This window comes from Scleropages formosus, chromosome 7 (assembly GCF_900964775.1).
Source record: "Scleropages formosus chromosome 7, fSclFor1.1, whole genome shotgun sequence".
Classification (NCBI taxonomy): Eukaryota; Metazoa; Chordata; class Actinopteri; order Osteoglossiformes; family Osteoglossidae; genus Scleropages; species Scleropages formosus.
The window spans coordinates 25,129,117-25,385,676 of record NC_041812.1 but is presented as its reverse complement, the minus strand read 5'-3'; the positions used below and the strand labels follow the sequence as shown (position 1 = coordinate 25,385,676).

The 256,560-nt window shown below is 42.6% G+C and overlaps 3 protein-coding genes across 7 annotated transcripts; 1 reads left to right on the top strand and 2 right to left on the bottom strand.

The window, feature by feature from the left end:
* Window positions 1–14,657: 14,657 nt before the first annotated feature.
* rpgrip1l (RPGRIP1 like) lies at window positions 14,658–59,891 on the bottom strand. Of its 4 annotated transcripts, none has more exons than XM_018738963.2 (26): window positions 59,840–59,891; window positions 55,892–55,984; window positions 54,666–54,810; window positions 52,792–53,087; window positions 52,274–52,373; window positions 51,820–51,963; window positions 48,261–48,366; window positions 45,493–45,639; window positions 45,094–45,167; window positions 44,103–44,242; window positions 41,976–42,082; window positions 41,598–41,648; window positions 40,475–40,654; window positions 37,088–37,205; window positions 35,580–36,029; window positions 33,427–33,578; window positions 32,727–33,096; window positions 31,531–31,736; window positions 30,997–31,092; window positions 30,342–30,419; window positions 28,609–28,774; window positions 28,358–28,455; window positions 21,482–21,668; window positions 20,832–20,916; window positions 15,929–16,062; window positions 14,658–15,772 (listed from the first exon to the last, which is right to left on the bottom strand). In XM_018738963.2, exons 2-26 carry the CDS (start codon window positions 55,974–55,976, stop codon window positions 15,663–15,665), a joined length of 3,825 nt encoding a protein of 1,274 aa, XP_018594479.2. In that variant the 5' UTR covers window positions 55,977–55,984; window positions 59,840–59,891; the 3' UTR covers window positions 14,658–15,662. The 4 variants fall into 4 exon arrangements, with proteins under 4 accessions (XP_018594479.2, XP_018594477.2, XP_018594478.2 ...); XM_018738961.2 differs by lacking the exon at window positions 59,840–59,891 and adding an exon at window positions 59,212–59,261; XM_018738962.2 differs by lacking the exon at window positions 59,840–59,891 and adding an exon at window positions 58,989–59,173.
* Window positions 59,518–159,008, top strand: fto (FTO alpha-ketoglutarate dependent dioxygenase). Its single transcript, XM_018738965.1, has 10 exons — window positions 59,518–59,583; window positions 78,548–78,625; window positions 78,738–79,449; window positions 81,409–81,528; window positions 83,954–84,033; window positions 84,436–84,579; window positions 87,888–88,007; window positions 99,765–99,889; window positions 154,177–154,317; window positions 157,363–159,008. The coding sequence occupies exons 1-10, from the start codon at window positions 59,542–59,544 to the stop codon at window positions 157,367–157,369; spliced, it is 1,569 nt and encodes a 522-aa protein (XP_018594481.1). The 5' UTR covers window positions 59,518–59,541; the 3' UTR covers window positions 157,370–159,008.
* A 31,199-nt stretch (window positions 159,009–190,207) lies between these two features.
* On the bottom strand, window positions 190,208–194,286 carry LOC108926215 (iroquois-class homeodomain protein irx-3-like). 2 transcript variants are annotated; one of them, XM_018738806.1, is made up of 4 exons: window positions 193,600–194,286; window positions 191,765–192,770; window positions 191,236–191,299; window positions 190,208–190,969 (listed from the first exon to the last, which is right to left on the bottom strand). In XM_018738806.1, exons 1-4 carry the CDS (start codon window positions 193,792–193,794, stop codon window positions 190,915–190,917), a joined length of 1,320 nt encoding a protein of 439 aa, XP_018594322.1. In that variant the 5' UTR covers window positions 193,795–194,286; the 3' UTR covers window positions 190,208–190,914. The 2 variants fall into 2 exon arrangements, with proteins under 2 accessions (XP_018594322.1, XP_018594323.1); XM_018738807.1 differs by having other exon boundaries at window positions 191,765–192,530.
* Between the last annotated feature and the right edge of the window lie 62,274 nt (window positions 194,287–256,560).

The window sequence follows — 256,560 nt, the reverse complement described above, 5'->3', positions numbered from 1 at the left end:
CGGCGGACTGGCATCCCGTCCTGGGTGTGTCCCCTCCGCCTCTGGCCTTACGCCCTGTGTTGCCGGGTAGGCTCCGGTTCCCCGTGACCCCGTCTGGGACAAGTGGTTCTGAAAATGTGTGTGTGTGTGTGTGTGTGTGTGTGTGTGTGTTTGATGGAAGGGAATATAGAATTAGGTGCTAAAGTTATTTTCCAATCAGCAGTGAAAAAAAAAATGAGTAAATAATGAGACTGAGAGAGGTAGTGCAAAATGGAAAAAAACAAGGGACCTAGCAGAGAGCCCTGTGGGACCCCACTGAAGAAACTTTATGCTGCAGACAGATGTTTATGCCATGAAATACACACACGCACTCACACTGTCTGAAACCGCTTATCCCAAGTGGGGTCGCGGTGAACCGGAGCCTAACCCGGCAACACAGGGCACAAAGCTTGAGGGGGAGGGGATGCACCCAGGGCGGGATGCCAGTCCGTCGCAAGGTCCCCTAAGCAGGACTCGAACCCCAGGCCAGCCAGAGAGCAGGACCCGGCCAAATCTGCTGCACCCCTGCAACCCCCTGCCATGAAATAGTTTAGAGGTAAAAGACAACACACCAGCTCAGCACAGCTCTGGCAAAACCTAGTTCAGTTTACATGCATAGGAGAATATTCTGGTTCACAGAGTCGTAAAGTATGGAAAGGTTAAAGAGTATGAAGACACAGTACTGTAACACCAGTAACGGTTAGGAGCGCATACTCAGTAGATTTCTTGGGTTCGAATCCGGACTGGTACACACTGAGGGTGTTAATCTGAGAGAGGGAAGTGGAAAGTTGCTTTGCAACAGAACGCTTAACAGTTTTGACAGAAACCTGTAGGAAGGAGACAGGTCTGTAACTATGGAAGTCTGTAGTTATGGGAGTACAGTCAGTACAGCTGTGCATAAGAGTGCTTGTGTTGCGATGCAACTGAGACTTCATTGTCTCCATTAGTCTTTTTTCTGCGGGACCTCCAGCTCAGCAAGCAGGTACTTCAGATGAAAGTGTCCACAGGAGCTCACATCCCACTGAAGAACCGCAACAAAGCAGCGCTGGGTAGATTGTCTTACTGGAGAAGAGTTGCTCAAAATGAAGGAGAAGGCGTTTCAAACAGACAGCAAGAGAAGAAGCATCTGTTTGCGAGTTTTTCCTGGGAGGTGATGATTGGAGTGTCTTTGTCGTGGCCTCTGCGTATTCTTGCTGTCACAACCCTGTTAGTCAAATAGAGAGCTAAGACGGCGAGTTCCATTAATGTTCCCTTCTATTTGTTCTCAGCATGTGGAGCACACTTCCAACTACTCGTTTTACGCTTTTCACAATGTGAATGGTGTGATAGCACCGGCTATACACAGGCATGGCCTGGAAAAGCATTGTGTTCTCATCAAAGTACTTGCTCTAAACGCTAATTAAACAAAAATTTAAATGCAATAAAATGTCAATCAGAAGTCCAATGGATCAGTGAAAACTGACCTTGACGAACATTGTTGCTTTATGGCATGTACCAACCTGACAGAGCCCGTCGATTTTATACGACCATTTTTAATATGGCCATTTAATAACAAAAACAAAAAAAAACCGAGTGCATTTATCATTACCTAGTTTAGTCCTCCTCAGATTTCATTACCCATGGATGACAAAAGATAGGTCTCGGTATCATGTGAGCTGGAGAAAGCGGTCTCGCCGGACAGACATGTGGCCACTGGGTGTCTCATGAATCACTGTCTCCGTTACCCTTTTCTCCCAGCATTGCCTTGCAGCTATAAGCAGAGGTATCAGATTTACTCAAGGAATATAACTGAACAAAATCAGGACTGCATTTAGTTATATATATATATATATATATATATATGTCTATATATAGGACAAATGAAAGGAACAATAGTACTGTTTTCTTTAGAGAAATAATTACTGTCAGTTGTAAAAATATGTGTATCTACTTGTCTAGTTCCTACAAGAAAGTATGTTTATATCACTTTTTTCAACTGACACATGCAATTGCATGTTACAGGGGAGGTAATAAATTGTAAGAAAACAGCAGCTGTGTTTTTAATATTGCTGATGGAATTCCAGGCAATGACTTAAGATATCTTCAGAGTTTTTCTGAACCTGTAAATACCATCTGAACCGAATTATTGCTTCATTATTTGACGCGGGAAAATGTACTGAAACTATGTACAGTATTTCGTTGTATAACAAATGCCCAAAAATATGTGACGTGTTCATGTTCTCTGTAATTCAGTACGAAATGTGGAAACTGGCAAAAGTGTAAGCAAAATGTTTCCAGTTGCACCTGCTTAAACTTCAAATAATTTTTAAGAACTTTGAGAAACAATTAACTTTCAGACAATTAAAATCAGTAATGATTCAGAATAAATGTAATTTAATGGTTCACTGCTGAAATTAATTGAGGGGAAATGACAGAGTCCAGCTTTAGATGTAAAAATTAATTATTGGCATTATTTCATTATCTTGTTCTGGGTGGTTCCCACTATACTTTGTTGAAGAAATATTAATCCAGCCTTTCCGACAAGTAAGAATAAACTGTCGCCGCCCTCTTAAAATATGGGACTTTTAAAGTCTGTCCAAAAGACCTTCAAGGATATGTGCATTGATGACAAATATTTTGTCAGCATCACTTATATTTCAATTTTGAATCAGAGTTAAAAGGTGTTTACAGGTTCCATCATTTCCTGTGCTGCACTTGCTTGATCTTTAAGTACCGGGTGTTTCTCCGTAGATCTACCACGCAGTAACATCGCCTGGGAGAAGGTGCGACGGCTTTTACGCAACACAGGAGGATTAAAAACGTAGCTCGAGAAAAAAAAAGAAATCAAAACCAACCAACAAAAAAAAAAACTACAAAGCAGAAAAGAAAATCAGCGTACAATCTGGAATATCATCTCCTGGTCGGAAATACGAAGAGGACGACCTTGGCACGTTTGTACGTTTGCGAAAGCCAGCTAGCTCCGGGGCTGAAAGATCCTTCCCGCGTCTCCTACGAAACACAAGAGTTTGTCTCCTATCAAGCGCAATTTAGATCCAGGCACGCCGAACGACAGCGGTTAGAGTAGCTGTGAGAGAGATGCCCTCCAGGTACGCTTCATGTCAGTCCATTTTTTTGGAGGCCCTCTGCCCCGTAACTCAGATCCGGAATTTGGTTTAAATGACAGTTAAAGATTGCACATGGCAGCTCCCAATCAAATTTGGCTTGACAGTGAAAGACATAACAACATAAGGACGAATGACTCCTCGTCCCGATATTAGGTAATAACAACGTTAAGCTGCATAAGAGCGCTCGGGCTGAATTCAAATGCAATATTCATTTTAGGAATATGAGTGACTGGGGAGAGGAAACGGCAAAAAATAGGCAGCCTTCATATCACAATAGTCTTCTTTTATCCCTCAGGCCACAGTTTTCCTTACACCTCAATACAGCAATTACGGGCCGTAATGACTGCAGTGCAAATAAGCCGCAGATTTTATTAAACCAAATGAGAGAATCATCTTTGTATTAGCGCCGGGTGATTGACAGTGACAAGTGTTGGGCAGGCTCGGATGTGAGCGTGATGAAGAAGCCGCCGGCGAAGCTCTTGATGATGTTACAGCAGAGGAAGCTGCACTGTTAACCCCAGGCAGGTAAACAGAAGCGGAAGGCGTTCGGTGCATATTCACAAATTCATTTCCATCTCCACGAGGATTCACCTCAGAGAGCAGACACCGAGGAGAGGAAGGAAAGGTGCCACTGCGGGGGCGGGAACGAGGCTGGGATTTCATACCCCACGTTTGCGGTGTGGATTTTTACAGGACCCATAATAAAAACAATATTAAAGCACCTTGCTGATGAAGTTAATATTCTGTATGACATATAATGATATATTAAAAAACTCATAAAGGTCAAGGTTTCTTTCTAGAAATCCGCTACGCTTCAATAGGCACATCCTTTCCAGCAAGTTCTCGGGCACCAAGCGGATGACGGAGAGGGAGCTCCGAAGGAGAAACGATCGACGTTTCCGCAGACAGTCGGCAAGCGACGGGGCCCAAAGCCTGAACTTTGAGGCACGTGAAGGTGAAACCTCACGTGGTTTCATGCCTCCGTGACGGGGTTGAGCTCCCACTCCGTCTGAAGGACGGGCGTCGGTGATGCAGCGCGGTCCGGGGTCTTGCGCTCTGTGGTCAGCAGACAAAGTTTTAAGCCGTTAGCTCTTTCACGTTTGGGTTCAGGGCCCCGCTCCCTGTCCGGTGCCAGTAAAGGTTCCGCTTCCACTCTGACCGGTTCTCCCGTGTCCGTTCGCATTCCCGGTCACGGGCACAAAGCGCCGAGGGTGACAGAGTGCAACGGTGGCTCAGGGGTCCCCCTTAAAGGACACGAGGAATACCGCAGCCTCCCGTGATGGATGGGTGAGGGATGTCAGCAAATATATCACATGCTGACATTTATTAGTACCGTGCACAAAATACAGGCTATGTTATTGGATTTGAATAACAGCTCGCAGCCAAATTTCCGAGCCCAGGAAATATATTAAGATGAAGCAATCTCATTTAATAACATCCAAACTAATAAAAGAAGAACGGATTGGAAATTAAATTTATGAAAATTACTGCGTGGGAGGAACGATCCAAAAAAAAAAAAACCCCAGCTCGGTCTACAACACGACGGCACCCGCATGTGCTCAGTTTCGCGGCACGCGCGCGGCTTCCGGTCTGAAAACGGACGGCGTTGCCCCGCGCAGTCTGCGTTCTCGTGGCAAGTTTTCGCGGGAAGCCAGCGTCTAGTTAGGGCTGCACGGCTACAAAGCGCAACAACGCGCACGTCATTTGCCGTACGTGTGCGGAGCTGCGGAGGACTCTCTGAGTCACAGATCCGTGTTGTCGCCTGGCACGTCATCCTACATTTCATATTGCAAATGAACCGGTAGATTTAATTAGCGTTTCGAAGACAACGCGTGCCTACAAAGCGCTGCATTCATTTGTCGAGTCGAAGCCAAATTAATCCATTGAATCCTATTAACGTGGCAAATTGCATTTCCATTTTTCAGCATTACAACAATGAAGGAGAGACAAGAAAAACCCTTTTTTTTTCTCATTTGCAAAAATAATCCATTTACAAGTATTTGGTACAGCATAGCTGCGCAAGTTGCGAATGCTGACATCAATGGTCTCTCGGCAGATTTTGTGCGGCTGGAGAATTCATGGCACTTTGGCTAAATGCTGAATATCATTGGCTGCTGTTCTTCTAAGAGGTAAACTGCAGAGCTTCAGTCAATATTTTTCTAGTAAGATTGAACTGAATCCCTCTTTCCGACAGCTTGATGCAAGCAAAGCGCCTGTCGCCCCTGGTATGCGTCACTCCGGTGTGTTCGTGTCTGTTGCAAAGCCCACGTTTCGAGAATAACAACATTCGTTTTTTGTATGATTCGACAGCGCGGTCACGGGCATCCTGTTTCGGTTGAAATCCGGAGACCCGACAAAGCCTCGTGTCCAGGTGCTCGAAGTGACGGTCGATCCATCTCCATGAGAGGTGATCGAGAAGGCGGGAAGCGCTCCCTGTGCGTGCAAACGTTCACCGACACGCGCGCGTGTCGTTGCGTTCAAAGCCCGTCGATCTCATCGGGTTCTGAAGGCTATTTTAACCACAGCTTTTCAAGGACGGCCCATTCAGCGAAGCTGCACGCTCACTCAAAAAAAGAGGGGTCATGGATCGAAGATATCTGCACAGCATAGATTTGGTTCAACATTGGTGGCACATCTCCTTCTCCCGTTGGGCCTGCGCTCTACTGCGCTTGGTATTTATAGCACTGGGCAGCAGGGGTCGCTGTAGCACAACAATTTGGGACTCGTGCGTGTGCCTAGCCCTGGCCGCTATTATTATTATTATTATTATTATTATTATTATTATTATTATTGCTCTCGTTGTTGTTGTTGCTGCTGTTGCCAGTTGATCATAAAACAGTGTGAGGCATCAGACGTCTGAAACTGAATAGGAGCCGCAATTGATGGTGTGATATTTACTGTTCAGGACAGTAAAGACTCTACTGTGGACGGTTAACTAGGGTTGAAGGGATGCAAATAAACTATTAAATAGATAGACATATAAATACATACACATGAAGTAAAAAAAAAAAAAAAAACAATGTGGGAGATGCGATTTACCACATACTCTATTTTCACTGTTCAATGTTCGGGATGTACCGGGGTTGTGTATTTGGACCCGCTGACCAAAAAAGGTTTCGAAATTTTTAACGCTATTTCCCACACGTATAAGTTAATAAGAGTGTGAAAAAAAATAAGAACATTTTTTTCCAACCCATCTGCGGTTTATTCATAGGAAGTAAGGGATTTTGGACAGATGTGTGTTTCATCCCACCGTTTAAAACTGCATTAGCGATACGAAAAGTAACGGTAAATAAGAAATAGTAGTGTGAACAAAATAATAATAATAAAAAAAAAACGCCAAGAGCAATAATAATAATAATGTTGCGATTATTTTAAACAGAGAATTTAAAAAACTATTTGAATTGGTCGATCTTTTTATTTAAAAAAAAATCTTCCAATCTCCAGCAAATGCGTTTTAATAATCAATAATTAATTCACCGTGTTTTCCTGATTATTTTTCACGCCGGTGCGTTCATTCATTAAAGAGAAAAATACAAATGTAGAGATTTCCTCCGTAGAAGTGTGTGTTCTTTTGTAAAAGCTCAGCCATCCATAATGTGCTCATTTTCCCACCGAGAACCTCATTTCAAGTTATCACTGACCAAGTAAATGGGGGCCTCACGGGGGATTTATTTAATTTAGCCCGAATATTGAATTAAATTAAACAGGACACGGACAGAAACTCAACACTGCCGCTCTGCCACTTTTAAGTCACTTTTTGGAAATAAAGCAGGACAAAAAATAGTGTAACAGTCAAATAAAAGGAAATGTGTTTCAGCGGTTCTTAATAACGGCCTATAATAATAATGGCTCGAACAGGGTTCGGGGCGCTCTCGGTAAGCGCACAAAAAATTAATAGTCCATCCTTTTTAGGCTCGATCAATCTAAATATCCACAGGAAAAAAAAAAAAAAGTCCAATTATTAGTAATTATACTTTTACAATAAAATGCGTGTAATCTATGCAGTAATTAAGAGGACAAACCTGTTTAGAAAACTATTTAAAAAAAAAAAAATAGCAAACGTTTTCAAAAGAGAGATAATGTAAAACTATTGATCTCTCCGCCGAGGTGCAGTTATTGGCTGTTCTGATTTATTTTGGCAAATCGATTGATCGATCCGTTGTAGATCTTAGGAAAATAGCCTAGAGAGCAATAGAGAAATATGTAATGTATAGGTGACCCACGCTTGGATATATTTCATAGAGTAATTCCGAGCAAGACGCGCAACTGAATACTTGCTCCAACAGCGGGACTCAAGCGCTGCCGAATCCGGCCGCTTTCACGACGAAGGCGCGTTTCCCCGCCGCCCACCAGCAGGGGGCAGCATTTCTCCACGGATTCTGCAGCCTCGCACCGCACATCCTTGACCGACCGAGCGCTGATTCCTCTACCTGTACACCGCAACCTCCCACCCCCCCCCCCCAGAACATATTCTAATTATATTTCCAGAGGCAGGCAGCGAGGCCCGCCGCGCGCGAGCGACGGAGCCACACCGGGAGACATGCGGTGGCTGTCAGAGACTAAGGCCCGGCGCTCTCTGTTCTGATCCCGAGTGCTGGGGCCCCAATTACACCCACAAGCCACTGTGAGGTCCTAATGATCCCAGTTACTGCTCACATGATCAAAGCATCCGCTCGAGGATACGCAACCGCCTCGCTCGCGGACACATCAGGAGGAACAGCCCCCCCCCCCCGACTTAATCGGGTGCCTTACCCTGGTAAAGGGTATTTTGAGAGGCGCTGAAAACAATGGTAACGCTCAGGAAAAGGCGCTCGCTCGGTCCGATGGATTCACGCTGGTGAAGAATCACGGACCCGGGCCGTGTGCGTGTGTTTGCCCGCTTGGCTCCCTGGGCGGTGTCTCCGCTTGTGCCGCGTCGACGTGGAACGGGCGGCCTGCGGTTCGTCCCGGCAGGCGCGGGAGCCTCGACGCTTCAGGAGCGCAGAGGCGCCCGGCGGCCCAAGGCCAAGAGCAGGTTTTGGCACAAGGGGACGCGCTTCGCGTCTACGGTTTCAAAAGGGCATTTGTGGAACAAAACAAAATGACAAAAGACAGACAATAGATATTTTTTAGTGTTCTTCAAGTTTTATTTACATTTATTCACTCAACAGACACTTTTCTCCAAAGCAGCTTCCAATGAACTCTATGCAGTGTTATGAGCTCACACACCTTATTCACCGAGGTGACTTACATTGCTAGATACACTCCTTACGCTGGGTCACTCATCCATACATCAGCGAAACACAATCTCTCTGTGACACTCACACACTATGGATGAACCTGAACAGCATGTCTTTGGACTGTGGGAGGAAACCAGAGCATCCGGAGGAAACCCACACAGACACAGGGAGAACATGCAAACTCCACACAGACTGAGCAGGCATCGAACCCATGTCCTCTCACACCACCCAGGGGCTGCAAGTGAACAGCACTACTCGCTGTGCCAAATATTTAAAATAATACTGTACTGTTTTAAATGTACAACTAAAGTAAGTGGACCCAACAAGAACAGCCCAGTCCCATGGTGGAGGGCTCATGCAGTCAGTTAGTCCTGTATTTAGTCCTGCTTGCAGGTCCGAGCGTGAACCCGCGCGTTTCGCTCCAGAGCCCAGCAGTGTGTGTTCACACAGGGATGACTGTGATGACCAGCGACAGTCATCACTGAGCTTCTGCTCCTTCCCTCAGAAGTCAGTGAAATACTCTCAAATACAGATTAGTAAAATGATCACGTAGGAATTTAACACTGCAAACAGTATAAAGCACAAGTGTTTGTAGTTACACAGAAAGTGATGATTATTTTCGGTGAAGCACATCTTTGTTACTGGTATTTATTGTAAAGGAAGGTGGCAGCACTTTATACATGTATTAAAAAAAATAAAGAAAAAAAGATGTATAAGAGGGGGGTGCGGTGGCGCAGTGGGTTGGCCCTTGTCCTGCTCTCAGGTGGGTCGGGGGTTCGAGTCCCGCTTGGGGTGCCTTGTGTCGACCGGCGTCCCGTCCCGGGTGTGTCCCCTTCCCCCTCTGGCCTTACGCCCTGTGTTGCCGGGTTAGGCTCCGGCTCCCCGCGACCCCGTATGGGGCAAGCGGTTCAGATGATGACTATGACTATGACATGTGTAAGAGTAATGTTCAGAGAGCAGTCGTCTGGTGTTCTCTACCTAATTTCATGTGCCCGTTGGTGGCTTTGTGAATTGCTGTCATCTTCGTTGTAGGTCTCAGTTCATTTTCAGAGCAGCTTCCGCCGCAAAACTACAAGCCCGTTGGGTTTTTTTGACCTCACCGACACATCCGATCCGTATTTTAGCAGTTTTATTTCCGAGTCATCCTTTCGCGCAAATCAGCGAAGTCGGTAAAAGAGTATTTAAAGAGGGCTCTTTACTAAGAGACAGGGCGGAGGACATGGGACGTGGGATGGTGGAGTGAGCGCTGGCTTCATGTGTAGGTGGCCCACGTCCTTCCTGTGCGGAGGCGCTGGTATAAATATGCATGGCGCCTCCTCCGCGGCAGGAGAGATCGCGCGGCTCCTGTTGTTCGGAAGGTGCCGATACTTTGCCCTTCGCTCGCAGAGAAACATTGTTCTGTCAGCCTCCTAAATAATTTGTGCTTCTTTCGAGAGGTCAATGGATGGAAAAGCAATGCGTTCAATTATTAATCTGCAGACAACTTGCGCAGAAATCTTTTTAGCCCGCTTGGTTTCGACGGTGCTGTCTTTTCGGGGCACCTTATACCTCATTTATACATTTTCTGTTCGGAGTATTTAGACAGAAACGCTAGATAGGAATGCAGAGTTCGTAGAACGAATACTCGGAGTTTATCCAGAGTTCTGTTAATAAATAAAAAAAAAAAAAAAAAATGTAAAAGCGACACACGCGGCAGAAATCTTAGTTTAAACCAGAAAATAAAGTGCATTTTTTTTTCCATTGTTACTCCAGTTTTTTTTTAACAAGGAAGTATGTTCTATAATTGAATAAATGTATAAAATGCACTTTTGTTTGGCGGAACACAATGGTTAAATACAAATATTTCTCGATATGGCTCAGATCTGGATTTTTTAAAGCATGAAAGAGAGAAACCCTAATGATACACCTTTCAGGGAATACTTATCGCATCCTCTTCATTTCCAAGAAGGCCTAAGTGCACAAAGCAGCGGGCTGCGAGCGAGAGGGGAAAATAAGCAGCTGGGCATTAAGCGGGATTTGCTCGCTTTGGCAGCCTGCAGATAAGGTTCAGATTCCCATTCCTGTGTTCTCTTACTCCAAGCCCATTATCAAAGACAGCGCTACAGTTCTGCTGCATAACACGCACAGAAATCTTTGTGCGTTTAGCAGGGGTGCCAGTTTGACTAGGAGCCTCATTTTCCAAATCCGCTGAAATTTTAAAGGTGGCGGTGTCTTCGCAGAGCTCCTCTTTGTTCTGTCCCGGCTGCGACAGAATCGGTGTTCTCCCGTTGCCATCGGGTCACGCGACCGAGGCGCGCAACTTTTATAAATGGAATTGATTTTTTTGGGGTTACTTATATTTAGCCGATGCCTTTGTTCGGGGCAACTTACAACGCAGATGTATAAATACAGTACTACAATTTACTGTGAACTGCCTACAATCTCTCACACCATCTGAAACCACTTGTCCCATACGGGGAGCAGGAGCCTAACCCGGCAACACAGGGCACAAGGCTGGAGGGACACACCCAGGACGGGACGCCAGTCCATCACAAGGCACCCCGAGCAAGACTCGAACCCCAGACCTACCGGAGAGCAGGACCCGGTCCAACCCACTGCGCCACCACACCCCTTACCTCGAATCACTCAATCCTTTAAAGAGTTGAGCACAGTGGCACATACTTACACACAAAGGGCAATTTAGAGTCAACGACTGACGTGAAATACATCTTCGGACGGTGCTACGAAGCCCACGCGAATATGAGGAGACCAGGATCCGAACCCTCGCGTGAACCCACAGCCCAGGAACCGTGAGGCACCAGCGCTACCTGCTGTACTACCACCCTGCGTAATGAATTCAATAGTATCCAATGTCCATTTTCAGACTGTGTGTCATAGAGGCAAAAAAAAAAAAGCTGTTAAAATCACGAGCTAGCCTTTTTATTTCTACTTCTCTTCATCTGACTGCAGGCGTCAGGTGGAACTCCGCAGGAAGTTCCGTCTTTTACAGCGTACGAGCGGCGGTGCGTGTTCCGCACAACCCGTTCTCCGCCGTCGCCTGTGATGTGAGCTACTTCCAGCCGCGCGGAGTCACCGCCGCCAGCTCTTCACCTTGGATCAAAGAGGCGGCGTCTGGTTTTTTTTGTTAGCCGTTTTCCCAACGAGACGGAGTGTCGCAACACGGAACGGCCGAACGCGTTTGAGGCTGTTGAAAAGTGCGGAAGACAACGAGCAGGAACGTCCTGGTGCAGAGCCACCGGATGACCACATGGGCCTGGCGCTGCCTCGCCCCGCGAGCTGCGGGCTGCTCTGTGGGAACAGTGCGACAATGACGTCTGGCGTGCGCACCGTGCAGGGAACTGAAGATGACAAGAGCTACAAATCACAGCGCCTGACAAATCACGCAGCACCGCTCTGCGCCTCATCTTAAAACACGGACGTAACGCAATTAGTTGCATCTTTAAACGAGTGCAGCAAAACGACTCGCGAGCGCTTTTTCTCCGACATTTTGACACTTAGCTCGCGGCACAGAGCTTAAAGCGCGCTATTTTCCTGCACTTTGTTCCCCTATAACACAGTACAGTGGAAAGAGCTTTTCCGAGCAGCTATGCTGACTTTTAACTCCACTTTAGCCACGAAAACGAAAGGGGCGGCAGCAGCGCTAAAGACTTGTTAGAAAAATCCCACTTCGCTGAGCTCATAAGGAGGCCCAGCCTGTTACCATCCGCAGCGCACTAATTATATGAGCATTATTGATCGCTGATATCAGCCTTGCAGGCTGGATGCACGTGCGTATGACGTACGGAGACGCGGCGAAGCGCGTGCCCTGCAGCGCCCGAAGCGGCGTCGCCCAAACAGCCGCAGCGGTCCGCATCGTCTGTGGCTCTCCGCGGCGAGTCGGACCAAAATTATTCCAACAGACTGTACGACTGTGTGCATCAACAAATTAATACTGCATGATGGGCGTTTTAGTGCCTCCTGAAGATGGCATGCCATTAGGGGACAGATGGTTTAGACTACACGCAGATAGGCGGCCTTCTTCCGCTGCTGAACTGTAATGAATTGCCTCATAATCTATTCCATCTCCTTACCATTAGCAGGCTTTGAACATTTGCTAATATGAGCTGAGGCCTCATTTTCCAGGGCTTTAATCACATAAAATAGTGGGCGCCTAATTCGCTAAATTAAATGGGCTTTGATTGCCGAAGCAAAGATTTAATATATCACGGAAAATTAGGTAAATTTTAATAAATTACGCATTCCGCCGAATGCTTTTCAAACCCATGTGAAAGGGGGGGAAATGTTTGCAAACAGTGAAAATTGACCAGATTACAGCGAGGAGGAGCCAGGGACTGCGGCGAGCGGCGGTGGGCACCGGCACGTGGACCTCCCGCAATTACAGCGTGGCTGGCAGTCAAGGGTCTTAAAGCTCCAATCTTGTTTCGGCTAAACCAACCTTAGCTGGCTCGCTGTAGCCACATCTTCCACCAGGCAGGTCTATTTCTGCCGTTCCCGCAAATCTTTTTCCCATAATGAATCAATTTACATAACAAAGGCCAATTACTTTCCCGCTTCCCTCTAAGCATCAACAGTATGGCATCGGGGGAAAAAACAAAAATAGCAGACACTGAGAGGTCAGTACAGGGGGCTCACTGTGCATGGGTGGGAGTGTGTTCTTTTAGTCACCCCATCAAACAAAAATACTGTGTGTGTGTGTGTGTGTGTGTGTGTGTGTGTGTGTGTGAGGATGAGCAGGAATGGGAGAAAAGTCAATTAAAAGTCTAAAAGTCCAACTGTACAATTAACGTGTTTCTGCGCTCCGCAGCATATATGGCAGCCCTTATACGATAAACAGGGAATAATGTGAAAGGCTGCAGCGCTCCTCTAAAGACAATGTTTCTCTGTGCAGTCAATCTGGAAGCAGTTTATGGTAAACCACACTGGATTCTCTGACCGGGTAACAGACGACGTATCCCAGCCTCTTATACTCTGCATGACTTTCAAGCGGTCAAAGAGACACGGTGCCACGAATCGTGGGATGAGATGTTTCACAAGAACCATCATGCCTATTTAGGTTTAAACAAACGGCACTGTTTTGTAAGAGCGCAAGTACTCCAGTATATGATTTAATTCCCAAATGCGAGAATATTGTAAAAATTTCATCGTGGCATGTGAGGTGGGAGGAAGACAAATACGCCGATTACCATGCCTCACTGACACGATTACCTTGTTACCGTAGCTGCTATAATTAGACACTTACAGCTGGTTACTCCATAGTTCTGACCACAGACCATAGCTCTGAATTTTGAGACTAAACCCGAAATGGTAGGTGCATTTTGTGTTTCTCCTGGACCATGTTCAGGTTCTATATTCTTACAAATAATTCCTGCTTTTGAGTGCCAGCATCACCCTGGGAGAAGAATCAGGGAAGTGTCACGATCATGAATGTCTATGACACGCAATCAGAAGCAACACATGGGTGTTTCGTTCTGGAAAATAACACATTTTACAAAATATGCTCAATGAAAATGTGCATTGCTGTGACCCTGATGAACAGTTTTGTAAGCAACAAAATTATCAAAATAACGTGTAGTTTTTAAACAGGAGTATTCTCATCACGATGAATACATAATTTCAGGTGATGTTTTAAATATGCATATTCCACCCACTCACCCATCGCAACTGGTTGTTTTGATCACAGAAGCCCGGAGCCAATCCCGGAATCGCTGGATGTAAGGCTGGGAGGGGCTACACCTCAGATGGGACGCCGGTCCGTCGCAGTGCAGAAATGCCAACATTATGAATTAGGCCACATAATAACAGTGGAATGTTTAGGTCCAAATAACATTAATGTAATTAAATGTTATTCTAGTCCCGAGGTTCTTAAATTTTTCTAGGCCACAGACCATTTAAGAATCTGAGGACGCTGAAGACCTCCTAAAATCGTCCACAAATAAACATGGAGAAAGTACAGCACTTAAAATTCTAAGTAAATATCAAAAAGATGTTCTCAACCCAGTGACAAAATTAAAGACCAATATCAGTGTATGGGGTCCGTAAGAATGTGCGTTCACATTCTTTTTTGTCATTTTCAAAATAATTTTTAATTTCTCACCTATTATTTCAAGTATTAGTATTATTGTTTTTATCCACATACCGTCCCTGTTGCCTCTGATTTGTTTGTACGTTCAATGATTGGATTCACCCAACTGTTTGCCTAACGATTACATCATCATAACTTGTCATATGTCCTATACGCTGTATACGCGTCTCTCCGTATTTGTACACTGATGAAGGCACTTTTAACTGAAACACTTCCATGTTTTGTGCAAATTAAATTGTTTATTGCTTCACGGTTTGAGAGTGCTGTCCCATGCCTTGGGAAAAGAAAATTGATTACCTTCACATAGAATTATGTGATAGATAGTAATAGCAGAGTAATCTAAAGCTTTAATACCAAATCATCGCCGATATTGTAACAAACAGTTTAACTTATTGAACTTCAGCCCCTTTTATCCTTTCAAGGCAAATTCAATCCCCCCAAAGAACCCCTCTACTGAAGATGTGAATTAGTCTTTGCTTTGACTGTTTCAATCCTCTCTTATTTAACCGGCAAGAAACGGCACCCACCAACGCAAAGGCACACTGAGATTTAATGTGCATAAAATGGACATTAGCATTTTAAAGAGGTGGATTAAAACATTAATCCAGGCAATTTCATCTACAACTTACAATAAAAATCACTACGGCATAGAACTCATAATGAGGCTTAACTGGCTTTCCGCTGAATGCAGCGATTAGGCTTAACGCCAAACTTTAGTTTCCAAAGTCTATGCAAAGGCTTGGGTCCTGAGCTGGCACTTTGGAATGGAGAAGGTGTACTGAAAAATGTACATGTGTTCACAGAGCACATTACACAAATAATGCATCTCAAATTGAGGCTGTGCCAGCAGGGCACAATGATACACAAAATCCTGCAATTAAAATGTCTGTTGGCTAATGCACAGAATATAAAGAGCGAAAAAGTGGACTAACTGCACTTCAAATAATGGCAGTAACTGAAAATATTCATGGGAAAAACTTCCATGTTTTCCAAGACCAGTGTGACAACAAAATAATGCACATCTTGTATACAAAACATACCAATGTTAATGTCTTTTCCTCCTCCTTACTGTTCACCTCCTTCATTTGTTTTATAAACAGTACTGTTTACCTTGACACTTTATCAGGACAGTTTATCACATCTGATGGCTGGTTGCACATTATATTTGAATGGACTGAAGCAGCAGTTAGTCACTGGCTGTTTTCTGACTTGGGGGTCCCAAGCACAGGGGATGGGTCATGATTTGGCAAGTAGTGGCTCCTCTTGTATGGACCTCAGGGTCTGGAGGGCCTCCACTGTCACTGTTAGACTGCCCACCACCATGCGGTTATCCTGCACGTCCATGACTGCAGCACGGGTACAAAGAGAAGAAGGCATGTCACAAAGAGCAAGCTGGGAACAGTCAAGGTTCTCACTTGGTGCAAACCTGTATGCACAGACACTGTATAACCAGTTTTAAAACAACTATGAGAGCAATGTGATCATGTTGTATAAACACTCACTGTCCACGCTAGTGTCAATCAGGTCGTGCTGCTGCTCCAGTATATCAATGATCCTCACAAAAGCAACGCCAACATCCTCGCAGTCCTGGTCCTGGTCCTCCTCCGCAGGGTCGCTCACCACGGTGAACTTAATACTGAGAAATCAAATATGAAACATCAGCACTCAGTGTCCCATTGCAGATGTCATTAATGCATAAACTGTACTTTGCTGAGATGTATGTCGCTTTGGGCAAAAGCATCTGCTAAATGAATAAATGTAAATGTCATCAGAACAAACATCTTCACAATGTACGCAGTATTATACACTATGTTAGAAGATTCAGCTCCAGAATGACTTACATAATTTATAGTTTATGTGCATTTTACAATTATACATCAAGGTATTTAGTAAAGGCATTTATATAGCCTTCCCCCACCTTACAAACGGTAATGTGTCAGAGAAAAACCCTTCATAAGGTGAATTCCCATAAAAAGATAATGGTAATTATTTTCAATGGTAAAAATTGTGGACTGTGGGAGGAAACCCACACAGGGAGAACATGCAAACTCCACACAGACTGAGCAGGGATCGAACCCACGTCCTCTCGCACCACCCAGGCACTGTGAGACAGCAACATTATACGCTGTGCCACCGTGCCACTCGTTAATTACTGAAAACTAATTCATAATCACTGTATGTTGCTTTGGAGAAAAGCGTCTGCTAAATAAATAAATGTAAATGTTTTGTGCTGCTCGGCTGTCAGGAGGCACACCGCAACTACATTCAATCCTCATTAAAACAAAGAATTATGTGATAAGGCAAAGTAGCCGCGGTGAAATAAAAATCACCGTAAACTCAAATTCTTGCAATTCAGATGGGTATATCTCAAGAACGACTATTATTCACCATTAGGCTCTTCAAAAGCAAGAGACAGTGCAGTGGATTGAACTACCTTGGATGTGAAGGTCCCAAGTTCAAATCTCTCCTCTTGCAGTACACTACTCTTGAGCAAGGTACTTACTCTAAATAACGCCAGCAAAACTACCAAGCTGTATAAATGAGTAAATAATTATGATAGCTTAAAATTGTATGTTGCCTTGGAGAAAAAAAGAATACCCAAATACACATACTTAAGAGCAGGGTTCCTTTCGGTAGACACATTGTTCTGTTAAAAGTAGGGTTTGGTGTTTCGAAAACTTTCTTCAAATTAGATGTGATACATTCCTGCCTGAAACATTCTACATCATGCCTTCACCCCAGTGAGAGATCTTCAGCCATGCCACCCGCTGTCTCCTCATAGAGAGAGGCCATGAACCGTAGGGGAGACCACAGTTGTTCACTAGTCACGTTAAAAATGGAAGACTCCAGGCGGGATGAGTTTTTCAAATTTGTCATGGTGTCTAGAATTTTGTTTCTCAAAAATGGTTTTCCTCCATTCCAAAATGTCAATTACAATGTCTTTTATAACCACAAATTTAAAAAAAAAAAAAAAAAATCCTGCTGTTGTTAACCTACCACGTAATTATAATGCTAGCATTCGTTGTAAAACCAACTTGCATAAGAAAATTTTAATGCATGAAACAAAAAAAATAAGTATTTAAAACTAAGTCCTTATTTAGTCACTTTTCCTGGAGTGTTGTCCCCAGACAAACAGAATCATTTCAGTGTGGTCCCACTACAGGAGGCTGTGTTTTCAGTGTAGTTTCACTTAATGTTGTTAATGTAAGGAAGCACTTTGAAATTTCATGCTGTCAGTTTATGTTGAATGTAAAAGCCACGTTGTCACACTTCCCGTCTCTGCAGAACACCTAAATACACCTATGTTTGTGACTATCTACAGAAGCATTGCCTTCTTACTCTGTTCCCAGCTGCATCACAGTGTCGAACTGTGTCATGCAATAAATTCATTGTTCACCAGCTACGTGTATTTGGACGGAGTTTATCTGGCTATCTTAAGAAGGGGAACTCTTGGCGAGGACCGAACAGTAAAAAGGCAATAATCAACGGTGATTGCAAGCCAAGGCAGATAGCATATCAAGTCAGCTTTATTGTTTCTCACACTGGCAGTTGAAAATGTCAGCAGAGGAAAACCAGAGCTTACACTCATCTAGAACATTAAGATGTTCCAGTAGATCTGCAGCCAGTGTGACTGCAGTAGAAGCTCATACAAGAGCTAAAGCAGCATGCTGCAGAGCATTGTATAAACAAAGACAAATGGATGTAAAACAGGCTCATCCTAAAGTTGAAGAGTTATGTTTAACAGCTGAGTCACAAATAGAAGAGATGCGTTTAATGGCTTCACTGGAAGTCTGTAAATAAGAGAAAGAGGCAGAATCAATCTGAGCTGAGACTGCTGTCTATGCGGCAAAAGTAGCTGAGGCCAACACGGATGAGCTGTCTGGCCCGAAAGATCATTCTTCTTATCAGCCATTTGAACAAACTGAGAAGTACGTTGAAGATGAACAGGAACACATTAACGTCAACAAGTGAAACGAATACAAGGAAGATGAGCCTCCAGACACTGAACTCATTCGGTCTCCCCAGATAAATACTGACAGTTAAACAACATCTCTTCACATGCCCAACCTTCACAAGGCTCACAAAGGAGACAGTTCCTCTCCTCACATATCTTCTAATGTAGTGAGATCCAATCCATTGCAAAGTACACATTAAGCCAGTCAGCGTGTGCAAGGAAAATTTGCAACACAGGCTTCAAGTATGGCACAGAGGAAGGCTGGCACCCAGAAAGAGAACACCATCTTGGATAGCGCCAACACAGCAGAAATAGTTAAATTCACGGCCAGCTGAGATCTGCTTATGGCTGGACTCACAGTATTCAAGGGTAAGGCAGATAATTACTGGGCCTTATTTCATCAAACTTATTTTTGGGTAAAGTACTACTTCAGTTAGGAGAACTGGATGTAGAAAGGGACAGCACACAGAGAAGAATAATGAGAGTGGAATGGTGGCAAAGTGAGTAGCACTGTTTCTCACAGGGCCTGGGTGGTGCGAGAGGATGTGGGTTAGTTGCCTGCTCAGGATGTATGGAGTTTGCATCAGCAAGAGGATTCATTGTGGAAGGAGTCAATGAAAGGACTAAGCTTGCACTTTTCACATTCATTGAGAAGTGACCACCAGACATGCTACCAGGCAGCAGGGCACAGATCCGTACTCAAGTTACTAGTTCCGGATGCTGATACCATCTGAAGTCTATAGCCACCAAGACTCCTGCATTTGACCTCAAAGCTGAAATCTTCTTAGAAGGATGTAAAATAGGTCCGTAAGGTACTGGAACAGCACGACGGGTCTCCGAACACTTCCTTTGCACACACTGGCTCAAAGAGGGCCCAGACTTTGGGAAGAACAACGTGATAAACAATGTGCAACACGAAGCTTTAGCGAAGAATCTCAAATGCCTTAAAAACATGGCATGTATGCCTAAGTAGAGTGCACTCTTTAAACTGTGCTGTCACTATAATGATCTTGGCCTGCCCAGAACTGCAAGACGCCCACTGTATTACAGGGAAAATCTCAGGTTCTCAACTACTGAGCCATTTTACAGCCACCATGAGGACAGCTCTGATAATCAGCGGCACTGTCTAGCTACATTACCTCTTCGCATCTCAGGACATGTGTAAGCCTCGAATAACACAATTACAGCATGGTACATGTGCTAATTTTCATTTGTCTTGTTAAATTACCAAGGCTGTTGGATGGACCAAAGAATTTACAACAGCATGATTATTCTTTCATATGACTTGAAAATGTTGCTAAAAATAGATTTTAATTTCTGGAGAGCCATACATGGTGGATCATGTGATGACAATCTGAATTCAAGCATCAATAACACACTATCAAACATTAGAGCTGAAGTGTAAATTTAAACATGTTGGTCCAGCCAAGAAAACATGAGATCTGAATCAAGACTATAAAATCAAAGAATTAAGACTGAATGCTGGTTTCATTTTCAAACATTATCAGCCAAGAAACATCTTAAGGAAGAAATGGATTGGAACAGCCCTTCAATTCTGATTGCAACGAAAAAATAAGATCATCACATTTTCATATAACACAAGTAACTCAATATTTCTGCTAACTTTATTCACTGGGCAGCTGGATTGCTTCTGGGTGGCATTTTCATAGCTTTCAATGGTAAATTTAATGGCCAGTTATCCCCTGATAAATTTCTTTGTAAAGGGCATGGGGTATATTAATAGACATGTGGGAAAATAATATTTTATCATGGTTGCTAGAGAAAAATGAAAACATATTTGATCAAAACTGCTGGAGGTGTAAACATGCCCGTATGGACAGTTTTGATGTCATGGGCTTTTGTCATACATTTACATTTATTCATTTAGCAGATGCTTTTCTCCAAAGCGACGTACATCTCAGAGAAAAACACGTTAGAATTTTTACACAAAAAGTGCATTACAACAACAGAAGATTTGGTGCAATGCAGATATGCGATTCTTGAGTACAAGTACCGAGACTACGACAGTTCCACATAAGCCATTAAAAGGAAACAGCCAAGAAAGAGACTACCAAAAATTAAAGACAGAGATATCTCAAGTGAAACACAATTAAAACCTTGAGGAGGACAGGAAATGGTCACTGCTGCAAGTTGGTGCCTCATGGGTTCCCATTCATCAGTGCCATCATATCCAGAATGATATCCATCATATCATGTCCCTTCAAGTAATTGTTAATGAACTATTTTAATGGTAAGGTGTGGCACCCCCACCATCTCAGCCCTTTGTCTTTGTCTCCAGCACCCAGTCCCCTGTACTGCTGGCTGAGCGTTGGTCTTGTATTGACAGGAGCAGTGAGCACCAAGGTTGGGTGCCTCTAAGCCCTATTACAGGCCAGATAGTCTGTAGACAACTCTACAATTGGACTTTTCTTTTAGATGTCAATATTTACCTTTCCAACTGCTTGGCATCTCCCGTGAGCACAGATCGGAGAAGTTCTCGTCTGGCTGCGTTGTTCTCCATGTCCATGTGGATCACTTTCAGGGCCGACAGGCAAGTCGTTATTTCACGCAGTCTCACACTGAACGTCTAAATTCAGTGAGCGTAATTTACCATAATAAAGATGTATGGAGGACCCTGGCCCATAGGATCAACCTCACTACACTATATTCCCCACCTAGCAACTGAATGTTTGTTGTCCCCTTGGTCCCAGGTATCCTGATCATGATGCTACTGTAAGTTTTTAAGAGTAAAAGATTTCCAGCAAAGATATAGATTTAACCAAATTATCACGTTATACATTTGTACAGCCTTTTTACAAATACACGTGAACGCAAAAATATGAATTTCACTAGACGGCCTGCCCAGGAAATCTTATTTTTAACAAGGATACTGTATCCTGTTCAGGGTAAATTAATAATTAAAGACACAACTAACAGGCCACAGGTTACAAAATGTACACAGAGAACAGAGGAATGAAAATGAGTAAGATGATATACGGTCAAAGTGTACATGCTTAAAGCGATAAGCGCAAGGCACCTTTCCCTTGCAAGAACTATATGTCAGGAATACAACTGTGATGTTCTTCTTCACTATTCTCACCAGAGCTGTAGTTATAGTGAATGGTCTGGCCTGCTTGGGGCTTGGGCAGGGAAAGAGGTGTCTCCACTGCCGGCATGTCCAGGAAGCGGAACTCCACAAAGAGGCGCGAGATGGTGTCGTCCACGGCCACACGGGAGGTTGGAACCAGCCTCAGGGAAGTCACCTCAATACGGATGCGCTCCGATGGCTGTGGAGAGAAAGCAGTGCACAGTTCTAACATCACATATACAGCAGGGTCCGTTCTGTGCAGCTGTTCTGAATGGGGGAGCTTACAGACATTTTGACATGTTAAATATTGATCATTATCACAACTGGCATTATAATATGTCACAGCTGTTTGAATGGCTATTATGGGCTATAAGTGACAGGGTGTGTGCTGCCCTTCAGCACCTAAGGCCACGATAGAGCGACAGACTGCCACCGGCTCAGGTGCTGCTCCACAGACACATGCCCATTTCTTCGACCCCAATGCGGTGACGGGCGGCGCATGGGTGTCAGTTCTGCTCGTCTTCATGATTTGGACAGTCACCGGCCGGGTCTGCCGAAGAACCCAGCAAGGCAGAGCGATGCCGCCTGCCGCAGGGTAATTTCTCAGTGCCTAGTTGTCAAGCGTGAATATCAGTGTGTGCAAACGATTTGTCAGGGCCTTCAAGGGTTTGTCTCTGCGACGCATGCCCTGCTGAAGTGATGGCTGTTATGTCTAATTAAATTCTCAGCAGTTCTGATTATCTCCCTTAACTAGAATTACACGTGTGCAATTTGTGAATGATCCTGCATTCGGAGCCACTCTGTCAGCTCCAGTTCACCTACACCCGCACGGTACAATTGGAGGGCAAATCACCCACCCCCACTCCCCTCTCATCAGCATCTGCCTCATTAACTGCACACTCCACTTTGGGCTGATGGCGCCTTTCTGCCTGGGCTGATTACAAAGCATGTCCTCCACGCTGGCATGTTTATGAGCACCATATTTAATTCCTCCACAGAAGCTCCTATCTCCCGGTGCGGGAGGCATTGTTCAGCGGTCCAATGATGCTCGGTGCAGGAGAATTCAGGGCAGCTATCGCCTCCTTGCCAGGCATCTTTGAGGTGAAGGGCAAAGCAATTCCCTTCCCTTCCCCCACCTGGGAAGTTAAGAGCTATGCCTTAAGCTCTGCATAAATGAGTCTTTTTGCAGTAAAATATGCATCTATGTATCAGTTTACTCATACATAAGTTCTTCTCGGTAGCAAAGAAGCGACGAAACAATTTTTTCCTCCTCCCAGAGAAAAATTTAGTTGCATTGCTATTGTTAATGGTATAGCTGTAATCAGTATAAATAGCATTTAAAGACAAACGTTGTATTTATTGTTTAGCAGTACATGGAATGAAACGATCGAGAGGACATTCCACTATGCCATCCCAATATTAAATTACTTTTGATACAGGACAGAACCTCCCGCTCCCACATTCATTCGCAAGCACTATGCGGAAACTGGTCGGTCGCACGGCCTGCGAAAGGGGGGGGAAGTGCAGTTGTATTTAAGATGATGGATTAAAGAGAGGCCTGTCTGTAACCTCAGGTGACAAACAGGAGCGCTGGGGCGTGTTGGTCAAGTGCTCAAAGAGGTGATGACACTAATGCTGACTGCAGCGACCGCTCTTTGCGCGCTTTACACATAAGTGCTGTGGTCAATCCAACAGCAGGCATCTGGAATATGTGCAGCAGCACGAAAGACAAACTAAAATCATGTTGCTTTTAATGGCGTATCTTAAATTATTTATTTTTGAGCTGTAACAGAGCCATGAGCCATGCTTCAACACTGAAGACACAACACTCCACTTTGGTTTAACCTACAACACCCAATATAAATTTGTTTTTTTTTATTTTTAAGAAAGATCCAGTTAGCTCTACTGCCTCAGCATGTGGTATTGAGAACTTTGGCCTTTTCCTCAAATTCCAATGAAGCTGAAGAACAGAAGCAAACCACTGCTGTCCCACTTCTCTGAATGGCATTAAAGTCTTTTTTATGAGTCCTGTCTTGTTTCTGTCTACTCTTCTCTTTGGACAATGCATTAACTTACCTCATGTTTTAAATATACTTTTAATGAGAATCAAGGTCTAAATATTTCAATATGTGTGTTTTATTATTCAGTAGATCCACTAACATTTACCCGTCTGACTAGGAGATAAATCCACACAGCTCACCTTACAGTTATGCAGGTACATGTCTTCAGCAGGCAATATTACAAGGATTAGCATGGCATATGAAATATTTAGTGGATTTTTTTTTCCCCTTCCAAAGCCTAATAAATCAAATGACTGCCAAATGTCATTAAAGTGATGGTCTTTGACTGGTGAAGAAAAAGGTTTTTTCATATTCAAATTTGGGTAAGAGAGAAATGAAAGAATGGAAAGGTTACTTGGTTTAGCTAAGAACCCCTGCTGCTCTACACTTGCGCGAGTGTCTGTATGAGTGCGATGGGGGAGGTGTGCGGCGACACCGACAGTATTGTCTTCAGCTCGTTAAACAATTCGGCGGCAGGTCTCTCTCTCAGGACCGTCCATGCTCTCTTTCCCACTTTGGTGCCATGTCTCGACTGCTCGCCTGCTGGAAACAGCAGGCCTTTGCGTGGCTGTCAAATGGCAGCCCATCAGAAGCGACCGACGCGGACGGCCAGCTGTCTCCTTGACACCCGCTGCGAAATCTATTGTCTCTCGTCCTGTGTCTGGATCAGCCGAAAGTGCCGTTTTATTGCATATTCCTGCACATCTTCTGATCACAGAAGCTTTGTCAATATCCTGTCAATGACACTAACCCCCTCCCCTTGTTTCTGCCCTATAGCGTCTGTCAAAAATGATTAGTCCGTATGTTAGCAATTCTACACTCATTTATAGGAAAGGGGGATGGGGGCAATTTTTCTTATTCTAATTGCCTGAAAATGATTGTTAGACTTGAAACTACCCTAGAACCTGACACAGGAGGTAGTATAGTGGATAAAGCTACCACCTGCCATCAAAGGACCTGGGTAAACCCATCTCCTGCTGTAGTACTCTTGATCAAGGTACTTACCCTGAATTGTTACAGTAAAAATTACATAGTTGTAAAAAATAAGTACCTTAGCATGGACATGATGTAACTCTCTTAGAGAAGTGTGAGCTAAATATTCTTATTAATAACGATGATAATATAAAGCACAAACTGAACAAAAGAGGAAAAAATCTAATTCAACTCAATATCTTTTAGCAAGCTTGTTACAAATTGTCGCACAGCGTACAGATTACAGCAAAACAAGCATTTCTGGCTCTGCACTGTTCCTTTGCGAGGGACGAGGAGCGATGAACTCTGAGAGCCACTGTGTGCAAATGAGTGAGAGAATGGCCTTATCTGGAGAGAGGCAAACCAGGGTAGACTTGGCTGCACGTCCCTCTGCTATTAATGGTTGAAGCGTGCGGTAGAGGAAGGTCATGGAGGAAATTTGTGGAGATGAATTAAAGTCACAGCTGATATTAAAAGCCAAAATGTGAGACAGCAAGAGAACATAAAAATAGTAGGACTAATGTAATGCAAATGCTCAAAGGACTGAACACAGCTCTTAATGACTGCATACAAACAGCGCTGATCATGATAATTACTTAAATGCATAAAAAATTAATAAGAAGCCATGGAAAGTTTTTATTCTCTCCACTTCGCTCTCCATTAAAATTATGACTCAAAAATGTTTTGTTCAAGGGGTAGCTGTCAGCTTGACTGAACTTGACAGTGCAGCACAGTCCAACTCTAGCAGTGCTCCACCGGGCTTTGAAGTGGTGGAAAATAACGATATGGGAAAATCCATATGCGCAAACTGATTTAATTCACCCCAGCCACTAAACTTCATGTAGCCCATTAGAGGATGCTAACAACAATTACAGAGCATCAGAGGAGGAAGAAAACGGAGCAAGCATTTTTCTACGTGAAAGGGTTCACTCGTAAAAGTTGCTGGGGGAAATTAAGCGACGTGAACTTCGCTCTTCTTAAATGTGCATTCCAGGCGGGCGTGAAAGTCAAGAGAGAAGGAAGGTGGTCAAATGCACACCTGTTCTGTTTATTTTTAAATCAGCACATCTGAGGGGTGGGTGGTCAGAGGCCCCAAGTGAACTCATTGCTTATATGAGGCAGTAATTGACACGTCACTTCGATTTAGGCATTTCAGACTGTCGTGATCGGGGGCTGTGGCGAGCCACCCCACCTGCCTGGCTAATTAGGGAAATGAGGATGGTCAATGAGCTGGTAGGGTTCTGTTTGCCCAACATACCCTTCTCCTTCTCATCCTGCAACAGCTCCAATTTAGAGCCATGTTTGAATGATAGTAGCAACATGCAACACACTACTTGGGAGAGCACAGAACATTTGCAATTCCACACGTGATGATGCCACGACACAGGAATCCTCGATCTATGATTTTATTATAGTATTTAGTAACAAAAAGGATGTTCTTTTTGTCACTTTTTGATACCCAGCAGAGTGAAAAGTACTGTGGATCTGAGAAAAGAAAAAAAATCAAGTGCCTACCAACACTTTCCAAAGAATGACCTTCTGGAACAACATCTCTACAGACCTCCCCCCACTGTGTGCTTTGCACTTCCATACATAGGAACATGAAAAAGTGAATAGAGAAAGATGTATTTTTAGACATATTCCTTGGACGAAAGGCTGTCAAGCAGCACCAGCACAGACAATGCAGCCATGGACTGTGTGAAGGAGTACGGTTGAAAAACTTAAAGAAATACAATAGGAAATATGTGTGAAAAAACCTCCCTGTCACTATTTGAGCAATGCCTCCAGATCTGAAACAATGGGAATTGTATGTAAAGAGGTGCTTTGTGGAGCCTGCCATTCTCCCTTGGATTTGTCTTGGCTCTAAAGACAACATCAGAGATTACTACGGCAGCAACACATCATCAGTAGGGTAAAACTAACCTGTGACATGGCAGTCTAATCAATATGACACTTGGCACAAACGCCCTTAATGACCCCTGCTCTCGCAGCCCCACCTTCAACTGCCTGCTTTTAATTACGACAAAGACACTGGCATGCAGGTAAGGAGACACTTTTAAACTTTCACGATATTAAAAATTTGTTTCATTAAAATTTCAGTTGTCCAAAGTGCACACCTCCATGTCACAAGTAAGAGGCCTTCAACATATGAGGACCTTGCCTTGAAATTATTCTTACTTTACTGACATTAACTTTTTTTTAAGGAGGAAGTCATTTTGCCTGCATTGTTGTATTTTCTTCCTGGCTATGACCGTACCCTTGTGACAGAAGCTGCTGATCCACATTCATTTGCATACAGAAGCTGTGACTGGGCCCACTGTAGGAGAAATGTCATGCTGCACAGCTGAATGCCACCCTTTTGAAAACATCTCAGATGTACTTGTGAGCTGTGGCATGTGCTCAATTATCGTATCCTTCCACCAAAGTCTCGCCTCTGCTCTCTCCCATCACCTCTGGGCTCAGAGACTCACCTGGGGCCTAACTGAAAGCACAGATTAAACGTTTCGTAGCTTCAGTACATGGGGCTCTCTTTTTACTTTGAAGTCATTTGCTTTTTGTGAAAGGATGAGCATAAGCCTATATTTTCCACTCAAATCACTTCATCTTCTGCACTATAAACACATTGCAACAGTTAATAGACTTATAATAGCATGCAAGAAGGGAAAGAAATGATTTTTCATTTTGTGTGTGGTAGAGAGCGCTCCCCTAGTGACTCAGGTAAGGTTCCTGGGCAATTTTCTTCCACTCAGTAGACTGCTGATGTTCTATGGAACAGCTCTAGTAAACACCCAGAAGATTCTCACTGCTTTTACAACTACTGCTTCACCTCAAGGAACAGCCGTGTTGAGGCCAAAAGTGTAAAAATCAATGTCTAAAATGTCACCAAATGCCATTTTAGAGCAACTTTAAGAAAGCTGTCTCATTCTTCTACATTTACGTTTAAATTTACTCATTTAGCAGATGCTTTTCTCTAAAGAGACATACATTATATGGTAAAATACAATTGAGTGCATTCCATAAACAGGAGGAGAGATTTGGATGCAGAAACGTGATCCTAGAGTAGTCAGTTTGTCATATTTCATCGTATGAACCAGTGTACATTCCAGCAGTAGCTTCATAAAGGTTTACCCATTATTAAACAATTTCTTATAAAAATTATTAAACATAAACATGTACACATTTATCGTGCACATGTCATCGTAATGACAGTTTCCTTTTTAAAAATATTTCAATTCTTTCAAATTACTTAAAAACGATGTGGTAGAAGGGATGAATTATAAACTCCTTACCCCACCCTACACCACCCCTAAGCGTAAAGACTATATATTGCATAGCAGCCATGTGTTGTTTGAAAGAAGTGCACTTCTCATTTGATGAAAAAGATTTTTTTTTTTCTCTGAGAGTGAGAATTCTGCCCCGTGGACGACATTTTTGGGAGTTGAGGAGAAAAATAATTGAGCCAAGAAATCCTTTATTCCAAATGTCATTTCCTGAATTTTCATCTGATTTGATCAAAGACAGAAGGGGAAGCCACCATTAAAATAAAATGAAAATCAAAAAACAGTGCTTTCTATTTCCCGGCTTTCAGAAGCTTCTGTGACGTTTACCTCAAATGCCTTTTGTGGAAAAGGATGCAAGTAACCATTGTGGAGTAAATGGGTTTAATTTTTAAAAATCTGGATTATAGTGATGTGGAAATATGTATTCACAGAGCAATTGAACCAAACTTTAGTTGTGTTATCTAAATGAACCATGAAGCAATAAAATAAGCTAGTCATCTTGATGGCCCTCACCCCAGTTCAGAACTTTAACACCGGTGTGTTAAGAAAGTATACGTAGGTGCTGATCAACCAACCTGAATTCTGCCTTGATCCGTCTGAGCTGCTACAATGCAGTCGTCGCTGTCGGACAGTAGAGATTCATTGAGGTCAGTGACCTGTGCTTCTTCGCCATCTGCAAAAGCAAGAGATCAACATTTTATAATATCATTTCAATTACAAACTTCAAGTGGTATGGATAGGAATCCAGGTGCCTCTTAGCCCTCAGTACTGGCAACCTGTACTATTCAATTTGTTGCTGCCTTGAGCTGAGTGGTAGGGCCTCCACCTTGTTCCAGATCCAGCAGATCCTCTGAAATGTCCTCGGAGGTGGAAGATGAGCCGACCGTGGCCATCTGCCCCTCTGACACATGGGAGATCTCCTCATCCTTCCCATCATCTTCCTCGTTCACCCTCTTTGGTGCCTGTGCAACCTTATGCTCTTCGATGACCAGCTGGAACCACACAGAATTTCAACTTCAGTTACTGGGGCTGTCACAACTTACAAACAAACAAATTCAATTAGCTGCATTAGACCCTGAACAATCGCCAGTATAAACAGAAACGTGTGGGGGGGGGGGGGGAATGAATATATATGTATATATATATTTACATTTACTTTTATTCATTTAGCAGATGCGTTTCTCCAAAGCGATGTACATCTCAGCAAAAAAACCATTTATGCACTACATTAAGAGACAGAGACATGGCTGCAGACATGTGATTGTTAAGTAAACCTAGTTTACTATATATATATATATATATATATACACACACACACACACACATACACACACATTTTCAGAACCGCTTGTCCCATACGGGGTCACGGGGAACCGGAGCCTACCCGGCAACACAGGGCGTAAGGCCGGAGGGGGAGGGAACACACCCAGGACGGGACGCCAGTCCGTCGCAAAGCACCCCAAGCGGGACTTGAACCCCAGACCCACCCGAGAGCAGGACCGTGGTCCAACCCACTGCGCCACCGCACCCCCTATATATATATATATATAGAGTTATATAATACACACACATATACATTTATTCTCTCTTATTGTGTGTATATATATAAAAATAAAAATATATATAGGGTCTCAAAAATACATACACATTTTAACACCTAGGTTAATGTTTGCAAGTAGCATTTTCGTACATTAAAGCGTTTTGAAACACTATTTCCTGCAGAATTTCTACAAAGACACTTTTATACCCTATAAAGACAAGTACTTATACTCCTGATTTGAATCATTAGGGGAGGAAGTGCTGGCAACATAGAAAGCTTTACATGGTCATTCAAAATGTGGTCAAACACACACATAAATATCCACTGTTTGTGAAGTAGGGAATGTCTGAGGTTATTCTGTTTATTTCGTTGGGTTAAAGCTGAACGAAAGGTCAATAGAAAAGTGTTGAGGAGGGTTGCAGTAAAAACTGTCAACTAGTCTGAAGACTGGGTCCCTCGAACTGCCAAAATGAACTGTACACATCCGCGTGTGGCAGGGAATCATAGGCCACAAGCACGGCTGTAAGCTAAATTATCACAAGACGCTAAATGGATTACAAATGTATTTCCTCTACAGCGGAAGTCCAACTAAGGAAACATACATATTGGAATTACAAAACCATTTATTTTGAAACTGAAATTGAACCATGCTGACTATGAGCTTCCAAAAATATTGCAACTTATTTACTCTGTACCACAACCAGAAAAAAATTTAACCATTACACAAATATGTGGTAAAGTGTTTCCTGCAGAGTTAAATGGAAACCATGCCATTAGCATCATCCCAAAGAGGAATCTTTCCTTTTTCGTACATTCCTAGGTTTACATGAATACTAATTTGACATCCAAGAGATGTGTTCCACAAACTGAACCCAGTAACTTGGTGAAAGAGACAGAGACCAAGAACAAGATCTGGATATAATTACATACCAAGCATGCCTAACATGCCTGTTGTCCATCTCGGCCAATTTACTGCAGAGATGTGGAATGTATCAAAACCTGGGAAATGACATAAGTACCTCATGCGAAGGTTTGAGATTCGAGGTCCCTTGTACCGTTTCACGCCCACCAGAAGTGGATGAACTTCGCTCTATGATCTGTTCCAGGAAAATAAAACAAAGCATTTCAATGTCTCTGCTACAGGATGACCAACTCCTGCCAACTGCAACATCAGAAATAAGGCTCATTGTATTATGGGCCACAATGTTCAGATTTTTTTTTTTCCTTTTTTTTTTTTTACTTGGCAAGTACTTTACGTATCATTAAATGCAAAGAATGAGCTTACTTCCTCGTTGGTGTCAGTCTGCAGAATTAGCAGTGACAGCTCAATTGTTAGGAAGTATGCCCAGGGCAAATCCACTTATAACAACATCAAGAAGCAAACATTTTGGCAATATGTAAGCTATAGAGGTTTTGGGTTCAGAGAAACAATAACAAATAAAATCTCACAATTACTTCGCAATACGACTATTGATGCAAATACACTGAAGCAGACCAAAGTATTACCACAGTATTACATTACATTACACGAGCTATAAAAGATGGAGGAAGAAATAACAAAGAAAGCTGTATTACATATGCCACCAGTTTCCTTTAGCTAAGTCGTTGTTAACTTATTTCTGTCAGGGAAAAAATATGAAGAAGTGTAGCATTTAAAAAGCAAATGTATCTTACTGTACTCTCAGGTGTTGTGACATTCACAAAGGAGACTTTTTTCCTATGGGCTTTTTCCTTCATCAAGGTCCTCTTTTCAGGCTTTAGGTTGCCTGCCTGCATAAGAGAACATGCAAAACAATGACATCCTCATATTGTCACTCAGGCACAGGATCAGCTCTTCAATCCAGTACATGAAAAATGACCCTTGAAATGCACAATGCATAGTTACATATGAAACAAGAGAAAAGCATGTGTGATATTTCACAATATTCACGTTATGTAATATGGCTGTGCCAGCTATTTGGAGGTATGAGGAGTTCCCCATGAACACGTCAATCAATGAGCTTTAACTTACGGCTGCTATAAAGACCGCCGATGCCATTTGCTCCTTCTAGTGGAGCTGTATATGTTCCATCAGGTTAAACCAGCCACAGAAGTAATGGTTCAACATTAAGTCTTGTTGTATAAAAGGCAGGGGCAAACAGGAAATGATGTGCATCTTCTGAGATTCTGCTATACTAAACATAATGTATTACTGGTAGGGTTCCATACCTCTGGGCCAGGAGACAGTGGAGGATGGAGCACTTTGCTCCTCTCCCCGACAGAATCTGCTTTCTGTGGTATCTCCTTGGAAAAGGACCGTGTCTGTTCCACAGCCAGGGGGGTGCTGGGGGGAGGCAGGTAGGACTCCTTCCACTTCAGGGTCACATCGATGGTTCCGCTGGGCTGGCCGCTGGGATCTGTCAGCTCAAAGGTGCCTGAAATGAGTTTAGGAGGCAGGGAGGTTGGCAGCAGCGCATGGCAGCACAGCAGGTTGGTAGTGACCCTGAAAAGGGGTGACCTCCACAAAGCCCACTAACAACCTCCAGAGCCTATGGCAATTCAGAAATGGATAGGAAAATGTACCAGAAAGACTTTCATACAAAAGGAATTTTTTTAACAGTAGTTTGTACCTTCATTAAACAACTGTAATCGTAAGCCTTTACAGTCATAAGCCGTACAGCCGTAAGCCTTCACACAGCCACTACTCCTGCATTGTACGATAAAGTTTGTGTATCTCAAAAAAAAAAAAAAAATTGTCGGAAGGTGATCAGGAATCATCCATTGAGTTTTATGCAGCTACTTGTGTGATGAACATTGGCGCATATATAGTGGAAAGAAATAAACTAACTTAAGAATCACGTGTCTGCAACTATGTCTCTTTCTCCTAATGTAATGCACAAACTGTATTTCGCCGAGATGTACATCGCTTTGGAGAAAAGCGTCTGCTAAATGAATAAACGTAAATGTAATAAATGCAGCTGTTATCCAACTTCTGTCCTGTGACCCAACCATTCATTTTTATAAATTCTGGAAGACACATCTCTTGAAGTGTTTCTCACAAACTGCACAAGCTACAATGCTGAATCCTGATGCACCTTATAGAGCGCATTCTATGTTTTTAAATTATACCACATTTTGTGGAGGGATCTTGGGCAACTTCCAAGAAATATAGTCAAAAACCGTTTTTTTTTTGGTCTCAGGAGGATATTAAAAAAAGTTACTAGGGAAAATCAACATCAATAACCAACATTAATTAATTGATGTCCATAACATTAAAATGTACGTGTAAACATTGCAGCAAATGAAGAGGAGACACACTCAAATTCAGATAAATGTGGTTCTTATGTTTATCCAGTCAGTCAATACAATTTATCTAGTTATAATCATTAGCAATGTTGGCAGAGATATAATTAAAAGTCTGTAACCTTTGATAGATTTATTGTGGGCCAAAGATATGAGCGGGACCTTGGCTTTTCCAAGATAAAGGTGACTCTCTGTTTCCAGGTCGTCAAACACATAAAGCATGAGCATCTCAGCTCGGAGGTAGCAGTCCAGGTTGGCGTCCATCAGTAGGGTGAAGACCATCTCATCGTTAAACTGTGGGTTGCTTCTGCCAGGCACGATGCGGGTGTCACGATCAGGGAAGTCAAAGAGTTTGTACACCACGTAGGGGTTTGGCTGGGTACCAGCCTGGCGGCTCCTAAGGTCGCTGCAGCCTCTCACAGTGACATGAAGCTCATTGAGTTCTCCTCGCAACCCAGCAGCTATGGACAGGGTACCATACTTCTCTAAGGCCTGGCCGGTGAGAGCAGGAGAAACAGCACACGTTCATTACACAAAGCTATCAGAACTGCTTGACAGGGGAGCCTGTCTTACAGTTTTGTACTTCCAGACCATTTTATATCAACAAAATACACTAAAGGTATAGAGATCAAGACCCTCTTTCAAGGGTGCAACATCTGAGCTGCTCCTGGAATCTCAACCCAAACTTGATTATTACATAGTAGCTTAACAGGTGTCACGGGAAAACATGCACAATAAAGCAAAACCATCATCATGGTATGAATACCGCAGTGGAAGCCGCTAACAACGTAAAAAATATGGTGAAGGTGAAACAGCACTCACCTGGTGAGTGTGCCGTTTCTCCCTGTGACTGGAGGAGAGGAAGCCAAGCGCCTTCACACGTTCCTGGTACAAGCGGAGTGCCTGGTCCACAGGCAGCCTGAGCCTCAGCCAGTACTCCACTGTGCCGAAGGACTGCACTTCTCCTGTCACACCTGCCAAACACAAAGCCCACAATAACTTTAGTGAACTGTTCTGCTCAGTGGATGCCAAGCTTTATTCAGTCACACCCTAATGTATACACTCCTGGAGAAGTGACATCACCATCATCATCATCATCATCATCATCTTCCACCATTTGCAGGGAGAATGAGTTTGAGATTTGTTCACGAGTAAATGTGTCAGGGGAGGGAAGGGGGGGGGGGGGTCCCATGGCAAGTTATTATTACCACTTGTTTTTGTCGTGCAGACCCCCAGGCATTGGGTTTAGACATTTGTTTGCTTGTTTGTTTTCCTGTCTGATCATGGAAAGCCACGAGTGAGTCAGAGCGCCAGGGCAGCTCTGCCATCTCACTGTGCCAAACCAAACCGCTGAGGCTCAAGCCGGGAGGGAGGTTTATACTTGTAAAACACAGATTGGCTGGCAACACAATGTTGTTTTTTTTTTTTTTTCCCCCCTCTCAAAACGAAAAAACCATACAAGCTCAATATTCCCTTATACATAGTGAAGGCTGCACTTAAACCAGCACTGGTGTTAGCAGAAAAACATTCTCTTTGCATTGCTTAGCGACCAACTTAAACAAGGCTCCAATTTCTTGGGGAAAAAAATAATAAATTGAAAAAGTAGTGCTGCAAAAATAAAGCACTACCAGCTATGTATAATAATCCCAAGGGAGATGTATTAAGTACATGTTCCACGGTTTTAAAATGGATGGATTAAAGAAAGGGATATGTAAGGTTTAGGGAGGTCAGCTAAAATGCTCAGTCAAGCTTCTCCCCTCTGTATGTGCCAAAGTTAAATAGAGCCAAGAAGCCCTCTGCCTGTAGACGCAGATCTTTTTTAGTCTACGTTTTTAAAAAAAAAAAAAAAAAAAAAAAAAAAATCTCACCAGAGGACAGACTAAAACTAATTCCTCCCAGGGCGACATCAGTGTTCCTCCTTTTGCTAAAAGTCCAACAGGATTAAATCAGACGTTTTCAGCACTTAGCTTTTCCTCTGCAATGATGCCACTGACAAAACAGAAGATGGCAAAGTTGCTTGGAAAGGGTTCTTTAAAAATGCCAAATTATACTTTTTAACAGATCTTAATCATGTCTCTACACATATCTCAGCTCCTAATACACATCAGGTAGTGTGGTGATTAGACCTGCTGCCTTTAGACCCAAAGGTTGCAGGTTCGAGTCTCACCTCCAGCTCTAGTACCCTTGAGCAAGGTCCTTACCCTAAATTGCTCGGGTAAAATTACCCAGCTTTACAAATGGTTAAATAGTACCTTAACACAGGAAGTTGCATGGAGAAAAGTTTCAGCTAAATGAATAAATGTAAAAGTAACATTACCATTCAGGCTGATCACATTACAAGTGAGCTCCAAAAAGTGGCTCCACCAACAAAATCCATGAAATCTGGGGAAAAAAGTTTGTACTACTCTACAGGAGACATTTTTATCATGAGCAAAAGCAATAATTTTAACTTTGTTTAAATGTTTCCCTTATAATTTACCGACTGGGTGGAGGGGTTGCGGTGATGTAAGTGTGATTTAATCACAAATTATGAACTCCCAGATGGTACAATTAAGGAAAGTCGCAATCTGAGCACAATGCCAATAATAACTCTTATAAGTCCAGGGACTGATGGTACGAATTAAAGGGGCTATAGAGAAGGCTAGGCCTAAATTGACAGGTTCCCTTGCGCTCGTCTTTTTGGTCAATGCTGTTAGAGTATTTAATTTCTAAAATGATTTAATTTATGGTATTGACCAAAACACATCATTTTAATTACAAAGTACATAGAGTGTGGGAGCATATTGCTGTTCAGTAAGCAAGAACTGCTACAATAAATCTTCTAGACCTCTAGACTAAGTCAGGTCTCGTTGCAGCAATGAAAGTTTGGTGGAATAGGCTCACTTTGTGGATTGTTCACAGAACACCCTAGGAAAACATACGGATTCATATTTTCATTTTGGAAAGGATAGGAAACGAGACAACAGAGTATTCACCGATCAGGGGTGCTGAGCCAGACACCTTGCCGTTGAAGTCCAAGACGTGATGCAGGCGCAGCTGGCAGGCAGCCACAGTACGGAAGTCCGTTCCGCTGGCCAGCTGCAGTTCCAGGGTGATGGCGCCCGTCTGGAGGTAGTGCAAGAATGAGTCGTCCATGTGCACCGTGTATTGAGAGGTGAATCCATAGGAGGGATTGGGGCCCTGTGCCACTGGGGTGGCCTGCAGTTCAAAGTCGTAGAATGCGTACGTGCAAAAGGTGCAGGGGTCAGGGTCACCCAGCTCTTCCAGGGCCTCAGGGGAAAGATGCACCCTGGCCACATGGATCTCGAACAAGTTCTCTCCTCGCTCCAGATGGACAATCTCGTCAAACTCATCCGCAGTGTCCTCATCCATCTCGGCCTTGAGTACATGTGCTTTGGTGCCATATGCAATGTCTCTCAGCTGAGCTGTTGGACAGAATTATTGACACATACTGACTCATTTTGGCTTAGAACTCAACATCATGCAGAGCAACAGATTTCCTCATAATAAGTTCTGTATTAACAGCATTATTTTCGCCTGCTAGATAACTGGATGACAACTTGTTGCAAGGCTGCCTTGTGAAGATTAATAAACATGAAATGTTATCTTAATTCTCAGCAAGTGTACCCAAGTGACAGTATTTATTATAAGTCTTGGCAAATGCTGTACAAGTAATTATACAAGTTACTGAACATGATTCAAGAGAATACACCACCTTGCAGAAAATGTTGTTTGGTATAACAGTGACAATAGCAGAATATACATGGCCTTATGTGTAAACAGCAGTGGGAGAAAAAGAACTGACTGGAACAGTATCAAGCCACCTTCAGGATCAATGAAACACTTTGGTATTGATTTGAATAGCGTCCAATTTGGCAAGTATTTTTCCGCAGTCATGGTGGACTTGTAAGCAGCCCAACCACATGGCTGTGGCCCATCTTGAGGAAATCAACAGAAGTAAATTCTGCTTCGGGAGGATTTTAAATCCAAGCTGAGACATACATAATGAGATGGAGGGTACAGGTTCTATATTACCTGCTTCATTCATAATTACGCAGCACATGGCAAACTGATGAGAAAGAGCCATGGCTCTTCAGGGACTCTACCCTACTCAGCTGCTGGACTGCTTATTTCACTCATAATCAACGTGGCCTTTTCAAAATATGAGAAAGATACTAGTCTCAAGTGAAAACTCTGCGAAATAGTAGTTACTACATCAGACATTTTGCACAGTTGTTTTGAAATTTTAAGTTTGCATGCAAAAGAGTTAAGACATGACATTGTAACTTGTGAAAAAAGACGTTTCTAAGAGGTTAACAATGACAGCAGTGGCACAAAAAAGGAATGGCATGGTAATGATTAAGAATGTGTTTTGCACTGACTGAAATACGCATTTTATAATGTCCTGGATAGGTTAATTTAAACTTAACAGTTTGGGGGAGAAAAATGGAACAGCTTGAGAAACGTGTTATGCTTTTGATACCTTCCAGCTTCCTGACTCTTGCAGCCCTCTTGTCAAGCAGCTGGGAGAGTCGATCAAGTTTCAGCTCATATTCCATTTTAATGCCTTCCATCTTTCGTGTTAAGGCTTCCACCTCTGTCTAAATGTAAAGGGGAAAAAAGTATTTTTAAAAAAAGAAAAAAAAAAAGGCATCAGCATCCTCCAATGCCCCAAAACACTAGACGATGAAATATGACCTGGACAGGTAGTGTTGTGGTTGCAGCCATTGCCTTCCCCTACCTGCTGAAGTACCCTTGATTAAGGTACTGACCTTGAACTGATACAGTGAAAAAGACAGTTGTATAAATGGGTAACTCATTATAAGTAGCTTGTTGTACTAACGTAACACTAAGTGGCTTTAGAGATACCAGATAACGGTTAAATAATAACAATGAACTGAACCCCACAATAAACTAGATGACAGCAGACGACAGCTGATACACAAGCTGAGACAATGCTGAATCAGATAAAACATAAAAGGCATTCTGAGTTGTATCGAAAACATGTAGAATACATGTGGTTAGCAAACCTCCATGTTTCTCAACATCTTCCCATGCCTTGAGCTGCCATGCAGGTGAGCATACAAGGGATGTACCCAAGTGTACCCCATAACCTGAATGGAATCTATACAGCATGAGCCTCCTTTGAGTTGGGCCTTGTCGTACCTCTCTGCCGGACTCTCCTCCCCACTGAGCTCTAACTAAAACCATACAGAGATCTTTTTAGGTTACCCACAGATGGGCCTCAAATTGAGCCAAACGTCACTGTAACAGACTACAGGTTTTTGTGCCTTTGCATCTTTCATTCTTTGCTGCGAACCACATCGAAGTGTGTCCAACTGTTCTGCAGGTTGCACTTTCCATGGACATAACTCTTCTACTTTAAGATGCGATGTTACAGCCAATTTACGGAACAATTCCCCGAGAAATGAAGATAAATGTTTCTCAGGCCTCCCACCTACTACTTAAACAAAGAGCCAAAGTTTCATCTTTGAATTCACAGAAAGCTGGCAGTAAAAGTTGAGGATCCCTGCCAAGGAGAAGTGCTTCCATTCTTGTTGCTTTCATCGCTCAAGACATCCATTGGAACGGCCAGCACTATGGACACTGCTGGTGTGTACACGTATGCTTTTTTTAATCTGGATTATGACAAAAACAAGAAGACAACTAGAATCTGCTCAGTTCCATGCGACTGCTATCATTTAATAGGTGTTTCAGAAACAACTCAACTGGTTTAGAGAGATGTAAACAGAACCCAAATAATCTTTACATCCAATATGCTCCTAGCATGGCCTGATCACAAAACAAGAGCTCACATTTATTTTCATTTCAGCCTTGGCTAAACTGCAAAACATGACTTAAGTCCCAGCAAGCTCATAAATTGACATGGAACACATTTAGGAGGGAATGAATTAAAATGTTCTTAGGATGACTATGACTCAATGTTGCATACGATGTTTATAAAAAAAAAGATTAGTACAAAGGAGCAATGCTGAAACCAAATGTACAGTTTGAAAAAAACATGTTCTTAAGAATACAACAGCGGGATCTCTTGTGGGAAATGCACCTTTCATCCTTCGCACATCAGTATCCAAATCCAAGATGCCACGTGCTCCAATGAAACTGCTTACAATTTAACTTTTAAGAATTTTTTTTTTTTCTCCCCACTGTTTATCTTAAAAGGTGCAACAGCAGGCACCTAATGAGACTTGGAGGTTCAAAATTCTGATTATAAGTCAAATAGTTTTTCTCTGACAACCTTCTTAAAGGTACCAGGACATTAAGAATTCTGTGTAGACACTCTTGCAGCTTGAGGGACCAATAAAGCATGACCTTGTGAGCAAAAGGGTCAAAAAACCCAGTTGTCCTCAAAGGGACAACGGTTCTGGTGTTGAGAAAAGATCTTAAAACAAGTGTGCCTCAATAATTAAACTTAATTAAATATTAAGCTATGTAAAGGCACCACACACTGATGCAGTGGGTAGCGCTGCTGTCAAACAGCACTTGGGCTGTTTGGGTGTATGTTCAAACCCAGCTCAGTCTGTGTGGAGTTTGCATGTTCTCCCTATGTCAGGATGGGTTTTCTCCCACAGTCCAAAGACATGGAGTTCAAGTAAACTGGACATTCTAAATTGCCTGTAGAGTGCGACTACCTTACGATGGACTAGTGTCCCATTCAGGATGTACCACTCTTGCTTCATGCCCAATGATTTCGGGGTAGGGTCTGGACCGCTTTTACCCTGATCTAGACAAGTGGTTATCAAAAGTTAGTGGGAGTGAGTAAAGCCACCAGATCGACTTGATCACAGCGACAGTAGCCACACTCCTCTCAAGCCAGAGGATATAAGTCAAGAAAAGAACAGTCTGGAGACACTCCATATATGTGGTAATCGAGAATCAATATGAACTATTAAATGTAAGGAGTGAACATCAAAAACTACATGTAAAGCCTTTATGTACCTTAACTCTGGAGTTACAAAGAAAACAAGTTATCTTGGAAAAGTATCGTACAGCCAACTTAATCATATATGACACACTAAGTCTGTACACAACCTCTCACTGGCAGCTCTGAAAAAACAGATACAGAATAAGTCGTATTGTTACCTTCCAACAGCTCCTTTTCACAGCGATGATGATACATTTTGAAACTTGGGGAACCAGATTAGTGGTTAGAACTGGTGCCTTTGGATTTGAGTGTCTCTGGTTCAAATCTCACCCTTAAGCAAGGTACTTACCCTAAATTGCTCCAGTAAAATTACCCAGCTGTATAAATGAGTCAACAGTTGAAGGTGTCTTAACATTTTAAGTTGCTGAAAATGGAAACTCAATGGAAATTTTTTTGTTAATATTCTCTATACTACCTTATGCTATGAACCCAGTCTGTTGTCAGACAAATGGAAGCAAATTAAAACTAAAGGCTGAAAAGACTTTTCTCAAATGAAACAAGGAGTTAACTCAACAAATTTAACAACAAGTTTATTCCCTAACCCAAACTACTGCTCAGGAATCCAACAAATTTAATTACATGCCATAAAATATTAACTAGAGCCAGATGAAGTGGGAAGAATATTTTTAAGCATTTCCTTTTTATGAGTAATTTGAGGTTATTTATATATGATAAATGACACTTAAATTAGTTCCAGAGACTCAATGGACAAAAAGGGCAAAATAAGAACTCCTATAGTCTCCATGTATGACTCTTGAGAAATTCATTAATGCCTTCTGTCTCTTTGGTTTGGTGGATTTAGCTCTTATGGATAAATTGAGAGATTAGCCAAAGCCCTGCTCATTTAGAGATGCTTACTGCCCCAGAGCACAAGCAGCTTTGAGGTGCCCTGGAAGCAGCGCCTTGTCATAGCTGGCCTGGTACCTGGTAGTCCTTATTGATCCTGTGCTGCAGGGTGAGCATGCTGCGTGTCTTCTCCAGCTCCTGGACTGTTTCGGCATGTGCAACCTGGAGCTCTTTAAGGCAGCGCTCGAGGTCCTGCTGCAGGTTCTCGTCCACCTTGTGCAGGAAATCCAGCCCCCCGTTCTTTTGGGTCTTGCGTACCTCCAGGGGAAGAGAAACAGACGGTCTCACTGGTCAACCGCACCCCTTTCACATCCTAGCAAACACTGAATGCCTTTAAAGTAACTTGAGGCATTTTACATAAAACATTTACAACTTTAAAGGTATCTAAGCTAAATTAATAACATAGACTCTGCTTCAGAGTTTAAATTTACATCAGGGTTTCATTTATATTAAGGGACAGCACACAAGTCTGTTTCAGTGGTGACACCCAAAGATATATTGTCCAAAAATTAACCAATACATGATCTACAATGATCTACTTGATAGCTGAGTTGCATTCCAGAAATGTGGTTCAGGGTGCAGTTATACACAAGAAAACAACATGCGTATTCAATTAAAGGAAAAGATGAGACCAATATTTGACATCTGAGAGGTCAGCAAGAGGTCTTTTGCTACCAAAGTAAAAAAAAATGCTTACAGAAACCCTGATTAACCTAGGACAGGCAATCGCCACACACACACACTTCGCAATGTAACCAGTAATTTTTTTCCAGTTACGTATATATAACAACAGTGGAAGCAAGGATCATAATTTCTGATTGGGTATTAAATAAGTTGCCCAGCATTTCATTTCTGACTCCATGGCATTTAGCCTATTTAAATTTTTCTCAGTCTGATCAAAATAAGGGCGATGGAGAAAAATAACATTACATTTAAGTTGTAAAAGCAGATTTAAATATAGTCTAGTTATCTTCAGCTTAAACAACAAAAATATGCAACTAAAACATATTGAAGCCATCCACCCTTTTTTGATATGCTTTGCTGATACGACCAGTCCAACATTTACATTTACACATGTGCAAGGAAGCAGCAGAATCTCTTTGGGGACCCACAACAGTGCTCAAAAATGCCATCTTACCCAGACATCAACGTTTTTGGCAGCTGATCTGTTTAGGAAGAGGTATTGACTTCTTGGACTTACCTTTATAAGCATCAGTGCTTCACTGAGTTCTGCCATGTCAGTGTCAGTCTCCTGAAATTAAACACATTCAGTAAAGGTGGTTTCATCATGTGAAAAATGAAATTCTGAAGCATTAGACCTTCTCCTGGAATGTCATAAATAAGTAAATGCCAGCCTGTAGCTTTGCATTTTCAGTCCTTTGCCCCAAATTTCTAGGAACTTCTATAGGTAGCAAAGAAAACTGAAATCACATTAAACTCAAAACATAAAAAAAAAGATTAAGACATAAACATACCATAAATGCTTCTAGATTTTACTATGATATTATGATAGTGTGAGTCACAGTAATCCACTTCATTATATGTACATGCATCAGTGTACTTGGTTTTTTTTTTGTACCTTTGTGAAGAACTTCATGCGATCTTTTAATTCATCTAGTTGTTGCTTTTGCTCGAGAAACCGGAGCTGCAGTTCTTGATTCTGCTTCGACAAGCTTTCATTTTGCTCTGAAAGAACAAAATCCATCATGCTGTAGCTTTACTTTCTGCTTAAGTGCAGACGACCATTCTGTACCAAGCATACTGCTTTCTCGCTGCCCTCTTAAAGCTAAAGCCTGGTGAGGTCTTGGATTTCCCAAGACTAGTTTGTTTCCTCATGGAGACCATTGCATGTGGGTTATTTCTAGAGACACCTGGGGGGATGAACACAAAACGTGGGCCTTTTCAGTGAGCATATGGACACTGTGACATTTTGAAGATCGCTCTCACACTGTGGATGTCGTGTACTGTCGGAGGGTCCAACGGCATTACAAACTCACATCAGTGCAAACCTCTTTGGCTTATGTGGCCATTTGACTATGTCCCCATTCCCTCCTCTCAAAACAGCTGCAGTTCATTTTGTTGTTAGGTGATTCAAACTTTTTTTTAACAAGCAAACAAAAAAAAAAAAAAAAACAAAAAACATTTCATCTCTCCTGTCAAGTTCAAGGTGTAACCGATTAAAGTGCAGAATATGCAGAATTTGTCACAGGTTAATACTCTTATACTTGGGACTGCAAATTCATCCATCGCCAGAGAAAAAAAATCTAAACTCCTGTATTGCAACCAAGTTCTTTCCTAATGTACAAAAAAGCAAACCAAACTCTTTATACAGCACTTTCCAATACGCAAAGCTCCAAACGCTTTCCCAAAAACGCGCCATTGTCGTCTTTAAATGTAAAAATAACATTCGCCGAATATTTCTGTCACCGACGTTTGAGATTTAATGACTGAGTATTTAAAGTTATGGCAATACGTATACGTTAAAGGAACATAAATGTATGTTTTAAAAGATTGTAAAGATACTGCGCTGGAGAGAAGGCTGTAATCTGGAATTTCACACAGAGATTTGCCTTAGATAAGTGCGTGACATCTGAGGAAAAACCCAGAGAGTCATATCAACACTGTAAACATATACACTGAAAATAGAATTTAAGATATAATTTTAATTGCTGTGCTCAACCAAACAAACCTTTGCTCCAACTCCAATGCCCAAATTAAACTACAGTGCTGCACTAGTGTGGTTTCTGGATGCCTGTGACCATGTGTTTTCACAAAGACCGAACATGAAACCTTGTCTGAGAAAATTAGCGAGCATAACTGAGAAAATGAGAGGTCTGAGAGAGTGGAGGCTTGGTTGAAGCCATGGATGAAACCAGCCTGGCCATAAAAAGTGGTACTCAAGCTGCCCGTGTAACAGATACACAGGGATAAACACGCGAGGTGTGAGACTGGACAGCTTGGATCCTTTCGTCTTACAAGGAAATCTTTCAGAGGCTGAAAGTGGTTACATGGCTGCCAGGACAACTGGATTGCATGGGTGCCCTTTTTTTTTTTTAAATAAATACTGTAAATGTAGCTGGCACCACCCAGTTACACCTCAGTCATTTTATATGACATTTATGGTAACCAAGATTTGATTCGGTTACCCTGATATGGCATTTGTTTGACCACTGGACCCTGGCTGTTCATTTAAGTTAAATGAACAAGTTCTTCTGGTTGACAGGCACAAACAAAAAATCACACGCTGGCTGTTCTCCCGAGGCTACATCAGAGCAAAAAGAATTCTGAGCATCTCAAGCAAAAAGTAAATGTATGTGGTATCATGTAATGTTCTATCATGCTGGTTACATTTTCTAATCTCACTGATCTGTGTATTCTACTCCACAACATGCACGAAGGCTGCAGAGCCCGTTTAGGTTCTGGCAGCTGTCACTTGACTTCAGTTAAGTGATCTGATGGTCACTGAGGTTGCTGGCTGCAATTATTTCAAAGCATGGGGCTCAGGATGCAGAATATGCAACTGCAGCCAAGCTAGGAGTGATCTAATTTCAGGACATTTATAACAAAAAGAGGGGATGTCCAGCCCAGCCAGGACCATGTGGGCTTTCTTTCTGCAGCTTGGTGGTGCATATTGCCTGGGCGGAGTGAACACATGATGGAGGCTCAGAAAATGACTGGAAGAGGCAAGGGAGACAGAAACAGTCACCTCTCTCCAGCTTGATCTTGTCCAGAATTTCGTTCTTGTCGGCAAGGTCGGACTTGAGCGCCACCTCCAGTTGTGCTATCTGTAGCTTCAGCTGCTGCTCTCTGGTTTTCCATTTCTGCTCCTGGGTCACGTCGAAGGCACTGTGGGGGCGTGCACACAGGGTTAATACAAACACCAGTAACGAGCAAACATGTGGTGTGTGTGACTATTGGAAACCATTGACAACAGAAAATAACAATTTAAGTGTAAGGCAGTGGGGGTGGGAAAGCAGAAAAGGCTTTTTGCGGCTCAGGGACCACTGTCATCATGTCTCAGGAATTAGGCAAACATATGCTGGTCTGCTGCTGTTGCGACCGAGGCGCCTCGCTCAGCCTGCGGTTTGGGAACTTGAAAGTCTCTAAGGGATGAGCGGGGGGGTGACTGGCCTTCAGTTCGAGAGCTGCAGCCAAGGATTCTGTGGGGCGGGGGAATGGAATGTGGTTCCATCTCCTTTCCACAGACACACCCCCTGCCACAGAACACAAGGGCAGCTCCCACCTGACCCCTGCAAAGTGGGCAAGACAGCAGGGGGCCGGGGACAGAAACACGGCCCTACTGAAGCCCGTCTACCCAGTCGGTCAACCGCTGGCACAATAGCAGCCTTGGACTGCCATGAAAACAAGGCAGGCTCTGTCTCTTTGATTGCAGCCAATTAAACTGTTGAGATTTAAGAACCATTGTTATGATGTTACACATAAGTCTGTTCAACAATGCTTGGACAAAAGATGAGAAGGGACCATTTAATGCTTTGCTGGGGCTGTAAAACAGTTCAGCGAAGCTTGCATTTAAAGAAAATTTGAGCAATTTACAAAAGCGTGCAATGCTTTTGCTTTTATTCATGTTGTTAATAACAAGCCTTACGTGCGTGATGAAACATTCAAGACCAGCCATCTTGAGTGAGATCGCAGCCAATCAACTGGTTTCGTGGACAAAGATCCGCACACTGACCCACCTGTTGAGCAGCTTATCATAGTTCTCCTTGAGGAGGTCCTTTTCCTTCTCCAGGTCCTGAATGCGGTCTTGCATCTTTATAGGAAGGAAGCAAACAAAAAAATTGTGTTAGAAGTAAAGGTAATCATTTAACTTCTGAAAGGCACTTCACCGAGACTTACTGAAGCCAAAATGTCCTCTTCTCATGTACTGAGCCACTGTAATGAATCTTGGATAAATGCAATAAATCTGATGGTGTTCTTACTACAAGGAGACAAAGTCTACAGCAACAAATGTACTCATACTAAAACTTTTTCTTTAATGACAAGATTTGTACAGGTAAGCGCTCAGGAGGTGTCCGATGAAAGCTGGAGCAGATGTATCCCGGGGGTCCCAGCAAATGCAAAAAAACATTGCTAACCTCCTCGGCACGGCTTTGAGCCAGGGAGCTGGCGTGCAGCTGGTTCTCCAGGGCCCGGTTCTGTTGCTGCTCTTCCTTCAGCTGGCCGCTGAGCTCATCCACCTTGGCCATTACCGCATCGTGGCTTCCTTTCAGGATCCTCTGGCTCTGTACAGCAAGCAGGCGGCCAGGCCGTGGAGAACGTTAGCGTCGACCACCGCTTCCGTACGCATGCAAGGATGGCGGTAAAAACAGCCGCACGCCGCAGATATGCACTACGTATAACGTGTGTTATTTGTGAGCAGTACTTTGGCCTTAGCTTACGTTTAATTTTTAGTTTTAACAGGATTATATACCACTCGTTTTTGAAAAGGTAACAACAGTAACCCGTAAAAGTCTGCATTTTCTTTGAGAAGCGTAATGCTTGGGGTTTGTTTCAAAAATTCTTACTGATATTCTCTTAAGTAAAAAGTGTTTCTCTGCAGTGCACAATAAGAGCAAGAAGGAAACAAGTATAACACTGGACTCTTACATCTTCTGTTCTCATCACTCTTGCTTCCCCACCCCCTAATTTTATTGATAAAAAACAGAGCAGGTAGCACCATGGCCTGGGCCAGTCACGACTTGTCATACACTGGCCCAACAGCAGGAGGCGGCGTTGAATAAGGGATCATGGGAGAAGAACAACCGTGAAAGACCCTCACAGAGCAAACCCACACACCCATGAACAGTTCTGGGTGGGACTGGCAACCACAGCACCACTGCTGAGAAGTGACGTGCATCTGGGGACCAGACCAGACATGCTGGTTACAGAAAGATGCAGATCAACGACCAAAGCGAGCCATGTGGGGCGGCCCATGCAGATCAGAGCGTGCCAGTCCACGACCCAGGGACCACAAAGCCCCTGATCCTTCACCGCTGAGCATGTTTCATTTGTCAGAGTACAGGAAGATGGCTCAGGCCAACCAGTGTCGATGCTACTGTAGACCTTCGCGTGACCTCTGGGCAACACAATTGCTGACATTAAATGGACCTTGGCCTTCAAGAAGAACACACCACATAGACACAGACGCCAAACCGTGAACATGGTAGAAATATTGAGACTGTTGTTTTTGGGTGACTAGAACGAGTTCCTTAACTGGTCCCGCTAAGCCAAGTTCATGTTGTAGAGAACACTGGATAAAACTTTTAATAAAGTAAAACATATAAACAAATGGCTGCTCTTTCAGTATGGATGTGCAGAAAATATTAGCCAAATAGTAGATCACAAGGTTGGTGGTTCAGTGGTTTTTCATTTTTTTCATAGCCTCAACTCAATTATTTTCACTCTAAGTGACTGACATGGCAGGATATTAAAAATCTTGCTAACTGCACATATAAAGCATATATCAGAGTATGGCCATAGACTAATACCCCATCGACGTAGCATAAGATGTTAAAAAAACTAGAGCATTAAACTTTCATAATTCAACATTTCAATCTGATATTGTTCAGCAGTAACGGCACAATAGGTTTTCCATCAACAACTGAATTATATGAGGTAGAAAAAAACGAGTTTAAAAAAACAGTTAAAATTTTTGAAAATAATCAAACATGACAAAATAATTCGTAGAGAGAAAATGTTTAGATCTGAGCCAATCATTTGTTTTGCATGGTGCTATGTTCAGTCCAAGGTAAGAGTGCCGGATGAGCAAATAACCCAAAATATATTTGCAAGTCTGTCTCTGTTTAAATACATATGCACATCAATTATACTCTGTAATTTCATATCAGCAATTAGAACATCCTGTTCAACCCTGAGAGTCTATAATTTACTGTAACAACACATTAAATCAAGGCTTTCCTTCAGAGACAGCCTTCATAATTCAAAACCACATTATGCTCTCCTCACGTTGTTTTCACACAATCACATGTTCTATCTACCAATGCTGACTAAACACCATCAGCGAGAGCTCTGTAAAATAAACAAGTACATAAATAAACCTTACAAACTCAAATCTTATGCCTCTGCGGTTGCACATTTTAAATAAGGCCTTCTCGTGCATTTTTAAGTTCTCTTGAGTTATACAGCCCAGATTGTCATCAGATGTGGAAAAGGTCAGGCAGGGTCCAACCATCTACCACTCTGCAAACCTTGTGTAATCAGGCTCATTAACAGTTTACTATTGGCATAGTTTAACATTTAAAAAAAAAAAAAAAACACTCTTCTGTTGATGGTTTGTGGAGCAAAAAATGGTAGAGCAATATGCTCCTGCCAATTCAATCCTGTAATTATCCCGCTAAAAAGTTGTATTCTGGTTAAAACGTATGTGATTTGGGTTCGAATATAAATAACTTAGGCAATGGCCATTTTCTCTTTGTTTTATTAGTTTTACAAGGACTTTCAGAAAATAGAATATACTGAACATGAACTAAAGTAATTAGACTTGTAACAAGATTAACTGTTGCGAGTGCGGAAGCGCGTCTCAAATAATGCGCGGTAACATTCATGGTTAAATTTGTAGGCAGATTCTTATGCTACAGTACCTTCAACGAATACCTCCTAGAAGCGTGATCTTTTCGTTAAGAAGCACTGTAGTAGAATCTAAGACCTTCTCATGCAAAGCGGCTTTCGATAACTGGCACCGCAGCTTCCGATTTGCCACACAGCGTTCCAGCCGAAACACCGCGGTGCAGAAAACGCTGTGAAATAAACGTTGCTGGGAAAACTGAAGGAAAATTCGAAAAAGACGAGAGAATGAAGAACATGGTGAACATGATGGGTGTTTGTGGAATGACAGCTTCCTCACCTCCTGAAGCTGGAGGAACCTGCCTTCCAGCACTGTGAAGGCATTGCTTTTCTCAGCCAGCAGTTTCTGAAGCTTGATCATCTCCACATTGTCCTTCACGATTGACCTGTGGAGATCACAACAGCGCTGAGTAACACAAAAGGCTTGCCTGCAACGCCCAGCCAAGTCACATTATGTCAAATTGCTTCTGAGCGCTTTTGAAACACTTGCTGAAATAAAATCTGCACTTATTTACAGGCCTCCTTCATCCCTGGTACGGCAACACTTAAACCTAACTGGAATGTGAAATATGGGAAACTTTGTAGGTGGGGGGGGGATTAATTTTACAAAACATATTATTTTGCAACATATAAATGTATCACTGACGGTTCTGAAAATAAATTCTTATTAAACTTTAAAATAAAATGAAATTTCCACCACTGTCCACTAATGACTAAAACTGAAATTACAATCAACCACAATACATGGGCTCGAATAACAAATTAAACTATTATTGAGCTGTAAAAAGTATTAATAAAAAAATTTAAAAAAAAAGGCACACACTGTACATGGAATGAAGCCTTTAGACAAAATAACATTAAAACCAAACATTTTTCTTGAAGAGAAAGTACGGAAAAGCAGAGCGCACAGCTTGTGAGAAAACTCCTGGAGAACAGGGAAACAAAAAGTCACTGATCTGAATTCAGGTCAGACAACGGCCTTCCAAGCTTCACACATCTGTAAACCAGCTGAACATCGAGCCGTTCTGTCTTCCTGCGTTCGGATATCAAAGACCGAAGGACGCTTTGGCACTGTCTCGACGGTTATTTGGGAAAGACAAATAAGCACAAAAGCGTGGAAGCCGTCCAAGAGCAGCCTTTGGCACAGGGTTACAAAAGGGAACTTGGCTCGCCAACATGTTATCAACATTCACCGAAAAAGCTTGCGGTGTTAGCCACTGTCAAGATGCGTGTTTCTGGAGCACTAAATGCAGCCTCACACTTTTATTAATCTGGCTCAGCACTTTAAGTTTTTTTTTTTAAAAAAAAAAAGAAAAAAAAAAACCCCAGTGTGAAAAGGCCTTGTGGCTTCAGAACAATTTTCCATATTAAAAAAGTGGCACATAAGGAACACATGACTGCATGAGGTGTGCGGAATTTTTAACACGGGGACCTTAAGGGGTCACTGAGCTGCCTTGATTGCTAACAGGACATCATCACACATAAATTATGTCCAGCATGACAACAACTGTGATTAATTCAAGCAAAGAATCAGGCTATTTATTGGTCCTTATTCTCTTTACCTGCCAACATTTACAAATCCTGGATGGATGACATGGAGCTCATTCCTGGCTTATAAATACACATGAGCGCGCGCGCGCGCACACACACACACACACACACACACACACACACACACACACCATCTGAAACCGCTTGTACCATACAGGGTCGCGGGGAGCCGGAGCCTAACACAGGGCGTAGAGCTGGAGGGGGAGGGGGAGGGGGAGGGGGCACACCCAGGACAGGACGCCAGTCCATTGCAAGGCATCCCAAGCGAGACTCAAAACGCCAGACCCACCGGAGAGCGGGATCCAGTCAAACCCACTGCGCCACCGTGCCCCCTGTGGCTTATAAATATTAATGAAAAAATAAGAAATACTGCATCGCTAAATTTCACAACAGAGCAGTTAAAATGCTTAAAAAAATTTTCAGTCAATTAAGAACCAATTATACAACTAATTAAACAATTACTATTTCATTGCAGATTACAGTTGTGTGATATAACATTTGCTAACATAAGCGCAGGACTTTGTAATGGTCAAGTGAATGCCGCTTTTACCTGGTAAACAGGTGTTCGCTCCAAACAAATCACACTTTGATAAACCACTCAGAAAACTAATGTTGAAAAAAAATCATTACAGCATGTTCAGGAACTCCACAGTTAACTATGCAGACAGATTCACCTTCAGACTTGACCATCAAACTCAGTAGTGAAACCTGCAATCTGTGCTGACAGCAGGACTCTAGGCTGCCATGCCATACTTCACTTGAAGGCCAAGAATAAAAATCTGTTTTACCACATGAGCTAACTATCTAAATAAGACAATGTGCACTTTATTATAAGATGAAGTTCAGAATGAGAATAAGCAAACTATCATCAGTAAACCTAAAATGTATTTAACATGCATACTCATGGTGGCAAAGCAAATAAAACATGGGAAGACAAGTTACTTCACAAGGCATTCCAGTTCAGACACCAAGTGCATTTAATTGACTTTAAGGCTTCCAGCTAATAAGACATTATGTACAACACATGGAAAATCATTCAAAGTTCCTCGAATGAGAAGGAAAAACAGGAAAAAAACATGACTTGAATAATTGCTGGCAGCATTTCTGTTCACATATCAAAGCAGTTCAGGGTGCTCTGCATAACTAAGACTAAATATCAGCTGATTTCAAAACCAAACCAGGCAATCAAACACACACTGAGAGGAGTTTAAACACACTTCTGCCAGTGGGAAAGTCATCACAACAAACCAAACACTTTTCAAGGGAAACGAACACAAAACATTGGCACGTCACATTTATTTCTTTGTTTTCCACAGTAGCGACTCACCATCTAATGCGAATGCAAAGCAAGGTGAGTCTCAGACTAATGAAGAGGACCACCTAAGCAACAGTAGCTGAACTCTGGGCAGTTCCCTTATATCTACTGCAACACTCAGGTGCCCCAAGCAAATTTATGACTAAGTCATGTGGCTTCAAATGGCATCAGTTCAAGACCACTAGTAAATGGTACACTCACAGCCCTTTCAAAAGTGGCCCAGCAGACATGCACTAGTGCATCCCTGTGCAACATGTGACACACTCCACACCCCCCCCCTTAGTCCAATATTCTTAAAGCTGTGAGCTGTGTTTGTAAGTTACAGAACACACATCTATTTTTCTTTAATTTCGCAGCTAAACTGAACAGACTAACGCCTTTGTCGTACAAAACACTGAAATCTCGACACATACCTGTAAATAAGCTTTTGGTTTTTCAAATGAAGTCATACATATGCTACAGAAAAGTTTTCTGATCTAACTAAAAATTAATTTAAAAAAAAAAACTCAGCCGTGAGTGGAAGCTGATACCAGTTGCGGAAAATAACACCCGTGGAGTGAAAAAAGCACCCCCGTTCAGGTAGTAGTCAGGAAGAGGTCAATAAATCTCCGACATTAAACATTCAACTTCAAAAGGCCTGCACCTGATGCTTGTTTAATACGTACAAATCACACCATGTTTTTACGGCTATTCTTCAATGGGCTCTTTTAAACTTTATTAATGGTGTACCTTAGGGAAAATTGGGGATTAAAGAGGAAAATAGGCTATTAACACTTCTGGCACTCAGGATGTGTTAAAGGTCAGATTTTGTTGTTGCTCTCCTTTCAAACACCATATGCGTTGAAACCATGTCACGCACTCACGTTAAAGCCAAAGTGCTGGTGTTCACGCTAAGCGATAACTTGCTTGCGAACACGAGGAGATCCCTGCAGCGAGAGGGTTGGTTCAGTGAAGATGTGGCCGAGGAAATCACCTTTGCTCGCTGGCGTGCTCCTCTCTGAGACGCAGGAGCGCCTCCTCAAACTCCCGCTCCTTTCTCCTCTGCTGCTCCTTCAGAATCTCGGCCGATTGCTCCATTTCCTCTATGCGCTCCCTTTGAGACTTGATCACGTTCTCCCTGGCCACCCATGCGCGCGCACGCACACACAAAAAAGCAGATAAGCAGGTGTTAACTCTGGGTCCTCCCTTTCAGTGTTAACTAAAGGTGTGAAGAAAAAACATTACACATTAAAGTTGCTTTTTGTATGTAGTCAGAGAATTTGATTATTTTTTATTGCAGACTGTAATAAATATGATTTGTGTGCTTTTCATCTTGGAAGAACTCCAGTCAAACTTTACAATGTGATCAAATTAAGCCAGTGAAATTTTGTTCTCTTCCCTGTAATCACAAAGTGATGCGTTAAAGAAAATGCCATCGAAGCACACACAGGTTGCGGATCTCTGCCCTGGCATCATCCAGCAGACTGTGTCCATATCGAGGGAGTAGAGTCTGGGTTGCCCTGGCACTCTCATCCACAGAAATATGACCTAGGGGGCAGAAAGACCAAATAACACAAGGGCACCTGTGTTTATAAACTCGACTTTTCAAAAGCATTGCCATTTCACTGACACACCGTGACCACCGGCAACCGTGACATTTTAAAAAGCCACTGCACTACCTTCTGACCCAATAGGATGAACATCTACCCATAGAAATCATCAACTCATCAAATCATCCACCATACAATAAAACAAAACCTCACAAATAGGCTAATAGAAAAAAAGGTAGTGTCATGCTGGAGATCACAGATGCTACAATACTAAGAACAAGAAAAACTGACCTCTCACTAGAGTAGCAAATATTGAATTCTTTGAAAAGGGCTAGAAACAGTTATGTACAGTGGCTCCAAGCTCACATGCTCCGCATAGGGCAGATCGTTACAGCGCTGGGGAAGCTGGGCCGCACCTCTGCCAGGGAGTTGCATCTTGGGGGTGGGTTTTCGCAGGCCAGTATTGACTCGAGGCTTGACGTGTCCATAAGGCCCATACCGGCGTCCCTGGGCCTGCAGCTGCAACTGTAGCTTGGCCGTTACGAGACGCTGTTTCAGGCCTTCATTCTGCCTCTCAAGCATGCGAACCTTCTCCTGCAGTTCCTCCATCATCTCCTCCATCTCGACATCTCGGCCCACCAGCCGTGGCACTAAGCCTGCCTGCTGCTCCCGCTTCCTGTCCTTCACCAACCGGAGCAGCTTGGTCGCCATCCTGGAAAAAGGAGGGAGCCCTCACATTAAAAAAAAACAAGACAGAAAAAGAGGACAAAGGAAGTAGGGAATGTGAAAAGCTGGCAAGAAAAAATTTTAAAGGGACATAATCACATTGAGAACTCCAGAATGAAACAGAAATAATAAATTTCAGGTTCTGATATAACTATTATGGCTTGCAAAGGGTCCTTTGATGTTAATTGAAACCAGCGGGCAGCAATCTGCTTTACAGCACTGACAAATAACAGTTTGCCAAGGCTTATTGTTGAAGGCTTGTGCACAAGGGAAACACATTTGTTCCATATGCTCATTCAATATTTAAAAAAAAAAAAAAAAAAAAACACCTAAAGTATTGCTCTATAGAATGCTGAAATAGCTGTGGTCAGTAAAATGTGACTAAACTGTACAGTTTGCAATTCTTAAACTACCTTGAGCATAGGGGGGAAAAAAGCAGTTCATTGTTCATAATACTTTTCATGAACATATTGACTTTTTTTTTTTTACACTCTGTGAATGTAGCAATGCTATATCATTATACGGTAGGTGGTCCAATAAAACTTCACCTCGGGAGAAAAAGGGAAAGAAAAATCTCTTACTTATAATGCGTGTTTCCTATGCCAAATAAGGTGGAATCAGGAGGCCTTAACAATTTAAAAAGGAAAATGACAGCAGGAGGATCTGTTGCTAATACAGACAGATAATTTTTTTTTTTTTTTTTAATCGCATTCAGTTCTATCTTCTCACAGGAGTTTTCGAACTGTGTCAGGCTCTACGTACGTTGGTTATAATACGGAGAAAAAAAATGGATCTTGTCAGAAGTGTCATGTGGAGCTCAATGAGTATCATCTGTCAAGTGGGTCAGTCAGGAAAAAAGAGAATCTGATGAGCAGCAGCTCTTCAGCGTTTTGTCCGGAGCCAGTACCACATCTGAACCTGCTGTAAGGGCTCTGCAATTCTTGCCAAGCGCCTAAAAAATGTCTGACAGCTGGAATGGATGAGGACCTGAGCCAGTTAAACGGTGAGTGATTTGCAGTACAACAAATGACAGGAACTACTGGCAAACCTCAGATTTCAGTTCTGTTCACTGACGTTGGTTACAAGTTAGAAGAAAGTTCTGACACTTGAAATTACAGTTGGACAAGTACGACATTTCTGATTGCCTACAGAACTTCTCAACAACAAATAAAACCAATCTGCATATCAGTCTGAATCATTACTTAACCACTCTAAATCATAAAAGCCAAAGACAGCAATACAAGAAAATGCGCGAGCAAATTCCTGGGCCCCAGGATAATAATTCCTGTTAATGAAAATAAAAAAAAGCCACATTCTATGTCAGACAATTTACAGGATGCATACAAATATGTATCTATACTAGTCATGTGAGAAATACTGTAGATACATATTCATACATTTTCAGTATCTGTATTTGTCATGTTAGAACACTGGTACTGCACACAGGAAACTGAAGTCTGTGTTTGAGAATTGAAATAATAATAAAAAATTTTTAAAAATGCAACGCAATGAACTTTGTCAAAAAGGTGATGGGCCGAGTGTGTGCGAAGAGGGCAGATCAAACCTCTTGATCTTTTCCTCCTGCTGGTGCGCATGCTGTTTGAGCAGAAGGTTCTCCTCGTGCATGCGGAGGTAGCGGTCCTCCAGCTCCTTACGGCTCACGCGGGACACCAACTGCTGCGTTCGGACATTCTGCGGCACCGGCGAGTCTGCCAACACGAAGGCACGTCGTCCTTAAACACGGGACTTTTCACAATGCAGAAGAAGCTTCTACTAATCCAGCCAAGAGCAGTCAGTAGACATCTCTGGTCTTTGTTTCTGCTGGTTTTAGCACACACACACACACACACACACACACACACACACACACACACACACCATCTGAAACCAGTTGTCCCATTCGGGGTCGCAGGGAGCCAGAGCCTAACCTGGCAACACAGGGTGTAAGGCTGGAGGGGGAGGGGACACACCCAGAACGGGACGCCAGTCCGTCGCAAGGCACCCGAAGCAGGACTCGAACCCCAGACCCACTGGAGAGCAGGACCCGGTCCAACCCACTGCGCACCCCCCCCTAGATCTAGCAGTTCAACCTTAATTTAAGAAAATGCAGCTTTAAACATTCTTAGGAATGCGATTGGGAATTGTCAATATTCCGATAAATCTTTATGCAGCTACTCGTGTGACGAATTTTGGTTCATACGGTGGAAAGAAAGTGTACTTAAGAATCACACGTCCGCATCTAATTCTCTCTTTCTCCTAACGTAATTCACACATTGTGTTTTCTATGAGATGTACGTCGCTTTGGAGGAAAGCGTCTGCTAAATGAATGAACGGAAATGTAAAAATAAAAAGGCTAGCAAACCGAAATATAACAAAAAAACCATAAGACTGGGTTTTACAGCGTTATGGCAGATACGAGCAAAAATGCACAAGAAAGGATATTTGACATTTTTCCCCCTCATAAAAATGTTTGCTTTCCTGTACATTTTTGTATGTAAGAGAAGAACCTGCATTCATTTCAGCATTTTACCCCTAACAGAAAAGGAAATTGAGGAAACGTATGCTATAATATGAACCCATTTATGGAACTGAGATACTGAAGACAAAGAAATCTTTGAGAACAGGCTTTTCCCCTAAACTTTTACGAGACAGGTAAAAGGCACATGTGTCTTCGATCACTGTGTGTGGGTTCATTTGGGTCAATTCTGCCATAAAAACGAGATGGCAAAGGGAACAAATGAAGAGGCTGATCAAAGCCTATAATGGTAATAAATAGCAGGTGTTTCAAACCTTGGAATATCCTGCCTCCAGAGAGACTGAAGCTTGTATCTCTCACAGGCAGGTCTCCTGCTGTTTCATCAGCTACAACCGACATGGCTCAATCTGAAAAAGATGATCAGCGTAACAAGTTTCAGCAGTGAAGAATAAAATCTAAACATCATGTAGCCTGACATTCCTAAAAAATAAAAAGAAATTTAAAAAAAAACTGCCAGTGCAGTGCCTTTCATTGAGATCTTTTCCTGTTAAAATTGCGATAGTCTTACAAAAGGATTAGAACTGAAATAAACTTGGTAGTGTTACCTATTGAAGAAGGTACATATCACAATTATTATTAAGCATTTGTTAAGCAGGGCAGCACATACACTCTCAGGCTCTCACTGCTACGCTATACACAAGTTTTCCTGGTTTCTGGGGGGGGGGGGGGGGGGGGGGGGGGGTTCAAGAGATGCTTCCTTTGGACAGTTCCCAACATATCAACCAGTAAACAAATAAGGAAAAAGTAAGGAAACCAGCAGTGACACTCCACATCAGTCACAAAAAAGATGTGACCTTAAATTTTGTATGGATCCTCCCCCTTTTAAAAAACACACACACACACACACACACACACACACACACACACACACACACACACACACACACACACACCTGAAACCGCTCGTCCCAAGCAGGGTCGTGGTGAACCGGAGCCTAAGCCGGCAACACAGGGCACAAGGCTGGAAGGGGAGGGGACACACCCAGGACGAGACGTCAGTCTGTCACAAGGCATCCCAAGCGGGATTCGAACCCCAGACCCACCGGAGAGCAGGACCTGGTCCAACCCAACGCACCCCCCTCCGCTCTTAACATATAGTGGAAATAGAACTGTAAAAACTGACGCTTGTTTTAAAAATGCTGTTGGCTATTTCCTGCTATACGATGACTGATTCCGTGTTATATTAAGCAATGTATTCATTCTTCCTGCAACAGACTTTCAGTTGACAGTAGCTCACTGCTTATATTGTTGCCTATACATGTTGATCATAATATGTTATTGTTATTTGGCTCACTCTATCAGTATAGTATGATTGAATTCACAGCCTTAAAAACTGACAGATTAAGTTTAAAAAAAAAAAAAAAAAAAAAAAAACAGACCTGTCAGACCAAAGTTTAAAAACTAGACTTGTCCCATAAAGGCAGAGGCCAAGTTACAGAATTCTAAAGCAAGGATGCCTAGTAAATCTGAACTCTTCAGCAGTTCGTGCTGGTGTCTCACAGCTCCTGGGCTGTGAGTTTTGAAATTGGTTGGAATCTGTCTTTGTCTGCGCTGAGTCTGGGCGTTCTCCCTGTCTTTAACCAATTTCCCCCGGGTGCTCTGGTTTCCTCCCACAATCCAATGACATGTGTTTTAGATGAAGTGGTGACTAATTTGCTTGTGGGTGAGGCCCTGCACTGGACCGGTGTCCCATCCAGTGTGTGCTCTGCCTCTTCTCCTATGATTCTTGTATGTGCTCTTGACCACTCTTACCCTGCATTGAACAGTTACTGGCTAAATGAATATTCTGTTTAAAAATCTAGCTGTATAAATGGGGAAAAGTCATTTATGAGGGGGAAAAAAAGCAGCTAAGCAAAATAAAAACAGTATACAAAATGTCAGTTAAATGAATAAGTAATAAATTATGTTTCAAAGACTCTCTACAGAAGAAAACTGAACACTAGATAATTTGTTTACTCTCCAGTTCATGTCTGAATAAGCACTGATGAACTAAACTATGGCCTGACCTGCAACGTAGCCGAACAAGAAAAAGCCTGTTTGAAAAAGCTCATGGGTGTTTGCTGCAACAGCAGAAAAAGCATTCTAGTGGTTGCTAGCAGGGTAACGAGCAGAGTAAGGCAAACATAGTACAGCATTCACACTTGATTTATTTATTGCGGTATGATGATATTACACAGACAAGTTTCAGTCCAACACTCTTCAGCACGAGTGGCAAACGGCTAAATTTATATGCAACCGAAGTGTAAAACGACCCCTATAATGTCATACTTCAATGAATACCACTGGACAGGAATTAGCATTTGGTTTTGTTCTATTTTTGTTTGTACAATATAACTCTGCTCTTTATTTTAATAGATATTAATTTAAGTGAAACAACATACACCAGGAAACATAACTGGACAATAAATGTCATTATCTATCTAACATTACTATAGTTATTGTGCCTTTTGCTTTGTGCACAGCAACTTAAAATGTTAGGTGCACTATTATTGTCATAAATAACTGGGCAGGGGAATAATATGAATAATATTTAAAAAAAAAAAAATTGGTGGGAGGGTATCGGGATTTTTCTATCCTGTGTCTTGTGCACCTATTCGAACGATGAACCTCGGTGCAGCAAGTGGTAGGTAACAAACTAGGTTTACCTGAGTCACATGTCCGCAGCCAGGTCTCTTTCCCTTAATGTAATGCATAAATTGTACTTTCGCTGAGATGTACGTCGCTTTGGACAAAGGCATCTACTAAATGAATAAATGTAAATGTAAATATGAACAGTGTAGTTCAAGTAGTGTCGACTAGTATCAACTGCAACACAAATCACGAAAAGATTTGTCATTCGGCACCAGTGCCGTATAAAAAAAATAATTGTTCCTAGTTTGTAAATCTCAGTTCTGCCCAACAGAAAGCAGTTCCTAGTTAAAATCAGTTGAGGTTTAATCGGAAGCCTGTTGGTAGTACCCATACATAGAGCACTGGGCCCAAGACTCTTCGAAAGTACAGCTATGAGTACTTTTCCTACATGATCTAGTACCTCTAGCAAAGGCACTATATAGCAGGAGTGGGGGTGGGACTTGAACCAACACCTTCAGCCTGTTCAGGTTGTCAGACTCCCTGTTCGTAACTGCAGTTTTATGACAAGTCTTATGGTATCGGCCTGGCTGGAACAGGTCGAACACAGATTATGAAGAAAAGTAGCCGAAATCCTTCATCCAGGTGTTAGAATTAGTATTTTATTACATGATCCTTGCTGAAATGAATTAACTCAAGTACCCACAGCAAACTGGTCACAAGTCCCTAGTAACAGCACATTTTGTTACCAGTAACTTAGTAACTCACTCACGGCTCACTTACCACTGGCACCACAGAAGAAATATAGAAAGACAACTGAAATACTGAAGCAGAGACTTGATCCTGCAAGCTATCCAACAGTTAGTGACCTTGCTACGAAGTCGAAGCATCAGATAATCTTCGGTATTAGAAAATAATACTCTCAAGGGTACTCTCAAGGGTGTATAGGTGAACAATTTTCATTTACTTCTGAATCTGACTACTTAAATCAACACCTCGTTCTTACCTTCCTACAATCAGCGCTTCATTCCACAGCGACGGTTGCTAACAAACAACTAGCGCGTTTCCGTTATTTAGAAGGGACTTCCTTCACAGGGCCTTGTGGGAAATGTAGTTTTCCAAAAGCATTTCGCCTGACCGTTAATCTCTTGACGAACTTCATAGTGCCTCTCACGTAACACAGTGCTTCTGCTATGCTCTGAAAACATACGTAATATATATGTCCGGTTCATGTATTGGGGTCTGCAAAATGAGACCCAACTGTGGTTCCGAGTTTAAAAAACTACTTATCCCATGATAACCTGTCGTGCAGTCGAGGAGATGTAAGTCCAGGAACATGAAAAGGTCGGATAGCAGTGAGAGGGAGAAGAAAAGAAAGGTACCTATTGTTATTGCTTTTCGCACAGTAGAGGTGTCTGGCGTGTATTGTGAAAACGATGGGTTGAAACTGGTCGGTAGTTGGCACATAAACCCAGCTAGCGAGGGGAGCGGAGGCAGAGCACCCAGATGTTGGTAGCTAGCTAGCTAGTTTAGCCCCTTGCGCCCCCTTCCCCCCCCCCCCCCAAATAAATAACGACTCGTTCGTAACATCGTTTCACTAAATAACGCTCTCATACTTTTACAAAAACTATTACCTGTCGTGTAAGTAGCGGTCTTTCACTTTCAGTCATTTGAGAAACACAGTGCGTCTTTCCTCCCACTTACGTTTTTTTCTTCTTTTTTAGAAAAATTTAATTATTATTAGTAGCGCTGCTCGTGTCAGACAGACGTCTTTTGACGTCAGTTTCCTTCATGCGCCAACGTGTGTTTAATGTCGTCGCGCGCTGTGTAGAGACTCAGAGAAGGACCGTTAGGATGAGTGATGCTGGAGCGCTCGACGGCAGCAGACACTTCCACTGTGATCCAGGTGCAGCGAACACACACACATCGATCGAGTCCTTACTCTTGTAAGTGACAAAACCGCGTGTCCTGAGCCAAACACAGCTACACTGAGCCGTGATTCACAGTACAGCAGGACATCATTGTGATTGTTTCTGTAGCCCTTCAGGATAAGTCACTTGATCAGGGGGTCCTGCAGCAGGATTGGGATTTGAACCAGCAACCTTCATCTTACATCTAGCCCTCTGTGTATAACCTCGACCCTGTGTGTGTGAGAGAAAGGGTGATATTCAACGTTTTTCCGCCTGCTGTTCAAAGTAGGATGGGTTTTAACTTAGAATATCAGCTGTGAATTTCTCCTGTTTAGGACAAAAAGCAGAAACATTTTTAGGAAACAATTGTGTTGCAGAAACAAAGTGTTTCTATCCTCTTCATTTGCATTCTCGTAAAAAGATAAGAAAGTGCAAGAAATCTTCAATGTCTTCTTTGTTTTTGTGTTATGCTGTCATGCAGTATTCTTATAATAATCAGTATGGTAGGGGGGGTGCGGTGGCGCAGTGGGTTGGACCACAGTCCTGCTCTCCGGTGGGTCTGGGGTTCGAGTCCCACTGGGGGTGCCTTGCGACGGACTGGCGTCCCGTCCTGGGTGTGTCCCCTCCCCCTCCGGCCTTACGCCCTGTGTTGCCGGGTAGGTTCCGGTTCCCCGCGACCCCATATGGGACAAGCGGTTCTGAAAGTGTGTGTGTGTGTGTGTGTAATCAGTATGGTTTTACTTTTGACTAAAACCTGTAAGTTAGTGAGAAAACTAGTACAAAAGACCCTTGAAATATCTTTCGTATATGTCAGTATATTTAGTATTTTTCTCAGTCCCACTCCTGTGTAATGTGGCTTGTTCTCAAGGCCATTCACTTTGACGTTGTTTTAATCATGCGCTTTATTCCCTGAACAGCTCAATGATGACAACTTAATAAGCCGCTCAGTAGATCCAGAGGCCAGCGTGCACAGTGGTCAGCACACATGAAGTTCGGGTGGTGTTACTGCGTTCGGAACGGCGTCATTCTCCACAGTCGACAGTCTGCTCATTTTCCTTAGCAGGAGTTGATTCCACTCAGCGTGCTCGTTGTTCCCCGATCCTGAGATTGTGCGAGTTGTTATCGTAGATGATTTGGACCTGTGACATACCTGTCGCATTTGACCAAACTCTAAATATTGCCGCTACTCGTAGTGCTTCTGGAAAAGATAGCTTTAAACTGATCTGAAACACAGGTTGCTAAACCCTGCTGTGGCACATTATTTAGATGGGGAAGAAACTGTGGCTTATTCGGTTTATTTCAACAGGTTTTCTGACCATAGGAACATCAAAAAAGCAGTTTGGTAGTTTTTTTTCCTTTGTAACCATCACTAAGGCCAACAAATACTGCAAGGCCCTGTCCTGAATAGCAGTCAGATGGTGTTTGTTTGTCTCTCTGGTTATGAAAGCTGTTTAGAATTGAATTTCCAAATACTCACTGCGATGGTTTCTCTTTCCGTTGGTAGTTATTTCAGATTGACAACCAGAGAAGCAGTGTCGGATTGTATATCCTTACATGTAAACAAAGTCGATCAGTTTTGCCCCCAAATTTCACCCTGTGAATGAGCATAAAAGTGAGCTAGTACAATCATCCTACCATGTTGGAGGCTAGGCTTCTTTAAAAGTGGAGTTGCTTTGCTGGAATGAACAGATTTATCAGATTCATTTATTTTTGGATTTGCAGTATTTTCTTTATATTAGTTATAGTATTGTCAATATGTGTCAGTTTTTATTTCAAATGCAGATGGCTGGAACAGGCTTCGGCCAGATATAGATTGCCAAGAAAATTCATACTGACAACGTATTGGCTAGGTTTGCTATTACACTAATAAACCTGGCAAACAAAAGTGGGTGTGTACACAGTGTTTAACTGTCAGAAGAGACAGTTTCCTTGCAGTATTTGTAACAGCCAGAGTGGCAAATATTGATTAGCTCATCATGTTGCTTATCCTCTATAAAATGACTTATCACTGAGGAAGTGTCCATCCCAATTAGAGCTCGCACCCTTCACCTTTTATTGTCTGTTATGGGAGGCTCTTCAGCAGTGTTTCCTGGTGATTTAAGGCCATGTCAGAGTTGTATCCAGAAGGTGATTTTAGGAGACAGAATGGCAGATCTTTACTCCTTTTTGCATGTATTTTAATACAGCTTTTTTTCGGCGCACAGTGGGTAAGAGGACGATGTTGGTGCCTCAAAGGTCCTGCACTGTGGATTAGAATGACTTTGACTTTGACTAAAAATATTGGCATTAACTTATAAACATTCTAAGTTGTCTAGCATCTGTTCATCGTTGAAACATTAAAGGTTGAGTTTAGTATGTGATATTTTCATTGCCAAAATAAAATAGTATCTGATAATTTTATTAGTTGCTATTACTATTCAAATAGTTGATTTTGTCCAGGGGTGCGGTGGTGCAGTGGGTTGGACCACAGTCCTGCTCTCTGGTGGGTCTGGGGTTCGAGTCCCGCTTGGGGTGCCTTGCGACAGACTGGTGTCCCGTCTTGGGTGTGTCCCCTCCCCCTCCGGCCTTACGCCCTGTGTTGCCGGGTTGGCTCCGGTTCCCCGCGACCCCATATGGGACAAGCGGTTCTGAAAGTGTGTGTGTGTGTGTGTGTGTGTGTGTGTGTGTGTGTGTGGTTGATTTTGTCTCAAATTAGTAAAGTGGAAGTAGTCAGGTTAAACCCATACCCCATATATATTTTTAAGGAAATTAATATATCACTGAACTCATATGTAATGTAAATGACACGAGTTAGTAGAATGCAGAAATAATATATGATATCAGTATTCCATTGTTCTCAGTGGTTATTTAGTGTGTTAACTATGAAAAATTTTAATACTGACCTACTGTATGTGTGATATAGCCTTGGTAATTTTGCCTGTAGAGGTCCTTTATTAGTTCACTATATAATTTTCTTTGGGCCACAAAGTGAAAAAATTAATATGACGAAATTTCACAAGGCACAGTAAATCTCTTTGTGTATTTTATTGTTCATATAGTTCACTTGGGGGCAGCATGTGCTGCAGTGGTTAGACCTGCTGCCTTAGTGTAGTGTAGTACTTACCCTAATCGGCTCCAGTTAAAAAGAAAATGACTAAGCTCTATAAATGGATAAATAATTGCATGTAGGATAACACTAAGTTGCTTTGGAGGAAGGTGTCAACTAAATGATTAAATATAAGTAACAGTCGTGAGATTATAAGAATGAGTGGGATGTGCGGCCTGTCCTCAATCCCGTCACGTTCGGTGCAGCGGGTTGTTCAGCCTCCTCGGCTCCGTAACATTGAGAAGAAAGTATGTTCTCTGTCCCCTTCTCAAGTGTGCGTGTTCCTTATCTGTAGCTTGGCAGCATTGTGACGAGACTCCACGAATTGTTCAACAGATGTGCTTCGCTAGCTAGTTAGGAAAATGCTTTAGTCCCTAGACGTAAAAACAATTTCTTTCAGTTTTGAAAACTGCATTGAGAACTTTGGTACTGTATTTATATGAGATTCTGTGGTGGTAATTTCTGTTATTTCTCTTTTGAGCAATCGCTGTGTTTTATTTCAAGGGAGGAGCTTGGGAGCTCCGGTTCACAAGCGTAAACTTTGCATGCATTTGTGATTGTGAAACGGAGAGGGAATCGGATTCGCGTCCGACATCCTGAGTGGCGTGCTGTCAGCTCCTGCTCTTCATGAATTGGCAATGGTCTCATTTAGGGCCCTGAGATCTGTGCCTGGCTGGACAGAATGAGTGCACTTTGCATGTTCTCCAAGATACGACCAGTCCTCGTGCACTGATGCATGACAGTTGCCTTTCATTGCTGTCTTCTTAGTGTTTAACCTTTGACCGGCCTCCCCCCCAACCTCGTCACCGTGCAAAAGTTTCAGTGGGCTACAGCAGTTCTGAATGACGGACTCCAGCCGGCGGTGTGCTTGTCATCATTTGACTGTCAAGAGTTGCCTGCTGCTCGGTTTCATCACCATTTCCAACCTTTTATTCAGCGGCCAGTGCTTCCAGTGCTGTCAGCCACATGATCAAAAGTGCATAAAACTGTCCCTGCCTGAATAAGCCCCCCCCCCTTCCTCCTATCATAATATAAGCAGATTTCTCCCCCATCGCTCTTGTCTCCTGTTGAATTTATTCAGATGAGTTTCACTGGGGCCAGCAGGTCGGATCTTGTTGCCAGGGTGAGAATATGAACTGCTCTCTCCAATGTGTGTGTGAAAGACAGCGCAAGTAGGTGGGGGTCGGGGGGGGCGTGTCACGTCTGCCCTATTCTCAGTGCTGAGGTGTAAGGTGCTGCAGGCCTGGGGTCAGCCATGAGCTGCTGTGTCGATTGCGGACGATGCCAGCGATGTTGGGCCACCAAGGGGGTCTGCCTTTGTCATTTGTCGCAGAACTGGTGACACTGCGGCAGCACACAGTGAGGTTAAGCTCTGAATCGTTACCAAGCATTTCCTCACTAACCTTAATCGTACTATAGTACTGTATAGTCTCCAAAAGAAATAGTTGCCACTAAGGTGTTGGGGAAGAAGTGTTGTTATTTGGGAGTCATTGAAATCTTTTTAAACCATTTTTTTCAAATCGCTTCACCCAGTGCATAGTTGCACTGATGCAGAGTCTATCCTGGAAGCACAGAGTGCTGGGCTAGACAGGGTACACCCTGGATGGGACACCAGTCCATCACAAGGATGTCTCACACACACATTCCCTCACACGTACACACACTTCAGACCAGTTACGCACCTCGACATTCACAAGTACATTTTTCTAAAGTTCCTGTTATTCAGGAAACTTATTGAAATGTATTGAAACATTACCTTATGTTGTATACATCATACAGGAGGGGCCATATTCTGTCCCCTGAGATGCTGTACAGAACATCTCTGGTCGTGTAATTATTATTTTTGCTTTAAGGACTTAGGCCATCTCCTTCTTTCTCTGTATGTGGTGATATACTGCACTTTATGGCTGGGACCTTGTCAGCCTTTTGTTAATCATCAAATTGATGCACAGTCCTCAGCGCTAACACACAGGCATCTAGGGCCCTCACTACGCTCAAACAGCCAGCTGTCTCTTAGGCATCGCAGTACGTTCCTACTGTCCCAGGCCCGTCGCAGTCTGCCAGCCCAGACCCAGGGTGCACTGAGACAGTTGGAGTGCACTGGCTGTGCACATTGGGGGATCATTGGAAGGGTTGCCACTCTGGCAGGAACAATGTGGTTCTTTTCCCGTTACGGATAGACTGAGGCCAGGTGGTGGATGCACCCCCCCTCCTGTGAACAGAAATGTGTGGCTTGTCTAGGGGAATGTTTGTCAGCCGAGTGACGGAGATAAATGGATGGAGTTGCCCGCGGGCCTGGCTGATTTAGTGCTGACACGTCAAGGCGAGCGGTGACATACGCAGCGAGCAGAATAGGAGGCTGGACCAAGAGACATCAGTACACAGTTAGCAGGGTGGTTCAAAACCTCACCACACTCATGGGGGGGCAAGTGTTCACACACACACACACACACACACACACACACACAGGTCAATATACATCTGCTTGCACAATTTATTCCTGTAGCATAGTTGAAGCATGTAGCAGTACGCTAAGTGGATTGCAATAAAATGATACATATACTCAGACTTGGGGAGTGCGGTGGCACAGTGGGCTTGGCTGGGTCCCGCTCTCTGGTGGGTCTCGGGTTCGAGTCCTGCTTGGGATGCCTTGTGACGGACTGGCATCCCGTCCTGGGTGTGTCCCCTCCCCCTCCAACTTTGCGCCTTTTGTTGCCGGGTTAGGCTCCGGTTCGCCGTGACCCCACTTGGGACAAGTGGCTTAAGACAGTGTGTGTGTAATATACTCAGACTTGCATCAAAACGCTGTCACCTTAAACTATGTGACCGCTTAGTAGGAAACTCAACTAAGTGTCTACAGTCACATTTTATAAAATTAACACTGTAATAAAGAAAAAGACAAAATAAAACAGTGACAAGTACAGTGCAATGTATGCCATAAAGCTGATTAAGATTATCTGTAGAGTGTTGCCGTGAAGCAGCACGGTGGCACAGCCAGTAGCACTGCTGTCTCACAGCACCTGGGTGGTGCTAGAGGATGTGGGTTCGATCCCTGCTCAGTTTGTGGGGAGTTTGCCTCTTTTCCCTGTGTCTGTGTTGGTTTTCTTTGGGTGCTCTGGTTTCCTCCCACAGTCCAAAGACATACTTTTCAGGTCTCCTCATTGTGTGTGAATGAGAGAGAGACTGTGTTCCACTGATGTATGGATGAGTGACCCAGTGTAAGTAGTGTATCTAGCAGTGTAAGTCACCTTGATGAATAAGGTGTGTGTGCTCATAACACTACGTAGAGTTCATTGGAAGTTGCTTCGGAAAAAAGCATCTACTAAATGAGTAAATGTAAGCCACAATGTGTACAACTGTACTTCTCAGGACTATGGTAGCGGGCTCAAGTGGCAGCTCTAGACATGGGCTTTTAAGTCTTTTCTGCATCAGTGCAACAGATTCAGCCACTCTGACTGGTAGATGCACAAGTCCTCCCAAATACACACACACACACACACACACACACACACACACACACACACACACTATCAGAACCGCTCGTCCCAGACGGGGTCACGGGGAACCGGAGCCTAACCCGGCAACACAGGGCGTAAAGCCGGAGGGGGAGAGGACACACCCAGGACGGGACGCCAGTCCGTCACAAGGCACCCCAAGCGGGACTCGAACCCCAGACTCACCAGAGAGCAAGACTGTGGTCCAACCCACTGCGCCAACGCACCCCCTCCTCCCAAATATTAATAGATATTGACTGAGATCGCACAATGACACCATTAGAGATTTTATATTCGAAACAATTTGCAATTTATATTAAATCTGAATCTGAAGGATTAGAGTAAATGATTAAGAGAGACAGGAAATCAGTGGCAGATTTTAAGGTTAAATCTGTTCTTGTTTTTTATTCTTTTAGTTAATCTGTGTGTTTTTGTTTTTATAGTGTAATCTGCAGTGTCTTGGCAGTTTCCTAGAGCATGTTGCGATGTCAGGCAGCTGTTCTTTTGAAGTTGCACTGACGTGGTGCGAATGTCTTGACAGTGATACATAACTAATACTTAAATGAGTGCATTTCCATACAGAACTCTCGTCTTTGTGGATGACAGGATATGGGTTCTTGTGCTGTGTACGTGCCCCCGCGTGTCTGTATGTGGGAGTTTGGCGTTAATTAAAAGCATTTGAAAAGTACGGTCTGTGTTTGTCAAATGTGCTTTTATGTACAGTATGTAGATGACTTCTGATTGCACTACTCATCAAATTTTACTGATGGATTTTTTTGCTTCCTGGTGCAAAATGACACTGTGGAATAAGAACACATCTGACTGGTCTGTCAGGCCAACAATGCTTCACATTTACATTTTACATTTCACTTAGCTCATGCTTTTCTCCAAAGTGACTTTGAATTTTAGAGCTGGGTAATTTTTACTGAGCGATTTGGTATAAGTACCATGCTCAAGGATACTACAGAAGAAGTGTGATTGCAACCTGAGTCCTCCATGTGGAAGTGAGCAGCTGTAACCACCACACACCTGCCCCACATGCACCATGTAAGGGCAGTAACGGAAAGACACGTCGTTTCCAGTCCTCTCTGAGATCTTTTCGTTGTGCTCACACACCTTCTTCACTTCGTGATGGGATTCCAGAGACAATCGTATTCAAGCTCTCCCTGAGTACGTTCTTTTTGTTGACTTCTGTTTCAGATGCAGCGTTTTACTGTACGTATGCAAAAAAATCACATCCCTTGTCGACCAGTTGTTTATGGCTGTACATACTTGTTCCATGTTAATTCATTCTGTTGTGGTCGTGCAAATGGGATGTATGGTGGCGTAGTGAGTAGAGCTACTACCTTTGAACCCAAAAGGTCATAGGTTTATTTCCCACCTCCGGCTGTAGTACCCTTGCGCAAGGGACTTACCCTAAAAAATTGCTCCAGCAAAATAACCCAGCTGTATAAAAGGGAAAGTACCTGTAGGTAGCTTGATATTGTAAGTTGTTTTGGAGAAAAGTGTCAGCTAAATGAATAAATGTGTGTGACCATGGAGGGGGTGCGGTGGCGCAGTGGGTTGGACCACAGTCCTGCTCTCCGGTGGGTCTGGGGTTCGAGTCCCGCTTGGGGTGCCTTGCGATGGACTGGCGTCCCGTCCTGGGTGTGTCTCCTCCCTCTCCGGCCTTACGCCCTGTGTTGCCGGGTAGTCTCCGGTTCCCCGCGACCACGTTTGGGACAGGCGGTTCAGAAAATGTGTGTGTGTGATCATGACCAAGGACCTGCTCTGACTAGGTGTATCCCTGACTGTGGTGTTTTAAAGTAACAGAATCCATCATTGTCTGCCACAGTGGAGTCTCTTTTAGCACATGTGATAATAATGGAAAGTGAGCTTATATGTAAAGGAGGAAGTGTGTCCTTATTGCCTTCTGTACATTCCCTGTTGAGTGCGCACCCGTGCACTAGCCCGTGTCGCAAAGGTCGCTGTCAACGTCGGAAACGCAGCGCTCGGCGAAGTTCTGAGCAGCCGGTATTTCCGCGCAATGTCAGGAAATGAGGAAAAGCAGAACACGTTTGAAACGTTTTGCGCAGAATCTGGACATGTCAGAACACATTCATAAGAGTCATGTACGTGTGTGCATGCGACGCGTGGGGCGGATGGACGCCCTGAGGATGTCTCACAGTCGGCAGGTAGGAGGAAGTGGCCTGTGATTTGTGGCATTCCCACCCGAGCTCACAATGGACGTTTCCCGACTGCCGGTCATGCTGTATTACATAGGTTAGATGAAGTAATTATTTCTAGGCCGCTGACTACAAGCTAAGATAAATAGTTTTAGAAACGGCTGTAATGGAAGGCTGACCTGTCTTGGCTCCGGCATTATTTCTTGTGTCACCGCGACTCTCATCTAGCACACCTCTGGGCAGCAGTGGCCAGTGATTTATGTGCGGTCCACCCGTGTCGGCCGGGGTGGGGGATGAGGGCTTGCGGGCCGTGCTAAATGAGGGCCGTCGGGCCAGAGGAAAGGGTCCCGTCCAGCCTCGGTATACAAGAGTGATGCTAAAAATAGAATGAAGCCAGGCTGCGCATGTCTGCGTTTGTTGCACATGCGTCTGGAGTGACGAAAACTTCTCAAAAATGTTGCGGTATAAACTGCTATGAGATGTTGCCTCACAAACTAAATGATTCTTACCTCTGCAAGTCAGATTTTTTGGCGCGATCACGTCGGCAGTCATCGTTCGATCCTTCCTGTTGACTTCCCGCTTAAAATACGGGTTGTCTATTTTCAGTGGAAATGGTCCTTTTTTCACTGACAGCGAACACCGTACGGTCGGATTCAGCGTGAAATAATTTCACATCGCATTAAGCTTTAAGAAGCGACTTTAAGGTGCGCATGACACATGAGTGTGGGCACACCGAGGTGTAATTGTGTCGGTGTGAAAGCGGTTGAGGCTGTGTTATAAAAGAAAGCGTGACCAGTGAAACGCTGAAAAGCCATTAGGCGCAGCTTAACTACTATCCCCAGATTAGTGCATTTTATGTTGCTAAGAGAGGAAACCAATCAAGGATTGTGCTGCTTAGTCATCCCTTCTCCCCAGTTTAATTACACACTTTAATTACGGCAACATGGCTCTTGCGCACATGCAGGCCGCAGCAGAGCTGGCAGACGGGAGCTCGCCGCCCCAGTTCCTCGCCCTGCTTCCCCCAGCTTCGGTTCGGACTGCCTCTGCTCTGCTTGTCGGTCGGTTAGGGGTTCGATAATGTTTTCTGGGTGGCCTGTTTTGATGCTGCTTGTGCCGAACACACTCACTCTTAACCCTGCAGGGTGCTCCAGGGCCGCAGTCGCTCTTGTCAGCAGCAGTGCGAGCGACTGTAGTGCCAGCCTCGGTCAACTACTCTTATTACCCTCAGATCACAGTGGTCCCTCTTAACTCTTTAAATGCAGCTCTCCCATGTCCGTAACATGTCTGTGATGCGCTGGCATCCCATCAAGGGTGCCCCCTGCCTCGCGCTGTATGCTTCTGGGATGTGCTTGAGACCAGCACAGTCCTCCGCTGGACAAGTGGTTATTGATAACGGATTGATGAACAAATGACTGTTTCTGTAATGGCATCTTGTGTGCAGACTAAAAGTGGGATGTGACTCCGGCAATTAACTTTTGTTCCAACTGGTTATCATCAAATACAGTTAGAGAGCTGAAGATGGTGGCTGTGCACTTAATCGGCGCATCTGTTTTGTCGGCCTCTCCGAAAACCGGTGTTATTTGTGCATCTCATCCTCGTTCCATCCCTGCTGTGGTTTTCGGTGTTTTTTTACTACCGATCGCACAGTGCGCTATTGACATCCTGAGTCATCATGTCGGCTGCCCGATTTCCTGGTGTACCAGAGGCATCTGTTCCTTTCACCTCCACTTAAAGTGGAGACATGTGCTGGAAACATGGACTCGAAGGGGCTCTGATCTGACCATTCTTCCAATAAGCGTCATGGAGAAAGGGGAGTCTCGGAGGGGTCACTAGGGGGCGCTTGGATATCGCTGTTTCAGTGCGAAGGCTGGTCCCTCCCTCATTTCTCAGGCATGTGAACTTGAGGAGTGAGACTCTTTGTTTCGCAGGGAAAGGAGCGGAGTGACATGTTCTCGTCCATCTCTGGCAGCCACCAAGTGCCACGAACCCACCCTCCCACCACAGGTCCATCCCACCAACTGGCCTGATTTGGTCTAATAATTAGCAGTGTTGAACGCTAACGGGGCTATTTAGTGGCACCTGCCGCTCATCTGGAAGCATCTCCGTATGTGACAAAACCTGCGTTCTGCCAAGAGGAAATGAGCCCGGCCAGAACCAAGCCTGGTGCCTCACAACCGCTGTTTTTGTTGGCTTCACATTAACTGTCCCTTCAGTGTGTGTGTGTGTGTGTGTGTGTGCGCTCGCGCTCTGGCGCAAACAATTACACTTTCGAATCAGCCTCTCGGGAATTCATAAACCTCCCCACTGTTAATCTTTCACAGTTCAGGCTACTGAGAGGTGTAAAAAGATAATTGTTATTCATTCTCTGAGTGATTTATCTATTTCCCTCAAACTGACTGAAAGCAAAAAGTAATTCCTACATGTTTGGACTTAATACAGTTTACAGTCCTGATATAATACGGACCATTTCAGAGATACAGCAGCAGCGATCACACTAAATACCCAAATAAACAGTATATAGCTCACAACAAATTTCCCTTTAGGTTAGGGGGAGACCAGCAGTTCCTGGTGTTTAAAAGTTTGACAGTTATGATTATTATCTTTATTTTTGTTCTTTGGTCTCTTAACTTATTATGTCTGCTTTAATTTTAAGTGTCTATAAACACTGACTGAAATGGATAAAATGTTGTAAATGTTTCCTAACCTGGAAACACAGGGCGCAAGGCGGAAGGGGGAGGAGAAACACCCTGGATGGGACACCAGTCTATCGCAAGGCACCCCAAGCAGGACTCGAACGCTAGAACCTCCACGCACCACACACCAGCCAAACCTGCTGCGCCACCACATCCAGCATTATAACCCTTGAGACATAAAGACAAGAAATGCAGTTGATCCACAAAGCTACGCTATTAATGAATGTTTAATTAAAAATGGTGAAAAGGGTGGTTTTGATTAGAATCAAATATTTTGTAAAATTGTATGAGACAAGACAGAGTGAAAATGTTGAATTACATACATACCAGACGTAGCTAATAAATTCTGCCAGCAGCTCAAGGGAAAGGGTACGTTTCACAGACAGACGTGCGCGGACCCGGAGGAGTCAGATCCAGAGTGACGGCAGTGCCGAACCAACAGGCTCCGAGCTTTCAGCGGTAGGCCTGGCCCTCTGAAGAAGGGATTGCTCGAAGGGTTGTCCTGAGTCTCTCTACCAGCTATAATACCGGCTGACTCGATTTGATGGTTTGATCTGAGTTCGAACAAAGTCCCTACATCGAAGCAAATTTTCCATGGTTTTTATTTACCTATTACCAGATAAACATGTTGTACCACAGCGGGACTTTTAGGAAGCTGAGCGTAACCATTCAGCAAAATTTCGTATATATGCGGCGTGAGAGAAGTAAATGTCACAATCAGGTTATGAGATTTGATGAGTTCTGAATGTCCTGAAACATTTTTGTGAGTTCAAATGATATGAAACCCTTGAAATACAAGACAGTGCGTTGTTGCGACGTCCACGTTATTTATTTAAAAAGTTTCAGTGTTCTTGTTGAGTTAGCTATTCACTCAACTCAGTGTCGAAGGACCAATAGCAAGCTTTCATGCCCAAATCCTAAAAGTATACAGTAAATGAAGGGAATGGGAGATGGGAGACTAAGCACGCAACAGTTTGGTAAAATGAATAATTTGTTTGGCGTGGGTGTTTTGGTGAACTTTCGCTTTTGTCACCTATTGGTAATGTAGGAGGGGGATGCAGGGGTGCGGTGGTGTGGCGGCTTTAGCCAGGGCCTGCTCTCCCGTGGGTCTGGGGTTTGAGTCCTGCTTGGGGTACTTTGTGGTGGACTGGCGTCCCATCCTGGGTGTGTCCCCTCCCCCTCCAGCCTTGCGCCCTGTGTTGCTGGGTTAGGCTCTGGCTCGCTGCAGTCCTTCTCGGGACAAGCGGTTTTAGATGATGTGTTTGTGGTAATGTAGGAAGCCATGCTTTATGTGAAGCTGAAGAGTCTGGTTCCAGTGTCTCGTAGAGAGGTGGAGTCCTTCACTTGACTGTGGACCTGCGCACCTTGGTACACTCCTAGGAGCTCCATGTGGAACAGAGCGCTCTGGTTGCGTATTGATCAGCACTCTACCCGGCAGGGAAAGCGGAGGCAGGGCCAGGGAGCCCGGGCCGAGGCCTGTCCTTGACGCGGCTCATGGGCGGCTCTGAGGACACCATCCCCTCCCACCGCCGGAGGAAACCCAGCCGTGCACTTTGCAGGAGGGTATTGATTTTAGAAAGGCTAGATGTGGAGACCTTCTCCCCCCACCCCCCTCCTCCTCTCTTTATATAGAGCTGACATCTCCTTGACTACACCTCAGGGCAGTGCTTTGCTGTAGAACAACGCACTGCCTGTTCTGCAGAAGCTGCTTATCGCTTCCGTCTTAATCAATGCTCTTCTCACCACAAATCACTCTGACTGCACACGCTCAGACACTCCACTGTAAATGGGTTTCGACTCAGATTTCAGGTGGGATTCAGACTTGCCACCTGGTTAACGAGAGCAGCAAAGTGTCGGAAAATATAACGAACATCACTTCCATTTGTAGTTTTTTACACTAAAGCCAGAAGGTAGTGTTGTGTAGCAGTTTAGAGGCGCTGCCTCCAGACTCAGAGGTTGAAGGTTCAAATCCCACCTCCCGCTGTATTACCCATGAGCAAGGTACTTACCCTTAATTGCCTCAGTAAAAACCACTCTGCCATATAAATGGGTCTGATATTGTAAGTTACTAAGGAGAGAAGTGTCGCCTAAAGAAGTAATAGACCGGTATTCTGTCTCACTCCTTACACTTCAGGGATAAGCTCTGAACCACTGTGACCCTACACTGGACAACTGGTTGTAGAAGGATGACTATTCCTGGATTATTTTGATGGATTCTTACTTAATCTACGTGGCTGGCTGTACGCATACATTTGTTGTGTATGAGAACACAGGGTAGAAGTATAGTGAGCGGTAGCAGCGGGAACTAGAAGTATCCCAACAAGTGTTGACCCAATCGTATGTGGGTTCATGTAAGTGACCACTGTTGAAGTCAATGATGATCATTGTTGCGCTACAGTCCGGTTGAGGTGGTGTGGAGGAAATGGCCTAAAGGGGACAGGTCTATGGTTGGATGGCTTACGAAACACAGGCTATGTGTCAAGACAGATAGATGGAGAGACCCACAGTAATGATCTCACCTTCTCCTGACCTGCTGCTAAGTGATATGACCAATGTTCCCTTCCACACTGAAACAACAATTAGTGGACCTTTTAGTTGCTGTGCTTTGCCTCCAAGAGAGACCACTGGCAGGCAACCATTTTTCTTGTTTTTAACACAGACAAATTTCTTAGTGGGTGATGAGTGTCAGAGCGATTCTGTACGTGCGCATGTGTGTGTGTGGCGTGTGTGTGTTTGTGTTTGCTGGTGTGGTGGCTGGAGGGAAGTGTTTGATTTACAGCCTGGCCTGGCCGCAGCTTTTAGCTCGCCCTGCAGAAGGTAAACGGTGGCTGGGACACTGAGTGATGGAAAGCAGGTTGAATATTGATGTTAGCTTCATCAAAGATGCCTCAACTGACTTTTGAATAGGAGCACAGAGTCCCTCGGGAGCCTTAGTTTACTTACACGTTTCGTAGCAGTTTCCTTCTCTGGAAGATGTTTTTAATTATTGACAGTGCATAACTGTAGTGATTTATGGCAACGTCATCGAAGGTGTCCTGAGGTCCAAGCAAGAGAAAATGTGAATGAATGTGCAGTTACACATCCCCAGAAGCTCCATACCTGCATCCTAGAAAATGTGACTGCCGCGCATCAGCCCGAGGATTAACTATTACACGGTGTACATCTCTCAGGTTAGTCCAGTGTCTCTGTTAACTGGTGACTCATTTCTAAAACTCTGCGTGTCTTGATGCAGCAGATCCCAGTGGGCACACATGCTGCATTTACCCTTCTGAAATTGAGATGATGGGAAGGGCGATTAGTGAAAAGCAGACTTGAAGCAAACCTGTGTCTAATACAGTTCTGCCTCTGATTTGGGGGATCATACAATGTGAGGAAAAGACTTCCTTATTCTTGATTAGAGAGGCATGGTGGCTTCGCTGTAGGTCTGATCGCCGTTCAGCCCTGTGTGGAGTTTGCACGTTCTTCCCGTGCCCATGTGCGTTTCATCCTGGTGCTCCGGTGTTCTCCTACAGTGCAAGGGACTCTAAATTGCCCTTAGCGTGTGAATGAGTGTGTGTGGCCACTCTGCGACGAACCGGTATCCCAGCTGGTGCGTACCCTGCCTCGTGCTCTGCGCTTCTGGGGTCGGCTGCGTTGGATACGCAGTGATGGGTAATGTGTGGGCGAGTGAGCGCATGTTCCTTTAGAGGGCGCTGGTTAGCAGTCCTGTGAGCAGTACTGTTCTGGGTAGGTTCGTGAGCGAGGGGACGTACAGTTTACGTACCAGGTGACCCCTCAGCAGCCGTTAGCCAGGGACAGGGAGCCCTGTGGGTAGGAGCCTGTTTGCTCAGGTGCGAGGCCCCACCTTGCCCCGCAAAGGCTCCCTCAACAGGGCAGGCATTGCCAGGCCTCAGTGACACCCAGCAGCCGAATGTGGCAACTAGGAGCCAAACGGGGCGGCGCGGAAGCAATTTCTGACACCCTTGCTCACGGCAGTGCAGGTGTCTGATGTTTTACAGGCCCCTCGCCAAAACGTAGGCCTCCGTGTCGGTTTCACGCGAGCGTGCTGTTTCTGTACTTGGTGTGACACGAAAGCGAACAGGTTACTGTATAAACAGAGGGCTCTACTATGTGTGTGCCAAGGGGCTTTAAGTGCCCTCCCACTCCATGTGTGTAGGGTGGTTGCCGAGGATTCTCCTGGTTGCGCTCCCTTGCTGCCACGCCCGCCACAGGTTCTTTAGGGCTTGGAACCTAGTTAGAGCACATCCCCCATCCCCCCGACTTCTTCCCACCCATGAGCCTTTGCTCATCTCCCCGATAGCCCTTCCAAGCCGGAGGAGTGCACAGTCTAGAGGATGCGGTGCCGACTGAGGTTGTCCCCTTAACACTCCGGTGGAAAATGCACACACCACCCCGTCACGATGTGATGCGAGTCTGTCACACTCCTTCTGATCTCGAACAAGCGTGTTATTTGAACGAGTGTTTCGAATGTTATGAAGTCCAATAATCCTAATCGCATACCTTCCGACCACATTTCTAAAAACTGAGTTTTTACTGCAGCAGTGTGGCTAAAAGCAGCGTTCAGATGAATGACCCACAGAGCTGGCCTCTGAGTTATGGGTGTGGGGCCAGGCCTTTTTTGCATTATTGTTCTCCTTTTCAAAGGCGCACTGTTCCGCTGTTCCTACAGAGCCCATCTGTTGCAGAGCGCTGGAGTTGTCTCGCTTTTTTTCTCTGGAATTTGCGAGCGGCCTGATGCATTTGACATGTGCGTGACAGCTCCGTTGTGTGTGAGCGGAGAGGCAGTGCGCGCCGGCCGGACCAGCTGCGTGTTTGTCTACGCATCAAACTGAGTGGCTGCCGCTAGCCCGGGCTGACAAGTGCCCCCCACCCGGAGCCCCCCCCCCCCCCCCCGAGTTCCGCTTGCTCCAGGGATCAGCCTAATGTACTGACTTTTCGCAGCGAACTGCCGTTTGACACCAGCAATGAATATGTGTCAGGTTGTCGGCTTTGTTTTCCTGCTTGCCGTCCTTTGACCAGCAACTGGCCATGAATATTGTATATTGCAGAGCTGCCACTTGCATGTCCAGACATACATTTATTTATTCATTAATTTCCTTCAATAATTTTATTTGATCCTCTAACTTGGGTCTGAAGAGGAACTATTTAGCTGAGTCTTCATCCTGAAAATGTACATACACACATACATACATACATACATACATACACATATACTGTATATACATACACACACACTGTAAAGCCTTAAAAGTAGAATGGACTTTATTTGAGGAAGATTGCAGGAATGGGCTTTGATCTCAGACAGTTCTGCTGCCCTTGATGTGAAACCGAGGGAGGGCTCATTGCGTTCTTCCCATTCTCTATAAACCCTTTATGTTTTCACGTAGCGATAGACCCTTAATGTGTTTGCACTTTAATGTTATTAACAGCACATTTGATTTCCTTTCAAAAGTCATCTGTAGTCTTGGCAGGGGTTCGTCCGCGTTCATAAAACATCATGAGTTTAGCAGAAATGTGACATGTGTGCTCTGAGCATCTGGTTATGTATGATGTATGATGCATGCTTCCTGTAAACAGCTTCACATTTCCTTTGGTATGAAAATCGCAGTGGTTCATCCTGGGTGTGTAAAGGAGTAAAAAGGACTGAAAGGTCATGTGGAGAGTCTTTAACATTGACCAAGCATCTAACAGCGAGTGCTTGGCATGGCATCTACTTATAGAACACCTGTGTACTTTGAAATTGGCCCATCGGCAGAGTTATATGTACCTGATATATCTGGGTCGCAGTTTCTCGTTGCATTTTCACATATGTAACATAAATCCAGTTAACACAAAATGCTGTATACATAATTTTATTAAATACAGTGATCTCATTGCGGGATACTCTGTTGTATCCAAGTTATGGACTCTATAACTGTATTAACTTGCTACTGTCATTAAAATGGTGTGTATATTATTATTATTATTATTATTATTATTATTATTATTATTTCTCCAAAGGGGGGTGCGGTGGCGCAGTGGGTTGGACTGCAGTCCTGCTCTCCGGTGGGTCTGGGGTTCAAGTCCCACTTGGGGTGCCTTGCGGCGGACTGGCGTCCCGTCCTGGGTGTGTCCCCTTCCCCCTCCGGCCTTACGCCCTGTGTTGCTGGGTAGGCTCCGGTTCCCCGCGACCCCATATGGGACAAGCGGTTCTGAAAATGTGTGTGTGTGTGTGTATTTCTCCAAAATAAACTAAATAACCACAAATAACCTAGTGGATTTATGGATCCATTAGATTTTTTGTGAGTATTTGGCGGCACGGTGGCACAAATGGCGTTGCTGCCTTAGTGCTTCAGTGGTGCTAGAGGATGTGGGTTCAATCCCCGCTCAGTATATGTGGAGTGCACATTTTCTCCATGTGTCTGTGTGTTTTGTTTTCTCTGGGTGCTCTGGTTTCCTCCCACAGTCTAAAGACATGCTGTTGAGGTGGATTGGTAACTCTAAGTCACCCATAGTGTGTGAGTGACAAAGAGAGTGTGTTCCACTGATGTATGGATGAGTGACCCAGTGTAAGTAGTGTATCTAGCAGTGTAAGTCACCTTGGTGAATAAGGTGTGTGGGCTCATAACACTACATAGTATAAATCTGTCTCTTTGGAGGAAAGAGTCTGTTAAATGAATAGACGTAAATGAGTGTGGAGAGTGTCTAAAATGTACATAATCAGGATTGTTCTGGGGCTTCTGTGATGTACAGCTACATAGAAAGTGTGATTGTCCCTTTACGTGTCACAGTGTGCTTAAGTACATACCAAAGGGAAAGAACATTAATGTTTTGAATACAAACACCTTGAGCAAAGTTAGACTGAAGATTAAATGGCAGCTCTGTGGTTTCTGCCGCACATCCCGCAGCTCAGGAGATATCATAGGTATAATAGATTAATTTAGTTTTGTATAATAGGAGGGTTGTATGCAGCTGTGCGTTCCATGAATATTGACAGCTTGATCATCCCTGACCAGAGACAGAGGCTTCTGCAGGAGCTGGGTGGGCAGCGAATCCCCTTCCTGTCCCCCTCAGACCCAGGGTTCCAGGAGCTGGTGAGTGGAGCAGCCAGTGTTCTTTTTAAATCTTTCTGTGACCGGTTCAACGTCTCGTCGCAGTAAGTAGCAAGTAGACACAATGTCATTCTTGGTCTTTGCTGTCACACAGTGGAAGTCCAGCTATCCTGGCCTGGTCCTCAGACGGGCCGACGCACTACCCCCTGACCTGCACGCCCGAGTTCAGGCTGCCCTCTGCTCCCTGCACGGCCGTGGCTGCCTGCTGCGGGACCTGGTGCGGGTTCGTGGCCGCGACGTCTTCACCGCGGTATCCCGTGCCCTCCTGGGCCTGCCTGGTCATACCTACCGCTACCTGAACACACGCCTCTTCACCATTCCTTGGCACTGTGGGGAAGAGGAGCAGGAGGAGGAAGAGAAAGGTGGGGTGCCCAAAGAGGAAGAGCAGAAGGCGCAAAAGCACGAGGGGGAAGTCCAAGGGCAAGGCCAGGGGGCAGGGGAGAGAAAGGCAGAGGCCTGCTGTGACCAGGAGCTGAGGGCAGCCTGCAAGGCACTCTGGGAGCTCAACCGCTTCTTCTGTGAAGATGTCAATTGCAGAGAGGCTGGCGACCATGGGAGGGATGTCGAAGACCCACAGGTCAGCGAAGGGTCCCCTCAGCCTCAGTGCTCCAAGGGCTCGCCCTGCACAGCACAGTTTAATGTCACCCTTCTGAACTACATGGACCCTGCCACCATGGATCAGCTGAAGGAGGAGCCCTACTACGGCATGGGCAAGATGGCTGTGGGCTGGCACCATGACGAGAACCTGGTGCCATCCTCCTCGGTTGCTGTGTATAACTACAGCTGCCAGGATGACAAAGTCGAGGGTAAGAGGACACACTGCATGCAGCAGTTTAGCAGAGGTGTTTATATATTTGTTTTTCTGGTCAAAAGTAATTTTTTCTTTTTTTTCCTCAATCTGTTGTTATCAAATTACTGGATTGTTTTACTCTAGATGGTATATTTCTCCACATTGGGTTATTTCCAGTTTTTTTTACTCAAAGTTTGAAGACTTTGTTGACCAAAGCTACGCTTCCTGCAAGTTTTCACCTCATTCGTGTTCTTTAGCTGTCACCTTTTTCCAAGGTGACTTGCTATGTTAATCCACTTTGCATTGATTTACCCATTTAAACAGCAGGGTATTCTTACTGTATCAATTCAGGGTAAGTACCTTCATCAGGCATGTGGGAATTGAACCAGCAACCTGCAGATTACAAGGCAAAGGCTCTAACCACTGTGTCACCCACTGCAGCTCCTGTGCTAGTTACCTTTAAAAGTGCAGCCCTGCAGAGCTCCTACGGAACACAACAGTTTGAAAAGTCAAAACCAACAACCAGCTTGAATTTGACCATTTGAAGTGTGATCGGCGCTGGGCTCTCCTCAAGTGACTCATGGCTGTGTTGTGCACTGCATGCATCTTCTGCAGTTTCTACAGCCAAAATGTACCCTCGCGACAGCACACTATTGATTATGTCCTGCTCCTTTCTCAGGGGTTTGTTTTTGTGAAGAAATATGGAGTCTGTTTTGTTTTGCTTTAGTCATTTTGTCTTTTGTTCGCCTCTTCTGTTTTACTGCCTCTTTCTGTACCCTTTGTTTTGCTTGAATTGTCTAGCTGAAAATATTGGAATTGGCGATAGGCAGACATTGTTTCCTGGGGATGGGACAAGGGTTAAATGCAGCGGATATCTAAAAGAAGCGTCCATACTGGCTCGTGAGCACCCTGGAGTTGCTAGTTACCAACTGTGCAAGTTGTGTCACTCAGCTCTTTGCAACCATAGATTTACATTTTTTCATTTAGCTGATGCTTTTCTCCCAAGCGACTTAAAATGTTAATCTACCTATAATTGCTTACCCATTTGTGTAGCTCGGTAATTTTTAGGGTAAGTACCTTGTTCAAGGGCACTAGGGCTAGATTTGAGATTCGAACCTGCGACCTTTGGGTCCACAGGCAGCAGCTCAAAGCACTACACTACCAGCTGTCTCTGGAGTAGCGTTGTAGTGTGAGAAAAGAGTGGAGCAGCTACAGAGATGGAAATGAAAGGAGCACATGTCAGCTGTGATGTGCTTCCTGGGTAGAAGGAGAATTGGATAAGGCCAATCCTGGGATGGGAACTGGGAACAAAAATAGAGAAACTAAATAAAAAAATAGGTAAAGTTTAGAAATGGAGTACGACAGCTGATCAAATTCAGAGGTAACCCTGTCAGAGCAAAGGTCTGTGTGGGAATCTCATACCTCATCACACTGCAGTGCTTGAGAGCAATGTCATTTACAGCTTTCAGAAAGCATTTGCCGGAAATTAAGTTACAATTTATCTGGGAAGAGAAAAGAAGAGGAGAATGGGAGGGCAGGGAGCGATAGAAGGACTTTAGTATTGATTTTCCTGAAGGGTGTGGAGCCGATCTTGTTTTCTCATCTGTTTAGTGTTGAGCGGAGGAGCCCAGAGGAGAAGCATGGAGTCCAGTCACACTGCAAAATAGCACCGCCGAGCAGCACACTTAATTATTCTTTGGGCATTTGCTGTGTCGCGTGCTGCTGTCACTGTTCCTTTCCCATTAACAAGTGGCTGCAGGGCTCAGGTTCTCGCTGCAGTGCAAAACGTCCAGCACTTACACATGAGCACATTTTTTAAAATTTAATAATAATAATTTAATAATAACATACACTTTCTTGTGTCCTGTGTATATGTGTGATATTGTAGCCAAGTCAGGAATCTTAAGTGTTATCAAATATTGTTACTGAGTGACATAAGTGGTCGGTGGCTGAACGGTGATGCTCATGTGGACAGGTGGTGGCTCTGAAGACGTGGCTCCAGCCAGCTGGCGTGTGGGACTGAAGGTGGCTTGGGACATCAACACGCCGGGCCTGGTACTTCCACTGCAGTCTGGAGATTGCTACTACATGAGGGGTATGGTCCTCTGGGACTCTTCACACACACAAACACACACAAACACACACATACACACACATTTCTTTACAGAGTTGCTGTTGCAGACTGGGCGAAGCCTTAGTAGGATCATTAGATGGGCAAAGTGCATTTTGTGACACATGTATGAGGACAGGTGTCTTTGGAAAGCATGTGAGAGTCCCGAGGGGAGGCACTCTTGTAGAAAATAGTTCGCAGCGAAGGTTATGGCTGCATAACTGTGAACAGGCATGAGTAAGACATGTGGAAAAAACCTCTTCCATTATTTCCAGAAGTCATTATGTGTCCAAACACCCTCATATAGACGTACACACATACTCATACTTGACTGGTGGTTTTCCAGAAATCCTTATACTCTGTTACCCTGGTACAATGACAGAAGCCCTTGTCTTCATGTCAGATGTTTCCTCCTAAGATGTTTGACCCCGTTGTCCCATGTCAGAAATGAGGAATTTCTGCAGGAAGCACACATGTATCTGGCTGCTTTAATTTCTGATTCGATGCTTTTATCTTTGTGGGCAACACTGAGCTGGAAATGGAGAGCAGTTCCCACAAGTGAAGTTTGCCTTCATGTGTAGTCAGGGGTCCCATGAAACTGCCCACTTTAGAAAGGTTAAAAACCCCGATTGCTGTTTTATGAAGTGCTGTGACTTCATCTTGATGGCGTCTAGAAGGAAACGTGAGACCAGCTGCCCCAGCAGTGGTTCTCTCACGCGGTGTATAAATCAGGACTTCACGCTGATGGGCCCAGCAGATGCCCTGGCCCCGGGGGAGATAAACCTCGCGTGATCAGTGTGTTGGGCCTCCTCATCAGGAGGGCGATTGATGTAACTGGGACCGGGCTCCTCCAGCATGCCCCTGCCCATATAACAGGCCATTATATCCTCTACAGGTTGCCCTTCGATGCACATGCTGATGCTTCCGTTTGATCACACATGCAATCTGTGTCTTACCCAAAGCACCACGTAATGTGTGTGCTTCGTATTTGTTGAGCCTCTTCCTTCAAATTCCTGCAACTGGGCTGAATTCAGGGGTCTGAGCTCCCTGTTTCCATTCATTTCTTCTGTTTTACCTGCTGGGGCAATTGTGTCACCTCTTTGAATTGCATTTGGGAACTGGACTTGGGGGTCAGTTTAAGAGTTGATGGAACTGATTTACACAACTGAATTGTGCGTCTCATTTCCGACATTGAAAGTGAATCATGGGATTTTTTATATATTTTTTTTTTTTTAAGGAATGGGAATTGATCAAAGTAAATTGATGTGAATTAAATTTCTGAAACGACTGAACTCAGGAGAAATTGAAAAATGATATTGACCCTGACCCTGTTAAAAACCACACAGTCCTGCTAAAATGTCTGTTCATACTCCGAGAGCCTTATAGACAACCTGTATTAAAAGACGAAACACATTAACAGTTACCTGAGCCTTTTCTAAAAATCTGTCATATTTTTCTGTGGTGTATAGATTATATTTTCTATGCAGTATGGATTATTTTTCTTTGGTATATAATTTCTTTCTTGAAGTTGTACTGTGATAGTAAGCATACCTTTCACTGAGTGAAGGACGCATGCTGCTCAGCAATAGGAAACACTTGTTTGTAACCTTTGTGTTCTTGAGTACAGGTTCTTCAGATTAAATACACACCCTCGGTTTGCCTCTACACCCTGCTTTGTTTTACATGTTTTGTCAATGTCACACCCGTGAACTGCTCATGCTGAAGCACTTATTTACAAATTCAATCACTGTATTGATGCCAAATGGATTTTTAGTAGATAAAAAAACAATGCGGGTCCGACACCGAGCTTAGTAAATAATAAGATTTACAGGACAGACACAGCCAGGGGTTTTGGAACGTGTTTTACCCAATAGATTTAAAAGCCTGCCTCTCTGTGACTCGGTGAAAGGAGAAGGCAAAGACGACAGAAAATAAATATTTATGCCTGGAATTTAATTTATATATTCATAATGTCAGACTCAAGCAGATGATATATTATTGGATCTAAACTTCTAAATGTCAAATGAGCGATTCATCTGTAATTTAAGACATAATCCCAGTGTCATCAGAAAGCAGAATAATTTGGCATTAATACTCTGTTGTGATCCTTTTGTTTTTCCCCTTCAACATTTAAATCACTTGTCTGATCTAAATATGAACAGTGTAAACTGCAAACATACATCTCTGTATATTCATATTTTTTGACCTATCATGATCGCTCAGTCCTACTGAAGTGTTGAAGAACACTGGGACAAAAACAAAGAGTGATAATCCTTTTTCTTTCAAAATCTTATGATATTTGTTCAAGTGCTTAAAAATAAGTCAGCTCTGTCCTGCGAGATTAAATGTCATCCACGTATTTCAGAAATACTAGATTAGATTTTTGTGGTTTCTCTTATTCTCCCTCTAGATGATCTGAACCGGACCCACCAGCACTGTGTCTTGGCAGGGGAGATGTCTCGCTTTAGCTCCACCCACAGAGTGGCCGAGGTGAGCTGCAGGTCGGAGGGCTGGGACGCTGCTTGTCTATGCATATGTTGTAAAGTGTCCTGTATAGGGTGCAGTGTAATGGGCAGCTTAATGGCCAGAGCGGTGCGCAGTACAGTGTGCCATTTGTTGGATTTTGGGATGTGGGAAAGTATTGCAACAGGCATTTCTGCGTGCAGTGCACTGACTATCATAGTGGAGAAGTGGCCAGTTTCGTAAGCTATTTAGTGAGCAGTAGCGGGGAACCGTGGACAGTCGATGTATGAGAGTCAAGAGTTTGCATTCTGTTTCAAGCATGAAACTTGTAAGGAATGAGATGTCTGAGAGCAGAAATAATTTTTTTCTTTAAAAGTGCTTTGGATGCGAAAATCTTCTGATGCGCATTCCCCACTTGTGTTTTCCCAGTGCTCCACAGGTACATTAGAATACATCCGAAGGCGCTGTAAGGAGGCCTTAGATAACGTGTCCACAGACCCAGACACCGGCTGCAAATCCCTGCGCTCCCTGTCACCCTCAACTCTGCAGCTGTCTGAGGAGGTTCACAATGAGGTAGTGATAAGTGCTGCTGCACATAAAGCATGGTTTCCTGTGTCACCCCCACTTAAGCTGTTATTTGTGAGAAGTGAAAATGTCTAACTCTGAATTCCCCACATGGTGAAGCACACAGCATTGTTCGCTGGCTGCTGTTCCTGCTGAAGGCTGTGGATATGAAGAAGTGACACATCGTATATCTTATGCCAGGAACTTGTTTGGTAGAAGTCACCCCGGGTTAGCAGTACAAATAACTTGATGCTCGCAGAGATGACCTTGCTATTTACTGGTTTTTGGAAGGCCACGCCTGACATTTATGCTTCCAAGCAAAAAGAGTTAGGTACCGACAAACAAGATCCATTACTAAGACAGTACAGTGACTGCTTGTTGTGAGTGTGCTGTCTGTTTTATGTGAGGTTGGGTTAGAACTGAATGCCATGGTTGTTGGTGAATTGGGGGCCTAATTTGGGGAAGGGAACTCAATTTCTAAATGAACCAAAATCATGTTTGTGAGGTTAGTAGCCTTACCTGACCTTGGAGTGATTGATCAGTCTATTTGTTTCAAATTGCCCATGAGAGGCAAGCCTAAATTATACTCTGATTTATTACTGTTTCTTTTATTTATTATCTTCTCATTTTTTCAGCCTAGATTGACACATTTATAATAAAAGTGAGTTGTATCTGGATTGACCAAACCAGCAGTCACCTTACATTTCTTTCAGAATAGCCTTTTTGTACATGTGGTATTTAAGGTGTTTTGAGAATTACTGCAGTTGAATTTAAAAATTGTCTTGTGGACTGAATGTACTGTGGATGATTAAACATTTCTTCAGCTCCTTTTTTAGTTTTTTTTTTTTTTTTTCTTTGGAAGACATAAGTAGAAGTTGATGTATAGGTCAAATACCAAGAAAGTAGCATCTTGATGAGCCTTCCTTATTATGTCACTGGTTTTTTTATAACTGGCATTGGGGATAGCATTGGTAACAGTGAGTCCTGTGTTCGACTTTGAAATGCAAATCCCGAATTAGAGAATCTCCGCTTTTTTAAAGCCTTACTGTCACATCTCGGGTGAGTGCATAACAGTCCCCGCAGCAGGTCTCTGAAGCCTGTCGTTGTGGAGTAAACACATGGAGATGGCGAAAAATAAAAGCTTTGCAGTGTGTTGTCACATTCCTTTAAAACTGAGTGCGAAACTATATATACAGCGTAAGAGGGTCTCAAGCTCTCTTGCCTTATTGCACAGATACATTATGTAGGATCTCCGCCAGGTTCTTTGCAGAATGAGCCAACCATTTCAGATGCCCCGCTGCTGTTGGAGATGCTGTTAGCATTGTTAACGCACCTCCCAGGCCTGTCACAACCATGCGATCTGCCATGTGAGTTCCAGGCCAGGCCCCAGAATTGAGATATCTGGCCCTCACCAGTAGAGGATTGTTTGGTCAGCTGCAGTGTGCAAGGAGAAATATATGATCGGCCAGCTGTGATTGATGGCCGGGGTGCTGAGCCAGCTGGGGGAGTGGTGGTTTTGCCAACCCGGCAAAGCTTTTGGGCGGAGGATGTTGAGGGCTGGATTCTGAGCGAAAGAGACTGGAAAAAGCAGTGGTGTATTGATTGGGATTTCATCATCTCCCACCTCGGGGGCCTTGGCGGAAATTGATTGAGCAGGGTCAGGGAACACTGCGAGGTGTGGGTGGGGGACTCCAGGCTCATTAAATTGAAAGGGGTTAGTTCAGTTTAACTCTGGGGTCACCATGGTGAGTGCACAGTGAGCGCAGGGGCTAATGTGCAGTTAGTGTGTCACCTAGCCAGATGACAGACACAAGTTCACTCACCAGATACAGAATAACAACATAGATTTTGTCCACCTGGGCAGGTGGCATTTAGTCTTTTCACATGATTCACAGGAAAATGTTTTGACACCAGATGACAGGCACATGGCCACAGGCTCAGCAGTAGCTTTTAGACCAATCCGTGCGACATAGCAGCTCAGTTGGTTTAACACTAATCCAGAGACTGTAATCATTCTTTAAAAGGGGGGCTGGGGGTGGGGGGAGTCCTTGTGAGTGGGGGTTGCTAGACATACACTCAGACTTTGTACCTTCACATTGTCATGTGGCACATTGTGTGAATGCCTGGGCTACAACAAAGCTTGACATTTCTTTCAAAGGTTGGGTGAGGGGGTGCCTTATGTGACTCGCCTAATCTGTACTCATACCCATGTTTCCGCCTTCATGTGCTCCGACCCCTTGATGTCAGCTTCTGTGGTCAGGCTCTGTCCATCAGATAAGTGGAGGAGCAAACCTTGCAACCTTCAGGTGACTAATGTTGAGGGCCATTAGACCAAGCTGTTTTGTAATTAAAGTGGTTGCATCCTAGAATGATCTTTCCATTTCATTGGCCATCACTGGGCTTTATATGATGCTGTTTCTCTGCTTCTTTTTATCTCGTCACAATTGGGTGTTTGTCTGACAGTTCCCTGGCTCTGTGTTGTTTGGGGGTAGGGTATCTAGAGCGTATCAGCTCATTTGGAAGCACCTTTCATTTCCAGCTCTTGTATTTGGGGCAATCTCACATGCATGTGCTCACACAAAGCCGCCAGTGCTAGGTATCCTTTGGAGGATTTAATCACCACATCAAAGGGGTGAAATGAAAATGATTCCATGATAGAAATAATGAACTGATCCGTAGTGTAAACTCGGTTGTCTGTAAAAAAAAATAGACTAAGTGGGGAGAACGAAGGGCTAAGCCATAAGTCAGAGCTGTGGAGCAAAAGAGGAGGAAACGGGTAGAATGTGGAACAGGGTTGCTGGGAAGGGACTAGCTCAGCTGAGTTTTATGACATCAGGCCCACTCCGTGAGGGGACACTCGGGCCCAACCCTCATCCATTAGTTACATGTCATTCTGTAGGTGCACCTCTGATCCCCAAGATTTCTCTCCTGTTCACTTTTTTTTTAAAAAATCACGTAAAGTTCAAGTGGAAGGAGACATCTTAAGAACTTCTGAAAAATGGGAAGATGGATGGTCAATTTTTAAAGAGAGTTTGGAGCTTTGTTATTAAGATAGCTGCATGGATAAGGTTCCTCTTTGAGCTGAAGAATAGAGCAGCAATAATGTTGGCTGATCTGCTGTTGCTTTACCAGTTGCCAAAATACAATATCATAACCGCTAATCTGTTCCAGTATCTTAGGACAGACTGATGAATGACTGTAGTTTATTTGTTGGGTCACTGTGTGCTAAACCTGCACCCATGGGTCATGTTGTTGGGGTCTGGTTCAGTGTACTGTTCTGTGCCGATCTTTCAATGGAGACGACCTGTTCTTTGCAGGTTGAGTTTGAGTGGCTGCGCCAGTACTGGTTCCAGGGACGACGCTACTCCAGGTTCTGCAACTGGTGGAATAAGCCCATGGAGCAGTTGGAGGAGGTCTGGAAGGAGATGGAGAGCCTGGTAAGAGAGCTTTGAGAAATGGTGACGACGACATGTCTATGACTTCAGTAATGCCATTAGATACGAATTCTCAATGTGGTCTTCTTTTCATTTATTTAAATGCAAACCTTTTGTGTTTCTATAATATCTGAGTGTGTATCGTTCACTAGTACCGTGCAGAGTGTTAGATAAGAACTGTGGCAACGATCCTGTGTGAGACGATGGTCTGCTGAGAGGGACATCAACATTTCTTGTGACTGGTGATGTCACGATTTTCACATGTCCTGTTTTATGAATGTTTCATGATGTATTAAGGGGTGGCAACAAGAGCATTGCTGTTTACGGTGTAGCTTTCATGGAGGTCCAGGACTCCTTTTGTACGGACATTGGAGCACTGTGCAGAAGTAAAACCTCGTACCTGTGAGGGAAGTCAGCAGGGGGCACTCTTGCATCACCGTCACTGTCAGAGCGCTGCGCCGTGTCCTCGCAGCTGAGCCCCAGCGAGTAGTAATCTAATCTGCTGTTGGGGATCCGGAAGGCACTCTGCACTCGGCTGCGGTAGAGGTGACGACGCGCCATCCTGCAAGTTCACTCCACTTCACAGTGGCGCGTAGGGAAGGGGACGGACGCGCAAATCGGGAACACTCATTTATAGTTCATACGTCTGTGTGCTGGTAACATCTTTCAAATGCAAGTGAATTATTTAAAGGCCGTATTGTTAAGGAATTGGCCGATGTGAGGTTCTGGACTGTCCGTCCTCTGTCCGGTCCTGATTCCAAGGCCCGGTGCTGTGACTGTGGACATGTGACAGCGCTGTCATGTGTATGGGATCCTGTGTGGATGAACAGGGTAGCGCTGTGGTTCTCCTACACTTTTTGGTCGATTTCTTTTCTGCTGCTTTCACTGTTTTCATCGTATTGATTTTATTTATTACACTGTATGTTTTTCAATTCACTGTTAAATTGTGTCTGAGTTGTCCAGTGAGAATAAGGTGCAATTTATGCTGAAACCTCAGATGTAAAACTTATATGTTAAGGTGATGTTTTCTGGTAAACTTTACTTATTAAACACAGTAATACACATTTGCAGTGAGAAATACACGGCAGTAAAACACGTGTGCTGTGTGAAAAAGTGAAAGAAAATGTAATTCAACTTTTTCAGATTATGCAGTGAATGCTTAATATTTTTATTTTAGGCAATAATGTGCATTTTACTTTGTTCAGTTATCATATTATTTTAGGGCTTGCAAATTCATATTTCTCCTCTGATGTTTTTAAACATCATTCAGTACAGTACTGTGTACTTTCTTTCTGTTGGTTTTATGGGCAAGCTGTGATTTTCAAAAAATTTAATTTAACAGTGGATTTTAATTAACTTAAACCTTTACAACTGAAACACTGCAAGGTTTGAAAGGTTAAGTAATTTTTAGTTTATTGTTACTATTATTATTATTACATGAGAACAACATTTCCTTCCTTACTACAGTATTTAACTGTCGTGTGTGACATAAATGGCAGATTGTATATTTCTTCTATCTATATTAAATATGCATTTTTAGAAACATTTAAATATTTAAAGTAAATTACGTTTTGTAGTTTTCAAATACTGTAAATTACAATGCACTAAATGTGAGATTTTTTTTTATTTTAACAAGATATAATAAGAAATATGATCTTCATTTTTACCAAATGTCTTTGATGTGATCCTGATACTGCTATCACTGTCCTTTAAGTCCCACTTACATATAAGTCTCCTCTGTGGAATATATTCTAATGCTGCCGTTTATTGGTGACATGGTCCTCCCTGGGGAACACTTTCTGCCTGCACTCTGTTGTGATGGAAATGCTGCACCTTTCATTTGAATGACATTCTGATAAAAAACATTCCTTTTTTTGCAAAACTATTACCTTTTTGAATTTATGAGCTGCTAAATAGAAACGTAAAGTCTGGAGATAGTGAGTGAGCGGCGGGCAAAATAAAGGTTATTCAAATGTTTGTGTTTTTGTTTAATGGAGGTAAGAAAATTTGAGGCATTATCGGCGAGTGCAACATCAAGATAAGCGCAGCATGAATCTCTGCCTCTTGGTTTCCATTTAAAAAGGAGGTGTACATGCTTTGCTTTCTGGGTAAAAGAGACGGGGGCATGAAAGCGGCTCTCTCCTGTGAAGTGCATGGGGGGCTTGAGGAGACTGTTCGTAGATGCCGTGGATAGAGTGTGTCTCCATGGGTCTGCTATCACGCAGCTCTTACAAAACTGACATTCATTTAAAACGTCCAACAATGAATAGCTTTTGCCGCGCTGACAAAGAGAAGAGAATGGGGCCTCCGCACAAGGTTTCAAATGTAGACCGGTTGTGACTTTATTGTGAATGTTTATACACTATATTGTATTATATTATATTACGTTATATTATATTATATTTTTTGTGTAGGTCGTTAAGTAAAGATCTACATTAGACATAATTTTTGTATTTTTAATCTTTTTTTTTTTTTTCTCTGCACTTCGGGTGACTTAGGCTTATTTACCAGCTCTGTTTACACAGTGCAGGTTTTCGTTAATTTGCCACTTTTCCTTACATCTTTTGCTGCACACATCATGACTTCAAAAACAATGGAATGAAAAGAGATTTCAACAGTTTTCTCCCATTTGACAGGGAGCGATGCCTCATAAAAGATGAAAATCCGCTCGGCATATATCAACAAGATTAATATACGTTGAGTGTAAATATAGTGCTCTTCTAAATATACGTCCTCGCTTCGGAATCTACAGAATTTCGGTGGCTTTGCGGTTCATTATTTACAGTGGTGCGTGATGCCGTTCTGTCATTTCCCCCTCTTCTTTATACGCTCACAGCTCCGGCTCACACTGGAGCAGAATATGATTGTTGAGGTTTACCGAGTGACCGGCTCATCTTTGATGTTAATAGAAATCTTCTAGAACAATTTTGAAAGCTCTCAGATAGTGTGCCACAATTACACACTCTCTGGCAAGGTCAGCATCGATAACTGATTAGGTTATTGACCAAGACGAGGGAGGTGAGTTAGTTGGGTGGGTGGGTGGGTGAGTGGGCCTGGGGGGGGGGGGGGGGGGGGTCAATTTAAATGTTATTGCAATGCAGGCTTGTTTGATCGAAACCCAAAAGGTTAAGCAAATCCAATCTGGTTTTGTATGGCAGAGTGCAGACACAGGCGGGACTTGAAAATCCCCAGGACAGAGAATGAATTATCATATTGGCGATGAAATACTTGGCCTCCGACAGACAGTTTACTCTAGCTGTAATGTATTTAGACAGCAATTGGCCTTAATAACCTTTATTGACTTCGGTGGGCCACAGCCAAGAATGTAATTATTAAAGTGTATCAATTTCATTGCAGTTTCAAATTGCACTGTATATATAATTATTTGAAGGTCATTTGGGGCAATTTATCTCTATTCCTCTGTTTAATGTGTTTGTAGAACATTATAAATGTTATAATGCAGCTTTCCATTTCACCGTGAGCATTTTAGGGATCCCATATATGGTGCTTTTTGCTGTTCTTGGGCTTGTTAAGCGAAAGAGGTTCGCCCAAGGAGTCCTGTGCTATGAGGATATCGAAGCATTTTCCGCTGTTCTTTAATTTCTCAGTCCTCCTGCTGTGTATATTTCATTTCGCTCAAGTTGCGCACGTGTACAACACGCAAACCGAGTGTAATCTTGAATTAGGCAGTAAGTTATCAAAAGACCGTTCATGTCTGTAATTGTTGCTGCTGTTTGAAAAAGCTCTTTGTGCACGGGGGAGAACGTAGAACCGTGTACAATAATTTCCCTTCGTTGTCACCCTCTCCGGCTGCAGGAGGCTGGTGACAAAGGCTTATCGGGCAACGCGGTGGAGAGGTTTAATCCCGAAGCTAATAATTGCAGCAAAACGTGTACGTTCGAGCTACACTTTAGTTCAGGTAATACAAAGCTTTTGGCTTTGGTATCTAAAGTAGAAATTACTCCGGGATTATTGATGTTATTAATTTTAAGGATGATGATTCCTTCTACATTAAGAAGCCGATCGTGATTTTAAATGAAGGCACGAGAAAAGGTGGGTTGAAGGGGGCGGGGGCTGGGGGGGCACCACAGAAGTTCCAGGCGAAGGTATCGCCGATTCTCTTTGAAGTGCTTATTCAACAGGATAAGCAGAATTTTAGGAAGCGGCTGATAGTGCTCTGGGTAAATACTTAAACCCCTTTAGAGAATTTCACATACAGATACAGCGCTCCTGGAAAAAAGAAGAACACTTATGTTTCCCAAAGCCACTACAGCCTAAAGCTTTGTACCTTAAGACAGAGATATTGAATGGAATTCTACCGAGGATACATAGTGTGACAATATCTACAAGAGCATCAACGCCAGGCAGCAGGTCGAGATGGTCCCTCTTCCTTAACCCTTCTCGCGCCTCGCTCTGCACCCAGTGCTCTGATGGGACATTCTTTCAAACGTAATGTTGTTCCTGACAACATCCTTGTCCTCTTTTCTACACTTAATTGTGCTTAGGATGGCTATCTGTCTGCCCATCAAATTTAAAGCACGACGTTGAAGGCGGCACGGTGGCACGGCGAGTAGCGCTTCTGTCTCAGAGCCCCTGGGTGGTGCAGGAGAACGTGGGTTTGATCCCTGCTCAGTTTGTATGGAGTTTGTATGTTCTCCCTGTCTCTGTGGGGGTTTCCTTGGGGTGCTCTGGTTTCCTCCCACATTCCAAAGAGATGCTGTTCAGGTTCACCCGTAGTGTGAGTGACAGAGAGAGTGTGTTCCACTGATGTATGGATGAGTGACCCAGTGTAAGTTGTGTATCTAGCAGTGTTAGTCACCTTGGTGAATAAGGTGTGTGTGGGCTCATAATACCACATAGAGTTTGTTGGAAGTTGCTTTTGAGAAAAGCATTTGCTAAATAAATACATATAAATTTCAGGTAGGTGGATAATTGCAGTATTCCGCAGAACTGAAGTATTACTTTTTAATCACCATTTTTTCCGTTTTAAAGTCACAAACCTAAGAAAAAAACGTGACAACTGCAACTAAAACTGTGATTGCAAGTAGTACATCAAAATGCGTAAGTATATATTTTTTTTCACTTTGAATTATGATGTCTGCAGTGACATTTTGACTGGTAAAGTTGGTGGCACAGCAGAATCTGCTATTATAGACTGGTGTTTGCATTTTGTGGTGACTGTTCCTTCTCTGGCGGGGGGGTTGCAGTGGCGCAGCTGATTTGGCCGGGTCCTGCTCTCTGGTGGGTCTGGGGTTCGAGTCCCCCTTGGGGTGCCTTGCGGAGGACTGGTGTCTCGTCTGGGGGGTGTGTGTGTGTGTGTGTGTGTGTGTGTGTGTGTGTGTGTCCCAACCTTGCACCCTGTGTTGCCAGGTTGGGCTCCAGCTCTCCTCGACTCCGCTCGGGGCAAGCAGGTGTAGACATTGTGTGTGTTCCTTCTCTATTCTGAAATAGACCCAGTACTCCATGAGGCTCAGTTTTAATGAAATGTTTTTAGAAATGCTAAATACATGTATATCACCACTGCACAAAAGTTTTTGTTTATATTTTGTTGAACTGTTTTTCCACTTGATGCATTAATATGCGGTGTATAATTACGCAGAGTGATGTGGTGATTCAGTATTGTTTGTCCCAGAACTGGGATGTTGACAGCGCTGCTGATTCTAATGCTTCACGCTTTGATGTCAGTTGTCTCGTTTACTTTGGAACAAATGAGCCCGTTCAGCGAATAATCTCTCATCCGCTTAGCGGCTGTTTCAGTCACCTTATTCATTTATTTACCTGCATTTCCTCTTCGCCGAGATCGTCAAGATAAGTCTTCACAAGGGGAAGATAACATCCATTAAAGTGGTAAAAGGAATTACAAGCCAGGACAGATTAATCACTGCGCAGGCTAATCGCATTTGACAGGGAGGGTAGCTTCAGTGCCGTGCCAGTGCCATGTGAGCCAGGAGAAACCAAAGTGAAAACATTTGTTACCGAGGACTAATTTCCTGTCTGGGAGCACCCTTTTTACTACACACATTAGCCATTGTGGCACGGCTAAGCATGCGCATGTGAAATCGCCATTGTCCGTGGCCTGGTCGTTGACACTCGGGCCAACCCTGGACCACATGCAAAGAGCAGTGAAAAGCTGCACCGGTGTACCTCTGTGACAAGATTATGATGATGTATGTCACGTTTTCAAAACGCATCAAAGAGTGGGATTCATGGTTGCGTTCCCCTAAAGCGACAGTGCCGTGCTCTTTTTAATATCCCCAAATCGCTTCTGCTTCCTTCACATTCAGCCTTTAAGTGCATTAAGGCAAAATGCTGAACAATTAGAGAAAGAATGGAAGATCCCGACTGGAAAAGACTGGAAAATTGTTTGATTCGCTTGGGAAATCAAGAAAGGGAGAAGAGATGTTATCAAAAAGATGCTGTAGATCATTTCTGGAGGGCTTGGAGGGGAAAGATACCTCTTTCATATACTGTCCTTAATAGAGCTTTAACTGAGAGGGGTGACGTGCTTTTGATTTGAGCTTGTTGATTTTAAGTAAGATGAAAGAGGAAAGAAAGGATCCACAGCGGCTGGGTGCAGAAGGCAGCATTGTGAGGAATGCTGGGAAAAGTGTGAGATGTTTCCACTTGCACTTGAATATTGCATTTACATTGACATTTATTTCTCCGGTGCTTGCCTCCAAAGCGGCTTGCAATGTTAATATGCTTACAGTTATTTACCCCATTTATACAACTGGCTAATTTTACTGGAGAAACTCATCTTTTCTCTCTGCTTGCCTTAGATAACATGATTGTTACCAAAAGACTTTTTAAAAATATTTTGTATAAAATATTAATTATCATATACTATTAAATAATATGGGGGGTGCGGTGGCGCAGTGGGTTGGACCGGGTCCTGCTCTCCGGTGGGTCTGGGGTTCGAGTCCCGCTTGGGGTGCCTTGCGACGGACTGGCGTCCCGTCCTGGGTGTGTCCCCTCCCCCTCCGGCCTTACGCCCTGTGTTGCCGGGTGAGGCTCCGGTTCCCCGCGACCCCGTATGGGACAAGCGGTTCCGAAAATGTGTGTGTGTGTGCGTGTGTGTGTATTAAATAATATATATTCTTGAAAAACATGTATTCTAAGTGTTCAAAGAGGGATAAACTTTCTCCTTTTGGGAAGTGGGATGAAATAGACAAATTTCCAATTGTGAAAGTCTAAGGTTGTGTTGACCAACAAAAGCTGTTTCCTGAGCCCTATTTTACCCTGACAGTTTATTTAACAAATGCCTTTAAAATGCAAATTGGACTACAGTGTGTACTGTTTTGCACTTTTCCATTTGTACACATTTTTACATTTCTTTCAGAGCATCCAGTTACAGTTTGGCTTAACCACTGTTTCCATCATGGATATGAAAGCTGCATGTATCAGTCCCAAGTCTAGTTTTTTAACCACTATACCACCTGCCTGCAAACCATGTGTTTTAGCTGACAATGATCATAATAACAGTGGAAGGAGAGTCTGACCGGCTTCTGAGACCATCCCAGTATTTCGCCACTGACCCTTCACCATCACCCGAGAGACAGAGTACTTTTTATCCTGGAACCTACAGCACCGATCGTGGCTCTGAGCCATTTTGAAAAAGTGAAAAGAATGAGTCTTGTTTTGTGAAGACACTTCTTAGTGTTAACAATTAGGGCTTTATTTTCAGTAGATTGATTCATTATATGTTTCTTATTTGAAAAGCAATTGAAAGTGAACCTTTGATTTGTGTATATGGCGGGTGGTGCTGGAAATAAATGGTTGCTTTCTTATAGTGTAAACAACCATTTTTTTCTAAGCCTGAGATAATTTATAAACACAAGGTCTTGTAATAAAACCCACAATTATCATGTTCATAAAGGAGATTGTAGCGAATATTGACTGCCCTCCGCTACCCGTGGTTCTTCAGTATGTTTGGCTGTATTGTAAACCAGCTTACCTGAAAATATGTTTAATGCTTTATAATTTTAGATGCAAGTAGCAAAGGCAGAAGCTGGACTTTTGTGGAACCCGCACGGCTGACGGCACAGAGGGACATCTGTTGAGTTCGTTCACACCGAGTATGTGCTTTACCATTAAAAGGACATACATTCACCGCCCTTTGTGTGAGATGTCAGCACAGGGGTTGTATTGGTGTCAAGCCTTTTTGGGGCTTTTTCATTGTGACCCCAACAGATTTTTCCTTCTTTTTTCCTACCAAATGAACAACAACAAAGCCTCCTCGCTTTTCTGGGTCTCATCTGAAGGAAGCATATGTTCGGCAAGGCAGGCAACAGTTGGCTCTGCAATGGACTATAGCCCTCAGAACAAAAGCCTGTGCTTGCCTGGCATGGAAAACATTTTTGGGCGTGATCACTTGTTGAGGATGGTTTTGTCTGCTGTTCCTTTCGAGGGAGTGCCATTTTTTATCCCATTCTCTGCTTCTCAGACATGTTTTTCTGATGTTTTACACTTCATATAATCCAGGCTGTATGAGCAGGTTCACTTCATGGCAGACATAATTGATGGGGGTCTGAATATGTTGTTGACCCTATGAGGGGGACGTCTGCCCTAAATGGTAGGCTCTCAATCACCCAGAGGAGTGTCCTCATCTTTACATCGCCATCTATGGGATCCTACCGGGTTCAAATGTCTTATTCTTTCATTTAGGCATCCACATTGACACACACTTATACACACCTCTGCTCTCCCTCTCCCAGGCAGTGTCCTCTAGTGCTTGGACAGCTTCATATCAGCAGCCAAGGAGCTGAAAAGCTGAGAAGTCAAGACCCCCCCAAGTGAGGGCAGTGATTAGGGCCTGTTGACAGTTACGGGGAAAGCGCCACTCTGTAAAACAGCTTTAAAATGAAAATCTGCTACACTTTTAAAGCCTAGAATTAATGCAAGAGACATAAAACAATATGGTTTCATCGCCGTGCTTTTAGTGTAGGTTTTTATGGAAGAAATGTCACTCGGGACACACCATTGCATACGCTATATAGTGTCATATCAGAGTGAAACCCATTTCAAGTCACCGTGATTTCAGGAACAGTCTTAACACTTCCTGTTCTGATAAAAATGTCCAGTCTTGGAGGATTACTCCCATGTGCAGTGAACCAATGAGGTAAAGCACACGATTTCAGGCTGAAGCTCGTTCCAGCTCCGTTATAGTTCCCCTGCTTTTCGACTAAGTGAACTAAAGTTACTAATCCATGCTGCTTTTTGTACTAATTGCTAATTTTGAAAGAAATTAATTAATGCAGTGTTAGTTTAGCTTATTGGTTTTGCAGGTCACCAAACCTGCAAACTTTAGCCTGTTTGCATGCCATGTATTGACTAATTTGTTGTGCGCCAATAGCTTGGATAAAAGTGCAGAACAAAAGCAAAACTCCCTGTACCGCTGGCTTCCACATCTATGAAGGGAGCAAAGTGGCACAGTCTGGGGAATGGACCCAAAGAGCATGGGCTGTTGGCTGTGTGGTTTTCTCCGTTGCCTTTGCTCATCCTTATCCATTTGAGTTCCATCCACTGGCCTTATAGTATATTATACATTGTTTCCCTACTGTTATATTTGCAATAAAAATTCATTAATTATCCATAACCACTTGTCCAAGTGAGAGCTGCAGTGGTCCAGAGGTTTTCCTGAAGCACAGGGCATCAAGCAGGGTGCACCCTGGACTGGATACCTGTACGTTGCAGTGCAATTACGCACGCACACACACACACACACACACACACACACACACACACACACACACACACACACACACACACACACACAAAAAAGGCAGTTTAGAATCACCAGTTTACTCAAAACGTATATTTGCACTGTTGGAGGAAACATACGCTAACAAAGGGAGAACATGCAACCTTAACACAGACAGGCAGATTCACACCCACAGCCCAAGTCTTCGCTGCTGCGCCATAATGTGGCCTCATCAAAATTCCATTTAAAATTTATTTTACTTTTAACAATAAGCGTATCTAAATAAATATGCAGTTGTGTCAATTTTTGTAGGCCATTGAAATGGCTCTTGTTCAAAGAGACTTGAAGGAGACTGGAAAGACACAGTTGGTGGAGGTTGAATAGGGGAATTGCTGTAGCAGTGGGACAGTGAATTGCCCCAGGCAACCCTAGAGTCTGGAATGAAGGCCTAATTTGTTTGAGCTTGAAAGGTCTTTCAACTGGTGCCTGGGACTCTTCTATCATGCCAGTCTATGTTTGTGTTTGTTTACTTTCAATGCCTTTTAGAAGAGGAGCTATTGGTGCTTTGCCCAGGAAAAATATACAGCAGGAAACCGGTTAGAGCACGCCGTTCCATGCCTGCCCTCTCCATCACCCTTTGCTTTGCCGGGGCAGTCAGGACGCTTCTTGTTGGTTTCAGGAAACCAAGGATAGCAATTGTCATCTGTTCGTAAACAGGGCATCTCCATGAAGGCCCGTGATAACAGAGGACTGAGATAAGGGCAATGGACTCCATGGAAAACCAAGCAAGGCAGACCACCGTGTTGCCCTCGGCAGACCCACAGGGCTCTAGGTGAAGGGCTCATTCAACACCCATGCTAAAATGCGGCACAACAAACAGAATAGAGCTAGTGACCAGGAGACATAGACACCAATTCTCTTGAGGCCACCTTAACCATCTTTATGAAGCCTTACAAGTAAGGTGAGTGGAGTTGAAGAGGTTAGTAGGACAAGGGTTCAGGATTTTTGAAGTTTCAAGCACTTTTTTTCTACAGCTTCTGTTTTCCAAGTCTCAGCAAAAGTTCTTTCATCGGTGTTGAACCTTTGACCTATTTGAGACACTCCTGCAATGAGTGAGGGGAAGGGCTCTTGGTATTCATGTAACCACTGACCTGATCTGTCCGTCATACCATAGCTCAGGGTGAAAGCTGTGGAGACATATATTTCGAAATTTCAAGAACTGCAAGCGTGCTGTCTCATGGATGAATGAAACCAAAAAATGCAGTCTGTTGGGGAGACTTTGTTGCATAAAAATAAACATCCACCAATATGCTTCTACTGTTTTCACGGCTAATTCCCAGAACACTGTGACAAGATCAAGGTTTACAGAAGAGGTATCTTAAACCATGTCTGTTTTCCATCAGAGATATATTATTGAATGTGTCATCAGTGTGGTTAAGAGGTGTATTGGAAACTAAGAGTGATCGTGACTGAGTGTATTAGTATGAAACTGCTTTGTGTGGCTTGTTGAAGCACACACTCCAAACATGTATCCACAAGAATTAAAACAGTCAAATGAGTTGTCAGAAAAGTTACAGTGCGCAGTAAAATGGAATTGAAAATGATTCACTTGTGGATTTTTAAATTATGCATTGAATCTAGAGAAACAGATCCAGTGTAGAGCCATCAGGGGGATTTGAAGAGGGAATGACAACTGTGCATTTAAGCATTCAGGATTAAATGTAATTACTAGTTTTATCCACTTTGATGCACAAGCATTTTGCTAAATACCGAATCACTTGGAGTTTAACTGTCTAACAAAGTCTGTGTGAATAAGGATGGACGGGGTTACTTTGTGTGTTTTTTTTTTTTTCTTCCACCCCATTAAAGCTTAGTTTAAGAGTTCGTCCAAGAGAAGCCAGACACATTTCTCAAAAAAATGACCTTTGATGACACACTTAGCTTTTGTGCTTCTACAGACTGACCGCTTAGAGTCCTACCTGTACCTTACCATACACTCTTGCCCTTTGTTCTTGCTGTTACTTTCATTAAGTGTTCCCTGAATTTGGCCTTCATTGCAGACTCAGCTGACGCTGGCGGTAGCGGAGGATGACGGCTGTGAAGAGCAGAGGAGGAAGGAGGTGGCCGAAACCTTGCTGCCCACTCTCACGGAGCGACAGCAGCACAGGCTCACTTGGAAGGAGAGGTAGGCGCAGCCCATCATCATAAGACAGGAGGATTTTTTTTTCTCCATCTAAATAGCCTATCATATGAAATGTGCTTTAGGGAAAAATGCTCAATTTTTGTTGTTTGAATCATACTGCAGAATCCTGACAACAGAAATTTCAGTTTCTTTTTAAATTATAAGGTGAATATTGTAGCAGTGGCTCCTATTTTGTTGATCTTTAGTAGATTAACATGTTCTGGTATGTTTTATCCTATGTTTCTTACTTTATTTAGGCAATACCTACTTTAATTTTACCAGGTGTATATCTTCAAGATTATCACATAGATGCTGACTGAGTGACAGCATATTCATGGTGAACAGTGTAATTGTCAAAGGGACATGTGAACTACAGGTTTTACATGAAGGACATGCATTGTGTTTGCTGATGATACACTAGCGTTCAAAAGTTTAGAATCACCCGGAAACGTTCATGTTTTTTGAGAGGAATTGATATTTTTTATTGTCCAAGGTAGCATTAAATTGATTAGAAATGAAAGTCAATACACTGATATTCAATGCATTTCTCATAACATAACTTCTATTTCATATAATTGTTCTACGCATCAGACTTTACATTCATCAAAGAATCCTCCATTGTACTGGCCAGTCGATCGAAGACAGTACTCTCGCGCCCTCTTTATTCACCCAATAGGTTAGAAGTATGCTTCGGATCGTTGTCCTGCTACAAGATGAAATTTGCACCAATCATGCACTGACGACCCCCATATCATCACATTTCCTCCACCCTGCTTAACAGAAGGCATCAAGCAGTCCTCCAGCATTCATTTGCTCTCTGTGTCACATATGGTCTCCTCCTTGATCCAAACACCTCAAACATAGGCTCATCCCTTCATACTGGAAGGAGCAGTGCTATCCCTTCATAACACTCATGATAGACTTCCAGTCATCCACTGCCCAATATCTGTCTTCTTTTGCCCATTTTAACCTCTTCTTTTTATTTGCCATTTCAGATATGGCCTTTTCTTTGAAACTTTACCTCTAAGGGCAACATCCCGGAGTTATTGTTTCACTGCAGATGACACCGGTATTTGGTCTGTACTACTGAAGAAAGCAATCAGCTGAGGACCTGTAAGGCATCTGTTTCTCAAAGTGCACCTCTGATGTTCTTATCCTCTTGCGCAGTTGTGCACGTGGGCCTTCCGCTTCTCTTTTTGTCCTGCTTATATCCAGTTTGCCCTCTTCTCTCAACATAGCCGTGGACACCTTTGTGTGAAATCTTGAGTTTCTTGGCAATCTGACTCATTCAACAGTAATAACCATTTGCAGCATTAGTAACGATGCCTTGGCTATATTTCTAAATTAATTTAATGGTACCTTGATTAAGAAAAGTATCAGTTCTTTCAAAAACATGAACATTTGTGTATGATTCCAAACTTTTGAACACCAGGGTGTGGCAGGTATCACTGCAGCAAGTTTGCTCCAGATAACTTCCAATCATTTCCCTCCTGACAGATAAGGAGCTGAGTGACAAGAGGTTTTCGTAGTGTCTACTGAGTCAGATAAACCTAGCTCGCTAGTAGAGCAGTGCTATTTTAGCAGCATCAAACCGCCACCCCCACTTCTCATTGACCGTTCCTGGTGCTCCTCACTATGCCTGCTTTCCCTGAGTAATTAGACAGACTTGAACCTTCAATGAGGCCCACTTACAAATGGGTTTGACCCCTGTACGCTGTGAGCAGTATAATCGCGCTCTGGAGCCAGATCTTAAGTGTTCTCTGTCTGGCTACGGATGCAGCTCAAGCCCCTCCGCTGGCTCCACACCAGACAAGACCCAGACCTCGCAAAGGGTCTGAGCTGCCAGGGCAACAATCTCCCAGAATCCCCTTGGCACCACCTTCTCTTCAATCTGTATGATGTTTTGCAGAGACCTTTCCAGCCTCCCATCAAGGCATTCTTCATAAACAGACTGTAGCTCTTTGAGTCCCACCCCCTGCCCCAGCGACGCCCTGGCCTGACAACTTTGGTGTAGTGCCCTGGGGGCGGTGGGTGGTGGGGGCGATGGGGGTCAGATGACAGGTGCTGAAAGCTACAGACCATCCTGCCCCCGGAGCCCCTTGAAGCAGTGAAGAGTGTCATAGTGCGGAGGAGCCTTCTCAGTGTAGGAAGTGATTAGTCCTTGTGTGACACAGTGGCAGTCGTTTATTCCCTCTTGCCATCACCAGAAGAAGAGTAATGATTAGAATGCAGGGTTGATAAACACATGCATGTAGGTAATGTGTTTGAACTCTGGTTGCTCTCTAGGACTCTCTGTGCAGATATGCTTTTTTAAGCTGGCCGTTACCTGCAAAGTGCCTGTCAACAGAAAATGTCACATAAAACAAACAGCAAAAATAAACATATACTCACATCATGTGACAAAAATGATGAGATTTCTAAAGGCCAGCTCGTGAAGTCGATAACATTTCCTTATGTTTTAGACTGGCTTTGTAAAAGGACAGTGCATTTTGACTCATCTCTATCAACAGTTTCTACCGACAAATATTTTGTTGCTGTAAAAAATTTTTGTTTGCGTTTTCATAAGTTTGTTGCTGCTGGTGTAGAAGTGGATTTGGTTTTGAATCTATTTTCTGTGACCCCTTTATTATTAATTTTATATTTTGAATAACTTCATATGTGGGTTACAGAAAAAATAGATGAAGCTAATAGGGTTTTGAGTTTTGCTTTCTATACATTAAGTCCCTTGCATCACGTGTCTGTCAAAAGTCATCTGCAAACTTCACGGTGAATAGAAACTGTTGCTTGCCTTTGCAGACCTTCACTGTGACAGAACGGCCTGCGTCCTTGTCCAGCGGCTCTACTGGAGCCCATTTGTCTTTTCACTCTCGCTCTTTTCTAATTGTGGCCTAACACTGCTCTCAAGCCAGCCATGATCGCTGCTCTGGGATTTACATACCTCTAACCATTCATGGTGGCCCCAGATAAATCTCCTGCATCCTGGCTTCTCACACAATCATTTGCATCCCTGTCCCAGTGATTTAGTGTGGTGACACCTCTGTGCAGCGTGCGGCAGTATTTAAAACGAGTCCCACTCTTTCCTACTAGTGCTTTGCAATCTCCTTTTTCATACCCTCGCTGACTGGCAAAGCCCCTTTCAGTCTGAAAGTAACGGTAATTCCACGTGCTGCTTTTCATGGAAGCGGAAGTGGCCAACCTTGGACAGCAAGGTTTTCAAAGGCAAATGGCGCATTTGCCGCTTCTTTGCTGTTAGTCAATAGAACCCGACACCCAAGTTGTAAGGGCAGCGTTTGGCCACTCCTTCCCACGCTGCACTCTGTGTCACACAGAGGTCACACCTCGGCCAGTGAGATATGTGCATTATCGCAGCGGGTGCACAAGAACTAAGGGGAACAGCTGTGAATATTGTACCGACCATGCAAACCACTGTAGGCTTTGTAGAGTCATTATATGATAATGGAAATTATTACCAAATTACATGGAGGTTTAGAACAGAGGATCAGTTGGGAGAGACGCAGGGGAAGAGCCGGTGTATTGGGTTTGACAAATGGACTGTGAAGGTGCCCATCTGGTCCTCTTCTTTCCACATTTCTGTCTTTGATTCTGTCCCTCCCTCTTTAGTCTTGTTTATTCTGGCAGGGGCAGTTGTAGAAGGAACGGGTGAACCATTATTGGAGACATATGACAGAGAAAAGGACACTGTCTGACCTTTGACACTGGAAATACATAGACAGTGTACACATTAGTAACTCATTTCCGAAATATTACTTTTTTTTGTGCGACTAACGCTGCAAGTTGACTTGTTCACCTGAAAAGGTATTTAGTTCTTTACATCATATGTAAAAAAGCAATTTCAATAATTCACTTCCATTCGCAAGGCAAATAAAGGTACAGTACTGTGTCTGCAGCGTATTTTAATTTCCAGCTCTGCAAAGACTGATGATGATCTTTGCTATAATGAGTTGTGTTTCTGATGCCTTTGAGCACCCAGCTTGTTTGTCCCCTGCTGGCCTGCCTTCATAATAAAGATGTCAGAGGTGCAGATGCTCTCATCACTTTGCTGATCGCTGACCTTTGCCATACTAGGGAGTGTGCACTTTTCTGTTGTGTTGTGTGATTGTTTCTTGCCGCCTCCCACTGCCCTTAGCTTTTCAGGTTCTCTTGGAGTAAAGGACGGGGAGAGTCATTAAACCCCGGCATCAACAGGAGCGGAGCTCATGGTGACAGTTTAGGACAGGTTCTCTTATATGTTGTGCTGAATCAGCCTCCAGTTTCTCCTCACTTTTTAAGCAGTTGTCTAAGTAGTGTGTACAGGTGTCTTTTGCTTGCTTTTTTCCTTACCACCTTCGCAGTGGCGTACGCTTTGTGCTCACTTCTGTCCTTTGTGAGAGGCATAATCATAGCGCCCCCTGTCTGTGGTATGAGTTTTTGAGGCATTGTTTGAACAAAATCTGGCAACCCCAACTCTCGGGGGCACGCGTGCCCATGGACAACACAGGCAAAGAGGGTTTGTGTGGTGCTGCTCCTCAGCCCTGGTGCTCTCCAGTGCTCTTTCTTCTTTCCATCGTTCTCATTACAGTTTGTGTACGCTACGAAAAGACTGCTTCGCTGGATTCGCTAATATCGTCAGTGTTTGCGCTCCGCCTAGACCGAAATATACGTTTGTTTCTCTGTTTGTTTGTTTAATTAGCAAAGGTGTTTTTTTCAGCGTGAGCGCATCGTGAATGAAAGGATCGAAGAGTTCCCTCTGATGTTGCTGTCCCTCGAGGGGGTAGTTTAATCACTCTGAGCTGGCAGGTGTTGCAACACACTTGAGACGACAGTTGTATTTCTCATGTAATATCTCAGGTGACAGTTGTATTTCTCAGGTTATTTCTTTGGTAAATGTTTTCCTTGGCATTGACCCTTTGTGATATTTATCTTCTGTACTTTTTTATATGCAGCACCTGGTTTAGGTTCATTAAGTTCGCACCTGCATTTGGCAGAATGGATGGTTGTTTTTGTTTCCCTTTAATTCACGTTTTTGTAGGTAGACAAGAAATGAGCAGAACGCAAGCCAGCGTGTGCAATTTACAAATCAATCAGCCTGTCAGATCTCGGTGGTCTGATATTTTTGGTAATAAAGCCAACACAGGCCATTAATAACAATGATAAGGCAGGAAAAAAGAATTTGACAGAGTGCAAACTCATCGGAAAAGTTTATAAGGTGCGTAAGTATGGAAATATAATCAGCAGGTAAAAAAGAAGGCAATGTGTCTTTAATTAAAATTATGCAGACTTAATTAGTGGAGTATGTCAATAGCCCATCACAGTGGTTTAAGGTTATTTTCTTGGCTTAAGATAAAATATTACTCTTTGTATGTAGCCAGGCTGTAAATGTCCCTTAGGTGAGGGTATAACAGTTGGCTTCCCATCTTGCCATTGGATTCCTTGCCAATGTCACAGAGGTCTTTCTGGACTTCTTGTCTAAGTGATGCATTGTTTACAGGATCACGGTTTCCTCGAATTGTGTTTTAGAAAATTCTTTTTTTTTCTTCATTATTGTTGACCAGTGAAATTCCATGAAACTGCTTGTTTCTGTTGGAGGGTGCTAATAACGATGTGCAGCAGATGTGAAGGCCTGTCCTCTGCCTTAAGTAGGGTTTGTCCTGTTTAATCTGAATCTGTTTCTATTCCAGTCAGCATTAACGATACTCACGTTTTTGCCTGCATGAGGAAATCATCTCTCCTTTCCACATTACTTGGGTGTGTATCAGTGTCCTTACTGGCAGCTGCCGTTTTGAACTTGTGACTCACGTCCAATTTGTTTTTTATATTGTGAAATACAATGCAGTTGTGCTCCTAGAACATGAGGTGTTACGGTTTCATCAGGGATGACTAAAGTAGCTTTCACCTTCCTTCTTTTTATTAACCATTTTATAGTCATACGTGACTCAGTCCATCAAACGCTATCAAACTTTTTCTGACTTCCAGTTTGCCTGTCTGCCTTCTAAACTCATTGATTCCAGATTTTGAAATGCTACATTCGGTTTGGTTTGTGTGTAGGAAAGGCAGCTTCCAAAGTGAACGGAAACATGTTTGATTAGCATATTCCTTCTCCATGTGGGCATATAAACACCCGAAAAGTTAAATTCCCAGACCTTCTCTGTTTAATCTGTGAGATAAGTGCTCCTCAGTTCTGATGTTTGCTACTTGCTGCCAACCATTTAGCACTGTGATTGCTCTCGTTTTTCAGGCCAATAAATTAAACTCTCAGTCTGTGGAGGACTCTGACTTGATTCCCTGCATCATCTCCCCACTGGAAGTTCTCGTCAGTTCCTGACAGAAAGAAAAAACATCCACTTATCACGTCAGCTTAGTTTTATCGCCTACAGAACTTAATGAAAACTACTTTCATAATCCACATTTATTCTTGGTAATGGTGGGTTGAGGCAATTCGCAGAAGGACTCGTGCAATCGAAATTCTGCAGACATTACACGCCACATGTTGCACAGGCGGCCAGCTATTGGCTGTAGGCCTTTGATGTACGAGTCATAGTCAGACTTTTAGAATGTGAGTACAGGAGGTCTTGGTTGTGAGGGCATATTTGTAACAGCACTGGAGCACAGGTTGAGAAGAGAGGGTCTGTCTGTATAAGGTGCGGAGAGGCTTCTGGTCCGTGGCCCTTGTGGACGGGCCTCGGTGTGGGACTCGCTGGCCTGTCGAATTTCATACCTCTCATCCTGAAGTGTGCAAACTGGGGGTTTCACCTTGGTTTGTGTTTATTGTTGCCACTCCCAGGCTTATTTTCTTGTAACTTTTAATACATGCCTTCCAAAATATTGATGGCAACACTATTGTCTGAGTGTGAGCTGGTGCAAATTGAAAGCAGTTTTAAAGGCAGGTTAAACGGTGAGCCTGGTTCTTTCAGCATGGTATCCATTTTTAGGAGCAGGTTGTTTCTTTCGCTGTGAAGAGGGTCACAATGTGCACATCTTACGTTTGTCTTAGCGAACTGGTAGTCTGAATTCCCACTTTGTCTCGAAAGGGGGTGAAAACAAGGACACATATAGAGAATTTATAAATCTGACTCATTTAACGGACATTTCTAATAACAGTAATTTTCTTGTTAGTCGTTTGAGCAGACTTGGGACAGGCCCCATGTAAATGAGGGAGCATGGCAAGGGGGCCACAATGGACAGATGTACCCGGGGTCCCTCCGCCTTCTCCTACCTCCCTCCCTCCCTCCAGCCCAGGCAGCAGCTGACACAACAGTCCTGCACGGTGTGTGTTGGTCCAGGTGGATTCAAAGCCTTTCCCTTCACGCTCATTTAGCGTCACTCCTCTTCCACACAGCGAGCTCTGGGAAGGGGATGGGAATCATAAGGGTGGGGGCTTATTTGTAATTAACACTCAGACGCCTCGAATTTACCAAACTGACACGTGCGGTAATGATATTGTTAGCTCCTCTTAATATCCCCGCATCACCATCAATTACGCCATGTGTTCGTATCCAGTTGGCAGTACCCCCTCCACTATTGTTAATTATAACCTACAAGACTGTTACAGTTAATTTTATGGTAAGCATATTGTCTCTTCAAGGCTCCCGAACAGGTCATAAATTATCGTGAAGGTGAAACGTAACTTGGGGGAAATAGTTATGAAAATTTCATCCATCTCGCTCAGGAGCTGCAGCTGCTCCTGTCAGTGTGCACATTGTGAAGGAATTGCAGGCGGGTCAGGCCTGGGGGGCCGGGCAGGGCCTGTCACCACACAGGATCCCTCCTTTGGCCCTGTCAACCCTTGCCCTCCATCAACTCTCTCTCTCTCTCTCTCTCTCTCTCTCTCTCTCTCTCTCTCTTTCTCTTTCTTTCTCTCTCTCATCCACACATGCACACACACACACACACACACACACACACACACACACACACACGCGCACACAGCTCCTTGGCAGTCCTCCCTGTTGCTCTTGCTTGAGCTGCCCAGCCTACAGCTATGTAGGTGCTCCCCAAGCTGTCAGAGTTCATTACTTTGCAGAAACTTGGTGTAGGCAGGCAGCTGGTCAGTCCTCTTCCTCTGCTGTCATCAAATAAGATGTTGTCTGGGTATCCATTGTTTGTGTGATTCTGTATAATTTGTGTGCGTAAGTTTGTTTGGTATCTCTGTTTTCTTGTATGGTGTTTTGTGCCAATGGGAGGTGGAACCATAGCATGGAGGGAGGTTGTCCTTAATGGAAAGTTCTCCAGTGCCCTACCCATGCCAGTTAATGAGGACCAGCCGCCAGCCGTTTGGGGTCCGGTTGAGGCCTTAATATAAAGTATCTTGTCTTAAGACCAAAGAGAGACCTGGGAGAATACAGAGAAAACTATCAGAAGCAAGTGGTGTTTCTAACTGAAGCTGTTTATGGTTGACTTTTATTACATTTTTTTGATCTTTTGTTATATTTTTGGATCGTTTTTGGGTGTTTCAGCATTACAGAAGTGACAATCTTAAAACCCTTCTGTCCTGCACCTATTTCCTGCCAGTGTGCTCACCTCAACTCTACAAATGCCCCCATAGCCTTTCTGTGTGTGTGTGTAGCATGAAATGGTTAGAATTAGGGGCTGCTTTTAAAGTCTTTTTACTGCCTATGCACATTTGAGCAGCCCTACATTTTGCACTCTATCCAGACTAAGAGTTAAAAAAAAAAAAAAAATGTTCGTTTTGGGAGTTGTCTCTGAGTCGATATGCAGGTTCCACAGGATTCAACAGACTTTCAGCCTCTAATTATAATTGTAATGACATGGTTCAGACAAACTGCTTTACAGATATAGAACAAGAAAAAAACTCTTCGTTTTCACTCTTGATAAACTCTGGACAGAAACTTCCAATGTTTTATGGATGTAGGAAACAGTCTTGAAATAGTCTCCCTTATATATGCTGGATTAGGGGAAATGATTTTTATTTACTCAGCAGATTGGGCTTTAGTCACTTAGAGCTGATTAAATGTGTAGACATTCTGATAACAGAAGAATCTATATAGATCAGCCGTGATCCTGCATGTAGTTAACATGAGTAAAGCAATGCTTAGCTTCACATGAACCATTTCATTAGTAAAGGTAATTTGTGGATAAGATGCTAATTCAAAAAGGATGTTGTCTTAGTGTGGACATACAGAATGCAGAAGGCCTGATATTAAGACCCTGACTCCCTGGCACAGTTTCTTTGTTTTTTTTTTTTTCTTTTTTTTTGCTGAGTCAAGCCTTTTCTTAAGCTCCCTGGTTCATGTGATCTGCCCCAGGGGCCTGCAGGTAGAAGTGTCACTCTCTGTACAGCCCTTATTTACATTTATTCATTTCAAAGATGCTTTTCTCCAAAGTGATATGCAACTGAGAGTAAACGAAGAGTTTTATATAAAGGCTCATGATTGTTGAACCAGTCTGTTTGTCCAATACCATTGTTCTTTCTACTGCACAATACATGAGTGGCTTCCTGTAAAACAGATCAGAAATATAAATCGTGACAGATGAGGTCAAGTTAGGGGATCAGGAGAGAAGTGGATCTGAAATAGATGTGTTCAGAGATCCTTCTTAAATGTTCAAAGTTATTCTGCAGTTTTGAGGGAGAGAGGGAGCTCATTCTACCAATTGGAGGCAAAGCAGTTAGCCTGTGGACTTCTGATTTTGGAACTCTCATGCATGGGACCACCAAGCTACCAGAGGCAGAGGGGTGTAGCAGTCTTACTGGTGTGTAGGGAGAGATCAGTCCCTGTAGGTATTGGGGTGTAGGTCTGAAGGCCACAACTAGAGTCTTGAAATTGATATGTACAGCTGCAGGGAGCCAGTGCAAAGAGATGTGGAGAGCAGATACATGGGAATGCTTTGGTCAGACACAACTTAGGCATTGGCATTCTCGATCAGCTTTAGAGTGCTGATGGTGGAGTTTTGAAGACCATACAGGAGAGAGATGCAATAGTGAGAACAGGAAATCACTGTGGCCTACACTGTGTTGTGAGATAAGTATAGCTCTTGTAAATATTATACAGTATGTTTTTACAGGACCAGGTTAAGGATTCATTGTGTTGGGAGAAGCAGAAACTTGAGTTGATTGTTATTCCCAGGCTCTTGACTGATGAAGCGAATGAAATGAACAAATTGTTCAGTTGAGAGTTCCTAACAGTTGGATGAACCTGCTGGCAGATAAAGGATCTCAGTCTTGGAGAGATTGAGTTGTAGGTGGTGGTCAGTCATCCAAGCAAAGATGTCTGAGAGGCAAGCTGTGGTACAAGAGGATGATATGTCTGTGGGGGCTAAGGGAAAAGCAAAGAACTGGGTATCAGCAGCATAGCCCACAGCTTTTCCAATCACCCAGCTCTGCTATTCCTATGCAGTACCACATTATTTTACACCTGTTCTGCGGACTCGTGCCAATGAGTGGAGCAATACCTGCACCTCTCCTAGCAAAATGAGCAGATCATTTAGCTAATTGGTTGTGATAATTGGCCAATATATTGACTTCCAATCAATCCATCAGTCATTTAGTTTATTGGCTATGTTGTGATAGGAGACTGCTGGAGAGCCCATGCTGTTGTCCCTGGATCCTGCAACTACCATTTCTGCAATTCTTGTCAGATGCTTCTTTTTGGGGGGGGGCAGTGGAACAGCGGGTTTGGCCAGGGCCTGCTCTGTGGTGCAGTGAGTTTGGCCAGGGCTTGCTCTGTGGTGGGTCTGGGGTTCGAATCCTGCTTGGGGTGCCTTGCGGCAGACTGGTGTCCCGTCCGGGGTGTGTCCACTCTCCCTCCAGCCCTGCCCCCTGTTTTGTTGGGTTAGCCTCTGGTTCTCTGGGACCCCACATGGGACAAGCAGTTGTAGACCATATATGTGCACGCGCTTCCTTTTCTTCAGAATGTCAGTGTTGTATGCTTAACAAATGGTCTCTTTTTCCCGATTATCCAACTGACAGTTGTAGCACCCCTAGCTTGTGTCTGCATAATGTGCTTTTGTGTGTGAAACTGAGTGCAACAGTATTGACTATGCTCTCAAGAGCTAAGAGTTTGTAGGAAAGTTCTTAATGAAAATGTGACAACGGTGGTCAAAGATTTCAGACTTCTGCAAGATAACGGTTTGTAAAGGCTTTGGTAATGCTAATTTCATATTGCTGAAGCAGGTGCAAGGAATTCTTTGTCCGTCTTTCCTCCCTGATGTGTCCGAGCTTGGGACAGACAACTAGACAATGACCTTTTCTGTCTGGGTGTCAGTACTGACGAAAGCTGCAGCCTCTGTAGACACTCAAGGCCTGGCATCTCTGACAGACGTGTAAACAGATGCAGCCATGGCTGGTAATGACAGGTGATTATAAGCAGCACGGGTGCCAAGGTAATTAAACCCCCGGCTGACAGTAACATTTGGTGCCGTGCTATTCCAGCATTAGAATAATTGTTGCAGCACATTTTCACCTGCTAGGCTGAGACTCCGAACATCATTAATTTTGCACAGGAACATGCTGTCTGGAGAGGTAAGCTGGCTCAGGTAAAGCTTTTTGTAATGAACCTGCCATCCCAGGCAGGGACACCTCTGTCCAGGTTCTTCCCAAACAGGAGTGGGATCCAAGATTGCAATGGCACATGGACGCTAGGAGAAGAACGAAGGGCTGTTTTTGTAGTCTGCATACAGTATACCTTCTGGTAATGTGTGTTAAGATGCACAATTGTAATTGGTCAAGCCTAGATGTGTTTGTTTCTTGAGGTTACTCTCTCAGTTGTGAAAGCATTTAGAAAATGAGATAGTTCCAGATGTGGGATTGCTGGCCCCTGCTGTTATAGTACCAGAATGGGTGGCTTCAGCCTCAGATGATCGTGTGTTTGTTCTCAGCATGTTGAGAAGCTCCAGCTCACCTCAGGTTTGAACAGGAGCCGGATGGGACTGTAATGCTTTGTGGTAAGAAGACAAAGGCTTTTGTGTGAATTACCTCAATCATTGCCTTTGAGGCAGACAGGGTTGTAACAAGGGTGTTGCTCTCTACCATGGCAGCAAGGTCAAAGTTTCCCAAGAAGACAAATTCGTCAAAAAGGGTGGAGCTGTGCCAGGAACATTTCTAAATACTCACATACACAGATACCTTTGTGCTGAGTAAGTTTAAGTTTCCTTAAACTTTATTCCAACAAACCAGATCTGTAAGAAGCAGTCATGGTGTAAACATTCTGATTGATTTATGAGGTAGTCATTTATAAAATAGTAACTTTGGTGAGCTAAGAGCAGTTAACCCAGGCAGTAGAGCTGCTCATTGTGCTTTGTGTGTTTCCCATTGTGAACATGGTGATGAGTGTGTTTCTTTCATTTATTCATTCATTATCCATATCCACTACTGGGTCACAGTGGTTGGGAGCATATCCCTGAATCATAAGGCATTAATCTATATAAGATATACCCTTAATGGGATTCCAGTCCATCACAGGTAGTCGCACACAGATTCGCACACTTATGAGCACTTTAGTCACCAAACCTAATGGGGAACATTAATTTAAATGCTATCTGCCATATCTGACTTTTTAATAACAACTTGATATTTTAGCTTGTGGTTTTTTTTATTCATCTACAGTATTAAGTGGAAGAATGCCTTATACAGACAGGCTCTGTGACTCCCTCAGGAATCTTAAATATGTTCTGCAGACTGGCTTCAATGAGTATTACTGCACTTTCTGTTAGCTTGTGAGTCTGAGCTCTAATAAAGAGCTGTATTTTTGTTAGACAAAATAAATGTCTTTGTAAGTGGAAATATAGCTGCTATCATATATACCGAACAATAAAGATGTCCACAGCCTGTGTCTTTAAAATTATTGCATGTTTACTCACAAGTTTTAAAATCCCTTTCTTTGTAACCCCTCACCGTTTCTATCTGCTAAAGGCACCTCCTCTTAGCACCCCCTGCACCACCTGCATTTTGCCCCACAGAGCCGCATTTGGTATCAAGGGGTGTTTTACATCCGCATTTAAGTGTTGACAACCAACATAAGTCAAACAGGACCTTTGGTTCTGTCCTAACATGCAGCAGCGAGATGCTGGTTGGTTCAGATACATTTGTCACTGCCCGGTGGCCAGGACCAGCTTAATGGGCATGTTGCCAGATGGAAGATTCCAGCTTGTCCTGGAAGGCTTTTGTTGCATCCTGGCAGACCGCTCCAAGATAGCCATAATGGAGACGAGCACTGCACTGCATAGGATATGTAAAGTAGTATTGACATCAAACTTTATCAAAGTCTGGGCACCTGTCTGATGCGTATCGCAGTCGATGTTCCCGATCTTGAGGTTCAGATTTTGGGGCCACAAGATGTTTGTCATTAGCAACAGCGCGATCAGGCAGGCCAGGGGCACAATACCATGTTAATACCTAGTACGTGCTCTTGGGCAGTTGGGGAGAGGAATCTGTCCATCCTCCACATTTGGTGAGTACGCCGCACTGCGAGACGCAGGTGTGATGCTGGACGCAGCGTCCCGGAGTGCCAGCCTGAAACGCGGGATGCGTTCACTCATCCTAGAGAACGCGTCACTGCAGGAGAGAACTTTGATGGCTTTAATTAGAGACCAGTGGCATCAGATAACTCAGGCTGAGCAAGTGCCTCCTGACAGCGTGTACTTGGGAAACTTGATTAAAACACATCATTTGCCTGTGAAAGCCTGCAGGGTAATATTTCTGTTATCGGCATTTTCTTCCAGCAGTGATACAATAATTATAAGCTCTGTTTGCTTACATTCTTCTGATGCTTGATATTTATCTATAGTTTTGCGCAGAGGCCTTTTCTCATTAGCAAAGTTATTTGTTGCCCCTGATAACAGCCACGGTGCTGAAGCCTGAAATGTTTACACTAAAAGAGCATTAACAAGTGGCTAAGATATGACAAAATTCCATATTAATTGCTCTTTTTTTTTTTTATTTTTTAAACGGAAACCTCTAAGTAGATCTTTCCTTCTTTCTATGGTGGCACCTAATCAGTGGAACCTTCTGGCTAAAATATGGCACAGAAAAAAAAGCTTATTAAATGCTTTTATTAGATTGTTGTAAATTAAAAGGTGTGTTTATGGTTTTCTGCATCATAAGTCTGTGAGCAGTTGTGATCGGATTCTTGCCCACAGGGCACTATCATCTGTGGGCTCGTTTCCCCCCACTTCCTGACCTGTTTTTTTTTTTTTTTTTTTTTTTTTGTATTGAGGCTGTGCATTAGATAAATATCTCAGCTTTTGATTTCTGAAATCAAAGTTCTCCTTTTTTCTGGATCTGGCAGAAGTTCTGTATATCTTGTCAATGATTAGCAGGGACAGGAACCGACACCATTGCGAGGCAGTATTTTCAGATGGCCCACAGCTAAATTTAATGTGAGATGGGCTTCTCTGGTTTTATGAGACTGTTAGCTGCAGATTTCAGAACCCGGAACAGTAAATCCTAAACAGTTAAATGGCACTCATTCCAGCAGTTGGTCTGGAAAGCACATGACACCACTCACGGTCCCAGAATGTAGCATGCTGTTATTCTTTAATTATAATAGCCTTAGTGGTGTGGGACTTGGTTGGCCTGTGTTAACAATGTTTAATCTGCTGAGCTTTAGCAGAAAGCGTGCCATCCTGGTGGAACAGCCGCGCTCGGCGCGAGGCACTTAGCAGCCACACACACTCGCACACCCACACATTTGCACACTTTATTTAAATGGTGGAGGTGGTCGGGGGGGGTGGGGATCTGTGCACTGGGCCCTTTCCTGCTCCACCCCTCTGCCCCAGTCTCCTTTGCTCTAATCTGCTATCTGCTCTTTCCATTCTGTTGTCCAAGGTTTGTCCCAGGTGAGACTGCGTTGTTTGGATTCTTCACGTCTGGCACGGGGCAAAGAAGCCCGGCTGGGATATAATTAGGGCTGGGTGAGCAGGCTGGGCCAACAGGCTGCTGCTGTGGCAGGAAGGCTGTGCTCCTGGTTGGGATTTAATCTGCAAGGTTTGGCCAAAGCTCGACGCCTGCAGATTTGGGACAAACGCACGTGCATGCCATCTATTATACCGCATATTGCCCCCTGGACCTCATGCCAGCCCACCTCAAGCTCACACCCTTCTGTGCCATTTGTGCTTCTCGGAAATGTTCCCACCCTCGGTAGTACAAACAAGCCTCCAACAATATTAGCATATACGTGCATGTATATTTCATTTGAATTCAGAATATGTTTTCAAGGTAAATTATACACACTTTAGAAGTGTGCTTGTTTAGAGTTCATCTGCAGAATTCCACAACTTTTTTCAAGACCATGGACTACCAGTTAAATTGACAAATAGAATTACATGTACTAGAGCACCGTTAATTTAACACATTAGTCCTACCCAAGAAACCAGTTCTTGACAGATTCAACAGACATTTGAATAATTGGACTAATTTTCTTCTTGGCATCTCTAACTGATGTGGTAGCCTCTAAATTATATGTTACATGCTTTTGGAATGTGTTACACCAAAAGAGATGACTGACTGAATAATTTAAGCAACAGGTCTGACAAAAAGAAGAATAATCATGTATGGATTATCATTGGGACAAAAACATATTTGCTAGTAAGCACAACTTAAAAAGGGGCTTAAGTAGTGTTTTGAATTGTTGGGTAATACAAGTTTAAGAGCACAGTAAAGCTTTAAATACTCTTCTTTAATTCCACAACAATCTGTGTATAGAAACACTTTTATGCAAGTATAAATAAATGAAAATATGGTGAAATTTTCAGTGTTTTTCAGCGGCATAGTTGCTATTTTAAATAACTAATTATAATTTTAAATGTGCACAGCAGTAAAAGAGCAAAGGCTTTTTTGGCTATTGCCCAGCGTTGTTGGAAAAATGGAATTAGCAGTAATCCTAACATGGTTTGGGGTGCCGTTAATGTGGTGGCTGAGCTTTCTGCATAGGCAGAGTGAATCTACATTTGCACTAAAGCATCCAGCTTTTACAAACTTCAGTGTGTTAGGATGTGAAGATGAAGTGCACGTCATGTGCTACCTAGCCTCACCACACCTTTACTCCACCTTCACCTCCTCATCTCAGTGTCACCCACACTTTATCTCACCTTTGTCTCAACTTCGTACTGTTTTATCCACCTCTGTCCTCTTGCTCTCACCAAAAACATATACAGTCTATACCTTTTTCTCAGCGTGTTCACCTTGGTGCTACTCCATGTTACTCCACCTTTGCCCCAGCTTCGCCTCACTTTCCCGCCATCTTCTCCCTACTTTGATTCCACATCTTTCCCAAAGGAGCAACTGTGACAGCGTATCCTACTGTATGTCATTAAGTAATGGATAAATGTTTAATAACTGCCAGTTATTGTTTAGAAGCTTGTGTTTTTGGTAGTTTGGTAGTGTTTTAGGGTGGTTAGGTCTGTGAAAAACACTGTAGTTGGGTTTGACCTGGGATGCATCATTCTTCCCAGGCAAAATGGTAAATGCTGTTTTGTTCAATGCTATTTTTTGCGCAATGCTCTGTTTTCAGGGAATGAAACAGGGCTGTTAAGCAAGGGAAGCCTGCTGTATAAATATCCTCCTCTTCATGATGAACTCTGAAGGTCTGCTTACATTTTGGGCCATGACTTTTGAAATGGAATCATTTGAAAGTTACAAATTGCTCATAAATTAATAAATTACCACTTATACTTTAAGGGTGGCCTCACTTTTCGTAACTGTCAGCAGTTTTATAATGCTAAAAATGTATGGAAGCAAAGTTATATATTTATAAGCAATAATAGTGCTCCTCACGTGTCTTAAAATTGCAGCTGGTGAAAATTCAGTTCTGTGTTCTCCTGGTGTATTTGTCTTTGTAGTCTGAACTTTCTCCAGTGCTTTACATGCATTTTCCCTTCTTTATCGATTCATTAATATTCCTCAAATTGTCTGTGGCCCCAAAGGTGTGAATGGTAAGTTGGAGCCCAAGAACTCTTGCGAAAATCAGCAAATGTAAAGGATAAGCGGTCTGTGGAAAGAGGCATTTGAAGCCTTTTTTTCTTTTAACATTTCACAATAAATATTTAGAACCCTGACAGTGGAATTATGACTGAGACCCTGGGATGTTTGAAATGGAATAGGAGGGGGAGATTAAAATGGAATAGTGACTGGGTTTCCATTCCACTTTGTGTACATCCTCTGTGGAATTCAGTAAAACGTAAACAAGTTTTTATTTTTTTGCAGAAAACACAGTGAAACCAATAACAATGTTCGGCAAAAATACAGTGTGACTTTTAGAACATCTTGTTTTGGAAGTTTTTCTCCATAATCTTAATGTAATTGCAAGCACCAGTCTGTACTATCTGGCTTTTTCCTTTTAAAATTATGAAATATATCTCATTTATGCCGCTTCTGTGTTGGGTTCATGGTTTAAGTATGAGGACGGAGCCTCCATTTGATTCACCCTAGTTGCAATTCTCTTGAACAATCCAAATGAATGTAGGTGATGCCCATTTTGGTAAGACTAGACTCCCTTCAAAGAGCTTAAGTGAGTTTGTGTGGCATCAGTGAATTACATTTACATTTATTCATTTAGCAGTTGCATCTCCAAGAATTCCTGCCTTCAACTTACTTACATTAATGTAATCTGTGCACTCCATTCATTCATTATCGATAAGCACAGGGCATGAGACGGTACACACTGGATGGGACACAGTGCATTGCAGTGCGGTCACACCCACTTTTACATATATATTCAGCTTAGTTCACTAGCAACATGTGTCTTTGGACTGTGAGAGGAGACCAGTGTACCCGAAAGAAACCCAAGCATGCACAGGGAGAACATACAAACTACACACTGACTGAGCTGGGTTTGAGGAAACGATGCACATTGCTTGAATATTGTTAATCGTGATTATTGTTATTGATACTGATACTCAGCTTCTTCAACAGCAGCAGGCAGGAGGCTTTCCACATCTGCCTTACCCAGGCGCAGACTCCTGCTCCCCCATGAAATACTCACATGTGGACATTTGTTCTCTCCGCAACCCTGGCATCGTGTCCCTAAATTTTGACATTTACATTTATTCATTTAGCTGATCTTTTTCTCCAGAGCCACTTACAGTGTTAAGATGCTTACAGTTATTTTCCCCATTTATACAGCTGGATAATTTTACTGGAGCAATTTAGGATAAGCTCCTTGCTCAAGGATACTGGAGGTGGTATTCAAACCTGTCACCTTTGGGTCCAAAGGCATCAGCCCTAACCACTACACTTAAAATTTTTTTATTTACTTAAATTCATTAAGTGATTAATTTGCTGAAGGAGTACTTTGCCTTGACAATAGAACTCCCTGACCATTTTGGAACATTAACCTCTAACATTTAGAGTTGCTTGGAAATCCAGTTTCTCTCTGTACAAACTGCAGCAGGGTGGCTGGATAATGTGTTTATTTGTTGCTTAACTTGTGGAGTGTTGAAAATGTTCTAGAACATAACATTTAGAAGCATAATGCAAGGGGCATGGATTTGCATGTATACGTATGTTGTGAATGCTTTTTGGAGGAAGAGGAAACCTTACTTCCACTTCCGTATTTCTCTTTTACATTATCTTCCTCTATGTCAACACGAGCCATTTTGCTCATTCTGTTGGTCTGTACACACTGGCCTAGATGTGTTCTTCCAGTTTTGCCCTGGATTTTCTGGAGGCCTGGTCTGCTGGTCTACAGTACATGGCTTCTTGCGTTCATCCCAACTTTTTCAGAGCATGTGACAGCAATTGCTCTCTTCTCTACACCCTAATGAGGTGACTGTGCGCTGTGTTGTTACAGAGCACAAATGCATATGTAAAGCAAAGCTGTTTTTACTCTGATTTCGGCAAATGTGTTATTTCAGTTACTTCATGAGTTTTGGAATGGTGCAAGGTCAACGGAACAATTAGAAATGTATGACGGAAAAAGCTACTGCTAAACAAATTTGTCAGTAAAATGCACGTTCGCCTGTCTGCTCACTTTGTTGATGCCTTAAAATGTGAGTGAATGAGTATTACACACATATTGCAGAATAGTTTCTTAAAAGAGTTGCACTTAAATCCACTTGTGTGGAAAGGCTGGAAATCCTCAATTAAAAACAAGTTAATCAGAGGTACCAAACTATATTTTATGACGACAAGGTTTTGGCAGTCAGATGAACCTGAGCAAATGTAATGTGTGATGTTCTTGTTGGACAGGTTACATGATCAGTGGATTATATTTCACCATTATGCTACTTGAGGTGATTGACAGTGTAGCTCAGGGAGCGGAAATACCCAGCAACACTTAAGAACATGCTTTTCAATCCACCATTCTCCCAAACAGGCAAGTACAAACATCTTTAACATTGTTCTTTGCCTAGTAACAAGCCCGGGGCTGTGGCCAAATACTCCTAATATAGGAAAATTGAGCTGCTTTTGAACTTGAATGTTTTTGATAACTACTTGGTATGCTTCCTGAAGGCTAACCTGTGGGCTTGGCTTCCCTACCCATAATCCCTTTGATTAGGTGCCAGAGCAGATAGCTCTTATTGCATCTGCCCTGCCTCAAAGTTATCCCCATACTCCAGGGTTTAAAGCAGACTGTTCAAATCTCAGCAGGTAAACCCACCCACAATGTAAAAAGAAAAAAAATCCTCACTCTTCTGACACGTAGCTGTTGTTTTCAGGTTTTCTTTTGATATCTGCCCTTGACCCTCGCCTGCATTCCTGTTTTGGGTTGCCTTGACCTTTTTTCATCATTGTTTACATATTACTTTGCTCAGAGGTTGCAAATCATAGTCTTTTCCTGGCAAACAGGATTGTACAGAAAAAAACTTTCTAATTATGGAGACTGAGGAGGAGTGCCGTTGCCAGGGTAATTAGGCAGACTGTGGGCTGCTGGCGGCTAAGGAAGAGCCCCTAGCCCCATGGTAGAGCCCGGAAGCTGCTTGAGGGAGCCAGGAGCCTATCCCACACTAGTGCAACGATCCCCCACCACCACAGGAGTGTGTCACCCCCGGCCCAAAACAAAGGACAGGCGTTGCCGTCTTTCAAAGAGCCGGAAAAAAGTTTCAATATTTAAACATATCTCTCGAAGTTTGCAGCATGAAAGGCTTGAATTTTTTTTCTCCTCTGCTTTGTGAATTTTTACAAGTTTCATAATACAAAATAACAATTGAATTGTTTCTTTTTTTGCATTTCAGAATGTCAACATGTGAAGAGTTTGCAGTTGTTTGAACTTTGCTCTTAATTTTAGATAATGGGTATACACTGTGGTAAATACAGTCACGGTTTTAAACCGTTACGTTAGTGACAATCGAATAGAATATTGTTGCTTCCAAATTAATGAAATAAGGTAGAACAATTTCCTAATGCATTAAAAGAAAGAAAAAAAGGGGCCAGATAAACAATTTTTAATTGTACCTGTCCAATGTACAGCAAAGTAAAGATCAGACGTTAGGGAATTTTGTTTTATTATGTATTTAACTTTTTTGTTTTATATTACAGGAATATTACCAAGCCAAATCAGTACAGCTCAAGTTACTCCCTCTAATTTGATCAAAAACTGTATGAAAGATCACAGCTGGGACAAATCAGATTTTAAATTTCTCAATACTTTAAAAGTGCATCAGTAGCAGCAGCCAGTAAAAAACTGAAGAGTTTTAATAACATTTTCCCTTTCATTTATTTCTTTTTTCAAAGTGCACAATAAAGCTGATTTACTTCATGGTTTACAAAAGTTGGTTGCAGTGGTCTCAGAATCGGACCAATTATAAATTTGAAGAAGCAAATCGAAAGTCTGGATGTAACTTGGTTTGCATGCCACAGGTCAGCACAGGACATCGGGCCGCTGGATGCCATGAGTATGAAAAGACACATAATGAAATTACTGGATTTGTTTTGGAATTTCACCGCAGATCACAATTAACTTTAACTTCTCAGTGAAGAGTTGAAACAGGAGAGAACCAAAACTCTATTAGTGTAAGTCCAAGCACCCCTTTACATTCTTGGAACGTTGACCTAAAGTTCCTGTTTTGAAAGTTAGAGGAATTTTTGTTTTTTTTTTTTTTTTTTATCTGAGTTGGAGGTGAGGGCTGGGATGGATAAGCATATGTCATGGTAATTCACAATTTCTAATGAAAAGAGTCACACCCCATTTTGGTGCGTTTTAGAAGCCTTGCCCCAAGCAGCCTTAAATTCTCCATAAGAAACTCCTCTTGATATCCATAAAGGGATATTTAATTGCTTTGAATATGGATTGAAAACTACCTTAAAGCCAAGCTGAGGAAGAGGCATCTCCTGTAACTGTAGGCAGTATATTTACTGGGTTTGGAGTCATGCAGGATTTAATTGTATTTCAGAAACAACCACAACTTTCCCTAAGTCATTTGAAAGCTTATATGGTCAATAAAATTCATTTTTTAATGCCTATATTTCTGAATCATTTAATTTGTCACTTCTCTTCCAGATATGTTCCAGTTGAAATTGTTTGGTATTTTAAATGAAAATTGAACACTCCACTTTTGATGCTATTCACCATTATTTTTTTTACTTTTTGTAAGTCTGCATATAAAGTAATTCTTTGTAGTCTTTAATATATTTTAAAATCTTTTTCTTCATTATAAGATTTTTGCTCCTACAGTTTTTTTTCTTTTTTTTTTTTTTGCGTGGAATCGAAAAATAATTTGGCAGTACTTCAGGAAAAGTAAAAATAATAAGTAAAAAAACAATATGATTCAGGTATTTCTTTTTGTATATATGTGATTATATATCTATAAATATAATTTGGCACTGTTTATTATAGACATGAGAAAGGCTAGAATTTTTATGAAAAAGAAAAGTTGTCTTTTTTATTTTTTTCTGCGGCAGCAAATGAAGCAGTCAGTTTAGTGAGGCTGTACGGAAGGCTCCCACACTCTCAGATGTAGGCTTGTCTCAGGATGCCTTGGGGACGTGTGGAAAAAGGAGCAAGTAAAGCGTATTACTGGAAAATAAAGGTGCAGAGTAACAATGCAAGAGTGACAGTGCTTGAGTGTAGCAGGTTTTAGCCTCAGTACATGTCTGTTCTACGGCAGCATTTGAAAGTTGAAGAATTGTCATGCTTCAGGAAAATGCTTCATAGATTCACACACACCTGTAAATGAGCAGACCATTCTGTAGTTTTACGACTGAGTTTTCTCACCATTTTTGTGGCAGCAGTAGTTACAATTAGTCCCTGAGAACAACTACGTGTCCTCCTGTTTCTTAAAAATTCAAGTGCAACTCTGTTTGTGACCTTTTAGGAGATCCATATCATTTTGTTTTCATAATTACAGTTTTGGAAGCCAAGCCCACAGCTTCTGGCCAGCTGAAAAGGGTTTATAGTACACAATCCAGATTTAATCCACTCAGTGTGTGGGTATTTTTCCCTCATTTCACTTAACAAGATTAATTTTCTTAATTTATATATAATTTTCAGGTGGAACGAGGGGTGGCAGATATAGCTGTATAAAATAGACTTCCATGGAAGCTTTGTATTGGATTAAGTGATTGGCCATGAGCCTCAGGCAAAGAGGCAGGGGCCTTCACTTGATATGAAAAGTACTACAAGAATGGGTGACTGGCTTCTTTTTTTATTGTCCTTTTTTTGTCTGATGTCTTTGTACAAGGTTACTTACAGTGTTAGGCTATAAAGCTTGTGCTGACAAGGTCTCAGAAATAATGTTTGGATGATAACATGTTGTGTTGCACCAAAACAAGATCAATTTAGGACTATAATTAAACAATCATTCACTAAACGGTTTTAGATAAGAAATGAATAGTAGTTTAAAGGCACAGTCAAGTTCTTACAAGGAAACAGAGAGGATTAAGAGCACAGTGAGATACCATGAGAAAGATCATGGGTGCCACAGAGGAGATGTTTTAACAGTTCCAAGATAGTGAGGTCAGAGATGAGTCTTTAGAAGAAGACAGAGAGAGGTGGAGCAGAAGTTTACACCAAGTGTGTTTGAGAGATGAGAGGCTGAAGGTTGCGATGAGCCATGCCAGATAGGAACCTCCAGGTTAGAGAGATGGTCTTCATCTGGATTATAGATGTGATGGGAAGCTAGTGGAGAGACCAGAGATGTATGGGAGTGGGAAGGTTGGTTTTCGCCATTTTGTGCTTGGACTTCCTGAAAGTGTCAGCATTAAGCAGTATTCTTTTTTCAGTATTTTTTAGCTTTGAACCACTATCACTCAGTTGAGCTGTACAGTATGCAGGGTCTCTTAGCAAAGTATCAGTACTAGGTTATTTTCATCTGAAAAAGCTTAATTTTTTGCAGTCCACCTAAGTCTGGAAGAACTGAGATTTAGATTGTCATGTACCTGGGGGCATGATCCAGGTCATCTGACACACATTGGAAATGGCGGTTAGGCAGTGTAATTTGCTGACTTCAGGGAAAAATAGAGCCACTGGCTTTCATTCACAGTTTTTTAATGTTGTTATTGGAGCCAAATTGTTTTTGTAGCTTTATAAACAGGGCAGGCATAAGTAAGGTTCATGTTACAGCCCCTAGCCCCTAATGAGAAACCAAATCAAAGGAAAAGAAAGTCTTGGATCAGTCTTGATTCTAAGCAAGGAAAAAGTGTGGGTTGCTTAAAATAGTTATGCTTCTTTGAAGGAATTGTGGTTTTCATAAAATAACAGTTACCAGCTTTGATGGTTTGGTTGTAGCATAATACATCAGTATATAAGCAAATACATGGACACTTGGGCAACATATATAATGCTGGAATTTGCTGGTAGCATGTTGCTACCTCTAGATTGCCTGCTTTAGTTTTTATAGTACTCCATGGCTGCTGTCTAGTTCACTGTGGGCTCAATGGATTTCTGATAAAATTTCTTCACTGGCCTGAGCATAGCTTTCCCTGGTTCTCCAAACCAAGCCCTAGTCCAAGCGATACCACTGACTGCACACGCTGTACCTTGGCGAGTGTTCATTGTGTGATCGGTCTGCTCCGATCTTTTCCCTGCCAGCCTTAATGTGAGGAAGAAGAAAGACAGGCTACTGTGGTTGGGTTCTGAGGCCAGCCTAGGAGTTGCTCCGGCATCTGTGGGTCCTCCAGATAATGTTTACATGAAAGTGTGTGTCCGCCCGTTTCGGCGAAATCGTCGCTAGGAGGACTTTCATCTTGCAGAGTTCTAAACTGATCGGGAAGCTTTCCGATGGAAGACTCGTCGGTTTCCCAGAAGTCACTCGTTTCCGCAGATTTCTGTGGTGTGTGACACTAAAGAGGAGCTCTTGACTTTTTTCTCTATGATTGATTGTCAAACAGTTTGCATTCCTTTTCTGCCTGTATGTTTGTTAGACACGGTAGAATAGGTTCACAGCGCTCACAACGGGGCTCAGTATGAATCTTTAAAGGAGTTCCCTTCCCCCACACACACCTCCTGTGCCATCATCATACTGTGCAGCTTATTTGCGCATCAGTAGCTATTACTGTGTTTGCCCTCAAAACTGTCAGCAGATGCACTGTACTCCTTGCACAGACTGTCTTCCTGTTACCTCTCGCGATGCATAGGCTGGTCCTGCTTGTGCAGTCGCAGCAGACTCCGAGGGGGCTGCACACCTGTGTGGGAAGACAGTCTTGATAAGGACTTTGTGTATCACAATGGGACGTGCCGCTAGCGTGCCTGTTGATAGAAAGCTGTGCGTCTGCAACATCGGGGGTTGCGTTGCATCCTGGGGGCAGCCGGTGTGATGTGCAGCAGCTGCTGGCCTCCGGGGAGCATTGCGGGGTGGGGGCACTGCTATGAAGCCAGAGGCACTTTCTCACAGGTGTAGATAAATTACTGGAGGGCAATGGGAGTGCTCCAACAAGCCCAGGATAATTTGTCTGTTGGCTGCCTGTCAGGACAGTACATTTGTGAAGGTAAATGCAGGGGGGAAAAAAAAAAATTCTAGATAGCCCATTGTGTATGGAAAATAAACATGAACTTAAGAAATGTTAATATTTTATCAAATTTTGCCCCATCCAAGCTCACACTTGGCATTGTGTTTCATGAGTAGATTTATGATTGTAGAAGTTCTCACCTGTGTGCATATGAGGCTCTGGTTTGGGCCAAATAGACCTGCAGCCATGACAGCTTTACACACATGGCTTCCACTGCAGTGAATGATCAGCTACTGTCATGTACAGCTGTTATCACAAGTGCACTCTCTAATTTGACAGTGTAGCAGCAGTAAAACTTGGGTGCGAATTACCATTACTACCAATAGAACACATCAGCGACCCTGAGTAAAATGAAAACGATCTCAGTGTATTGACACCTCACTAACAAAACACTACTTCATGTAGGTATGCTTACCCTTAAAATAATTTGAAAACAAAGTGCGTAATGACATACTTTGTATCTAGTCAAGCACGGTTCCAGTGTAATATTTCGCAGCTTTGACCTGTGAGCATTTATTTCCAGATTGGAATTTTTCCAGTTAAGTTTCAGACTTGCGCATCACATGTGCTCAGACTCTCTGCTCCCGGATGAGCAAGCTGAAGAACAAACAGGTCCCAGGTTTGGATGAAGGGAGGGTAAACAACTGTAAGGGATAGCCCTAATGCAAATATTGTACAAGAAGAAAGTTTTCTGAGAAGACTGTGTAAAGAATAAGAATCCGCATAAACAAATGGTTCACACATGAAAAGAAAGGGAGGAAGGTTGAGGCTAACATGGCAGGTAAAAGAAAAGCCTATGACTATGAAATTACAGGGAGGGAAACTATGACGTTAGAAGGACGAATAAGGCTTAAGGCTAATGAAGGCGATCTGCGTAACATGGCAAAATAAATAGTAGACACTGGTGCAAAGGAGAACATCAAGCAGTACAAGACCACAGTGTTGTTATCCGAAGACTGCATGTGGCCACTCAGTGGTAAAATGAAAGAACACCTGTTAAGTAGGCTTTATTACTATTATATTAATAATAGTACAGTGGCAAGGTGGTGGCACGGCATGGTGGCTCAGCAAGTAACGCTGCTCTCTCACAGCACTGGGGTGGCTCAGGAGGACGTGGGTTTGATCCCTGCTCAGTCTGTGTGGAGTTCTCTCCAGGTGCTCTGGTTTCCTCCCACACTCAAAAGACATGCTGTTCAGGTTCCCCCATATTGTGTGAGAGAGAGTGTGTTCCACTGATGTATGGATGAGTGACCCATTGTAAGTAGTGTATCTAGCAGTGTAAGTCACCTTGGTGAATAAGGTGTGTGGCTGGTAATGCTACATAGAGTTCATTGGAGGTCACTTTGTCTGCTAAATAAGTAAATGTATTGTATTTAGCCAACACCTTTGTCCAAAGTGACCTACAGTGCTCACTCCCTTGCTCCATACCATCATTCATGATTTAATACAGCATAGCAATCTAACACACACATACAGACACTGCTGGGAATTTTTTGGAATGACCAGTTTACTTGAAAAATGTCTCTTTGGACTGTGGGAGAAAACTCACGTCAGCATGGGGACAATATGCAAACTCACTCCAGATTGAACTTGGTTCAGACCCATGCTTAAACCCATGCCCTATGAGCTATGAGGCAGCAGCACTGCCTGCTGTGGCATGTGCATTTCTACCAAATGAAATCACTTTTATCAGCAAGCACAGTACAGCAACAAGGGTTCTTATTTTGTAGGTCATAGTTTGGTTATATGTAGAGTATCTTCAACAGAATCTAATGCAGAACCTCTGAATACTCTTAACATCACATCCTGCACAGTTGTTCTTACATGTCATGTATGCTTGAACATCCATACCGTGAAGTACAGTGTGCATATCACCTTTCACACAGGAAAAACAATTAATACAATAGATTGAAGTTGCTAAAGGTTAGAGCTGCTGCCTTTGGATCAAAGGCTGTAGGTTTAAATCCCATCTCCAGCTGTAGTACCATTGAGCAAGGTTCTTACTCGAAATTGCCCCAGTGAAATTTCCCAGTTGTATAAATGGGGAAATAATTGTAAGGTGTTTTGGACAAAACCATCAGCTAAATAAATTATGATGAACTGACTACATGTTTTTTGTACACTGTAACAAATGCTGGAAAGGCTGTAACAGAATCATTGGCCCATGGGACCTGCTGTGGGATCAGGAGCTGGGGAGACCAGTAGATGTGTACAGTAGGTTTTAAGCAGTTTCAGTGGCTTTAGCACAGGATATGCATGTTCATGTTGTGATCAGAGTCGAGCTGCTAGAAAGTTGTTTATATCTTACAGTTTTTGACAGCTTAAAAGAGAGAAACCTCCTTTTAAATCTTGGTTAGGATAGGCTGTTCTGCTGTGTCACGTATGAGTCTCGCTTCTCTCCCAGTAATCTCACATCCTGCATGGCTGTTCTTACATGACACGTATGCTTGAACGTCCATACCATGAAGGACACCATGCATATCACCTTTCACACAGAAAGACTCTCTATCCTTCAGGTGTTTTGTAAAGGAAATACTTTGAGCATGTTTCACAAGGTCATCAATAGTGCATGCCTGTAAGTCATTGACTTGGTGTCTTGAGGGAATGAAGGACTCATCCTCAGTCATTAGGCAATCTATTATCTGGTGGTTGCAGAAGACGGACATAGCTTAAGGATTTAGTTCATCTTAGAATGCGTGGTAGCGACCATCATAATGTGTTTTATTTACAAAACAGAAAAAATATAAGTTTTTAATGAATTTAATATACGAATTTACCTCCAGCAAGCGCTCTGTATGCAAATCAGCATCAGTTCTGAGACAGAGGAGTGGCTGATATCATGTAGAAGTGTGGCATGTGTTAGTTTTTTGTACTGGCGGATTAAAGTTATCTGTTACGGTTTGTTAACATGAAGCTCTCAGATAAAATTAAACCAGCTGTACAATTAGATTAACAACAATGTGAGACAGGCGGTTTGCTGAGTATTGACTGGGCTTCTACCAACAACATGGTAGCGCCAGTCCGTCAGTGAAGTCATACTATCACACCGTTGTATTTTCAACACTGTCCCATATTTAGTTTTTGCAGAGTAGCTTGTTTGGAAGAATAAAACATCACAGGTGCTCATGCTGTCCACGGCCGTTGACTGGTGAAACATGAGGTTCAAGCTCCATGTCTCTTCTTGTGTGGTGTTGCAGGAACAGCGAGAATTTTTGGATCCGCAGCAGTTGGTGTTGGCTAGATTTCACACCTCAGGGTACACCTAGTGCATAGTAGTTCAAACGTTCGAAGATTTTTTGTAGATGAGAACAGACAAGGAGGAATGTGTTTATTCATAAGTAGAGTAAGTTCTCAAGAGTCAATCTGATGACTTGGTGGCTAAAGATGGACAAGTCAAGAGCAGAATAAGAGCTCTGACTAGAAAGTATCCTTGGTCAGAGTGGGGTGCAAGGAGGATGTTGTGAACGCCCGCTCCCACGCTTCCCTTCTAGAGGGAAATGAGGGAAGGGCATATGTTACTGGCCAGTGACAGGCGTGTCAACAACGGCCCTCTTCAGTCTGCTCTTGTCAGCACTTGCTGGGCATTTTGCAATTCTGCTGGGAAATGTCTACGTGATCATACATTTTGAATAGCGCAAGAACCCGTGAAGAAAAAACAAACAAGAAATGACAGATTATCCTCCATCTAGACTGTGACACGTTTGTGTTGAGCTATTAACAGGCTGGGGTAATTGTGCTGGATTGTAATTGCGGTCTTAGGCTTCAAAACCGTGTTGCGTTGAACATCAATCTTCATGCTAACCTGTGCAATTTCTGAAATAACATAATTTGCTAGACTAAAATTTAAAAGAATGGAAGGTGCAGAGGGGCCTCTATAAAAGGTAGAAGATTGACATGAAATTATGCACAGGTTAGAACAAAATTCCAGTGTTATTACACCACACAGCTTGGGGTTATAAAAAACAATGAAAGATGGAGAAAAAGCTTAAGTGTTTTTGAGCTGCATGTTGCAGTTTATGCAAGTTTTAATTCTAAATGAACATCATTTTTCTTAATACTCCATATTTACTAAAGGGGAGAAATATCTGGAATGAATTTTAAGTAAAAAGATAAGGTTTTAGAAATATCAGCTAATGACAAAATAATGGCTGCAAAATTGCTGTGTTTCTGTGTAACGGCATTGACATATTCTTAGTACATAAAAGGTTCTATAACTTATTTTTTTATTTTTTATTTGTATTTTATTCTTAGTTAATAGTTTGTTTTGGAAGTTTCAAAACAGGAGTGAACTGATTTCAATAATGTTAATATCAAAAAAATTGAGCTTTTTTTCACTGTTACTTAGCACTGTTACTCAGCTGTTACTGGTGATGTAGATTAAATAATTTTAATTACATAAGGCAACATAATGAGAGAGTCAAATTTCAACATAAAACAACATAAAGGAAGGCATTATAACTTTGTTACTTTTAAAAGTTTTTTTAATATGATGCATTATATATGCTGCATGCATTTTGCACTGTAACTGTAGGGACAAGCACTTACTTTTACAGGAATTTTCATGCTAATTGTATCCAGTTTCTTGCGTTCTTCCTTAGATTTTGTAGGTTATAAAGTGTTAACATTTTTGACTTTCTACAGTTATTAGAGGATGGCTTCCTTTTAAGAAGAGAAAACATGTCCAGGTCATTTTCAGAAATAAAGAAGGAACACGAAGATGCACGTTTGCTGCAACAGTCCTTAATCTCACTAAGTTAGCAGCCTGGTTAATAAACACCTCATTCAGTTTTAATGGTGCCGGCGCATCTCAGCCGCCTTCAAAAGTATCCTTTATTTAGGTCATTTACGGCTCTTCCCCAAGGATCCCTCTGGGGACAACAGCAGATCCAGTCCAGTTCCCAGCAGCTGGAGCTTTTTAAATGGGGGAAATTTAATAGGGCTATCTTTGAGAAATAAATAAATGATAGGGGGTTTACCCAAAGGAGGGCCCTGAGAGCTTATTAAGTGAAAGGGAAGAAAGATTTAAATGTGAATTTTGTACCTTTTAATATGCGCCCCGTTTGTTTTTCCTCATCTTATATCATAATTGTAAACACAGCAATTACGGATTGTGCATGCAAGTTAATTACGGCGTGTGGAGGAGACCCTCGGGAGAGCTGGCGGAGTGTGCGGACTGATAAAGAAGCTTCTCATTACCTCCCTTGATGGCTGAGTGTCCCACAGAGAGTGGACCACGGGGTCCCGCCTTCCAGGCCATACAGCCAAAGGACCAATTTGCATTAGGAGGGAATTAATCTAAATGGAGAAACATCTTGTGAACAGGTCCTCTTGAGGTGCTTCAGATGGGACAGGAACTGGATAAGTGACCCTGGACTCTTCTGAAAGCAATTTTTTTTCTTTGGGGGAAGGAGATAAATGATTAAATGAGTGGACAAGCAGTGGATTAACAGTTTTTAGAGAAAAAGCTGCATCTTGTCCTGTTTTGGTTTTTGGATATTTCGTTATTGTGTACAGTCCCCTTTGTTTAATGTGTTACGACTGAGTTTAGTAGCTTTTGCATGATGGAGGTCAGTTTCCCCCCAAACATACACACAGAATAGTTGAGAGAGTTGCTTACCTCTGATGTCTCATGTCCTTGGCTGTCAGTGCTCTAATCACATATTCCACATATGTTCTGGAATATCTCTCCTGTGTCATCTTAGTGGGGTAAGGATGAATACTGGAGAATGTCCAACTAGGTTGTCTTGACCCAAGCTACAGTTTGAAGGTCTGGCCAAGAAATTAAGTCAGGCTAAGTTAATAGGTTAATTCTACCTGGCCTCAAATGGGATCATTAGACAAAAGTTATTTTACACTTTACAAAGTGTCAGGCTTCCAGCATTTCCAACTGATGTAAGAGCTTTCTTCATAACTAGAACCTCTCTTGTTTTTATTGTCTCAAAGAAACATGCTTTGTTATTTTAATGACAGAAAAAAATGTCAAAATAGCCAGTGCGAAGCAGTGTTACACAAGTCAGAGCCTCTCATGGCCAAAGTGTTCATACTTACATTTACATTTATTAATTTAGCTGACGTTTTTCTTCAAAGCGATGGACATCTCAGAAAATATAACAGAGACATAGTTGCAGATGTGTGATTCTTAAGTAAAGTCAGTTTGTTTCTTTCCACTATATGCACCGATGTTCATCGCATGAGTTGGTGCATAAAACTCAGAATAGACGAATCCTGATCACCTTCCTACAATTTTTTTTGAGATACACAGACATTTACATACAATGTAGGAGTAGCGGCTGTGTAAAGGTTTCTCTGGGCATGAACATAAAGTTATGGTGCATGAATATTTACACCTTACAGGAGCTTGAGAGATCATGGGCGAAGTGAGTCCGGAAGAGGTGAGTTTTCAGACCCTTCTTAAATGTGGACAGAGATTCAGCAGTTCTGAGTGAGAGGGGGAGGTCATTCCACCACAACGGAGCTAGAACTGAGAACCTCCCTGCTTTACCTTTCATGTGAGGGACAACCAAGCTGGCAGAAGTAGATGAGTGAAGCGGTCTGGTTGGGGTGTAGCTGTCATATTCCTGCAGCTCACTGTTTCTACTTGTCTTCCCGGGAAGAAAAACAGACTGCAGCTGTTTTTTGCTGTGTTTAATTGAAGCAGAAGTTAACTGTTTCTGTCTTTATATCACAGTGTGAAATTATAATTTCCGTGCATCCCTTCCTGTCTCCCTAATGTTTGGTGCATTGCCTGGTCTCAGTTTCATTCTCTGCATCTTGCTGCTCCTCAGTCTTTACTTACTGTAAGAGGTGTATAAGACTAGAAAGAAGTTGTGTATAGGATTTACTGTATTTTATACTGATTATGCTGAAATTGCTCATCTTTCCAAGTTACTCTAGAGAATTAATTGTGATTTAGTAGGTGCTCTCATAAAGGTCCTGAGATGCTTTTTTTAAGGTGGTACAGTCCCACACAGTTGTTGGGAGACACAACACTATACCTGCATTGCAGAGTTCAGCATAGCAGTCCATGTGTTCAGTTTTAGTGGGATCATTAGATACAGATTGTAATGAAATTGATTTCCCTCTCTCACTCAGAGCTACTGAATCCCCTCTCAACGTTCAAAAGGAGTCTCAGAACACCTCCCGGACTCACGTCTTTCTGGATCTCCTATCTACCCTATAAATTTACATACCATGTGAAAAAACCTTAGTACTTCCTGTCACTTTTATATGCTGTTACTCATGTAAGACTATTAATTTTACTTCTCTTAAAATTGTTGCACTGCCTAACGTTTCTATATGTAGCTACCCATTTAAGCTATACTAGTTTAGGCAATAGTATCAGACAAACTGACAGTTCTTCATGAATTGCATGTCCTACATGTTTGTTTCTATGTCTGTTGGTAGTGTGCTTTTGTTTTCACTTAAACATATATTATTTTGGAGAACATATATAAGTTCTGCTAAATGAATGCATGTTAATGTAAGTGTTAAACCCCCTCTTTCCCTCAACTAATGAACTAAGGTTTTGACTGACAGATAATCACATATCAGTTTAAAAGGGTGATTTATGTAAGACTTGATTTATTGCAGTATGGAACCTTACTCTGAGTTCTGTCGGTCAGTGGGGCAAAGCAGTTATGACAATTAACTGAAGCCATCGATGTAAATAAATAAGGTAATCTGTAAAACTTCTTCAAATTATATAGTTGAATCATAAAAATGTTTTCCATTCTTCAAGCTTAACAAGATCTTAATTTTATTCCAGCAGAATTGTTTAATTCAATTTCAGTGCTAGAAGTGTCAGTTTTTTTTTTATAGTTTAGCCTATGTTTAGGTAGCAAATCTTTGAAGATACCTATTTTTCCAGATTTTTTAAAATATTAATTGTATTTTCTTCAGTGTTCTGCTTTCTAAAATTTCTAAAAATCTGTTGCAGAAAAAAAGCAACTTCCATTTCCGCATTAAGCCAGCTAACCAGCAAATAAATCAAGGGATGTATTATTAAGGATTTATTCACTGAGCCTTTGAGGTAGAAGTGACTTCAGGTGCCAGTTGTGTTTCTAGGTGAAGGTGTCTATAGCTGTGTTATTCATGAGTGTATGAGGATTAAAGCAATAGGTACTGCTGGGCAAATTGGTGACCGGCTGCCAGCAATAAGCAACGCACACCTGTAGAGCTTCTGGCAACGAGACATTGCAACCACACTGTTTCATTTCACTTTTTCAGCGATCTTTTATTAATTTAAACAAACGTTTGTCATTTTTTACTTCGCACGACTGTAAGAACTGCACGTTTCTCCAAAGGAACGTCCTGTCGCTGGAAATGTGCTGTCAGCACTAATTATCCAAATAAAGTGTTAATTGGCTGTGTGCTACCATGTGATTGTAGAGCAGTAAAGAATGAAGTGTGCCCATGCAAAGTGTTTGTTTATGCTCGCTTTTATGGCCCTTTTTAATTGCCGTTGGGGTCAGACAGCAATGCGCCATTCTCACTGGAGGGTGAAGGAAGCATTTCCTGTCATTTCCAGAAGTGTGCAGTGGAATGCCTCGTTCCTCCCCGTTTCTGCACACGTACTCATCGGAAGAGCCTGTGGCTTTGGCCCTCCGCGGCCCTGCTCTGTGCACCAGGTGCTGTCCTCCTTTCAAAGCCGTCTCAGGCTCTAAATCTTCTCAGCATTTTTTTTTTTTTCTCACGACTCAATTTAGCCTACACTTTTTAACAGTGCGTGTGGCCAATTAGTCCTTGGTTTTCAAGTAAAGTGAACATATTTCACTTCATTTACTTAACCGGCTGTGGTGATGTTAGATGTTGGTACCATTCGAGTGGCCGCTGGCATGCACTGCCATCACAGAAGCCTGCAGTCACTTTTCTCTACAGTCGCTGTGGAAAGGCCTGAGATGGACTTGTAGAACTTAAATTCATCATATTTGGAGCTACTTATCTGCCACTTACTTTATTGTCACATTATCCAATGTAGCTTTATTAAAATGTGTCTGACAGAAGTAAGGCCTCTAAGTGTCTGACACAGTCAACATTTCTAATTATTTCGGTTTATATGTTCAAATCCAGCTGAATGATAGGGGGATTTGACATTTGCATTGCAGTATCTGTTATGTCAAATTATTCTTGTTGTTACTAGGGAAGAAGATAGCTACATATTATGTTTACATTTAAATTTATTCACTTAGCAAGACGCTTTTCTCCAAAGCGACTTACAATGTTAAGGTTACAGTTGTTTAGCCATTTATACAGCTGGGTAATTTTACTGGAGCAATTTTCCAGGTTTCCAAAGTGCCTTGCTCAAGGGTATTACAGCCAGAAGTGGGGATTGAACCTGCAACCTTTGGATCCCAAGACAGCAATTCCGACCACTATGCGTTTAACACGAATTAAAAACTGAATTGCTTTCAATGTGTATTTATAATACGGCAGTAGCGTGGTATGTATGGGAACCTTGCGAGCGCTGAGTGATGGTCCAGATAGTAGATGGTACTTTGTGTATTGTGTGAAGTCGTGAATCTGTGCAAGCTGTATCGATGTCATTAACAGTGTGCGTTAAAAATAAGCCTACTTCAAAGCAGCCGAAACACCCTCGGCTGAGGTCTGATTAACGTGCTCTACATGAATTACCTGTACGGCACCGGAAAGGAATACAAGCCTTTGGAGGTTTTCTTATGGTTTGCACTGAACCTTCAGTGGGGAAAATACTCCCTCGGGGAGAGCCCCAGTTTACAGACAACCTCAAGCAATTTCAGTGCAGTGAGTTTCGCATTCAGGCTTAGTGAAGTTCAGCGTCAAAAAAAAAAAAAAAAAAAAAACTATGGATCTCTTTTGAATTACTGCTGACACTGTGGAGGAACATCTAATATAAATGTGTAATGGGCTCTGATGACAAACTACACGGTTGGAAGACCATGTAATCTCTCCTCAATTAATTAAAGTGCATGCAGCGATCCCCCACCCCCAGCCCCCCTCAAACCAGATGCCACTAAATAGCTCAAATAACATTGCTGTCAACTGTAAAAAATGGAGATCCAAGTCCTAAGGAAGGTGCTTAGACACATGGAGCAGATGCCAGGTTATTTGTGTAGCAACGCCGCGCGCTTCGGTAAGACACGTCAGCCGCGCAACATCTGCACATCCGCTGGGTTAATGGCCCACAGCGGCTCCGCGGCCTGGCGGCGCTTTACCTCACACAGGCTCGCAGCCGGTCCTGCCTTCCCCTTTCCGCCTGGCCCCGCAGCTTCCGAGATCCCCCTCATCCCTTTCCCATCTCTGTCTGAGGTCACACCCCCTCCCCGTAACCTTCCCCATAGCTCCTTCAGCTCAGTCCTGCCTTCTTTCTTCCGTGCTTTTACGTTCTCGCTATTATCCATTCAGACTGTGGAATTCCTGGTAAATCCTGACGTCTCCGTAATATTTTAATAACGCTGTAGTGGCTAGGACTTTTAACATGCTGTTTTATTTACGGTTTTAGAATTGCCGGATGTTACGTTAACGTACGGAAGGGTTAGGAACACCGCAACAGCGTGGACTGAAGAAAACCCAGATGCTGGCTCCAAGTTTAGTTGGTCCAACGGTCACCAAACTTTGACACCCTGTGTGTTTTTCCTCGTGACGCTGGAATATAGCGTTACTTTAAAATATGACATCTCTGCTTTACCTGTTTGCCAACTCATGAGCAGGGTTTTTTTTTTTTGAAATAGATAAGAACATTTCAGCCAGAACAACAGTTTTGTTACGGATCCTCTAAAGTGGTCGTTAATATCTGCTTTAACTGTCAAATTATTCAAATTCCAAGATATTTTTCTTGCTGATTCTATCACAATGACAGTATTTGTAACCCTTCCTCATATTTCTTTAACTTTCCTCTTGCTCCTTTCTTTTCACTCCGAGTTATCGATCGATCCAAATTCAAACATTTTCCAAAAGAACCCTCTCTCTTTACCTGTGCCTATCAGTAAATGAGTTTTTTTGTGCTTTATTTATATTTTAATAAGATCAATCAGTTCATCTGATGAAAAGGATTATTCGATGCTTAATGAGTTTTCCACTTGGGAGCATGGAGAATCGCCAAGAACTGTTTCCATTCCAGAATTGCACAGGCCTGAGCGGTGCCGTCGGGCAGGACTTTCCTCTCCGAGAGAGGAAAAATAAAACACTGTTCATATGGGACACTCCAAAAAAACAATAAAGTCATTTATTCTGAAGGTTTTAATTAGAAGTTTAACTTTTCCCATACCGTGATCGTCATACTGCACGCACAATCCAGAGTTTTTTGGAAACTCCGAATTTCTTGTGAGTTGTATTACGATTAAAGTGGCTAAAGCAATGCTTCTGTATTCTGTACGCTTTTGTATTTTATTTAGTGGCAACCTTTTCAATTTGTACAGTACCTGCCGGCTGCCCGCTGTCACGCCATGCGAAAGACAGACTGACTTTGTACCCAGGATATTGCCTATCCTTCAGACCCATCCGTCTTGATTAGGGAGCGGGCTAAAGTGGAAGAGATAAACTAATATCAGTGTATAACCCCAGTCGGATAATACAAATGATGTAAATTTTTCATCTTCTTATTCATGCGGGAAAGTATGAAGAATGGCGCCTCGCAGACCCGCGCGCCGTTCGGGGTGCAGGCGGCAGGCTGCGCATTGCCCCTGGGCCCAGTCGGGAGCTCTAAAGAAGAAATATGCGCCTAGCCGTACGGGTGAGGAGAGATGGGAAGGGGCTTGTCTGCAGCGCATTTGGACGGGTGTCCTTGCTTTCCAGGAGGACGGCGCGTGGTGGCGGCGGTGGCGATATGAAAGTAGAGCCTCCGTGACCGGAGCTGACTGATGATTGACAGTTACAGCCGCATAATTCTCCCAGTCATCCTCCTCCAATGCCCCTTCATCCTTCCTGTCTCTGACATTCCTCGGAAAGCGGCCGATAAATATGTCATATATCAGGCCCCGGCTTTGAGGCTCTTATTGGGGGGCAATGTGCCGCACCTTACCAGGCCCACGTTCCTCATTAGATTCAGAAATCGCAGGGGTCGTGGCACTTGTAATTTCCGTCTCCGTATTGTCCTTTAGTGGATATGACAGAGCGCACGTGAAGAGGATCCATCACCAAACCCAGGGCAAACAATTAGAGCAGAGGGTCTCGTCGGCAGCAATATCAGTGCATTAGGCTGGAATTGACGATACCCCGTCCCTTTTCAAAACATAATTAGATCTGGTGTCAACCTTTATTTATTTCTTTCCTACCTGAAACCCATTTTTGCTTTGTGGGTGCTGCTGTTGTGCTGTTCGTTTATTAACAGGCCTCGTCAATACTGCCGTTTGCCTTACTAAGGCTGGCTTGACACCTGTGAAGTTAATTACTGCTACTAGCAAGAAGATGAGCTGAGGTGAAGCTGCAGGGAAGCGCAAAGATTAAAAAAAATAAATAAAAAAATAAATGCTTGCTGTCCTTTTTCATTTTTGCTCGTGCCAAACTCATCACCGTTTGTTTAAAAATGACGGATCAGGTGGATCTTTTTAAGATGGTGAAACTGTTGTGGAAACATTCTTTTCTTAATACTTATTAATAAAAGAAATCTCTGTTGTGCTGTGTAACAGCATCCGCATCAATAATTTATCTCGGTTGCCCATTATTACCAGCTTTTCCTCTAGACGAGCAATACACGGGTGTATTCGAAGGGGGATAATGATCAATGGTCCTTGAAGCCTGTGATTTGTCTGAGCCGCGTGACAGCGCTGATTATATTTACATTGCTTGCTAAATGCACTCTGCTGCTTGTCCCCAAAGTCGCAGCGAATGCCGCCGAGGCTTGGATTGTCATCCGCTCCCCATCTGGGGACGGGCCCGGGAACGATTGCGTGGCAGTAATTAGGCGAGCGCTGCGTGGCTCCCGGTTCGGATACGCGGGATTGAAAAAGAGCGGCAGCTTGACCGGTTTGATTGTCACGGTGTCCGATGCGGCGGACGCACCTGTGACGTGTATTCCCGATGTTGGAGGATTTAGAACCGGAATTATTTCCCTGATTTAAATAATCTCTGTATTTGTTCCACATCATTAAGGCATCCACCTGCTTGTAATGACTTTGGAATTTTTTTCTAACGCTGACTCTGTTACAGAGCCGTACTTGGAGTCCGGTGTGTTTCCAGAACAGTACGGGCTTCTTGTTCATCGCATGGTGGTATTTTCAAATAATTGTCACCTTGGTGATGATGAAAGGAAACAGTCAGTGGCGAATGTTTGTCGCACCTAAAATATTTATTCCTCTGAACTGATCTGCTGATCTGCGTCATCGAACGTGCTGCATTTGACGTTGACCAAAGCGTGAGGTACGCGTGCTACAAAGCACTCTTTAGAAGAGGGCACGCAGTGGTTTGTCACCCGTGGCCCGTGTCCCTTCAGGGCCCTCTGCAACCATCAACCCTTGTCAGAGGGAAAATACACAATGCACTAAATCCTGCCTGTCCGCATTCCCCAACCACCCAGGATTGGGTCTCTTTGTGTCATGTTCCCTGTAGATGTTCCTGTTTACTTTTGACTCAGTGTGATCTGCCCCTCTCTTCCAGGTTTCTTCTTATTTCTCTTTATTTCTTTTATTTTCTTTTCCGGGGCTTAATAACTTCCCTCCTTCCCCCGATAAATCATGCGTAGAGATGCTTCACTAAGTCAGTCAAAATTCACATCAGCACTGCAGTGATGAGATAACCGTTTTCATCTCTCACCGAAGCATGGAGATTTATTGAGCTTCGATAAGCAACAAGCTAGCCATCATTCAGAGCCAAATAGACTCCCGCATGCATTTATTCTTATTGCGTTCTGCCATGCAAAATGGGCCCAGCACTTCCCCCGGGGCCCCGTCCCTGCCAGAGAGGGCCGGCCTGCTGTCTGTGTCATTACTTTCTATTAGATAAAGAAATGAACAGCCACAGAGACGGCCTGCGCTGATGGCTCTTTCACTGCCTCTTATAGAGCCATGATGGAATATCCCTCCAAAGCTGCTCCGGCACAGCTCTGCCAGCTTCAGGGTGTGCCTGTGTCTCACTGTGTTTCTCTCTGCTTCTGCGTGTGTGAGCATGTGTGTCACCGTGTATGTCTGTGCGTGCGGTCACGGTCAGTGGGCCGTCACTCCCTCCTGGCCCCACGCTCTCAGACCCGTTCCCAGGGGAGCACAACCTCACTGTGAGCTTCAGTATTAATTCTGCTAACTTTGGCTCTCCCCCCCCCCGTTGCTGACAGCAGGGCTTTTGAATGCAGCTGCCTGTTACATTAACTCTCCCATCAGATGGTGTCATGGGGCGAGGCCAGAGCCTGCTGCAGTGGCCCGCTCCGTTCCCCCTCCACTTCACTCGCTGGACAGGTGCTTCGGAAATTGCTTTTAGCAGCAGTCTGAACCTGCACCTCAAGCCCTTCAGTTGGAAGCGGAGGTTAAACCTCTTTCTGGCACTCAGATGGTATTTAATCAGCGGTCGAGTGAGAATGGTCAAGTGAAAGGGATGTTTTCCTCTCTGAAACGTATTAGAGGAATGCTGTGTTTTCGCTCAGCTTTACACGGTGCCCCTGGCGTGGCCTCCTCCGCCCTCTCTTGATATGCTGGGAGGAAATCTGATTAACTGATGCACTCTCACCATCTCCCCCACATGCCCCCCCCCCCCATATCTCCAGTTGTGATGGAGCATTTTCCAGCTTTGTTTTGCACTCATTGCACACGAGTTTGACTTTGAGACCCTTGGTCTGCCGGCATCCATTCCTCCTATTACCGTTTACCTTGAGCAGCACACGCGCTACAACTGAAAGACAGCGTACCCGTTGCTGTACCACGATTCACCTGAGATGGCGCTTCTCTCCACAGTGGTCTCCGACACATTTTTGGTTCGGCAGTAGCTGCTGCTGTCTTCACTGGAGCCATTGGCAAATACACAAAAACAGGAAAAAAGTTACAAAAATAAATCCGTGGGCTTTTTCTCTATGAATACGTCAGTTTGAATACATCGGTTTAGTAAATTGATTTAGCAAATTGATTTCGTAATGCATACATGCATAGTTTGTTTTCTACTTTGTGTAATGGACTACACTGCTGACATGACAACCTGACACATTACTTTCCCCTCTGGACACATCATTCTCCCTAATTGATTGTTTCTGCATCTCCCTCTTGGAGTTATTACTCCACTTAGCTTGGCCGGCCTGGAATGTGACCGGTAACAGCACACACTTTGTTCTCTGACATGACACCTGGACAATTCTTTTTCAACACGCTCATGTTAAATATGGAGATGAAATGAAAGATACGCACGAGCATTTCTGCGACCAAGACGTTGTCACCGAATGCTTTTTTTGACGTGTCCGCCAGGTCTTTTTCACCAGCAGAGCTGGAAGGAGGGCCTCTCTACAGCTAAGGGCAGCAATGGATAGACTTGCAGTGTTGAACATTGAATGACAGGATCACTCTCCTCCTGTCAGACCCCATGCAGACCAGAGGGAGGACAAACAAGATGACCAGAACTGTTTTATGTATTAATGTATGATTGTATACTTATGAAAGCTGTTGGACTTGACGGGTGATTTTGAAAGTGCAGTATTTGTTCTGTTCTGCCCAGCCTGTCGTTTAAGAGCTTCCCCTCTAAAGAGCCCATCCTCACATTTGGATGTGGCGAATGTGACAAATGTGGCTTCCAGGTGGGTGTTTATCTCACTCTGCCGTGAGCTGCGAAAGGGAACATACTGGTTTCCGTCAGAGGTTCCGCCATTGTCTGTTCCTAGACAGCCTCTCCATGTTCTAGAGTAGACCGTTTTTCTTTATGGACCTTTTGTTTGCATGTGTGTTTTCCCTGCCGGTTGTGTTGAGGAACTCCTGCTGATTTCTGGGGCCAGCAGCCTGAGCGAACAGCGACCAGCCTGGGGGCACGCTGAGCCTCACAGATGTGCTGGGGCCCCCTGGCCTTTATTTACGGCGGTGAGAAATGGAGGCTAAATCGACCCAAGCCTGTCTTCCACTGCACGGCAGATAAGCAGCCATTATGAATTATCCTTAATTACAGTCATTTCCTAAACTAATAAAGGTGCTAAATGTTTATTGTGAAGGTTAGTTTACCCTGCACGCATAAACCTGCTTGTGTTCAGGAGGCTGAACTGGAGCTTGCTGGAAGGGTCTGCTCCCACAGCGATGGCAGCTATAAATTTAATGCCTGCTATTTTAATAGCCAGTCCCTATCACAGCCCGCAGATGCCTATAAATGTATAAATTACTCTCTAGTGAGCTCGGAATAGCTCTGGAAGCCAGTTGTGGCTAATGTTCCATAAAGAGTGCGTATGCGACAACAGAAGATTAAGGTGTTATTTACATTTGAGGACACTGGTGGATTCCTGCCCCCCAGGCCATCCCCGGTTAGCTCCCGCGGCCTTCGTCAATTAATATGTCCGACAGCCAGCTTGTTCCCACTCTCCCTGTTGGTGGAGAACGCTGTCAGTGTCGTGACAGACGGGGCCATCTGTAAGTTGGCTTCCATGTGAAGATCACTTGGGCATGCTGGGAAGTCAATGGCAATTGTTTTTGAATTGATAACCAGTGTTTGGCATTTCGTGTTTAAACTTATGGTCGTCGTCCCCCCCCAAGGGATTGACTGACAGATAATATCGTTCTTAGTGGATTTCTTTTTTTAATACTCTAATTCCACAGAATGAAACAAGCCAAATATTTATCCACAAATCTTTTTCTAGTGGTTAATACAGATTTTGTTCATTGCAATTAAAGGGCAAATTCAAGAAGCCATGATATCTTTAGGAGACTATTCCAGGCATTGATTTTTACATTTACTCAATGCTTTTGTCCAAAGCGACTTGCGGTGTTCAGCTACTTACAATTATTTACAAATTTATACAGCTGGGTAATTTTCCTTGGAGCAATTTAGGCTAAGAACCTTGTTCAGGGACTACAGCTGGAGGTGGGAATCAAACCTGCAACATTTAGGGCTAAAGGCAGCAGCTCTAACCACTACTTTACCAGCTGTCCCTGGATTTAGAAATTTTATTGGTTAAAAATTGGTGCTAAAGACTGATGTATGTCTTCCTGCGACTGATGCAGACATGTCTGGGGGCTCAAACATATCCACTCAACATGTCCATACATACCCCTGTATAGACCTATAGTGATTAGTTATTACAGTGTTTACAGTGACTCTGCCAACTGTGTGACCCTGTGCCCTAAGAGAGGGAAATTAAAGGAGGGAAAGTAAGCAGGAACCTGGATCTGGGTTCTTCCCATGTATTTTTCACAGGCCCATTGAGGTCTGCTATTGAGCATTTCAAAGTTTTCAGTACATGCCAATTTATGAGTGTGATCTGGGGAAGGGACCATCATGGGGCCGATTAACAGTGCAACCTGTGAAAGCCAGGAGGCATTTTTGTTGCCAGTCGAAATATTCACTGGAGGAATTTCTTTTTAACGGACGGATGAAAAAGCATTGATAGTTATATGGCTGTTTAATCCTTTTACATATCTACTGTCAGTAGACTGAAGACATTGTTAGTATCTGAAAGTGTTTCTTTAATTAACACCTGAAGAGGAAATCGTTTCCCATCGACTACCTTGGAGCGCCTATTGATTGAGGGCAGACAGCATGGGGAGGCTGCAGAGTGCTCTAGCAGCATATACTCTGGAGCGGTGCGGGTTCGACACAGGTTCAGACCTCTGCAGTGACCGCTGTGTTTCCTTCCTTTGCCCTGCAACAGACACACATTTGCAGGATTTCACGGACAGTGTTGAGCAGAGTAAAGTACGGCAAGGCGTCCACTTCATTAATGTCAGTGGGACAAAATACCCATGTCCCAAGGCACTACAGTCCAACATGGATCCTCACCCTGCTAAGCAGTACATGCCTACCACCTGGGCCAGTACTGCTTACTGACGATTCAGTATCATGCCAACGCTGTACCACCCTGCTAACTGCGTTGTCCTGTTCCAGGATAAAAACAATATGGGCTCACTTCACACACAAGTCAATATGAAAGAGTGTGTGTGAATTAATCAGGTCCAGGTACAAAGCATCCATATTTTGAGCTGTCCTGGAGCATGATGTCTCTCACACACTACTCTTCCCTGTAAACCAGTGGGGGAGTTGAAGACTTTGCAAACACTTTATCTCCAAGTCGAGTGCAATGCAAAGTAAACGTTGGGCCCTGGAGGAGAGGGGTTCATTTGCTAGAGACTCCTTAACCATCGGCTGCCACACGGAGATGAGAGACGATGTGCGGTATGAATGGATCTGGATTTTTAATTGACATTTTATGGTCTATATAGTGTAAAGCACTGAATGTGAAGAGCCAATTAATGCATTTAAGCCTGACCGTTCTCCAGAATGTATGCCTGTGTACTTACAAAATAACATGCACCACAGCATCCTAACAACACTGCCTGGCTCACTTACAGCAAGACACCTATTGAGATTTCTTTAATTATGCATTGCTATTTATCTTTCTTTTTAATTACATTCCGCACTGTGATCAGTTTAATTTTCTATTATACACCAGGGGGCCCAGCTGTGAATTACTGGGTTTACTTTTGTTAGATCTAAGAGAGGTAAAACCCAGAAGGCAGAAAAGTAACACTTAAGAGCCGTATCTTACTGAATTATGTGTGCGGAGGGTTGAGGGTGGGGGGGGGAGTGCAGAGCCCTGTGGTTCTTACGCTTAATAAGTTCAGCTTTTGCCTGCTGCATAACAGCCATTTGTTTCCCAATGACTTTCTAAGACTTTGTTACCGAGTTGAGCCTAAATGCGATATGATCCACTCAGATTCCGCTGCGGCTGTCTCAGCCCACAAGCTGCAGGGCGGCTGTTAGAGGCCAGCTCCTCACGCTTGTCACTTTGAGGTGGCGGCACAGCGCAGCACCCCGGCCTGGGCCCCGCGCCCGCCTCGCCAGGATTAGCCCCCTTTTACGGGAAGATTGAAATGACACTGCGCCATTTGCATCCAAAGTGTTTTTCAATTTCCCCGGACGCCTCCTGCATTTTATTACAATTGTCAGAAAGAGTAACAATTCTATTGTGGTACGATTATTAAGTTTTTACCCACAGATCACCAGAGCAATTAAAATCTGTAAATAAGGCTACCCATGTTGTCAGACAAACAATGGGCCCCGGGAGGCGGGGTTTATTTGAACAGAGCGGTCCTGGAAGTGCTCGCTCCTCTTTCAAACAGAGCCATTAATTAGAAATTGCAGAAGAGTTGTGCCACTTTGGCGGCGTCAGACAGCTTAATAAAATCACAATGACGTGTATTTTTAACAGAAGATGAAGTTGTTTATTGTTGCGTTGCGTCGCGAATTACGATGAAGCACTTTGTTTTGCGTGCGAGGCGAACAAAATGACATTGTGCGCACGACACGTGTTCGGTGAGACCGCGCGTAAGAGCCGTGCAAGAAACAGGCGGGTGTGACGCGAGGCCGAAACCGGCGTGCATGCGGGAAGCTCCCGTAAGCGGAGCGCAGAGCTGCCGTTCCATCGCTGGGGCTCTCTCTTTTGACAGAGCAAACAGGCGGTCGTCTGCGTGGTCAGAGGGTCTCTGACGTCCCGCAGACCCCCAGCATAGCCTCGCACCCCACTGCACCCCAGTAAGATGGCATTGTCTGCAGCTGGCATGGCTTTCACCTGCGAGACCCGAGATTTATTAGCACTGATCTCCAGATGATGGAGCATTTCAAGTAGCCAGCAGTCTCATCCCGCAGCAGAAAGGCTATGGTACCGCTCTGCGTTTCAGGTTCTTTGCCTCCGAGATGCACCGGCGATCGCTGTTTATTTCAAGGAGACGAGATGGCCCTCTGATGTTTTTAATAGCAGGCACGTGTGAAGCGCCGTGTCCTCCGCTCAGTTGGGGTGTTTATGAATAAGTCAGGAGGAGGCAGGCTGCCTGCACACACGCGGCGGAGGCTCTGAGCAGTGCCGGGCGCGCGTCACGGTCTGGGAGCCAGGCTAGAGGCTATATGCCTTGCGAAGATCCTGTTTACAGTTCCAAAGAGGAAGCTGCCAGCCGTGCATTTCCATAATGCATCGCACGGCCCCTCTGCTGAATGCCCTCTGTTCTCCTTCCTCTGGTTTATTCATTTCAGTTCCCGTGCTTTTTTTTTTTAACTCTCAAATTCAAATTAGCCACCAGCATGTGGTGATTTGTCTCCAAGCACGCTGTTGTTGGATGCCACGGACGAGGCCCAGTGTGGCTTTGACGGAGCACCTGTACGTGCTCTACAGCATTAGAGGATAAAAACATTCTCTGTGTCAGGTTTCATTAGGGAGCCCTTCTGGGCACAAGGTGTTTCACTGAGGTATCCCTGGGAGTTGAGAATGGCAGTGCGTGACGCCACCTGCACTCCCATGGAAGCATTGTGGGTGGAGGAGCCACTAACAAGACAGTCGGAGACCCTTTTCCTGCACATATCTGTTTTTCTGCATTTCCAAACATCTGTACATTTATACCAACCCTACGGGACACAGTGTCAGAACATGACCTATTGCCAGATGTGTGCTTTGTTTCATGCCTCCCCCCCCCCCCAAGGATGTTAACCACGATCGAAGGCAGGTTAAAAAACAGAGGAGGAGAACAAGGACGGTTGCTTTTCAGAGCACTAAATTTCATGAGCTGGAATTTGTCAGCATGTCTTTCAGGACTGTCAGGTGAATGTTACACACCGTGGGAGAGTTTCCCGCTGTAAGCTGCTCCAGGTACACGGAGAAGCCGTCTGTATCCCACTGAGTCCCCCACATGCTCAGTGCAGCACTGAGATTTACACACTGATTGCAGGGCTTCACGGTCCTCTTTTCCCCAAAGGTGTGTGTGTGTGTGTGTGTGTGTGTGTGTGTGGTGCTGCAGCTGAGCAGAGCACACAGTGGTGGGTTTTCAGATAGGTGTTTGTGATGAGCAGTTGGGTTGAAGGAACACTGGAGAGACGAGAGGTACCTCCAGCAGAGGTAGTCCTTCAGCATGCTGCCCCAGTGCTGCTGCTCCTGCTCAATGCCATCGATCGTCCCGACCTGTGAGTCAACGTGTCGAGCTGTCCTGTTTCATCGCAACTCGTAAGTGCGTGCCTGTGTGTATGGGAAGGTGGTCTCTCCACAGCACAGACTGCCAAACTCACCGTCCATCTGTTTCACCCTCCCGCTCCGGGAGCCAAGTTCGAGTGGCGTATGTGAGCGGCAGAGTCATGTTCCTTGCTGGTAGAAGGTGATGCTGCCCATACCCTCAGCCTCCAGCAGGACCAGCGCTCTTCCACTCAGGCCACTGGCGTGGTGTTTCCTCACTGTCAGGACCAGAGACCCCTGTGATGTTGCGGGGCTGTGAACAAGCCAACATGCTCCTGTTGTCACAATACTATCTGACCTTTGACCATAAGGCTGGAAATGCTGGGCTCGACTTAATTCCACCAGCATGGAGCCGAAGTCTGTCTGTGTGCGCACAGGTGACTGCAGCTTTTCACGGAGACTCAGGAATCCATGAACTGTTTGTTTACGTATGTGTATATTTGTATTTACTGTATCCATTATTTATGTCTCCAAGTACAGAGTAACAAATGTTAAACAGAACTGACCTGCTTGCGGTGAGAAATGAAACCTATTATAAGAGCGTCAACAGTATTAATGTGATACAAAATGGCCTTCCTGAAAGGTGCTTATGTTTCTATAATCTCGGTGACAGGTTCTTACCCACGACATGAATAACAAGGCGGGAGGCTCATTGCAGAGGGGGGAAGGACCGATATTTTTTCATCCTCCTTGCTATTTTGCTCAAAGTCAGCGTCCATTTATTTTAACCTCTGCCGACAGTCACATGACAGCCATTGTTTCTTATCATTTACCAGCGTTACAGCCGACCCCTCTTCATCAAATATTCATAAAGGCAAGATCCTCAATGATTTTCTGTCTCTTTCCATATTTACAGCTTGTTGTCTTCCTCCTTGCCGTGGACTGTTTAAGTCATGTGGAATTAGAGCTGATATGCTGTCCCTCCCTGTGGCTGTGGGGAGCCAAAATGGGACGGTGGTGTTTTGATGTTGTTTGGTGAGTGTGCTGGGACCCTGGTGTGGCGGGCACCCCCACCCCCTTCCCTGCCAAAGAGGGAGCCGGTGGGCGGCGACGGGTCTTCAGGCCCTTTAGAGGAAGCGTGCGCGCTGCTTGTCTGGGATGCAGCCGCTGAGCCGGCATCCTGCGCTCCACGCCGCTTCTGTTTGCCTTCCTTCTGGGTGGTCTGATCCAGGCGCCGCTCAAGCAGGGGGTCCGCTCTTATCGGCCCTGGTCTGCGGAGGGGCAAATCTGTCAGATTGGAGCTCGCGCGGGCTAAATTCGGGATTTAGGCGCTGTCTCGGATAAAGAGGCGAGAGCGGCGGGGCTCTGTGGTTCGCGTGAGCCAGCTGCCAGCCGGGGAAGTGCGCCTTTGCCCTCGCGAGCTACGTATCGCCCTCATTACTTGCTCTTTCTCCTGTGTGAACCCACAGAGGCAAACCGCTGAATCCATCACTTGATGTGGGCTGCAGTGATGAGGTTTAGAGACCCGAGCAGTTTACATTCACTTCTACGCATTTTAGCTTATTTATTTCTACAGGCGCTCGGCCGACTTCAGCTGTTTAAAGCGATTTTTGTACCGTGTTGGTGCGCGGGAGTGTGAGCCCTGCTGAAGGGAAATCAGCTGGCTCTGTGTTAATACCAAAGCTCTATGTTGTGTCGTGCTGAAAGTGACACACGCGTAGCCAGGGCCTTCGGGGGCCACTCTTTGTAGTCCACAAAACAAATTGCTCTGTGTACACACCACTTAAATACCACCACTTGTTCTCTCGGTGGCATTGCTTCTTATCGCAGGCTGAAGGGACCTGACTTTACCACTTTACTGCGCATTCTCACATGGGGACTGAAGTTTCTCTGATGAACCACGTTGCTTAGGGTCTCGGTTATGCTGTCGTCTTTAACCCGTATCACTTTTCCAAGTTCTGACGGCCCAGGAATGCGTGAGTATCGCCTTACCGCGTTCAGCATGCGTACGATGCAAGCGCTCGTGTGAGTCTTGGAATATCTTTGCGTGTCGGGGCTCTTCGGATATTCTAGAACCCTTGTGCTTGAGGGTATCTGCGACCGCACTGAGAACTCCCCCAAACTCTGATCTCTGTGTATTTTGAAACAGTGATACTCTGTCTTTAATTGCAGGCAATGTAAAGCTGTCATAATCCACAGCGTTCTGATACTCTGTGCAGTGTATTCCTGAGCAGGAAAAAACTGTGAACTGTAAAGTAAACTTCTCCCCGTTCTAAGCTTGGAAGTGGCTTTTTGGCCTGTGAGTCAGCGTGAGAGCATGCCCACTTGCAAATTATATCATCACTTTTAAATTACCCGTCATTAACTTTATTGCACACGTCCCTGTGCTGCAGCCTTTATTGTGCCGTGTGGTTTCTTCTTATTGTCTGAGGGTATATCCCGTTGCTCTATTTCTGTATTTTAATTGGTGGAAAATGGTTGCTTAATCTGTTTTCTTTTAAAAGCCAGAGATTATTAAGGTCAGCTCTCATGAAATATGCTGCATCAAACCAGTTGTGCTGTGCCCTGGAGCCATTTCGGGTAGATAAACAAGTTTGCTTCGGCTCTGCTAAGCGGTGCCCGGCGTCGTAATGGGAAGGACAGTAACGTGTTCCAGACAGCGCTCTCGCCGGGGCCCGGCCTGAGCACGGCCGTGTCCGCGGAGCTGTTAAAGTCCGCTTCGATTTGATTCAGACCCAAAGACAGTAGGGGATGTGACGGTTTTCGACCGAACCGGACAAATTCTGGTTGCTCAGCTTCGATTAGATCGTCGAAAAGGAGCTGACGGCGCGAAAAAGTTTTTATTTCCTCTCTGACATTTCTTTGTTCTTCTCCATGCTATTTTTATTCATTTATTGTAGTAAACATTCTCTTTTTGACTGAACCCTCACAAATGTATTTTTACCGTCTCCGAAGGAATGCTGCCAGTTATTTCCATGCGGCCTCCTCTCGCACTAGGAGAATCGGAGTTCTAGAGCTTCCAGATGTCTGCGAGGGTCTCCTCGGGCCTGCCGGTTCACTAGTCAGCCGTAGACTGCTGCGAATGGCCGGGGAGATGGGGAATCCTGGAGGAGAAGGGGAAAGCTGCATGGCCCCTAACCCATTGTGGAGCTCCCCCCCACAGCAGACTGTCAGCTTCCTCTGCAGCTCCCCACTGGCGCCTGCCGAAACCTGGTGTTGGAAACCTTCTCTAAGTGTAAGGTTGGGTCACAGCAGATGACGCTTCACGCCATTCTGGCATGATAAAGTCATCCAAAACACAGGGCAATTTGGTAAGTTCATTGGTAAGCACAGGCATGCCAAAAATATGAGGAATGTTAAGTAGATATGCCATTTGTAGAAAATTCTAGAGTGTGTTCTTGACACATACCACTGAGTACAAACACTGAGCCATTGGAACATGTCTGAATGTATATAACATTTAAAGAGGAATGAAAAGGGCTAAAATCAGTCCCTGTGACTTGACATCAGTGCACATTGTTAAAGCTGTCACGTTTGTCAAGGAAAGCACTTCCCGCGCCGGCAGAATGGAGAGAAGCTCGAAACATATTTTATTTTGCTGCGTGTTGGACATTATGGATTTTTTCAGTTGATATGCATCTCTATTATCTTATGCAACATTTTTGGTCTTCAGTGCTAAAGTTTAACTACTGGGACAGTTTTTGGATTTACCCAAAGTCCCTTCCAGCATAGAGAGTAGTCTGTAATAGAGCAACTCCGGCCTTGAAATATGTCATTAGTCAGGCCTCTCTGACAACCCCCACCTCCTCCCCGTTACCTGCAGACAGGTGGGAATTGTTTGAGTCTCATTTGACCTTACCATGTGACTAAGGTCAGGTGTCGCCTAGTAGTAGCTGTATACCATCCATCACCAGGTGATTGCTTTCGGTGGAGGATGCCTGGAAGGCACACACTGGTATTATTTTACAGAAATGCTGGCAAGAAAACATTTGTGCACACTAGCAGTGTGCTGTTTTTTTCATGAATGGGAGGTGTGGTGCCTCGTGTCTGGGCTTCTCCTCGTCCTTCTCCCGGTCAGATTTATGTCTCTCAGCTTGGCTCTTAAGACCACAAACATTCTTACGTGCGTGACCTCTGTGCCCCATCCATGAATGCTCTCAGATTCTTCTGAGCAGCTTTATATAAACATTTCATTGAAGTAATTTTTTCAGTTGCTTGAACTTGTCCTATCGCGGTCCGTAAAAATGTTTCCATGAAGCTGTCTCTTGATATGCATATGATGTGACATATTGATATGTGCTTGTTTCAAGCTCAATGCCCATATCACCCGTTTAAGAGCCACATGTCTGTAACGTTAGTGACATGATGAGGCTGAAATATATGGCTTTTCCTGTGGTCAGGCTCTGGATCCCATCTGCAGCACCCTCGGCATGGTAATCCTGGCTTACCCTCATGGGGTTTGCGCTGGAACACTCCTTTTCTGTTCTTTTGCGAGGCGTTAAGCCTGTGGGCATCATCCATCCACCTGCCTGTGACAGACAGGACAAATGGTCATGAGCGCTGAGAAATGTTATCTGTTTGTCCCATTCCTTTTTTATTATTATTACATACCAATTGCTGTGAGACAAAAGGTGTTTTTTGGTCGTAAATTATCCCCGTGTTGACCACAGGTTTCAAACCACCCTGTGGCCCCAAGGAGAGAGCAAGTGGGCCCTAGGTGATGTGTAATTTGTTTTGCCTTTAAAAAGGCTAATAGATGTACACCTGGTCTGAGGTGTCGCTGGTATCAGTATCATATTAACTGTCCCGATTATGACGGTTATTCAGTAGATGCTTTTATGGGCCTTGTCTTGTGTCTGAAGAGCCTACCTGCGGGTTTTGTGCCACATCTGCTTTCAGCCAACACATCCTGTACCTCTGATTAGCAGCTCTCTCTGTCCTCCTTGTAGGGCCCGTTTTTGTTTGTTTGTTTGTTTGTTCGTTCGTAGACTTGCTCAATGTGTCTTATCGTGACAACAGTCAGGAAGCCCAGCTATCGGGCTATACCCTCGCATGCGCTAGCAGCCCACGCATTTTCACCCTTGCCGCAATTAGAGCTCAAGCAGCTTCTAATGAAAATGATCCCATTTGTTTCATGTGGTTTAATGAGCTTCGCACTGCCACTGGAGCAGACCTCACAGCGGCTGGGTATGGAAGAGCCCAGCGCACTGCCAGAAGGTAGCTCATTGTTCTAAGTCATCTGACCAGACTCCCAGCAAAACACACACAAAAGCAAAACAGACTAAAGAGCATTTGTGTTTTCCACAACCATCCATTAGAGGAAAGAATTTATCAGACGTTAGTTTTATTAGGTGCGCTCTTTGAACAGAATCAAAATGAAAGGAACATATGTTATGCGTTTAATGCCCCCACATAAAATGTCTGGTTGTCAGTGGATTCTGGAGACAATAGGCCATGAAGAGGCCCAAATGATCTGGAAGAAACTGGTGTGGCCCCACCCTCATGTTATGTGTGCTGTAGATATTTAACTGGCATTGTAAGCACTCCCTGTTCTTATTATAGCTAAATGAGGCCACTGCCATCATTAAAAGCTTTCAGCCTAGAGGAAGTGCTCTGTCTTTTTTTGCAGTATGAAGGCATTGATTCCTTAGGTGATGGCATACGTTGTTACTCTGATTGCACATCACCTTGGGGGCAACCTGACTGAAAACACATGCTTTTTTTGTACGACTACTTTTCGTGCAGTTCCATATACACACTTCGCAGCTCCCAGACATCATAAGTCTAGTACTTGGAGGGAGGTGATGTGTAATCCTGCCTTCGCCAGAAAGCATTCAGCCTGATGTCACATCCATACAACATTTGGCTACGTTCAGGCAATTTGTATAATATAAGTTATCAGTAGTTGCCTTGTCATCATGTCCTTTTTTATGGTTTTTTTTGATTGCACAGTAATGCTTTTGTATTGTAACTACATAAACCCTACCCCAGCACATCTACGTACAAGGAGTACAGGCTTGATGTCATCATTGTAATTACACAGGTCGGAAGCTCTGATGTTTTCTATTAAGTAGAGCTTAAGTAGAGCACCTTACTGTAATAGAAGATATGTATGGTTCAGCATTTGTGTTCCATAGTCAGTTTATACACATCTATAAACTTTTAATGAGAGGAAAGTCCTGACACTTGTCTTTAACTATGCTTTTTCTCTTCTTGCCGAGTGAATGTGAAGGTAAGGACTGCTACCCTGTGCAGAATCGGTAGTGAGCACATCACGGTAAAATGTATTGATTCAGAACCCACCCAGCACAATGTTAGTCATGGAGATGTTAGAATGGTGCAGTTCTTACTGGAATTCATCCTTTGACTTTTACATGAACCTTTTATTGACTCTTCGCATGCCCGTGATTAACGCTCCCTTTAGCTGAGGTGGTTAACTTTGCCTTCGTGAGCGATGCTGGATTTAGTGTTAGTGCTCCAGAGGTCCTGTGCGGAAGAAAATAAGAAAGAGCTTTCATTTTAGCACAGCATTTGAACAGGACCACCAGCCGACAGTATTTCAGGCGAAATTGAAATGAGAGATTGAACCTCCAGTCTCTTTGGATAGTGTGCCAGATGGGATCATTAACTTATATCTGTTTGGGGTTAATCATTTGGAACGGTTAAGACTCACAAAAAAAGCTGAGATACCCTTTTTCCATTTCTTCAGCTCTCATTAACTGGTGACCTTTAGAGACTCTGCATTTTGCTCCAGACATATTTAAATGTACTGTGTCCCAGAGCTCGCTGGGAATCCTAGTGTAACGCACATAATCAGTAGAAGTGGAATAGTACTCTTCGTTCAGCAAAGATTGAACAATTAACTGTGTTTCAAAATTAGACTTGAGACACTCTGAATGGTCCTCTAGAATACTCCAGAAATCGGTCTTCTGCTGAAATATCGCAACAGTAGAAATTGTGCACGTTTTAACATTGTTTCTTAATCATGCCGGAACAGACTGCTTGGGATACAGTGTGAAATGACACAGGCTCGCGTGAGCCCAGAGTGTTGCCTTGACAATTTATGCCATTTTATTATGGTGGAGTATTTAATAAGCGTATCATTGTGAAGCTCTGTTTCCTTTGATTTGCGCCCTTATCAGATGAGTGCATTTAAAGACACTGCTCATATTGAAGATGCAAGGTCACCGAATACAGTGCAATAATTTTTTGGACTCATGGGCCAGAAAATAGTGCTTAGTGCATGTTAAGATATGCTATTGTGTATGATCATGGTTTGAACCACAGAAGATATGTTGGAATTTATTGTGTTATATTGTAGACTGAGGGCAAGTTGAGCGGAAATGTAGTACTTGGCTGCAGGATCTACTTGGACATTAGGACATAGAACGTAGGACCATAGCACGACGAATTGCATCAGGAACTAACGGATTCACAGGCCATGTACTCTGGCTGGCTCAGCTCTTCAATTAGGATCTCTAAAGGGTTAAGGCCATGGCTTGTGTATGAGGGTTTTTGTAGGGATTCTGAGGTCAGGAGCCACCAGTCTGTTTTTAATGATGTGTGGCTAGTGGGTCCACATGACCTCCATATTGAGGACAGAAGGGCTGTAACTATACAGGCAAACACCTAATTTCCAGGTGAAGGGTTAGGATCCCGCTTTACCGTGTACAGCAGATTTATGGCAACACTGTGGACTCCAGCAGGGTTAATGGAGAGCTGTGTATCATGAAGGAGACCCTCATCATGTCATTCCCTCTTTCTTACATGTCTAGAGAATAATAGCAAATATCTAGAAGCTGTAGAGTAAATTGTATTTGAGAGGAATCTAGTGGATGCAAACTCTTCTTATTGCTTTCATTCAGCAAAATTTAAGTGTATTAAAATGAAACTGATGTTTTCCATAAATGGAATAAAGGAAAAGTTCTGTCAGCACAGTGATCACATATCTGTTCATCATAGTTTCAACCAGTTTGCGTTCCTGTGTTATTCATCTAAGTGTTTCAGCAATGCAGAGCTGTAAGAAGCACATTTGAGTCATTTGATAAATATATTCGGCCCTGAAATAATTAAATTTAATTTACTGCTAGAATTCCCACCCACCCTTACAGCGTTGACTCTCCTTTTAAGTCATGCAAGCAGTTAAAGATGATAATTGGGTCATATATCTTAGGAGATTTGTATTCTGCATTGTGTATTGAGGAAAAGCAATGCACAGTACATTTCTGCTAAATATCTTTCTACTTCTGCTGATAACTTGAAAATACTGAATGCTTATATTCATTGTTATTTTTGCCTCGCTAGATGAGTCCCTTGAATAAATAACTGTTCTGTGGTTGTAAGGTTTTATTTCTTCAAGTCATGCATTTTGTGTATGTTTCTCTGCAAAGTGCTATGAACAGCAGAATGAAATGACCGCGCTCAACCCTCTGCTGCTTCCAGGTGTGAGTCCAGACTTGCCCAGACTTTACCCCCCGAAGAGGCGCCAGTCAACCGACCATACTGGTGTGACGGTGACCCCTCCATGCCGCTGCCCTTTGACTTGACGGACATCATCAGCCGAGTGGAGTCGCTCCTCTGGAAGTAAGAAGTTGATATACATTCCTGCATCCAGTTCTACACCTAAGTATTAAAAAAAATACTTTGCAGAATAATTTTGTTTGCATGGGCTTTGTTTTTTTGTTTTATCTTGGGTTTTTGTGCTCTTGTATTTCAAAAACACATCTATTGTTCTGAAACGTTCTGAGCAGTACAAGTCAAATTTATTTGTCCTAATTCTTTTGCCTTTGGGTACACAACATTTTTGGATCCGGAATTTTTTTTCTTTTTTCTACTGAAGACAAGAGCACAAGAAAACAAGAATAGATCTGAAAACTTGCCTCATGCTGTCATTCACATTTATAGCAGTTGTACCTTTGTCCTGATCCCGTATACTGTACCATGCTTCGCTGTTGCAATACGGATTGTAAGTGTTGTGCAGTGTGTGGCTTTCCATCATTATCAATTTGTTCTTACATGCCGAACGGTGCATGGGTACTGTACTGTACATTCACTAGTTCCAACCTGTGCTGTATAGCGCCGTCCGTGGTTTATCATCCCACCTCCTGACATTCGACACTGCAGGCCTTCATTTCACTCTCAAGTTTGTTCTACGCTTTTATGAATTTTAATCATTTTTTGGAATAAATAAATCAAAGTACTTCTGTAAGTGTAATAACACTTTTTTGCCTTCAGACATATGGGATATGAAGCACTTCTACCTTTTCAGTTACATGATTTTTTTAAAAAATTTTATCTTTTGAATTTGTGTTCATCCATCCATCCATCCATTTTCTTACCCGCTTGACCTACTCGGGTTGCGGTGGCAATTGGGAGAGCAGAGCAGCCCAGATGCCCCTGTCCCCCGCAACTTCCTCCACCTCAACCTGGGGGATCCCCAGCCGCTCCCAGGCCAACTGGGAGATATAATCCCTCCAGCAGGTTCTGGGCCAACCTCGGGGCCTTGTCCCAGTTGGCCGTGCCTGGGAGGCGCCCAGGGGGCATTCTTATCAGATGCCCGATCCACCTCAACTGGCTCCTCTCAATGTGGAGGAGTAGCGGCTTTAAACTGAATTCCTTCCGGTTAGCCGATCTCCTTACCCTCTCATGGATGGTGAGTCCCACCACCCTGCGGAGAAAACTCATTTCAGCTACTTGTATCCGTGATCTTATTCTCTCAGTCATTACCCAGAGTTCATGACCATAGGTGAGGGTAGGGACATAGATCGACCGGTAAATAGAGAGCTTTGCCTTATGGCTCAGCTCCCCCTTCAACACTACAGTCCGGTACAGCGACCGTGTTACTGCTGCCGCTGCTCCCAGTCTGCGGCCGATCTCACGCTCCCTTCTCCCCTCACTCGTGAACAAGACCCCAAGATACTTAAACTCCTCCACCTAGGGCAGATTTTCTCCCCTTACCTGAAGGGGGCATGCCATCCTTTTCTGTGAGAGAACCATGGACACAGATTTGGAAGTGCTGATCCTCATACCAATCGCTTCACACTCGGCTGCAAACTGTTCCAATGCTTGCTGAAGCCATCTGTGTGACAGTGCCAAAAGGACAACATCATCCACAAAAAGTAGAGACATCACCTTCCAGCCCCCACATAGAATGCCCTCCTGACCTCAACTGCGCCTTGATATCCTGTCCATGAAGACCACAAACAGGAGTGGAGACAAAGCACAACCTTGGCGGAGTCCAACACCGACATTGAACGAGCTTGACTTAATGCCAAGTATGCGGACACAGCTCTCACTCCGTGTGTACAAAGACCGAATGGCCCGCAGTAGTGGCCCCGACACTTCGTACTCCCGAAGCACCTCCCACAGAATTTCTCGGGGAACACAGTCATAGGCCTTCTCTAAGTCCACAAAACACATGTAGACTGGATTAGCAAACACCCATGCCCCCAGATAATTGAGAGGGCATGGGTGCTTGCTAATCCAGTCTACAGGTCCACTGTTCCACAGCCAGGATGGAATCCGCATTGTTCCTCTTCAATCTGAGGTTCAACTATCGGCCGGAGACTCCTCTCCAGCACCCCGGCATAGACTTTACCAGGGAGGCTGAGAAGTGTGATACCCCGATAGTTGGCACACACTCTCCGGTCCCCTTTCTTAAAGATAGGGTTCCACCACCCCAGTTTGCCAATCCAAAGGCACTGTCCCCGAGGTCCATGCAACATTCCAGAGGCGTGTCAACCATGACAGCCCTGCAACATCCAGGACCTTAAGCAGTTCCGGGCAAATCTCATCCATCCCCGGTGCTTTGCCACCGTGGAGCTTTCCAACTACCTCAGTGACTTCCACCAGGGAAATGGACTCTGATTCCCCGGAAGCCTCTGGCCGTATCTCTCGGGTTTAGGAGATCCTCAGAGTGCTCCTTCCACCTCGCAACAATATCCTCATTTGAGGTCAGAGTTTCTCCACCTTTAATGAGCACAGCTTGAGCGATGCTACTCTGACCCTTCCTGAGTCACCGGATGGTTCTACAGAAGCTGGCATTTGTGTTTATATTCCAACCAAAACAAATTCCTGCCAAAGTCTAGGTGATTTATTGATGAAGCAGGAACAAAAGTCTGTACATCCTTCTGATCCCCAGGGTGAAGCTCTGCACCTGCTCTTACTGCGTGTGACTGCATCACATGTTCTGTCACAGCCGACTTAGGGTGTGTCTGTGTGTTTTGTGTGTCCTGCACTTTGGATTCTTCTGAACGTCCCCTTTTCCAGCTCTTTTCCTCTGTCTCCTAGTGCTCAGCGGAAATCGGGTGCCAATCATCCCGTGGTCACTCGGCACAGCGGCTTCTTGACTGAAGTATCCTCACACATGCTCATTAGTTTATATTCAGTGAACATTTTCTTCACAGGATGAGTTGCAATAAGCGTATTTCTCACCTTGCACCTTTTTTGCCCCTCCACTCTTTTGAATGTTGCTTTCGACCAGCTTTGTTTTCCTCCTTTGGAGTGCTCGGCTCCGCTCTGCTTCACCCTCTGCCTGAACCTGGCGCACAAATCACTTGTCCGTGTTGCGAATTGCTGTGAAGATGGAGATCCCTGACTCTCATAATATGTCAATTGTTTTTCTGTCAGGCTTTGAAGGGGGCAGTTCCTACAACACACCTGTCCTCCTAAATGGATTCCCGAAGATAATGATCCGCCGTTAGACCATGTCCTTCCGCTCCGAGACATGCGGCCAACAGAGGATGTGCCATTCTCATCCTGAGCCTCAGCTCTGTTTGCTGGGGAGGTCTGGGGAAGTGCATGCTGAGGAGAGGACGAGAATGACACCACAAGTACAGCATTGTCAGTTTGCTCGCTTTTTCATTTTTCCATAGGTAGTGCAGTGACAAATATTATCATACCTGTGCCAAACATCCAGAATTGCTACCCAATATTTGTTTTCTTCCACTCCCATGTATCACATATGGCTTATTGTATCTTTACTGTGCAGATGTGTATTGTTTACCTAATTGCTTGTACTCATTCTGTGGGCCTTGGTGATATGAGTCTGCTCCAGCGTGAGAAGCCCTTCCTGCTCCTCTTGTCCCACCTGCCCTAAAGGGCCAGGGTGTCCCTCTAGGTGTAACCTGCTCATGTCTGATTGTTCACAAAAAGCTAAACTAAATGAAACCCCTTTTTAATTTGACTCATTTTCCTCCCGTCCCCGGTGGAAAAAGCACGACTTGCAGGCTAAAAATGGCCATTGTTCTGGCCAAATCATTCAGTATCATCCCAGTGTTCCCAGAGCCAACTGATCCTGTCTTTAGGAGGCTGTTGAGAGGAGCACTTAACAAAATGAGCGATATTTGAAGAATGAAAACCGCTCAAGAGTCAGAAAACTATGTGTGAACACTGTATGCTAGTGTTTTTGAGGTGTGACTGTGCATTGTGCTCGACATTCAGGCGGTCCTCCACGTTGTACTGAACTTTCAGTACATTTCGTATCTTCTTGCTCCCCAGCTTTCCACAGGTAGTCTGAAACTAGCCTTAGGCAGTGGTGAGGTGACCCTTTGGTTAGCCTGATCAGTAAGTTCCCCCAGTGTACTAAGCCCTCCGTGCACACGCTCCTCAGCTACACACAGCAGGGGCATCACAGACCTGGTTAGTGTCCCCCATCAGCTGTCCCTTCCTGAGCTGGACTCGGAGATGCCCGTCTCATAGCGACTGCCAGGTTGTTCCTGGATTCCTCCTCGACAAGCCTCATCACTCCTGGTTCTGCACCAGACACCGAGTAGTAAGAGAACTGTGTTTGTCCTCAAAGGAACACGTGACCAATGCTTTTATTTCTGTTTTGAGGAGTATTTCCTAGATGTGTTTCAGATGCTGTTTTTGTATCAGTGTCTCACTTGTGTCATTAGACAGAGCTTTTCATGGCTTGGGGAAGGATTTCACCATATGTGGTAAATTAACGCTTTCTCTCTTACGTTGAGCAATGCCAATGACACCAGAGCACTCTTGTTACCTAGCACCGAGCCCTTGCACTTCACAGTTGCTGTTGTTTTAGCTTTTTTAAGACTTACTAATGAATGGTGTTGAGAGATATTAATGTGAGAGATAGTACTGAAAATAATGTGAGTGGTAGCATCCTTTTAGACGGTAATGCAGATTGTAATGCAGAATGTATGCCTAGACTGTAATGTGTTGGATATCACACGTAAATGATTTTCTATTGGTTCTTGATGAAGTAGAATTTCCATATTGTAATAAGAATGCAAATAAATATTCCATGTTTTTTTCCCAGCTTTAATGGTTTCAGTTATTGAGTTACTCTTAAATCTTTTGTTTTCAAAGGAATGAAGATGGCTGCTGTATTCAGTTTTGGGATTTTGCTGCAGAACTTATTTGGGGAGGGAGGGAGGGGGGCATGAGTGTGTGTGTGTGTGTGTGTGTGTGTGTGTGTGTGTGTGTGTGTGTGTGTGTGTGTGTGTGTGAAGCATTAGCTGACTGAAGATAATGCAGGATTTATGACTTTGCTTATCAACTTCTGGGACATGCTGAAGGTGTATTTATTATTTAATTCAGAAGACTGTCATGTTTGCCTTCTCGGTGAATCTCATTTTAGACCATTTGTACAAAACTTCTCCAGTGCACATTTAGACAATTAAATCAGCAACATTTATCAGTGTAATGGTCTGACTTACAGTCGATTGGCCTGCTCTGTCACTGGCTATGCTCACAACCTGATGAATGGTAAGCCTTCCCAACAGCCACGTGTACAAATTGAAATTATTTACTGTATTTTCAGCCTGCTAAATCCTGCTAAGAAATTATTTATTTTTTTACAAGATGTGTATATGTTCATGAGCATATGTGCATGTGTGTGTATATGATCCTTTGTGTATATACTATGGTGTGCGTAGGTATGTGTATAGTGTGTTCCTGTATATACTGTGTGTGTGTTTCGGTGTGTACACATTTATACACACCCTTCATGAAACTGAGCAAAAATTTATGTATAAAATAAGCAACATATACAATGAGTTATAGTTTGGACTCAAAACATATGGAGAAGTCTTATATTTTTATTTTCACACAATTTTTCAAACCAAATGCGTTTTATTGAGTAGTACAATCTGTTCCTGCAAAACACGTTTCAAAATGATTCCCCCCCCCCCCCCACTTCAGTAAAGGAGGATAACAGCACTGAATGCCTTCTGATAAAGTATGACAAAGTTGGGGCACGCTTTTGGAGTGGTCTTATGGAGAGGCCACTCAGCTATGAAGAAGATTCTTGATACTCTTTGGTTTGTGCTTGTGGACTGGCCTCAACAAATCATTTCAGTTTTTGTACATGTTAATGATCCCTACACTGATGTTGATTTGCTCTGGTCCTGGATTTGTGATGACCCACTGACCGCTTGGGTGGTCTGGTGCTGTTTTCCTAGAGCCAAAATGTAGATGCCTCCCTAACTACAGGTCCCTCAGTGCACTGGGCCTTTCCCCATCTTCAGGTTTTCCTCTCCCTCCTAGTACTTAATTACAGAGCCTGTACACTGAGGGTCTCCCAAGTTGCTGGTCATCACTCTGAAACCCTAATGTACTGAGCTGAATTACTTAAGCACCCTGTGTCTGCCAGTGAGTTTTGAGAAAGTCAAACACTTTAAGACTGATCACAAAAAAATACTCTTGTTAGTAAATTTGCAGGCGTGCCATTCTGACATTTTCCTGCTTGCATTGATTGATGCAATGAGTGGGAGAATGTGTGACGAATTGTCTTTGCGTTCGTCAGGAGAGCTCAGAATGCCAACCTGACAACACAGTTGTGGAGGGGATGTTCAAGTATGCTTTGTCCTGGACGGGGTGAGTGAACATATTAAAATCACCGTCAGTTAGGTCAACAATAGGCTCAAGGAAGATAAAGTAGCCTGCTAGGTGCTGGGTGTGTTTGTGCTGCGTATTGGGGGCTGAGATATCTTGATTGTGTGCCCCGTGGTCAGCCTGGGGCTGGAGACACACACCCTGGATCAGCTTACAGGTGGAGGAGGGCTAGATAGCATGTGCACACTGGGGTCTCCCTTCAGCAGCTCTGCTGCGGCCAGTGATATGAGGTTAACCCTCAGTCAAATTGGGATTCAGTCCCTTTCGCATCATCCGTGCGTCTTTAGCCAGTTTAATTCTGAAAGCATTTGTAAACACAGGAACATAATTGTATCATGTCAATACATTAGACCTGATTAGCTTTACCAAGCACAAGCGTGAGTCCTAAAATGAAATAACTGGTTGTAAAACTACATCCAAGCGAGATTTTATGTAACGGGGGTTTGTTTTGCTCCGCATTGTTCCCTTATCAGTTAATGTTGTTTACCGCCTGCATAATGAACTTTCTTCAAAAGAATGGAATATATAATCAGAATAAAGCAGACAGACTTGAAAACCATAGCCTCTGAGATCAATCAGTTTTTTTAGAAGGAGCTGTTTTTTTTTTTTTTTTTTCTTATCATCTGCCAAAACAGCCCCAGAACCAGTTTTCAATGACAAACCATCCCTGAGTCAATTTCCTGCGTATTGGTTCCAGTGGTAGTAAATGCAGTTGTTTACGTCACGACGTAAATCAAGAGTTACTCTACTAGTAGAGTCACCTAGAAGGGAGCAGCTGTCATGTGGTGTGCCGAGCAGATGCGTTCATGCACTTGCCGCGCTTCCCCTTGTAGTGGACTTGGCTGCAGCGAGCAGTTAAGGGTCGTCTCCCGAGTGGCGTCATTTCTCAGATCTCGCCATCAGGAGTCGCTCTCCCGGACTCCTCTCCCCACCGCTGTCCGCAGCAGCAGCAGCCCCGCGGAGCCAGGCTCTGGCTCCCATCCGCTCTCATTTCAAATGTCTGCTCACATGCCGCGCTGCACCCCGACACCAGCGCTCCCCGGCGACCCGCATTTACATAATTACAGCTGTTTAGTTTCACAAGAAGATAGTAATACATCGAAGCATTTTTCAGCAGCGTTAGCAGTGGGTCCCCTTATTGGATGAGACAGAACTGCGCATTCCTTATTTTTCGCCAAGTCGTGCGGACAGCCAGGGATAATTGAGTCATCTGCATCTCATCTAAAATGGATGAAATTCTTGTTTAATATCACTGCCCTTTGCTCCTGCTCAGACTGAGGGGGAAAAAAAGACGGGGTTGGGGGGGGGTGTCGCACGCCTTGTTGCGGAAAAGAAGATAAATGTGAAAAACAGCCTTTAATTCCTCATTGCGTAGGACAGGCCTGACGTGCCGATTTAAAACTTAATCAGCCACGAGGAATTAGCGAGAACAAGCTGCTACACCTTGCTCCTTATTTACGGTGATCGTGTGTAATACATTTTTCACACACGTGCAAGATAAAAGACGCTATTAGGACAGTATTAAGATGCTCTGATAGCTGCCGCCGGCAGGAAAGGGTGCGATATATTCATTAGAGGAGATGTTCAACTTATCGGGCCCAACCTGAAGGCTGTCTGTGCCGGTGACATCTCCAACATGAACCTCTGGTACTGTGGTGGCATGCCTTGACTGACAGATCCTCAAATAAGCCCCGGAATAGCTCTCAACGGCGGCCCCCAAATAACTCAGATGTCAAATTACATCCAGAGGACTCTCTGACCCCTCCAGTGGCCTGGTAGATCTATTTATTTGGCTGTTTATTTATCTCAGTGTTTGCTTTAAATATTTGCTGAAGAAATATTGAATTTTTTGCCCCCCAGTCAAAGTCCTCATATTCAGTTTATAAAAAGGAGAGAAGATTGTTTATTTGGCTGTGAGAGATAGGGTGACTCTGCTGAGGGAGGTTCTGAGAGGGAGAAGGTCACCTCTTCTTTCAGTTTCTGCCTTGCGTCCGCTTCTCGCACTCCACTCGGCTGCTTCCTCTTGGCTCGCATCCGATGCCACGTTCCGGCTGAGATCGGCTGTCTTCCGGCCGTGGCGAAAGGGCCTCTTTCCTGCTCTCTGGCTTCTCCACCACACGCGCTTCATTGCGATGCGATTGATGCACCGTGATCGTCTTTGGTTGTAGCGCCACGGTGCCGCAGCTTTGTTAAGAGACAAAGGGAAGATGTTCCTGCGTTTCTTTCAGCAGCATTTACACGATTTTGTTTAGCTGACACCATCCTCCAAAGCACCTCGTAGTTTTATGCTACCGACAACGATTTACCCATCTACGCAACTGGGTCCTTTTTCTTGGAGCAAATCGGGGTAAGCACCTTGCTCAAGGGTACTACAGCTGGAGGTGGGATTCAAATCAGGACCCACAGCGGTACCGCCTGCCCCCGGTTACGCCCGAGTGTCTCGTTCAGCGTGTGGGAGCAAGTCTGCAGTTCAGAACCGCTGTGGGTGTCTTTGAATGTGCATTTCATTTCGAGGCGATAACAGGAATGTCACATTTGCCGGGGTTCATCGCTGCTTAAGCTAGATGCCACTGACCACCGTGTTCCTACTGTTCCCAGCTAATACTCTCCATCGCCTGAAAGTAAAACTGCCGTAATGCCACTGCAGTTTGTCAATACAGCCATTACTAGAATGCTTATGTTTATGAATGTCTAGTCAATCCTGCTCTTTTCCACAGGATCATCTCCACAGTCGCACCAAAACCAGGCTGCGGAAGCTGACGTATGACTTGTTGAAAAAGCCTTTATATCATAAGCCCATGCGTATTACACACTTAATGCTCCTGTCTAATGCCTCCACCCAGGCTATTGATTTCTATTTAAAGGACTGTGGTCAGTCAATACCATCCTTTCCTCACCATCCATCCTTATTTACTAATGAATAGAGTAGAGAGCATTGACGCTCTGGCTCGTGCCTATAAAAGCACACATGCTAATGAAGAGCGGTTGCTCTATAAATGGTGTAGCACTTTCCAGCTCAAGTGCATGGGATTCCAATCAAGATGATTACAGCACAGTTCCTGTTCTACACCAGAAGGCAGACAAAGGCTACCGCATTGCCGCTGTTACCGAGATTAACTTGTGGGTCTGCGCGCAGGGTCATTCTAGGTCATTTGTCACAAACGGTCACGAATGCATGTTTTTTCTGGTTTGTTATCATGATCAATAATGTATCACACAGATGGTGTCAGCTGGGGTGACATTCTTATTGCATTTATTTTTAAATCCATTAAATAATTAACCCGCGGCGCTTCCCGTTCTTATGTTACCGAGGAACATCTAAAAATCCCACTGGAAAATGTTGATAGTCAAGTTAAACGTTCTTCCTGTGTTCGTGTGGGCTCTCTCCGAGTTACCTACGATAATCCACAGGCTTCCTGTAGCGTTCACCTCAATTACGTGAGGTGTTTTTATCGAGTGCGTTTGCGCAAATGCTCCGTGATGGACTCGCGTCACCTCCAAGGCGTACCTTGCTTTGCTGTGTGCTTTGCAGCTCCGGATCTCAGAGACCCGGTGCAAGTAATGTTTAACTATAAACCACCTTCTATTCTCTAATACAGTAATATAATCTTTATTAATGGCTCAAAGAGTAATAGGAATTTTTGGGGCGAGATATTTAAATCAACATATTTAATGTTTTTTAAACAGCTGGTAACTGCTTTACTTACAGGGTGCTCTTAGCTGACTGATTTATTGCCGAAGTACAAAATAATCCAGCAATAAGGAGGACTATAGAACAATAACAATATCTGCTAAACATGATTACAGCTGAAACAGCCATTTTCTTCTCATCTCCACTGTTTATGTACCATATTATTTTACCACAGTAGCAGTCAGGCCCTGCAGCAAAAAAAAATTAATGTAAAGGCAAGAAAGAGGCTCTAGATTGACTTGGGGCTAGTACTCATCCAGTACTGGATGTGAAAATTACTTGTGTGTTAGAACTGAGGTTAGAGACACAATGAAGACCTATTGATCTGAAAGTCAGGGTTTCTGCTCCCTAAGGGTCTTCAGAGAATCCGCTGCGGACAAGACTAAGACCTGTTCGCAAACGAACCCGAAAGGACCGGTGAGCTCCTAGTCCGAGAGCTGTCAGTATGCGGTAAACACAGGAACTTTACCGCTGATTTAATTTGAAACTTGACAAGCGCGCAGTCCATGGACACGTGGAGCTCTTCGGTACCACCTCTGGTCGTTGGCTTCTAGCAAAGCTCTATAGAGTACTTCTGCAGATCTTTCACGGTTCCAACGCAGCGGGCGTTTATGAGACGTGCAAGACAAATCTTCACAACTGGAACAGGCAGTTAAATGACTGGCTGCTCAGTATTTCCTCTCTTTCAGTGTCGCAAGCTGGCGGTGGCCTGTCCCAGGCAGCCTGACCCAGACCTGGTGCGTCAAAGCAGAAGGGCTTCTCAATACAGCAGGGTTTAAACGCCGGACTCGCCTTCCTTCAGATACCTGCCTCGGTGTCCGCGGCTCCAAACATTATTTCGTTCACAACATCTGTGTGTGTGTGTGTGTGTGTGTGTGTGTGTGTGTCTGTGTGAGGGTGCAGGCACTTTGTGAAAATGTTTATTCTCAACGTTAATGCTTAGAGAAATTCCAGCAGTGTACAGCAATTTAAATGTGATGTTTTTAAGGAAGAACCCTGACATATTTTTACTCAATCTAAGATTACCAGTTGTTGTTTTCTGATGGAACTGCAGAGCGAGGCAGACCAATAGAGCGAGTTCTTCAGTCCTTCACTTTGTTCATGTCTTCCTCTTGGAATAGTGCTGCAGCTTTTATTCTCTTTTTTCTGGTTTTTCTTTTTTTCACTTCCCTTGCTCTGTCCAGGGAGTCATTATTGCTTTGGTAAATATTTCATAGTCCTCAATTCTTCAGCACAAATCCACCTGACAACTGCCTCTCATTTCTGCCCACAAATGCAAGAAATAAATAAATCAAATCAAATAAAAAAGGTTCTCCAGAGGTCCTCTCCTGAAATTTACATTCAGGTTGATCCATAAAATTTTTTTGTTGTTGTGGGCTTTAACAGAACTCGCTCTTTTAAAGAAAGCTTCTCTGGCTGTTGTCAAATCTGTGCCCAACATCACTTTGCTTTCTGAAGCCACTGAATTTTTTTCCTCCCCCTTTTTTGCTTACTTGAAAGGCAGAGGTTCAGAGGCGGCTATGCTTGAGAGGGAAGTGGGAGAGGGTGCGAATACTAACCCACTCCTATCTCCCCACTCTGACCTTGAGGATCCAAGTAAACACTACTCTCTCTCAGCTCCACCTGCTCACTTTGACTGGGTTATTTGGAGGGGCAACACCTGCAACATGTTTTACACACTAATTTTTTTCTACAAAGTCTATTCTTGTCAAATGGAAATGATTTGTCTATTTAATCATCCTTAACACCTTCGTCGCAAATATATTCCCACAGCTATCCTTTGGTTTCTTTAAACCTACTGCTCATCGGTCTCTGCAAAGGAGATGTATGAGGTGGACTTCGGTGCTTGGCCAGTCAGATACATTCAAAAAATTAAAGTGTGCTCAATTTCAACAGTTTTTCTAGTTTAGTGAATTCCATTAGATTTATTATTTGTACGATTGTTTTAAGAGTCCCATTTTTTTCCATGCATAAGTATCAGAATTGAGTCATAGCCCCAACCAACGTCAACAGCTGCTCACGGCGAGCCGGAGCCATACCCGGCAACGCAGGGCCGAGGAGGGAGGGGACACACCTGGACGGGACGTCGGTCCGTCGCAAGGCACCCCTGAGGGACAGTTGTACCTAATATGTTGAGTTATGTGGACTTAACAACAAGACAAACAGCTTGCAGGGAGTGAGAAGACTCACCGGAAGATCTCAGACGACCTGGAGGATGTGGAACAGGTGAGAAACCTGCTGAGATGGTTTAAAATGCAGGAATGCTGATAGCCCAGGGAGCAAGCAGTGAGGTAAGCTAAGTGGGCCTCCGCTCTGATGTCCTAACACTCACATTTAGAAGCACAACTGACATGAAGTCTAGCTGTAGGCCACAACGTCCTTAAAGAATGGAGCCGAGCAAGTCCAGACTGGCTGGTGCCATTGGTAAATTCTTGGACAAATATTCCACGAAGACATTTCCTGCCATAAAATGTCAATATTCAGTGACATACATTACCCCGAACACCACAGAAGACACATTCTAAGGGACTGATGTGTATGAGTGTGATGTCTTTGGGAGTATGTCTGCGACACAAAATGGATTCCTTTCGTCTGCAATTATCCAGTGACAATGTTGATGGAAGGACTCCGGAATGAGTGCGCAGAACAGCTCCTTCTTTCTAAATGAAAAGCTCCGGTGTAGGACAGTAGGCTCTGAATGTAATGAAAATATTGATTTTAATTTTCCAGGTTCCATTTCACCCCCAGCTCCTTTGAGGAGGATACTTCGGGAAGCCCAGGCTGCGCCAACCCAGGGTCTCTGTTTATGACCAATAATCGAAATATGAATTAGTGATGACTTTTTCCTGTGGTGCTCTCAGTCTTCCTACCTGTATTTATACAGTTCTCAACTTTTTGTCCCACACTTATTGTATCTGTGGGACATAAGGGTGAAACAATTTCAGATGTCTTTTTTTCTGGGACCAGATAATAGTTTGATCATAGTTGTAATGTGTTTAACATTAGAAATTCTGTTGTGGATTCTTAACGTTTGCTCAGAATTTTATGTACTGTAGTGTATCCATGAAAAGCATAGCCATCTGTTTGGATCGCCAGATTCTAGCACAGTGAAGTCGACTTTGAATTTGTGAGAACTGACCCTGTATTTCGAACGTATACAGTGATTCCTGGAAATTACTTAGCACAATACACAGATTTGCCAACACTAAGACTGTAGGATCAAGTGTGGGTGCTGCAGCTTTATATAACGAGAAATAATGGTACTGAACACGTGGTCTTTATACCTTCGTAAAAAATGGTTCGGGCACAGTACACCTCCAGCAGATGCCTCCTTCTTACAGGTTTCACGTAAACACACAATTACATTAGTGGAATAACACAGAAATGCTTATTAATGCTTACTTAAATATACAGTATTTGGATGAATGTTTCACCGCATGTAATACTAATAATGCACATTTTAACCATTCTGGCAATGTTTTACATATTACCCTCGCAGTGACTTGTGAGGATCAGCAGGTCTTCGTGCCAGGACACTTAGATGTGTCACATTTCAGTAGCTCACAGAACAAGGCGAGTCAGGGAATGTCCAGGACGGTGTAACAGGCACTCGGGGACACACCGTTCTTGTGTTTACACGTGAATCTGGAACTTTGTACGTGTCATAGAGCTCAATGACAAAGTTAAAAGTTTAAGGTGCTGTTTTTTTAACCCGCTCTGAGCAAGGTCTGAGAGTACTGTAACATCAAGCATAGTTTTGATAACTGTTTAAACAAAGCCTAAATACTGAGTGAAATAAGATTTAATAGGACTGTCAGAGTGATATTGTTTACGCAGCACTCTGAGCAAATCCATTCTTTTTTATGACTCTCTGCACCACAGTAAATTGTGGTGGAACAAGTCCCTTGGACTTTCACTTTAGCTATGGCTCCGTGCCAAATATGGACGGAAAGTAAATCATTTTAAGGACTTAACACTGCCCCGCATCCATACCCTGGAACGCTAAAGACGATTTCCCCATCTTTCCCTGCAATTTCCTTGTTATTGGGAGAAGTCGAGGATGTAAGGAGAGAGGACGGGTGGCATGTCATTGCTGGATGCTGTGTGGCGCGCTGGGGGTCGGCAGGGCTGAGATCACTCAGACTGAGAGAACACAGGGCTAATGTATATCAGTGCACTGCACTGCCTGTCTCACATCCAGTCCCCCCTCTCCTGCTAGGGGACTTCCAAGCTCACAGGGCTGAAACAACTTGATTCTCCTGGCTTCTGTCGCTGGCAGCCTTAAACAGCCCCAAACCAAAGGGAATAAAAAATGTTCTCCACTCTGTTAGGAGTTTATGACTAATATATGAAGGTCGTTGGGAGAAAAAAAAAAAAAATGTTTTCCATGCACTGCATGTCACTTTAATTACTTTCAAGTTCTCAAAGTTTGGTTGTCTTTAATTTACACAATAGTTCCCCTTTTAACATTTTTAAATGCTAATCAGTGATCACGATGCTGCCTCATGTCTGATCTGGGATCAGCGCCCGCACGGTAGCGTGCGGTAGGATTGAGCTGCACAATGAGCCGTGCATCAGTGGAAGGTAGAGAGACCGGCAGCGTGTCTCTGTACCGTCTCTGCGCTGCCAGGGCTCCACTAGCAACAAACGGCACTCACCGTGTTTAAAAATATGTTTCATAAATTGCACTCCACTAAAGCCTGCATTATCTTAATTTATTCTTAATTCCACCATTTAACCAATGCATAATTCATTTCGTCAAACAACACTGCAGAGGGTTTGTATTAACGTTATCCTCACTCTGAAATCTGGTGGGATAAAAAAAGAAAAATTAATTATTAATAAGATACCGAGGAATTTTTTTTTTAGGATAACCACAATTTTTTTCTTCCTTATGAGTACCTCCTCCTCCCACGTGGTTCATGGTTGTTTAGTGTGAGCACCCTTAGACCATCGGTACATGCTAGATACTCACACAGCCAGCATGAAAATAAAGGCTGTTTGTTATAAATATGAACCGACAATGGATTTGAAGAACAGATGCATACAAATGCATTATGGGCCATGCTCTTCTGTCCTTGTCTCTTAGCAGCTTAATTATTCAGAAATGATTCCTTGATTAAAGTTTCAAAAGGCCTGTAACAAAAGGTCTTGTCTGGGCCTGACATTCTACATATGCATCTCCTGGAAATTGTTGCGCAGAAGGACATGTTGTCGAGAAGTGCTTGTTTGTGTTCGCAGGCAGAGGCAGCATGTCTTCCAGGACCTACACCGCAGTGTGTGCTGAACTACAGCAGTCAGAGGCAGCATTTGTGCTTCTCTCAAGGAACTGAAGGGGATGACTTCATCATCCCTGCTTTTATTTCCTGTCTTTTACTTCAGGCAAGAAACACAGTTTCCAACATGGGTTGTAATGTCTAATGTCATTGAGTAGAGGCTGAGAGTGCCTTATTATACAGGGAAGAACCTGAAGGTGATGTGGACGTCTGCAAATGTAAAGTGCTGACAGGTGTTGCTGCCGATGAGGTATTTCTGTGTGTGAGTCATCATATGATCGCAATCCACCATTTGCGTAACCCTGCGCGTGTGTGTGTGTGTGTGTGTCAAAGGAAGGGATCCCAGATTTCAGACTTCCACAACTGCTTAGAATTCAGGATTTTTGTGACTCCAGGACATTTTCTGTGCCGCAGATTTAAACAATCACATGTACACTGTAGAGGTTTTTCTTGTTAATGTTGTTCTGCCCTTCAGATTTCATCATATCAAAATGAATCTGAATGCACTTGATTTCATGTAATAATTCAAGATTCATTTTTTATTTAAACTAAATTCCATAAATTCTTCTATATAAAAGTATATTGCTCCAGGTACACGACATGAGAAAGGATAGCCTTAGGGCTGTATGCTGCTGTTATGTCCCGTTGAGACTTCTCATCTCCTCTTCTACTCTTTCTCATCAGCTTTTCAAACTGTACCCCTTCTGAAGTTGCCCTTGGTCTTACATGTGTATCAGTAATTATAAATGAGGGTGGTAAGATCTGTACAAAACCATCAAACATTGTACAGCTTGCTGCTATTGTAATAAAGATCAATAGACATGATATTGGGCTTCATTTGATGAAGAACTTTTCTCTTTTCTCAGACGAAATGTGTCTATCGCAGATCTTTTTTTAATTGCTGTTCACTCGGCCCTCTGAGGCCTGCCATCCTAAAAGTTCTTGTCTCGTGAAGAATGCGGAACAATTAAAACACTTTTCAAATGAAAGTTTCAGCAGTCATCCCGTGGCTCCCACCAGTGACAGCTATCTGTGCCTCATCAAACATGGCACACGTGGCTCCTATCCATCGGCAGGACGTGCGCGAAGGTGTGTGCATGCATGAATGTGTTGATGGGTGTATAGTGCATGTATGAGTATGCTCAGGAAGAGTGTTTTTGTGTCAGAATGTGCGTGATGTACTGAGAAGGCATGAGATTTGAAACTTAAGGCTCGGTGCACATTAAGACCGATACATTTACATTTATACAAATTCATTTAAGCAGACACTTTTCTCCAAAGCCACAGACAACTGAGCTAAAAAAACTACATTAGTCAACAGTGTTTGAAATACAGATATGTGACTGTCGAAGCAGTCAGTTTTTCCAACACCGTAGTTTTTGCCAGCACGCAACAAGCTGCCTATAGAATTAACAAGATGCAAATTTGTGGAGCTTTTAGGAGATAAGTAGATCTGTAAGATGCATTTTAGGACCCTTCTTCAATGATGAATGGGATTCAGCAGTTCTGAGGGAGAGGGAGCCCATTCCACCACATAGGTGCGAAAAACAAGAACCTACTGGCTTTCAATTTTGAACCTCTCATCAAATTAAAGAATATAAAATGAAAGGCAATCAGACTAAACGAAAGAAATTATCTCTTTTGGCAAATCAATTTGTCCCTTATTGTAGGGACCGAAAAACTGCTGTTGGCAACAGTAACAAGAGTAAGTACAGTGACGCAGGTTTCAGTAATGTGGTGATAGTACCGCTGCCCTTATTATGCATATGTTTACCTTAATACTGTAGCTCTACCTCACACTGCTGACAAGTGTTAACATTAATTGAAACCTGAAAGTGTTTTAAAGGGACATAAAAAAAAACTGATGCAAGCCCTATTAAAAATAGCCCATTGCAGTTATTCATGTGGAACCTCCCATAATCCCAAAGCGACACTAAAAGCAACAGAGCACTGGCTCCAGTGAAACATATAGTAGAAAGAAACTAACTTTACTTAAGAATCACACATATGCAACTTTGTTTCTCTTTCTTCTGATGTAGTGCACACATGTATTCTCTGAGATGTGTGTGTCGCTAAATGAATATATATTATAAGTAGTGAGAGGCTGGCAAGCAATAGCAATGAATGGGCCATGAATGGCACTGAGTGGAACGATGGTGACGGTCATGTTTTTGAATATGGAACCATGTTCTTGAGCTCAGTGCCAATACGTGCAGTGTAAGGTAAATACGTAAAGTCTTCCCTTTTTTAATTCTGGAATTTTCCGCATTGTTCTACAAAAGAATTCTTTCAAGGCATCATCTGAACGGAATGTCCGCCTGCAGAGCCCGTGCCGCCTCAGTACACGTACAAAATGTTCTCCGGGCAAGTCGACTCCGTGTTAAGTTTTTATTTATATCGTATTCGTTACTGTTTAGTTTCACTAACACGGTCCTGTGTCTAGTTAAACAGCCGGCCGGTATATTTACTAATAAATGTTCGATAGGGAGTTACGCTTAATGTTTAATAAAACAATTGAGGTTGTAATCAGACACACGCTGAGGCGCTGTTCTGACAGCGCGCGCCTCCTCACACCTGACCTGTTGGCGGGCTTTTGCAGAGCTGCAAACTGTGGCAGGAAGCGTGTCGCGCGCTCCGAGCAATGGATCTTCCAGCCTCGCACGGTGCACTGTGTTCCCGGAGGAGGGAAAAAAGAAAATAATACTACTCAATAATGAAAAAGCCATTTATCCTAAACGACCCGAACTTTTTATGTTAACGTTGCTGTGAGTGACTGGAGTGGAGAGTGCTGCCACGGTAAGCAGCTTTTTACCTCACAAGTTCAGTGGTGACAGAACGCCGGCTTGTTGAAAACGGACAAAAAAAAATCCATTATTCACGCGTTTGAGTGAACTTGGCGTCCTTCAAATTATACCACTAATTATTTCCTCTACAAATTAGTTAATTTTTCGAGGACAACTAGAACAGTGGTTTTCCGGAGAATTTCTAACTTTCCTCTTGAGCACCAGCTATTATTCACCTACCGTCATCGCTACTGAGGCGTTCGTCAGTCCCTGTGTATCTTCTAACTTCGTAGCAGTGTGAAAAATGTGGTTCCACCTTTCATATTCCTCTGCAGTGTGTGTGTGTGAGCGCAGCTGTGGACAGTCTTGCTCGGAAAGTGGTCTGTGTCGGCTGTGTGTCCACAGCTTCTTCCCTCACTGAAATGTTTGGACTAGCCTGAGCATCTGTTTTCTACGCAGTTTTGGTTCTCTGGTTGTAATAGCAGAACAAAAACATGACTCTAGTGGTTTGTACTGACAGTTCACCAGGTAACTTTTTTTTTATAAATCATATATTTGTAAGTATTCTAAATAAAAGCTCTTTATCACAGGCCCTCCTTTGCCACTGTTGTGGACTGTAGAGCTGGACAAGCACAAGCTTATTTAGGTTTCTGTGGAAAACAACAGAAAAGTCCAGAAGCTAGAAACTTCCAGTTGTGCATACTTGGTCTTTCTGCTTTCTTTTGAGCAATAATGCTTGGGTGGGATTATGGTGGGGGGAAAAAAAGAAATGCATCTGTAGGGTAACTGTGCAGAGGATGCATGCAAGGGGGGGAGGACTTGACCCTCTTGCATTACTGGATACTCTGCCTCATATTTTACTTGCCTTTTCCAACTTGTTGTTTTATTTTGTTTTTCCAGCTATCATGGCCATTATGATCAATATCTTGCTGTATGTTTGGCTTGGGCTATAAGAGGAAAACACAGTAATCCACTCAGGATTTCTCCCATCACCTGCATGTGATGAACTAACCTTCAGTTGGGGGTGTATGTGTACACTTAGACCTGGGTCATTACAATACGCTATTTTGTCTCTCTTTGGAGGATTGCGTTAAACGAAGAGCACTTTCCCTCTCCTTCTCGTTAAATTCAGTGAGAAGCACCTGTTCTTGATGTGCTTGAGCAAGCCTGGTGGGAATATCCAGAGATCACTGCACTCCAGTAACACGAGTGGAGCTGGATATGCAGGCGTTGGACGAGTTTCTATGTGGCACCCTGCCCCGTGTGGCCTGGAAAAGCTCTTATTAATGACATTTTAATTGAATCTCACTGAACATATAAAATGTGATTTAATTTTGTTTTTCATTTTCAAAACAGATGTCCCCGTAATCCCTGTAAACCGATCTACAGTCCTGTATTTCACTAGCAGCTCCCCCCACCTCAGCATGGAGAGCACCAAAACTGATCCTTGAAAAGCAAAACCATATGTTGCCTTCAATTTCCCTGCCACGAAGGGGACTAATCTGGAAAGGTCCCCTGGGCCCTCTTCTCTCCCACACCACCCCATGTCCGCAGACGACAACGTGTTTGTTTCTTTCACACCCGCTAAGTTTATGGGCCACGTTACATTTGTCCCTTCCACAACCACCAAGTTTGTATTATGTTGGTCTCTTTCACACCTGCCAAGTCTGCAGGCCATGCTGCAGTTGTCCCTTCAGTATTTGCCAAGTTGCCAGGTGACATTCGCTTATAGGTCCTTTCTGACTCTGGGGTTTCTGTTTTTTCCGCTCACAAACCTGCCCTAATTATATTTTTTAGGAAAATAGAAAAAAATCTGAACTTGCAATGCAAACTTGAGTCACAGAGGGATAGTCTTTTCAACAGATCATGTACAGTTTCTGCTTGACCTCTGTCATATCCAGAAGTACCTCAGTTCTTTGTTGATGCCTTACTACTTTTTTGACACCCCGATTAGTAAACAGAAGCATAAGGAAAACTCCTGTCTTTCTCAAGCCCTGTGCTGAATCAAAGCCTGTGTTTATTAACAAAAATAGACTTGTGAGGAGAAAAAAACCCTACTGTGAGGTTAAAAGGAGTTCTCATTTCATTGTTTATTACACATCAAAAAGTGGCTTTGAAAAAAAAAAAGGGGCTAGCTAGGTTTACATTAAAATTGAAATTCTTTCCCCCCATTTACTACATTCGTACATTACACCCATGTAATGTATACTGGTTTATGCAGTGATGTATGACAAATTGGCTGTACTCAATCATATGTCTGTGTCCAAAGCTCTACGTCTGTTGGTGTATTGCACTTTGATTGTGATTTGAGTGTTGTCCTGTGAACAGTGTGCAGTTGCATACATTAATGGTGCTTTAACATGGAAACCATTGCAGCTGCAAATAGGGTAAGAGAAAAAAATTCTGCCTTTTGTGTGATGGCTGAAATGTGAGTTGTCTTTGTTGTGATCCCACACTTCTGCTTCTGACCATTTCACTTTCAGTAACTCTAAATAGTTGGCATATAATTTAATCTGATGTACTCCCAGATATTTGGTGCTGCATGCCACTTTGAAAGAAGCAGAGTTCTGCACTGACATACCCTTCTGGAAAGACTGCCTTAGTAATCTTGGAAAAGACTATAAACACTTTTGCACACTGAAAGAAATAAGGTTTAGGCATTTTGCAGTGTTCTTTAGTGTAGTCTAAAGAAGTTACCTGTTTCAGTGTGTAATTTAGTCACAGTTCAGGAAATTAAATGCAACCAGTTTTTCTGAGCTTATGCTTAAAGTTTGCAAAATGCCAGTGTTTGAAACTTTCTATTATTTATAGAGATTTTTGTCTTAATTCTCTAATGTGTAGCTATTCCTCTGTTTAACAGACTAGACTTTGCCGAGAGACTTGGATCACGTTGCTGTCCGGCTAGATCCATGTCAGCTACATCCCTTCGACTTCCCTGGGTCCTCGGAGTACATTTTACAAGGTAAGCCATGTCTGTTGCAACAACTGGCAGTGTACACAGTGGACGTAACAGGATAATGAGATTTATTCCTTGGATGTTTTGAGCAGTTTTCAGTTCAGCTCAGTTTATTTTTGCACATCTTGCACACCACTTTTTGTTCTGGTCTGCGAGGTGGTTCCAAGTTCTCAGGGACTTTTCTCCCTTAACATTTCTGCCCTATGGCATGATAGAATAACTATGAATGCTTTGCTTACATCAGACTTTTTTTTTTTTTTTTTTTTTTTTTTTTTTTTTTTTTTTGTTTGCGTACTGTTGCTTAATCCCTGTGGACTGAGTTTATCAGATGACGTTTTGGCTCCCAGTCGCAAGACCTCTTTTATTCACTCACAGACATCGCAATAAAAGTGTCCATAAATTCAATTTTTGCCTTAAAAGAAGTAGAAATATCTTAGCAGCATTTCAGCAAATTAACTCCAGCCCTTGTGGCAGGGCTTCAGTGGGTTTGGGGGAAAGCTGATCCCACTGCGGCTGAGTGGGGACACAGGGGCCGGCCAAGGAAAATAAGGAGCGCTTTATTGCTGTTCAACATTCATTTGATTCAAATTTGTGCAAATGGAGAAACAGGGAAATGTGCACATTGGTAGGTGTATGAAGATCTTTAAGATCTCTGCTCAAGAGCCAGAAACAACTTCCTTAGGTTTTGTCTCAATGTTCAATTAATGGTACGTAGCGATGGGGTTCGGATATCTGTTTGAAGAGGCTTGATATGCATGTTGCGTGTTTTGTGTGGAACAGCAAAGCTTTTTATTCCCTCTTTGTATTCGCTTCAGGTAGCTCAAAGGAGACTGGATCCTGCTACCTTGCAATTAACCTGTGTAACTCTTCAGTATTCCTCCCACAGTGTGCATCCTCTCCTCACCATTGTGGGGATTTTAAGTGATTGACTGGGTGTTAAGTGCTTGCAGAATACAGCAGTCTGTTCTGTGATTAAGCAGAGCATTGTTTCCCCTCTCCTGTTGAAACCTCCCTTTTACTGCATGATTGAAATCGCTTGAGAAACCTCTTTAAAAAGGATATGTGCATATTTGCTCAAGTGTGTATGTTTAGCGTGCTTTGTATATGTACACGCCCATCAAATGTGGAACAAAGGGGTAAGCTAGAGCATCATAACAAGGTGTCAAGAAACACTTGCTGTGCTCAGCAACAGCCACAGTGCTGGAGAAGATCTTGTACAATACATTATTTGCATTGAGAACCCTGAACTCGTAACTTAATGGAGATCATTCTGAAGCTTGATCATCACAGGACACCTGTGTACTTTAACCTGATTGTCACTGGTCAGAGTTGTCCTGCACCCTGCCTATGATTGGTTAAAGTCCTGTGGCTAGAGGTGACCGGCATGGAGGCTGCTTTTGGTGTTTACTGTGAGGGCAGCCACAGGGGTGTGAGGGGCCATTGTTGTGATCATCAGCACCCTCCTCCTGTGTGGCACTTAATTAGAGGGTCCCTGACAGAGTAGAGTGGTGTCCTGCCCGCCCTTCCCCAGGGGGCAGACATGTGGCAGGACAGTGTGAGAGATGCAGTTTGCAAGGAAGGCTTGGCAGTCTGGTATTTGGATGAGGCATGTGAAGGGTGTTGTACAGCCTGTATGGCAGCTCAGACATGTGTTTGGGCCTTTATAGCCGTCACAACGTGTCACTCTCAAGGGTGTCCTGGGCCTCAGACATGACTAAGCCAGAAATTCTGTTCTATTATGTGCAATTTCCTGTGTTTTATAAGATACTCACTGATCCCACAATGACGGTCAGGCCTTTTTTCCTACCACAGGCAGCAAGTCCTTTTTGTCCTTCTACCATTGCCATATACATGGAAGTCATTATCTGAAAACAGAACAAACCAAAGCTTTCTTGAAACTTGAACTTGTCCATTTTAAAAACAATAACATTCCCTTGGTTTTTAAAGTGGAGATTGTTCTATGTAGTATGACTCTACCTTATTCCATTGCGCCTGGAAACGAGCTGCTGCAGATCGCAGTGAATTTGTAACATTAATTTTAACTTCTGGCAGAATCCTGAGCACATTACATCTCAGCTGTTACAGAAATGGAGTTTTGCAAATAACTGGAGACGTACTATAACTTTTTGGTAAGGAATGTTGCAGCACACCATTCTGCCTTTTTTCACAGCAACATTGGAGTGTAACAGCACTGTAACCTTGTGTAAGCTCCTTAGTCACAGACTAACATTTTTTGAGGAAATATGGCATTCATTTAAAATGATGATATGGTCAGTATAAAGTTGCCAGCACATATCTCATCTGGTGTTTCTGTAGCTCCTCAAGCAAGCATCAGTCTGATCAGTATTTAAATCAGTTCTTCAAGGAAATTGTTTGTTGCACATTTTGGATGTACCAAAGACAATGCATATATTATGTCATTGTTATACTGGTTTGTATTGCTTCAACATGTACGACACAAAAGGCGAATATTCTTGTGCTGTTTGCAACCTGTTTGGAGGAAAAGCTTTGCTATTGCATAGTGGGTCATTGATTGTGTTGCAGTGCAAACTCCAAATACTTATTCATAATACATAATCTCACAGACTTTTAACAGAAAATTCCTTGACACTTAGCCAACATATACACTAAAAAATCAAAAATATCCCTGTCCAAATATTTTTATATTGTGTATGCAAGCTTGTGACCTAACAAGAGACACAGCATGACAAACCTCAGATTGCACTGTAAATGTGCTGTGCTCTTAAAAATATTTTATATTGATTGTCCATGTGCTTTGGCAGCTTTTAGTATCTCCTCCAATACTTCATTTTCATGGGAGTGTTTTCATGGATTGTAGTTTTACACTTCAAAAAGGAATCAACATTAATAGTATAAGCTATGTTACTGCATGAGGAAAGACTTGTGGTTTAGTTGTTATACTACAGAGTGAATGGAAAAACTTTTTTGCTTAAGTATTTTTTATTCATTTTTATTTTCTAAATCTGTTTAAATTGTTTCACAACAGCAACTGGCATGTGACCACAAAGTTGCTTATCCACTGGAGCGTGAAAAAGTAATAATATAAAGTACCAGGATCTTTGTTGGATATGAGGAAGTCTGATCTCAGTGATGTACCTGCTCTGTGGAAGTAGAGTAAAAACCTGAAACTGCAGAGAGAATTAAGGTCCTTTAAAAAGGCGTGACACACCAATGGATTGGAAAAGGTTTCTGGCTGTTTGACACTGCAATGTGGGCTCAGAAATGTTCCACTTGCCTCACCCAGGCTGCTGTGACCAGTGAGGGGTTTGAAGGCACAGTTGTGCTAGTCACAAATCAAAGGCAGAAAATTAGTGTATTTTTCATATACTGTATATTTGTAGTAGTGCAGTCCATTAGAGAAATAAGTTTTTCAGCAGCCAGTGAGTCCTCTTCATTTCTCTCGTACATCAGAGTCTGCATCATCTGGTTCTGCTTTGCTGCTTTTCTTCATCCATTTTGGAGCACACAAACAGACATTATCTAGTGGTTTGTTTCCTTTTCTCTCAGACTTAAGCAACTCAGAAACAGGCCATGTTTCTATGCAAATTAGCTGCTGGATTTTGAGTGTCCTCATACTTAATTTTGACTCCACAGAGCCTGTCCATGGAGTCAGAGTACCTGTGTCTGTAATAACCCAGCAGTTGATTGGCAATAAGCATGTTACAATTAATTCTAACGTTAATGAAGTTGTCAGTGGGTATGAATACAAAGCAAGTCTTCATCTGACAGATATGCCATTTCATCCTTACGTACAGTAAATGAAGGTGCCTGATCTTAAAAGGTGGGTTTTCTTCCTATGGAAAGGGATCACCAGAAATAAAATCACCTGTGCGGTTTATCCATTTGTGCCAGCAAAACAAGAGGAGTGGTATCTTTCAAGATTTCACACAGCATTCAAAATTTCATCCTCATGGAAGGAAGGGCTCTTATATGTCCACAGAGCGTGACTCTACTAGCTTTTTTAAGAAGTTGTTTCTCTGTTCCGACCCCCTATAACTGTCATTGGGTCTCTACAGTTGGACTTTGTAGAGTGTTTGCTGAAAAAATCCAAGTGATTGGTGCAATATGTTTTTAATTTTTTTTTTTTTTTTTTTTTGTTCAGTCTTAAAACCACACGCCTGTCTATGTGTAATAACTGATACTTTTTTTTTTTTTACACACAAATAACGGATGGGACTAGAGGTGTAATTGCTGAAAGTGATTCCAATTCTGCTTTTATGTTGGAATGGACAAGATAGTCAAGAACAATACCATGCTGAGGATCTCCACTAACCTGCTGAGCTGTCTTTTCCTTGGCCGATGATCAGTCAGCAGGTTGTTTGAGCATCAATTTCCAGCTGCTCTCCAGGTTTTTGGGAGAGAGGAAAAGCAGACGTGTTATAGCAGGAGTTCCTTACATCACTTTAATCTGTTTTGTGGCTGGCTTTGGCTGCAGAAGAGAGGGAGAGGGAGAGAGCAGGATGAGAACAGCAAAGGGGAATGGATGACTAACTAAAGGGCAGCTAGAGGGATTAGGCAGGCTCTTGAAGAACACCTGTCCATCACTGACAGATCACCTCCTGCTGAGTTGTAGAGAGAGGTAAAAGGCATGCATCCCTGGCATGTTCTTTCCACCTCCTTTTCCTCCCCGAGTGCTTTGTTTTCCAGTCTGCTGCCATATTCTTTTATGTGGTACTTTTCACATTTTGGAGAGAGGGCAAATGAGCTGGATGGCACATTACCAGCTGTGTGTTAGCAAAGCTGAGGCCCGTGCCCCTTGCTGCCCTTTCTTTCCTTCCTTGGGGCCTTTTAACCACATAAGCTTGTGTTCAAAGAGTTTGCACTCCACTGTTATATGCAAAAGCCATTTGCCTTCCTCATTACACAAAGACAGAAGACTGTATTTGGGGGCATCCTTCTGTTAGCAAGTATTCTAGTCTTATATTGTGCTTTACCTCTTATTTTTAAGGGGAAAAACAGATGACCCAGATGCTTCCAGGCTCTTGCTTTCACTTTTAAATTATAGGAGGTGTCATTCCTTTATTTCTGGTAAAATGCTTTTTTCTTTTTATTCTCGTATGTCTTTGTAGTCTGTGTTCAGTTTATCCAGTCTGTGGTTTATAAAAGGCCTATATGAAGTTCTGTATTGCTGCTGTTAAATGTCACAGCTGAAGGGCCTTTCCCTTCTGCAGGTACCTGGAGTCTATACTGTGGGATTCTCTGGTCATACAGTGCGACTAGCCTGTTTTATTCCCCTAATGTTGATAGTTCATTGACTGTCGAAGGTTCTAGTTTACATTTAAGGGTTGTGTTGTAGGCTGGCAAAAAGTAAAGTTGTATAATAAAAATAAGATTGGTTATGGTTTAGTAATGCATTTTATTTTTCAGCCTTTCTTTTGAGTGAGAAGTTTGTCCAAGTTGGCGTAAAATAATGATGATTTTGACCAATTTAAAATAGTCAATTTAACTGTTTTTGTTAAGCAGCTGATTTGTTTTTCGCTGTTACAGTTTCCAAAAAATCTATGTGAAAAAATCACTATAACCTTTTATAACAGAGTAAAGGTCAAAGTTGATCTGCTGTATATTTTCATAACTATGTAGATCCTTTAGGGGGAAGAAAAGTGAGTCATGGGATTTGAAAATGGCAATCTGCTATGACTAGCTGGTGTACTGTAGTGCCCTAGTTTATCTACCTGTATAACCATATCCAATATATTGCTTCTCATGGTTACCCCACTCTGGAAGACTATTTTGATATCCTCAAACTTGAATGCTACCCTTTAGTCTTCAAATAATAAATTGTTCTCAGAGATCCTTGGCAAAGATAATGCTTAGAGAGGCTTCTTGCATATTATGCATTTTAGGAGCTTTGTCTAGGTGCGACCAGTTTCTTGTTAAACCAAGGTGTATATGTATGTAAATGTTATATTATCCACTCAGTGTTCCTGGTTTAAATAGGAAGAGAATTGGGTTTCATTCTGTAAGGAAGACTGAGTAAAAATGTCCTTATCAATGCCCATGCAGGGATTGACAAATCCTGTGAAGAGCCTGTTCTCTGCCTGTGACGTTGCAATAGTCTTTTAGTGAGAGGCCCTCTCAGACATAGCCCACAGCTCGATGAGTGAGCCTGGCCATGCAGAGACCAGTGAGAGTGCTCAGGCACTCCGATTCCCCACTGGAGTAGTAACATTCCGTCTTTATAAAGAGTTGTATGAATGAAGACTGTTGGAGAACCACTCGACCCCCCATGTTCTCTTCTCCGTTTATTGTGAAGAGCAGGGGGACGGGGCCTTCTTTCTCTGTGCTTGTCCCATCTGAAATAATGCTGCAGTCTTCGGTGTACAATGGCAACGGCGCTCTCAGCTCCCTTTTGCCCGCCTTCATTTACATGGCAAAGCGATTATCAGACTGAACGGTGTCGCCCAACAATGAGCCTGACAACAAGTTTATCTAGGCACAAAGAGAACTTGTGAGGAATAGCTCGCTTCATTCCCCTCCTCTGGCTCAGGTTTAACATATTGAAATGTGCCCAGTCTCTGTGGGACTGTGTCAACAGACTTTGCTGTGAAAGATGAACTGGGGGACATAGTATTTACCACAGGAAAAGGAAGACTTTGCATACTAGCCTGGTGTGAAAAAGAGCATTCAGTATTCCATAATGAGAGGAGGAATAGACACTGGCAGTAGGCAGTGTTTGGCACACTGAAATGGGAAGATAAGGATCAAAAGCTGTTTTTTCTTTTTCTTTAAAGAGGAAGAAATCAATAGAGAGGTTTACATGTTTGAGTCTCTTCTAGTCACATCACCGGTCTGCTGCTCAGTCCTCACACCTGCAGTATCAATTTCCCAGCAGTGCTTGAAATAAAAACAGAGCTGCAGTGCCTGCCAGTGTCATTTAAAATTTTGGTTGTTCAAAGCGTGCACCTTTTCAAAAAGAAAAAAAAAAAGGTGTCTGTTAACATTAAAATCTGTTTGTGTTAATCCCCTATAAATGTATATAACAGGTCTGTCTAATATTTACAGGTGTGCCTTTTCAGTGAACATCAGAAAAGACTACAGATTGTGTCTTTGCCAGGACAATAAACTGATATGGTTGCCAAAGAAATGAGTTGCATGGACACAATCTAGTTCAGGGGAGCACATGTAATTTTATTACCTGATACAGGCTGCTACATTGTAACTGGATTACAATCACATTAGTTAACCTAAAAACACTCCCACAAACAGGCATAAAGAATGTGTGTGCTCATCAGTCACATCATAGCTGCTATTGTGTTTCCGTGAACACACACCCAAACACCACAATGAAGCTACAGTTCACCAAACACGCCTGAATAATGAATAAACCACAGGAATGCATATATACTTTGAAATAAGATAAACATTTGATTTTTTCATAAAAATCAAACTCAAAACATTTACAAGAATTAGCAGTGACTGTTCACTTTTATTTAAAGTAATTCGTATGCTTTTTATGTACCGGCAGTTCATGGATTACAAATGAGTTCCGTGTCCTCACTCTGTCTTTAAGTCGGATTTTGACGCAAGTTGGAACAGTTAGGTATGGTGGGTATCTAATGTCAGTTTGTCAAATGTTTGTCTTAGTATATAGTATATTGGGTACCTTTCTATGCATTAAAAAAAACATTAAAAAAACTCTTCCAGATATACTAAAACATCTTTGATATAGCAATACAGTAACAATAATATGATGTAGTAACAACAATCAAAATAAATGTAACGGGACTGGGGAATGATGAGGGACAGGACTCAGGAGAGCAAAGCGAGGTAGGTTTGAGAACGTGGGGAGGGGGTTGTCTCGAGTGACATTCCGCAAAAGGGTTGAGAAGTGTTTGCTGAGTGCTCGCTTGGGGAGAGAGAGCGAGCATGCAAAAACATTAAAGAAACTTTGTTTGCTTTTCCAGTGTTCGTTAGCATTTTACTTTTTGCTTTTTATTTCCACTTTAGTTTCAATTGTGGTCATTTTCCTTTTCTTGGGATCTATCACTTGCATCACATTTACACTTTGGTGCTATGGTTAGGAGGGTAAAAACAAAAAAATTAAAGCCAAATGCAGTAACACACAAGACACTATTAACAACACCTTGGTCTGACCGAAAAGAAGGAAGTCTGCCCTACCTCAGGCTCACGTGCCCCTCCCATAAGCCGACAAATGACTGTAGATGCGTAATGTTTTGATGTGTGTTGCAAAGTAGCACCCATTCATTACAAACCATTGTATGTACAATAGCTTAAACTTTTAATATAATAGGCTTAATTGTGAAGCTTTCATTTGATTGTTACTTAAGGGTGACAAAATTACTTCCGGTCAGTAAGGGGGTGATTTGTAACTACGGGTTGTACGTAACTCGGATGTTCGTAACTTGAGGTCTGCCTATACAGTAAACAATGCTGTGAACATCCTAAATTGGAAAGCACAAAACAATTCCTGGATGCAGAGCGGACTAGGAGAGCCTTTGTGATTTGTAATGAGTCAGAAAAAGTATTACTCTTTGGATTGCACAATATAGGACAGAAGTGGTACAGTTCTCTCATTAATGCACAATTATTAATCACTGGCACAATGTGGAATAGCTTGCAGAACAAAGTGAACTGATGATGAATAAGCTTACAAGCTTTGTCTCATACTGTGCTAGTGTCAAAGATCAAAGTGAAAGAACGAACAAAATTTAAAAAAAAAAAAAAAAAAGCCCCATAACCATTGCTCAAAAAAATAACTTTCTTGTTAATAAACACAACTAATCATGCGGGGTTACTTATCAGTTCTTTCTTTGTTATGGGCTCTGAACAATTAAGAAAGACTTATTAGAAGATTTAAAGATTGCCTCATGTGAAAGGCAAAGAGCAGTCCTGAAGGAGCAGCCTTAACTTTCTTTTACCAGCCAGTCCAGGTTTCTCAAACTTTCCCATATCATATAACTTGCTAATCTTAGCGAAAACTGGGAGCTATACAAAATCTTTCATCTTGTTTATAAGAGAAAAATATTCCAGATTACCCTTCTGCTGTTTAAACGTCTAAGTTGAGAATCATGGATCCATGACAATATAAAATCTGTATCCCTTCATATTACAAATGTTTGAGTTACAAGACATATTTTTCAGTTAATTTATTCATTTTCATTTATTTTTCAATAACGTTTTTCCTCTACCATTGTATTTCTGAGGGGGGGAACCCAAACCAAGCACAACAAACACTATCTCTAGTTCCATGCCCAACCATTAGCTGACTGCAAAACACATTCATACAGAATATAAACAGAAAGACAATGTAACCAGGCCATCATTCCACTTGCTCAGTACTCACAGCTAGTGTCTGGTGTTCTGGAGTGTTGGTGATGAATAGCAAGATGAGGAACATCTTTTAAGGGATGAGACCTTCATTCATTCAGTCCTCAATGAATTGGGGTTTGTGGAGAGAATGTTTTTATTTTCAGACATTTCAAATAGTTTTAATTTTACGTTGGCTCAAAGTTCATAATGTTGAAGTGAAATGTCTTTAATTCCTAAAGCTATATCCAAGATCTTCAAATATATTGAAGGACATCTATGTTACTAAGCTTTTGATTGATTGTGTAGATCATCAAGAAAGCTGAAATTGGCTGGAATCTAACATTGGCATACTTAGGTGATTAATTGGTCAACCACTTTGAATGGAAGGTTCTAGAGATGAGTTGGAGCTATATTTTCATTTTTGGAAATTTTTAATGTTTTCATTTGAGTATAGTTAGTTAAGTTAATAAAAAATAGTAAACATGTTACACTGTGATATAGTGGTGTCACAGCCAGGATTTACCCTGAATCATGTCCTGTGCTTTGGGATAATCTCCTGAGGGCAAACAGATGCTTTTTTTGTATAAAGTGATTTACTGTGATTATTAATAAATATTTAAGTAACACCTTTTCCAAACTGACCTACAATGCTAGATAGACTTGAGTGAACACCATACCATCATTCACCTATTTTATACTTCAGGGCACATAAGTCATTCACACACACACACGCACGCACACACACACATATACACAACCAGCGGATAATGTAGATTCCTCAATTTACCTGAAACACACTTATTTAGAGTGTGGGAGGGAACCACAGCACCTGAGGGAAACTCATAGGAATGAGGTCAGAGCATGCAGACTCCACACAGTCTGAGCTGGATTCCAGTTATCATCCATAAGAAAGCCCAGATGTTGTGAGGTGCTACCTACTGTACTATTGTGTCACCCACATATATATAGTGGTAAATGTGACATTTAAGTTACAAGTTGAGTTAGGTACATCAGGCCCCCATTGTGTTTGTAAATTGAGTACCCAGTGTAATACTTGTAGTACTATGTTCTGGCCATGGTAGGCATCTCCTTTACTGTATTGTATGATCCTGTCTTGAAAGACTTGCAAACACAATACAGTTGCTCTGTACATCTCCTATCATCATGATTTGAAGTGCAGGAGAAAGTATTTTATTAGTTCACACCCAGTGTCTACATTTTACGCTACAATGATGAATAGTGTACAAAACTGAGAAAGTACAGCAGCAGCTGGTCTTTGACCTCCTGTTGCACACTTGTAAGGAAAGCAGAGCTCAGCTCTGCTGCCATTTACTCCACACTAGTCGAGTGAACCGGGCCACAACAGTCATTACTTGGGTCTTTAAGTGCCCCCCACTGAGTCTACTTTAAAGAAGAAACAGTCTGGATACCAAATTTTCTTCCAGGATTTCAAATTCCATATCTTGTATTGTTATTCATTTTTAATAGGATGAGATCCTGCGTTGAGTGCTATTCAAATAATCCAGTCAGTAAACTCCATTAAAAGCAACTACATCCAGAACCGTGTGGTGGGAAGAGAACAGATTAAAAGAAGGTGTGGGGTAGGGGGGGGGTGGCGCGGGGGAGGAATAGGCATATGGACAAAAATAAAGTGAGCGCTGCCCAGCTTCAAAGGATCAATTTCCATAATTGCCCTGCATCTTGGCTAAAATAAATCTGAAGACGACTAAGAAAAGCAGTCTTTCACATGGGTTAACGGCAAAAGGCCCGACCCACTCTGCCAGTCCCACATTCTCCACTTGTTGCCTTTCGAGCTCAGTAAAGGCATTCCTATCCCCAACAATAGGCATGAAATCGGTGTCCTCCTCCATGCCTGTTCCAGCACCATTGAATGGCACTTTTCCCAGTCCTTTGTCTTCCTAGCCTGCCCACAACAAAATGGTAAAGACTCAGCTAATAGTGATGTTTTGCAGCTCAAGCAGTGTTTTATCCCCTTTCAAACTTGTTCAGCTGCTCATTAAATGGATTTCAAAAAATCATTACATACTGTATATTTTTATTCCTGTATGGAACTTTTGTTTATTGTCCAACATTTTTTAATCTTTAAAATTCTGTTCACCCTAGAGTGGACATTTGCAAACTGGAATATCCCACAGCCGTGTGCAATTTTTTCTTTGAGGTTACAATCCACCTTTTCTAAAGCATATTGTGGGCAATCTTGTTGCCACCTGAACATTGTGCCCTCCCTCACTACCCACCCATCTCACTTTTACTTTTTGAGTGCTCTCTGACATATTGGTCCAATGGTGAAAAAGAGCAGCTCTGCTCCAGCAATGTTTTGAGGGGACAATCAGCGTTGCCTCATAAAGGGATTAACAGACCAGACAAAGGGACCATTCTGCTTCAAAGCCACACTCAAAGTACAATAGAAGTGACATTTGAACATCCAGCGGACCGAGGCCGCCCACGGGAGGGGTGGTGATGACCAGGGGGTGAGGGGGACAATGGCCAAGGGGTAGCATGGGGTGGAAATGCAGGGTGACCCTCTTTATTTTGACCACCACCCCTTTCAGTCGGCGCCACTCATGTGAAATGCTTCTATTTATTTGCTCTATTTTATTTAATTCAAGCTGGAGACTGATGGGCCCTTTGCAGTCAAACTTTGCTGGACCAACTGAAACTATAGCCATTCTTGATTTATTCAGATACATTCAGTGTTACCCATTTTCTCCATCCAAACGTTTTGCTTTTAGCATCATGTAGCCATGCCAGGTTGCCTTATTCTATTGTTTGTGAACTGTATTTAAAATTATATGCAACATTTTTCTACGCTATAAAATATTTAAGATATTTTCTATATTATAATAGATAACATCTTGGTTAGAACTGATTAAAATTATAGCAAAATTTGATTTTAAAAAAAATGCATGATACAGATTATTAGAAAGTTAACATTTTAAAATGTTGTGATTCCATTAACCAATGTGCATTTGTTTGTTTTGAGGAAGAATTTATGCAATACTAGTTTGAGAAATTACGGATGATGAAACAGACTTTAAATGTAAGGAAAGTGTGATTGTAACAGTAGGAATTTGGTGCTGAAAGGGGGTGCTGTATTTAAATCACATAAGTGCATTAGCGATGTAGGAAGTATGTTAGTCTGCATAGTTTCTAAGCAGCAATAAGTGTGAGTGAGCGCACGTGTGCACTTCCCCCCCCCTTTTTTTTAAATCCAACATCAATTTCAAAGCATATTCTCATGTGTACTGGCAAAAGGCTCTCTGTTGGAGTGCTTAACATTGCTGGGAGCAAAGAAATAAAAGAGGAGTCAGTGTTGATTATTGCTCATTAGCCACAAGGACATCCACTTAACGTGTGAATAAATGAGTGATGCACCGTGGCCCCCGTGGAAACGGCCCCCGAGCTTCTCTGGGCGAAATGCTGGTTGTTTTTCCGTTTCCTGCCTGGTAAGAACCCTGTCGGACACTGCTGTATGAACAGCCAGTACCGTTTTTTAAAACTGAATTTTAATCTATTATTTTGATAGCCTTTACAGGGAAGCAACATAGCCGGAGTCCACATTGTATCACCTGATTCAGTTTTTAAAGAACAGGCCTACTTATAATTTATTGTTCCAGCCACTGAAAGCTGTCAGTTACCTAGTATTGCTAGAGATTCCCATGAACAGCCCAAACATGTGATACTGTACACTAGCAAAAACATGTTTTTGTCACTGAACATTTGCATTCAGAACACTTAAAATCTATATTAACTGAAACTCAGTTACAATTAAAACATTCAACTTTAATATTTGATTCTGGTTGTATTTAATGAAATCCAGTGATGGGTTGCACCATTCCGGCAGCTTATTTGCATGAGGCACGCATGCCCTGAGTTGTGAGAGTGGAGCATAGTGTTGGGGACACAGTGGGTGGGGGTTGCTGGTCACCATTTCCTGTGCCCGATCTGGTTCTGTGATTCTCAGAGAAAAGCGGGCATAAAGCAGAAGGATGATGACATCAATCAGTGTCCAAGCCGGACGCAGTGATTTATGAATATGCATAATAAGCGCTCGGTTAGATACCGAGTTCTCAGGAAGATAATTGATTAGACAGGAAGGCGGCGTGGAGAGAGGAGCTGGGAAACGAGCCCTTTTCACTGGTGTACAAAAGCCCAGAGCCTGTCCTCCTTCTCCCTCTTCGTGTCCCGCAGACCCTGTTCCTCTCAGTGTTTGGGCCTGTGTGGATGTCTGGATCCTGAGCCACTCTCACCCATTCAGTCCTTTTGTGATCTATCAACCGGACCAGTGCTCCTTAAACATCACGTCACATTCCTCAGAGCCCCTTTCCTACCCACTGCTAATGATCTGTGGAGTACCAATGAACTCTGGACGTTTTTCGTTTAACTTAAATTCTGACAGGTTTGTCAATATTCGGCTGTATGCAAGTGTTGATATCAATGTGAGAATATTGTATATGTACTTTATCCAGGGACTCAATTTCAGTCGCAAACATTGTTCCAGTTTTGCATTGTACCTTTTCTAAAATGTTGCATTTTTTGTTTTTTGTGTATTTCCAATTCTTGTGATTCTGAGATGTTAGCAGCCTAATGTTAAAATTCAGTCTACAGTTGCATTTCTCACATTTTTTACCGACCTATAAAATAACTTTGAAAACCGATGACATCTTTTAAATGATTTACATGTTTAATTTCATAACTATTTGTTCTTGCTAGTCTTTATTCAGATGGTTTAAGCACATAATTATTCTACCAAAAAAGTTGACTTGTTTTTCATTTATCGGAGGTCTCTTCACTGTTAGGACAGTGAAGAATCCTTCGATAAATGCTTATTTAAGATTTTAATTAACCTCTCATTTGTTTAGTGCATTTCAATTAACTTAATTTTGCGTAAATCAACGTGCTTTAAACAGAGACCGTGCAGTCGTTAAAGTATCACAAATATTTTTAGATTATACTTAGGGTAGGGTTAAAATATTACACTGAATAGTTCACATATAGTCATTAGTATTTTCCCTATAGCGCTATTTTATGGAAATATTTTTAGCATTAAAACAGTGGTTTTTGTACATGTAAAAAATGCCATTCATTTTTTTCATTTACTGTTGGATCTTCGAACACATTTTTGAATTGGAATGCAACTGTATAATTAGTAAAATGTGATGAAAAATACGCGGCTGTACAAATGGGTAATTGAAAATATCTCATTTTAAAGAAAAGATTAAGTGCAGATTCCTGTAGTTTGATACAACTTTGTGAATTATGTTAAAATGTAGTTTGTGTAAATAATGTATAATGTGTGTAAAAAAAAAAAAAAAAAAAAAGTAAATGCCAATGTTTATTTAAAGGTCGCTTATTTTGAGAATCCCAGTAAATGCACAGATATGAATTCACCTAAAAACGGCTTTTCTCGTGCCTTGAAAGTCGAGCGAACGGACACCTGGCATAGACCTGTGTTGATACCACCTGTAGAGGGCGCTGCAACTCCAACTTTGTTAAACTTGTTTGAACTACGTGCACAGCCGTTGATATGCAAATAGTTTGTACAAGAGGTAAACAAACATAAATAAGTGATGGAACGCTGCATTGGCGCCATATGGAACACAATGCAGAATTGCTGCCTGATTAGAATATCTGCTAAATGTTTAAAGAGCAATATCTCAAATATAATAGGTTTTATTGTGCGAACAAACCATTGAAGAAAGCCATCATCAGAAACGCTCAGATAAGAATCCTTCAAATTGAAAAATGCATTCCAGTCGCTCAACAAATTGCCCCTCAGTCATTTACAAAATCGCAGTGCCACTTTATGAAACTGGAGGGCCTTAACAAAGGTCACAATCAACTTTCCCAGCTGAACAATTTGATAATTATATTCGTTCGTAGGTTCTCACACTAAAAGCCTCTTAAAACTTAAAGTGAGATAATTTAATGTTTCAACCCAAAGTGTCTTGGTTAAATGCTTTTAATTGCAAATGGGATGGAATTACTTACTCGCTAAACTGTTCAAATAATGCTCTGGAGACTCCTCACCTGAAAACACGTTCAAGCCAATATTTTGACTGTTCGTTTATTAGCAAAATATATACTTTCTTGTACAATTTGGTTCACAAATATGTACATTTTGTTAACTTTATATACAAAACATTTTGAACATCAAATTCATACCGAACTTACAAAAGAGAACTACGATTTCATACAATATTACATTAGCAGTTTTGCACAAGACATGCTTACAAGTATACATAGATGTAGTATTCTTATTTTACATTTTTTTTTTTCCACGGTCAAAATGAAATAAAAATAAGCCTATGAAGAGGACAGTGCAGATAGAACCATTGCTGCTTCTAGTTGGTTCTGAGGCCTGCAAAATACGGGAAAGACAACATTGTACAAAAAAATAATAAATATTAGCGTATAAGTTATAGATCCGAAAATATATATAGTTTATATTGGGCTTACGATTGTACGTCTGAAATGTTAAAACATTGAGTGTTTCAGTGCAATGGAACAGATCAGTATTGAGATAGAAAACCATATTTGGATAGTAATATTTTTTGCCCTCCTACAATGAAAAGCCCTCAGAGTAGAGAAACGAGTAAAGCCCGCATTAATCAATGTAAGTCTTACCGTCTCTGAACTGGGTGAAAAGCTGTTTTTAACTTTCTCTCTGCATCCAAGGCACTAGTTCTGTCTGGAATTAAAATAATGAAATAGTTTTAAACTTTATTTACTTAAAGTCACACAAATGTTACAAATTGTCAGTAATGTTTTTGTGGCGTCCGCAAAAAAGCGACAATATATGTACTGTGTGAAATCGAACAGGGGCAATTGTTCATTAACAAGTAGTAAGTTAACTGAAGATTTCTGCTTACTTCACACTGTTACGTATATTTTTGGTATAATCATTGTTTTAACATTTGATATAATTTTCAAAAATATTGCATGATTTCCTGCTGCTGACGCCTGGAGGCTTTTGAATCGGTGCATGTTAAGTGTATTATGTAGAATGTGAAAGTAACGTAATTTATCATTTGACTGAGGGAGTTTTATCAGATTTTAAAATAATAATAAAATAAACTTGTCACGCAAGGAAAAAAAATCCCACTTTGGGTGATATTCGTGTGCAGACTTCAAGCGTCCGTCCGGTGACAGGTACCTGGTAAAGCGGACTGTGGCCCGGGGCTCTTGTCCTCTGTGTGTCGGCCGTAGAGCGCGGACGCCTGATTGCTCATCCCCAGGTAGTGGTTCGAGTTCAACAGAGCAAACTGGTGGGCAGGAAAGGCTCTGTTGGTCCAGTTCTGGAGCTTTCCGACAGGACAGGAGAGCAGCCTGTGAGGAGTAAGAATGCTCTGTGCCCCAAGCGCCGCAGAATTCCCATTGCCGTGCGGGGACTTGCGCGGGTTGTCCGGACTCGTGGCCGTCTCGGCTAAAGACCAGATCTTGGGTTTCTGCGTTTGGGCAGCGTTGTTATCTGACGGAGGAGAGTTGGTGGTGGCCACACCGAGCTTCAGCTGATCGCTGCCCTCTTGTTGTGTCCCTTTGATTTCCACCGAATGGCTGCTGAAGTGTTCATCTCGATGTCCGCGAGTGTCTTTGCTGTCTTTCACCACAACTTTGAGAAATCTCTGCTCGGGTCCTTGTAAGTCCTCATAGCCGTCAGAAGTCTCTGAGTCGCTTCTTCCGTCCAGTTTCAGATCGGTGTTGAGGTCGTCCTGATCGTCCAAATCGTCTTTGTTTTCGATATTTTCCGTGTCGATGTTCTCGAGGTCGATCTCTTCGTCGTCCTCCCTCTTGTCTTCTTCGTCTCCCTCGTGATCACTGCTGTAAACATTTCCCTCCTCGTCTGTCCGGTTCCTGGGCGTCCAGGTCATCTTGTTCTCCTTCTTCAGGCGTCTCCTGGCGTTGGCGAACCAGGTGGACACCTGAGTGAGAGTCATTTTAGTGATGATGGCCAGCATGATCTTCTCTCCCTTGGTCGGGTACGGGTTTTTCCTGTGCTCACTGAGCCACGCTTTAAGGGTACTCGTACTCTCCCTGGTAGCATTTTTCGGCCTGGACGGATCACCAAACTGGTACTGGCTGTAGGGGTAGAAAGCGGGGTGCTGGTGGGCAAATCCCGTGTGCTGAACACCCGGACTGTCCTTCAGTTCGTACTGAGCTCCCTGCAGGGCCGAGGAAACAGGCCATAGACATGCATTAAACATACATTCGTGCTGCTCCTGAAAAGGCGCTATTTACACTTGTGTCAACGTGATCCCTAAAGACAAAACAATAGCGTTTAAGCGCTGCTGAAAATACACTACGTTTATTTAAATTACACACAGATGTGTCCAAGGTCTGTCATGGATTTCCTTCTAAACGCCAGTAACTCCTCCTTGCATACTTTCAAGCGATCGTTCAGACTGAAACCGATTGAAAATTGGACAGACCGGGCCTGAATTGGGACACACGTTTAGTGCGTTTAAAACTAACACAGACTTTAGGCGATTTTATTTTAATAGTATTAAACGTGTGGACAAGCCGCTAACGCACGAAATGCTTTGTTTGTGCTGCAAATATACAATAAAGTTTTGCAGTGTGCCGCATAGCTTACCCTTTTCTAGTTCTTTAAAGGGAGTCTTTGCCTGCTTCTGTGCACGCGTTGGACTTTTTTAGTCATTTACTATTTGTTTAATGTGCTCGAAGGCTGTATATTTCCTGAACGTAGCAATGGCAGTTGTTCGTATTAGATATTAAGCCTTTCAGTGGGAGCAATCAAAACGAGAAATTACTTTGCCTCGAAATGAAATCGGTGCACAACATTTGGCATTATCTTCATATTTTTTTAGGTGTGGACAGACATGGGAAGACAAAGGAACTAGTTTAACTCTGAGCTTCTCGTTGTCGCTATTATTATTCCGTTGTAGACTAGTAGTTCCTCCATAAAATAAGTAACTTTTTTTTTTTTTTTTCCCCCGAAAACGAAACGACCCATACGAGCGCGGCACTCACCAGCTGGCTGAAGATGGAAATGTCGCTCGAATAAGGTAGAAAGGCTCCGTATCCCTGCGTGGCAGCGAACGGCGATCCGTACATGGTGGACAGGACGCTGGAGAGCTCCGTCCCGGACCGGGAGCTGCCCACTCCCGGCCGCTCCGACGGGTACAGTGGCCTCATGTACTGATATCCCAGCTGGGGGAAAGACATGCTCGCAGGAAAAAGTGATAACAAAGGCAGTAAACGGCCCTCGTACCTACTAGAATATCCACTTTATGTGAAGCACGACCGGCTGGAGGGGAACTCTATATTTCCTCATACAGGGCTGCAGTGAAGAATCCGATGACTCTCTCCACTCGCACTTTCCTATTGATCTGAATGGACTAAGGTCAGGTCCTTAAAGATTGCCTTAGATTATTGGGACTCTTTGCTCTGATTGACATTCATAGTCGTTTAGAAGCCCCTCCCATCTCTCTAGTCTCATTCACACGCGCGCGCTCTCTCTCTCTCTCACTCTCCGTCTCCCCCTCCCGCTCTCTCTCTTTCTCTCTCGCTCGCTCGCTCGCTCGCTCGCTCCCCCCCTGTCGTTTACGTTCTCGCCGTCTTTTACTCTTTCACTTTTCCCCTTATTTGCATGGTTTCCACGTGTAATTTTATGACTCTCCAATCATTTAATTTATTTCTCATCCTCTTTCCGTTTTACTTTAAGTGCTAATTCCACCACACGTTTGGTAAATAATTACTTTCTGTAAAGTGATAAACTTTAGTTTTTATTCCCAAATTATCTGAGTGAAAATCCCCTTATTGTAAAGTTTAATTAGTTTTCAACAGCAATGCTAGGTTACAGTTTGACATCAATGAACGATTTCAAAACTCGTCAGAAAACGTCCACAGCTGACGCGGGTCCATCAGCGACAATGAAATCAACTGCGTTTTAATATGTTGTACTTTTTATTCTGGACATTTGTATCGCTTGTTTCAAACGTACGTCATATTCGATTTGGTGTCATAGCAAACATTATTATAATCAGTAATAAAATATTAAATTACTACAGTTAAGATAATCGTTAGTATTTGTTCAGTTACTATAGCCGCTTTTTTGATATGCGTTGTTTATAAAAACAAAAAACTGTTCCAACAAGAATGTATTTTAGAGATATAAAGCATAAAGAGATTTCTTAGTCAAATCTGTTAAAAAGGATTCGTACTGTTAAGAACGCAGATTAAACAAAGCAAGACATTCCGAATTGAAATTCTCTGAATTAATATCAATTTCTGAAGGAAACCTTTATAATCGTACTATATTACACCCTTAAACCCTCCAGGGTCTGGCAATCGTTTGCAAAACAACATACTTGAAGAACTTATTACCTGCAGTTTATTTAAGTGTACAGTAAGTATCGTACAATATTGACAAAAGGATAAAAAGTCTAATGCATTTCAATTTTAGTTTAGTGATCCCTTCGGCGTTCTTTGAGCCATATGGCCCTTTAAAACTTTAATCTTCTTTTCAGTGATTATTCCTTATTCGTGAATGATAATCATTGATACACATTTTCTCATGTTTGCCAAACTAAATATCCTCATGACAATAAGTGTATTATAATATTGCTGTTTAATGCCTAGCAGTGTTCCAGCCGAGCCTTGGATTGTAGCGCTATCAGTCGTCATCTGCAGGGTACACAATGATAATTATTGCCATGCTGAATGTAGAATAACATTACTTCTGTTTTTTTTTTTTTTTTTTTTTGTGTCAGTCATGCGCCTTTGGGCAAACCTAACATCTACAGCACTGCCCCATTAAAATGTGTAAGTCATAGAAATATTAAATACATCTATTACTTAGGAAAGAAATTATTCCGTAAAACCTTCATTCATAAACAACTAGTAAATAGCCGACGTAATAATAATAATAATTTGTTTTTGCTGCTGTTCCTAACCTTTATTTAGCTGACGCTTTTGTCCAAGGCATGTACAAGAAGCACGGGTAGGATTCGAAGCGGAAACCTTAGATCACAGGGGAAAAAAACCCTAACAAGGATTTAATGGACATATTTTTTTCAGTGAGGTTTTCCTAGAAATATGATAGTTACGGAATGAACAGCTGCTTTGAACTACCTGTCCATTACATATTGCTTGTGTTTAAGTGACTAATACCAGTTTACTTCAGAGACAGCTGTAATGTCATTAATGTTGCCGCTGGCTGCGGAAGCTTCTTCAGAGAAATGCAAAACAGAGGCTGGCGCAATGTGACACCAATACGGATGCGATACACAAGTACACTCACATACACATGGAAGTAAACAAACAAACAAACGGTGTGCGGAGTAGGCAACTTGTTTCCGTCACAGTACGCAAAGTCAAAACACACGGTGAAATAAGGATTAAAAATAAAACATGAAAAAGGGTCTTCGGGCGAAACTTGTTGATGTTGTGGGCGATCGGAAACCGGTGACACATGATAGACGGAATCTGCTCAAAAGACCCATCTGATCAGGATGTAGTAGCTGTCATGAACACGGATTTAAAGAGAAAACTATTAGTGACCCTGGCTTGATGTTTGGAGTGGTGGACCAAGGGCTGTGTGTGTGTGTGAGAGAGAGAGAGAGCGCGCGCGAGAGAGAGAAAGCAGAGAAACTGACAACTCAGTGTTAATTTGCATCGCATTTTCTCGAAAGCTATTACAAGTCGATCTGTTTTGGATTGATGAAGGAGACGAATAAAAACCTGCATTTAGTGTAGTTTTTGGCTGCTTCTAACTTACCATTTTCGCCTTCTTAAATATATCTGAGGAAATATTTCCAAAGTTGTAGGACCTAAGCCAAGTATTAATGTGACGGCAGAATAGGGCAATTAGTTTTGCCCTATGCATCGGTGTGAAGGATCCGCACTTGAGTTGGTCGCAGTCCGAGGAAGGGAACACAACCAGAGACGGGCCTGCCTCCAAGTGACAACGCCTTGTGTTTGACTCTTATGCATAGAGCTTTAGTCAGTGCATTCCAGCGCAAATATGTTTCAAATGTTTCAAACTGCGCCCTCTTTTCCTTTAAAAAAAAAAAAAAAAAAAGAAAAGAAAAATAAAATTGCCCTGTGTGTTTACTCTTGCGTCTGGGATGTCCTGTTAAAAAAAACGGTGTTTTCTAGTAACTTTATCTCCATATAGTTTCAGTATTTTGACTTTCTTGTGCAACACAAACAGTTTCAATTGCATTAAACATTTGAGTCGCATGAAACATTTAAAAAAAAATTTATGTAGAGGTGAGACACCATCTCTATGAGGTATATGAAAGAAATCTTTTTCGAAGAGCCCGGCTTTGGCTTGTCCGCACTGCTGCTGCAGAACCATTGATGTGTCCTGAATAATAGCATAATTAGTAATATTTTACTTGTGCGTCGCCGAATCTTACGTGTAAACAGGGTTTGACTTGGAAATGACCGGCGGGAGCTGCTCTGTCGCTCACAGAACGCGAACCTGGTAAAATGTGACGTATTTGATAGGCAAGTTAAGTTATGTGGTGGTTAAGCAACTGTAATACAACATGTGGCGGAGAGAAAAACTAGAAAAACTTTCTCATGAATTTCCCTCGCTTGGATAGAGTTTTATAAGTAGAGAGTGGTTAGGTTCCTCATTCGCAGTGACAGCCAGCGCGTCCTGTCTCCTTCTCCAGGGAGTGGTCGTGTGGGAACCCGCTGGAGCCCGTGACGGTGAACAGAGACTCTGAGAGAGGGGGGGTCTGTGGGCAGGTGAAAGGGCCACAACGTCCACACACACTTTTGTAAATATCACACCGCCCTCTCGTTGGGCGGCACGGGGTTCCCACCTGTTTCATTAGCTATGAACTCATCCTTCACACACTCCAGTGTCCACCGGCTGAACGCATTCCGCTGGGACACGATAATTAAGGAATGTAAGCGGAGAGCAGGTCGGGCAGGCGACTCTCCCTGCAGAGATGGGCACTGGAACCCAGTTTAACACAGTCCTCTCTCTTTTTTTTTTTTTTTTTAAATTTAAAATTTAAAATTTTTAATTTAAAAAAAAAAAAAAAAAAAAATCATGTCACTTTTTGAAATTAATACTCCCTTACTTTTGAGGACTACCTCCTGTCCTGGTCAGGCTCACGGCAGTCCACAGCCTGTTGGTGTTATTTTAATTTTTGAAAACAGTCGCGATTATTATTTTTCTTTCTTTTTTCTTTCTTTGTTACTGTTGTAGCATTTACAATGTGTCACCTTTGTCCAAAGCGACTTTATAGTGGTCCATAATCAGCTTTACAACGATTTACCAATTTGGAGAACAGGATATTCTTACTGTATCAATTCAGTGTGGCTTGATTAAGGTATGATTTAGTTTATGAACAAAATTGTTTTACTCTTTAATTTTATTCTGTCTTTATTTTTAAACTAGTCCATTTTATTTTTAAAAGCAAAAAGAAATAAACAATCGCATGTAATGTAGAATTTTTTCACTAACAGTTTTCAGTTTTAAAACATTCTGTTTCTACAAATGGAGTACTAGTGTGACTCTACTGTGCTTCCCCCATCAGTGGCAAGCATACATTGATTTTATGGAGAAGTGTCTTTGAAAGGAGAATTACTCACTCTGTCTTACACAGGAATGGCCAGGTAACAAGATGAACATTGATTCAGTATTATGTTTGATCAATAATGGAATGAGTAACTTAAGGGGCAGATTAAAATGCAAGTTGTCTTAACACTGTTGGCTGTCATGCTGACTGCCAGAGCTGATTCTCTGCAGTCCTATATAACAAAATAACGAATAGACAGTGGCCTAATCTTCCAAATGTCATTTAAATTAGCTCATAGATCAGCTCTTGGGTCAACTATGTATTTATGATAATAGCTTGCAGTCTGTTTAAGTCTTTTGAGAAGTTATATGAATGTTGCTGCAGTAAAGTTGTATTCTGTCAGTTTCGGAGGAGAAAATGTATCAAAGTGCCTGTAGCACCTTAACACATAAATCACACCTAATATGTCCCTGGGAACATCCTATAAATTTGTACTGCATGATGGTAAACTCTGTAGACACTATTTTTATATATTTTTAACATGCAGTTACATGTGGAATTAGACACTTTTGAGTGTTAAAACACTTTCACCATCATGTACTGCTTGGTAGGTGACTAGACAAGAGCAGATGCAATCTTAACTTGAGGTATGCTAGGAGAGACTTGTTGGATATTTTGTCCTTGTCATTGCAATGGAAGAAAAATTGCTGGAAACATGTAAGTTGGGTGCCACACAAGGAGACTTCTCCTCACTTTGCTGCTATAAAGCATGTGCTGTTTGTGCACCATCTGAGTAGTCTGTAACACACACTTTTGTATTTGCATTTGTGTAACAGAACATTCACCTTATTTTAACCCTAATGAGCCATACTTTTAGCTTCTCTGTGTGTTGTGCCCAAAACAACCACTGACCACCTTTTGCCCAAACTGATGTTTACCCAGTAAATATGGATTCAGCAAATAAAGCTTTTTAGTCAGTTTATCTCTTTAGTCTTAAACATTTTCTTTGAAAATATTTTTCTTGGAATTAAATTAGGTTCTGGGAATCTGATAATTGAATTAAGTGCTTAATCCTGCTTGAATTTATATGGTTATGATTTACATTCAGGATTTGTTTCCAGCAATTGTTCGAGGTATAGTATGTCTGGTGCTGAATGGGAAATTTTGAAACAGATTTATAACAGTAGAATCAAAATAATATGCAAGTTGACATTCAGTTAATGCAGAAGTTTCTTTGAAATCTGTGGTATGAAATGTAACAACAATATTAGTTTAGATGCTTTTAGTTTGCAGTCCTCCATGGTCTTTGTGGCCAAGTTTGTGAAAAGGTGATTGTTTCAAAATATGTTTTTGTAATGGTGGTTTTTTTTTGGCCACTTTAATGCATGACCTGTGCTTAGTACTGTATATGGAATAAATCATATGAAGCATCATAGAATATTTATTCACAAGAGTGGCAAAGTAGTTTTAAAGCGATCCCATAAAAGTCACTATATGCTTGAATACAGTTGTCTTTCCAGAAAATGACTAAATAAAATTAAGTACTGTACATCTGTTACTTGGGTGATGTGGGGGGACAGGTAGGTTTGATCCCCGCTAAATTTTTGTTGGTTTTTCATGTTCTTCCTGTGTTTGTGTCAGTTTCCTCTGGGTACTACAGTTTCCTACCATAGTCCAAAGACATGTTCTTCATGTTAATTTTTTATTTTAAATTGCATTTAGTGTGTGTATGTAACGGTGTATGTAATGGGTTAATTTAAATCAAAATGATAAGTCAAAATTAGGTGTGATGTGGTGGTGGAGTTGATAGCCCTGGTATCTCATTGGATATGGGTTTGAGCTCAGTTTTGTCCAAGTCGAGTTTGTATGTTTTCCCCGTGGTCAGGTGAGTTTCCTCTGCGTGCTTTTTTGATTGTTGAAAGTTTAGTGTTATGTATCTCACACTGTAAATCACCTTGGATAAAAGCATTAGTTAAATGCTACATAGAAATCATTGTAGACTGTTTTGGCGAAAAACATATGCTAAATATGTAAATGTGTTTGTTGTTTTCTGGACCATTCAAGAACTTTACTACAAGCTACCAGCTGTGGATATGCAGAACTGAGAAAATGAATAGTGTACTACTAGTATCACCCTAACTGTACCAGCTGGTTGGTTTCATGCATGGCCAGCTGTAATTGTTTGTTTGCAGAATTAGACTGTGTTGCCAGCTTGCAGGATAGAACTAATGTCAAGTGTGTGTGTGGAAGACCTTGCAAAATGGTTGGCTGCACAAGACTGGCCCCAGCTGCCGGGCTGTTGAGCTCTCAGCCAATAATGATTAGGCTGCAGGGTCTGGTAACTTCAGCTTTCTGACCACAATCCTAGAGAGGGTGCTGTTCCAGACAACCTTGACAGCACTCTTAATTAGATGGCTCTCCACACCCTGCCCTGTCATGCTCTGTTGTGCTCCAGGCCACTGCCCCTCTGGAAATGTTTTCAGTCATCTCATTGGAGGCTCCAGACCTCCTTTTATGCCTCCCTTTATGTGAAAACATTTTCCTAGGTTGCATACAAATTACAGGAGTAATCAATAAATATCCACATGTGAATTATGCAGGTGGAGAAGACTGTAGCCAAAGGAAATAATTCAGAAGAGTGCAGCAGTAAATGTCAATAAATAGTCCAAGTACAGTGTGTACTCTTCCTGTCTTGCACCTCTCTCTGCTTTTTCTGCTCCTAGGTCAGTACTGGTTCCCTTCTATCTTAGACAGCGCCTCCCCAAGGATATGGATAATTATCCACGCAGGGTCACAAAGATTAAAAAATATGTATGCCAGTTTTCGGAACCGCTTGTCCCATATGTGGTCACGGGGAACCGGAGCCCACCCGGTAACGCAGGGCGTAAGGCCAGAGGGGGAGAGGACACACCCAGGACGGGACGCCAATCCGCCGCAAGGCACCCCAAGCGGGACTCGAACCCCAGACCCACCGGAGAGCAGGACCCTGTCCAACCCACTGCGCCACCGCGCCCCCCTGTATGCCAGTTTATTATTTGTAATGATTTCAGTTGATAAACAGTCACAAAACTTACTGTTCAATCTTGACACCCTCTCCCCAAGTCACTCCATTAGAAAATGTAGTTTAGTATGTAATTGCATACGTCTATAAATACATATGATATGTCTGCATACACATACGCATTATTCTCTATCGGAAAAGCGCCCATAGTATTCCCTTGGTCCCTTTAATCCTTCTTACCAGTAGAGCAGCTGGCCCCCATATGGAAATTTAAAAAAAAAAACAAAATCGGTAATGCTTTTAAGCATCAAACAATAAATCCTGAGGTTATGTTTCACCAGGTTTTAATTAAATATTTTTGAAAAGAAAACCCTTCTGATTGATTTGCCTTCATTATTGATCGACTATTGATCCAAAACTATGTTCTAAATGGCCACGGAGCTGCTAGAATAGGGAATTGCTTCATTTTAGAAAATACCAGCTGCCTCAGTCTTTCATTTGTTTGTTAGATATACAGATAAGCTTTATTAATCCCAAAGGAAACTGCACAAGGCTACATCTCCATAGATACAACAAAACAGTGACAAAAAGACAGTGAAATAATTCAAAATTACATTGCGATACATATCATTGAACAACTGTAAAAGTGTGTGAATGAAGAATATTACTGACAGGTCTGTATAATACCACGCTGACAGTGTGATTCATTATAGATCCTAATGGCTGTTGGCAGGAATGACCTTAGGTAGTGCTCCTTGGAACTGTTTAACTGGACCAGTTTGCTACTGAATGTACTACGCTGTTTAGCTGGAGTGGCATGCAGAAGGTGTGAGTTCATGATGGCTAGAGTTTGTTGAGAGCCCTTCTCTTTACCACTTTCCCCAGAGTTCGGTGTAACTCCCAGGAACAAGGCAGCCTTCCAGAATTTATTTATTCTATCTGCTGGTATCACCTGTAGAAATGTCAGCTGCATGGAACACTGTAATAACAGACTTATAGAACATCTGCGACGGTAACCTGTATATTCCAAAAGACTTGATATACACTCTGACCATTGTCATAAATTATAATTTAGACTTTTTAAATTTTGGCTGTGCTGGTACATTATAACAGTTTTGATTGTCTTGACCTGTTTGGTGAATGCAAAAGAGAGAAGGAATTTTTGTGAAGTTGTGTTTATATATAGAAAATTTTCTTTATTATATATGTTATATATTTTGATATATTCATTTATTTTCATCTATATATTCATACATTTTGGTATATTCATCTCAGAACATTCTGCTTATCCATGTGACTTTACAGTATTAAGGTTTGTAATGAATGAATTAATCATAATTTTCACAGTTCATTCCAGATATGGTACATCAGAGCAAAATGATAAAAATCCTATGCGAACATTAGTTACATTTATTCATTTAACTGACAGTTTTCTCCAGAGTGACTTAAAACGTTAAACTATCAATGGTTATTTACCCATTTATAAAGCTGGGTGATATTACTGGAACAGTTTAAGGGAAATAAAACTCAAGGGTACTACAGCTGGAGGTGGGATTTGAACCTGCAGCCTTTGGGTCCAAAGAAAGCAGCTCTAATCACTACACTAGCAGCTGTCTGGAACAACTGAGTGAATTGTGTGCACTTCATGATGCACATAAAGAAAAGTTTAATCTGTGAAGTGACACTAAAATGCATTTATTCCAGGTGAGATTTACAATTGTACAATTTTTTTTGTTTTGCTTACTCAAAGTTTTAGATTGTGCCGAAGCAAGAATATTGTGTATTTTATTGATTCTATGTAAATCAATAACTGATCTAGATAATGGACATTAATTTTCTGTGAAGTGTGTGTGGGAGAGAGAGAATTTGCTTTCTGATCATCTACATCACTATGGGTGACACGATGCAGACTAGGGGAGGAAAGATGTGTGGAGCATGGCTGGGTGCAGTGTGCTCTGATGGACCTGCAGAGGTGGGAGCAGAGCTTAGAGCCCCAAAGCAGAGAACACTGCAATCCATAGCTTCAGGGATTCAGATTTCTATCAAGGGTTTATCAATCCCATCTAAGAGCAGCATTGATCTTTGCTGAGAATCTAATCCTGGCTATGAAGTTCAATAACAACTCCATTACCTGTGAGCTTCTGATTGGAGAGTTGTAATGCCAAGATTAGTAGCTGGCAGCCTGACCTGCCAACATTGATTTGCACTGTGAAATCACTTGTTTAAAAAAAAAATAAACGGGGGGGGGCAAAAAAAAAAAAAAAAGTTTGCTCAGTAATTGAACATTTTTTTTCTCTCACTTGCACTCTCCCCTCCCCCATGAATTGAGCCCCACATTGATTTGTTGCCTGTTTATGTTAGAGGTTATTTACTGCAAGATGCTCATTTGCTTCCTTTCCTACCTCCTCTCTTTATCGTGTTTTAGTGATGTACAAGCCCTGCATTCTTAGGGGCAAACAGCTGATCCAGGAATCAATGCCCCCTTTTCCCCTTTCTCAGCTGGGAGAAATCACCCCTTGCAGCTCCTAGAATGCATGGTTTCACAGCCAGTTAGCCTGAAGTAATAGATACATTGAGCTCATCCTAGCAGAAGAGACAGCTCATTTATAGTTAGTTTTTTTTTCTTCCATCACAAATTACCCAGGTTAAATAAATGAAACAGACTGTTTTGCTCTGCCATCACAGGCAGCCAGTGAAATGGATGAGCCCATTTCCTTTAATGCATACACGAGCGTTACACCGGTTCCCCCCATGCCAGGTCCACAGGTTAATGAAATTCTCATTTTGCCCGGTCATTTGTTTTGTTTTCCTGCAAAGTTCTGATAAGTAGCTAACCAACGAAGCTTGTAATTACAATCTTACAGAAACCGGCCTGATCTGTATATAAATCTCACCATCCAATTACAAGATGTAATAATTTTGCACTCAAGCTGGTAATGAGGTCTAATACTCCTGCATGTGATAATCCCCTCTGGATGCTGGCTTGATCAGATGTTGGCTTTGTAATTAGACTGGCAGAAAATCATTATTTCATGTTCAAATAGAAAATGAGGTTGGTGGGAAGTTAATTTCTCTACGCTCTGTGAAGCGTAGACAAGAATTTAATGATTTAATTACAGTTGTAAGCTCTTTGGATGAGACTTAAATTGAGCTGAGAATTTTTTTTCCAGTATGCCACATTAAGAACAGGACACATCAAAGCTTTTGACACGAGTTTAAAATGATAGGGCAACCCGATGCTTTTGATATGGGGAAATTCCTTTTCTTGTTATCCCGTCAGTTCTGTTTAAGTAAATTCTAGATTACCAAATCATACTAAAACTAAATGTTTCTTATTGACTGTACTTCAACACAAAATTAAATTATTTTTCTCTTTTTAAAATAAAAACATTTAAATTATTTTGTATTGTTTAGTGTGTATTATCAGTTTTAAGGAATAAACCAGAAGTCCTGCATATTCGGGCAATGAGCGGTTAGTTGATGTCTACCATTTTTCTGCATTCCCTAGCTCTTGGCTTGGTTAAACACAGTAGCCTGCAGCACCCATTGAGAAACTACAAGAACTAATCTAGCTAATATTTTATTATGCTGGCAAATGTGTGGGGCTCATTAGAGCTTTTGGACTAATTAATATTTAAACAACCATTTCCAGGTGTTTTTTCTTTGCTGAAGTAAAGAGAAACAAATGGACACTGGAAAAACCAGCAAAGCCCCCCCTATATTTGCTTTAGCAGCAGGAAACGTTGCTGAAGGGAGAATCAAAGGGCATGCTGCATTGTCACGTGTCATCTCCAAACACTTCACAGCCACTGACACACTCGGCTACTTTGTCATGTCATATCCTGTGGCAGTCGGCAAAGAATATCTCTCACCATGAATGAGATGCGTGGATTTAAGAAATGTCACTCAACACGAGAATATTTTTCCTTTCTTATTTAGCATTTCAAAATTCTCTTTCCTTTCCTGCCCCCAAAAGAGTAGAAGGATGTCCTTTATGAGGCATATCTAAAAGGAGATGGATATGCTGGCTTATTGGACAGCAAAAGGCCAGACTCCAGGTGACAAGTTTGGCACGGTTAGTTAGCCCCTCATTCGTGCATATTTTGAAGATGATAATGAGGCTCTTTTGCATTGTTGTGTGTAAATGGTGAAATCTCAGCCAGTGTTGATGGAAGGCCAGACTAGGGCCGGCAGAGGGCTGATGAGTTCCATGAAAAGCATGGCCACTGTCCCACAACAGCTGAATCGACTAAATGTGTTTTACTTTATGAGAATATCATATCTCAGCCTTTCCAAGATGAATGTCCTGACTGATAATGGTAGACTGTCCCCATGTGACATTAATTATATACATCCTACATTGCCCAAAATGCATTGCATTTAACAATGAATAGTTTAATCTTTTTATTGGTGTTGCCATTTGTAAAAAAGAGAATGGGGAAAGACAGAAAAGTGTCAGCATGCAAGATTTTTTTTTTTTTTTTTTTTCTTCTTCTTCACTGAGTACATGGATGAGGTTCCAACAACCACTTTGCCTTCACAAGCCCTCCTCCCTCAGTGACTTTAGACCTCACACTGACTTCTTTGGGACTGCTGCTCCTGACTCATAGGTAATGATGGGTGTTGCAGTGCTACCAAATGAAAGGCATCTGGCCGCAACCTGAAAGTGAACAATACATTTGATTTGTGCCCCATCATGCATTTTTTCTTTGTGACTTATGGGCCGTCTGCCAATTCCTGCTGTCCTGTTGCATGCACATCTTTAGTTCATTGTGCTTAAAAAAAAAAAAAAAAAAAAAAAGCCACACATGATTGTCATTCCAAACTATGTTCCAAACCTAGGGGGAAGGGCTTTTCACTTTGTTTGATGCAAGTTGTACCAGGAGGCACCAGGAGATTATAGGGTCTAGTCCCAGAAAAGACTTTTGCGAAATTGTGAGATAAATTGTGGTGACAAAGGAAGTAATCTCTAAAATGGGTTTTGGCTGGGCAATCCACAAGCAGATCTCATTCCACATTGGTCATATCTGGTGTTTTGGGGAACTATTTTGAATTGGAGTTTAAACTACAGATAACATGTATGTGTGTGCATGCACAAACACATGAGCATTGGGTACATGACTATAGTGGGAAAGAGTTGCTTTAAATCAGCACTCAATCGAAAGTCCCCTAATAAATCTACCGAATGGGTCTGGGTGTGGGTTGTAAAGCACACCTGCAAGACTTATGTAAGTCTTATTAAACCATAAATTGCTAACATCAGCCTCAGCTAGGCCTGCTTTCCAACAGAATAAATCTTGTGTGTGCTTCGCACAGTGCCAAACGGAAGTAGGGAAAAAGAGGCATACTGAAGGTATGACACAACCTTGCCAGTTTGACAGGCAGACAATAACACACCTGATTGTAATTGACAGCTTAACATCTTCTCCAGCTGTCCAGAGAGAGCTGGGGAAGTGTGTCCCTGGTTGTTTATATGTGCTGTCTTCCTCCTTGCAGCCCCCATCCCTGGGGAGGGTCACCACCCAGGCCTTCCATGCCCCGTCACGCCTGCATAGCCAAGCTCAGTCGCTTTGTTGAAGTGGGATGGTGCAGGGGAGAATAACAATCTGAGAAAAATGCTGTTGTAGAATTTCATCAAACACAGGTCTCTTTGGGGCAGGTTCCATGCTTCCCTACAGTTTACGAACTCACATGCTCAAGTTTTCTCAGAGATATAAAGAATTCCTGAATAAAACAAAGCCAATGCAATCATGATTAGTAATGTTTTTTTTGGGAGGTCAAAAATTGCAATGAATAAGTCTGCAATGCATCTTGTTGATGCATATTTTTTTCTCAGAGTTCAAAAGTTTTGTAAAATAATCACAAGTTTTGTAAAATGTCACATGGAGACAGTCTACCATTATCTGACTGATAATGGTAGACTGTCTCCATGTGACATTAATTATATACATCCTGTATATAGTGACCTTGTTTGTCCAGAAATCACTGAACTTGTATATGCAAGTACCAGCATGTATACAAGCTGGTAAACCACCTGGATTATTTTACAAAACTTTTGAACTTTAAAGTTGCTAAAAAGTTCCCTCATCTTATTGGTGTTTTTATTTTTAGCATGTCTCAAATGCCAAAAATATTGTCATACTTTACTAATTACTATGCTTGTATTCTGATAACTTAAAGAATGGTGCCTGATTGTTATTTTAATATTGCAGAGCAGCTTGTCATCTATTGTTGGCATAAGAGTGTCTGTGGTGGTCTCCCAACTCAGGGCAGCCCAGTTGGAATCCTCTGACCTTCATATTGCCGGGCTGCTGAGCACCTTGTTCCAGAATGCAAATTGAGCCTTGATATATCAGTGCTACCATTGCAGTTTTGCAGACAAACAAAGGTATGCAATAAATTTGTAATTCTGGGAGTAACATTTGTGTGAACATCTGATAGTTAGGTGGTTTTGATGTCTGGATTGCTTGCGATTCATCTCAAGAAGAACCTTAGATTTCACCCTATGGATATGGAAAATAACTGAAGCCTTCACATATTTTTTAATACTGAACATAGCAGACACATGAAACAGTCAATAATTGTAACTGCTGCAGTTAAGTGCTGTTTAAATCACTCTTCATAAAAATGTTTGACCTGAAGTAGATTAAATCTCATTTTTAAATTAGCTCTATGCATAGACTGGAGTTATTTCAGCTATTTCAACATTCAAACACTGCATGTAACATGAAAGAAAAAAGGTGCACAAGGGGTAATTGTCATTTAACACAGCTTTAAAGCAGAAAGGATGGCTCACCATCCCTGTCTGGGTCTCTCCTGATGGGAAGATTTGTCTTTTTCCAATCTCCGGCCCAGATAATCAACGTTGGTCTAGACACCTGCACTGCAATTGCTCTGGCCCGCCTCCTAAATGAGTGCAATTAATGGCATTCACCCTGCAGGTGACACGATGCAGACATTAACAGATAGGCTGCTATCAGAAGAGACAATCACTTTGTCCGCCACTAAATACGTAATGATTACAGCTGCGACAAGGCCTGAAAGATACCTCTTTGATAACAGTGCAATTTATTTGTGTTTGCTCCACTTCCATTCAGCTAACCAGAAACAAACTGCTAAACAAATCGTGCTGGGTAGGACTGAATGCAACAGCCAACAGAAACAAACATGTACTGTACAGTTTTTTCAGCCTTAAGTATACGATCTATTGCAGACAGGGATTCTGTTGAGGTGGAATTTTCAAGAATCCACTTCACTGACAATCAATTTTATTCTTTCATTTTCTCTTATTTTGTACTGCTGTACTTCAGGACCTGTATTTTGGCCACATGTAGCAGCTGCTGCCCTTATAAAACTGTGCAGTGGGTCCACAGGATTTAAAGTGTGGTCCCAGCAGCCTCTCTGGCTGTCCTTCTGCTTTGTTGAAGCTGTATGATGGTAGCCATGCCTGGAGGGTGTTTCTGCTGAGACTGGGCAGTTTGTGCAACAGAGCCTGAAACCAGCTTCAGCTCTTGGATCCAGTGGTCTTAATTGTGCTGAAACATTTTTAGTTTTTCTGTTCAGTATTGCAAAAGTTGCTGTCATTGGTGTCTTGGAGACACACATGCCTGAAATTTGTATCAAATATGAACACCTTCAATATGTTTCATCTAATAAGTTTAAATATCACTATAAAATTAATAGTTAATAGCTCTGTATTAATGTCAAGTCTGTTCTTTTGGGACCTTTCTGGGGAGGCACCAAGGTGCTATCTTAAGGAGAAGTACAAAATCTGCAGAGGTCACGAGTCCATATTCTGTTAATGTGTGAGAGACCTTTTTTGGGAAGAAACTTGGTTGTAAGCTTGTAAACTCGACTTTCAGCTCGCTCCCTCAATCTTTTATACGCGTGCGCACACACAAAGCTGTCTGAATTCATATTAGCATAAATGCATTAAAATATGAATAGGAATTCATTTTGGCTTTCCTCTTGATACAAATTAATATTTTTTTTCTGCTGCACTTCTTAGATAGAGCTTAGTACTCCATGGTCCATAGCTATCAATATTAATATGCTATTTTATTTAAAAGGAGGGCTTGGATGAAGCTGTATACAGAATGCTATTAAAGATCACGATACATTTCTCACCAGAGGCATGCCTGAATGAATGCATTTTCTTTCTGTTGTGATCTGTAAAATTCAATCTTTATACAGCACCAAGTTATTTTCAGAGAGAAGGAAGATAGACAGACCTGAATGGCCTATGTATAAAATATTTAGAATGTTTTTTTATGACTTTCTCCCTCTGTATATGAAATCACCTTTCAGACCTAAATTTGTCCTGTTGGATCTTTAGTGTCACACAATCATAGCTGTATTATGCAATCTATTGGGTGATCACAAAGTGCTAGCTGGTGTTATTTTCTCAGTGTATGATTACAAATCTCAATTGTTTGCAGAAAATCCAAATCTTTCTTGAGAATTCCATCTTCGTGCCATGCATAATATAGTATATGATGGTATACAATGTCAGTCCTCGTTATTATGTCTTGACTGTGTTTGGGCCTCTAATTCAGTGTCATCAATTATATACATGCTTTAGAAACACACTTGACTAGTTCTTTTAATCTCCCGTGCGATTGTAATGGCATTTTAAGTAGCAATCCATGGCATTTTTTCTTTTTCTCTTTTTTTGATGTTTTGTATTTCTCTCTGGAATGCCCTTTGTAAACTGTGGCAAAAGTGCTTCATAAACTTGAAGTATAAATCTGTTAATGACCAATAAAAAGTCTTGTGTAAGTATGCAGAACACAGGTTAAGTGAGGTCCATAATGCTGGGTATTAGTAGCGTTGACGCTGAGTGTGTAGGCTTGGTGTTCCTCGGATGTGCTGTGCCATCTGCCGTGAGGTACGGTCTATTACATAGCCAGTGGCACTGGTAATGGGAGATCAAGCTGACCTGCGACTGTTACACCTTGAATGGTGACCTGACCTCTTGGCCTTTCTTTGGCAAGAGATGCCTTCCAGAACATTGCCTGTCAATAAACTGTGACATTGATCCATGTGTCAGAGGATTCCATGTCCAGATGTGTGGCTCTGGTTTAAGGTTTGAGTCTGAAAGCTACTTCCTGTGAATTTCCCTTCAAGCTAGTTCTAAAAGCTGTAATAAGGACTGCCTTAAACATCACTGTATTATTTGTACTTTTCCTCCAGGTGTCCAAATTGTATAAAAAAAACTAAATGCATTTACATACAAATTGAAGTTTTTTTTCCTTCATTTTTCTAATCAGCCCTGTAACGGGACTGAGTGGCAACACTCCGTCAGGTCTTTAAATACATTTGGTGACATTTTTACTATGCATTAGCATGATGGGCCAAGCGGGATATAATGTACCAGTGATTGCTTTTCCATTGGAAGCACAAACGGTTTCATTTTTCCTGTCATCTCAAATAAGTGTTTAAGAGGGTTTGGAGGCTATTGTGTAAGCTGCGCATACTGGGGACCTGGGAACGCTGATGGCCATATTAAATAACCATTAGCTGCTAAGCTTAGATCAGTGTGACACCCGCCTCTTCTGAATGTATTCTGTGATTTAAAATGAAAGCAATCTGTGCCCCGTTTCATAAAGTCCTTCAACGCTCTCCATTTTTCCTCAAACAAAATGCATTACAACAGTAATTTGGTGACTGTTAAGATAACTGCCGTTAACAAGCACTTAATTAAAATGTACAATAAATAGCCGGCTGCTGCCTTATCTTCTCTCCAGAGCGCAAGTGGTAGGAGCCTCCAATGCTCAGCCCGGCTGTTCCAGAGCTCGTTTGCAGATTAATTGCTTTTCTGTCTGGCGAAAGCTGCTTCTTCCACAGCCAGATTGTAAATAGCCAGATAGGGACTTTATCAATCAACCTCTGCCTCACTGATCTTTGCCATTCTGTGGTGTTTGATGCTTCAGGCAAAGGAAATAAGTTATAGAGATGGTTCCAGATGCACCTCTTATCAGAACCTGTCCAATTTTACTACTAAAGTCGGTTGAAGGAAAAAAACTGTGTGTGTTTTGCTTTGTTTTCACCTGAATGTGGGTTTTGTGCCATGGCTGTGTTTAGAAATAATACAGGTATCAAGACTTTGGAAGCAGGTAGAATGCAAATAACTAGCAGTTTATAAAATAATCTGTCAATCTGTAGTTCCCATGATTCAGAGTTAGACTTTTTGCCATAATAAAAATGAAGTGTTTCACACCTTAGAATTACATCTTATAATAACTGTACAGACATATGGCTGCAGCTCCGTCCAATTGGCTTTATGGTCTTTTGCTTTAAGAGAGAAACCTGTGAATCTTTTGTTTTTAAAAGGAAGAAAAAAGTGTAAACGCAATGAGTCATGGCTATGATCCTGAAGCTTGGCTCTGCTCTCCTCGCTTCATTACCCCATGGATAATAAATCTTTCACAACTGGCCGTGCATGTAAAGAACCCTAATGCATGCTTGCAAATTTACGTGGTGTCTCATGAAATTTCCTGTCTTTAAAGTGCTCTGACAATAGTTATGTTCTTGTGGTTTTTGTGGTCCTAAACTTTAGTATTTTTTTAATCCACCAACTTTAGGCAGCCTATTTTTATATGAAGTTTACTTTTCACACCAGACAAAACTAAAAATTGTCAAATTTCATTTTTCAGATTTTTGTCAAAGCATGTTATTTGTGTAATAAAGTTGTGCTTAAATCTTCATTTTTTTCATATGAATATGGGCATTGGGCACCTGGTTAATGTTTCCCGTTTCTTTTGGTGTTGGCAAGTTGAAAACATTGTTACATTTCTGATGTTTTCCAGTGACTAGAGCACTGGAAAAGGGTGTGAACCCAAAGCCTACTTCCTACAGCAGCTGGTGACCTTCACTGTAAATGTCTGATATCAATAGAAACCAGAGGCGCAGGGACCAACCCAACTGTAGTTCAGCAACCACTTGGGTGGTGATAGGGGGCTGTCAGTGAGGGCTGTTAGCTCTAAAATGACCCATGGCCTTTATCTGGTGGAGGGTTCAGAAGCTTCTGTTGGTGCCACAGCTCTCACCAGCTTAAGTCATCTGATTTATAATGCTGCAACATGACAAATGTTGTTTCAAGTGAACCAATCAGCTAGCAGATGTGTGTTTTGCCAGTGCAAGGTGAAGGCTGCTCAGAGGGGAAACAATAACAGTTAAGTGTGGTCTGAGATCAGAGGGAGCCAGCATCCCACACTCCAGCCATCATAAATCACTCCTGAACAACCTTTTCCACAAGCCTAAGCTTCTGATCATAGGCTAAGGACTGGCTGCCTCCTCCTGTAATATGTGGATTAGGTTTCTGAAAGAGTCAGATATGCTGAGAGCAATGACTGCTCTTGTGAATATTTCATGTCTTTGCGAGGTATTTGTTCTTTTTATTCCACTCCACTTTCTTTGTGCTCGATTGGGACAATATTTTGGAGAATATTACATTTCTTAGATTTATTTGTTAATGAAAGTGGTTGTAGAGACAGAGTACACGAATAGCACTTATCAACAAAATTAATTGGGACATGTTTATAATAATAACCAAGCTGGAGGACAGTGCTTGTACTGTCGTGGCTTAAAGTGTCCAAAAACTCTAGAAACCCCTGGCCTGTCATGTCTCTTTGACAGCAACCATTCATGATTTGTGTAGCCATGTTTCTGAATAACTCAGCTGGGCCTACTGAGTGCGTTTCAGCACAGGATATACTTTTCCATGAATAATTTGCTCTTCATCGATTTCCAATATGTTTGAAAATATGTAGCTCTCCCTCTGGGCCCTGAATATATCAAATGCTTATTTTCTGATGAAAGTTTTGACAGGTAGAACTATATCTTGTGATCAAATGTAATACTTTTTATTTATGTGAGCCTAGATACTCACTCTTAACCAGCTGAGCCATTGTATTGTGCCACCTTGGGTCTGAAGGTTGGACTGGTGTATGTCCTAGGATACCACATATGAAACTCCCTGTGACTTCCCTGTGAGTGTGTAGCTTGGGGATTGTGACCTTTTCCTAATGACTTCACCAGGTTCAGAGGGTATGGGCACATGCCGATACCATTCTATGTTATCAACAGCCACTGCCCATGATTATTTCCCTATGCTGTCAGGAGCCAAAAGTCAAGTCCAGCTCTCCTTTCCTGGGTTTCTACTTGAAGTTGTTGGTAACCATGTTTACATTCCCAATATCACAATCTTATGTGGAATACTGAAGTGTTCCACTTGTGACATTACTCCTGTATACAGTTTTTTCTAAAAAAAAAAAAATACTCTGGTTAGACACTTTTTTGATTATGCAAAGCTGGAAATACGATAGGTTGCGTAGTATTGTAACAACCCAAAAATGGAAAGTCTGTGAACAACACCTTGTTAGATTTCTAACACTGGAATAGATGCATGAATTCCTTTAAGAATAGATGTAGCTGTGTGACTCGCACTCCTTATCACAATGACTCACATTCTGAAATTATGCCCAAGAATTCTTTTTTTGGTTGTGAAAGAATTAAACGCAACAAAAAACATGGATTGTGGAAGACCCCAATACAGGAAGCTGTTCAAGGCTTTAGTGAATAAAATGAAGGATGTAGGGAGTAGTGAACAATCAATCAAGTGAAGAATAGTTTGCAAGGCTGAAAAAACACAACCTTTTCAAATGCTACTAATTTTAAACACATTGTGCTATGTTTTTGGTTGCATTGTTACTGAAAATTAAGCAAAACAGTAATGAGAGCGGTTTATTTTACAGAGCTTATGAACTGTATATTTGACAGATGAATATTCATTTAATATTCTGAAAAAAGATGTTCGTGTAAGTATACTCAGAACATTTGAGTGATAGTTTTGTCAATTTAACAATTAACCACCCGGGCGGAAGAATAGGCTGATTGTAACTTGGTGCACTTTGGTGACTTACTAACTTGATTTGTTCTTTGGAATCGTTCTTAATATCTTCAGAAATTCTGATTAAATACATTTTAAATGTAGCAATCTGTGCAATTTATTTTTTTTTCTTTTGTCAAGCTTAATCTCTGAAATGTTTCGCCACCAGGAATAATCAGTAATGTAGTGGTTAAAGCCACTGCTTCAAGGTTCCAAGTTTGAAAACCACTTTAACACTGTAATACCCTTGAGCAAGGCACTTACCCTTGATCAAGGGTATTACAAGTTAAAGTAAAAAAAAAAAAAAAAAAAAAAATTACCCAGCTGTATAAATTGGTACATTTTTGCAAATTCCAGAACACTGTAAGTTACCTTGGAGAAAAGTGTGAGCTAAATTAAAAAATTTACTTTTCATTTCAGAGTTTCTTGGAAAATAATTCTTTTTTATTTTGATTTAGCTCTAGAGAGTGGTTTTGAGTCAGGTCATCACATTGCTTCTGATGGACATAGGAACCCCAGGTCTCCATGTGACTTTCAGATGTGGAGAAGTACAGGGTTTGAGCAGTGAAATATGCTACTCTTTGTTGGATAGAGTGTCACCTGTTGACAGCAGAGAGCTCATTTAGGCCCATATCCCCCATGGGGATCAAGCCATTTTAGAGGAAGTTACATAAGTTTGTGACAAGGTACATAACAGAAAAAAAAAAAAAGAGTGATTCAGGCACCTATTTGCCATTGCATGAAGTAAAAGATTTCAGGTTTATTTTATTGCTTAAACTGAAGAGTGAATAGTAAGATTTGTTTCCACAGTTACTTAACTAAATTAGTGCTTTGAGCAATTAGATATATTTGTATACATCTAATTTTATGCCACTAATGAATACTGTTTTATAGGTTGTTTATGACACAGAAAATGGTGTGTACATGTTCACAAATTTTGGAAATCAGAAATATTTCCTGTTAAAGTTCTCTAGATTTAATCTACATTTCTTCTCTACATTTAAGAATAACAAATACAAGAACTATGTACGAAACTGATGATAATACACACACACACACACATTTTCTGAACCGCTTGTCCCATACGGGGTCGCAGGGAACCGGAGCCTACCCAGCAACACAGGGCGTAAGGCCGGAGGGGGAGGGGACACACCCAGGACGGGACGCCAGTCCGTCGCAAGGCACCCCAAGCAGGACTCGAACCCCAGACACACCGGAGAGCAGGACGGAGGTCCAACCCACTGCGCCACCGCACCCCCCTGATGATAATATTGGGGAAAAAAAGGTCTCATTTATTGCACCAAGGACTTACAAGGCAAAGTGCAGGATTTAATTGTCTACTTTGTCCTTATTAATCTTTGTTGTCGAGCATTCCAAAAGAACAATACTCCTAAAATTAGAGAGCCAAACTGAAATGGTCGATAAAGAAGTGTACATCCATAACTGTTAAATTGTCTTTTTTTCCTGCTGTAAATAATTTTAATGAGTCTTTAATGAGTAAAAAAAAAAAAAAAATACAAAATGGTATAATTGTTGAGCAGATAAACCAGAAGATCTTCATGAATATCAAACTGCTTTAGTTATAGAACACCAGAATTAGTGTATGACAGGGCACTATCAAAACAGGCATGTAAGTTCCAAGCACTCCAGAGAGGCCTAAATGACAAACATATCCTGCTTGATCTTCATTTTGTATAGTAACCATGGAGTTAAGTTCTGCAGAAATTTTGTGTCGGAGGCAAACCTGCTCCACAGCTTGTTTGGTGAGTAAGTACTTAGGTTATAATGACACACTACTTTATACACAAAAAGTTCCCCAGCTGCTGTCCTTTTAATACTAGTATTTTATATTGGACTGAGTACATATTTGGTATGTGCTGTGTGTGGTGTCACTGATGGCTTGCAAACAACCACATGTGCTGGTTGCATTGAGATCTCCTTTGCTCCTTGCTGTCTGCATGCAAGTGTGGCATAATGTGCTCTCATCATATGTGGCCCTTATGCCCAATATAGGAGCATCCCCCAGTTTCACTAAGGGGGTAGTCCTTCAAGCTGCCACTCTGCCAGGCCACCTTGCAGTTGGGAAATGGATTGCTCTTTGTAAATGGCAGGTGGCTAAGAAGCGATCTGAGTTGACACTTGGCACTAATGTGCGTCAGGAGGAGAGATGCTACATGGCTGTGCCTGTTTGCCATATCCACTCACCATCCCGTTCCTATTTCCATTGTCCACACGTAACACCCCCTGTAAACCAGGCTGTGTCAAGCTGTGAAAGGACATAGAGAACTGATCCAGACTCCAAGCGTCGGAATCCTGGTGTGTGTGTCTGTGGTGGGTGGGGCCCACGGCTCACCCTAATGTTTCCCTCCCACCCCATCAGGGGGCTCTGTGGGGGCAGAGCAACACAAAGTCATTAAAGGTCACTCAAGCGAATAAACACTCCATTTTAATCAGTACTGCTGTGGAATGAGGGGGAACTGCATTTGCCCCAGCTCCACACCTCATTGGCCACCGTCCAGGCATTTGAATACAATCTCCTTTATTTATCGCTGTGTTGTTTTTATATTACAAATATGGGGAAATAAAAAAGAAAGAAATGATTTTGCTAAGTGAAGTGCAAGGCTGGTCCTAGTGGAGCTAATAACTGGGTTTAACAGCCCAGATGAAAAACGTCCCCCATGGCTGAGGGAAATGGAAGCTCTGCTTTCTGCAAAAAAAACACAGCAATGAGTCTTGCAAGCCTGTTTCATCCTAGCTCCAAGTTATGTCGGTGTATAAGGACCAGGGTGAAGTGGGTTAGATAGGGATCTCTGCAGTGTCAGAAGGGGTCACTGGATCGAGCGTAAATTCAAATACTGGAGCCGGACATGGGAGGGATGCACGTGTGGCAGTCTTGCAAAGGTGTTAATAGCCTGAGTAAATGCCAGGGGAGTTAGGGTAAGCATGAGGTTAGCCCTCATTTCCTGAACTAGATGGTCACTTTTGAGAAGGGGTACGAGATAAAATGTGACTCATTAAAGTCCAGAGTTGAAACAGCTCATGCATCCATACAGAGTGGTCGAGAAATAAGTGAGAGGGAAAATGGTCTGGTGAAACAAGCAGTGTCACATTCCTAGCAATGTTTAATATGTATGAAGACATACTGATGCCCCAACTCCTTTCCCATATTTCATCCAAAATAAGTGTCTGAATCAAGCTGAGTGGGTTTAAAATATTATGTGGGTCATGACTTGTTTTTCATTCATTGTCACGCTGTTAGACAGGTGTGCCTTCAGCCACGCAAAATAGTAATGCGGAGAAATGTCTCACAATGTTTTCAACCGTTAACATATAAACAAAAGCTTTCAGATTCAGATTTCAGGAGAACTGGAAAACGTTAAATCTACAAGATGTTTACCACTTTCACTTCTTTGGTAACTGCTGTAAATCGTTATTACGTTCCTCTGATAGCCCAGGTTGTCCTTATAGCTTGGCTATGGAGATTTGTATGTTGCATTTGTTGCATGCAGCATTTACTGCTGTCTTACGATGTGCATTAGCATGGCCTACAAGGTTAAGTTCCACCACAGATAGGCCTGTGTCACTCACCTAGGGTCTAGGGTAACATCAATGCAGGAAATAATTAATTTCTTCCACTTTGTGTGTTTGTCTTTCCCACCACTCTGGCAGTACCAAGGGCACCTCTTGTCCTGGTCTTGCTGCCCACTGGGCCTGTTCCCCTGCCTTTTGTCAACCCAACAAATGTGTGACAGTTGACACTTTCCAGAGCCAAGGCAGCCTAATCCTATTAGCGCTCCCTTCAGCAACCTGGCAGCAGCAGGGTGGAGTCCTCACTGGTGACCCCAACAGGAAGCACCAGGGACCTGCCCCAGTCGCTGTGAAGTGTGCCTATGTACTGTGTCACTTCAGGTTCATGTTGAGAAAAAATCTGAAAAACCCAACGGAAAGAAAGAAGAGGATGGAGGCATTCTGTCCCCTCTCTCACATGTATTCATACACACCTGCGCTTTCACTAGCTCTGCAAAGTGAAAACAGTTAATGCTCACTACTATAATGCAAGGTATGCCACAGTGTGTTCCACTGGTACTTACTGCACAGGATTAAAACTATTTGAACAGCAACATCCTTTTAAATGGAACAACAGAAAAATGGTGGTAGCAGAAGGGAGGTGTTTCAAGAACACAACTAAACACAAGGCTATTAGTGACAGAGACATGCAAAAGAGTGTGATGTTTACTCACTCCAGAGCATGCTTCATTTGGGGAAAAAATGCTGGTAATGGGAGCACCTTTTGTTCTGTCAGTATTTTGTCAGGCTTAAAATAAGACCAAATTTCTTGTGTTTGGATTTTTTTAAAAATATTTGTGTTCTAAAATAATTAAGTCATTATTTGAATTGCTTGTCAAGATGATTTTAAAAACAACATAACTGTGAATAATAGTTAGATCATAATTATTGCTACACAAATCAGGGGCGCTTGGAGATTGATATTTTAATGTTTGATTTGGTTGGTTTCAGAACCAATGTCACATTCAGTGTAATCTATTATTTATAACCATCCTAATTATAGTTGGATGTTTTTCACTGGCATCATGTGAAGTGAGTCTTAGTCTTGCGGAGGCAGAAAGATAAGAAAATAGGGCTAAGCCATATTTAACATATTTTAAAGTGTACTTAATCATTTTACATCAGACATGAATGCTAGGATACCAACTTTGAATTAACAATACATAGAAAGTGATGGGATGGACACACATGCCAGGTTTAACATAGCCATTGAGTGATTTAGGACTGAGTGTATTTACCATCGATTTTCAGTCTCTTCTCTGTCCCCAGGAAACCTTGCCAACCTATGAGGTCTCAGGCCTGGGATTTACAGCTGTGCAATAGGGTTTAAATTGTTAATCTTCAAAGGGACTTGGTTTGTTTTTTGTATAATAGATGATTCAAATGAGCTACTGCCTGGTTTGTGGTTAATTACAGCTAAACTGCTCTTAACATGATCACAGAGGTGTACTCCCATTGGATGGAACTTCTCCGTGATTGTCACTGTTGCTGTGAAATTTTGACCAAGAGAAACTGGTCATAACAATGGCATCTAAGCAAATATGATCTCCAAGTCCTCATCAATCCGGGTGTTATCATTGTACACACTTTGATTTTTTTAATGTCTCAGTAGTCAGTGTTTGAATTATAATTCCATTCCTTTGTACAAAGCATATGTCACTTTAAGCAAATAACGGACTCAAAACAGTTAACTTATTACTGCTCCTACAGCTAGTTAGCTGTCTAGTGTCGCTAGTCTCCATTGTCTGTTTAATTAGCCTAGTTTATAGTTAAATTACATGTCCGGTTTTAGTCTTTTTTGCATTTATATTTAATACGCAAATCTTTTATAGGGGGCGCAGAGGTGCGGCGGGCTTGGCTGGGTCCCACTCTCTGGAGGGTCTGGGGTTTAAGTCCTACTTGGGGTGCCTTGTGATGGACTGGTGTCCTGTCCTGGGTGTGTCACCTCCCCGTCCAGCCTTGCACCCTGTGTTTCCGGGTTAGGCTCCGGTTTGCTGCGACCCCACTTGGGACAAGCGGTTTTGGACTGTGTGTGTGTAAATCTTTAATAACATTGTGTACATTGTCTGTGTATATTATACATTGTGTACGTTGTCACCAGATTCTGGCCTGTGTACTACACTGTCTTGTTTCTGCACTCGTCTGTTATATTTATCCTTTTTTTTTTTCTTTTTTTTTCAAACTGTACTGAATATTTTTGTGTGGCATGGAGGTCCAAAGAGAAACGCAGTTCATTCTCCTGTATGTGTAACTCTACTATAGGCAGAATTACAATAATGTTGACTTTTACTTGGGGGGGGGAATGAAATTTTTTTCATGAACATTCTTTTGTAATAAGTTATTTCATGCTCAAAACTTGTTGTGAAATAATTTGTAGAGTAAAAACAAAATGAAAAGCACATATGTCAAGTAATCTCTTTTACTGCCCTAAATCAGAAAACAGGTTAGAAAACTTTTTAAAGCATTTATCTTCATATAGTTTTTATGAACCGTATGTGAAGTTGATTCAAAGTGCACACTTTGATGTGGAAGTGTTATTGTTACTGACACTAATAGCTGATAGTGTATTTCCTCTGAATTATCCAAGATGCAATCCACTGTGGACTAGCTAGTCTCTACAGATTCTTCTCAGCAGCATATCTTCAAAATGAATGTGGGGAAAAAGATTCACATTACATAACAAAATAACAAACTGGAAGTGACTATTTACTTTGTATAGTAGACAGAATGTTTGTAATAGATCCTGCTAAAACAAAATTCATATTCTGTCATAATGTTCTGTATTGTTTTCATAGTGGCTGTATAAACCATTTAAAAATATAGAATTTTCTATTTTATTTGCTGCTGTTTGCCTGTATACAATTTTATTTGTTGTTAGGCTCATTTGCCATCTTACTGGCCAAGTGTTGTGGGATACCTCTAGATTATATTGGAGTAACCATCGACTATCAATCCATGCAGTATTAATAGTATCACTGAAAACTGTTCTAGTCCAAAAACCAACTCCTATGGTTTGTATTGATACCTCATTGGCACAGATGTTAAAATGATGAATGAGCTCATGAGCCCTAATTGTTATTGTTATTAATGAGAGGAATGATTGTTGAAATGTACGTACATGCTAATTCTTGGCTTTTGGTATGCTGCAGGGTTTGTCATTGCAATGATGTAAATTGATCTGAGATGTTTTCATTTGGCCAAAACTTGAATATTGCAACTGTAACAAATGAAACACAAATGTGTTCACTCCCATTAGGTATGAAGGCACCTTGTTGACCTGTGCATTTTCCTTGCAAATCAAAGCTGGCAACCAGAGCAATGCTGTCTGGGGCCAGAGCACACTGGAATTTAGCTAATGTCTGAGACCAATGATACTATTCTTCACCTAGGCTATCTTGGTTCTTGTTCAGAAACACAACCAAAGGTGTAGGGTCATAGATGACCAAGCAACGTGCAAAAAGGACAGAACAGCATATGTAGCTGCATTGGCAGTTTAATGAAATCACTATATGTGCTTTGCCTTTAATGTAATTGCTTTACCAAATCCCTCTAACAGACAGTAAAGATAAGTCTTAAAGCATTCCTTGAAGGGGTTAATGCCTGTTTTTTTCTATGATGATCTGTGTTTCTACCTTACAGAGGCACAGATTCAAAAACAGCATGTGAAAGATAGATGACATTCTTTGACATATCTGAGAAGAACTGATATGAACACAGGGAAACAGTTCATATGATTTGCAACAAATTAATACTGTCATTCACTTGAGCCACATCCTGTGAAATTTGTGCTTTATTTTTTAAATGAACAAATATATGTAAGATTTACAGTAAATAATTCAAAAGCTGCTTTACTGAGCTAATAAAAGTAGCATTTTTCCAAATGTTGGTGTGAAATTATAAGTAGTTTTCTGACTTGGAAATGGAGATTTTTCTGATCATTAGCAAAGATTGACAATACATCCCTGCTAGCATGTACAAAAGCTAGTCCAGTATGAGAGTGGTTTAGCTAAGGTTGTTGTTTTCAGGCTTTCAGTTTTACATTTAAAATGAAGTAAAGAAAAATTCTTATGGAAGGGTGGTTTTTGACATTCCAGTGTTTTTATGTCAAAAGACACAGGAGGAGTTGTGGTCATTTGAAGTAGTGTAGCGTTAGTCTGGCATGTGATATTGACAAGTAATCTCACCTGTGTCAGCTGTCTTATTTCCTACTATATGTATTCCTGTGAGTGGGCAAACACATGATAAAACCCAGGACAAGATTAATAGGTTGGTGACGACAGATGTATTATAACTTGAGAGGCCTTAAGTAGACTAGCAGAAATGATAAGGGTAACACTTACTGTCTCTCACATACATCCACAAACACTACATCCAGTATGCTGAGATAAAGATTTCTGACTGTTTTACCCTTTTGTAGTCCATTTGTAATACTCTCATAACTTGGTCTTTAGTTTGTCTGTATAAATAGTATAAACAAACATAACACATAACCAACCAACCAACCAACCAACCAATTTGAATAACCACTTGTCCCAAGCGGGGTCGCGGTGAGCCGGAGCCTATCCGGGAGACATCAGGTGCAAGGCTAAAGGGGTGAGGTGGAGCACACCCTAGATGGGATGCCAGTTCATCGCAGGGCTTCATACATTTTTGAAATGAAACATTTAAAATTGTACCCTTTATGTAACACAAAAATTTTCTCAGAATTATAATGGGGCAGCATGGAAGCACAGTGGTTAAAGCTGCCGTCTGGGCGCAGGTGTTACCGATTTGAATTATACTTCCTGCTGTAATATCCTTGAGTAAGGCACCTACAATGAATTTCTCCAGTTAAAATTACCCAGAGGTATAAATAGGTAAACAAATGTAGGTATCTTAAAATTGTAAGTCTCTCTGGAGAAAGGTCAGCTACAAGAGTAAATACAGTAGCTCTCATTCAGCTCACCATTGTATATGCAGATAAAGTACAGGTGGTCCCTGATTTACGATGGTTGAACTTAAGATTTTTTTTCGACTTTACAATGGTGAGCTGACGATAGACATTCAATAGAAACCGTACTTCGAATTTGGAATTTTGATTCTCCCCCCCTAGCAAGCAATATGCAGTGCGATACACTCTTGTGATACTGGGCAGCGGCAGCGATTCGCATCTCCCAGTCTGTCACGCAGAGCTGTGTATTCAATGCATTTTTGACTTCGATGGGTTTCGCGGAACGTAACCCCATCGTAAGTCAGGGACCACCTGTACAATTAAGCATGTTTCTCACAGTAAAATGTCAAATCCCAAACATGATATTTTTTAATTGTTCACCTAAAAAAAATTACACCCGTAAGTACATACAATTATGGTTGTAATTTTGTATTCTATTTAGATGACAGATAACAAAATGGGAGTAGTAAGCCCCGCAGTGGTTAGACCTGCTGTCTTCCATATGGAAGGACTTTAGTTCGAATGTACCGCAGCCCACAACGGTTTGTATGAATGAGATCCATCTTAGTATGGCCCTGGGTGGATGATGTGTCCTGTTTAGGGATGGCAAAGTGGCTTTTGGCCGGTGTGCATTTTGCCTGTAAATATGAGCTGAACACAAAGTGCAATTGCTAAGACCTGTTAATCGCTCCAAGGGGAATGCAGGGCCAAAATGAGAGGTTTTCTAGCATATTTACATTTGTTAATTTAGCAGACACTTTTGTCCAAAGTGACGTACATCTCAGCAAAAGTACAATTTATGCATTACATTAAGAGGAGGAGACATAGCTGCAGACATGAAAGTCTCAAGTAAACCTAGTTTGTTCCCCACCACTTGCTGCACCAAGGTTCATCGTTCAAGTATTTAACCATTAACACCTTTTATTCCTCCTCTCTGCATTCTGCAAAACACTCCAGAGCACTTGAGAATGTCAAATGGCCACACACAGAGTTGTGAAGAACATCACCTGTGGCAGCAGGCTTCACACCGTTGACATGACAAATTCTGTATTTACATGCGAGGGTGTGAGACATTAATATGGCTTATAAGGTGTTGGGCTCATGTTCCGCCACAAGTAAGGACCCCCACCTTTCTGCTTTGACCATTTGGTAATGTGGCAAATTGGGTTTCTGACACTGGTGCTTCTGCTGCGCGCAAGAGCTGTGCATGAACTGCTCTTTCAATGGGGCCCTTACATTGAACTGGAATGGTGCAATTGAAGAGGATCTGTTCTTGTTGAATAGAGCAATGGGGAAACAAGGCATTCTTCACAGAGGCATTGATTGTGTTTCTGAACAAGAACCAAGATAGCTTAGGTGAAGAAGCCCCAGATTCAATAAAGTCATCAGCATCCTACTGCATGTTCTCAGTTTTTAGCCTGAAGCAAAAATTTACTGTTTATGCTGAGTAGGAATGTCAGGGATGAAAGTATAATATCTGATTATTCCCATTGCTTTTCTTTTTCTTTTTTGTATTTTACTAGTTAGGTTTGTTCAGATCAAAGGCACTCTTTGAAACACTTTATACCTACGGTAGGCTTGCGTCCCTGGCTTGCCTGACAGGCCAGCTGGCACGCTGTCCCAAGAAACCGCCTACAGAACAACAACAAAGCAGATTGCACTTTTTTTCCTTTGTCCTCTTAAAGAAACATTTGTTCACAATTTGACTTGCGAATCAAAGACTTTGGGTTTAAAGCCAGAACCTTGAGATGAAGAGAAAGCAGGGCACTTTTTACGGCAACAGAGAAACTTTAGATGTGTACCAGGTGCACACTTGCAGCCGGTCTCGAGATGACTGCTCTCCAAGTGTACTTAGGTGAGGTGCAAACGTGTTTACCAAGAAACATAGATCAGGAAACATCTGGAGTTGTCCAACTGGGCAACACCAAAGGCTGGATCAGCTTTTCTTAAAAATTTCTCATACAATGGTGCTAATCTTGGCTCTGAGGACCTGGTCAGAGTAATTTGGTCAAAGAGTGCAATGTACTTGCCCTAAATTGCTCCAGGAAAATTGTCTGGCTGTATAAATGGGTAAAGTAGTTTAACATTATTAGTTGCTTTGGAGAAAAGTGTCAGCTAAATGAATAAATTCAAGTGTGAGTGCAGTGGAAGGAAGAGTTTCAGCCAGAGAGATCAACAGCCTGCCTTGCAGCAGCACCTCCACATTCTGGAAGGAGCTGCCGGCACAGCTGAAAATATCCATCAATGCTGAAAGCCAGAGCGCTGTGTACACAACACCCTCACACACACACTTACTCGTATACACTGTTTCATTCACAAATGCGTAAACCTCAAGCACACAGACACGCTTAGAGTTACAACCTCATACACACACACTCCAACCTCAAACATAAACACACATGCACTTTCTCATGCACACTGAAACAGACAAGTGTCTGCAAGTAGAGAAGGTTGTAGTTGTTAATGCTATAATATAGTGCTTTTTATCCCATTATATCCTCTTTTGTTCCAGTGTGGATTTTCTGGGCCATAATTACAAGCTTGTAATGGCAAGACGGGGAACATAGGATGGTGCCAGTTCAAAAGGCTGCACATATGTGGTAATCATCAAAGCATACCACTGGAGTTACCAACATATTCTTTAACAATCACTTTATACTTTTAGTCTGAGCATAGTGACCCTTTGAACTACTTCTAGTCTCCAGAATCCGCCGTCTTGCAGATGCAGGCGCAACATCCGGTCTGTGCCCAAGGATTTTAGGCTGAAAGTTCCAGAAGAGAACAGTGATGCTGGAGCGGGTGAGGGTGAGCGCAGCGGGGTGTGGAGCCTTTGAACCCGGCTCAGCGGCATTGCCAGAGGGAGATTACTGATGAAGCCACACAGATCGGAGCGTCTGGGAGGCGGCTGGGCCCAGGCCTCCTCAGCGTGGCATTGTTTACTCACAGTGAGCCACTTTCCCGCTCTGGGCAGATGTGCACGGCACACTCGTTGAAACACGGCACTCATTGGGAGACGGCCCATGTGGGGTGGGCTCTCGGGGCTCCGAGTGACAGGCAGGCTCAGTGGCATGCTGGCCTCTGAAGACTGAAGCACTCGGTGCCCTGGCAGGGCCGGCTGTCGTTGTCATCCCTGACTTCACTGGGAAGCCAACCACCACCCTCAGACACCTGCCCTCTGCCTCAGCCTGTGCCGTCACATGCGCAAGACAAAATGTGTCCATGCCATCTGCAAGCACCAGGATGCGGGACACACACAAGGAAATTAAGATCTTGTAATATTTAAACTGTCATTAAGTAAAGACTGGCATTAGTAGAATTAAGGTGCAGTAAGTGAGCAAGTGCTACATCAGCATAAAAATGTCATGCCAGTCTAACCACCCCCATTTTGGACAAGGGTCTCCTTTTTTAGGATTATGGTTTTTATGTAGATACATAAATCAGACCCTATGATTTGCAAACTTTTAACTTAATTATGTGTGATTTTGTGTGTTTCTGCAGATCATTGACTTTTCTGGAACTACAGATTATGGAGTTTTGCTTTGTGGAAAATATAAACATTTCCATAGTTGTAAATGAATTCAGCTTTCCTGGTTTTCCATTTTCCTTTATGCAATCTCAGGTTCATCAAGACAAGGGCAGCCGTTGTGGTCCAAATCATTTTCCTCTGTGTATTTATGCACTAATTTATCTTCGGTAGAATGCAATAACTTTTCAAGATAAATGCTCATGAAAATTTCAGTATATGTCATAATTATAAAGTCTTTGTATTCTTTTTGTGTTCAGCCTTTGTTGCAGCTCTCTTTAATAATATTCTTTAATCTGTCATCTTGAACCAATAATTTGTCCATTCTTTACATGGGTTGCTAGAGTAACATGAGAATGTCTGAAGGACAACATGCAACTGGAACAGTATATTGTCCTTTATTTGTAAGTGCTTTGAGGCAGTTTTTCAGGTGCTTAAGGTCAGTTTCCCATTAACTGAGTGCATGTACAGTGGCCATTTGGGTGCAACAATGGTTAAAGGTTTTGTTTCTTTTCTTAGCTCCCATCATTAATAGACATAGATGGGAGATTATTGGCCACTGACTTTTACAGGGCATCATAATGAGCTGCAGCTGTGCCGAGAGACTGGGGTGCAAAGTTAATCTGAGTAGGGGAAGGTTATGCTGGGGTTCAGAGGTCAGCACATTGTTGCTCTACCCAGACAGGGTATGCTTAAAGAGACTGTAAATGTTATTTATCTCAATCAGTTTAAAGGCCCTGAGCTGCATGATGAGGTTTAATTTTTTTCTGTTTCCTCATTAAATGCCACTTGATTTACAAGGTGTGCATTATAAAGGCCAGTCATTAAGGGCATCAGCCTATACAGTGCTGGAGACAGATCTTTAAATGAAGACAGATAATGCTCAAATTTTGCCACTTGTAAAATTATGGTTAGGTGAAATTCAGGCTGGATTATATTGCATGACTGCAGTGGCTGCTTCTTTGAGGCTTCCTTGTTTGAAATCAATGCGATACCTTGCAAACACCACCACTGACACCTAGAGATGCAGTGGCACTCAAAATGAGGATTAAGCAATTTTTTTTTTTTTTTTTTTTTGCCGACTGTATGTAAATTCTTGTTCATAAATTGGCTTTGATGGTAGTGTATGCCAACCCAAACCCTGTCTCCTACCTGCCTGGAATCTGGCAAATAACCTGGAGGTAACCTGAGTAAAGCGGGAAAAGCCAATTGTCCAAATCAGACTGACCCTCGCCACTCTTCCCTCTTGCCCCTTGTTTAATCTTAATTGAATCAGCCCCACAAAAGATGTTGACACTGAGAGATTGCACGAAGCTGGGAGGCCCCGTACAGCTAGAGGTGCACTCTAAAAATCTCCCCTGATTCATTCATGTGTCCTCTTCTTTCCACATTTCCCATTTCTCACTGTCTCGGAGAGATAATGTCTCACTGGGAATTTGATCTCTCACTGTGGTCTACTTTGTGGGCCACATATTTTTCAGGCTTGCCCAGCCCCCTCCTCCCCTTTCACAAACCCTGTTCTTAGTTCTCAGTGGTTAAAGCAGTAGGAATACACACCTCTGGGTTTTCTGATATAACAATCCATTCTAATTGGCTTCTGAGAATCAATATGAATAATCAGCATGGACATTACTCACATCAACACTTAAAGAAAACATGTAGTGAATATTTCTTCATAGGAAACTGAGACATTTAATACAACACATTGTGTCTGTTGTATAATTGCCCACAAGCATATATACAGATTGTATTAATTCAGATGCTTTCTTATCTACATTTCTGTTTACTCTGTCTGCGGCTGGCTCTAGATGTAGAATTGGTAGGTCATTCGGGGTGAGTATTTTGATGGTATTACATGACAACTTGGTGTGTCATCCCATTAACAGCAGCAAGAGAAAGATGCATTGGAGGGAAAAGATGCTGACCTGCATTGCTGCATTTGTCAGGCTTATGACACAGAAAAAAGTATGACTTCAACCATACACACAAAACTCTGATGAACCATTAAATCCTACCACAAATGTTACTCTTTGATCTTGGTCCTACCTGTGGACATATCCATAGCAGAAGAATCTCTTTATACCCAGAGCAGACCTTGGGGTGCTTGCATAGTGATTTGATGTGCAACCTAGTGAGCTGCAGATGCAGGACAGAGCTCTGATCGTTGTTTGTCTGGGCCCAGCTTCCTCTTGGGTACCCATTTGTGACCTGCATGTCTCCTGTGCTGTAGGAGAGGAAGAGGCAGTGTTGGGCCAGAGGAGCACATGCTGCTGTTTGATCATTCCTTCCTGTGCTGCCTCGTGCTAGCCACCGTGTTCCAGATAAGCGGAAAGACAGCTGATAACGCCTCAGGGCATTCTGCTTATTCATTATGCATGTACATTATTCATACAATTATTGATAATGCTTTTCATAATAGTGATTATTCATACATTAATCATTGCAGTTACTAATGTTAGCATTAAATATATTATTATTAATGCAGGATCCTTCTGAATAGTAATGGCGGTCCCAGTTGTTCGACTCAGTTGTTTATTTCAAAGCTACAGAGTGAAAGCACTGATGGTGGGCTACAGAGAGCAGCCAGAAGGTGAGCTCTTCTGAGGCATCGGGCAGACAGGTTCTCCTACGGGTCCTTAGGGCCAGCTGCTTTGTGCAGCATGCCAGGGGACACCCGCCAGACCCAGGGGATTCAGCCCTTTACTGTTCCTTTCAGAAGCGCTAATGGAGGAATGATAGATCTCACCAATGCAGGTTTCGTCTCCATGCATCATTGACGGTGTAAATAATTCATGTTGCATGTGTTGGCGTTTTTAATTACTGTTAATTATTTAGGGCATTACCTCTCCGTAGTCGCTTTCCTTTTTGTATTGGCGTCAATCTGGAACAGAATGGTGTGGCTTCGTTGTCATTTGTTAATTGATGAAAATGATGAATACTTTGGCCAGCTGATATCTGTTTACTGTCTGTGTGTCAAACGGTGCTTTAAATATGAATTTATCTTCTGACATACAGAGAAAGTATTGTTTTTGCTTTGGTTGTGTATGTGTAAATGTTTGGCGAATTTTCAGGACACATCAGCTGGCTTCATTCTGAGCTAGAGCCAACTGAAATCCCTCTGAGCTAAGGCCTAGGACCTTTCAGGTGGTCATGGTTGTGGTCTGCTGCAGGTGGACAAGGTTTCAGAATATTACTCAGAGAGATGGAGCACCCAAGATCACCTTGAGTGCTGCTGCATAGTGCCTGCTTACCCCTACCCTTATGTACACTGAATAAACTCCAGATCTGTGCACATCTATGGTTTCATCCATAAAGCCCTTTGAAGTTGACCTTTCCAGTTGACCGTTTTACAAAATAATGTTGTTGTAGCTGCATCTCCCGCTAACAAGGAAGTCCTGTGTGTGCTCGAAGATTGACTCTGAGATCCTGCCCCCCACAAGACCTCGTAGTGCAAAACTATTTTAACAGTGGAGTGGAGAGTAGGCACCGGGTGATCAAGTTACCAACCTGTACGTTGAATTACAAAAATCGTGGCGTTTGAAACTCTACACAGAGCTATGAAATATCTTTGGGGAGTGCCGTTGTAGACTGTTTGCTGTGTAAATGTGTTTACAGTGGCTGAAGCAGGAGTGATACTCTGACCAGGTGGGCTGTAAGTGTGTTATGCTGTTTCCACAGAGTGTAATGGAGGACACCTCTGATGCTGAGGAGACATGCAGAAATGGAAATCCCCCCCACCTTGTCCTCAAGCACTTTTCAACAGACAAGCAAAGCAAATTACTCCCACAACATCAACTCTGTGTATGATTGTATTTTCATGGCCTGCGGTTTAAAATGGTTTTTATTTTAAATCATTTTGAGATACATCAGTACATAATGTATTACAGACATAAAGAACTGCAGTTTTCTTCGGTATATTCTTTGCACCAAGGCACATCAGTCGACTATAATCAGTGGTACTTAGAATTAATTATTTTAACCTGAGCTGTGTAATACAAATTACATTGTTCTTTTTAATCTAAATTCTCTTTTGCATAATGTTTTTTTTTACTAAAGTAAGTTATTGGAGCTTGGATGATCTTTTGCTATCAGTTGCAGTGGGGATGACTATCAAAGAAGGGAATTTGTGCAAAATGGATCATTTTAAATTAAAATGAATAATACCATTAGTAAGATTCAGTGGACCTCTTTGCTGTGAGGTGGGGAAGGACTTGTCTGTAACTGGGAGAGGTCTCGTTCATTGCTTCCATTGTCTTGCAGTTGAAATTACAGCTTGATATGTAAAGAGAAGGACAATGCAGAGCCACCCTACAAGAAGGGAACAATGAAGGAGTCTTTGTTTATAAAAGTAATAGTAAGCCTAAGGTATCATAACCACTCACACTATAATGATTATCGTCATTTAGTGGTAAGATGGGACTAGACCTATGTCATACATTTGCTGGATTTTCATTAGTGTTCATTTATATATGTCTGAGCCTTTGGAGTGAGGGTGTCCGTTTCACATTGTGGTTTGATCAATAGCTATTTCTTTATTGTTAAACAGTTAGTATACGTCCATTTTTATAGACCATTTCTGTGCACTCACTGTGTACAGTGTGCAGCAATGTGTCAGTGAGGAGATCTTGGATGAAAAAAAATTCTGCTTTGTCTCTGAGGAAAGAGTTTTTATTCATGCGTTAGGTGCCATGTAGGTTAAGGACAAAAACTTGTCATCAGTCACTTGCCACAAAACTTAAAATAAGATTATCTGTAAACTGGTGCATTTCGTAAATGTCCATCTGTATGAAAGCAAAAAGAACAATAATAATTTTGCCCTAATTGCCTAGGTAGTATGTTTTCATATCCGTGTAGATATAAAGGCCCAATATGAGTTAAAGTGGTCCAGCAGGTTGTGGGCTCTCAATGTGATCTCTGTGCTATTCCCCCTTACCCTGGGTTGGTACAGCTGAAAGTGAATAATTGCTACCACAGTAAACAGTTTCAATGACAGCTTAGAGCAAGGTGCCATCTAAAAAGTTCACTGTTTACAACCATTTATTTAGTCAGGGGCAACTTCCTGTGAGGTCAGTTTTTCATCTTATTAAATGACCAGTTTTGGTGCATTATATTATGCAAATCACCAAGCAAAAAACTGAGATCTGGGCCTTAGTTGTTCTCAACACAGGTAGGGCCATGATTCTTGCCTGCTTAAAGGCCTGTTTGTGCATAAAATGCTGGACAAACAGGCTGCAGCTATCAGATTGTCAGGGTGCATTAATTGGGAGCAGCCTTATCAACTGTAGGGGCTAGAATATGTAAATAGGAGCCATGCTGTTGATAAAGGAATTATTCTTGGCTTTCCTGCATCTGAAAGTGGCTGTGGGACCCTAACAGGCTGGGAGATTATGGTGGTTTTCTGGAGTGTAACTGGCAGCTTGATGGAGCGGCTGTGCAGAAAGTAGGTGGGCTAAGGCAGTGGGGCTGTGGGTACAGGTGGGAATGACCTGGCTCTGCCTATCAGTCTTCACCTGTACGTGTGCATGGTGTTCCAGCAGCTAGGAGCACAGCCCCAGGTGCTCATTACGACGCTTTTAGAGAGACAATGCCCACTCTCGCTGTTCTCCTCATCTGGGGGCACGCTCTGCAAATCCTTTCTTCTCTTCATCTACTGTCACGTTAAAATAGGCCAAGACTAATTAGAGTCTTGATGCCCCAACTGTTCTTGTTCCTCAAAGGCACTCATTATTGCTAATCTAGTTAATCTGAAGCAACATTTGCTGTAAATGTTTCACAATCACACCCAGTGTCAACAAAAGCTGATGAATCTGCTGTCGTTTCCACAGTTTCTACTAAGCTCGATAGCTTTGGTCTTTGCCCGACCCTGCAGGAGTTGCTAGGGCCAATGTTTGTCCGTGCGCAGAGCCCTCTTCGTGCTGACACACCTTGCTGGAATTTTTTTTCTTTCTTTTAATGATTAGAACTGAGAGCACAGAAAAGTGGTGTTTGTAGGAAAATGACTGATGCAGACAGTTGAATTGCAAGTGAGCCTGTGGGTCTAAATACAAGTGCTTGATTTGTATGTTAAGCAAAGTTTAAGAGCTGGTCAGATGGTTTCAGTAGGCTGTACCTGCCCCTCAGTAAGAATGTGAGAGAAGGAATGCAATAGCAAACCAAGATCCAACATCATGTCATAGCAAATGGTAAACTTTCCTGTGAGACAGCTGTTGGTGGGCAGCAAAGAAGTTGCCTTTAGCCACAACATTGATTTTTTGAAAAGTGAAGAATGGTTCTTTATTGAGCAGTCTGGTTCTCTAGTCTGACTGTGGCATTAAAAAAAACTCCCCAGTGGATATGCTGTGATCGTCCGGATCAAAGGAGATGAACAGGAGGAAGTGCATCAGTTTAGAGGCAATGCTCTCATTTCTGTACCCTGGTGAGTGACAGATCTGGGAAGGCTTAGCCGCACATTTTGTTTTGCAAAGACGTTAGAAGTTTCACTCTCAAAGTATCGGAACGGAAAATCCTTGTTAAGTACAGCTTGCTGTCGCAAACAGTTGCATTTGACTGGCAGGCTTTGCAGCATGTGATGCATGATTACAATCTTTCGCACATATAATACCCCATATGTTACTGGGAGAAATGGCATGCCACATGTGACTCTGACTTTTGCAGACTTTATCATGCTTTAATCTCTATTTAATTACTATGGTCGAGTTAGTACGCACTTAATAAATGGCAGATTAGTGTATTCCTTTAATACAGTTGACACATATTTTGTTTTCTAATGTCATGCCTGAGGAGGCCTGGAGTTGGCATAGCAGAGCACGTTAAATGGTGTATCATCTGCTCCCTGTCTGGCCTGCAGCTCTGTTGGCTGGACAGCTATTGTTCTGGAAATCGGTTGATCCTTATGCGCCAGAACTGAGTCTGCCGTACTGGTAAAGCGATCCCCTAGTCTGTTGTTTGATATTCGTTACCACTGGGTTTCAAAGCACTTTTTTCACCCGAATACGGATAAAGTAAGTACAGGATTGCCTCACAGGCAAAATTAGTGCAGTGCTGCACCACAATGGGATAAATGGAACAGTAAAAGGTCACCTGGGTTACTATGCAGAGTCTGCTTGTCACCTTCAAACCTCCGGGCTTTAATCGGTTCACCCTGTAATTACTGCTACAAAGGTAACGTTAAAGTTCCTGTAAAATAAACCTGATGCTATTCAGAAAGAGAGCAGCCCATCTTTTAATTAGAGCTATCAATCTTAACCCTGTCTGCCAGAGATAAAGTCCAGGTAGCTAGGGTTAAGCTATGAAATGTATTGTATTCCAAAGCAATTACTGTAACACTGAAGAGGAGTTAACTAGCAGGAGTGCATTGTGATTGTTGAACTGGCACCAGAGTGGGTTTGACATTGAATAGGTTTCCAGAATTGCACAGTGCTCGAAATCCACAACAATAACACAATACAGATGCATCGTTGCCAGATTCGAAAGATGCCATAACCACTTGTAAAAAAAAAAAAAAAAAAAAATTCATTTTTACCATATATCACGCAACAGCTGTTTGTATGACGCAATCCTCATTTTTCAAAGGGAAATCACTTCATGCTTAAGAAAATATTTTTATATGATCAATTTCAGGAATGCATGTCAGAGTTACATACCCAGTGTTACAAAGAACTGCAGTGAGACTCTGTCTGTCTGTCTTAACTAGCACAGGCCCAATCAGACACATGTTGCCTTGTTGGTGTGATGAGATGAGCTTTCTATTCTGCAAAAGCACCAAGGCAAAGCGCAGCATCCTGATCCTCAAAGGGGGTGTTTCTTTTCCCTCGCTGAGGGCCGGGGGGCACTGTGACATCCCCGCTGAGGCAACACCGGAGAGCTTCTTCATACAAGATGCCCCTAGATGGGCTCTCCTGAGAGGCCACGCCCCTGTCACAGTTCCCTTCCCACTTCTCTGAGATGACACTGGCAGGTACCCTGGCAAACATAAGGCCTTTAAGGAGATGTGCGCTACCTTCTGCTCAGAGATGCTCTCTCCTTTTTTTCCTGTGCTCATTTTACATTTCAATCCACCATTGTCTGACTTACACAGTGTGAGCTTTCATCTCCATCACTGTAGCAAAATCGTATATTATTCATAGGTCGGGCAACACACAGACAAACTGGTGTCGCTGAAGTAATAAGCCAAGGAGCTGAGTGGAGAGATCAACTCTGCCACAAGGAGGGGTTTCGTATTCCTGTACTTTACATGTTTTGTTGTTTTGTTTTGTTTTTTTTTTTTTTCTGTGGGGAAGCCAGTAAAATAACAAACAAAAAAAAACAAACAAATGAAGCTGTTTTGATGGCATGTCAGAGGGAATTGTCATTGTGCTGCTTTCCTTCAGTGGAACCTTTTCCAAGGCACAGCCAGCTCCTTCCATAGGGGGTAGTCCGGCAGTTCCCATGCCTGCTTTGTGCATTTCCACACTTGTTTATCTGATGCCGTTTGATCGACAGATGGAATTTCAGATCATAGCACCCGCACATCACACTTCCAATGCTTTCTTTCTTAACGTCCATCCTCTTTCTTTCCTCCCCCTAAAGTTTGAAACTGCAAAACTATAGTGTCACAACAGCAGACACAAAAGTATGAATATTGCTGGCTGTGCAGGTGATATGTATTATGGTTTTTGACATTGAATTTGGCTTCAGTTTTCTGTGAGAAGTCTATGGATATGATTCATGCCAAAATCCTGCTAGTAAACTTCTGCCATCAACAAATTTGCTAGTGCTGTCTTGCTGTGCAACAAGCCCTGCCATGGCTCTCCTTATTATCAAGAGGCTGTATGCTGTTCCCTCTCTGTCCACATATACTGTGCACTGTTAGGCTATTTCTAGAGGAGGTTCCTCGACTTTGTATAAACGTGTGCTGACTTAAAGAATTGGAGAACATGGGACCGTGTTTCCTCTCCACTGAAGGTTTGTGTGCTCTCTGCTCCCAGGTGGACATGAGAAGACAGACAGCATGTATGACCTTTCAGCTTCGCCTGCTACCCTGTGATGTAATGAAAAGTGAGAAGAGAAAGGCAGTAGGCTAGAGAAAGGGCCTGCATGCTCCTGTTGGCCTGTCACTGACTGGCAGGTGTAGCGCCTCGCCTGACTGCAGCCCCGGAGCCACCTGGCACACACGACCGTGTGTTAAGGATGCAGTCTGGACAGGCAGCTGCATGTTAAGCAGGAGCAATGGCAGCACTTAACACAGACCATTGATTATTCCTCCAAAGGGGAGGCACACTCATTTGTGTCTGTTTCCTATTGATTACTCAGAGTCCATTTTTATCGATCTGCTTTTCCCCACCTGAGGATGTTTCAAAAATGCATTTGAAATTAAAATATTGTAGAGTAAATGTCATAATTGCCCTCAAGGCCCTGTGTAGGCTGTGAAGTAAGTAAGTCCCTCTGAGGCCAGTGACCTTAATCAATACTGCTTTGTATTCATCAAGAATGAAATTCCCACCTACATGTTAGTATATATTTCTTAACAGTTTTGAGGAGATTATCAAATTATTACAGTATCCCTGAGATTCATCCTTGGTCAAAGATAAATTTTTGATTATTCTGTTGTGTTAGATCTGTAAATATATCGAAATTTTTACTTTTCATTGACACTGAATGTAAAAATAGTAAAAATATGAAATGGACAGCATATGGAATTACTGTGTGTGTATGGTGCTGATGGATTAGGTTTCCACTGAGTGAGCTCAGTAAGGCTGCTACATCATACTTGTGGGAGTATGAATGCCTTGAAGTGTACATGTAATATTAGTTAACCTTGAAAGCCAATTATTTAATTAAGTTTTCACTGATCAGTTGGTGGGGCAAAGCTATTGGATTGCGTTTTAGCTATTTACACCACTGTGACTCTAACTTTTACATCATAACTGCCACAGTATTGCTTTGATGATTAAAACAAAGAGGTGTTTGCTGTTTGACAGCTCGTGGTTCTTTACTATCACATTTCTGTGCTGGTAACAGACAGCTGTTAACCAAAGTGAGTGCTGCTTTATCACTCTGTGGATCTCAACAGCAGCGGCTGACGGAGCCTGTGACAAGCTGCCACGCATCCTCAGCTGGCCCCTTTGCGTCCCTGAAACGATTGTGAAATAACATACAGCTTTGGAGGGCCTTTGATCTCTCTCTGCTGGGGTCAGAAACGAAGTGACATGTAAACAAAGGAAAGTTTGCTTTAATTTTGTTGACCTGCTCTGCTGACAATGAACTGGGCCTTCTGATGACCTGAGTTTGTTTTCTGTGGCTATACACCCTGAAACTAAAAGACTGTAGATACAGTACAGCCATGAGAATGCTCCTTCTAAAGTGCTGATTTGTGTGTGTGTGTGTGTCTGTGTCTGTCTGTCTGTCTAGTAAATTTAGTTTCCAACCCTGCAAATCTGACCAAAAAGTGCTCTTTAGCATTTGCCCTCAGCCGCTCACACCCCCTCAGTGCTGCCTTGCTTTCTGGGCACTTTGAACCGACATACCTCTGACATCCACAGTTTTGTGGTTGTCATTACTCTAGTGCTATGTGCTGTGGTCAGGCTGATAAAGGCTGTGGTGGCACCTACTGCACAGACACAATACCAAACCCAAGTGCAAGTCAGCAAACCAGCAACTGACAGGAACTGGGGCTGCAGATAAAGAAGCGTAGTCATCCGCCTGGTGAAATTAAACAATTACAGCCAGTACAACGGTAAATGTGCATCAGTTTCATGACTGTTTGCTGTGCACATGGCTGGGCCAGAAGTAGCCTGCCAGGGCAAAGGCAGCCAGCAAGGCACCCCTGGTACCTGCATGTTTGTCAGAGACTGAGTCGCAGCACCGTATATCTCACTCACACCACGGAGAGAAGCCCCGAGGGAGGGAAATAAGAACAGTTTGTATTGGATGCTCTCACTTCTTGTAATGGGTTAGTGTAAGTTAATAAGTGATATTACTGCCAATTTTGATGAAAACATCCATATTTCTGAAGTGTTCCACGAAAACAGAACACTGTGCAAAGATAAAGTACAAAAATGCACAAATCAGTAATAAATTCATATAATAAGGTGATGGTGTTTTTGGTGGCTAAATTCAATAATCACACAAGGAATTAAATGGAGAAATAGAAATAAAATACACTTATCCACCATTATCTGGTCCTAATTAATTCCTGAAAATTGACTGAATATTGAAAAACAGATAATTCATTTCCTTATAAGGAAAAAGTAGTTAAAACCGAATAATAACATTGTACAATCAGTCCTTATATTATTTGAATTTTTGTAGTTTTACTTTTTTGCATTTTTTTCCATGGGAAAATAATAAAAAGTAATTTTTGAATTTGATGACATCCACTGAACTTTTTTGAATCGTGTGCGCGGCTGTTGTACTAAATAGTGTCAGAGTTCTTTTTTAAGTTTACATTAGCAATAAAGGGAAGCATAATGTTAGGGGCAACTGAAAGCCAAGTGGTTAGAGCTGCTGCCTTTAGACTTAAAGGTTGGAGGTTCAAGTCCCAATTCTAGGTGTAGTACCCTTGCGTATGACACACACTCACTCACTTTCTGAACCGCTTGTCCCATACGGGGTCGCAGAGAACTGGAGCCTAACCCGGCAACTCGACACCCTAAAAATGGCTCCAGTCAAAATTATCCAGCTATATAAATGGGAAAATAATTGCAGGTAGCTTAACATCGCAAACAAATTTGGAGAAAAGTGTCAGCTAGAGGAGTAAATGTAACAAATTTTCTTTTAATTCCGTTGTGTTTTGTTGAATTTTTTTCATCTACTCTAAATTTTAAATACATGCAGAAATTACAGATTTTCTATTTTTTAAGTTACTGGGTCTAAAGAGTTACTGCTAGCTATTTGTGGAAAATTAATTTTTGTGGGCCAGTGTGCACTGAACCCCCTGCAAACACAAAGGCTATTGTAAAATAAATTTTAAAAATAATGATTTCACAAACTTATTGCAATAGTGTATGTGAAACTGGCTTGAGGAAGATGAAGGCTCTATGTCTCATTTAAATAGATTAATAATTAGAAAATAAAAACACAATTATATAAAGCATGTAAACACTGAGAGCAGGGGTACATGACTCCCACAATGCTCTGCCTCTCCCCCAAACAGTCACTTGGCACAGTTTTCAAATGTGCTGTCAGTTTATTGCTCTGGGCCAAATTTTGCCAACGGGATAAATGAAAATCCAGACAGACTAACAATAAATAAATGTATTGTAAGAAAAATATACAATAGGTAAATGTATAACTAAGCAATATTAGGAAAATATAGTAGTAAATATATAAATAAGAAATATTTATAAATATTGATCTGTCCAGCAGTCTTGTTAGAGGTGAGAGAAATACACCAGTGTGCACTTGTAGAGTGCTTGTAGAGAAGTAACATTTTCCAGCAATAACCAAAGCTCTTGTTGCATAAGCTAATGCAGCTATGCTTTACATAACTGGGCTTCCGATAAACATGAGATATCAATCCATGAATTATCAATAACCACTTGTCCAATGCAGGGTGGTGGTGGACCAGAGGGGACCACAGGGTGCGATGCATTGGACAGCCTAGATAGGATGCTAGTCCATTGCAGAGCGGTTATACAAACTCATTTTTAAAAAAAAAACGCAGTTCACTTGAAACATGTCTTTATGTTCTGGGTAGAAAATGTTGCACCCCAAAGAAACTTACATGAACATCGGGAGAACATGCAAACTCAACACAGACTGATTCGAACTCACATCCCAGGAGCTGTGAAGCACTGTGCCACCCTTGAACATGAAATAGTCTTACCGTATCATCTTTCTTCACTAAGATGTGTAGTTTACGAGTACATAAATTGTACTTTTGCTGAGATGTACGTCTCTTTGGACAAAAGCGTCTGCTAAATGAATAAATGTAAATGTACATGTATCGTCATTCAAATTTTACCTCATCCTACATGACTTGATGAAATCTTGGGCTCATTAGCTTGTGTGTGAACTATATGCTGTTTCTTTATAAACTTAACGTGTGGTTAATGTGTAAACTTCATGCTAGATTGCAATACAAGCCAGGTACTGGATATTTCTCACTCACATTCCCACCGTGTTCCCTCAGTGACCTTTGCAGCAGTATGTTGTAAAATCCAAAGTCACAAACAGCCCAGACTTATTGTGTATTTAATTACTTGAACACATTGAAAGCAGTCATACAGCAGTGTTTTTAAATGCTTTAGTGGTTCATAACCAAGGCTTGTTGGTCAGCAGGTTGTTGGTCATCTTGTGTCTTTTTATCACAACTTGTGTGATATACTCGTTCAAATGAGGGATTGTGAGAAATTAACTGAACTCAAGAATCACATGTCTGCAGCCAAATCTCACCTTCTGTGAGGTAATACACTCTTTGTGTTTTTTCTCTGAGATGTACGTCGCTTTGAAGAAAAGTGTCTACTAAATGAAGAAATGTAAAACACAAGATACGGCGATTGTCTGAGTCCACTGTTCCTCTGCAGATAGGAGCACTCATGCTCTGCTTATACTGAGCTCGCATTCCTAATTATGGTTAATTGGCATCCAAAGTTTTGGTCAACTTATACCATATTCACCATTTTGCTGGAGCACCAGAGCGATGACCACTGTTTTTTTGTTCCCAATGCAAGGACTGACTCTTCATCACAAATGGATCGCTTACAACTTTGTTGCTTCCTTCTTAATGTATCCTCAAATAAAATGTATTTATTGTGGACTTGCAAAATTGTTAAAGCCATCTAACACTTCAATTTACATTGCATCTTTCTATTGGTGGTACCAGAAATTGTGTTAAAATTCTGTGATTCATTTCAGTTAATTGCTAAATGTTTTACCTGTTGTGTTTATTATTGTAGGTGTTGTAAAAACACAGTGTTAAAAGCAGTTTAGTCTTGTATTATACTCTTAATAAAGCTGCTATATATCGCTGCCTTTTTAATGTGCCATCAAGCGAAGCTGATGAAAGCTTGATGCCGTGTCACTGAATCAAAATGAAAAATGTCAGTATCTTTTAAAAGATGAGGTATTCTGTTTTAACACAGTCAGTGGCATTTAATTATGAGCCATAAAGCTGGAAAACCATACTTTAAAGTTACAAAGTACTCACTGGTTTGTACACTTAAGGGGAAAGGAATGTCGGATGCCTCAGTCATGGCTATACAGACAAGTGTAAGGGGCTTGCTGTAGGTCTCCTTGAGACAGACTTCTGTGAGGAGCTCCCTAAAGCTAGCCCAGGTTCAGAGTGCAGCAGGGCAATGCGGGGATGAGCTATTCCCCATTTAACCTCTGACTCGGGCCTGATTGAAGTGGCAATTCTGCTGCTCGTGGGAGCACAAAAAGATGACATTAATTAATACTCTTAAGTGCTCTGCAGATGGAAGAGACAAGGAGAGGTTCCATCACTGCACACATTTGTCCAAGGTATGGTCTGCTACCTGTCTGTTGGTCTAATTCAATGAGACCTTGTGTCAGGTTGAAATTTGAAATAAATGTGAAGCTTTGCCCATCAACCTCATATAGTTTAACAGCCAGTGGTAAAGGTCCATATAATGACAAAATCCTTTATATATAACATTTGTATAAAAAATACTTTAGGAATGTGCATGCTTATGTTTGGCTCTAATCATAGGCTGTTGAATAGCTTCGCTCATTCATTCATATTTTCGTTAAAATTGGTTTATACTACATATTTCATACATTTATATAGATGATTAAACATATGTAATTTAATGACATTACCTGGATGTCTACCCACCTTTAAAAATAGGGGCTTTGTTTTACAGTAATATTTAACAATAGTAAACAATGCAATAATATTTTACAATTCAGTAAACCAGAGAGATAGTTGTTTATAGTCATTCATTTATCCATCTAACAGATGCTTTCTTATATTTGTCACCTGCTTTATGCTCTCTCTCTTTCCCAGCCTACTTGGCCCTTCACTTTGCTTCTGTCTACAGAGCTCCTAAACACAGCTGTGGGCCACTGAAACCAAAGCCCTCACACCAGCCTAGATGTCTGGGGAGATGAGCCTTGGGAGGAGCGAGCAGGAATTTACCAATACATCATCACAAAGTTATTAGAGCAGGACTGGTCGGCGCAGGGCAACGCAAACACAAACATTGTCCATTGGCCCTATTCAGCTGGGCAGGCTGGGACGAAATCTAGCCTGCAGCAACATGTTATTTCAGGATGAAACCAAAGTCGACATCAATAGCTACGGAAACAGTGAAGTATTGTTTTCATTTGTACTGCAACTTTATCGGGGCCTCATGTTTTGAGGAAGAAATGTGTGTACATGCAGACACACAGGATGACAAACGTGGATGTACAATACTTAGGCCTCAATGGGAACTTAAGAGATTGTCCTGGCTGGTGTGATGAGCTGGTAGATCTTGTCTGAGAAGGGCACTGATGGGCTGTCTGCACCACACAGGCCCAAAGTGATACCTTAATCGGCCTCCTGTGGCGACTGACATAGCCTAGACAGAGACCTCCTTTTCTAGATTTACAAAAATCTTTAACCCTGGAGGGTTAATAAAGATAAGGAAGCAAGAGAAAAGGGGAAAAAAAAAAAAATTTTTTTTGTTTTGTTTTTTGTGCTGTGTACCTTAGTTTTTTAAGATTTTATTAAAAGTAGTAACAATTTCTTTCGTAGTCTTGTAAGATCTTAATGTTGATTCCAGGCTATAGATTATTAAAACATCAAAGTCATCTTTCAAAATGTGTGAGCAGTGAATTAGTCTGTTGGTTGTGGCTGTTGATTTGTTTGTCCCTGTGGCTGTCTTCTTCAGTGGTTGCTGTTTTCAGGATCTCCATCCTGGCAGGGGACCATGACAGGTGCCTCCAGAGATCAGTTTCTTCCAGAGATCCCCCTCATACAAGCAGAATGCTTCCAGAAATCCTATTTTGAGTCTGCTTTAGTGGGCAAAGCTGGCATTAGTGGGATCTTTCAGTCGCTGTTGTTTAGTGCAAGTTCTCTTATACCTCCTATACCTGTCCTTCAAAACACAGAATCTCTGTGACCATCTTCTCTATGGGTCACCAGGTCTCATGCAGATGCTTATATAAAACCTGCTGTTACACTGTTACCGTAGCCACGCAAACACTAGTGAAAACTGTAGGAGAACACAGATTGTTTTCCCCATCTGTGCATGTCAAAACAGAATGTTTCTCTCCACAGGCAGCAGCCAAGGTACAATATCAGCCGTGTCTGCCTTGCAATTGAAAGCAGTGGCAGCCTATCTTTTGGTTTGATTCACAGTGCTATTGTAAGACCTGCGGCAGAGTTTGTGCAGCATGGCAGCCAACATCCATTCAGGCAAAACTGTAACCCAGACGATTGCTTTTTAGTTATTGTTTCTCATTTAGCTCCAGCAGTCATAATTAGCTGCTGATTTAGCCTCTTTGGATATGCTTTAGCATTGTCTGATTTAAGTGCACTCTATTTTGCCTGTTTGGCTCAGCACAATATCCCAGTAAACAGTGTTGTGAGCGCAGCCCTCCAATTAGGCTGGCTTTAGATGGGAATCATTTTACTATGATTGTAATATATTTAAACTGAAGATACAAACAAATGAACATATAACTGACATTTAGATTCGTACGTAGCATTCTGAGGTGACAGCGAAATGTTTTGAAATTTCTGAAATGCACATTATACTCTACTGCCATAAAATCTGAAACCAGAATTTAAAAAATGGTATAGTCAAGACTAGATAACTGAAATCAGAACCAAAAAGCAACACTTTTTCTGAGTGTTGAAACCAGTATAATTTCAAACCCTGAAAGCTGACCCGCTGTTACATTCATGTAATTATGTGTATTATGCTCTAACTCACATACATGTGCAATTTAGTAAGAGCAGAAATGACGAGCACAGAAAATCCCTTTCAAATGGACTGGATAGAAAAAAGGATGACAAATAAGATGAAAGAAGGTTTTTTGGCATGGGTGGGTCTGCTACCTTAGCCCAAGATGTTTGCTGCACTATTTCAGAATAAGCTATTTAAACTTGGCCATAAGACTGAGAAGGGAGCGAGTGTGCTAATACAGTCAAGTCTTTGATTTGCCACGTGCCACAGTTGTTCTTTATTACGAATGTGACCTGCGAGTTGCAATTATACTCTTTGTGTTATAAATAGTCTTTAGTCTATTTATACCCAGGTTTAGTTATCACGCTTCCTGTCTTTGATCTAGGATCAGTCATTGCATCCTGCAGACTCGTGCCTAATGCTAGTGTGAGTGGTAGCCACGTGGCCGGAGGTGCGCAGGGCAGCTGAGCGCTTTCCCGTTGCTGTCTGTGTTGGTGGAGGATCGGGGAACAGGGAAGCTGCCTGGCTGTTGGCTGAGCTCACATCTCTGCTTGTACACCTTGGGCCAGGACGTCCTAACCTTGCGGCCTCAGAAACAGACCTCAGTGTCCTCAGCATATACAGTGCTTGTGACATTTTCCCTGTTGAACACTTCTCGGCTGAACTGTTAGAAATATTGAGTCACTCACTCACTGTTGTTAACTGTTTGTCCAAGCCAGGGTTACTATGATCTAGAGCCTATCACAGAAGCACAGGGTGCAAGGCTAATGAGGGTACATCCTGGACAGGTTGCCAGTCCATCCCAAGACGGCAGCCACACTCAAACACAAACCCAATTTAGGTTCACCAGTTCTCCTGAAACATGTCTTTGGACTCGGGGGAATAAGAGCAGTTGGAGGAAACCCACATGAACATTGGGAGAACTTGCATACTCCACAGAGACTTTTAAACTTGGCTATAAGACTGAAATATGTTTATTCAGTCATTTAAGTGGAAAAAGATACTTAAGTGTACATTTGGGATACATGATATACGTATGCCTGTATGTTATTATTCATCTGACACTAATCAGGTCAATCCCTGGTACATGGTACAGGTAGCAAGTTCTAAGACTAGCTGTCATGTAACACTGCTATGCACAGCTCCATCTTCGCCGAGCGTCTTTCAGTGTGCGGCACATGGTGGGCACACTTTGGCAAAACTGAGACAGAGGTAACAGGCAGCATCTTGCTGGTATCTCTGAAGTGTGAATGCCTCACTCAAAAAGGGACCAGAGGCTTGGGGCGTACGCACACTTTGAACTTATCGCTGACTTGAAAAGGACTCTGGGAAAGGTGGCTGTTGCTGAATAATTTTACCAGGATCTAGCCAACTGTATATGTACAAGCACACACACACTCACAGTCAAAGTGACATATGATAAAAACACACTTCCTGCAAAATAAGTCAACCCTGCTGGATAACAGGGCATTGCTATTAACAAAAGACTGAATTACCTAGTTTCATTTTCATGATAGGTGAGAGTGCTAGTGCACATAATATACTGAAACAGCTTTGGCCCTATCTAGGCCTGTTAGTGTGTGTGTTTCCATCTTGCCTGCATGGGTCTTTTGCCAAGCGCTCTGGTTTCCACCCACATCCTGGCAACATGCTGATTGGGTTAATTGGAGATTGTAAGTGGCCCCTGTGTGTGGCCTGGCATCGTGTCTGTGGGAAGAGGCGGTGGCGGCTCTGGCTCCTGCGTGGTGCCCTGTGCCACAAGGCAGTGTGGGATCCTCACACCAGCCCAGCCACGTGGAGAAGTGAATTACTGTGGACAGGAAATACAGGCTTGGCGTGAAGCTTTCATGTCCATCTCACTGTGTCGGAGGTAGCAGCCTAACAGAGCTTGCGGAACATCAGACACTGAATTAATCTGTTCATTGGGCTTTCTAATGAGATTAGTTGGTCCTGATGGTGGGTGGTGAATGCCTGTTGATGGAAATATCAGATGCGTTTTTATGGCCTGCCGACAGGAGGTTAGTGGGTTGTTATGCTACAATCCGTGGTGAGCCCATCTGAGATGTGACCCTTTCCACGATCCCCTAGATCTGTTGGTCGGTCTGTGTGTGAGATGGTGTGAGAGAGAATCCGAGAGCAACCAAAACAGTGGATGGATGAAATGGAGGAAATGGGGTGCTGCAGTGTTTAACACCTTTTTTAAGAATGAATTGTAGTTTTAGTTCTAACAAGTTATTTTTAGCTGTTGTATGAACAGTTCCAGCAAAAAGTATGAATGCACTCGCTGGAAAGTTTCTTTTTTTTTTTTTTCCCCTCCTCCTCTGTCTTCCCCCTCTGAGGCATTTGGTTAACAGGTTTGAGCAGGTGGTCAGCTGATGTCTTCTCAGCTCTTCTTCAGCAGTTCCGAAAGATGTAGGACTCTGCCTTCATTCTTCTGCCTACTCTTCCCCGTGCAGGTACTGCCCCGGTTGCCTTGGTGAACTTGCACTGGTATATAAGTACAAAAAGAGGGCATTTTCATGTATGTACTGTATATGTTGAAAGAATTGATAGAGTACATTGAAAAAACATATATATATATATATATGGGGGGTGCGGTGGCGCAGTGGGTTGGACTGGGTCCTGCTCTCCAGTGGGTCTGGGGTTCGAGTCCCGCTGGGGGTGCCTTGCGATGGACTGGCGTCCCGTCTCCCCTCCCCCTCCGGCCTTACGCCCCGTGTTACCGGGTAGGCTCCAGTTCCCCGCAACCCCGTATGGGACAAGCGGTTCTGAAAATGTGTGTGTGTGTGTGTGTGTGTGTGTGTGTGTGTGTGTGTGTATACAGGCAGTCCCCAGGGTACGAACGTCCGACTTATGTACAACCTGTAGTTACAAACCACCCCCTTACTGACCAGAAGTTGATTTTATTTGTCACCCTTAAGTAAAAATCAAATGAAAACTTCATAATTAACCCTATCATATTAAAAATTCGAGTTACTGAATGTAAAATGGTTCATAATAATAAACGGGCGCTACTTTGCCAAGCGCATCAAAATATTGCGCGTCTACAGCGGTTTGTGGGCTAGTGGGTGGGGTGCGTGAGCCCGAGGTAAGACAGACTTCCTTTTCCTGTTAAGTGTCTCGTGTTACTGTATTTGGCTTAAATTTTTTCGTTTTCATTCTCCTAACCATGGCACCAAAGTGTAAACGTGATGCAAGTGATGGTGATGCATCCAAGAAAAAGGAAGCGATTACAATTGAAACTAAGCAGTATATAATAAAGCGAATGGTGAAATGCCAATGAACAATGGAAAAAGGGAACATTAATGTTCCCTTAATCTTTTTCACGCACGTGCACACACCCACACACACACACAAGCTGTCCCTGTCCCTCTTTCTCCCTCTCTGCCTGTCTGAGAGAGCACTTGGCTACAAAAGACGCTTCTTCCCAGTTGAGGAATCTCACTCCAGACAAGCCCCCCCCCCCCGCAAGTTCTCAAACCTCCCCCCTCTGCTGTTCCAAGTCCTGTCCCTCATCATTCCCCAGTCCTGTTCCATGTATTTTTGATATCGACCGCCCACCTTGTCCCTTGATCACGTTTTCGGATCCTCGCCTCCGTTAGTTCACCGATCAACCAAACATTCGCCCGTACCCGACCACGAAAACACGCCTAATCCTTTGATTCTGAATAAACGATCCTGTACTTGGGTCCAATCTCCTCCGTGTCCTCTGTTCATCATCGCAGTAGTAACATTTATTATCGCTTTCCATGTCTCTCTCTAGTTACATTTATTATGACATTTACATTTATTCATTTAGCAGATAATTTTCTCCAAAATGATGTACATCTCATTACATTGTATTATTATTACTGTATTGTTATATTAAAGATGTTTTAGTGTATCTGAAGTGTTTCTTTGTTTTTTATGCATAAAAAAGGTACACAATATATGATATGTTAAGTCAAACATTTGACAAACTGACATTAGATACCCGCCATACCTGACTGTTTTGACTTAAAGACGGACTCGGCACGAAACTCGTTCGTAATTCAGAGACTGCCTGTATACGTTTATATGTACACAATTCTCTATCAACTTGGTAGTTCTCAGCAGCCGGCTTTTAGTTAAAGTCAATCGTTTCTTCTCATCTCCTTTGTTAAAGTGAGCTCTGCTTAGTGAACCAGCAAGTCATTAGAGCTGCAGAGATCTAGTGCATTGCTTTACAATTAGTGCAAAAGAAATGGACCTGTTGCATCATATTTTCAAATGCAACTGTCTTTTCATGTGTAAAGTGCATTCAGTGGAGCATTTAATTCAACAAGTCCACACTTCTGATCCCCTAGCAAACGGAGCTTGGGTTAGTTCAATTTGTACCAAATGATCTCCATATGATCAAAGCCATAGGAACCTATTCCAACATACTGCTTAAATTAGAATGACACCAAAGTGTTTGGCTGTGTGACAGAGTTTGGAATGTCTTACCAGAAGAGACATTCTTTCACGCATATGGTTCCAATAGCCTCAGATGCCAGCCTCGCATCTTTAATGGGCTGACAGGGAGCCCCAGCACTAACTTTTGGAGTTCAAAACAAGTTCTCATACCGGCCACCACAATCATGGCTGGGGGGGTTATTCTTGTTAGGTGCCTTATTAGATAGCTGAGGGGATTTTGTGACTGCTATAAAGTAATAGCTGCAGACCTTCATCATGGAAGCACCTCTTTTTCTGGCTGTCAGGAGGCCAGGGGCCAGTTGCCTGTGTGGTTTGCACCGAATAACTCACTAGAGAGCCTGAGCTGACTGCATGTACCACGCATTTATCAAATTTGTCATTTCACAACCTTCTTTCTCAATTGTTGGTCAGAGGCACAATGGAGAATGTGGGCCTGGCTTCAACTCTTACTCCACCTCTCATTCACATCTGGGGGTCACTTGAAGCTAACAAAACAGATGCATCCACAGGCGAGAGTAAAGTTGTGTGTGTATATGAATGTGGCATGTGCAGTGGGCCTTATCGTATGATCAGGTAGTGAGCTGGACAAGCATTCACACATTTGGCAAATGCACTCCTCAAAAAAATTAAAGGAACACTTTTTAATCATAGTATAGCATCAAGTCAATTAAACTCCTGGGATATTGATCTGGTCAGTAAAGTAGCAGAGGGGGTTGTTAATCAGTTTCAGCTGCTTTGGTGTTAGTGAAATTAACAACAGGTGCACTAGAGGGGCAACAATGAGACGACCCCCAAAACAGGAATGGTTTTACAGGTGGAGGCCATTGACATTTTTTCCCTCCTCATCTTTTCTGACTGTTTTTCACTAGTTTTGCATTTGGCTAGGGTCAGTGTCACTACTGGTAGCATGAGGCGATACCTGGACCCTACAGAGGTTGCACAGGCAGTCCAACTCCTCCAGGATGGCACATCAATACGTGCCATTGCCAGAAGGTTTGCTGTCTCTCCCAGCACAGTCTCAGGAGCATGGAGGAGATTCTAGGAGACAGGCAGTTACTCTAGGAGAGCTGGACAGGGCCGTAGAAGGTCCTTAACCCATCAGCAGGACCGGTATCTGCTCCTTTGTGCAAGGAGGAACAGGATGAGCACTGCCAGAGCCCTACAAAATGACCTCCAGCAGGCCACTGGTGTGAATGTCTCTGACCAAACAATCAGAAACAGACTTCATGAGGGTGGCCTGAGGGCCCGACGTCCTCTAGTGGGCCCTGTGCTCACTGCCCAGCACCGTGGAGCTCGATTGGCATTTGCCATGGAACACCAGAATTGGCAGGTCCGCCACTGGCGCCCTGTGCTTTTCACAGATGAGAGCAGGTTCACCCTGAGCACATGTGACAGACGTGAAAGGGTCTGGAGAAGCCGTGGAGAACGTTATGCTGCCTGTAACATCGTTCAGCATGACCGGTTTGGTGGTGGGTCAGTGATGGTCTGGGGAGGCATATCCATGGAGGGACGCACAGACCTCTACAGGCTAGACAATGGCACCCTGACTGCCATTAGGTATCTGGATGAAATCCTTGGCCCATTGTCAGACCCTACGCTGGTGCAGTGGGTCCTGGGTTCCTCCTGGTGCACGACAATGCCCGGCCTCATGTGGCGAGAGTATGCAGGCAGTTCCTGGAGGATGAAGGAATTGATGCCATTGAATGGCCCCCACGCTCGCCTGACCTAAATCCAATAGAACACCTCTGGGACATTATGTTTCGGTCCATCTGACACCGCCAGGTTGCACCTCAGACTGTCCAGGAGCTCAGTGATGCCCTGGTCCAGATTTGGGAGGGAATACCCCAGGACACCATCCGTCGTCTCATTAGGAGCATGCCCCGACGTTGTCAGGCATGCATACAAGCATGTGGGGGCCATACAAACTACTGAGTACCATTTTGAGTTGCTGCAATGAAATTTCAGCAAAATGGACTAGCCTGCCACATCATTTTTTCCACTTTGATTTTTGGGGTGTCCTTGAATTCAGCCCTCTGTAGGTTGATAATTTTCATTTCCATCAATGATGTGGCATCCTTTCGTTCCTAACACATTACCCAGTCTATATCAGTATAGATATCCAGCATGATTTTTTTCCCCATTGAGATCTGATGTGTTTTCAATTAATTAATTTTAATTTTTTTGAGGAGTGTATATTAAAGGGCATGGAGTTTTTTTTGTCATCCTGCACATTTGTCAAGTCAAGAACATGTCATCTTAAAGTGATTTTTGATGGCAATTTAAATAATTTTTCGCAAACTCAGAGTTATGGTGCCCCAGTTGGTTTTCGACTTCTTGATGGCTGATGGTACTGAAAACGTGTGATGGTGCTCTGATTGGGGGGTATAATTTACTGCTTTGTTCAAAAAGGCACTGAAATATAACCTAACCAAAATGCAAACCAGTTCCACAACACGAAGAAAGAAGAATATGTTTTAGAATTTATATTTCGAATCTGCAGTGTAACTTTTGGCACTGTGAATTTGTACTTCTGAAGGAAAAAATGAGCTGACAGGAATAATAAGCTATATGGTTAAACCCTATAAAGCTGTGCTGAGGTTAGCGCAAGGTCCATTTCCAGCCCTGGCTGTCTGGACGTTTGGGTACTTTGATATTTATTGGGTTGTGCTCGGCCTTTGCTGGGTGTTCCAGTTTTACTCCACGTCCAGAAGACTGGTAATGGTGAGCTCCTGTGATGACCTAGTGTTCCATCCCAGCTTTGGAAGTCCCTGCTTCCTGTCTGATGCCCCTACCCTTCTTGGTTAAGCTTGAGCTTCCCGAAAGCTCTTATGGGCCCAACTATTAATCTACTGGCTATTGTTTAAATGTATTTAAGCCCCAAAAGGACAATGCTTTCACTGTTTTCATTTTGATATAGGAAAGGTTTTCATGATAGTGATTCTCATGTCGAGAGAAAGACTAAACAAAGCTAATTTACTGTAATTAACTCATTTCTCTTAGTGGAGAAGAATGATATAAAATGATGATCTGAAATATCTACATTTATAGTAAAGGGTTAGTGGATGTGGGGGGGTGCGGTGGCGCAGCAGGTTGGACTAGGTCCTGCTCTCTGGCAGGCCTGGGGTTCGAGTCCCACTTGGGGTGCCTTGTGACGAACTGGCATCCTGTCCTGGGTGTGTCCCCTCCCCCTCCAGCCCTTCGCCCTGTGTTGCCAGGTTAGGCTCCGGCTCCCCGCGACCCTGTATGGGACAAGCGGTTTCAGATGGTGTGTGTGTGTGTGTGTGTGTGTGTGTGTGTGTGTGTGTGTGTGTGTGTGTGTGTGTGTGTGTGTGTGTGGGGATTAGAAGATGCTTTTCTCTGCAGTGATGTATGAATAACAGTACAATGGTTAACCTCTGCAAAACTATAGTCTCTATTTAACATAATCTTTGTTAGTGCCTAGGTTACACACATCAAAAAAAAGGTCTCCCACAAAAAATATGTTCCCAGAGGAAAGAGATGCACACCTTATGGTTAAAAATTTAGGCAATATTTATACTGCATACTGACACATCCATAAGATCAATGTTATACTGAAGTTATCTGTTTTACAATTAATTTCTTTACTTAAAATCTATTATTTCTGTAATACATTTTAGCTTTGGGTATAATTCTTGTCTTACCATAGTTTACTTCAATTAATTCTGTGCAATGAATACCTTATTAAAGTTCTGGTTAAAAAAAATTCTGGATATAGTATGACCAGACCAGGCAGAGAGGAAAATGAACTCAACTGGTGTATTATCTAAAATATACACATACAGCATCAGTAAGCATGCAATACCTTAACTTACAATAAATGTGACAAGGTATAACATGCATGTTGTAAGCACTACAGGTTGTGTGAGAAAAGTGCCAAAACCACTGAGAAGTATAATTGTAAATGATTAAATATTTTGATCTTAGAATAGTTCTAAATAGTTAAAGGTAAGTATAATTAAGACACTAATCAGTAATGACATAGTGAGTAGCACAATTGTCTCATAGGACCTGAGCAGTATGAGAGGACATCGGTTCAATCCCAACTCAGTCTGTGTGGAGTCTCAGTGTTTGCTCTTGCAGGGGTTTTATGGGGCTGAGCGCCTGCTGTGCAGTGTGAGAAGACCAGGAAGGCTGGCCTGAGGTGCAGGTCCTTGAGGAAAAGGGTTCTTCGGACCGAGAGTATTATTTCCATTGTTACTTGCCAATACCTGTTGCTGCGTGGTTGTGTTCCAACTATTTTAGGATAAGTACCTTCCTCAATAGTACTACAGCAGTACGTAGGAGTTGGACCTGCGAGCTTCAGAGTCAAAGGCAACAGTTCTAACTACTTTGCCATCAGCTCCAGTTTAAGTTGCTTACAGCTTAAGTTTTAAGTTTCAGCTAATGTTGAGCTTTTAGTTTTTAAAGCTGGTGTTTAAAGAAAGAAGGATGGAGGGCATGAGGGACTGGTGACCTGACAATCCTCAATCATTACTGACAGACACCTGTGTTGACTGTGAAAAGCCAGCTCCACCCCACTGCGTGTGACAGTCCCCGATGTAGGCGCCGAGCTCTAAGCAGTCTCCCTCTGTCACAGCAGGACCCACAGACATCAACCTCTTTGCAGCAATATGAGCAAAGTATGTTGCGGGGCTGTGGATTTCGGCCAGCAGCTCCTGCAATTGCATGTTTCCATTAGATGTGATTTAAGGGTGCGTGCGGTGGAGGCTGTGGAGCATGTTTGTGTTGTCACGTGTCAGTGTGTTGTGGGTCACAAAGAGCATTTGACCAGACATATGTGCTGTGAATATTATTTTGCTTTAATTGTGCAAATAGTCAGAGTTTAATAATTATATTTTAGCTGCGTTACTGGTGGCATAGTAAGTTTTTCTTTTTTTCTTTGTGATAGTTCATTTGTAGTTTTCCATGATGTTTTCCATGGTAAATCAATTAAGAAGAAGGAAACACATTCAAATAATTTACTGAGCGCTGTCTAAATATCACTGTAGGATCAACTGACTGTTCATTGTGTAAAGAAATCGCTAGTGTGGATTCCCTGGTCACACCAAACGGTCACAATGTAAAGTGGCACACTTATATGACAGAGTGGGCAGCCCATAGGACTCCTTCACCAGGAGGGGTGGAGGGGCGGAGTGGCCCTCTCTAGAAACAGGAGCGTGGGCTGAGAAAGCCATTAAGCATCTGCACTCTAGGCCTTTGTTTTCAGTAGGAGATGAATGATTATGAGGTCCCTTGCCGGGGGTCCCTGAGCTGTGCATGGCGTGGATGCTACAGCCAGACGCCGCCATGGGCCTGCTAGCGAGGACGCACTATTGTTAACTGGGACTATTTATCATTGCCACAGGTTAAAGAGCAATTATGGTTTCTTTACTGCACACTTCACATGCAGTCTACTGTGCTGCAGGAAAACCAAAGCAAGAACATTTTATTACGTACTGGATGAAATATATATTAAAAAACAGACCGATTAACAACAATATATGCTGACATGCTGGGGTTCTCATAATTTTTCCCCTACAGCCTATAATGGTATTCAATCCTCACCTACAGTTTGGCACGACAGTGAACTGTAAATACATTCAGTTTGCCTCTTGTGCTTTTAATCTAAATTTAGCAGCTCTTAATTTATTTTCTGCTTCTATATTTAGCAGATGTTATAAGGAATTACAGAATATATTCATCATAGCAAAATGGAGTAAGCATAAACTATAAAAGCAAAAAATTAATGTAAACACACGGTGTGGACAGAACCTCTACACACACCTACATATACTGTGGCAATATGTGTGGCGGTCTCTCAACTCACTTCCTTTCATCCAAGTGCCACAATGACACAAAACTAGTTGCTGTCAGTGTCTATTTGCAGTAAAGGTTTAATACATAAAATCCTTCATTAGCTGTTTATTGTTCATTCGTATATTTCTTTCTTACTACTGTAGTTTGAGACTGCTTTTATTCCAAAGGGTCAGAGAAGTTTCATGTGAAGTTCTGAACATGTACTCAATTAGTCATTAGTGATTACTAATTTGTACACTTAGCCAAACTGCACCAACAGTGCTGCACATTTGTACTTGCATATTAATTTGGTGTAATTTATTGAAAATATTTCCTTTAAAACTGCCAACACCTTTGAAGTGCATATTAAATAATAAAACTTTTAAACTATAAATCAAAACATGAGCTCCTCTTGGACAAAATTTTTCAAATGCATTTGATACTTTTATGATTTTTTAAAGTGTGTTTGTTGCCTGCCAATCACTCAGCCTACATCCTAGGTAATGCAGGTAATGGAAGCAGTAAATAAATAATTGAAATGAAATTAATTTTACAGCACGCTGTTTCCACAAAATGTGCCAACATCTGTTGTGAAGCCCCCGAGTTTACATTGCTGGTCATTACGTTCTCACAATGAGCGGAATGTTTTATTTAATTCCCCGATGTGTCACTTGGATCAAGTAGCAGTAGTGGCCCTTTGTGAACCTTCACTGAACTCCAATAATCAAAGATTGGCTGCAGTTACTGGGAACCAGCTACTGTCTTCCTTTACAAAATGTACCAGGACACACATGTGAGAGAGAGACCTGTTAAACAGACGAGGGTCCATTAGGAAATCACTGGCCATAATGAAATGGAGTACACGCCATTTAAAGGAAGGCAGTGCTTTATTGTTGAGGGCACAGAGAAAATCCTTTGTTTTAGCACAGCCATGGAAGGGGAATGTTTGTATTCTCTTTTATTTTCTTTCTTATGTACAGCTACTGATATGGTCATAGTGGAAACCAGATGATTAAAGCAATGTTAAACAGTTTACATTTGAGTAGGGGACCTATAAATTTCAGAAAATGATGTAATCCGAAATTGCTAATGTTATTGGTAATTCATAACACCATTACCATTTCTTCTGACACCTATATACAGGACCAAAGTATAAGCACCTATGCAGTACATGTATGAATGGCTTTGAAGAAAATTTTTTTTATTATTATATACTCAACGTTGAGAGATTTTACATGGAAAATGGCTGATGCAACAATCAAGGATGCAGAAGTATCTTTGTACCAAATAGCTCAATTAAAAGCAAATAATTTAAAGAAATTGCAGTCTGTATAATAGTCAAAATAGAAAATACAACTGTAGCTCAAGTGTAAAATCTGTTCTAAATATAAAAATCTACACTGACATTCACTGCAACAATGTAAAATAATAAAAAAACAATAAAACAGCTAATACTGTTCTGCTACAAATAGCCATAATGCAGCATAACATGTAATATAAACTACTAATATTTTTTTCAACTTTTATTTTGTCAAATGGAACATTTTGAGTAGCAAGTGTCTTTAAGTCAGGACCTGTATGACACCTGCTGTGAAACACATGGTACACGGACATGATTATATAACAAATCTAGAAGCCTGCACCAGGACCATGTCCCTGTGGCCTGGTTTGGCCCGACCTGCCGTGGAGCTTCAGCATGTTGGAGTGGGTAATAGGACTGCTCCAGTCTGGGGCAGCCGCCAGGAACAGATGTGTTCAGTCAGATGACTAATTGAAACCTTAAACAAAATCAGCAGCTTGGCTATTTCGCCTGCATAATAAGGCCTGCACTGATAAAGGCAGTGCGGAGAATATATTTTATATATATATATATATATATATATATATATATATATAAAAATAAAAACACCCTACTCATCAGTGGTGCCATTAACAATCATGAGAAAAGATGAAAACAACGCTGGGTTTATCCAGCAAATGAAAGCATATAACTAGATGGTGTCCCAGGAGTCCATTTCCAATTTTAATAATACATCAAGGAGCCGTACCCTGAGCAAACACTTTCAACGTCAAAGCCAAACAAAGCAAACTACTTACTAGTAGCGCATTGAGAGACAACTCCCAGTGCTGTGAATTTAGCAAATTTCTAAAGGTACATAACATGATAGCTATTAGCTAAATTAAAAGCGAGCCATTATGAGCGTATAAGGTTGAATCACTTGCACGTTAAAGACTACAAACTGGAACTTTCTGTAGCAGAAAAGAACAGCTTTTTTGATTCTTCTTTGTACCGCTTTGCCTTTCGTTTGTAGAGGGGAAAACCAGCAACATGAGCTCGAGTCAAATTATGTGCATGAATAATAAAATACTTTCTAATTAAAAAAGTGTAGTTAAATATGCAAAAAAATATTCAGTGATAATGAGATTGTGCAATACCTTAGAGTAAAGCCCATTCTGAATTGGAAGTGCAAGACAACTTGACCCACAGCCATTTTGAATGCAGTGTATGGCGGCATGGTATGGTTGGGGGTTTTGACTCTGTGCATGTGTGTGCTGGGGGGTCAGGACGGGGAGCGGGCACGTGTGGGGGGGACAGGAGGCTCTGTTTCAGCCACCAGCTCCAAGCTGAGGTGTCCCTGGCTGCGGGAGCGGGAGCTGAGCAGGGATGGCAGGTAGGCATAACGCTGGGCTCTCCTTCCTCTGGACCACTTCCCACCTGCCAGAACGGACAGGGACATGGCGGTGATGCACCACACACACACACACACACACAATTTGGCTGACTGCAGTTATGAGTTCCATATCATTAAGAGCTCCTTCAGTGAACTCCCCCCCCGACTCGTCCATCCCAGCAACTGTCTTTCTCTCTGAGTTGCCTGTCTAGTAACATCTGGAGTAGGCTTGCTGTTCTAAAGTGTATAAATAAAAAATGGCAGTCTTCAAAGTGATATTTACCATGCTCTTGAAAGGAATGTTAACAAATAAAAGAGTACAGGCCTGTCAGTTATTCTGCAACTAGTTTAGATCCACGAAGAGCACAGCTCTAAGGAAATTACTTTTTGAAACCTTATTATAGTTTTAAGTAGTCAACCATGTTTAATTTATTTTATAAGTCAGAATGCATGAATGCTCAATTGTTCCTGTCCCCTCCCCATAACTTTGAGTGGAAGAAAAACAAATGCAGCACAAGCTGAATTACAGGCAGGTAAGCACTGTATCAGCAGACCTCTGTCAAAAAGCCAAGACTATGGAGGCTGTACACATAAAATGTTCCAAACACCAGATTCCTCCACATTTACATGGGATGCCCAAGTAAACCCAACAAGGTTTGGTGGTACATACATTTAGCTGACATGTGCAGAGAAGGCTGTGTGTTTAATATTCAGGAAGCAGTGAGGGAAGACCTCATTGTGATAAAACGCTTGCTGCTGCTTGTTGTCAGACAGGATGTGTCATATTGCGAGAGCAAAGCTGA

Excerpts from the sequence above, each read along its gene's own strand:
- rpgrip1l (XM_018738963.2), bottom strand. The coding sequence starts at position 55,976 with ATGTCGGTTGTAGCTGATGAAACAGCAGGAGACCTGCCTGTGAGAGAT. Across the intron at positions 48,367-51,819 it reads GAGCACGCCAGCGAGCAAAG|GTCAATCGTGAAGGACAATG; the intron begins GTGATTTCCTCG and ends TGATCTCCACAG. Across the intron at positions 45,640-48,260 it reads GGTTCCTCCAGCTTCAGGAG|AGCCAGAGGATCCTGAAAGG; the intron begins GTGAGGAAGCTG and ends CTTGCTGTACAG.
- fto (XM_018738965.1), top strand. The coding sequence starts at position 59,542 with ATGAAAAGGTCGGATAGCAGTGAGAGGGAGAAGAAAAGAAAG. Across the intron at positions 79,450-81,408 it reads CCAGGATGACAAAGTCGAGG|GTGGTGGCTCTGAAGACGTG; the intron begins GTAAGAGGACAC and ends TCATGTGGACAG. Across the intron at positions 84,580-87,887 it reads CTGAGGAGGTTCACAATGAG|GTTGAGTTTGAGTGGCTGCG; the intron begins GTAGTGATAAGT and ends TGTTCTTTGCAG.
- LOC108926215 (XM_018738806.1), bottom strand. The coding sequence starts at position 193,794 with ATGTCTTTCCCCCAGCTGGGATATCAGTACATGAGGCCACTGTACCCG. Across the intron at positions 192,771-193,599 it reads TTTCCATCTTCAGCCAGCTG|GGAGCTCAGTACGAACTGAA; the intron begins GTGAGTGCCGCG and ends TCGGCCCTGCAG. Across the intron at positions 191,300-191,764 it reads GCCACAGTCCGCTTTACCAG|ACAGAACTAGTGCCTTGGAT; the intron begins GTACCTGTCACC and ends TTTTAATTCCAG.